At 38.5% G+C, this 288,358-nt stretch overlaps 2 protein-coding genes, 2 long non-coding RNA genes and 2 pseudogenes across 5 annotated transcripts; 3 read left to right on the forward strand and 3 right to left on the reverse strand.

The window, feature by feature from the left end:
* Positions 1–8,327: 8,327 nt before the first annotated feature.
* On the forward strand, positions 8,328–10,678 carry LOC143891372 (Protein kinase superfamily protein). Its single transcript, XM_077395951.1, has one exon. The coding sequence runs from the start codon at positions 8,556–8,558 to the stop codon at positions 10,311–10,313; it is 1,758 nt and encodes a 585-aa protein (XP_077252066.1). The 5' UTR covers positions 8,328–8,555; the 3' UTR covers positions 10,314–10,678.
* Positions 10,679–81,221: 70,543 nt separating this feature from the next.
* On the forward strand, positions 81,222–197,180 carry LOC143889966 (Tetratricopeptide repeat (TPR)-like superfamily protein). The gene is made up of 16 exons (XM_077394403.1): positions 81,222–81,372; positions 83,638–83,802; positions 92,342–92,403; positions 113,281–113,318; positions 121,991–122,081; positions 131,507–131,612; positions 131,698–131,768; positions 149,025–149,094; positions 150,560–150,622; positions 164,142–164,213; positions 164,328–164,429; positions 165,033–165,107; positions 174,325–174,441; positions 183,635–183,751; positions 196,020–196,076; positions 196,875–197,180. Exons 1-16 carry the CDS (start codon positions 81,349–81,351, stop codon positions 196,932–196,934), a joined length of 1,290 nt encoding a protein of 429 aa, XP_077250518.1. The 5' UTR covers positions 81,222–81,348; the 3' UTR covers positions 196,935–197,180.
* LOC143889969 (uncharacterized) lies at positions 125,940–128,226 on the forward strand. Its single transcript, XR_013255067.1, has 3 exons — positions 125,940–126,074; positions 127,181–127,263; positions 128,023–128,226. It is a non-coding gene; the product is annotated as an uncharacterized LOC143889969 (long non-coding RNA).
* Positions 170,334–171,666, reverse strand: LOC143890547 (65-kDa microtubule-associated protein 6 pseudogene; annotated as a pseudogene).
* On the reverse strand, positions 171,864–173,099 carry LOC143890549 (65-kDa microtubule-associated protein 7 pseudogene; annotated as a pseudogene).
* On the reverse strand, positions 174,552–200,314 carry LOC143889968 (uncharacterized). 2 transcript variants are annotated; one of them, XR_013255065.1, is made up of 4 exons: positions 199,964–200,314; positions 185,812–185,924; positions 179,414–179,488; positions 174,552–174,650 (listed from the first exon to the last, which is right to left on the reverse strand). It is a non-coding gene; the product is annotated as an uncharacterized LOC143889968 (long non-coding RNA). The 2 variants fall into 2 exon arrangements; XR_013255066.1 differs by lacking the exons at positions 185,812–185,924; positions 199,964–200,314 and adding an exon at positions 196,853–197,025 and having other exon boundaries at positions 174,568–174,650; positions 179,414–179,454.
* Between the last annotated feature and the right edge of the window lie 88,044 nt (positions 200,315–288,358).

Consider the following 288,358-nt stretch of genomic DNA (forward strand, 5'->3'; position numbering starts at 1 on the left):
GCGCTCTGATCTTCGCCTCATTAGTGTCACGTATACCAACTGGGCTAGAGAAAGTAGCAACTATTGAAGAGTTAGAATTTCTGAACACGCCTCCTATGCCAGCCTTCCCCGGGTTACCCAATGCGCACCCGTCAAAGTTGAATTTTAGCCATCCTGGTGGTGGTGGGACCCATTCCGGTTTAGGTTTAGTTATGATTGCCCTGTCCCAAATGACAGCCCACCAGTTTCTTACAAGGTCATCAATTCCATAGATAAATTGTTTCTTGGCCTTTGTCCAAGAGATCAATTCACTTTTAATATCCGCTGCTAGATGAGCACGAGTTCGACTCTTTTCCACAAAAATCCTCCTATTCCTTTCCTTCCACACATTCCAAATTATAGCATAAGGAAACGTCAACCATAGGGCTTTACCAATCTCACCGAAGGGGCCAATTTGCCAGCCTAGAATCAAGGAACTAAGTGATTGAGGGCATACCCAGGACATACCGAAGGCCCCCAACGCCTTTACCCATAGGTGGTATGAATATGGGCAATGTAGCAAGAGATGGTCCAGTGTCTCTTCGTGCTGGGAACAAAGAACGCACATGCTTGCCAGGCTAAAATGCCTCCTCTTTAAACGATCGCAAGTTTTTAATTTCCGATGGACAACCGTCCACCCGAAACCTACCGCCCTTGGAGGCGCTAAGGATTTCCATATTCAATATCATTTAAGGTCAAGGAGAAGGACTTGGCTGTAAAATCACCGTTGGCTGTCGGCATCCATATCCGCTCATCCTCCTGAGACTGGGTGCAATACTTCAGCTCCAGTAAGGAGGGTAGCCTCTGAAAATCTGGAATCTCTTCCTCCTTCAAGTTCCTCCTTAATCTCAGTGTTGCATGGATTCAGATTCGCGTGTCGGGATCCGACACGGATTCGAGGTGTCAGATTCGCCAAACCCCCTAAAATAGGATTTGGATTTGGGGAGTGATCCAAACCATTCACTTGCAAGGCCTTATCATAGATAGGGGGTGTACCAAAAATCAGCTCCATAGGATCATCCTAACCCCTCCATTTGTGGAGGACAAAAATGGGGCAGATTTGTGTCTGTCCATTTTTGTCCTCCACAAATGGAGGGGTTAGGATGATCCTATGGAGCTGATTTTTGGTACACCCCTCATCTATGTAAGGGACTTTCAAATGAATAGTTTGGATCATCCTAACAAAGTGGGCCCCCATGTGATTGGGCAAGCTAGCTCACCATAAGTTTGATGAGCTTAAGCTCACCAACAGTTTCCTCATTTAAAATTTATATATATATATATATATATATATATATATATATAGAGAGAGAGAGAGAGAGAGAGAGAGAGAGAGAATAGAGTTCCTAAGGTGTCACCTCATATAGCTTATATGAGGTGGCGCTCACAAAACATAAGGGGCTCACATTTTTGAGGTGATCCAAACCACTCATTTGAAAGGCCCTTAGATGGATATGGTGCCTACAAAAAATCAGGTCCATAGGATCATCCTAACCCTTCCATTTATGGAGGTTAAAAATAGGCAAATTTATGGAGGTTTATACCCATCCATTTCAACCTCCACAAATGGAAGGGTTAGATGATCCTATGAAGTTCATTTTTTGGGCACACCCTATCTATGTGAGGGCCTATCAAATGAATGCTTTGGATCATCCAAACAAAGTAGGCCCCTTATGTTTTTAAGCGCCACCTCATATAAGCTATATGAGGTGACACCTTAGGAACTCTATTCTCATATATATATTCATGAAAATTTTGAGGGTAGAGGGTTGAGGCGAGTTTTGTATTAACAGAGTTGAAGGAGGAAGGGGGTCGATGTTCAAGGGTCGAGGCGCTAGGGTTTTATGAAAATAGTACGGGTTGTGCTTTCATATAAAAAAAGTTAAGAAGAAAATACGTTTAAAGGGAAAATATATAGAATTCGCATTTCGAAAGACACAACGACGAATCGGATTCGCCCAGAAAAAATAGGATTTGTGTGCGACACGGCTACAGCAAGAATCCGGGTGTGTCCCACGTGAATCCATGTCCGATCGGATGAGGAGACGTGTCGACGCGGATTCGGCATAGGGGGGCAAAGAATCCATGCAACGTAGCTTAATCTTATATCCCAGAAGCTCCTGCCTGATTGACCTTCTCTCACTAGAAGATCTGACACTATTGCCTCCGGATTGACAACAATTTAGAATAATCTCTGGAACTCCAGACTCAGTAGGGATTTTCCGCACCATAGGTCAAGCCAGAATCTCACATTCCTACCAGTACCCACTTTATACCTTATTCTACTATCGAATTCATCTTTGATAGAACATTTGGACCTCCATGCTCCTGATCCTTTGCCTCCTCTCGGTTTCCTACTACTCCAATCCCCCCATTTAGATCCATACTTGGCCCCAACTACTCGGTGCCATAGGGCTGATTTTTCTAATCCATTTCTCCAAAGCCATTTACCCAGGAGAGATTTGTTCCGTAGCCTGATCTTACCTATTCCAATGCTTCCGCTCTTCTTAGGTTGGGTCACCTTGTCCCATTTAACCAGGTGTCTCAGTTTTTTTGCTTCGCTACCCCCATCCCAAAGGAAATTCCTTTGTATTTGTTCGATTCGCAAAGCAACTTTCACTGGGATCTTATACAGGGACATAAAATAGACCGGCATATTCGCTAACGCGCTTTTATCAGGGTGATTCTGCCTCCAAAAGAAATGTATCTCCTCTTCCAAGTTGCCAACTTTCTCTCCATTCTTTCTACCACCGGGTCCCACTGTGTAGGGGATGGGATTCCAAAACCCTAAGGGAAGGCCCAAATATGACACCGGGAAAGAGCCAGCACTACAGCCAAAAGTTCTTGCAAGCCTCTGGATCTCAGGGATCCATATTTATGCCCAAAAGCGTGCTTTTGTTGAAGTTGATTTTTAAACCCGAGATGACCTCAAACCATTTAAATATCTTCATATTATTAGGAGTAGCTAGCGGGCTGTTTTGCAAGAATACCAGTGTGTCATCGGCAAATTGGAGATGGGTGATTTCGTTGGTATTAGGACCTGCTCGAAGACCCCGTATAAGTCCTGAACTACTGGCCTTTAAAAGCAGCAAACTAAGGACCTCGACAGCCATAATGAAAAGGTATGGTGCCAGGAACCCCCTGTCGAATTCCTCTGGATGCCTTGAAGTAACCTTCAGCTGTACCATTGATGATTACTGAGAATGAATTGAAAGATATTAGTGATCTAACCCACATCGTCCATTTTTGTCCAAAACCCATCCTTTCTTGGATACAATCAAGAAAGTCCCAATCCACATGATCATATGCCTTCTCAATGTCTATCTTGAACAAAAGTCCCTCTTGCCAATTTCTCTTAACATAATCAATTATTTCATTGGCAATGAGAACCCCTTCCAATATCTGCCTTGATTCAAGAAATGCTCCTTGGAAGGTATATCAGTTCATAGTCTTGAATAAATGCTGAAAAATTTCTCATACTCGTAGTGATTCTAGAGTTAGGACTTTTCTCTGATGGAAACCGAATCGTGTTGAAATCTCCGCCAACAATCCACGGACCCTGCCAATTTTCTCTAATGGTCCTTAATTCACTCCATAGTGCACTTCTCCCCGAAGCTCTAGCTGGCCCATAGACAGTTGTAAGCATCCACCTTTCGTTCCAATCCGACAAAGAGAAGGTGATCGAAATCGAAAATTGCCTCTCAGATACTGCCTCCCGATGAAAGCGGCCTTCTTTCCATATCACAATTATTCCTCCTCCTGCTGTACCCACCCCGTCTTTTGCTACCCATTCTCTCTGATTCCGGCCCCAAGATTTATTTATAACAGAGTCATCTACCCCCATCAGTTTTGATTCAATGACGGCCACTAAGTCAAGTTTATTCTGAAAGATAAGATTTTTTACTGCCCGAGTTTTCCTATCTCCCTTAAACCCCTTATGTTCCAAAATCCTAGCTTCATTGGGAGCGGGGTTCAGAACTCCCAAAAGCTTCACTATGCTTCTTATACAAAAATTTTCGGGTGGTTGCCGACCAAAGGAACAACACCCACTTTCCGGATATCAAATGTGGCCTTTTCCCTAACTGCTTCCTTGGCAAAAGTCTCCCCCCGTTTTTGATTAGATATCTTCCCCTGAATAGTTGGAATCCACCTATGTGAATGACCCTTTCCATTGTTCCTCGGGACTCCTGGCTTTTTCATTCCTTGCTTTAATATGCGCAATGCCCTAGCAACTTTTTCCTGCAAACTTGTCACGGGTAAGGGTAAAACAGTCAAATCACTCCCCTTTGCATTGTTCGATGTTTCCTTCCAGGCCCTACTGATAATATCCGGTCTAGAGACCGCTTTAACCGGTCTTGTCAGAGTATTTTGAAATTTGAAATTTGAAAGTTCTTTCTGGGCCCACATAGGGGGAGTAGCGTCTGGCTCAGTCAGGGTCGCATTATCATGCTGCCACGTGGCCAACGAGCTAACGATCGTCTTCTCCACGGCGGGCAAGTCATTGGAGGGAGATATCGCCAATGACATATAATCCTTTGAGATGTTAGCTTGATGCGGCACCTTCAAATGGCTTGAGGATGGCTGTTTGACTACTTACAAGGCAAAGAAAGGACGAAAAGGAGGGAGAGAGAATAAAGAAAGAGAGAAGAGAAAAGAACTTTTGAAAGGTGTGTGCTAGATCATTTCCTCAAACAGTCATCGCTTAATCTCCAACCTTGAGGGCAAGGTTGATTCCAAGGCGGGTGGAATGTTACGTGCCTAGATGGCCCTGCTTTAGTAGAATAAATTAGTTTGGATTTAGGATATGTCAGATCTTAGAAGATCTGTTTATTGGATTGCTTGTACGGTAGATTTGGCATGTAGGGTAGATTGAGTAACTGGAATTGATTTGGCCAAAATTAGGTTCGTCTTTATTTAGTTATTTCCATTCTTATAAAAATATCTTTCTAGATCTCTCCATGTTTATCCCTTGGGTGTTTATACATACACTCATTAGTTTTGTAATGGAATGAAGAAGAATTATATCCCATAAATTGTGTTTTGCACAAGGAGAAATGACCCTTCCCTCGAAGTGGGTCAAGAGGGTGATCTTCCCTCTAAGAAGATCAATCCTGTTGCGAACCAAATCAGGTTAGTAACAAAGCGCACCTTACTTTAAAAAAAATTTAACTTTTTCCACACTCATCAGAATTATTATTATCATATACCCTTAAAAAGGCTAACAAAAAGTTCTAAAACTTTGGTGCTGGCCTCCAAGACTAATTCCATCTGACTGGACATGTTCTTATCACTTCTTTGTTTGGCCGGACTGCTCCCATAAATTGCAGCAACTTTCCAGAGAAGTCAGTTTTTTTCTCTTTTGAACCTCATTTTCATCACAATACTTTAGTTCCACATTGAAAAAATGCTTTTCTTTAGCCCCACTCACTCCTCCCCACTCACTCCCATAGATAGGGAATCAATCTCTCACATTCAATGGGAGGAAAAGCTCCGGAAGAGGCTGGATCTGCATGGAAAACCCATCCCTCATGAGCTAAACCGCCCTACTGAGGAGCTCCCCCTTCCACCTTTGAGGCAACTTTTAGCTTGTTATTTAACTTTTATAACTGTAGTTTTATCCCCTCCAGCTTCCATCAATAGATCTATGCTTGGTGATTTAGGAAAAATACATGTTTTCTTAATCTCTCTTTGCTACGAATTTTGATAGTTATAAACTTATAGTGTAGTTTTCCCTACTCTTTTAGTTTCCATTTTTCTGTATCATATCTAGGTATTTCTTAATACGTCCCTGCTTTACCGATTTAGGAGAAATTGTTGTTTTCTTAATTCCCTTTTTTTAGTTATTGTAGTTTGGTTTTCTCTACTCACTTTTATGTCTTTGTTTCGTAGATCCATGTCATTCAGTTAAGCATGTTCTACTTTCGCTAGATACGCTTTGTTGTGATCATTTTCTGATGCGTTCATCTCTGTCTGCAAATCACGTGTTTGAGGAAATCCATGAATGAAGCATGTGCTTGGCTTTTTGCCAGGCAAGCAACACTCTGCTATGGTATTGTTGGATGCATGTTCATTTGTATATAACATGTTAGATGAAAGTCTTCAATGAAGAAATGCATCATAATTTAACCATACTATTCAGCTTATAACGTGAAATTTCTGAGTGAATAATACTTTCTAAACAGAATTGATAGTGTTTTTAGTAGTCCCGGGGTCGGTGACTGAGACCTTCCGACCTCGTAACCAGTCACACCGTGGAATTACATTGAACATTTATGATCGGAGTCATTACATAGACCTAGAACCATGTACTTTTTCTAGGTGGCGACTCTAGAAATCAAAGGAATATGGACCATTCATTCAACGAGCTGTTCTCATTCCCGAAGAGCTTTCTAAAGTGACTTCTCCTACCCTCACCCGGTAGAGTTCTCCAAAGCGACTTCGCCTTCCCTCACCCGGAAGCAAAATGGGAGCACCGCAGCCACCGGCGCGACAGGCGGATAAGACTGCTGGTAAAAACCCCTATTTCTGTACCAGCGGATACCGGATCATGACCGCCGGTAAAATCCCAATTTCTTGGAGTGAGAAGAAAAGAAATGAGGGGGAGGAAAAGTTGAAAAATAAGAAAAAGTTATTCGGCAACTAGTAGATGGGTACATGTCATTTTCCAATACGCCGAACCTCTAATTTCCAAACGGCGAATCTGACGGGTAATTTTAACAACTTTTCAGATTAAGTGCTAAAAAAATTTTAAAACTAAAAAATATGAAAATCAAAATCGCACTTAGAGAAGACCTCTATCTAGAACATTCCATCGTCTAAAACCTACGTTTTAACTTCTTAATTTCGTATTACAACTAGTGGATGATTACTACTGTATATAACTTGTGCATCATCAAAAGGAAAAGGAAAGGGAGTTGATATATTCGCGCCCTTTTCGTCCTTTTGGTCAGCCCCTCTATTGTATTTATGACTACCTTTTAACACTACATGTGGGTGGCCCAAGTAAGAAAAGGCGGCCAGTATATTATTTGCAAAGGAAAATGGAGATGCAAGCAAATACCAGCACTTCAATGTTTTGATGTCCAGTCTCTCCTTGTTTGTCTTTTAGTATTAAATGGGCTTGTGAAAGCTTTTTGGGAACTGTAATAACCGGTAGACAGCCTTTTAAATACTAAACGATATGCTATTAGAGCGTGGTATCAAAACATTGGCGTGTTCATGTCATTTCCCAAAATCTATTTTTCAGTTATGCTAATCTCAGCCACTCACGGAAAAGTGAATCGGCTCGGATGTGAAAGCATTCAACAGAATAATGGTTAGACCTGGCAAGCGGGCGGGCCGGGTTTCACCCGACCCGTATGGGTCTGGGTCAAACGGGCTAGGTCAAAATGACCCGGAAATTTACGGGTCACTAATTGGTTGACCCGGCCCCTACCTGTACGGGCCGGGTGGACCCCCGGGTCACCCAATTTTTAAAGAATTTTTGTTTTTTTTTTCTTTCTGCTTTTTAAAAGATTTTTGTTGTTTTTTATAGGGATTTGCTAGCCACCTTCTCAAAAGGGCAAAAGCTACTTCGCGCCCATCCTTTGCATGTGATCATGTGATAGCCATTTATGTCGACGTTTTTGGCAGATTTGTCTTATTCATTGACGTGGCTGTCATCATATGCAAAGGATGAGCAGGAGTAGCTTTATGCAAAGGTGGCTAGCAAATCGGGTAAGGTCGGAGAAAAATTACAGGAAAGAGACTTCAAATTAGAAAAACTAGGCAAAAACCTACAAAAGAAGGTACCTCTATAGAAAAACTACGGAAAATATGCATGAAAATCTAAAAACTACGGGTAAAAGGCCCAACGTAAAATGTTGTTTCACTTCTCTACGGGCACCCGCACGTCCACCCGGACCGGCCCAGTTTTTACAGGCCGGGTGGACCTGCGGGTCGTTTTCAAATGGATCACAAATGAGTGACCCGGACCCGGAAACTACGGGCGGGCCGGGTCGACCTGCGGGTCTGGGTCACTTCTTGCCGGGTCTAGTAATGGTTACATGTATCTGACTGAACACAAAATACACGCTGTAGCTTTAAAAGGTTAAACAACTGGCCCCACCTGAACAACGAATCAGATAGCATCTAATATAGTTTTTGAGTAAGAGGCATCTAACCATAACCCAAGCATTCCCGTAGTCAAAGTCGACATGCAAAAAACAGTTGAAGCATAACTACCCACCGGTGTAAATGAAGATAAGAGGAAAGCAACTCCTTTAAATAAGCTCACGAGTCTCTCAATCATACAGACCCTTCACAAGAAAATTAAACCCACCTTCTTTGCTCAACTTTTCCATTAACTGCCTCTTCCTCAACTTCTATCATCTTCTTCTTTGTTTCTCTTATACTTGGTACATCATCAAGAATCATCAAAGAACTGAGTCAAACCACTTCACCACTCCTCTCTTATACTTTCTTCTTCTTGTGTTCTTTCTGCTTTCTTCGTTCTTGTTCTTGAACCATCGTTACGAACTGAGTAGACCCAATTCACGATGACCCAAGAACTTCATCGAAAGATCATATCATACCCACTGGACCGTGATTCCTATCTCCTCCTCGGTGAGATTGGGAGCGGTGTAAGCGCTGTTGTCTACAAAGCATTATGCTTGCCTCTAAATTCCATTGTCGTCGCAATAAAATCCATCGATTTAGAACGCACTCGAGCCAACCTAGACGATGTCCGTCGTGAAGCTAAGGCCATGACCCTTCTCTCCCACGCAAACATCCTCACTGCCCACTGCTCCTTCACAGTGGACAGTCACCTCTGGGTCGTCATGCCGTTCATGGCCGCCGGCTCTTTCCACTCTATCATCTCCTCTTCTTACCCTAGTGGCCTCACCGAATCCTCCATTGCCTTCATATTGAAAGAAATTCTCAACGCCCTACACTACCTCCACGGCCAAGGCCACCTTCACCGTGACATTAAGGGCGGCAATATCCTAGTAGATTCCGATGGCTCTGTCAAGCTCGCTGACTTTGGAGTCTCAGCCTCTATCTATGATTCCTCCTCTTCCTACCCCTCCTCTTTAACTGCTCCTTTGCCTTTTTCTTTCTTCAACGACGTAGCCGGGACTCCTTATTGGATGGCCCCAGAGGTGATTCATTCCCATGTTGGTTATGGATATAAGGCTGATATTTGGTCTTTTGGGATTACAGCTCTTGAACTAGCTCATGGCCGGCCTCCTCTCTCCCATCTGCCGCTCTCAAAATCAATGGTAATGAGGATCACCAACCACCTCGGCCTAAATTATGACGTCGAGGAAGACGATGTGAAGAAGAAGAAGATGAGCAAGAAGAATAGCAACAAGCCCAAGAAGAAGTTCTCCAAGCCTTTCAAAGACATGGTTGCTTCTTGCCTAGCACAAGATCCATGTAAGAGACCTTCTGCTGAGAAGCTTTTAAAGCACCCTTTCTTCAAGAATTGTAAGTCTCGTGATTATTTGGTGAGGCATGTTTTGCGGGGCTTGCCGAGTGTGGAGGAAAGGTTCAAGCAAATAACATCAAGTCACCCTTCTACTTCGCCACAATCGATCAATAACAAGGATGATGACAGCGATGATGAACAAGTGACTACTAAGAACAGAAGGATAAGTGGATGGAATTTCAATGAGAATGTTTTAGAGCTAGACCCCATTTTCCCGGCGGACGAGGAAGAAAGTAGCAGTGAGAAATGGGTGCGATTCCACGGAGAGGCGGTGTTCATCAATGATAAAGATGACGGAAAGAGCAATGCAAGTCATCAAGACCCATCTCCTCTACCGTCTTCTACTTCTTCTCCTTCTTCTGTAGAGGGAAAGGATGGCGAGGAGGAGGAGGAGGATGAGGAGGATGAGGAGAATAAAGAAGCGAGTGAAAACAAGGAGGAAGTAGATGAAAACCCAATTGAAGAAAAAGGAAAACAAGAAAGTGGAGATGAAGAAGAAGCATCAAAGAGACCTCGTTTGGTTTCAGATCAGATGGCGTGGATGGTTCCTAATTTGGTTTCGCTTCTAGCGAGCTTGAGCATGGAGAAGGAGATGGTGATGAAAATTCTGGAAGTGTGTGGAGGAGGAAAAGGTGGCCAATATCAAAGTGGGGGTGGAGAGTATCTGCTCTTGGATGTCGTGGAAAGGCAGCAACAGACACTGGAAACCCTAACCTTTCAACTCGAGCAAGAGAAGATGAAGACGGCTGATTTGGAAGCGGAGTTGGACTGCCTCAAGCGGAAGATGTCGTCAGACAACCATCATCCATCTTCGCCGGAGAGTTAGAGAATTATCAAGCAGACGTATTCTCTTTCTTCTCACTCCCAACAGTGTGACATGCTCTCTTTCTTTTCTCTTTGTGAAATCTCATTGCCTTTTTTTGTAGTTTGGTTGGTTATTCGAACAAAAATCCAGAAGTGGGGTTTCCCATGGCCTCTTCTAGGGTTTTTTGGGGATCTTCATTGTCTTCTTTTCTCCCTTTCTTTTGCTACAATATACAGATTGTATATAGATTGTTTATCGCAGTAGTTCCCACCTTTGATTGATCTGACCAATAATGTATATTTTTTCGCTGAAAATAGATGGTGAAAAAGATGTGCAACTTCGGATGGCCTCATTATGAACCCAATTCCAGCTCGGGTTGGGTTGGTATTTTCTCGCTAGGTTTGTCATGTTGATAATTTTTCCTCCAAAACCGAAATATAGGATATCCGATTTCTATTAAAATAGAAGATAGATGAGTTAAATAAACATTTTTGATGAGGTGAGATGAGGCACGGACTATGTCGCTTCTTTAAGGTAAATTTGTTTTCTGATGCAGCAGATTACTGGCCACAATTACCCCCAGAATACAACAGCTCGACGTACCGTCAATCTCTAAGAACTGCATGATCGAAGAGATTCGAACCACATGAACACTCCAATTGCTCAGCAAAATATATAAAGTAGGAAAAAGAAGAAGAATGTGAAAATAACACTATTTGTAAAGAAAACAGAAAAAATAAGATAAAATAGTAGAGTTTTGTTCAGTATTTGTGTGTACAAAACATACAGATAGATCTCTGTTTTTATAAGCTAAAAGTGTCCGTTCAATGCACCATTTAATATAGTAATGACACCCCTTAAGAAAAGAGCCGTTTAAATGACGTTACAGATGTGAAAGATCGCACCCCAAAAGTCATGACACGCAAGAACGACGAAGTTATTCACTGGAACTTCGAAGTTCTTCGTCAAGAACGGCGAAGTTCTTCATTGGGAACTTCAAAGTTCTTAATCGAGAACGGCGAAGTTCTTCGTCAAGAACACCAAAGTTATTTACCCAGTAATTTCGAAGTTATGTATCAAATAATAGAGAACGACGAAGGTAAGGGGAAAAAAATCAAAATTTAGGAAAAGGAAAAACATTGGATCACACGAGTGGCTGGCCGAGCTGAGCCGGGCCTAGCGGTGCACATGTGTGGTATAGCCAAAATCCCACTGGATCCACTTGGTGACTCATTCGCGTAGTACCTCCTTTATGTTCTTCTCATTCACAAGACTAGAGAAGTGGATAGCTATATAAGCTCACGAACCTTTCCTCCACTTCCCATTATGGGACTATTCTCTTTTGTGAAGGAAGAGAGAAAACTCATGTTTCAAACCAATGTGGTTGTTTTGTAGATTAAAAAACTTTTAAAATACAAAAAGAATGCCACTTTTTATATTTAAATACCAACAATCCCCCAATTATTTTAATAGAAAAAAGAATGAAAATATAACTTGTGCGGGCAATCAGCGAAGTAACATGAATAATAAAGATGACTATTGCTTGAACTTTTACTTAGTGTTTGTGTATTCTAACTGTAAGGAATTGATAGTGACTATGTCTTGAACTACAACCCTTGGGTATATAAAGATATACACCACTCGCATAAAGCTAAAGTGTTCAATTGATTATCAAAGCTTGTACATTATGGCCATGTGCCAAATCTCAGTATCCATGTAAGCAAAAGAGAATTAAGCCCATATTCTCTTTGGAAGCAGCCCCACTTTCTAGCAAACATGTAGGTGAGTCGATCAAGGATGCTCCTACAGCCTAGACATCTACTCATACAAGCTATAGAACTGATTAAGAGTACAATACTCAACCTTACAATGAGACTTAACAAAATCAGTAAACTGTAGTGGTTCATATTCACCACATCTATCAGTTCCAAGTCTTTTAATTTTCATGTTAAACTGATTCTAAACTTCTAACAAATAGTTCTTAAACATTTGTAGGGCTCATTGTTTTGTCTTATCAAATAAATGATTGTGTATTTAGAAAAATCATCTACGAAAGTTATAAATTATCTTTTACCACTACGAGTTAAAATATCATATAACTCACACATATCACTATGAATTAACTTTAGTAAATCTGAGTTTCTTTCAACACTTTTGAAGGGTTTTCTAGAGAGATTCGTCTTATTACAAGTTTCACATTTTTGAAAATCTTCTAACTCTACTATTGGAATTAAACCAAGTATACTCATATCATGTACATACTTCGTATTTGTGTGACATAATCTAGCATGCCATGAATTCACACGAGTAAGCATATAAGCAGTAGGAAAACTTTTATTCATTTCAACATTGAGTTTAAACATTCCATCACAAGCATATCCTTTTCCAATAAATGATCCATGCTTAGTTACAATGTAATAATCAGATTCAATGGTTTGTTTAAATCAAGTCTTATTTTACACAGAACCAGAAACTAAGTTCTTCCTCATTTCAGGAGTATTAAGAACATCCTTCAACAGCACTTTTCGCCCAGAAGTGAATCGAACTTCCACATCCCAAGTTTCGAGTACCTTAGTAGTATGAGAGTCTCCCAACACACTTTTCTTTCACTATTTGTTGGAGCATACGTCTTGAACCATCTCCTGTCATAACACACATGATGAGAAGCACCTGTGTCGGCACACCATCCTTCAAATCCACGAACAATATTTACGTCAGTGATCATAGCAACAAGTGGCTCTTCAGTCACGTTGGCTTGAGGAAATGGTGTACTTTTCTTACGCCAACACAACCGGGCAATATGCCCTTTCATACCACATATGTAGTACAGAACCTTAGAATAATCATTCTTTTTAGAGTTCTAGTTCTGACTCTTAGAGGTATCTCAGTTCTGGTTTTGTTTCCTCTTTATCATCTTCTTCTTAGGTTTAAGATTCACTTACAGTTTTTTATTTGGGTTTATTACATCAGAAATAGCATTCACAGGAGAATATTCACATAGATTAAATCCAAACGAATTAAGAAAATCAAGATACACATTAGGAATCACATCGAAATTAGATTTTAGAATGCATGTCACATAGTTCGCACATTAATATAGAGTTAAATGAGCCATTTAAAAGAAATTCAAGAGAGTTAACTTTTAGAATTGAAGACCGGATTATCGGACAAGAATTGTGCATGTGGTGGTAACTCCCCATACCTTCTATTCTCGTAATCAGGTAACGAATGTAGATTTCTGATTAATTATGGGTCCTAGATCTCTCATCTAGGTGGCGACTCTATCATTCTCTTTTGCGTGAAGTTCGGATTGCTTTAGTGATCCCAAGTTTACGAAAAAGATGAATTAAATCAATAATAAAAAGCACACGCCATTCGCATGGGTACGAGAGACCAAGAGAGAGGGTGGCGGGTCGCGCCCCCTCTCGCGGGATCGGGTCCTACAGACTGACAACTCTGCTGGGAACCACCTAACTTCATTAAAATTTTGATGGATAATTCGTTTGAATTTATTTTAACTAGCTCATAAAAAACTCTATCTTATATCTTATATACTTGCTAGATTAGTTTGTTTGCTTTATTTTCTTATCACATCATACTCAAATTTAATCTAACAAAACCTGAAGGCATCATAGATTGCCCAAACTTATTTCACACACTTACATCACTTGCATCTAAACCCTTGCATCTATCATGCACACACGTCCTATTTTAGGAACTCGGAGTGTTATCTAGCATGGTTGACTGGAATTTCATCACCTGGTGCCTCTGTGCTAGAGATGCATTCCACTATTAGCCTAGTACCTTCATGGTGCGTAAACGGATCTCTTGTTCACGTACTGATACACCGGACACTGGTACAGTATATCGAACACGGATTCGCGCTAAGGGAACTCTTGGCCTTACCCTTAGATTATCCCACACATGCATATAGTACGGACACGCGTGCATCACGTATGTAAGCCTAGATTAGGATATCCTATCCATTTGTGTCTAGATTAGGCCGTAGTCCATCTTCCAATGGCTACGATCAATTTTTAGAAACACAAACAAAGTCATAAGTCGAGATCCTGTCTCCACTCTGGCAGATTAGGATTAGGGTTTGATGCCTTCAGGTAACACTGGTTAAAAAATAAGAAGATTAAAAGCTTTCCCTTTGGGATTAGGATATAGATTCTATTTTTCCTCAGATCTCATAGGATTAGTCTAGTATTGATCTACCCTTCAAAATAATCTTGTGCGATCTCACCTAAACCTTTGATCATGTGTCTTTCATTTTTTTCTCTTGTGTGATTCGATCATGTCTGCATACCTCCTCTTAATTGGCTGGAACAGAGTCTCAATCCTTTGATTATGCAATCCTGATCCTGATGATCTAATCATACTTGTATCTTTAGTTTCTTCTTACTCTAGGGGCAACCTCTTTCAGGATTATTTTGTTAAGCCCTTTAGAATTCATTCTCATGATCCTTATACTAGGGGCATTCGTCTGCACGGTTCTGCCATCATTATTATGACTTGGTCTTTATGCTTAGCCCACAATCATTTTTCAGTCATTGATTAGAAAACACTCCTTGAATGTCATGCTTACACCTCGTGTTCATTGTTTCCATTTTAGGAAGTTGTCACCATAGGTTTGAATCTATTCGCGGTCAGTGAGGAAGCTAATTTCCCATTTTCTTTAGAAGCGTCTCTAATCCTCTCATTCCATACTCATGGCAGACTCTATGGAAAATTCCCAGCTCTTTTACATCATGGAAGCCCTGACCTAGCTCATCCAGCAGATGAAAGAATTGAAGGAAGAAAATCAATTCATCAAAGCTCAATTGACTGAGAAATTTGGTCCAACCACTGTTGTTTCTGAGGGAAAAGGTCCTAGCTTCTCCATGGTTATGGGTTCAGAAGAACTAATTGTGAATCTCTCTAGACAAATGGCTGCGGTAACAGAAGAAGTTCATCAGATAAAACAACAAATGCAAACCTAGTATTGTCAGTCCCAAAGTTCTGAACATTTCGCTGATAAAAATATCAAAGTCCAGGATGTTGTTACCAGGAACTCCATCTCTCGGCACCATCAAGATTCTGCTGGGCCCTTAATTCTTGAATATGACCAAGAGCCATCATCTGAGACTCCAAAAAGAGAATTCACCGACTTGCTGATCTTGCGACCTGATGCTTTAAAATGGTTGCTCAAGGAAAGAGTAATAACATTATTGGGACCAGAGCCTATTCCTAATCCTCTTCCTAGGACCTTCCAAATGAAAGAATTTTGTGATTACCATTTACGTTCTGGTCATGCTACTGGTAAATGCCTCAGTTTGAAATATTATATCCAAGACCTTATAGACATGGAGCTCCTTGACCCTGAAAATCTTTTGTCAAGCGGCGGAACTCCCTCATTTCCTGATAACCGCAAGCCATGGTTTGAGCAAATGAAGAGAAAGTCTTAGGATAATCATGACCAGCAATGTACAATAATGGGTCGGAATATATTGAGCCCGGTCTCCACAGGTCATGAAATCAAATAGGCCACAACACATGGGACTTGTAACAGGGGCAATATTACTTCAAAAAATATCAAGGAGCTACAAAACCCTATGGTATTCAAATACGATCAGTCAAGGTCTACACCTAAGCAAGAGCTCAATAAGGAATTTACCACTCTCTCGTTTCCACCTCTATCATATTACAACGAGAATTGACTTCAGGCAATATTTATTTACCTCCCATTAAACCTCCTCCTAATCCACTCCCCAAGACATGGAGGGCGCATGATCACTATGATTTTCACTGAGGACAGGGGCATAGCACTGATCAGTGCATAACTCTAAGGCATGTAATCCAGAAATTGGTTGATGAACGTAGGTTGGCATACCAACAAGCGCTGAATATTGTTGATAATCCCATGCAGAATCATGCCTTGTCGCCTGCCAATCTCAATGCTTATAAGGCTTTATACTTGAGAAACTCCGGTCCAGGTGAAATTAAGAGTATTAGACATGAACCAGTTTTCGTCAGGCCTCCAAAGCCAGACAGTTGCAGCAGTTGCAGTTTTAGTCCTTCACTTTTTTATTGAGTCTAGTCATTATTGCCACTCTAGTTATTGAGTCAAGTCCTACAGTTCTCCAGTTCAAGGTCAATGCCTAGTCCAGGCAAGTTATCTTTTGCTTTTCTTCTCGTTTTAAAAGTTGTGAATCTTGAGCCTGTTCAGGATGAGTTATAACGATGTAATATTTTTCATTCAATAAAGTTTGCCTTTTCATATGTTCTGGTGTGTATGCTTCTAACTCAAATGAAAATAATACTACCGCCACAAATGACAAAAAAGATACCGATGAAACTCCCCTTGGTTGGCAGCAAATGTTCAAACAAGAGGAGGAGCACCGAGCCCAGCCTCTCAAAGAGAAAATTAAAATGATAAATATTGGCACTTAAACTTTGATTCAGTGAATGCCTTTTGGAAATACATTAGAGTGTGAGGAATTGATAAACCCATTTCGAGGATAAGAAGATTGTCTAGAAGCGCTACAACCGATACCAGGGGCAAGACATAGATAGAAAGCTCAAGAGAATGAAGAAAGTGAGAGACATATACTATACAAGGGGCATGAATTGGAAACAACTTTCATATCTCCAGACAATGACCTTGGTTCCCAAATTCATAATATGAAGCCAACAAATTCAAGATAAGAAGTTCAAGAGCAAGCATGGAAAAGGGATCATCAAATATCAAGAGTTACATATCCATAGATGGAGGATGTCAAAGAACAAGTTTCGCTCCATCAAAGTCGAAAGCACATATCAGAATCTTGAAAGAAGAAGATCCATTATCTCTTACCTGAAAATGCCGTCAAACTCTGCGACAAAAAAAGAAAGAATAATAATAAAGCAAATTTATCAACCTAGATCAATTTCAAACCTGAACATTGGAAGGCCTTCTTTGACCGAACAAATTCCAAATTCATGACCCAGTGTAAAAAAGAATACCCCTTTGTAAACCCCTTTGAGCCTGAATAAAATTCCTTTGAAAATCCATCAAACTAGGGGCATCTGCCCTGAACTATGCGAGACATGATCCCTACGCTGGGGTACGTAGGCAGCTTGGTCAAACTGAGTTCGGTCGTTTCAAAAGAAAATTTTCAATCGTTCCAAAAAGAAGAAGAAAAAAAAGGTCCACCAGTCAGATAATTTTTTTTCAATTGTTCCAAAAGAGAAAGAAGAAGAAAGTCAATCAATCAGAGAAGTTCAATTGTTCCAAAAAGAAAAAAAGAGAAAATCAATTTACCTTCAAACTAGGGGCATTCGCCTTGAACTACGCGCGACCTGATTCCAACCCTGGGATACGTAAGCAACCTGTTTACAGGTCCGGTCAAAATCTTTGTTGAACTTAAGCCATTCTTTGAAAAGCCCTATCCTACCTATAAAGTCCTTCAGATGTTTAGAATCAAAGATATAGGCCTTTAAAAATGAAAAAGAAAAAAAAACGGAGTTTGAAGATCTGCTAAACTGAAAACCTGAAAGGGCGGTCTAGGCAGAATTTAAGATCATTCCCCTGCTAAGTTGAAAACCCGAAAGGGCGGCTTAGGCAAAAGCTAAGGGGATAGCCTACTGGATCCAAAACCTAGAAAGGCGGTTCAGGCAAAAGTTAAGGCTAGCGCGGTCCGCCAAGTTAAAAACCATGTGACTTGGTCACGGTAAGAGAATCATTATACGAAGGCTACAACCAGAATCAAGACTGAAGATCGAAAGGAAGTTCAAACAAGCTCAAGTGTCATCCTAGAAACTGGGGGCGTTGAAACCAAGGAATTAAATCCTTGAAGCATTACTGTTTTAAGGAAGAAGTCCAGTGTTAACCAATTGAGAAACTACTCTTTGAAAAGCTAAGACTTACCAAACAAAACATTAACTAAGTCAGAAGCATCAATGTATTTGTCAGTGTAGTCAGTCAATCTTTATTATTCTAAGTTCACTCTTTCAGAGCTCTTCAATCCTTTGAGTAATGTCTTTTATCCAAATTTCCTCTTTATGAAGAGTCAATCGTCGTCCTTGTGTCCAAATGATGCAATTGTCTCGGTGAAAGAGGCCTGCTGTCGTAAGCTCCCTGCGATTGTACCTACGCCAAGTGAATCCTGAAGGAAAAATCTCGAGAATCTAGTCAAAGAGCTTCGTTTTAAAGAAGATCAGCTCAGAAGCATTCCGAAGTAGAAACATCAGAAAGTGCAGTTTCCATAAGAGGACCATGCCACAGAAAGGCACCTGAGGCTTGGAGGATTTCATATGTGATGATGGTTGGGCCAGTTTCTCAGAAAGATGAACTCTTAAAATTTTTAATTTCCTTCCTGGTAGTTGAATACTATCCTGGTCAAGAAATATTTATCTAAATACCCATCAAAGGAAAAATCCCACTTCCCAATTTTCAGTATCCAAGAGAGCCATTGTTCTAGATTACCAATCCCAGGTATTTAGATCAAGGTTTCAGTTATCAAAATCCGCAGAAGAAAAGAACAACAATCACTTTGCGAAAAATATTGTTGAAGCTTCCTGAAAGCGTTCCTAAACCATTCTCGTTAGTGATGCTTCTTCATTCCTAAGGTTTGTCGTCTCGTCATTCGTCAAAGTCTTAGTTTCCAATATCTTCATCATGCACGATCTATATTGTCCCCGATTTCATCAGTCATTGATTTCAAGAAACTAAAGTTCATCAAATTCAACTTCACATCGAATTCAAGTTCATGAAAATTTTCCAAATTCTCCATCGTCAAAGTCATCAATTAATCAACAATTGATCAATCAAGCAATCTGAATTTGATCTCCCGTCTCGCTTGCAGACAGGTTAATTATCTTGACCCAGGCTCGCTCGCAGCCAGGTCAATCCCTTAGCTTTCCGTCTCATTCGCAGACAAGCTAATCCCTTCCGACCTTTTGTCTCGCTCGCAGACAGGTCAATCATCTTGACCCAAGCTCACTCGTAGCCAGGTCAATCCCTTAGCTTTTTGTCTCATTAGCAGACAAGCTAATTCCTTTTGACATTCTGTCTCTCTCGCAGACAGGTCAATCATCTTTGATTCCTGTCTAGCTGACCCTCCGTCTCGCTGGCCGCGTCTCATTCGCAGACAGGTCAATTTCGCAGATAGGTCAATTTTGCAGACAAATCAAATTATCTTTAGCTCCCGTCCGGCTGACCCTGTCTCATTCGCAGATAGGTCAATTTTGCAGACAAGCTAATTCATTTTGACCTTCCGTCTCGCTCGCAGACAGGTCAATATTCTCGATCCCAGGCTCGCTCGTAGCCAGGTCGATCCTTTAGCCATGAGTTTCACTCGCAGACATACTAAATCCTTCGGATCTCCTGTCTCGGTCGCAAACAAGTTAAAATCTTTTTGAGCCCGTACAACTAAGGTGTCTCGTTCTCTTCGAGTCCATACAACTATGGTCTCTTATTCTCTTTAAGCATCATACAAATGTGATGTCTCATTTTCTTAGAATCCGTATAAATACAGTATTTCATTCTCTTCTAGTCCATATAACTATGGTCTCTTATTCTCTTTGAGCATCATACAAATGTGATGTCTCATTTTTTTGGAATCCGTATAAATACAGTATTTCATTCTCTCCGAGTCCAACAACTATGGTCCCTTATTCTCTTTGAGCATCATACAGATATGATGTCTCATTTTCTTGGAATTCGTATAAATACGGTATGTCATTCTCTCTGAGTCCATTAAAAAATGGTCTCTTAATTCTCTTTGAACATCATAAAAATATGATGTATCATCTCCTTGGAATCCGTATAAATACGATATTTCATTATTTCTAAATCCATTCAAAAATGGTATCTTAAATTCTCTTTGAGCATCATACAAATATGATGTCTCATTTCCTTGGAATCCGTATAAATACGGTGTATCATTCTCTCTGAGTCCATTAAAAAATGGCCCCTTAATTCTCTTTGGACATCATACAAATATGATGTCCCATCTCCTTGGAATTCGTATAAATACGGTATTTCATTATTTCTAAATCCATTAAAAAATGGTCTCTTAATTCTCTTTGAACATCATATAAATATGATGTCTCATTTTCTTGGAATCCATAAAAATACGGTATTTCATTCTCTCTGAGTCCATTAAAAAATGGTCTCTTAATTCTCTTTGACCATACAAATATGATGTCTCGTTTCCTTGGAATCAGTAAAAATACGGTATTTCATTTTATCTGAGTCCATTAAAAAATGATCTCTTAATTATCTTTGAACATCATACAAATATGATATCTCATTTCCTTGGAATCAGTAAAAGTACGGTATTTCATTCTATTTGAGTCTATTTAAAAATGATCTCTTGTTCCATTTTGGGATCCATAAAAATATGATGTCTTATTTCCTTGGAATCTGTATAAATACGGCATTTCATTCTCTGTGAGTCCATTCGAAAATGATCTATCTGTTATTTCCCTTTGGCCTGTACAATTACAGTGCCTCATTTTTGTCTAGCCTGTTTGAAAGTAGTATCCATTCGAAAATGATCTCTCATTTCCTCATTACCTGTTTGAAAACGGCGCTGCCTCATAATTATCTTTCATTCTGAGTTGCGTAATTTTTGCAAATCAGATTGGATCAATTTCTCCATTATTCTGAACCACCAAGTCACGGTGTTTAGAGTAAATGATCTTGATTATGTTCTAGGACTTCATCTAGGGTCTTGCATTAGGTTAGGTTGCATTGTCTAGTGAATTCTTTGTTGATTAACGCTACGCAAAATGGTTCTATCACTTTTGCTTTGATATTCAATGATTACGTCATCTTTACCAAAGAGGGGCATCTGTAGACACACCCATTTTGCTACACTTTAAAAAGTAGAAGATTCGGTAGTTTGTCAAGTCTCGAGTCCATATTTCGCAATAGATTAGGCATCCATGCATTCTATGGTAGATTTCATATCATTTTAAGTGTTTGGAAGTTGATTCACAATCCTAAAGGTTTCTAGGGTGTTCCAATGGTATCTGGAAGATGAAAGTTCAAGTTTCCAAGCAAGTGAAAAAATCTGCTATTTTTAGAATTTTCAGGGTTACCCTCATTTTTGCCCAGTTTTGCACTACAGGGGTATTTTGGTCATTTTCAATATGTTTCATTTGACCTCTAGGGTGTGTCTAAGGAATCTTAGATCATTTCATGAATTTTGGAAAGCCCGCTAAATTTAGAGTTTCTCAGGGTTTTCGGTTGACTTGGAAATTTTATGTGTCAAGGGCATTTTGGGTATTTTCAGGGGGTACCAAATGATCCTGTTTGATATTACCCATCAAAAGGACTCAATTTTAAAAGTTCTATTTTTTAAGTTTGATCACAAAGACTTTCCATTTTTAACTTCCCCCTTTAAGGGGTGAACCAATTGAGGGTATTTTGGTCGCATTTGGATGTGTAATGGTCGAATAGAGGTATTTTGGTCCGAACAATTATTTTTTCTAAAGGGGATGGTTCGACCATATGTCGATGGTGCATCATAAATGTCATATGGGTTGAGTTCATTAATAAAAAAATTTAATTTAAAGGATTTTATTGAATTTTCATTAAAAAAGAACCCAAAATACATGTCATAAGGCCCATTGGGCTAAAGCCCACAAGGTGAGGGTCCATGTGGACCCACCCATGTGGGTCAACCACATAAGTGGGCGCCCCACATGAGGAGACCACGTGCAAAAATGTCCAACATGGGATGAGGTGGTTGGTGACATTATATTTGTTTTGAAAAAATAATAAAGAAATGAGGAGTTATAATTAGAAAGGGCTTCTATGAACAGGTTACTAAAATGACCATAACGATTTACCTTCTCGTCCAACAAATTTACTGTTATACTTGTTTCGAATGTCTCGAAAAGATCTACAACTTTCTAGTTTATGACTTTTCCTGAATCAGCCTCTAAATTGGTCAAAAATGAGCTCAAACATCGGGCAGTCCTTTTTGGACGAAAATCATTCATAAAAGCAAGTTTCCTATGTGAGAAGGCTTCTAGATTGATCTTGAAGGATCTCCATTGTGTAATTTAGCATTGCTTAGCTTGCAAGAAACAAGGTTTAGAGATAAGTTCAATATGAAAATCAAAGAATGAGAAAGTCAAAGCACAAATTGGAAACTAACTATAGGTAGGAGGCCTCACATTGGAAACTTCCAAATCCAATCTAACCCTAACTTTTTCTATAAAAACAAAGCAAGTACAACCTTTGGCTGCTCTCTAAAAAATTTCATACCTCTCTCTCCTCCATCTTGGAATTTGTTCTATTGTTTTGTGTGTTTTGGTGTTCATCTCTATCACTTGGTTCTAAACAAAGTGCTTTCATATATTCAACATATTCAACATTGGAGGTTATTCATGATTTTCTTTGCGATTAAAAGGTCAAAGCGTATATCCAATGATTACTTACCCTAGAGACAAGGAGAGCTAGCAAGGTTGGTCTTCCAAATCCCTCTTTCTTGTAGTTTATAAACTAGAAGCATGCTAGGATTGAATTTGTGATTTTCTTTGAAAAGCTATAAAGATGAAATTGTTTGCATATGAAATTTTGAGGAGATGATATCAGGTTTAGGTTGTTTCATAATCAAAAAATTTTCTTGAAAAATCTATTTTTTAATATTAAAATCGAAAATTTGAAATTAAGAGGGTTTAAATCCACTTTACAAAGCAACTTTAATAAGCCTTTGAAATTCTTGAATTTTTCCATCTCTGAGTCTTTTGTGTATTAAAGACAATAGAAATCTGGAATTTTCAGAAATTTTGACTTCGTTTTGACCATGATTTGACCTTTTGAACTTTACCCTTAAAGGGGTAAAATTTCAAAGATCGAATTTAAAAAGAAGTCAAAATAGATACAAAATCAATGAAAATTTAAACATAACAGGATTTTAAGGTTTTGAAACAGTACGAATTTTTTTGAAGAATTTTAAATTTTAATTAAGAGATTTAAAAATCTATTTAATCCAAGGGGTATTTTTGGAAAAAACTAATTTTCAAAAAATATATAGAGTTTCTAGAGAAGAAATTAGATGAGAAGTAATTAAGACTTGATCTAATCTCTTGTAAATTTTTCAAGATTTATGGTTGCTGTTAGATACTTATTTATGATTTTTTTATGCTAAATCAAGCATGCCATATGAAATCGGAACAAAATAGCAAATTGCAATGAAAAATTCTATAAATATTTTATTGAGATTTACTGCTGGTGTTACATGTGCTCACCAAGTTTGGATTGATTTAGACTACTTTTATTGTGTGTTTCTTTGTAATTTCATAATCAGGACAAATATTGTTAAAATTGAAAATTGATATTAAATCATCTTTAAAATCAATGAAAATCTAGAGAAAGCTACTGTAAAAATTTCATCTTATTGTGATTAGATTTTCTATGAGTTTATTTGTAAATTTATAATTTGGATAGAAATCTTCAACATTGAAAAACTAATAGCAAAACACATTTACAATTCCTGAAAATTCTACAGTAATCCTCTCTAGCTTAGAGAAATCTACTGTAAAAATTTGAACTTATTTAGATTAGATTTGCTATGAGTTACTGTGTAAATCTATAATCTAGACAGAACTCTTCAACATTGGAAAATCGATAGGAAAACATATTTATAATCCATGAAAATTTTACAGTAATCTTCTCTGGTCAAGAGAAAGCTACTGTACAAATTTCAGCTTAATCTGAATTGATTTGCTATAAGTTGATGTGTAAATCTCTAATTTGAACTGAATTTCTTTAAAACACTTAAGAAAATCAAAATAAATTCGAATTGTTATAAAAAAATTTCAAAAAATTCTAATGGTCTATCATGTATTCAATCTTTAAACTATTGAAATAAAAACTTTAGGAGTCATTGTTTTCCTTTGATAATTTGTAATGCTATGATAGTTTAATCGCCAAGATTGCGTTCATAATCGTATCTTAATTGCGATCAATCCTTAATAATTTGAGCATTTAAATTATAGTATGTTGTTGGCTCTCATGTCCACTGTTCACGAAAATCCTGACAAATATGCCAGGCAATAATATACTATAATGCAAGGGTGGAAAGCACGATTCCCTTTCATGAATGCAACTCAAGGCTGAAATTCGTCAAGTCCTAGAGCCTTTGGTATTCCTTAGATGCTAGAAATTGAAAATCTTTGAAAAATTAAAAATTATTAATTTAATAAATTAAGATCATTTGGTCCATGCTTTTGGAACCGTTGGATAACAGTATCTCTTCGTAAGGACCTTTAAAACCAATTAGGAACACTTACGTTATGTTCTAGGTTTTAGGATGTCCTAAAGTTAGGGAGTTCAGCCTCATCACGACCGATTGTTATATTAGCAATTTAGTCATAGATCTAGTTACACTAGTTACCCTTTTTCCCCATAGGACAAGCCTAGTTACCTAAGATTTAGATTCACCTGCATTAGTCTAAGGGATGTCTTGACTTAGATAGGACCATATAGCATCTTAGATGGAGTCCTATATAATAAAATCTACTCAACTTAAACTAAATAATCTCTCCTAAACTGTTAAACAGTCATTCCAGTCTAGATTGGTGTCCTAAATGTCTTAGGCATATAGCTTAGTTTAGGCATCGAACTACAATCGACTCTGATTCCAGTGAGGCTTGGATACGTAGGTAGCTTTGGATGCCTTGAATGGCATACCAGGCACGAGTCAGCCCACCATAAATAGTGGGGTTTTGTATGTTAGTTTTTTTTAACTAAATTAATTAAAATATATAGGATTTCCCTCAAATTAGAATTTCAGGAGAATATTCACATAGATTGAATCCAAACGAATTAAGAAAATCAAGATACACATTAGGAATCACATCAAAATTAGATTTTAGAATGCATGTTACATAGTTCGCACATTAATATAGAGTTAAATGAGCCATTTAAAAGAAATTCAAGAGAGTTAACTTTTGGAATTGAAGACCGGATTATCGGGTAAGAATGGTGCATGTGGTGGTAACTCCACATACCTTCCACTCTCGTAATTAGGTAACGAATCTAGATTTCTGGTCAATTATGGGTCCTAGATCTCTCATTTAGGTGGCAACTCTGTCATTCTCTTTTAGCGTGAAATTTGCATTGCTTTAGTGATCCCAAGTTCACGGAAAAGATTAATTAAATCAATAATAAAAAGCACACTCCATTCGCGTGGGTACGAGAGACCAAGAGAGAGGGGGCGCGACCTCTCGCTGGATTGGTCCCACAGATAGTTTCCATCTTAGCCATGAGAAAATATTCATTTTAAGTCTTTGAAACACATCTACTTTAACCCATCAAGATTTCTTATGCATTTAATGATAATCTTTAAGCACACAAGAATGGGCTTGAATGACAATTAGGTGCAAAGTAATAGACATATTTATTCACCTAGGGCGCAAGAGATGTCTAAGAAATTATTTGAGTTGATTTCCTTAGACATGGCTTTTAACTTCTTAATTTTGCTAGAGATGACCTCCCAAACAAGTTGAATGTTCTAACATCTAGCAAGTGCCAAATTTGTCCTAGAGAGAGTTCAAATATAGAGGAAATGGACTTGATAGATCAAGTTGAACTCATGGGCAATGGAGTGGTTGATTTTCATAGAAGCACACGCATGGTTTTTACATTGAATTTTCTATTGTGGATTTTCTTGTGGATGAATACTAAGTGTAAGAAAATTTATTATGCGATGTAAGCATTTAGACTAAACAAACTAGAATGATATTCAATATAGTGTATATAGATGTATTTTAGTTTTTTACATAGACTAAGAATGAGAATGATGTGATCATGAAGCTCTATGGGCATAGATACATTCTATTAAAACATGTATAAAGATGAGTATCTAAGCTCAAAAATGTAATGATACGTCATTATGCACAAGTAAACTAGATGCAAGGAATGTAATATTGATGTAAGGCATCTAAAGAGAATTCACAAGATATGGCAATTAAAGCACAACCCATTATAGTCAAATATTCAACGAATAGCCTGAATTGGGAATTTTGGAACCCAAATCACTTTGGTTCCTACCAAGTTTGTTTGTGGGAGTGTATCTTTTCTAACCCAAACAAACTTGTTTGATTTCACAAATCTAAGCTCGCACATATATTTGTGATGCCCAAATCTACCACCATATAAACAAGAATAAACATTGGTAGATGTGGAGCAACTAGAATCATGAGAATACACATGATGACAACCATGTTTGTCCTTTTCTTCTTATATTCTATGGTTCTTTATAGAGAGTTCTTTATTGGCTAATTTAATCTCATTCAATTGATTTTCTAAGCAATTTATTTGTTGAGATAAATTAGCTTTTAATATTTCTTCATTTTCACAAACAAGTTTATATTTTTCATTTAATTCCATGTTTGTGTTTTATAGGCTTTTATTTTCTATTTCAAAGACACTACATCTTTTAATTAAGTCATCATTTTTATTTATCAAAATTTTGCCCAATTAACTTAATTTTTCATTTCTTTTCAAACTTTCATTTACTTCCGATTTCAAATTGTCAATTTGATTTTTCAAATCGGAGATTGAATGTTTGAAAGAATTTTCTTTTGCAAAAGATTTTTGTGAAGTCTCTTTTTGTCCAATAGTTTTGTCATTTGAAAAGAGACAAATATTTTTCTCAAAAATATTTTTTAATGTAGTCCAAATATCTTTTGCATTGATGCATGTAGAAATTTTCACAAAAATGTTTGGAGTTAAACTACAATATAATAAAATCATTGCCTTTGAATTCAAGAAAAATAGTTTTAAATCATTTTTAGAACATTTCCTTGAAATAGAAAATCCCCTTTCAATGACATCTAACATGTCAAAGTCTATGGATTCGAGATAGGCTAGCATTTGAATTTTCCAAGTTCTAAAATTCGTTCCATCAAAAAATGGAGGAATAAGAGCTGATTTGCCTAGCTCAAAATCAATTTGGATTGTCACGGATTTCTCTTGTAGATTTTTTAATTTAAAAGTCTCTTTAAGAGCCTTAGCTCAGATACCAAATGAAATGTAGGTGTGACAATTCAGAGGGGGGTGAATTGGTCAATTAAAAATCTTGGGCTTAATTAGTTGGATTATTAGAAATTAATTTGTTAATTAAGCACTAGTTAATCTAACCCTTGTTAAAATAATCAATATAGTGAAATCTAGGGTTTAGATGTTACTTTAAGCCTATATATTCTAACCCTTGTTTTAATAAAACATAAATACAAGAAGAGTTTACCAATCACCACAATGTGCAAAGGAAAGGAAGAGAGAAAGCATCCACAAGGCACAAGATTTATAATGGTTCGGTCTATCACAAGACCTACTTCACTCTTCCAAGTTTTACCTCCTTGGCGCTCCACTAAAATAGTGAGATTCTTCAATAGGGCAAATCTCCAAGCAGAACACCAAACTCCTCCAACTCCAAAGGGAACAAACCCTTTCTGCACAAAGCCTTGCCAAGGGTTCACACCCTCTTACAATGATTCACCTTTTTTAACGGGTCGAATCGAAGACCCTCGGATACAAATGAAGAAATAAAAAGAAAAGAACTCTCAACGCCTACTGATAGGCGGATTACAACTTTGATAGCTCGCAAACTCTCCAAAGAAACTAGGTTGAAAAGGTCAACCTGCGAAAGCCCCAACGGCTAGTTTGCCCGACCGTCGCGGTTGACGGAGCCACTGCCATCGTCCGCCCCTATCGGGCACACTTTTTTATTTTCAAATTTCTTACCGTCGCGGTCGACCAGCCCCATGGCGGTCGCTCGGCGAGGGCTACCTGTTTGCTCAAAAATTCAAGTCACAAAACCTATCCCGATCGACCGGCCCTTGGGGGTCACCAGCCCAAACCCATGACGGATTGTTCCTAGCGTTCCAGGAACACCTCCGCGGTCACCGGGATTCACCCCAGTCGACCGGCTCGCCAATATCTAGCAAGTGCTGGATTTCCAGCTACCTCACCGCGGTCGCCCTGGATACCCCGCTCGACCGGCCCTATGTAAAATTCCATTTTAACTTTAGAAATTCAGGAATTTTGGGCCATGGTCTTTGGGCTTTAGTCCTAGGTTTTCAAACACATTTTGGGGTGTGTTAATGATTTCCAAAGATATAAAAAGTTAAGTATGAAAACCATTTGAAAACCTTTTGAAAGTGCATTTTACATAAATCAAGAGGACTCTAAATACAATCTAAAAATGTATACCATGAGTCTTCTTAGATTGTATCAGCTCCTTTTGCACTTTCTTGGACTCTTCGGCTTGTGAGTGAACTTCTTGAACTTTGTCATGGCTTTTGGGATTCCCTCCAATCTTCAATGCATGTTGTGAGGCACATGAGGTGTCACCAACGTATGTTCAACTTCAAGCTCCTTCTTGACACTTGCTAGGAACTTGTGGGATCTTCATATTTGAGCTTATTGACTTGAACATCTTCAAATGAGGATGTCTTCACTATAGGTGCAGGCTCTTAGTTCCTTTGCTTCTTGATCCACAAGTCATGTGTTGAAATGAGCTGTGTAATGGCGATTATGACATGAAAATCCTGTATATAACACAACACCTCAAGGCAACACATTAGTCCATAAATGCTAATCAATTTGGTTTGCTAGCATCAAAATAAGAAGGTAGGTGAATGATTAACCCATGGGAACCCTTGGGCCTACAGATCATCAGACCACTAGGCAAGAACCCTTGGAGTCCTTCTCCGATTTCATAAAGCGTTGGCGTCATTAAACAGCTCAGATGCTCAAGCGCCCCCTCGAGGAAGAGCAGATCGACATGATGCAGCAGAACCTGACCTTGTCCTTCCAGCGTCCCATAGCTATTCAAAGTTTCACTAGCCACAAGCACTTCATAGATACTGACAACAAGATCAAGGATTCTTTAGCTCGTGGTTGGCTCAGTAAAGCCTCCTCCGACTCTAGACATACTCAGCCCAAAAAGCCTCATGTATCTAAAGAAGTTAATGAAACCAAGTCAGTACCAGAAACTTCTAAACCTTCGGTAGTTTGGCAACAGAACAATGCCCTCCCGGGACCTCCTGTTGTGAACATAACACCCAGAGAATTCACTCCCTTACCATCCAATCTCACTACCAACATGGAATTACTTCTCCAAGCAAAGAAGATATTTCTACTTGCACCCCGTCCACCTCCGAATCCCCTGCCCAGAAGTTGGAACAACAGAGAATATTATGAATACCATCACGGTAAAGGACACCAAACTGATAGATGCCTTGTTCTGAAACATGCTATCCAAGACCTTCTGGACAAGAAGCAATTCATTCTCCTGTCTGGGCCAAATATCAAAACCAACCCTCTTCCAAATCACAACACGTCTTCAGTTGCTACCAATGCCATCTTCACCAAATCTCCACAGATCGACTTCTCATCCCTAATTTGCACAATCGAACCTTATCCGTGGGGGACCGATAATAACAATTACATACGAAAAATTAGGGAAGATGAACTCTACGCTCTTGCCATTTGAGCAGACCTCGATGAAGAACCTTATATTCTAGACCTGGTAGAGGCTAGAATAGATGAAACTTCATTCGTCCTTTCTCCAGAAGATCTCAGAGTCAGTGATCCGGGAACATCAGAGGTAGGGCATCTCACCAGGGGTGGTAGGAACCATGGTTTTAAATTTCGACCGAAATCCAAAATTTCGGACTGAAATTTGAGATTTCGATGGAGACCGACACCGAAATCACGAAAACCCGAGATGGTATTTTATTTCGATCAAAATTTAGGAATTTCGGTCGAAATTTTGATTTTTCCAAAATTTCACCCAAAAAACATGTTGTTTTTAATTAATTTATTATTTTGCCGAAATTTAATATTAAATAAAATATACTTTTCTTTGTTTCGCCGAATTTCGGCCGAATTTTCAAATTTTCAATGGTCCGAAACCAGTACCGAAACCAAAAATTTAAACCATGGTAGGAACTACAAACCCCCGAAACTCAGGTCTGACGAGCAAATGGACGCTGTCAAATGGAAGGTCGTTAACAAAAAAGTTGATCAGCTGAGTTCCATATAACAAAACTTTGTGCTCTATCATTCTTGTGTTCGGAGCCCTGAGGTTGGGAATAATTTGTTAGCATTTGCTGCTTCATTTGATGAACCTCCTGTGCCAGGGTGGCCACTTGTCTAAAGAGATTCACAATTAGTTCTTCAGAACCCATAACCAGCGAACTTTGAGAACGCCCATAGCCATGGAGAAGCTAGGACTTTTGCCCTTAGAACCAACAGTGGTTGGACCAAATTTCGCAGTCAGTTGGGCTTTGATAAATTGATTTTCTTCTTTGATCTCTTGGAGTTGCTTAAGAGTCAAGGCCAGTGTATCAGCAATGGTGTAGGACTGAGGGTTATCTAAGTTTTCTGCCATTGGTGAGTTGGAAAAAGACGATGGGGTTATAATAGAGGATGGCAGAGAAACGGGTCTCATCTCCAACCGCGAAGAGATCCGAACCCAAGGAGTAATGGGCTTATCTATGGTGTCAACTTTCTGTCATGGAAACCATGAACACGAGGTATAAGATTGACATTCAAGAAGTGTTTCTTCTCAATGATTGGAATTGATTATGAAGTAAACATGTAATGGGGATGATAGGATGAATCCTAAATGACCAAGACATAATAATGATGGCACAACCGCGCAAGGGAATGCCCCTAGTTTAAGGATCATGAGAATGAACTCTGAGGGTCTTAGCAAAGTAATATTGAAAAAGCTTACCCCTAGAGTAAGAAGAGACCAAGGATTCAAGTATGATCAGATCATCAGGATCAAGTATGATCAGATCATCATGATTGCATAATCAAAAGATTGAGACTCTGTTCTTGCCAATTAAGAGAATGAATGAAGACATGATTGAATCACATAAGGGGAAAACGATAAACACATGATCAAAAGATTAGGCGGAATCGCACAAGATTGCTTTTAAGGATAGATCAAGAAGAGACTAACCTATGAGATCTCGGGAAAGATGGGATTTATATCCTAATCCCAAAGGGAAAGCTTTTAATCTTCTTATATCTTATCTGGTGTTACCTGAAGGCATCAAATCATAATCCTAATCTAGCGGAGTGGAGAAAGGATCTCGACTCATGACTTTGTTTGTATACCTACAACCGATCGTAGCCATTGGAAGATGGACTACGGCCTAATCTAGACAAATGGGTAGGATATCCTAATCTAGGCTCACACACTTGATGCACGCGTGTTCGTATACTATATTCATGTGTGAAATAATCTAGGGGTAAGGCCAAGGGCTCCCTTAGCGCGAATCCATGCTCAATATACTGTACCAGTGTCCAGTGTAGCAGTACGTGAATCAGCGGATCCGTTTACACACCATAAAGGTACGCTAAGAGTGGAATGCTTCTCTAACACAGAGGCACCAGGTGATGAAATCTCAGTCAACCATGCTAGATAACACTCCAGGTTTCTAAATAGGACGTGTGTGTATGTGAGATGTATGGTTTTGGATGCAACTGATGTAAGTGTGTAAAATAAATTTGCGCACTCTATGATGCCTTCAGGTTTTGTTAGATTAAGTTTGCAATATAATGTGATGAGAAAATAAAGTAAAACAAACAAACTAATTTAGCAAGCATATAAGATATAAGATAGAGTTTTTATGAGCCAATTAAAATAAATTCAAATGAATTATCCTTTGAAATTTTAATGAAGTTAGGTGGTCCCCAGCAGAGTCGCCAGTCTGTGGGACTCGATCCCACGAGAGGGGCGCGACCCGCCTCCCTCTCATAGTCTCTCGTACCCAGACGAATGGCTTATGCTTTTTATTATTAATATGAATCATCTTTTCTGTGAACTTGGAATCACAAAAGAAATCTGAATTTCACGTAAAAGAGAATGACCAGAGTCGCCACTTAGGTAAGGGACCTAGGACCCATAAGTGACACTGCAATTATCTGCGATCTCATAAGTCTAGATTCGTTACCTGATTATGAGAATGAAAGGTATGGCGGATTACCACCATATGCACCATTCTTGCCCGATAATCCGGTCTTCAATTCCAAAGATTAACTCATTTAAACTCTTTTGATGTGCAAACTACGAAACATATATCCTAAATAATCTAATTTCAATGTGGTTCCTAAATGCATCTTTTGATTTTCTTGATTTGTTCGGATTCAATCTATGTGAAAGTCCTCCTAAAATTCTAATTTCTGAAAATCCTAAGTGATTTAATTGATTTACATTAGGGTCTGAAAATTATAAAGAAATAAACAAAATAAAATTCTAAAAACCCTACAGAAGTGTATAGGGTCGACTCGTGCATGGAATTCCATCCTAGCATGCAAGCTGCCTACGTACCCAAGCCTCACTGGGATCAGAGTCGACGTAGTTCTGTGACCTAAACTAAGCTACATGCCTAAGACATCTAGGACACCAATCTAGACTGGAAAGACTGTTTCAACAATTTAAAAGAGATTATTTAGTTCAAGTTTAATAGATTTTATTATCCTAGGACTTCATCTAAGATGATATATGGTTCTATCTAAGTGCAAGACAACCCTTAGACTAATGCAGGTGGGCCCTACATCCTAGGTTAACTAGGTTTGTCCTATAGCGGAAAGGGATTGACTAGTGAAACTAAGCTAAGGGTCAATTGCTAATAATAGCAACCGGCCGTGATGAGGCTGGACTCCTAGCTCTAGGACACCTAAAACCTAGAACGTGATATAAGTGTTCCTAAAGAGGATCTAAGGGTTCCAATCAACTTGAACTTGAGTTTGCCCAACCCAAATTCTTTAAGCGAATTATTTTCAGTCCTTTTAAAGGTTCTTAACATCTAAAATAAAAGGCTCTAAGGGGTTGACCAATCTCATACGTGAGTTACATTCATGAAAGGAAATTGTGCTTTCCACCCTTACACAATTTAACATATAAGTTATAATATATTATTGCCTGGCATATTTTCAGGATTTTCGTGGACAAAGACCTCGGAACCAATAACATATTATAATTTAGACGCTAAACTATCCAGGATTTATTCCAAAAAGTAAATGATCATGAACTCAAACCTAACCTAAGATAGCAATTTTACAAAGGAACTATGTGAATTTTAGGGTTTCTATTTAACTGGCTTAAGGATTTAATATATGCTGAAAAATTAAAGTTTTCTGAAAATTTTCATGAGGTTTTGAATTAATTTGATTTTTAAGTGAATTTATTAGAATCAGACCAGAATCATGATTTTAACAATCATCCTATAGAAAATTAAGGTATCTGTTTCAAAAAATTTGGGATAAAATATTTTCTATAAAAGTATGACTTTCTTGAATTTTTCATGATTTTAGAGATTAAATTCGATTTTTAGTGATATTTCCAAAATCTGACCAAATTCATGACATTATAAAAGGAACTTATATCAAATGAATTTCAATTAGAACCACAATTTTACAGCGCTATGGTGATTATGAATAAAGAATACTGTAAAATTCTCATTAGATAATATTATGATTTGATTTAAATTCCAAATTTAACAAATAATGGTTATTTCGGTAGAAGAAATAAAAAAAGCATGCATAATGGAATCCTAAAATCATGATAAAATTAAGGTATACTGAAAATAAATCATAATATTTTCTATCCAAATTTCAGAACTCGAAAGTTAATATTTCTCCAGAAACTCAATTTTTAAGGAAAGAGGTCAACCGTTTTCTTGAAATTCAAACCCGTTTTATCATAAATACTTTAAAAACCATATCAAAACTTTACAAAAATCTATGAAAATTTTTCTAGGACATACCAGTAACATATTTCACTAGTTTGTACAGAAAAATTTCTAAATTTATTAATTTTAGTATAAAATATAATTACTGCACGCAAAACAAATATTTGATTAGACAACTACAAAGAAAACAGATTTTTAAAAATTTTATTCCATGAAAAATTTTATATATGTCTAAAATTTTGATATGGAAATTTTCCTGAGTTTTAAAAATCATTTGATAGTTATTAAAAATAATCCAATTTTAGAATAATTTAAATTTGAGCCAACTAAACTCCAAAAATTCTGAAAATGTTTGGGTAATATGTAAATATCAAAATCGGACTGGAAACAGAATTTCACCTTGTTTAGACTTGATTAGATATGTTTTCGATTTTATTCATCCAGAAATAACCATTTTCTAGGTTAGAGTTCAAAAAATAAAACAAGCTGGTCATGGGTGAAAATTATGTTTTTCAGTGGTTATAAAATTTACTTTAATCTCAAAAAATATGTGTTTTAGAAAAACACTATATTTTCAAACACTTGCTTTGAAAACCCAGTTTGAAACCCATCTCGAATAAAAAAACACAAGGAAATTAATTTTTAATGGAGAAAAATTAATTTTCTTGTGAAATTCTGGAATTAATGATATTATGATTCATATTACAACATACTGAAATTTCATAAAAAAATTCATCCGTTTAGACCGTGTTCGAAAATCAAACCCTAAAAAACATCATAAACATGCTTTCTAAAGCAAAAATTGAAAAGTGGAAAAACACCTACCATTGATCCCGAATCCTTGTCTCTAGGGTGTGTAATTCAGGGATATTCGCTTTGTCACACCCTTATAAACGCTAGAAAATCCCGAAGAACGATCCAATAATCTCCAATATGTTGTATATAAAAAAAGATATGAAGAAATAAGATAGAACTTTCGAAGAAGATGGAATGGGGGAGATGATCTCCACCACTTAAGGAATATGGGACGTTCTTCCTTGATGGGGAGCAAGGTGGGACGAAAATTCAAGAGCCTCATCTAGGGTTTGGTGTGTTGTTTATATAGAAAATCAAGAGTTTGAATTGAATAAGAAGTTTCCTTTGTGAGGACTCCATATTTAGTAAGTTTTCAATAGAGTTGTTTTCTAATTAGGATTCTTTGCTAAGCAAGAATTCCATTCTAATTATACCAAAAGAGATCTTTCAAGATTATTCTAGAAGCTTTCACATATGGGAAACACACCCTTTTATGAAATATTCCCGTCCAAAAATGACTGCCCAACGTTGGAGCTCATGTTTTGCTTATTTAGAGGCAGAATTAGGAAAAGTGGTGAACTACAAAGTTGTAGCCCTTTGAAAGACCTTGCGAACTCATATTTATACTTTAAATTTGACCAATCGGTTGAAGAGTTATGACAATTTTAGTGGGCAGGAATTTCCATCTAAATGACACTGCCTGATTTTAAAGCTCATTTTAACTTGTTTCGTAGAAGAATCACGAAAAGTTGTAAACTAGAAAGTTATAGCGCATCTCGAGACGTTTCCAACAAGTACACCTATGAATTTTTTGGACGAGTGGTTAAAAAGTTATGGCTATTTTAGTAAGCTGACCATATTGGCCCTTTTCTCTTTCTCATCTTTTATGAAATCCAACCCATTTCAAAGAATAATTCAAACTTTATCATGGTGGGCCCACATCATGTGATGCACATGGTGGGTCCTACACACATGCCCTGACCTCATTCACCCCTTGGAAAAATTATTTTTGCCTAAATGACCTTGTTTGATCAACACATATCCAAAAGTGACCAAAATGCCCTCAAACCGACTTGCCCTTGAAGGAGAAAGTTAAAAATGGAAAGTCTTCACAGTCAAACTTCTAAAATAGAAAGTTTTTAAGTTGGCTCCTTTTAGTGGGTGATATCAAACAGGATCACCTTGAATCCCCTGAAAATGTCCAAAATGCTCTCGTCTCACAAAATTTCCAAATTAAGTGAAACCCCTGAGAAATTCTAAATTTAGAAGGTTTTTAGAAATTCATGGAATCACTCAAGATTTCTCTAACACAACTTGGGGGTCAAATGGGACACACTGAAAATGACCAAAATACCCCTGTAGTGCAAAAATTGATGAAAAATAGGAAAAATCTTGAGAAATTCCAAAAATAGTAGGTTTACCTAGTTGATTGAAAACTTGAATTTTCATCTTCCAGAGGCCAATGGAACCCCCTAGAGACTTTTAGGATTGCAAATTAATTTCAAAACTCCTTAAAAATACAAGAATACCTAATCTAATGCGGAAGACCGATTCAAGACTCGACAAAACTTCTGAATCTCTCGCTTTTCAAAGCATAGCAAAATGGGGGTGTCTACACCTTTCTTTCTTACTTTTCACGATGTAATTTTCTTTACAAAGTAAGGTACGTGGTGGTGACGTTATAAGATCTCCGCCTTATTGGCCCCAAAGCTTATAAATATAAACCCCTCTATCTCTCTTTCTTACTTTCCGCACTGCACTTTCCTTTACAAAGTAAGGTACGTGGTGGTGACATTATAAGATCTCCGGCTTATTGGACCCAAATCTAATAATATATACCCCTCTGCCTTTCTCTTACTTTATGTACTGTCTTTTTCCATTTGTTTTAAGTTAACCTGATCATGAGTAGTTGCACTCTTTTCTAGACCGTATACAGCTTACGACATCGATGAGGTTAACTATCGCTTATTTTTGGCCTTTTTGTAAATTCATCTTTATTTACATCCTGGAAATAAGCATAACCTAAAGTAAAGGTTAAAAAGATAAGTTATCTTGGTTCAAATCCTTCAAAAAAATGCCAATCTAAGTTAAGAGACCGGATTCGTCCGGGCAAGAGATGTGCCTAACACCTTCCCCGACTGTCACCATAACCCTTACCCAGATATCTGTAAGGACCATGCCTTAAACAAATAGAGCAAAATATAAGGTTCAAAGGCCCATAGCAAAAGAACCTCTTTGGTTATTGCTCTTCCAACAAAATTCGAGTTGCTACTCACTTCATTGGAAGAACAGGCACGGGTCTTAGGCCCTAACCTAGGTGGCGACTCTGAGTTTATCTATCTTGCGAAGTTAGGACCACGGTCTCGAGTCCGCAAGTAGCGCAGATCAAATAAACACTCCCTTGAGAACCCGATGTCGTGATCCCCTGCCGTCCTGCGCATCATGGGAAAAAACTGGCTCCTATTGGTCCTAAAATGGGACCTAGTCTAAACTCCTTGTGAGGCTTCACCAATAATTTGGGTAAAGGGATGGCTTGCAATGATTCTTTTTCCTCTAGGGTCTTCTTCCTCATCCTCTTTATCTTTAATTGATTCACCTTCAATGTTTAGATTTTCCAATGGATCAATCAAGGTATTGGTGTTCTTTTCAGATGCTATAGGGTGAACTTCATCTTCTTCATAAGGGTTTACTGTCACCCTCTTATCTTCACTTTGCTCATCAAATTTGACATGTATAGCTTCTTCTACTGTCATGGTTCTTTGCTTGAAAACCCTATAGGATTTGCTTCTAGTTGAATATCTTAAGAATATACCTTTATCTGCTTTAGGATCAAACTTTTGAGGATTATCTTTGACGTTTAAAATATAACATTTACATCCAAAGATCCTAAAGTAGCTGATGTTGTGTTTTCTTACTTTCCAAAGCTCATATGAAGTCTTGCTAGTGTGGGGTCTTATTAGCACTCTATTGATTACATGGCAAGCTGTATACACAGCTTCTGCCCAGAAATGCCTAGATACGTTGTTATCATGAAGTAGTGTTCTAGCCATTTCTTGTAAGACCCTATTCTTTCTTTCTACAACACCATTTTGTTGAGGGGTTCTAGGGGTTAAAAAGTTGTGATCTATGCCTAGTTCAGTGCAATATTCTTCAAATTGATGATTTTCAAATTCTATCCTATGATCACTTCTAATTTGTTTAATATGACAACCATTTTCTTTTTGTAGCTTGTTACAAAGTTTGTAAAATTCTCTAAACATTTCATCCTTGGAAGCAAGGAAGAGGACCCAAGTGAACATAGAGTAGTCGTCTACCACTACAAAGACATATCTTTTTCCACCAAAACTACATGTTTTCACTAGACCGAATAGGTCAATGTGAAGAAAGTGTAATGCTCTAGATGTGGAGATGATATTCTTGGGTTTAAAAGAATCTTTCACTTGTTTTGCAAGTTGACAAGCCCTACATAGATGATTCTTAAGATAATTAAGTTTGGGCAGACCATCTACTATGTTTTTCCAAGAGTTTCAAGCAATAATTTCCATGTGAGAATGTCCAAGCCTCCAATGCCAAGTCCATGTGTTGTTTTCAAATGTTACTAAGCAGTTGACATTTTGCCATGTAAATTATTCTAACATGAATGTATAAACATTTCCATCCCTAGAAGCTACAAATTTTGTTCTATTGTCATCCACAGTTCTAACTATGCATTTATCATTTTTAAACAAAACTTCATTACCATTATCACATAATTAACTTATACTAAGCAAGTTATGTCTAAGTCTATCAACAAGAAGCACATTTTTAATGGTAATTCTTTTAAATTTGATAGTACCTTCTCCAATTATTTTACCTTTGGCATTGTCCCCAAATGTGACACTCACTTGATCTTCCATGGTGAGGGAGGAGAATTTTGAGAGGTCGAAGGTCATATGCCTCGAGCATCCACTATCGAGGTATCATTTGTCTAATGTGGAGTTGCTACTCAAGCATACATACAAAAAAGATTTAAACATTGGTCTTAGGTACCCAGATTTCTTTGGGTCTTTCATTATTGGCATCATAAAGCTTATCCTTAACTACCCATACATAATTTTTTGATTTTCTAATTCTATAAGAATATTTGAAGTGACCACGTTTCCTACAGTAATGACAAGTGGGTGTGAATAAGCTTGAACTAGCATGATGTTGTGAATGAGAATGTGATGTGCTAGCTTTCACGAATGAATTATGTGGCTTGTAAGAGTTCTTCTTGGGTGATGATTTATTTTGAGAGTGTTGGTAACCAATACCACTCTTTTCATAAGAAACCTTCATATAAAGGATCTCATCTAATTTGCTTTTGCCACATTTAAACATTAAAGAATATTTGTCATTTCCCCACTTTAACTCCTTGTTTTCTACGTATAATTTTTCAATACTTAAATAAATCTCATTATTTTCTTTTAAACATTCCTTGTTCAAAGATTCAAGATGATTTACTTTATCTAGTAGATCCTTGTTTTCTATAACTAAGGAAGCATGTGTCTCACACTCCTTTTTGAGTTGATCAAGTTCTAAGTTTAATTTTTCTACCTCCTTTGTAAGTTTGATGTTTTTGGAAACCTCAAGAATATGTGCTTCTTGAAATTTCTCACAAGCATCATACAAAACTTCATATGTGAAGGAGACATTTTTATCTTCTTCATTAGTTTCTAAATTTGGAGTGGATAAAGAATTTACCTCTTTAGATGATTGTTCTTCTTGAATTCCCATGAGGCACAAGTGGGAGACTTCGTCATCACTGTCTTCACATTCGAATGAGCAACTGAGCCTATCATAGGTTGCACTGAAACTCTTGTTCTTGTCCTTCCCTTTTCTCTTTATATACTTTCCATCAAGCTTCTTTAGTGGACAATCGGATCTAACATGTCTTAGCTTATGACATTTAAAACACCTCAACTGATTTTAGTCTTCCTTCTCTTCCTTTTCTCTTCTTCTATCTTTTTGGAAGTCCCTTCTAGTGTTCTTTGAGAATCTCTCGAACTTTCTTCTAAGGAGAGAAATGTCTTCTCTCATTGCCTTGAGGCTCTCCTTCTCATTCTTACTTCCACTTCTATTTTCTTGTTGTTGAGCCTTGAATGCAATACTTTTCTTCCTTGGATCTTCTCTTTGAGCCTCTTGCTCTTCTGTCTCTCTTCTTCATCTTCAATTTGAATGTTATGAGAGATCCAACTAGGTCTTCCAGCTTCATCATGCCCAGGTTCTTGGCCTCTTCAATGGCGGTTGTCTTCGGGTCCCAAGTCTTTGGGAGTGATCGGAGGAATTTGTTCACCATTTCTTCGTTTGTGAACACTTTACCTAGACCTTCCAACTCATTCATGATATTAGTAAATCTAGTATACATCTCTGTGACAGACTCACCAGGTTTCATTTTAAATGCTTCTAGATCACTAAGAAGTAAATTGATTTTAGTTTTCTTCACCTAAGTGGTCTCTTCATGGATTACTTCAAGTGTGTCCCAAATTTCTTTTGTGGTTTTAAGGGTGGACATCCTATTGAACTCTTCCGGAGAAAGAGCGCAAATGAGGGAGTTTATAGCTTTATAATTCATAGTAAATTGGGCTTTCTCAGTGTCCTTCCAAGTTTCACTATCGGTGGAAGGTTCGATATATCCCTTCTCAATAATCTTCCAAATGACAAATTCTTAGCCCTTTAGATAAATCTTCATCCGGGCCTTCCAACAACCATAATTGGGACCATTCAAGGATGGTGGCCTAGATGAGGATTTACCCTCAAGGTATTGTGAAGAAGAAGATGAGGTTGCCATGGATCTTTTACTCTTTTAGATTTCAATACAAAAACTCTAGTAAGAGCCTTAGCTCTGATACCAATTGAAATCCCAACGGGCAACCCAAGAGTAGGGGGTGAATTGGGTAGTTAAAAAATTTAACCTAAATCAAGAGGATTTTCTTGTTGATTTTAATTAACACTAACCCTTGTTAAATGGACTTACTCCTCTACCCAAGTACTTGGTCTTTCCTTGGAATTTTCCTTCAATAAATGGACCTCCACTAATCACCGAGTCACAAGCTTTACAAGATACACCGCTTCCAAGGGAACAAACCCTCTTCGCAACCGCCTCTAAGAAGATCAACCCTCTTCGCACACCGCCTCTAAGAAGATCAACCCTCTTCGCACACCGCCTCCAAGGGAGTCACTTCTCTTCGCGATTACAAGTAGATGAAAGAAATAATAAAATCTCTCAAGCCTCTTTAAGGCAAATACAAACAATAGATGGATCAAAACTCACTCCAAATGATTACAAATCAAAGTCCTAAGGAGTGCCTCTTGACAAGAATTAAATGCATAATGAATGTTGTTAGCCAGGGGTTCCCATGGGTTCAACTAATCACATTTTTCTTGTTGTTTTGATGCTAGCAAACCAAAATTGATTAGTCTTTATGGACTAATGTGTTGCTTTATAGTGTTGTGCCTTAGACAGGAACTTTATATGGCATATCGCCATTACACAATACAACACAACACATGGCTTGAGGATCAACATGCACGAAGGAACTAAGTGAGCTTGTACATATTGGAGGCATCATCCTTGGAAGATGTCCAAGCATAGAGCTCAAGTTGAGGATCCGACAAGCAAGCCTAGCATATGCCAAGAGGCGCTTGAAGATGAACAAGCATTGGTGACCTACTCATGCATTCAAAGTGAAGATCCATTCAAGAGAGAGAGAGAGTCACATGGACCAAAGCAATTCAAGTGTTCACTTCCAAGCCCAAAAGCCCAAGGAAGACCTTTGAAGCCAATACGATCAAGATGCTAAGTCGTTTTACATTTCTAGATTGTATTGGAGATTTTTTTCATGTGGTTTTGCATTTCAAAGAGTTTTTCATACCTTTTTCAAAACCACCATTGAGACCAAATTATATTTCATGAAAAACAATTTTCAAAGGTCCTAAACATTCTTAAAACAAAAGGTCGTAGCCCAAGGAATCAAATCTCAAGTGCTAAGTTAAGTTGAAAAGTGAATGACATCAAAATTGGCACTTGCATGGTGGACAACAACTTATTTCCACTTTAATTTGTCCAGAATATTTCCAAATATTTTAAAAGATAGATCTCATTGTTTTCATTCAAATCAAATATAAGAGCTTCAAAATCCGATAAGAAACGAGTGAGATATGAATTTTATAATATCACGGCCAAAAATTATTTTTGCAGCCGTGGTCGACCGCCGCACCCCGGTGGACTGGGGCACTAAAAATGCCGTGTTTTAAAATTCCAGCAGCCCTCCCGCGGGCGACCGCCTACCCCGGTCGACCGGCACTGCGCGAGAAAGTAGCCGTTGGGGCATAACGGCTAGTTTCTTTTTTGACTCGTTTTGCTCTTTTCTTGCCCTAACTACCCCAAAACACCGATGAATCATTGTGAGCTATAAATATGATGTTTTCTCATTGATTCTAAGAGTTTTGAACATATTGAAAATCTAACTTGAGGTTAAAACTTTCAAAATCCATTGATTTCTTCAAAGAGCTTTGAACTTGCACATCTATTTGAAGAAGATCTCCTTAGGCTTCATTGTTTTCTACTCTTGGTGAGATTTGTGAGCTTTCATTGTTAATGTGTCAAGCCTAACAAGAGGATAAAGAGAGTGCTTCAATATTCGTCAATCAATGTAATCAAGGGTCTACGATTCGGCCCGTTAACAAAGGTGAACCCGGTGCAAAGAGAGTTTGTTCCCTCGGAGGCGGTGTGCAAAGAGGGTTTGTTCCCTCGGAGGCGCAGAAGTGATTGTACGGCTTGGAGATTCAGCTCTAGTGGAATCTCACCATTAGTGGAGTACCCAAGGAGACAAACTTGGAAGAGTGGAGTAGGTCTTGTTGATAGACCGAACCACTATAAATCTTTGTGTCTTCATTGTGCGGTATGTTTCTCTACCTCCTTTATTGTTTCTTAATTTTTGTTTGGTGATTAGTAATATATCTTTATTCACTTTCCACCAAGCATATTTGAACAAGGGTTAGAATAATCTAGGATTAATCTCACACACCTTTTTATTTAAGGCAAAATATTAAAATTACCCAATTCATCCCCTCTTGGGTTGCCCACCTTTTTATTTAAGGAAGAAGAGGAATCATTTTGATTTAAAGTAAATGCACTAGGGTTTTAGTAAATGATCTTTTCAAAAGGTTCCTTTGATGGTCAATAGTGAGGTATAAATAGTCCAAACAAAGATATGACCGTTCAAGGGCAAAACCGTGATAAAACTACACAAGACAGATAAGTCGTTCAGGCCCCAACGACTACTTTTCTGCACATGCGGGGTCACCCGTGGGGGTTGTGGTTGACCGCCCTTTGGGTGCTCAATTTTTTGTTTTGAATTTCGAAAATTCGCGGTTGACCGGTTTTTATGGCGGCCGCCCGCCTTGGCCATTTTGGAATTTTTATTCAATACTCAAAACCTCACTCGCGATCGCCCGACCCTACGGCGGTCGACCGGATTGACCATGTTGGATAGCCCCGGAATTCCAGGGGCTCATCCACGATCGACAGGATTTTTCGCGGTCGACGGGCCCTTTCATAAAAACTTTTATTTTCAAGAGAAATTCCTTAGGGCTTTGGGCCATGGTATTTTTGAAGGAAGGTAAATCCCCTTCCGGCAAGATCGCTATGCATAGCGTAACAAAAAATAGCATAGAACTTTAAATTTCTTTTCGATCTTACTTTTGCATAAGATCCTAGAGTCTACATTAGTTAACTATGTTAATTAAACATAAATAAATACCTCTTTGAAGAAGAAATCAAGGAACCACGCTGCTTGATCTACTCCTCAAACGGTTGCGATCGTTCTCAACGCTGCGAATTCCACTAGTTGAAGCGATGGATTCTTTTCTTTGCACCGTTGATCGTGGATATGAATAACACTTATTCACTTCTTTAAGGTCTAATCTAATCAGTACCTTTGATATAAATATCAGAGAATTATATTGGAAGCCTTTCTCTTTGAATCTACGGAGTGAAATTCTAATAATTAGAGAAGATAAAGAGAGAGAGAGAGAGAGACAGACACAGAGAGAGAGAGAGAGAGAGAGAGAGAGAGGAAAAACTATTTTCCAAGGAGAGGAGAAGTGGCTGAAAAATTTTTGAGATGGAATACTGCCCTAATTCGTTCAACCCTCTCTCTTAAATAGTAATAAGAGTTTGGTTTGATCTTCCCCTTGTTTATCTTTCCCAATTCCTATCCAATACGAAGACTAGTTGCATTTAGACTCCTTGAGGAATGGGGACTCTTCACAAATGTCCAAGGGTTTGTGGGGACACCGAAGAAACCTTGGGGAACGTGTATTGAAGTCTTTCTCCAGCCCTTGTGGCCTTATCTCATAAGAGTTGGTGTTGGAAAAAAATTGATTGCTTTGTAGATCCTACATTTTAGCAATTCTTATCCAAAGAGGAGTTTGAGTGCAACTCAAAGTCCTTGAGCAATTATGAACGTTTTTCCCAGCTCTCCAACTGTTTTGGGTTTGCGGTGGGCCCCACCAAGCTTATCCAAATGTGTAGACCTATTCCAATTCCAAATTCCATTCCAATTCTGCAACTTTTGCAAAACCAGTTTCGGAATAACTATCCTCATTTGGATTTTACATTATTATACTTATTATTAATTATATTAGCAATATATAATAATGTATAATAAATGAATAATTAATTTATAATTAATTATCCATTTAATTAATTACCAACTCACATCCAATGGGAGTTGTTTTGGCTCCAATTTGTCTTCGAAAAATTCTCTCATTGTCTCTTATTAACTATTAACAAAGACATATATATATATATAGAGAGAGAGAGAAAAGATAGAGAGAGAGAAAACATTTCCTACACACTTGTGTAGGTAAGTTACCTACACACTACCTTAAAATACAGTGAGGGCCCACATTGTTTGGGTGATCCAAACAATTCATTTAAATGGTCCTCACATAGATAGGGTGTCCACAAAAAATCAGATCCATAGGATCATCCCAACCCTACGATTTGTGGAGGTAAAATGGACGTGTAAAAACCTTCACAAATTAGTCCATTTTTTGCCTCCATAGTTTGAATGGTTAGGATGATCCTATGGATCTGATTTTTTGTGGAGACCCTATCTATGTGAGGACCATTCAAATGAATGGTTTGGATCACCCAAACAATGTGGGCCCCCACTGTATTTTAAGGTAGTGTGTAGGTAACTTACCTACACAAGTGTGTAGGAAATGTTCTCTCATATATATATATATATATATATATATATATATATATCTATTTACTTAAATAATATCCACATTAATCTAACAGATCATATCCGTCTGTGCAATTACATAAAATGTGAAATCCTGGTCCGTTTAGATGTTACTAGGTCATTCGAGTTATGAGTAGGATCATCGCAGACATCCGACGGTCGATCCTGCAAAACCCTATGGTGGGTCCCACTGTGATCTCGCTCTGTAGTCTTACTACTCTCGCTTAAGTCAATGGCCTCCATCGAGACATAACCCTGAAGATGACAGTCAGATCATCATACCCCTAATCACATCTTGTATGTGCAAGTCCTTTCTTCTTGACTACATCTACTGAGTTGAGTCATACGAGAGGTGGACACCTCTTACCCCCTTGGCCCACTCATGGTATACTATTATGGTCAAGCAGTGTTCGGCCTCCAAATGCATTTGTAAAATCCTTTGAAAACATTCAATGTTTCATATGACATTCCGATAAACCTTTTATCAAATCCGCCTTGCCAGGCTATTTAATAGGCCTTCTGCTCTGGCAAAATTGTAGATGTCAATCCCTAAATTTTAGGGAGAAGAATTCCTTGTTGTGTATCACTATTGGTCTCAAGGGTTTGCTCTAGCATATAGCTTTATCCGAATGTGACTCTAAAATAAAATCACTATGAGATAGACTAAGACCCTAGAACAGCCCAATAGACCAATAAGATCCCTCAGGTCTAAGGACATGTGAAGGGTCCTGTCTGGAAGAACAACTTTATATACTCTTGTCCACAAGTTATTCTTTATTTGATCCGGTCCGGTTGTGCGACGTTATTTGATCCGGTCCAGTTGTGCGATCCAATCGTCGCACCCACTCTTCTTGCTTAGGGTCCACTACCCAGATGACCGAGATAAGTCACCTCACGACAAGTGCATGTAGGCAAGACTGGTTCTAGTTGTATACAGAAAGAGATGTCCGGTATATTTTCCAACTAGGAACTATTAAGGCTTGTATAGAATCGAGATGTCATATCTCCTTGCTCTCTTGGATCTGTGAATCCTTTGACCATGGCATTTCTACTATGTTACCTAAGGACGAACATGTGTCATAAAATAAGCACATCACACACATTCATTAATATAATTCTCCATTCATGTCATCAAATAAATCTTCATTGATTAATAAATGTCATTTTACTGGCTTTTCAGGGCATATACTCCAGCACTTTGGGCTTTTGTCCTATGTTTTCAAATACATTTTTGAGTTTGTTCAAACGGTTTTGAAATAGTTTTGAAAACATCTTTTTATGCAAATACTTAATGTCAAGAGGACTCCAAGACATTCTATTAAAAGAGAAAACCTTGAGTCTTCTTGATGTCTTGTCTTCTAGGCATTTGCTTGAACATTCTTTGACTTGAGAGAGTCTTCTATGTTGCTCTTGTGCGTGTAGTTTCCTTTAATCTTCAATGAACTTCAAGGATCATAGAAAGACCACCAATGCTTGACTGTCTCCAAGTTTTGGCCTTCTTCTTCTTGCTTCAAGTGTTGGCTTTGATGAATCTTGTCTAAATCAGAACACTAGATAAGCCATTAGCAATCTACCAGCAATTTGGGATTGTTAATCATCAAAACATCAATAGAGGCGAGAACCCCACGCTCTTACAATGTTGGACAAGCGGAGGGAACCGAAGCTCACCTTTTATTTTCTTTCCCCGTTTTGATTATTCCAATTGAGGCTGTCACTATGTGATTCGGGAATAATCCCTTGAGACACAAATCACGTTGTAAACACCCCTATTTCGGATAATTGTAACCGATTTCCATTGTAAATCCACTCTTTTTCAAAATAGGAACTAAGCTTAATCATAACAAAGGATGAAAAGCATAGATTTTTTATAAAATTCTTTAAAACTGCCAAGTCAAGTTAAGAGACAGGTTTATCCGGCCATGAGGGGTGCCTAACACCTTCCTCGAATGTAACCATATGCCTTACTCAGATTTCTGTAAAGACGATGCCTAAAAACAGAGTAAAATTATGGGTTCTAGGCCTGGACCTAGATGACAGCATGGTTACTGCTCTTCCTATAAAATTCAAATCTTTATCCCTAATTCATCAGAAAAGCAGACACGGGTTTTACGCTGAAATACAAGGTGACAATCTAAGAGGGGGGTGAATTGGCTAATTAAAATTTTGAAGCTTAATTAAGTGAAGTATTAAAATCAATTTACCCATTAAGCCTTAACAAGTCTAACCCTTTATCAATCAATAAATATAATGTAGGATAGGGATTAGATATGACTTTATGCTTATATACTCTAACCCTTGTTCAATGAAACATAAACACAAGTAAAGGGTAGAGATTACCAACCACCAAAGTGCAAAGAAAAGGAGATAAGAAAGCATCCACAAGGCACAAGTTTTATAGTGGTTCGGTCACAACATAACCTACTCCACTCTTCCAAGTTTTTCTCCTTGGGATCTCCACTAAACAAATAAGATTCTTCAACGGGCGAATATCAAAGCCGTACACCAATTTCACCTTCAAAGGAATCACACCATTTTCACACAAAGCCTTGCGAGGGCACTTCCCTCTCACAATGATTCACCTTTCTTAACTGGCCAAATCGAAGACCCTCACAAACAAATGAAGAAAAAAAATAAGAACTCTATTTGCCTCTTAGATAGGTTGATTACAACTTTTAAAGCTCACAAACACTCCATGGAAGATGAAATGTAAGGCCAATTGGAGTACCTCTTGATAGAATGTACAAATACAAGTTCAAAGAGGTTTTAACCATTCATACAAAAGTTTAGGTTCAAGAAGATAGGATTTAATCTTGCCAAAATATTGTATAGAAAGATTTGGATAGTGTATATATAGCCCACAAGAAAATATGACCATTTAGGGGTAAAACTGTAAAATACAGGGTTGAAAAAGTCAACATGCGCAAGCCCCAACAGATCTATTTCCATGTCGCGGCGGTCGATCGAGGCACAACGGTCGCCCGCCCTTATCGGGCTCTCAGTTTGAATTTCAAATTTCATACCGGCGCGGTCAACCGGCCCTAGAGCGGTCGCCCGATGAGGGCTACCTGTTTGAAATAAATTTTTGGCTCAAGAACACTATCGCGGTCGACCGGACCTATGGCAGTCGGCCTCCAAGCCCAACATGGATGTTTTCTGGATTTCCAGAAAAACGTATCCGCGGTCGCCTGGATTACCCCGATCGACCGGCCCAATAATTTTCGAGATGCCTTGGAGTTCCAGGTAGACACGGTCGCCCGGCATAGCCCGGTCGACCGGCCCTGAGTAAAGTTCCATTTTTTAACTTTCAAAATCCAGGGGCTTTAGGCTTTGGTGTTGGGCTAAAGTCCTAGGTTTTCAAACACATTTTTGGGGAGTGTATGATTTCCAAAGATGTAAAAAGTTAAGTGTGAACCATTTGAAAACCTTTGTGAAAGTGCATTTAAACATAAAATCAAGAGGACATCAAATACATTCTAAAAGTAAGAACCTTGAGTCTTCTTGGAATGTCTTGCTCTTTGCACTTCCTTAGACTTTTTCAGCTTGAATGAACATCTTGCACTTTGTCTTAGCTCTTGTGACTTGTCCTCCAATCTTCGATGCATGTCGAGGTACATGAGGTGTCACCATGGCATGTTCAACTTCAAGCTCCTTCCTGACACTTGTTGTGGAACTTGTGGGATCTTCATGTTAAGGTTCTTGACTTGATAATCTCCAAATGGTGATGACTCCAATGCAGGTGCAAGCTCTTTGCTCCTTGCTTTCTTGATTCACAAGCTATGTGTTGAGTTGAGTTATGTAATGGCGATTATGATATTAAATTTCTGTATATGACACAACACCTCAAGGCAACACATTAGTCCATAAAAGCTAATCAATTTAGTTTGCTAGCATCAAAACAAGAAGGTAAGATGAATGATTAACCCATGGGAACCCTTGGGCTTACATTCTCCCCATTTTTTATGATAGCAAACAAATTGATTAGGGAGGAAAGAGATATCAACCAAATAGATGAGTATGCATGATATGATATACACAATAGAGCATAGCTCCCCCTCACTATATGCACAAAGATAATTAATGACTGCAAATCATATGGTGCATATACAAATGGACTACCTAATCAATTCCCAAAATTCTCCTCATTTTGGCAACATAAATAAGGTAGGGATCTACAAGTGAAGGTGCAAGTGGGGTGTGAAGATGAATAATAGCTTGTCTAAGCTATGTGCCTTGTATATAATATACCATTCAAGCTCTAGAAATGCTTATCAAAGAGAAAACAAAAATAAAACGCATTATAAGCCATATATATATATATATATATATATATACACTTTATCAAATGATTTGCAAGTTAAGCACAAAATAGGGCAATAGACTTTGTGAGGACATCACAAAGATCTAGAGAAGCACGAAGATATAACCATTTGGCTCTCCCCTTATGAATTTGTCATCGGCCCTAGGTGAAACCTATGTTGTAGGGCATGACAGGGCAGAATGATTTGAATGCTTGGGCTTCATTTGCAACTTTTTGAACCAGATAAGTATCTACCTGAGCAAGGATATGCTCAGATTTATAACTTAACCTTTCAAGTTCACAAGTTGCATTATATAGGGTTTTTCTTGTCTCGGGGCATACAAGTATCTTTCCTGAGCAGGAACATGCTCAGAACTACAAAATAACTTTTGAGTTTTGGCCCTAGATAGTTATACAATTGCAAGTGAAAAGATCCAAGCACATAGGCCCAGTGATTTGAATCACTTTAACCATTCCACATTTGCTCTGTTCAAAAGATATTCACAATTTGAACATGAATGGATGAATATTAGACAAAATATAATGACCTTGAGGCGAATTCAGTCTAATAAACACACTGATACCAAAATAATGAAATAAGGGAATAGGCATCCATGGCAAAAAGATCATGTATATATAAAGATAAGATGAAATAAGGTTCCATATACATGAATAGAAGATGGAAGGGACACACTCCCTTCACATCCTGTCAACATGTCAGAGATACACACATGATGGGTGTGAGAAACAAGAACTCATCGTCACTATAGAGACAGTCATACAATCTCCGAGACATGAACCAAAATAAAACATAAAAGGCCCCTTACTGGGCACAAAACATCCATCACAAACCATAAAGCCCACACTGGGCATCTAACCAACAATATCCACAAGCCCATCTAGGGCAACATCCATACAGTCATAACCCCATCCTGGGTATATAAATAGACCATAAAACCCATATATGACAGATAACATTCATGAAAGGAAAGAAAATATAAACATAGTCCACAAGCCCAAATTGGGCAAGAAGAAGAGGCCAAAAGATAATCAAGCAGCAAAAAGAAATCACTCTAATGTATTTGCTACCGAGAAGATGCTGGTCATCTATCATTCTTGAGGAGGAGGCTGATGCTCATAATATGGAGACCGAGAGGTGTAGTATCTGGAGACCGGACTCTCTGATAAGCTTGCATCATCTCCCTATGCTGCCTCGTTATAAGCTCCATAAGTTTCTCATGATCAGAGGCTCTCTGACTCTCTGCAGTCATAAAAGCAGTAGAGAGAGTATCAAACCCAGTCGTGAGAATCTCCATGCCAGACTTCAATGATGAAATATCTCTGGCAAGATCCTCATATAAACCAGTGGTAGGGGCTGACGCTGCTGAGCCTGTGCCTGTTCATGTACTCTAATCTGCTCCTGCATCTGAGTTACGCGTTCAGCTTCAGCTACTGCCTCATCAACCTCATCAGGTGTAACCCCACTAGGACCACCTACTACTGGTATAGAAATTCTCATAAGGGTAATGGTGGAGTGGTGGATCAGGGTTTGTTGAGAAGATTTTTTCAAAATTGAACTTATGGTGCCTTAGGAGCTTAGTAATTTAGACCCCATAAGGAAAACCACCTTGTCCTCTCTTGATTGCCTCATCCATATAACCCATCATAATGAATCCTAGGTTTAGCTGGATCTTTTTCATAATGCAATGGATCATGAGAGCTTCGAAGGGCTTTACGATATCAAAGTTTCCTTCTCTAGGGGTGATGTTGTAGGCTACAATTTTGTGAATCAATCTTGCAGTGTAATTCATCGAGCTGGCATTGATGTTCAGTCTTTCTCTAGATGGGGGTAAAGTTCCTAAGGTTTCATAAACATCCGTCCTTGATAAATATTTTTCTATTTCATCATTTTTCCAAAAGAAAATCCTTCTCCCGTCATTAGGTATATCAAGCCAAGCACAGAAATCTTTCAAATTTAATCCAAATTGTTCTCCTCGAAGGTGGGTGTTAATTACTACTCCTCCATGGGTAATTTTTAGATTGGCATAGAAATACCTAATTATCTCAGGATAAACAAAGGCAGAATAAATGAGGAAAAATGACCAACCTTGGAATTCGAAAAGTGATAGAAGATCAAACTTATTGAAGTTTTGAAAAATTACTTTTCGCCCCTCGAAAATGACACCTCTCTGTTGAAAAACTGTGAAAAGATCCATGGCCTTTTTATTTAAAAAAGTGTTCGGTGGGGAACACCTCTTCTTCCGGCTCGGTTCTAGCTCGCTTGCTCTTTTGTGCGATAGTTTTTCTTGAAGACGACATTCTAAAAATCTAGGATTTTGAGAGAAAACAAGGAGAAATTAAAAAATCAAGGAGAAAACAAAAGGGATTTGAAAAAGGATGAAAAGGATGAATAAAGAGAATGAAACACAGAGGAAAAATACGAAATATCTGAGAGAAATGATAGGAGAGATAGAGACAATGAATAATGGATGATTTAATACGAAACGAAGAAAAAGGAGAACGAGAAAAGAGAGATTTAAGAGGAGAAGATGAAGAATCTTACTCAAAACACCTTAATCTTGAAGATCCTGGTCGAGAATAATTTTAGCAGAGGAGAAGCACAAGAACCCTAGGGAAGAATGGCACGGCGGATGTAAAAAAATCGATTCGCGAACGCCATTTAAAACATAGTTTTTGACTGTCGCGATCGTCCGGGCTATCGCATTCGCCCGCCGCGACCCACCTGCCCTTTTTTATTTTTTCCATTTCGATCATCCGCGGTCGATCGAGTTCACGTGGTCGTCCGCCGTGTCTAACCTGTTTCCACTTATTGTTCTCCAGATTGCCTTGCGCGGTCGCTCTCGACCACCACACCCCTATTTTCAATTTCTTAATATTTTTCAAAGAATTATGTGGACAAATCGATTTTCTCCTATTCTCCTCCCATTTAGGAGATTCTAATAAACATGTAAACTCCATCCCTAGGCTATGTGAGGACATCTAAAAATTCATTTCTATTTTTCTTACATTTAAGCTCAAGAAAATAAATGGACATATATTTTCAATGAAGTTCATTTTGGATGTGTTTTTGATGAATTTTGCTAGATACAAAATGTGACACTTGTTAGATCTATGTCTAGCAATATTTGACATGTTAGCTCATCTAATTGTGGATGCTAAGTGCATATGTGTGTGTTTTTGTACTTAGATGGATTTTACTAAAAGATTTTCAATAAAGCACAACATATAGTCTAAAGATGTAACTTCTTGTTTTCTTTATAAACTATAAGTGATATATGATGTGATCATAAAGCTCAATAAGCAAAGATACATTCTATTAAAAACATGACTCATGATATGTATCAATGCTAATTAAAAAAATGATATATCATTAAAGCATATGTCATCTAGATACATTGAATGTAACATTGAAATAGTATCTGGTGAGAATTCATATGATATAGCAATTAAAGCATAACCCCATATATCAACAATTTCAAACAGTGAGTTGAGAGGGGAATTTTGGAACCCAAATTACTTTGGTTCCAACCAGATTTGTTTGTGGGAGTGTATCTTTTCTTACCCAAACAAACTTGCTTGATTTGACAAATCTAAGTCTACACCTAGATTTGTGATGCCCTAATCTACCACAATATGAACATGAATATGTATGGGTAGATGAAGAACAACTAGAACCTCAAGAGTACACATGAGAACATGTATGTTTATCTTTATCTTCTTCTAATCATTGGTTCTTTATAGAGAGTTCTTTATTCATTAATTCAAACTCATTCATTTGATTCTTAAAATGATTTATTTGATGAGTAGAATTAATTTTTAAATGTTCTTCATTTTCACAAACAAGTTTATATTTTTCATTTAAATCCTTGTTTGTGTTTTCAAGGCTTTCATTTTCTTTTCCAAGGATAGTGCACTTTTTAATTAAGTCATCATTCTTATTTATCAAGATTTTGCTCAAATGACTTAATTTTTCATTTCTTTCCAAGTATTCATTAACTTCTGATTTCAAATTATTTTTCCAAATTGGAAATTGAATGTTTGAAAGAATTTTCCTTTGAAAAAGATTTTTGTAGAGTCTCTTTTTGTTTAAAAATAATATTTTCATCTTTTGAAGAGAGACTATCACTTTTCTCATAACAATTTTCAAGTTTAGTCCAAATATCTTTTGCATTTGTACATGATGATATTTTCTCAAAAGCATTACGACATAGTCTACAACATATTACAATATTAGCTTTTGAGTTTAATGAAAATAATTTTGCATCATTTTTAGTGCATTTCCTTGGAATAGAAAATCACCTTTCAATGACATCTAGGATGTCGATTTGAAATAGGCAAGCATCTTTACTTTTCAAGCTCTATAATTTAATCCATCAAAAAAGGGAGAAATTATAGCGGATTGTCCTAACTCAAAATCCATTTGGATTGTCACGGATCTTTATCTCTTGTAGATTTTGAATTTAAAAATCTCTTTAAGAGCCTATGCTCTGATACCAAATGAAATACAAGGTGACAATCCAAGAGAGGGGTGAATTGGCTAATTAAAAATTTGGGGCTTAATTAAGTGGATTATTAAATCAATTTACCCATTAAGCCTTAACAACTCTAACCCTTTATCAATCAATAAATATAATGTAAGATAGGGATTAGATATGACTTTATGCTTATATACTCTAACCCTTGTTCAATGAAACATAAACACAAGTAAAGGGTAGAGATTACCAACCACCAAAGTGCAAAGAGAAGGAGATAAGAAAGCATCAACAAGGCACAAGTTTTATAGTGGTTCGGTCACAACTTGACCTACTCCACTCTTCCAAGTTTTCCTCCTTGGGATCTTCACTAAACCAATAAGATTCTTCAACGGGCGAATCTCAAAACCGTACACCAACTTCTCCTTCAAAGGGATCACACCCTTTTCACACAAAGCCTTACGAGGGCACCTCCCTCTTACAATGATTCACCTTTTTTAACAGGCTGAATCGACGACCCTCACAAACAAATGAAGAAAAAAATGAGAACTCTCTTTGCCTCTTAGATAAGCTGATTACAACTTTGAAAGCTCACTAACACTCCAAGGAAGATGAAATGTAAAGCCTATTGGAGTACCTCTTGATAGAATGTACAAATACAAGTTCAAAGAGGTTTTAACCTTTCATATTAAAGTTTAGGTTCAAGAAGATAGGATTTAATTTTGCCAAAATGTTGTTTAGAAATGTTTAAATAGTGTATATATAGCCCACAAGGAAATATGACCGTTTGGGGGTAAAACTGTAAAATACAAGGTTGAAAAAGTCAACCTGCGGAAGCCCCTACGGATCTATTTCCATGTCGCGACAGTCGACCGAGGCACAGCGGTCGCCCGCCCTGATCGGGGTTTCAGTTTAAATTTCAAATTTCATACCAGCGCGGTCGACCGGCCCTAGGGCGGTCGCGCGGCGAAGGTTACCTATTTGAAATAAATTATCGGCTCAAAAACACTATCGCGGTCGACCTCCAAGCCCAACCAGGATGTTTTATGGATTTCTAGAAAACATATCCGCGGTCGTTCGGATTACCCCGGTCGACCGGCCCGATAATTTTTGAGATGCCCTGGAGTTCCAGGTAGCATCCCGCAGTCGCCCGGCATAGCCTAGTCGACCGGCCCTTGGTAAAATTCTGTTTTTTAACTTTTAAAATCCAAGGGCTTTGGGCTTTGGGTTTTGGTCTTGGGCTAAAGTCCTAGGTTTTCAAGCATATTTTTGGGTGGTGTATGGTTTCCAAAGATGTAAAAAGTTAAGGGCGAAAACCATTTGAAAACCTTTTTGATAGTGCATTTAAACATAAAATCAAAAGGACTTCAAATACATTATAAAAGTAAGAAGCTTGAGTCTTCTTTGAATGTCTTTGCTCTTTGCACTTCCTTGGACTTTTTCAGCTTGAATGAACATCTTAAACTTTGTCTTGGCTCTTGTGACTTGTCCTCCAATCTTCGATGCATGTCGAGATACATGAGGTGTCACCATGGCATATTCAACTCTAAGCTCCTTCTTGACACTTGTTGGGGAACTTGTGGGATCTTCATGTTGAGGTTCTTGACTTGATCATCTCCAAATGGTGATGACTCCAATGTAGCTGCAAGCTCTTTGCTCCTTGCTTTCTTGATCCACAAGCTATGTGTTAAGTTGAGTTGTGTAATAACGATTATGATATAAAATTTCTGAATATGACACAACACCTCAAAGCAACACATTAGTCCATAAAAGCTAATCAATTTAGGTTGCTAGCATCAAAACAAGAATGTAAGATGAATGATTAACCCATGGGAACCCTTGGGCTTACATTCTCCCCCTTTTTGATGATGGCAAACAAATTGATTAGGGAGGAAGGAGATATCAACCAAATAGATGAGTATGCATGATATGATATACACAATAGAGCATAGCTCCCCTTCACTATATGCACAAATATGATTAATGACTGCAAAGCATATGGTGCATATACAAATGGACTACCTAATCAATTCCCAAAATTCTCCTCATTTTGGCAACACCAAAAAGGTAGGGATCTACAAGTGAAGGGGCAAGTGGGGTGTCAAGATGAATAATAGCTTATCTAAGCTATGTGCCTTGTATATGATATACCATTCAAGCTCTAGGAATGCTTATCAAAGAGAAAACAAAAGTGAAATGCATGATAAGCCATATATATATATATAGATCAAATGATTTGCAAGTTAAGCACAAAATAGGGGCAATAGACTTTGTGAGCACATCACAATGATCTAGAGAAGCATGAAGATATAACCATTTGGATCTCCCCTTATAAATTTGTCATTGGTTCTAGGTGAAACCTATATTATAGGGCATGACAGGGCAGAATGATTTGAATGCTTAGGCTTCATTTATAATTTTTTGAAACAGATAATTATCCACCTGAGCAAGGATATGCTCAGATTTATAACTTAGCCTTTCAAGTTCACAAGTTGCATTATGTAGGGTTTTTCTTGTCATGGGGCATACAAGTCTCTTTCCTGAGCATGACCATGCTCTGAACTATAAAATAACTTTTGAGTTTTGGCCCTAGATAGTTATACATTTGCAAGTGAAAGCTCCCCCTGACTATCTAATCGTAAAAGATCCAAGCACATAGGCTCAGTGATTTGAATCACTTTAACCATTCCACATTTGCGCCATTCAAAAGATATTCACAATTTGAACATAAATGGATGAATATTAGGTAAAATATGATGACATTGAGGCGATTTCAGTCTAACAAACACATGGATACTAAAATAATGAAATAAGAAAATACACATCCATGGCAAAAAGATCATGTATATATAAAGATAAGATGAAATAAGGTTCCATATACATGAATAGAAGACGGAAGGGACACACCCCTTTCACATCCTGTCAACATGTTAGAGATACACACATGATGGGTGTGAGGAACAAGAACTCATCACCACTATAGAGACAAGCATACAATCTCTGAGACATGAACCAAAATAAAACGTAAAAGGCCCCTTACCGGGCACAGAACATCCATCACCAACCATAAAGCCCACACTGGGCATTTAACCAATAATATCCACAAGCCCATCTAGGGCAACATCCATACAGTCATCACCCCATCCTGGGTATATAAATAGACCATAAAACCCATATATGGTAGATAACATCCATGAAAGGAAAGAAAATATAAACATAGTTCAAAAGCCCAAACTGAGCAAGAAGAAGAGGCCAAAACATAATCAAGCAGCAAAAAGATATGGCTCCAATGTATTTGCTACTGAGAAGTTGCTGGTCATCTGTCACTCCTGAGGAGGAGGCTGATGCTCACGAGATGGAGACCGAGAGGTGTAGTATCTGGTGACCTGACTCCTCTGATAAGCTTGCATCATCTCCTTATGCTGCCTCGTCATAAGCTCCATAAGTTTCTCATGATCAGAGGCTCTCTGACTCTCTGCAGTTGTAAAAGCAGTAGAGAGAGTATCAAACCCAGTAGTGAGAGTGTCCATGCTAGACTTCAATGTTGCAATATCTCTGGCAAGATCCTCATATGAACCAGTTGTAGAGGGCTAACGCGTTGAGCCTGTGCCTGCTCATGTACTCTAATATGCTCCTGCATCTGAGTTACGCATTCAGCTTCAGCTACTGCCTCATCAACCTCATCAGGTGTAACCCCACTAAGACCACCTACTCCTGGTATAGGAATTCTCATAAGGGTAATGGTGGAGTGGTTGAGTGGTGGATCAGGGTTTGTTGAGAAGATTTTTTTAAAATTGAACTTATGTCGCCTTAGGAGCTTAGTAATTTGGACCCTATAAGGAATACCACCTTATCCTCTCTTGATTGCCTCCTCCATATAACCCATCATAATGAATCCTAGGTTTAGCTGGATCTTTTCCATAATGCAATGGATTATGAGAGCTTCGAAGGGCTTTACGATATCAAAGTTTCCTGCTCTAGGGGTGATGTTGTAGGCCACAATTTTATGAATTAGTCTTGCAGTGTAATTCATCGAGCTGGCATTGATGTTCAGTCATTCTCCAGATGTGGGTACAGTTCTTAAGGTTTCATAAACATCCGTTCTTGAAAAATGTTTTTCTATTTCATCCTTTTTCCAAAAGAAAATCCTTCTCCCGTCATTAGGTATATAAAGCCAAGCACATAAATCTTTCAAATTTAATCCATATTATTCTCCTCGAAGGTGGGTGTTCATTACTACTCCTCCATGGGTAATTTTCAGATTGGAATAAAAAATACCTAACTATTAAAGGATAGACCAAGGCGGAATAAATGAGGAAAAAGGACCAACCTTGGAATTCGAAAAGCGATAGAAGATCGAACTTATTAAAGTCTTGAAAAATCACTTTTCGCCGCGCGATGACACCTCTCTGTTGAAAAACTGTGAAAAGATCCATGGCCTTTTTATTGAAAAAGTGTTTGATGGGGAACACCTCTTCTTCCGACTCGGTTCTAGCTTGCTTGCCCTTTTGTGCGATAGTTTTTCTTGAAGACGACATTCTAAAAATCTAGGGTTTTGAGAGAAAACAAGGAGAAACTAAAAAATCAAGGAGAAAAAAAAAGGGATTTGAAGAAGGATGAAGATGATGAATAAAGAGAATGAAACACAGAGGGAAAACACTAAATATCTGAGAGAAATGATAGGAGTGATAGAGACAATGAATAATGGATGATTTAATACGAAACGAAGAAAAAAGAGAGATTTAAGAGGAGAAGATGAAGAATCTTACTCTAAACACCTTAATCTTGAAGATCTTGGTTGAAAATGATTTTAGGAGAGGAGAAGCACAAGAACTCTAGGGAAGAAAGGCACGGCGGAAGTGAAAAAATCGATTCGTGGACGCCCTTTAAAACACAGTTTTCGACCGTCGCGGTCGCCCGCCGCGACCCGCCTGTGCCTTTTTATTTTTCCCATTTCAATCATTCGCGGTCGACCGGGTTCATGCGGTCGACCGGGTTCATGCGGTCGTCCGTCGCATCTAACCTGTTTCCACTTATTTTTCTCCATATTGCCTTCCGCGGTCGCTCTCCAAGGTCTGGTCGACCGCCACTCCCCTATTTTCAATTTCTTAATATTTTTCAAGGGATTTTGTGGACAAATCGATTTTCTCCTATTTTTCTCCCATTTATGGGATTCTAATGAACATGTAAACTCGATCCCTAGGCTATGTGAGGACATCTATAAATTTATTTCTATTTTTCTAGCATTTATCTCAAGAAAATAAATGGACATATATTTTCAATGAAGTTCATTTTGGATGTGTTTTTGATGAATTTTGCTAGATACAAAATGTGACACTTGTTAGATCTATGTCTAGCAATATTTGACATGTTAGCTCATCTAATTGTGGATGCTAAGTGCATATGTGTGTGTTTTTGTACTTAGATGGATTTTACTAAAAGATTTTCAATAAAGCACAACATATAGTCTAAAGATGTAACTTCTTGTTTTCTTTATAGACTATAAGTGATATATGATGTGATCTTAAAGCTCAATAAGCAAAGATACATTCTATTAAAAACATGACTAATGATATGTATCAATGCTAATTAAAAAAATGATATATCATTAAAGCATAAGTCATCTAGATACATTGAATGTAACATTGAAATAGTATCTGGTGAGAATTCATATGATATAGCAATTAAAGCATAACCCCATATATCAATAATTTCAAACAGTGAGTTGAGTGGGGAATTTTGGAACCCAAATTACTTTGGTTCCAACCAGGTTTGTTTGTGGGAGTATATCTTTTCTTATCGAAACAAACTTGCTTCATTTCACAAATCTAAGCCTACACCTAGATTTGTGATGCCCTAATCTACGACAATATGAACATGAATATGTATGGGTAGATGAGGAATAACTAGAACCATAAGAGTACACATGAGAACATGTAAGTTTATCTTTATCTTCTTATAATCTTTGGTTCTTTATAGAGTTTTCTTTATTCATTAATTCAAACCCATTCATTTGATTCTTAAAATGATTTATTTGATGAGTAGAAATAATTTTTAAATGTTCTTCATTTTCACAAACAACTTTATATTTTTCATTTAAATCTTTGTTTGTGTTTTCAAGGCTTTCATTTTCTTTTCCAAGGATAGTGCACTTTTTAATTAAGTCATCATTCTTATTTATCAAGTTTTTGCTCAAATGATTTAATTTTTCATTTCTTTCCAAGCATTCATTAACTTTCGATTTCAAATTTTTAATTTATTTTTCCAAATCAAAAATTGAATATTTGAAAGAATTTTCCTTTGCAAAATTTTTTGTAGAGTCTCGTTTTGTTTAAAAATAATTTTTTTATCATTTAAAGAGAGACTATCACTTTTCTCATAAGAATTTTCAAGTTTAGTCCAATTATATTTCGCATTTGTACATGATGATATTTTCTCAAAAGCATTACGACATAGTCCAGAACATATTACAATAATAGCTTTTGAGTTTAATGAAAATAATTTTGCATCATTTTTAGTGCATTTCCTTGGAATAGAAAATCCCTTTCAATGACATCTAAGATGTCAATGTCTATGGATTTGAGATATGCAAGCATATTTACTTTTCGAGCTCTATAGTTTGATCAATCAAAAAACGGAGGAATTATAGCGGATTGTCCTAACTCAAAATCCATTTGGATTGTCACGGATCTTTATGTCTTGTAGATTTTGAATTTAAAAATCTCTTTAAGAGCCTATGCTCTGATACCAAATGAAATACAAGGTGACAATCCAAGAGGGGGGTGAATTGGCTAATTAAAATTTTGAGGCTTACTTAAGTGGATTATTAAAATTAATTTACCCATTAAGCCTTAACAAGTTTAATCATTTATCAATCAATAAATATAATGTAGGATAGGGATTAGATGTGACTTTATGCATATATACTCTAACCCTCGTTCAGTGAAACATAAACACAAGTAAATGGTAGAAATTACCAACCACCAAAGTGCAAAGAGAATGAGATAAGAAAGCATCCACAAGGCACAAGTTTTATAGTGGTTCAGTTACAACTTGACCTACTCCACTCTTCTAAGTTTTTCTCCTTGGGATCTCCACTAAACAAATAAGATTCTTCAACGGGCGAATCTTAAAGCCGTACACCAACTTCTCCTTCAAAGGGATCACACCCTTTTCACACAAAGCCTTGCGAGGGCACCTCCCTCTTACAATGATTCAGCTTTCTTAACGGGCCGAATCAGAGACCCTCACAAACAAATGAAGACAAAAAATGAGAACTCTCTTTGCCTCTTAGATAGGCTGATTACAACTTTGAAAGCTCACAAACACTCCAAGGAAGATGAAATGTAAAGCCTATAGGAGTACCTCTTGATAGAATGTACAAATACAAGTTCAAAGAGGTTTTAACCTGTAAGCCCAAGGGTCTACTCTCCAATCTTGTTTTGATGATTCTAAACATAATTGATTGTGTTTTTTAATACTAATCAATTTGCTTTGAAGTGTTGTGTTTAAGATAGGATTGATCGTTGAAGAAACCAACACTTAACTTGGTCATGCTTAAAGGTGTACCAAACAAGAGCCAAAGGAGCTAAGTGTAGCTCACATCATCACTCAAGCAAGCATCCAAAGATGGAAGATCATTTGAAGACCAAAGCTAAAGAGGGATCGGAGATTGCATAGGTATCATTGTACATCCTTTCTCTTTAGAGTTTCAAGTCAAGGTAAAGTATTTTCAAAGTGTTTTCAAAATTGTTTTTCAAATAACACTTAAAGATCTTCAACGGTTTAGTGAATGCTTATGTGGTGGACCAACATGTTGGGACCCTCATAAACATTCCAAAATTATCATAGGAGTCAAGTTCCAAAAGCCAAAAATCACACATCAAAATATCAGATTTTTTAGGCTTCTCGGAACTCCGAGATTTTTCTCGGAGCTCCGAGACTGGAGCTCGGAACTCCGAGAAATGGTCCAGTAGAAATTTTATTTCTTCTGGCCGTTGTCTCGGAACTCCGAGAATTCTCGGAACTCCGAGAACCTTGCGACAGCTCAAAAAAGAGCCGTTGGGTTTTGATTTAAAAGTTGATTTTTGTTATCTACACCCCCAAACGGTCATATTTTGAGGAGAGACTATTTATACAACATCTAGAGGATTATTTCCTCTCTCTTGATCATTTGAAAAACCCTCTTAAGCACTCAAGCTAACTTGCAACCCTTTCAAGCTTAAGATTTTTGGTTTTCCCAAACTTGCCTTTCACTTGTGAACCTATTGAGTTTGGATATTTTAGAGCTATCACTTGCAAATCTTTGTTGAAGAGCAATCAAGGAACTACAAAGGGCATCAAGCTTTCAAGAAGAAGCCAAGTTATCAATCTTTCATATCTTGTATAGGTGGCTAGGGCATTCCGTTTTTAATTCCCTAGAGAGCAACCGCTTAGAACTCGGCGGAGAAGGAGAGTCTTTGTAAAGGTGTAAGGGCATCCTTGTTTAATATCCCTTGGAATTGTAACCGCCTCGGAGCCGGGCATCGTGGAGGTCTCCAATAGTGGAATCCCTCAAGTGCGACCTTGAGTAGAGTGGAGTAGGCCGTTGGCCGAACCACTATATATCGGTGTGTCATTTCTCACTCTTGCATTTCCATTATTGTTTTTGGTTTGGCATTTCATTTTGTTCTTCAATTATATTTGCACTAACCAAATATTTAATTAAGTGAAGAAAAATTCCAATTAGGGTTCATAGGTAATTTTCAAAAGGCCTAATATTGAGTTAAATTCAATTCACCCCCCCTCTTGATTATTTCAATTGGTATCAAAGCCTCATCTCTAATTTTTAGAAAACCCTAACCGGTCTAGAGTAAAGATTCTAAAATGGCAAACTACCCTCAACACCACGAAGGTTATTCAAACACTAGGCCACCCTATTTTGATGGAACAAACTATGGTTTTTGGAAAACCAAAATGAAAATCTTTTTAACCCAAGACTATCAAATGTGGAGAGCAATTAATAATGAATACATCTTACCCACAAGAAATTTAAATGATTAGACCGAAGCCGAACAACAAGCTTCGAATTATAATGCCAAAGCCATGAATTCTCTTATTTGTGCTCTATCTTTCGGAGAATTCAATAGAGTATCAAATTTGAATTCGGCTAAGGAAATTTGGGACACTTTAGAAGTCACCCATGAGGGAACCAATCAAGTAAAAGAATCTAAAATGAACCATCTTTTTCGGCAATACGAACTCTTTCAAATGACACCTGATGAAACAATTGCCGACATGTACACTAGATTCACCAATCTTGTAAATGGATTAAGGAGTCTTGGAAAACAATTTTCCAATAGAGATTTAGTGACTAAAATCCTTAGGTCCTTACCTCTGTCTTGGGAATCCAAAACCTCCGCAATCACCGAAGCCAAGGACATGAACACATTGAACCTAGATGAACTAATAGGGTCCTTGATCACCCATGAAATGATTTTCAAAACAAAAGCACCCGAAATCGAAACTAAAATCGAAAAAGGAAAAGGAATTGCTTTTGCTTGTAATGTAGGTGAAAATGAAGATGCAAAGGAAGACATGGAAGATGAAGTTGCCCTCCTAACAAGAAGGATCAAATTCTTGCAAAGGAACATGGGAGGCATGAGAAATAGAAGGACAAATCCCCCATTCAAGAAGAAAGAAGAACTTGGTGATGGGTCTTCTCAACCCCGATGCTATGGTTGCAAGAAGCTTGGACACATTCGCCCGGATTGTCCACTCAACAATGAATCCACTTCAAACAACCGCTTCAAGAGAAGAGAAGGCAAGAAAGGAATGACCGCCACGTGGGATGAAGAAATTGAAAGCGAAGGCGAACAAAATGATGGCGAAGATTGCTTGATAGCAAGGAACGTATGCTTCATGGCCTCAACAAACGACAACAATGAGGTAAACACTTTAAATGATGTTATTGTCTTAAAAGAAGTTCTAGATTCCTTACAAAATGCAAATGATGAACTTGAAATTCAATTTGATAAAATTGCATCACTTGAAAATTCTCTTGCTAACATGACAAAAGAATTTGGTTGGTTAAAAAAGGATCATGAATTTTTAGATGATGAAAATGAAAAATGCAAAGTAAAAATTCATGAGCTAAATGCTACCATTAAGACTTTGAATGAAAATCGACAAAATCTTTCTGTTGAAAATAACAAACTAAAGCATGAAAACGGTAAACTATCTTTTGAATATGATGAACTCAAGAAACTCTTTGAAAAATTTGAAAATAGTTCATTAAAATTGGATAGGCTTGTTAATATTCAAAGAATGTCAAGTGATAAAAGTGGACTTGGACACAAATGGAATACTACCATATCTAACTATAAAAACAAACTTGAAAAGGCTTCTTCTAGTGGTACCAAAATTTGTTTTTATTGTGGTCTAGAAGGTCATTACAAGGTTGCTTGCTTACATGCTAAACAAGATAAAATCAAATTAAACTCTAAAGTAAAAACAAATGAACATAGCAAGATTAGGAAGATTTGGGTACCCAAAGGATCTCACTTGCCTATTCATATGTAGGTATGCCTTAAAAGCCATAACAAGAAGAACACATGGTACCTTGATACTGGATGCTCTAGACATATGACCGGAGACCTTACTCAATTCGCATCCCTATCACTCAAGGATGGTGGAGACGTTACCTTTGGAGATGACAAGAAAGGAAAAGTCAAAGGTGAAGGCACCATAGGTAACTCTACCTCTCCCATACATGATGTACTCTTTGTTGATGGTTTGTCCCATAATCTTATTAGCATTAGTCAATTATGTGATAATGGTTTTGAAGTTGTCTTCAATCCCGATAAATGCATTGTTAAAAATAAGATAGATGGAGTAGTCAAATTCATAGGTTCTAGAGACAATAACATTTACACAATTGGACTAGATGATCTTAGACTCCAAAATGTAACTTGTCTTAATGCCATTAGTGAGGATTTTTGGCTATGGCATAGGAGGTTGGGTCACGCCGGAATGGATCTGATTTAGACCCTCTCCTCAAAAGAAAGTGTTAGAGGATTGCCTAAGTTCAAATACATCAAAGATCACATTTGTAGAACTTGTCAATTAGGAAAACAATTGAAAAGCTCATTTGCACCTAAAAATATGATTTCAACTTCCTACCCCTTGGAGCTACTTCATATGGATCTTTTTGGACCAATGAAGACAAGTAGCCTAGGTGGAAAGAGGTACGTGTTCGTAGTTGTGGATGACTACTCACGGTTTACTTGGGTCATATTTCTAGCACACAAAGATGAAACTTATGAAAACTTCCTTATATTGTGCAATCAAATACAAAATGAAAAAGGTGTGGCTATCTCTTACATTAGAAGTGATCATTGAACGGAATTTGAAAATGTACATTTTGACACTTACTGTAATGAACATGGCATAAAACATAATTTTTCCGCACCTAGAACACCACAACAAAATGGAGTAGTAGAAAGAAAGAATCGAACTCTCTAAGAAATGGCTAGAACTATGTTGCATGAAAATGATCTCCCTAGATATTTTTGGGCGGAAGTGGTTAGCACCGCTTGCTATATCATAAACAGGGTATATCTAAGGCCAATTTCTAAGAAAACACCTTATGAGCTTTGGAAAAACTTGAAACCAAATATAAGCTATTTTAAAGTGTTTGGATGTAAATGCTTCATTTTGAACATTAAAGAAAATTTACACAAATTTGATAAGAAGTCGGATGATGGAGTATTCTTAGGGTATTCGTCACATAGCAAGGCATATAGAGTATTTAATCGAAGAACCCTAGTTGTAGAAGAATCCATGCATGTGACATTTGATGAAAGAGAGCCAACATCTCAAGAAATGCCACATGATGAGGATGAACCCATTGAACATCTTTTTCCTAAAGTGAGTGCTCCTCCTCATGCATCTACAAGTCATACACTACCTAGTGAGGAAGTAGAAAATGAAAATGATGACTCATTGCCTAGGGATAGGAGAACATTGGTAGATCATCCTGAATCCCAAATTTTAGGTGATGCCACATTGCCAGTAAGAACTAGATCATACTATCGTAGTGTGAGTAACAATTTGGCGTTCCTATCCGAATTAGAACCAAAATCCATCAAGGAAGCTGAAAAGGATGAATATTGGTTGATGGCCATGCAAGAAGAGCTAAGTCAATTCGAAAGGAACAAAGTGTGGAGGCTAGTGCCTAGACCTAGTGATCATCCAGTCATTGGCACGAGATGGGTGTATAGAAATAAATTGGATGAAAATGGAATTATCACTAGGAATAAAGCTAGGCTTGTAGCCCAAGGGTACAATCAGGAGAAAGGGATAGATTATGATGAGACATTTGCTCCTGTTGCCCGTATGGAGGCTATTAGGATACTTTTGGCATATGCATCTCATAAAGGATTTAAACTATATCAAATGGATGTCAAAAGTGCCTTCCTAAATGGCTATATCCAAGAGGAAGTGTATGTTGAGCAACCTCCAGGTTTTGAAGACTTCAAACATCCAAATCATGTCTTCAGGCTTGATAAAGCTTTATATGGATTAAAGCAAGCTCCTAGAGCTTGGTATGAGAGGCTTTGCACTTTCTTAGTTGAAAAGGGATTCGAGATGGGAAAGGTGGATAAAACCTTGTTTATCAAAAGAGAAAATCATGATATCCTCCTTGTCCAAATCTATGTGGATGATACCATCTGTGGCTCAACTAATCAAAAATTGTGTGATGAATTTGCAACCTTAATGAAAAATGAATTTGAAATGAGCATGATGGGAGAGTTAACCTACTTCTTAGGACTCCAAATTAAACAATACAAAAATGGAATATTTTTAAATCAAGAAAAATATACAAAGGAGTTATTAAAGAAGTATGGCATGGATAGCAGTAAGACATCAAGAATTCCATGAGTACTACTGCTAAGCTAGAAAAAGATGAATTTGGCAAATCTGTGGATCAGAAATTGTATAGGGGTATGATAGGTAGTTTGCTCTATTTGACAGCCAGCAGACCAGACATTATGTTTACTGTCTGTCTCTGTGCTCGATTTCAATCGGATCCTAAAGAATCTCACCTATCAGCAGTTAAGAAGATCTTCAAGTACTTAAGAGGAACCCAAAGTCTAGGACTGTGGTACGAAAGATCATCTTCCTTCACTCTCATCGGATATTCAGATGCAGACTTTGCTGGATGTAGAGTAGATAGGAAAAGCACTAGTGGGACTTGCCAATTCTTGGGTAAATCACTTGTTTCATGGTTTAGCAAGAAGCAAAATTCAGTAGCTCTGTCCACAACAGAAGCAGAATATGTGGCAGCTGGAGCTTTGTGTGCTCAAGTCCTATGGATGAAAAGCACATTGATGGACTATGCAATCAAAATGGAAAATATTCTCATCCAATGTGACAATACTAGTGCTATAAGCTTAACAAAGAACCCCATACAACACTCAAGAACAAAACATATTGAGATTAGGCACCACTTCATCAGAGATCACTCACAAAAAGGGGATATTTGCTTAAAATATATCAACACTGAAGATCAATTAGCGGATATCTTTACAAAACCCCTTAGTGATGATAGAATTTGTTATATCCGAAGTGCCTTAAACATTTGGAGTGCGGATCAAATTAAAGAAATTGCCAAATAAATACTTTGTGCCTTTAACCAGCTTATCTATATAGTATTTATATATATAATCTTTGTTTGGTAGTATCTGCATGAATGAGATGTCAAATTTTTAATCTTAAAAATCACTCAATTGATATTCTTAGCCTTCTTAGTTTTCTAAGTTGGAGAGGTATCTTCACTTTAATTAAAATACCTAATATTTTGACATATGTCAACATCTCGATCATGAACAGGTATATGTGCATTACTTGGTTATATATTTTTATACCATAAGCATTGATTTAGGGGGAGTTATCTACTCCTAAATTTTTTTTACACCCTTTCTGTCGATGACAAAAGGGGGAGAAGGTTTGAAATTGATTATCTATTCAAATTTACTATATGCACCACATGCTTATAACTTGTATCATTTATATGTGTGCATATATTGAGGGGGAGTTCTAGTATTCACTTGCCTACTATGTCACTCCACACACACCTCATAATCAATTTTGTTTGTCATCATAAAAAAGGGGGAGATTGTAAGCCCAAGGGTCTACTCTCCAATCTTGTTTTGATGATTCTAAACATAATTGATTGTGTTTTTGAATACTAATCAATTTGCTTTGAAGTGTTGTATTTAAGATAGAATTGATCGTTGAAGAAACCAACACTCAACTTGGTCATGCTTAAAGGTGTACCAAACAAGAGCCAAAGGAGCTAAGTGTGCTCACATCATCACTCAAGCAAGCATCCAAAGATGGAAGATCATTTGAAGACCAAAGCTAAAGAGGGATCGGAGATTGCATAGGTATCATTGTACATCCTTTCTCTTTAGAGTTTCAAGTCAAGGCAAAGTATTTTCAAAGTGTTTTCAAAATTGTTTTTCAAATAACACTTAAAGATCTTCAACGGTTTAGTGAATGCTTATGTGGTGGACCAACATGTTGGGACCCTCATAAACATTCCAAAATTATCATAGGAGTCAAGTTCCAAAAGCCAAAAATCACACATCAAAATATCAGATTTTTTAGGCTTCTCGGAACTCCGAGATTTTTCTCGGAGCTCCGAGACTGGAGCTCGGAACTCCGAGAAATGGTCCAGTAGAAATTTTATTTCTTCTGGCCGTTGTCTCGGAACTCCGAGAATTCTCGGAACTCCGAGAACCTTGCGACAGCTCAAAAAAGAGCCGTTGGGTTTTGATTTAAAAGTTGATTTTTGTTATCTACACCCCCAAACGGTCATATTTTGAGGAGAGACTATTTATACAACATCTAGAGGATTATTTCCTCTCTCTTGATCATTTGAAAAACCCTCTTAAGCACTCAAGCTAACTTGCAACCCTTTCAAGCTTAAGATTTTTGGTTTTCCCAAACTTGCCTTTCGCTTGTGAACCTATTGAGTTTGGATATTTTAGAGCTATCACTTGCAAATCTTTGTTGAAGAGCAATCAAGGAACTACAAAGGGCATCAAGCTTTCAAGAAGAAGCCAAGTTATCAATCTTTCATATCTTGTATAGGTGGCTAGGGCATTCCGTTTTTAATTCCCTAGAGAGCAACCGCTTAGAACTCGGCGGAGAAGGAGAGTCTTTGTAAAGGTGTAAGGGCATCCTTGTTTAATATCCCTTGGAATTGTAACCGCCTCGGAGCCGGGCATCGTGGAGGTCTCCAATAGTGGAATCCCTCAAGTGCGACCTTGAGTAGAGTGGAGTAGGCCGTTGGCCGAACCACTATATATCGGTGTGTCATTTCTCACTCTTGCATTTCCATTATTACTTGGTTTGGCATTTCATTTTGTTCTTCAATTATATTTGCACTAACCAAATATTTAATTAAGTGAAGAAAAATTCCAATTAGGGTTCATAGGTAATTTTCAAAAGGCCTAATATTGAGTTAAATTCAATTTTCAAAAGGCCTAATATTTTCAAAAGGCTCAAGAAGATAGGATTTAATTTTGCCAAAAAGGTTGTTTAGAAAGGTTTAGATAGTGTATATACAGCCCACAAGGAAATATTACAGTTTGGGGGTAAAACTGTGAAATATAAGGTTGAAAAAGTCAACCTGCGTAAGCCCCAACGGATCTATTTCCATGTCGCGGCGGTCGACCGAGGCACAGCGGTCGCCCGCCCTTATCGGGCTCTCAGTTTGAATTTCAAATTTCATACCAGCGCGATCTACCAGCCCTAGGGCGGTCGCCCGACGAGGGCTACCTGTTTGAAATAAATTGTAAGCCCAAGGGTCTATTCTCCAATCTTGTTTTGATGATTCTAAACGTAATTGATTGTGTTTTTTAATACTAATCAATTTGTTTTGAAGTGTTGTGTTTAAGATAGGATTGATCATTGAAGAAACCAACACTCAACTTGGTCATGCTTGAAGATGTACCAAACAAGAGTCAAAGGAGCTAAGTGGAGCTCACATCATCACTCAAGCAAGAATCCAAAGATGGAAGATCAATTGAAGAGCAAAGCTAAAGAGGAATTGAAGGTTCATAGGTATAATTGTACATCCCTTCTCTTTAGATTTTCAAGTCAAGGCAAAACGTTTTCAATGTGTTTTCAAATTATTTTTCAAAGAACACTTAAGAACTTAAAATGGATTAGTGAATGGTTATGTGGTGGACCAACATGTTGGGACCCTCATAAACATTCCAAAATAATCATAGGAGTTGAGTTCCAAAAGCTAAAAATCAAACAAGCAATAAAAATCAAAAACTGCAGATTTTTAGGCTTCTCGGAACTCCGAGATTTTTCTCGGAGCTCTGAGCTCGGAACTCCGAGAGTTCCCTCGGAACTCCGAGAAAAGGTCCAGTAGCGTCTGGACATTTTCTCGGAACTCCGAGTAATGGTCCAGTAGAAAAATTCCATTTTCTGGCCGTTCTCTCGGAACTCCGAGATTTCTCGGAACTCCGAGAATGGTTCTCGGAACTCCGAGAACCTTGCGACAACTCAAAATATAGCCGTTGGGATTTGAATTAATTTGTGAAAATTGATATCTACACCCCCCAAACGGTCATATTCTTTGGAGAGGCTATATATACAATATCTAGAGGATTCATTTTACCTCTCTTGATCATTTGAAAACATCCTTGACCATCAAAGAAAACTTGCAATCCATTTGTGCTTGATATTTTGTTTTCTTCCCAAACTTGCCTTGCACTTGCAAACTTATTGAGTTGGGATACTTAGAGCCATCACTTGCAATCTTTGTTGAAGAGCAATCAAGGAACTGCAAAGGGCATCAAGCTTTCAAGAAGAAGCCAAGCTATCAAATCTTCCATATCTTGTATAGGTGGCTAGGGCATTCCGTTTTTTAATTCCCTAGAGAGCAACCGCTTAGAACTCGGCGGAGAAGGAGAGTCTTTGTAAAGGTGTAAGGGCATCCTTGTTTAATATCCCTTGGAATTGTAACCGCCTCGGAGCCGGGCATAGTGGAGGTCTCCAATAGTGGAATTCCTCAAGTGCGACCTTGAGTAGAGTGGAGTAGGCCGTTGGCCGAACCACTATATATCGGTGTGTCATTTCTTACTCTTGCATTTCCATTATTGTTTTTGGTTTGGCATTTCATTTTGTTTTCAATTATATTTGCACTAACCAAATATTTAATTAAGTGAAGCAAATTCCAATTAGGGTTCATAGGTAATTTTCAAAAGGGCTAATTTAGTGTTAAAATCAATTCACCCCCCCCCTCTTGAATATTTCATAAATTTTCGGCTCAAAAATACTATCGTGGTCGACCGGACCTATGGCGGTCAACCTCCAATCCCAACCTGGATGTTTTCTGAATTTTCAGAAAGCATATCCGCGGTCGTCCGGATTACCCCGGTCGACCGGCCCGATAATTTTCGAGATGCCCTGGAGTTCTAGGTAGCATACCGCGGTCACCCAGCATAGCCCGGTCCACCGGCTCTGAGTAAAATTCTATTTTTAAACTTTTAAAATCTAGGGGCTTTGGGCTTTGGTCTTAGGCTAAAGTCCTAGGTTTTCAAACACATTTTTGGGTGTTTATATGGTTTTCAAAGATGTAAAAAGTTATGTGTGAAAACCTTTTTGAAAGTGCATTTAAATATAAAATCAAGAGGACTCCAAATACATTCTAAAAGTAAGAAGCTTGAGTCTTGTTGGAATGTCTTTGCTATTTGCACTTCGTTGGACTTTTCAGCTTGAATGACCATCTTGAACTTTGTCTTGACTCTTGTGACTTGTCCTCCAATCTTCGATGCATGTCGAGGTACATGATGTGTCACCATGGCATGTTCAACTCCAAGCTCCTTCTTGACACTTATTGGGGAACATGTGGGATCTTCATGTTGAGGTTCTTGACTTGATCATCTCCAAATGGTGATGACTCCAATGTAGCTGCAAGCTCTTTGCTCCTTGCTTTCTTGATCCACAAGCTATGTGTTGAGTTGAGTTGTGTAATGGCGATTACGATATAAAATTTCTGTATATAACACAACACCTCAAGGCAACACATTAGTCCATAAAAGCTAATCAATTTAGTTTGCTAGCATCAAAGAAGGTAAGATGAATGATTAACCCATGGAAACCCTTGGGATTACATAAGGCCCTAACCTAGGTAGTGACTCTGAGAGACTCTTTTGCTTGGAATTCGGATCTCGGTCCCAAGTTCACGGAAAACACAGAAATGATAAACACCCACGGGAAACAAACCCCCGCACACGTGGCACCTAAGAGACTAGATCCACACACCTAAACATACTAGATTTAAGACAATTAGTAATAGATGCAGTAAGTGAACTAAAATTGCGTATTTGATGAATAACCTTTGTAGAAGCGTCACATTCTTTCATTGGGTTGAAGAAGAAATTTGCTAGCGACGTTTGTGTGGATTCGTGATGGTTGCAGAGTATCTTCGATCAATTCAAAGGAGAGTTGCCAAATGCCAAGATTGGGAGGTAAGAAAATACTTGAAATTATTTTATTATTACTCAGAGAAGGAAATCACAAATTAGGAGTTACCACCGATATGTAATGAATATTCAGATGATGGATATTTAACTATTACTAAAAATTCTGATAATAAGTCATTATCTTTTGATGGTGATGAAGCGATCAATGATTCGTTATGTGAAATCATGAATAACAGACTAAAAGAAATTAGTTCTGAAAACATGAAGATTGAATTCATGGGTAAATACAGAAATATTAACTCGATTTGTTTAGCAGTTTATTTCGATCCATTTTTATTAGACCATATATTACAGGCTACCATAAATATTTATGACTTCAAGCTAGTTCAAGTTCGAGAGAGATTATAGTTTTTGTCTTCGGGATTATGCAGGAAGATATGATTTTTTTTTTAATTACATGTCTTCGATACTTCAAAACGCAATCATGAGTTTATTTGAACCAGCGGAGTATGATGTGGATGAAAATCAACAAGAACGTTCATTTCGTTTCCGTGGGACAATTCTTATGTTCAACTTCTATTTTCGTCATATTATTTGTAGCCTAATTTTCAGGCATCAATTCTTGTCTATTGTGCATGACTTTGGTATCATTAGAATTTTTTTTTATTACCTGTCTAACGACCCCAAGATCATGTGATTTGGATGTGATTTGCGCAAGATATGAGCATTATAGATATGGTATTTGCCTGTTACGGGATTACTTTTTATGTAAGTTTTATTAAGTTTTGAGGTTTTATTTAGTTATTTTAGATGGACGACTTAGATTACTTGCTTGGGTATTAAGTTAGATTTTAGGGTTTCTTATTTTTATAAATAGATAATATCAAAGCATTGTAATGGACTTCTTGAATTATTGAATTAAAATTTACTTTCAAGTCTTAGATCTCTTTGAGAACTTTTGAGTATTTTCTAGTTTCGCTCTGAGAAACTCGACTTCGATGGGATCGCAGTAAATCTCATCCCCTTCGATGGTGGTAGAAGTATTTTATTCCCTACGACAGTGATTAATGGGTCCTTTTCTTCTTCATTTGTCTATTTGGCCTCCGCCGCTAAGAATTAGGGAAAGTCCCTGTTTTTGGACTGCATCATCTTTGTCCGTCTATTTTTCTATACTTTATATGGTACACAAATCATTCCTCTTATTAGCAACTTATAGCAATCAACTATAAATAAAAATTTATCTAATTAGCTTAAAATAGAAAAAAGAATTCAAATCAAATAGATAATGTTTAAATTGCAATGATTTTGGCAGGATGTTAAAAGGTTTAGCGACGGACTAGAAAAAACCATCACTAATTATTGATTATAGGTCACAGAAATAGGAAGTTGTTGCCAATATACTAATTATAGCGACATAATGCACTTATCTTTGTAAAAAACTGTTTATAGATATGGTTTATTTTTTCAATCTGTAAGGGGTTTTTCTTGTAGTGCTCCCTTGCAAAGTTAGTCTCACAAAATGCAGTATCGGATGTATGCTATTGTGGACACCTCTCATTATTCCATTCATGCTGCCTATTTTCTTTTTAGAAAAAATAAATTTGCAAAAATAGAGAAATCCCACGTCCAGACAGCCTATTTTATTTGTAAAAAAGAAAATAATTTTAAAAAATAAGGAAGAGTTGTAATTCTATTCGAAAGCCAACGGGAGAGTATCAGAAGCACACTCGTCGGCGCTCATCCATTTAGACTGAATTTATTGAGCTCCAATAGGTATCTCTCTATAGAATATGGATCATGGTGGTTATTTTAAACGGAACATAAATAAAAAATCAAAATGATTGTTTAAGGTAGGTGTGACAGGTTTTTCCCAAGTAAGGCAACAGCCATGGGCAGTGTGACTGCATAAGAAGAAGAGGTCCTTGACCATCAGAAAAATGATATAAGTCTTTTTTATTTTACATGTCCTATTTTAGTTCCTGACGTAATCAATGAAATAATATCAAAGACTTTATTCTCTCTATCTCTCTCTTCTCCCCTTTCCTAGTGGATTATAGGGTTCTTCTTCTTCTTCCTAAGGATTTTAGGGCAATTATCGGATCTTACGCTTTGGGTGCGATTCCACATTTGATCTGCTGCGTTAGTTCCATAGTTTGTAGTTTAATCCCCGAATACGAATGCTGGAAGTGCAATGGAATCATCTTGTATGGTGAATCTTTCTTTTTAGTTTCTTATTATCCATTAATGCATTGGTTGTTTTCTGTCCTTATTAGAATTCAACAGATAATCATTTCTTGTCCATTACTCCTTGCATTTTGGCAATTTAAAGTCCTTTTGTTTTCCTAAAAGGCAGTAGGAATATAAGGAAGAAGTACGTTGCCCTCTTCCTCCCAATCGTGAAATCCATTTCTAGGAGACGAATTACCCTCGTATAGAAATTTGGGACCAAACACAATAAGAAAGATGGGAAATTTTCATTGCTTTATGGCATTTTGGCTTGCTTTCTTTATTGATTTCGAATTAAGAAGTCGTTTTCATGTGAGAAGATAAACTACTACCTTTTGCAATTTGGAGAAATTATATGGTGGACGGCCGTACATGCATGTGCAGCCCAAAAGACAGTGGCGCCTACATTGTTCAAGTGATCTAAACCGTTCATTTGTCCGGTACTGATGTAGATAGGGTGTGCCCAAAAAATCTTCTCCGTAGGAGGTTCCTAGCCCTTTGATTTGTGGAGGCTTAAAATGGACCACATAGTATAAAAATCTCCACAGATTGGAGGGTTTGGATCATCCTATGGAGAAATTTTTCTGGCAACATCCTACCTACAACAGGACTCAACAAATGAATGGTTTAGATCATCCAAACAATGTGGGCCCCACTTGTTTTGTGGACTAAACGTTCATGCACCTCCGACCACCATATAAATTCTCTGTAATTTGAACGCTATGTAAAAGAGGAAAAATACAGAAAAAACAGAGGACAATAATATAATAAGGTGATGTAAAAGAGAAAAACAAAGAAAAAAACAAAGGAAAATAATATAATAAGGTGATGGGGGCTAATAAATTCACCCTCCACCAGAACCTATTTGTCCCTTTTTACCGGGTTCTAAGTTCTAAGTACGGTGCAACTCAGGTCGGTTCAACCCCAAAAAAAGTCGGGTCAGGTCGTGTCAGGTCGGGTCGGGTTAGGTCGTCCCTATTCGTCCCTTTTTTTTGGGGAAATTTGGTCAAACGGTACCTCAAAATATTTGAAATAGTGAGATGGACCCCTTGAATTTCAAACTTGTCAAAGGGTTCCATTTTGCTTTTCCTGACAAGGTTTTTGACCGAAATACCCTTCCACCCTCAAAATACACATTAAGCCATAAAAAAGGGATAAAAAAGTGTTCCCTTCTTTTTCTACCAACCCTTTACCTTCCCCAATCCCCATTATAATGCCTGGAACAAAAAAAGGAGAAAAAAGTGAATTTTATTTTTGTCCTCTTAGGGTTTGTGCTTGTAACCCCTAATATCTCATTTAATGTGTTTGATAACTCTGTCTTTTTATGATGGTGTATAAGGGTGTATTAAGGGTATATTAACGGTTTATAAGGGTTCATAAGTGTTATTAATGTTTGATGGCCCTACCATTGAGTTGAACCCTTGCTATGTATTTCATAACTGTTGTGATTAGGGTTGTCTAAGGGTTTATAAGGGTTGATACGTGTTATTAATATTTGATGGCCCTACCATTGAGTTGAACCCTTGCTAGGTATTTCATAACTGCCGTGATTAGGGTTGTCTAAGGGATTATCCAAAAAATAATCCCTTATTTTTTGGCTTTGATAATCCCATAGAAAACCTCCATTTAGGTACTGGAAACCACCTTTTAGTCCATGACCCTATTTTATTCCAATCTGTCCAATTGAAAACACCCTAGATAAGCTCCATTAAGCCACAACTTTATTACCCCTTTTAGAGTCTTGAAGTTTATGTTAGAGAGTTTAGAACCCCTGTGTAAAATTATTGAAAAATGCCCGAATCAATGGTTTCTCTTCTTTTACACTACGATGGACATTTGAAGGCTGAGGTTTCTTGGGACTATGTAAGGGGGAGGAAGACATTGTTATCGGTTTCCCGCCGAATTAATTTTAATGAATTTCAAAGTGCAATCCAAAGAAGAATCGGTATAACAGAAATGAATGTTTTATTATCGATAAAATGAGATACATTTTTTATCCATATATAATCACTTTAATCGATGTTGATGATGATGTGTCCTTCAAACTATGTTGATGATGTTTGACAAAGACATGTTCAATTCTGTGATGATATACATAACGAAAACCATAAGTGAGAACGGTATTAATTCATTGAATTCGTCAATGTTTCCCCCAAACAATGTTTGTATTAGTAGAACCTCTATTAATCCTAACATTCCATCTACTTCGATTCCGCTCCAAGAAAGTGCACGTGAACGAGAAAATGCCAAACTTCGCCCGCATTTTGGAGTGGACTTGAAAAAAGACTACGAAAGTGAATTTGTAAGTGAAGAGATCATTGATACCAGTATAAGAGGTGGTCCAGGAGAGCGCAGCATAAGGTGCTTTTATTCTTTGGTAATCTTTCAAGACTTCCATAGTTCAAATTGTGAATTAATCATATGGATTGAGGCTGATTATATATTTTCGAACTATACATGTCTCAATTTGACTTAAATGAAACATTGGCAAGTCGTTTGCACGCTAACCATGTTACCGGAGGTATAGATGAGTTACAAAATGTTGGAGATCAATGCCAGCATAAGGTATTTTTGTTCTTTGGTAATCTTTCAAGACTTCCATACTTCAAATTATGAATTAATCATATGGATTGAGGCTAATTATATATTTCCGAACTATACAGGTCTCGATTTGACTTAAATGAAACATTGGCAAGTCGTTTGCATGCTAACCATGTTACCGAAGGTATAGATGAGTTACAAAATGTTGGAGATCATGAAGTGGACGTCAATAATATTTTTGAAAATGATTTCTGTGTAAGCGGTTTAGATTATGAAGAAGAAAGAAATGATGATAATGATGATGATGATGATGATTATGAGGGGGAGGAGGAGGAGGAGGAAGTGGAGGACAAGGATGATCATCATGAAAACATCGTTGTTAGTCCAACCGCTCATCCTATCAACAAAGGCTACAACAGAGGCTTTCCTATCAGAGGTGGTACTCAATCAGTTCTGAGTGACGGTAGTGGGCCAATAGAAGTAGATGGCATGTTTGTTGGAGCCCAAGAGATAGAAGCCGATACATTAAAATTTGACCAGTTAACAGTTGGGGCAGTATTTTATGACATGAGAGACTTCAAGAAGGTTGTTCGAGAATATGCTATTCGACAGAGATTCATCTTTAAGAAGGCAAAATCATCACGCAAAAAGTACTCCGTTCGATGCAAGGAAGATGATTGCAAATGGCGTATAACGGGTGTGAATCATATGACTTTTGTGGTAGTGAAGTCGTTTGTTGCCGATCATACTCGTACAACTAAAATAAGGGGCAATGATCACCCTCTCATTACAGCAGTTTGGGTAGCTGAGACATGTTTACGTTTATTCGCTCGCCCAGAGGACGTCCATACAAGGATCATAAGAGAATATATCAAGATGCATTGGGGTATAACTATTAGCTAATGGAAAACGTACAATGCGATGAACATCATACTTGAGATTAAGTGTGTGAATGTCGAGGACTCTTACCGCATATTGCCCGCATTCGCAGTTGAGATAATGGGCAGAAATCTTGGAAGCTACATGCGTGTTTTTCGACATAGAGATTTACGTCCAAGGGGAGATGATAAATTTGCTCTCTTATTCTGGACATTTGGTTCCTACGTACGTTCTTTTCGAACATTGACACTTATAGTTTTGGTGGATGGAACACATCTGCGAGGGAAATATCTAGGAATCTTTTTTATTACAATCGGTGTCGTTGATAACAACGGTTTATATTCATTAGCATTTGGGGTGGTGGAGACGGAGAATGAAGATAGTTGGGAGTGGTTTATGAAGTTGTTGAAAAGGCACGTATTGCCAGAGCAGATGAATGTATTCACTATATGCTCCGATCGGCAGAAGGGGTTGTTGCAGGCAGTACCTACAGTTTTCCCAATAGTTATCATAGTTATTGCATGCGTCACCTCGTTGCTAACTTCCGGTCTGACTTCAAAGATCTTCTACTTGAGAGATTGTTCTGGAGAGCCGCAAGGACATTGAGGAAGAGTGTTTTCAAAGAAACATTGGAGAAGATTAAGGTAAAGAATGAACGCGCACATAAGTGGATAAGTAACATTTCGAAGGAAAACTGGGCTAGTTTTTATTTCAAAGGGGATAGATATGATGTATTGACTACGAATAGATTTGAGTGTTTCAACGCTGTCTTGAAGGATGCCAGCAAATTGCCGATTGCATCATTGGTAGAGCACACTCAACATCAGACTACCCAGTTCAATCAGAAGCGTTAAAAATTAGGTAGTAGTTAGCACACAAAGTTGACTCATTACGCAGAAGAACGTATGGAGTCATCACTGAGGGAGAGCTGCCAATATACAGCTTATCGAGTAGGGACTCATGAATTCGAAGTAAAGTCCCTTGAAACTACAGATTCTGTCGATTTGATAACTCGAACGTGTAGTTGTCGTGCCTTCCAAACATATGGACTTCCGTGCGGACATGCAATCGCAGCCATTAACATCATAGAATTCGATCTGTACGATTACTACGACGAATGTTTTGATGCAGAGAGGTAACATGATACATAAGCTGAGGTTGTGCACGCAACACTAGATCAGACACAATGGCATGAAAGTCCCGAACCGTTGATGACAATATTACCACCGCTTGCGAAGCGACCGCCTGGAAGGCCACGTACGAGAAGAACGGATCGCGAGTTGAAAGGTGGATTACATTACAAGTGCACCCGATGCCGACAACTTGGTCACAATAGAAGAAGTTGCAAAGAACCTCCTGTCGTCGGACCGAACCTCGACGAAACTGCTATTGAACCTTCTGCACCAATACTCACAAGGTCGGGCGTACCTTCTTAAGCTCCATTCTTTGCGTAAGGGTGTGGGTTTTTTTAAGGAGAAGTTATATATGATTTTTTTTATGTACTCATATACTCTTATGATTTTTTTTTGTTATTTTGTAAACAGTGGTTGTATTCAGATAGACTTATAAACTTTTTGGAGTAGAAGTCACCCTATTTTTAAAATGGTAACGGATCAATTGCTGAGTTATTACAGTGGGTCCCACAGTTTGGCATAACTCGGCCTGATATGGTCAAGTAATAATGGAGGTCCCCTCCATCCTTGGTAATTTCTAAATTTTCATATGTGATACTCCCATTTTTCTTGACCTAGTAACCCCTTCCAGGCCCAACAGACATGAACCGAAATTTTTTCAGGTGTGATAGCCCCATTTCATCCCTTGGTCACCCCATTTTCATATGTGATACTCTCATTTTCCTTGACCTCGTAACCCCTTCCAGGCCCAACAGACATGAACCAAAATTTTTCAAGGTGTGATAACCCCATTTCATCTCTTGGTCACCCCATTTTCATATGTGATACCCCCATTTTCCTTGACCTGGTAACTCCTTCCAGGCCCAATAGATAAGAATCAAAATTTTTTCAGGTGTGATAACCCTAGTTTCATATGTGAGAACTCCATTTTCATATGTGATACCCCCATTTTCCTTTACCTGGTAACCCCTTCCAGGCCCAACAGACATGAACTGAAAATTTTCCAGGTGTGATAACCCCATTTCATCTCTTGGTCACCCCATTTTCATATGTGATACCCTCATTTTCCTTGACCTGGCAACCCCTTCCAGGCCCAACAGATAAGAACCGAAATTTTTTCAGGTGTGATAACTCCAGTTTCATATGTGAGAACCCCATTTTCATATGTGATACCCCCATTTTCCTTTACCTGGTGACCCCTTTCAGACCCAACAGACATGAACCGAAAATTTTCCAGGTGTGATAACCCCATCTCATCTCTTGGTCACCCCATTTTCATATGTGATACCCTCATTTTCCTTGACCTGACAAGCCCTTCCAGGCCCAACAGATAAGAATCAAAATTTTTCCAGGTGTGATAACCCCATTTTCATATGTGAGAACTCCATTTTCCTTGACTTGGTAACCCCTTCTAAGCCCAGCAGACATGAACCGCAAATTTTTCAAGTGTGATAACCCCCTTTCATCTCTTGGTCACCCCATTTTCATATGTGATACCTCTATTTTCCTTGACCTGGTAACCCCTTTCAGGCGTAACAGATAAGAGCCGAATATTTTTTAAAATAAACAAAACTGCATGAGGGGTATTCAGGTAAAAAAACATGTTAGGAAAAGTAAAATGGATCTATGTCACAAATTTGAAATGTGGGGGTACCGTTTCACTATTTCCACTATTTTTTGGACCCTTTTGACCAAATTTCCCTTGTTTTTGTATGCTTGAAAATGGGGCCAGGGTCGAAAAACGTGACCCTCAGGTTAGGTCGGGTTGGAAAACGGGCCGGGTCGGGTTGGTCCCACCCGACCCGAGGTACGCCCCTAGTTCTAAGCCTACAACCGTACAGCCAGTGCATGCACATTTTCTGTTTCTCCCGTCCCATTACCTAGACAACTATCCCTAATGAAAGATATAATGCATAATAAGGTGATTTGTTGCGCTATTAAAACATGGTCGTTCATATATTAGTCTATAAAAAAACAAAATAAGGGATTTGCAAGGGACCATAATAGACGGGAATTTCACATAGCTTCTGATTTTGTCTTATTCAGTTAGGTCAGCTGAGGTGGCTGCTCTCTCATACAGTAGCTGGCCCCCGAAATACGTTCTCCGATTGTCCCTAGCAAATCCCACAAAATAAATATCCGATTGTCCCTAGCAAATTCATACAACTCCGATAAGGCGATAAGTAGCGGCAACGGTGGCTTTTGGCCTTCCTTGAACCAGACCATGGCATTTTGTCTTCCTGCAAAGGTACCCTCACGATTTTTGTATACCTTTTCTCTTTCCTGTATGCCAATTGATGAATATGAATTACGTTAAAGCAAAACAGGCTGTAAATAACGAACACATACTAAACGAAATCACAATCTGCTATATTCTTCTTTTCTTCTATAGTCGCATTCTCCAGTCTTGGAATACTCTCTCTCTCTCTCTCTCAAATTTTATTTTTAATGAGAACACCCCTTTGCTCCCCCAATATTAATTGCCAGTATAGAAAGCCTCGTTCTCTAGGCTGTAGAGGGGGAATTTATCTTGAATTTTGTAATATGGTTTCCATACTTGTTCTTGAATCACTATTCCATCCTTTCGCCTATTACTTCTAATGTTGTGGCTTTTCGTGAAAACTGGAATTCGTTAGAGCATATAAACCTTGGTGAGAACTCTTCAATTTTTTCCTTTCAGTGCTATGGGTCTGTTGTTGTGGTTGGAATGGTAAGAATAACATTTCTCTATACTGTTGTTAGAGATTGTTTTGCTATGGTAGTCTAAACAAGATAGCCTTGTCGGTTCTGTGAAGCAATGGAAGATACATGCCTAGTAACTAGCTGTCAGTGTTGTACACATGAATGCAATCCGTACTAGGGGAAGGTTCTGATTTACATAGAATAGGGTACACACATTGTCTACAATCTTGAGGAAATAGTATGTGCCATCAACATATTGGGTAGGTTGAAGGACGTTTATATTTCGTAGTGGAGAGGGATTGCCGAATTTGGGCAGCGTATTATCCTGATTTCTTGTGGGTAAGATCATTTTTTTTAACTACTTGGTAAAGAGGATAAGCCAAAGAGGAATTGGGGGCATATCTGAAGGGCTTCAGTGCTGTTTCATAATGAATCTCAACAAGATCAACACTCTGTAACAACTGGCTAATCGAAGCATTTTATGCAGTATGGCAGGGGACTTGATTAGTGATATTTTCCTTCATTATTTGGTAGCATGGAGGATTTGGTTGCAGTTCTCAAGTGGTTTGGTATTAATTAGGTTTTACCTATTTTGGTCAAGACCTTGCAGAGGGATCGAGAAGCACTCACCTTGTCCCCTAAAAGTAGGGTGCTTTGGGTGTTGACTCCTTCCTCAAATATTTGGGGTATTTTTGAGGGAGAGAAATCAAAATATTTTCAAAGAGAAACTTTCATGGGTGGGATTCTTTTAGTGGTCACAAACACTTTATTTTTTTGTGTATATGTTGCGGGGGGGGGGGGGGTGTATTACGAACCAGATTCGGATCGCAACGTGATTGATCTTATTAGAGGGAAGATCGGCCTCTTGACCCACTTCAAGGGAAGGGTCGGTCCTCCTTTGTGCTCAAAGCATAGTTTCCAGGTTAAATGAAAATATGAAGGAATGCATGCATATGCATCACTATAACATATGCATTGAAACTTTCTATGGTGTATGAAAAATATGTTATGAGAAACTTTGGCATAATTCTATTGGAGAACTTGCTTGTCATTCAACTTGTAATTCTTTCAGAAATAATTTCCAATATTTGTACTTCCATTATACTCTTACAATAATCTTCCAATCAGCACATTTATCTAACGCTTCTGGTCATTAACTCATCAAAAAACTGTGCAATGCATCAATAAATAACAAAAGATGGAGAAAAAAAAATCAAATTAAGCAGATTACTGCAAGAGTAGAACGAGGTTTCTTTAAGAAATTTGACTGTTGGTTACATCTATTGGAACATGAGATTTTTCTTCTGTTATTTTTGTTCTTGCCCTAGAGCTTCTGTGAGGGAGGGACCTTTCATAACCTACTTTTGTCAAATACCACACGAAAAGATATTTAATTTTAGGCAATTGCATTTAAGCAATTTTAGCCACTTGAATTTCATTTCTTGAATGCTTCTTGATTTATCTTTCTTGCTTTGTATCTGTTTCCACTGGAAAGGTTTCTACGACCTTTTGCAGCCAAATGTTTGAATGCATTTTATTACGGTAAACCGTAACATTGAAACTTCTACCTTTCAAGTTTTCATAATGTAATTGCATTTGTTATTTATTTTACATTTATGATGAAAAATATGTTATGAAAATCTTTTGCTCGTATTTATTCTAGTGGAGGACTTGGTTAGCATCCAACATGTAATTGTTTCAGAAAGAATTTCCAATTTTTGAACTTCCATTCTACTCTTACAATAATCCAATTCATAGGATTTTTCGTCCATCTTTTGTTACTTTATTTATGCATGCACTGTTTTTTGACTAGTTAATGACATATTTTCAGATAGATATGCTGATTTGTAAATGTGATATACGTGCCAAGGGCCATTTGTCAGAAAAGGGTGCTTTATTTTACCTTAACAATCAAGCTTCCAATAAAGGTAGCATTCATTGTTCAGCTTCACGAGAGAGACGAGGTTTTGGGACACGTCCTACAAAAAAAGAAAAGGTAACTATAAGTTCTATTTTTTTTGCATAGAAAATGGAGTGAGAATGTTATTTATTTGACTACTGAATTGACAATGTATTTTTTTCGTATCATCTATCTATTAATTCTCCGAACATAAGATAATGTAGGCTTCTTTTTTTCTTGTTTTCTTGAAAATTTCAGTTTCAGAAAATATTTGTGACTAGCCTCAAGGTTTTAGAGCTGTTTTTTAATGTTATTGTTAGATGAGAGAATGAGAGAAGCAAAGAGTGAGTTAGGAGAGTCCTCCCCCTCATGTGACTATTTATGTTAAAGGAGAGAAAGTACAAAGACAACTATGCCCTTAGGCATTACACATGTATTCTAACACTCCCCCTCAAGCTGGAATGTATATATCATACATTCCTAGCTTAGTACAAATATCACTCAACTTAAACTTGGTTAAAGATTTTGTAACAATGTCAGCCAACTGATCTGTGGAACAAGTGAAAACTGTAGATATCTCCCCTTTATGGATTCTTTGACGGATGAAATGGCAGTCGACCTCAATGTGCTTCGTTCGTTAATGAAAGACAGGATTTGTAGTATTATCACAATACAACCGAGAGGGAGAGGAAGGAGCTATACTAATCTCAGACAAAAGAGAGCACAACCAAATGAGTTTCGTACTCGTGTGAGCCATGGTCCTAGCTTCAGCACTGGACTTTGCTATGATGTCTTGTTTCTTGCTATGCCATGACACCAGGTTACCTCCTACAAAGGTACAATACCCGATAGTGGATCTCCTATCTGCTGGAGATCCAGCCCAATCTGCATCAGAGAAACCTTCAATCATTGTATGCCCATGCCTTTTAAACAACAGACCTGTCCCTGGAGCACCCTTTAAATACTCAAGGATCTGAACTACTGTAGCCCTGTGAGAAGTGCGAGGTGAGCTCATATACTGACTAACCACTCCTACAATATATGAAATGTCTGGCCGTGTCATTGTGAGATATATGAGCTTGCCTACCAGCCTTCTATATCTGCAACAGTCATCTAACAAGTCACCCTCATTTGGTCCGAGTTTCACATTCTGGTCCATGCATACAGAAGTAGGTTTCACCCCAAGATTTCCCTTCCCCTTTAATAAACCCAACGCATACTTCCTCTGTGATGGAGAGACCTCTAGAAGAATATTCCACCTCTATCTCAAGAAAGCATCTGAGGCAACCCAAATCCTTGATGGAGAACTCTTTCTTCAAGAACGTTTTCAACTTCTGTATACCCTCCGAATTACTACCACTGATGATAATGTCGTCCACACATACTATAAAAAATATGCAACCGGCCACAGACTGATGACTGAAGACTAACTGATCTACGACACATTGTTTCATACCAAATCGCATGACAGCCTCACTGAACAAACCACGCTCGCGGAGATTGCTTTAGTCCGTAGAGAGTTTTGCGCAATCGACATACAGAGGAGGACATCTTGCCCTGAGCAACATACCCTGGAGGTTGCTTCATATAAACCTACTCTGTAAGTTCACTATGAAGGAATGCATTTTCCACATCAAGCTGAAATAGTGGCCAGCCCTGATTAACAGTAAGAGAAAGCAACACACGAACAAAGGGAATCTTCGCAATAGGAGAGCAAGTCTCAGTGTAGTCCACACCAAAGTTCTGAGTATATCCCTTTGCAACTAAGCGCCCCTTGAAGCGCTTAAAAGTCTCATCTGACAAATATTTAATAAAGAACTCCCATCGACATCCCACAGGGCGAGCACCAGAGGGCAGAGGAACTAAATCCCAGGTCTAATTGGTGCGAAGGGCACCCATCTCTAGATCCATCGCAGCACGCCATCCTGGATGAGCAAGAGCCTCGACCACTGACTTTGGTAAAGAGATAGAAGACTAAGAAAACACAAATCCTCGAAAACTAGGGGTGGGATTATCATATGAAGCAAAGTTAGAAATAGGATGAGCAGTAGAACGAGAGCGGGAACTCGAAGCAATAGGAGAATCTGTGAGAGAGGGTACCTGAAAAGAAGAGACAGTAATCTCCGGCTGTGAAGACGAAAGTTCAAGAGGCGGTGGGGCATATGCTCGCTGACGCCGCTGATATGTCTTGGGCGGAGAAGGTGGATCATTAGCAGCCAGTACGGATGTGGTAGGCGGTGTCGGGGAAACCACTGACACAGAGGATGACGAAGGTGAGAGGACAATTGGATCAGGAAGGACCGGAAGAGGACTCGCCGAATTAGTAACAATGGGACTAGGCACAGGTGACAGAGTAAAATGGCCTAGTCTAAAAAAAATTTGACATTGGCAGATACAAACCAATGACGAAGATGCGGACTGTAACAATGATATCCCTTATGGCTACGAGAGTATCCTAAGAAGACTCATCGCTCAGATCGAGGGTCCAACTTATGAAGACCAGGTCTTAGATTGCTAACGAAGCAAGCACAACCAAAGATGCGGGGCATGAGAGGAAAAGGATCCCGTTGAGGATGAAGAACCCTTAATGGGGACTTGCTCTGAAGAACCGCGGAAGGGAGGTGATTAGCCAAAAAAGTGGCCGTGAGAATGACATCACTCCAGTAGGTCTTAGGGACCCGCATCTGAAAAAGGTGGGTACGGGCCCCCTCAAGTAAAGAGCATAGTTTCCTCTCAGAAACACCATTTTGCTGAGAGAAATAAGCACAAGATGACTGATGAAGAATCCCATGAGAGGAGAGGTAATCCTAAAAACCATTCGAGCGAGAGAGATACTCCTAGCATTATCGGGGCACAGGCATTTAAGAGGATAATTATATCGAGTTTTGATTTCAGCATGAAAAGTACGAAATGCTTGAAAGACTTCATATCTATCTTTAAGTAAAAATAGCCATGTCATTCGTGAATAATCATCAATAAAGACAATAAAATATTTAAAGCCAGTTGAAGACTTGACCCTAAAGGGCCCCCATACATCTGAATGAAGTAACTCAAAAGGACTCGACACTCTACCAACGACTCGGGATGGAAAAGACACACAACAGTGTTTCCTGAGTTCACCGGACTCGCACTAAAAAGGTGAAATAGAATTGGAAACAAAGGGCGTCTGTTGAAGGTGCTGAAGTGAAGGGTGGCCAAGACGACGGTGCTACTAATATGGACTGATAGAACTCTGCAATGCGGTGGCAGACGGGTGACAGTCCAGGCGATAGAGCCCATCCACCTTAGGTCCTGAGCCAATCTTCCTCCCAGTCGAGAGATCCTGAAACTGACAGTATGAAGGATAAAATGATACAAAGCAGTTGATACTTTTAGTAAGATGACTAACTGAAAGTAAACTAAAAGTAGATGTAGGGACATACAAAACTGAGGATAAGGGAAGGTTTGGATGAGGAGACACAATACAAGCTCCAGAGATGGGAGTGGTGGTCCCATCGGCAAGGGTTATAAATTCAGACATAGAGTGAAAAGGTCTAAAAGAACGAAGTTGAGAAGAGTTACCAGTCATGTGGTTCGAGTTCCCGAAATCAATAATCCAGGAGCTAGAAGTAGTGAGAAGAGTAGTGGGTGAGCTACCTAGTTGTGCAAAAACTGTTGTTGGAGGGTGAGCAACAACGCAAAGGCGCTGAAACTCCTCATAATCCACCCGTGATAAAGTGTATATATCAACAGGCGGCATAGTATCTGTGGAGGAGGAAGGGAAAACGTCGGAAGAGCTAAGGTGTGCCGAGCATGGCTGACAAGCTCGGGATGAAGCGTATAGCATCCATCAACATGATGGCCCTCTCTCTGACAATGAGTGCAATATGGTCGGCCACGGCCACGACCATGGCCACCACGACCCCTACCACGGTCAAATGAATCACCACCACGACAAGACCAAGGAGCGCTATCAGAAACAGCCGGAACTGATTTATCAATGGAGATCACAAGAGAATAGTCGCTCAAAAGACACTGCTCGGCACGAGAGTAAACCTCTGTGAGAGAGGGAATAGTGCACAACCAATCTGCTGGCGAAGATGAACAAACTCAAGGCCCAAACTGTCTGGTGAGAACCTTGATGTCATAAGTGAGAGGCATAAACATATCGAGCTGTTGATAGAGGGAGACAAACTGACTGTAATGCGCAGGTATGGTCCCAGATTTGCTTCGAAGTGGGCAGAAGCATCATAGTGCTTGCAATAGTAGGAGTCATACTCTGCCACAGAAGCATACGGATAAGCGCATCCTCCTGTTCCCAACGGTCGTAGGATGGATCCGTCGAGGGTACGGATAAGCACATTCTCCTGATCCCAACGGTCGTAGGATGGATTCGTCGAAGCACGAGGATTCTTACAAATAATACACGGCCTTGCCTCGAGCAAGAAAATATGTATCTACAACGACCTTCTAAGACAAGTACTTAGTCCCATCTAGCTTGACAGTAGTCATCTATGGGAATAAACCCTCCATAGGTGATGGATAACTGGAAGAAGCATGAGTCGAAGGTGGTTGTGGGCACGAGCCTCGGTGGTCATGCCGATGGAGGGGTCCTCAATGACGGGAGGATCCATGAAGACAAGAGAAATAAGAAGAACTCAACCACAACAATCAATGGGGAAGGATAGAGGGAATAGGGACGACTAGATGGGTCCCAAAAAAAACATAGTACGGCTCAAGACGAGCGAAAAAGAAATCATAGGAGAAGAACTGCAATCAAGGAAAGAAATTTAAGGCATGAGAACCTAGGTTGGAAGGCCTAGGGTTAGGGTTTTTTTCTGTTTCTTTGTGGGAACGAGGTTTAGGGTTTCATGGAAAGAAGGGAAGGGGGTGGAAGGGTGCCGCGAGGGCAGGAGGGAGGAAAGAGGGTGCTGCGGGGAGTGGGAGGAGGGTAGAGGGTGCCGCGGGGAGCAAGGGGATGCCGCGGGGGTAGGAGGAAGAGGGGGGGGGGGGGGGGGAGGCGGGGGGTGCCGCGGGTTAGGTTAGGGTTAGGGATGGGCCGAGGGTTGGGGCTAGAGAGAGATGGAGGTGAAGAAGGAGAGAAGAGAGGGTGGCAATGGTGGTCCCTAGGGGATCGAAACCCTAGGGCTCTGATACCAAGTTAGATGAGAGAATGAAGAATAAAAGAGTGAGCTAGGAGAGTGCTCCCCCTCACGTGAGTATGTATATTAAAGGAGAGAAAGTGCAACGACAACTATGCCGTTAGGCATTACACATGTATTCTAACAGTTATTAATTTTTTTAATATGAGCCCATAGTACTTCTGTTTTGGGGTTTGTATAATGTTTGCCAATAATAAACAACAGCTCAATTCATCAACAATTGAATGATGCATAGCAATAATAAACAACCTGACTAAAGGTCCAACAACAATTAAATTATGTCTGACACCCAAAAAATAGTGTTCGATGATGGCAAAAATGTCCCTAAAAATCAACAAATCATATTAGCGTCAAATAGAACAATTCCGGAATAATGTAGCATCCAGGAATTTATTATTGGCATTAGCCTCGGTAATGTCCCCTTTTCTGAATAGGGTCTAATGTGGACCACCACCCTCATTTTTATTAGAAGGAAAAATGGGTATCGTTAGGGAGGTGATAAATTCGCACCCCCTGTAGGATGATTCACACCCCTTTTACACATTCAAAAAGCGTTAAAGTCTGCAAGAATTCACGTTAAAAGGGGTGCGAATATCATTGTCCTATCATAATTGTTAAAAGGGTTTTATGTGGGTGTGGGTTACTATTTATTGGAGAACTGGTCCAAGTTATTTTCATACCTGTATTCATCATTTTTACAGTTCAGAAGGCTCTATTAAAGTGGTTTGTACTCCATGTACAAACTTGTTTCTTCTTTCCTTAGATTTGGTAGTAATTTCTGAAATCAGTACACCTTTTGCATGTTGGAAATTTAGTATTTTCGGATTAGGTTTGTTACAACCACCACAATAACAAATTTATCACGCTGTTTCGCAAGTACGAATAGGGCAAAACGAGTACAAAAATGTCTGATTAGAGTACAATAAAAATCAGGAGAATGGCATAATAATCTCACAAAAATCAAGGAAATATACTGCCCTAGAAATCCAGCGAATAAATGGCGAAGATCAAATCAAAGAATGGCTCCAAAATTGCATGGGAAATAATGTGAACTCTATACATTCCTTCATGAAGATGACAGTGTGATCTCACCAACACATTGATGTCAACCATGAATAGATCAAAGACTATATGGGATCTCACATTATTGGGATGTCAACCACAATAATGATATATCCACCTCTAACACACCGTCGAGGGGAAGAGTGAGATCCCCCATTTTTTTTTTTGAATGGTAATATGTTATAAATGGAAGAGGAGGAACAATATACAAGGTAAAGCCGACTGCGTAGGTCAACCAAGAAGAAAAGAAATGAAGAAAAATAAAAAAGGTCACTACAAACGTGACCATTAGAGGGGCAAAAAATAAAAAAGCTCAAGCTCTTGTCTCCCCACTCCAGCTTTAGCAAGCTTGTCTGCTCGGCGTTCGCGGACCTTTTGGCATGCTGGAAGGCTACTTCCAAATCTCCCACCCGGTCCCTAATTTCGTCAATCCACCTGGCAAATCTCCAACGGGAGGGATTATTGCCTTTCAGCCATCCAATGACATTAAGCGAGTCACCCTCCTCAATTACCTTTGCCAAATCAAGAGACTCAACAAATCTTATACCCTGTAATGCTTGAAGCCTACTTCGCTGACCTTTTGACATGCTTGAAGCCTTCTTCCAAATCTCGCACCCGATCCCTAATCTCGTCAATCCACCTGGCAAATCTCCAAGGGGAGGGCTTATTGCCCTTCAGCCATCCAATGACATTAAGTGAATCACCCTTCACGATTACATTTGCTAAGTCGAGAGACTCAACGAATCTTATACCTTGTAATGCCGCTCTGGTCTTTATCTCATTAGAATCCGCCACTCCTATGGGATCAGAGAAGGCCCAAATCGTAATCCCCAGCTCGTCTCTATGAAGCCCACCAATCCTTGACGGACCGGGGTTGCCTAACCTAGAACCATCAAACTTAAGCTTGAGGCACCCCGGAGGAGGACTCCATTGTGGACCGCCAGACTCTTCACGTTCACTACTAGAACACACCTGCCTCCAACCATACCATAGATTGTACGCCAAGATGAATCTAAATTCAGGGAGGACTCTGGCCCATGAAATAGTTAAAGCAAGAACCATAGTGGAAACGAATTGAGGACTTTTTTTCACACCCTTGAAAAGCGTCTCTCTCCTTCCAGAGAGACAAAATCGTAGCCAGGAGAGATAATTTCCATAATATCTTACCTTTCTTACACTAAGGGGAGGAATTTGACCAAGTCCACCAACTTGGCAGGGAAAATTCAATCCAATCCAAATCTATGAAGGGTCCGCTCCACACGAAACGAGCAAACTTGCAATGAAGAAGGAGGTGGTCTACCGTCTCAGTCTCCCCCGCCTCTATACACAATGCACAGTGATGCACTATCAACATATTTTGACTTCTAAGATGATCAACCGTTAGAATCTTATCGAGGATCGCCATCCAACCAAAAGCAAAAACCTTGGGGCCGCCTGCAGAGGTCCCGTGCAAGTAGTGAGTTTGAGATAGAATGACTTGACATTGAACTCCCCTGAAGTGCACTCAATCCAAACCCTCTTGTCCGTCCCCGAACAACTTATGTACTGCGAATCAAGAATCTCCAGAAGCTGAGCTGACCTCTCTAACTCCCTATCGAGTGAGATCCCTATTCCTGTTTTCCTAGATTAATTAAACGGCGAATGTATAGGAACAAGGAATCTATCCTATTTCGGCATATCCCATTCCTAAAGCAAACAACTCCTATAAATTGAACATTTGAGGCTCATAATAGATTTTACCTTATTTTTGCCAAATTTGAGAAGGCATTTTAAAAAAATGCTTTGTACTGGTTCTTAAATTTCTTAGTTACGAATTATTGTTATATTCTTTCATTTTAACATGTAGTAACAGGTAATTATTTAAAAAAACTTTACAAACAAGTATTGTTTTTCTTGCTTATTAGTTTGTATCTGTTGCCTTCATGTATATTCCATGTGTGCTTTTCTGGGTAACTCAGGTTGGCATTCATTTATGCACTAATAATTTGGTTTTTAATAGCAGGAATTCTGAAATTTTAGCTAGTGCAGGTTGTACATTTACTTTGGTTTGAGTCTGTTCTTCATTTGATTTCTGAGAAGATTTATGATTGATTCACGTTACTTTTTTTTTTTTTTTTCGTTTGTGCTATTTTAGTAAGTTTGATAACTCTTTCTTATTTCAGTTCTTTTTTTGGTAGATAATTTATTTTCCTCGATATCTTTGTGATAGAATGTAATTTTCTTTCCTATTCTGCATAGTAGATTAAAATGCTTTTACTCTTTGCATATTTCCTTTGCAATACTTGTTGAAGGGCTTGTTTGTGGATGGAGTATGGTTTGCATTCTAGTCTGTGTCAATGTTGGTATTGGAATATTAAGTCTCTTAATTGAGAGTTTATTCATACAATTGGTGAAAGTTCTTGCATTTTATGTTTCTCGTTGCTCATCCGCAGACTAGTAATTTGAAAGTTCCAAGAGAAGGCACGAGTATTTCATCGAAAGTATCTCAACCAAGGTGTGCTAGTTGACCTTCTTATGTTCTATTAAACAATCTTGTTAACATTGGCATGCGATCACCTAGTTGATTTTCTTTTTCTTCTGCGTAATGCGCGGACATCGTTCTCTTTCTTGGTGCAATTTTGTTGGAGTCATGCATGAGATTTTATGCATTTCATTTGAAACTTTTGTCCAAATGTATAACTTTGTATTACATCCCCTCTAGGTTAACATAAGATGAGGCAAATTAATCCGGATTCGAGCAGAGATGATTTCACCATCCAAACGAGCCTACTCCGGATGCCGATCCAGTTGCGAACTATTGGTTCTTGTTGCTTGTGGATGTACAAACCGATGTTGAGGAAAAAAAATCAGTCACAACACGGACTCGTGTAGTAGATAGGTGCGGCAGAATTCTCTCACTATTTTAGTGAGCTCTTCAACATTCATAAGAGGAATGAAACAAAGTGAAATCCGAGGGGTGACTCGGTTTGGCAACCTAGAGGGGGGGGTGAATAGGATGTTTATAAAACTTTTACCTTTTAAAAACTTTTACTAATTTCACCCTAGTTTTATCCCTTGTTTAATTAAGTTTGAAATGGTTGAACTTAAAACAATAATACAAATTAATATAAGTTCAAAACCCTTTTTGATTAGCAAACTTAATTAGGTGATTTAATAGCCTAGTTAGCAAGGTTAAGATTATTTAATTAAAATCAAGATGCTAACTACTCACTCAATTCTAAATATGTAAAAATGCAAGCACAAATAAATAAGAGAGTGAGAGGGAGTGAGAGAAATACCAATCACACAAGTGACACAAAGATTTATAGTGGTTCGGCAAACGGCCTACTCCACTCTACTCAAGGTCGCACTTGAGGATTTCCACTATTGAAACCTCCACGACGCCCGGCTCCGAGGCTTTTACACTCTAAGGGAATTAAATGAGGATGCCCTTCCACCTTTACAATGACTCTCCTACTTCGCCGAGTTCTAAGCGCTCCACCCAAGGGAATTAACACCGGATGCCCTTCCACCTTTCTTGTCTCTCCTACACCGCCGAGATCTAAGCGCTTTTCGAAGAAGATAGATAGCTTTGCCTCTAAGTAGGCTACAATGCACAATGAAGCTCTCACAATGTTCTCTAAGAAATAAACAAGTTTAAGCCTAAACCAATCTCAAATGATTTTCACTAATCAAGGCACAATGAGTTTGGTTGAGAGAAATTAACCCAAAAATGATTGCAAGTGTGTTTCTAGGGTTTCTTAGAGTTGGACAATGTTCATCTTAATGTTTTGAAACCATACAACTTGTATATATAGGTTCCCAACTCAATATGACCGTTTGAGGGGCAAAGTGGTACTTTTAGGGTCAAAAAATCCACTAGCCGTTGTAGCCGCAACGGCTATAATTTTTTGTCCCTGACTGTTTTCTCGGAGCTCCGAGAGATTTCTTGGAGTTCCGAGCTCGGAGTTCCGAGAAAATTCTCGGAGCTCCGAGACTGGTTTTCCAGCAGGATGTTCCTAACTTGTAAAATTCATATCTCCCTCATTTATCGTCGGATTTTGACGTTCTTATACTCTACGGATATGAGAAAAATGAGAGCTATCAGTTAAAAATATTTTCAAAAATATTTAAAAATATTTTAAATAAGTTTTGATAGGATTTAGTTGCTGGTCCAGGTTGTTGCTTCGGAACTTTATTTTGTTCAATGTTGGGTTGAATGCCATATGGGTCCCAACATGTTGGTACACCACCATGGCCATTCACTTATCCATTTAAGTCCTTAAAGGGTGTGTTAGTCTCTTTGAAAAACATATTTTAGGGGTTTTAAGATGTGCCTTGATAAGAGAAAACACAAGAGAGATAGGTGATACAATCTACCATTTTTACCACTCTCTTGAATGAACTCTTGAGGTAGCCATTGCTTGATCTTCTCTTTGAGTGCATGGCTTGCTTTGGGATCTTCAAGGTTGAGCTTCTTTGCTTGACACCTTCAAAGGATGATGCCACCATTTGGTTCAAGCTCATTTGCAAGTTGTTGATCCACAAGCTTTGGCCTTCATTGATCTTCCTTTGCTTGTTCAATGCTTTGAGATGGTTGTGTGGAACTTCTCCTTGGTCCTCCAAGGTGTGATTGGTCCAAGTATGTTCCAAGCTCCTTTGCCATTGTGTTTGGTTCATCTTTAAGCATAGGCCAACAATGGTGTGTGCTAGCATGGATTGACATATGAATTCCCTGTGTATAGCACAACACTCAAGGCAAACAATTAATCCATAAACGACTAATCAATTTGCGTTTATTAATCATCAAAACAAGATGATTGAATGAACCCATGGGGAACCCTTGGGCTTACAATCTCCCCCTTTTTGATGATGACAAACCAAATTGATTAGACAGGTGGGAGGAACCTCTATGAGGATTAGATAGACAATTTAATCATTACTACTCCCCCTCAACATATGCATGAGTTATATTTAACAAGTTATAATACAAGAATGCATATGATAATGGATCTAATCAATTATACAAATTCTCCCCCTTTTGGCATTAGCAAAAAGGAAGGATTGAGCATTTAAGCACAATTACATAAAGCATCAAATATATTGAATGAGAATATGATGCTCCCCTTAACTTCTTATCATGATTTACCAATTAAAATCAAGGTATAATCCAAAGTATATGTGGCATGATAAGAGACAATCAACATAGGAAATGAATAATCACAAAAGAAATCATGCCTATGTTGGCAAAACAAAGAGACATTTCAATTTTAGCACAAATTTTTAGGGTGTATCTTAGTATCCAATATAAATCTACCCTATGACCCGTAATATAGTAATAGATTAGCAAGTTAAAGCTTATATTTTACGTATCATGAAAGAAAACAAGCAAGTTTAAAGTTTAGCATAATAAGCCCCCTTTTTCTTTTTCTTTTTTTTTTAAAAAAAAAAAAATCTAATGATTTGCAATTTTTAGCATAATTAGTGGGAAAATGCTTGAATGGATAGTGTAAGCATCTTACAATGATCCATATCAAGAAAAAGATAGCAACAATTAGCTCTCCCCTTAGTATTTGTCATTGGCCTTAGATAAATCTAAGATTTAAGGCATGACATGACATAATAGGCCAAAGATATGACAATGGAATATTTGGCCACCAAAACTTATTCTTGGAATAGATGATATCATATTAGACCATCCAAGATAAGTCAAAAAGCCTAGAAGAATATGTCACTAAGACCTAGGCTATGGGCTTCTTGTCTTAAACTCTAAAACACAAATAAAAGTACAAGACAAGCCCGAACTCCCCATATGGAGCAATCATGCTCCAAATGAGTGAACTTATCATATGTGAGGTGATAACCACATTAGGAATCATATGATAAGTAACTAAGGGCAAATTTACCTTTAAGCTCCCCCTTTGAAAATGAATCATGCAATGCATGAATCCAAAGGGATGTCCTTGCATAGACTCCAAAGGTTTTTGGATATATTTTCCAAAAGATGACATGTTAGACTCAACCCTTGGGCTACAATGACACTTACTCTCCAAGTGTCGGTTTATCATGATACAATGATAGCCATAGTTTAGCTCATCATGATAAACATGCAAAGCACAAAAGATTTTCAATCTTTGGCTCATGCTCCCCCTAAATGTGATATCATATTTTCAAATTCACGCTTTACTTCCCTAAGCATGTAACATTCGTAACTAGCTAGGGAGATCACATATAAATGTATACCTATTCATGTTTGAGATGTTGGCACAAGGCCAATTTGTTTGATATTTTAATTAAGGTGAATGTACCATCTCCCTCTTAGAATCTAAGAAGGCTAAGGGCACCAATTGAGTGACTTTTAGGATTAAGGTTTAACATCTCATACGTGTAGATATTATCAAACAAGGGGTGATAACTATAGAATATGTATGTACCAATTTGAGTTCAATTCTATAGGACTAAGACATAGTGAGAATGGTCAATAAAATACCATGTCTTAGAGAGACATCCATGATTCATGAAGGTGAGAGTATACCTTATGAGAAAGATATGATCATCAAGGTTTCCATGGATAATCTACCATGTTTGGACATAAATGGCATGGCACATAATGTGCATGGTCCAAACATTACATCTACATCCACAACCACATGTAAAATGACAAGGCATTAGGCACAAGGTGCATAAGCCCATTGAAAACCAAAAATGTGTGGGAGGCACATGTTCCCATCACAATCTAATGTATACAACCACCTTAGTGAATTTTAATTTTACTCAAGTGAGTAAATGCCCAAATATGATTCTAGATTTCTATGATATTTTCATTTGAAGTCATACATTGAATCTAGATTCATGATTTAACTTTCCTATATAATATATATCCTTTTATGAACTTAAGGAAAGATCCAAGGATTTTATAATATATATGTATCAAATGATGCAAACTACCTTGGACACATGTATTCCATTTATGAACTTTCATGACTACTTGAACAAAATACATATAACATATCTATACATATTAAGGTTCATCTTAATCATGAGATTATCCAATTAAAGCTCTTTGGAAATACACTAATTTTTAACCCATCTATGATTCTTATTAGATTTGATGAAAATCATTAAGCATGTAATAGAATGGATTTTGATAGGACAACTAGGTGCATGTTCGTTCACCTAGGGCACAAAAAGTTGTCTAAGAAGGGATTTGAAGTGAATTCTTAGACATAGCATCTAATACCTTAGTTTTGCTAGAAATGATATATTAAAACAATTAAATACTCAATTGTCTAGCAAGTTCCATGTTTGTCCAAAATAAAGTTCAAAGAATAGTACTTTGGCATTTTCTCAATTTTTGCTCAAATACTATTTGATTGCCAAAAATAATTTCATTTAAGTTCAAGCCTTAAAACCTATGGGTTTATTTTCTTTTGGTTTTTCTAGAATGATGTGATCAATTAGCCTAACTCATAGCAATTACCAAAACGGGTTCAAATTTTAAAGATGTACTTGAAGCTTTTAATTTGAACACATGGGCAAGAGATGTTGTTGTATATTCTATAAGGATCAATTTATGGTTTTCACATTGAATGCTCTATTGTGGTTGTCATGTGGATGAATGACATATTTTAAGTGCATGATGATTTTTAAGTATATGTGGGCACTTAAACTAGGAAACTCAAAATGATATTCAATTAGGCTCATCATATCAAAGTCTCAAATTAATTACATTTAATCATATAGAGTTTGAATTTTAAGGTGGTATATATAGATATATGTTAATCAAATATGAGCATATGATATCTATATACACATGTTTTTGAAATGAATTTCAATTTTAGGCACAACATGTATTGATACAAAAAAAAATTAAACAAGAACAAGCACATTGTATCAACAAATATATTTTCAAACGATATTCAATTAAAGCATATCCCCTAATCTAAAATAAACACAATATAGATCATGTTAGGGATTTTGGAACCCAAACCATCTTGGTTCCAAGCAAGTTTGTCCTAGGTGATAAGTCCTTTTTAACCCAAACAAACTTACTACTTTTTACAAGTTTAAAAGTACATTTAAACTTGTAATGTCCAAATCTACCACAATAGTCACAAGATGCATAAGAGTAGGTAGATGGACGGGATGAACATGATGAATTACAAGAGTGATCATGATGGTAATTGAATTTTACATTCTCTTGTAACTTATGATTTTCCAACCTTAATATTTCATTCCTGATGTTTAAGTCATTGATTTCCGTTTTAAAATTTATTAATTCAAGAGATGAAAGCATTTTGATTTTCTCTTCTTCTTCTTTAAGGAGTTGATTTTCCTCTCTTAGTGAAGCAATGGTATTACTTAGTTCAATAAAATCTTTTTTAAAAATTTCATTTTCTTCACTAAGATGTGCATGATCTATTTCTAGTGACCTAAACTCCTTGTGAATACTAGCTAAATTATTTTTCAAGTTTGAATTCTTAGCTAGTTGATCCTCAAGTTTCTTATGTAATTCTTGGACATTTTCAACAAGTTCTTCAAGTGTGAATTCGGCATTATCCAAGGGGTCTTCATTAGATAATCCCATTAAGCACATGTTTTGATTTTGAAGATTTTCAATAGAGTCCAAAACATTTTTAGCATTTTTACAAGAGGATACTTTCTCATAAATGTGTGGTGGTAATGCACAACATGTTGCAATTAGGGCTTTTGTATTTAGTAAAGATAATTTTTTATTATATTCATTTAATCCTTTAGATTTAGCATTTAACATAAACCCATTTTCAATTATCTTTACCATATCTTTATCTAGACCTTTTAAGTATGTCTTCATATGGATCAACCATGATCCATAATCCGAACCATCCAAAATAGGTAGTCTAGATCCCATCTTTTGAGTTGCCAAAAAGTTTGATCTTTTAACTCTTAACCGGTTAGGGTCTTAATCAAGAGCCCAAGCTCTGATACCAACTGAAATCCGAGGGGTGACTCGGTTTGGCAACCTAGAGGGGGGGGGTGAATAGGATGTTTATAAAACTTTTACCTTTTAAAAACTTTTACTAATTTCACCCTAGTTTTATCCCTTGTTTAATTAAGTTTGAAATGGTTGAACTTAAAACAATAATACAAATTAATATAAGTTCAAAACCCTTTTTGATTAGCAAACTTAATTAGGTGATTTAATAGCCTAGTTAGCAAGGTTAAGATTATTTAATTAAAATCAAGATGCTAACTACTCACTCAATTCTAAATATGTAAAAATGCAAGCACAAATAAATAAGAGAGTGAGAGGGAGTGAGAGAAATACCAATCACACAAGTGACACAAAGATTTATAGTGGTTCGGCAAACGGCCTACTCCACTCTACTCAAGGTCGCACTTGAGGATTTCCACTATTGAAACCTCCACGACGCCCGGCTCCGAGGCTTTTACACTCTAAGGGAATTAAATGAGGATGCCCTTCCACCTTTACAATGACTCTCCTACTTCGCCGAGTTCTAAGCGCTCCACCCAAGGGAATTAACACCGGATGCCCTTCCACCTTTCTTGTCTCTCCTACACCGCCGAGATCTAAGCGCTTTTCGAAGAAGATAGATAGCTTTGCCTCTAAGTAGGCTACAATGCACAATGAAGCTCTCACAATGTTCTCTAAGAAATAAACAAGTTTAAGCCTAAACCAATCTCAAATGATTTTCACTAATCAAGGCACAATGAGTTTGGTTGAGAGAAATTAACCCAAAAATGATTGCAAGTGTGTTTCTAGGGTTTCTTAGAGTTGGACAATGTTCATCTTAATGTTTTGAAACCATACAACTTGTATATATAGGTTCCCAACTCAATATGACCGTTTGAGGGGCAAAGTGGTACTTTTAGGGTAAAAAAATCCACTAGCCGTTGTAGCCGCAACGGCTATAATTTTTTGTCCCTGACTGTTTTCTCGGAGCTCCGAGAGATTTCTCGGAGTTCCGAGCTCGGAGTTCCGAGAAAATTCTCGGAGCTCCGAGACTGGTTTTCCAGCAGGATGTTCCTAACTTGTAAAATTCATATCTCCCTCATTTATCGTCGGATTTTGACGTTCTTATACTCTACGGATATGAGAAAAATGAGAGCTATCAGTTAAAAATATTTTCAAAAATATTTAAAAATATTTTAAATAAGTTTTGATAGGATTTAGTTGCTGGTCCAGGTTGTTGCTTCGGAACTTTATTTTGTTCAATGTTGGGTTGAATGCCATATGGGTCCCAACATGTTGGTACACCACCATGGCCATTCACTTATCCATTTAAGTCCTTAAAGGGTGTGTTAGTCTCTTTGAAAAACATATTTTAGGGGTTTTAAGATGTGCCTTGATAAGAGAAAACACAAGAGAGATAGGTGATACAATCTACCATTTTTACCACTCTCTTGAATGAACTCTTGAGGTAGCCATTGCTTGATCTTCTCTTTGAGTGCATGGCTTGCTTTGGGATCTTCAAGGTTGAGCTTCTTTGCTTGACACCTTCAAAGGATGATGCCACCATTTGGTTCAAGCTCATTTGCAAGTTGTTGATCCACAAGCTTTGGCCTTCATTGATCTTCCTTTGCTTGTTCAATGCTTTGAGATGGTTGTGTGGAACTTCTCCTTGGTCCTCCAAGGTGTGATTGGTCCAAGTATGTTCCAAGCTCCTTTGCCATTGTGTTTGGTTCATCTTTAAGCATAGGCCAACAATGGTGTGTGCTAGCATGGATTGACATATGAATTCCCTGTGTATAGCACAACACTCAAGGCAAACAATTAATCCATAAACGACTAATCAATTTGCGTTTATTAATCATCAAAACAAGATGATTGAATGAACCCATGGGGAACCCTTGGGCTTACACAAAGCAAAACAATGCATGAGAGAGAGAGAGAGAGAGAGAGAGAGAGAGAGAGAGTTTAAGCATAGGCTTTTGCAAAGGGGTTCACCGTCCCTTTTTTCTTCCACAAAAAACAATACACGAACATAAAAGCCCTCCTCTCACGTTTCTGCTTTTCTCCCTTTCTGTTTTCATTACTTGTCCTTCTCTTATTTTACACCAATCAATGCCTTCCTACCAGAAAGAAAACAAGAACTCACAATGGAAATCACTACTAATTACATTACTATTCTCTTTTAACAAAATAAACAAGAGAATTAAAATTAGTAACATGCTATCTCTTCCTATCACATGTCTCCTAATATGGCTGATATTATTATGAATAGAAATCTCCCAAAAGTAGGATGATTTCCCTTGCTGCCAAAGCAAAAAAATCTGTTTTAAAATAGAAACAGCCCAAGTCAAGGTGATGTAACTTTGTAAGGCTCTTCCCACAATGGAAACAGTCCACGATCTCTCCATCCATGTGTCACATTGCATGTAATCAAATTAGATGTTGCTAGAGGGTTGTCCAAAAGATGAGTGTAGCGTAGATGCGAATGCTTAGATGGATGTGCGTCCACACAAAGTTAGATATAATTAAAAATGAAGACATCCGTAAACTGGTGGGGGTGGCACCAATTGAGGAGATGAGAGAGCACCGCTTAAGATGGATTGGTTGGATGCTCCAGTGAGAAGAAGTGACTCGTGCCAAGTTGATGGAGTAAAAAGAGGTAGGGGCAGACCGAGAACAATTTGGATAGAAACAGTGAGGAAAGACTTGATGGATAGGAACATAACAGAGAAAATGACCTTGGATAGGAGAGACTCAACTCAACTAAGCCTTTGTCCCAAACTAGTTGGGGTTTCATGTAGACGAACGGAAGAAAATGATCCATGTAGATGAACCCAACTTGTGTCAGGATTAGACTTGGTTACTTTGAGCCGCGTAGATTCTTTCACCTTCTTCATGACAATTTTCTAAAGGATTCATTAGCCGACCACAACTAGTTTGGGACAAAAGCTTAGTTGAGTTGAGTTGAGTTGAGTTGAGTCGAGGGTTGTCTAAAACAGCACCAAGATGAAATCTGATCTTCCATAACTGATCAGGAAGCTCACATCCACACACTTATTGCGGACATTTTCACCAGCTCATTTCACTAGTTGTTGGCAATTAACATGGGCCTTTTACTGCCTTTTAGTGGGCTCCTAGTTTTGGACCCACATAGCCAAAATCCACCCGGATCATGGCTCCCCTGTTTAGGGGATTTCACACCCGTGAAATCAAACTGCAAATAGGGAACTTCCCGGTGTCCTCGCTGCTTACTGAACCACTTAACATGATTTGGCAACTGATCTTTCCTCCTGATGCAAAATCCCTCGTCTTGCCCATGTAGGGTCTCAGTCACCTTCCGCTTGGGGCCTCCTGTTGGCATTTTTCTGTTTGAGTGCATCCATGCTATTTCTCCCTTAGGAGAATCTTCTTTCATGCTACATTGTTCATGACTTTGCTTATGCTTCCATCGAGTCTTTTATGTCTGTGCTTTCGCCAACGGTTGCACCTTACGTATCTTGTGCTCCACAGATCTCTTGGGATGTAAACTGTGTACCTCCTTTTGTCGAGGCTCATTGGTCTATGATGATCCTCTCGTCATTGTTGGGCCTAGGGGTTTGGGTATGAGAAATAGCAATTCAAATTTTCCGCAGGAATTTACCATTTTCTTTGCTTGTGTTGCAGAAATAAGAGATATTTTTTCTTTGTAGGTTGGCTTGCAGTAATGAGAAATTCCTTCCCATCCTCTATAAAGTCGATATTTGCGAAGTTGCCAGTTGTGTATCGCATCTTGATCCAAAAGTTACGGGCTACCAAGAATCACTTGATACACTTCCAGGAGTACTACTTCACACATCACGACATCTACATACCTGTCGGTGATGGCGAATTCGAAAGTGCACTGCTGCGTGATGCGCAACTCCACACCTTTTTGGATCCACCCAAGCACGTATGGCTGCGGATGGGGTGCTGTCTTCAATCCCATCTTCGTGACCAGCCCCTCTGATATCAAATTATTTTGATTTCCTGGATCGATAATGGCTCGTAGTAGCTTCACTTGTATCTTGACATGAAACAACTACTCCCGTTCATCAGCATTATCGGATAGCTTGGCAGGTTTAGTCATAAGAGGCAACTTTTCGTCAACGGATTCTACCTCAGGTAGTTCATCCACTTCCATAATGTTCACGACAGCTAGTGCTTTACCTTTGTAGTTTTCTTTACGTTCACTCCACTTTAGTCGCAACTCAGGGTATAAATTCCAGCACTTATCCTTGATGTGGCCCTCCCTTTCGTAGTGTTCACACAGCACCTTCAAGACGGAGTTCACTTGCTTGTCTTTGTCCTAACTTTTGCCGAACGGCGTTCTCTCCTGGGTGTGAGCTTCATGTTTTCTTGCCTTCTTGGTCTTACTTTCAATTGCTATTGCTTTTACACCGGCATCACCAATGTTATCTATGGGAAAAAATTTCAGCTCCTCACGGATATACTCATGCAAGCCACCAATATACTTCATGAACACCTCATGCTCATTGACCGAAATTCACATTATAAGGGTTTGTTTGTGGAATTCAGTCTTATATTCTTGCACCAATTGTTCAAATCGATGTCGTAGGTGCTTCCACATAATCCATCTGTCTTCTTCGTAGCCAATTGGATAGAACTTCTTCGGGATCAATCTTTGAACCTCCTTGCATGGTATGACAGTAGAATCACGTCGTCTCACATACGAATTCCACCAAATTAAGGCATGGATAGAAAGCTTCAACCATGCAAAATTGATCTTCTGGATATCCATGTCTAGCCAATCAAGCCAGACATCTAATTTTTCCGCATCTACCTCCCCTATATGCATGGGTATCTCGATCTTCACCTCAATTTTGAAAGGCTGGAGAACCGACCGGCTTTGGATACCATAGCTTGACGGTGCCTCGTTGCCTTCATCCTCTTCCTCGACATCAGCTTCCACTTTTTCTTGGGTAGTGTGGGATCCGTTCCTAGACGGGTCGCCATGTCCGCGGCAGTCGCGTCGCGGGGTGTTGTAGGGGGTGTTAATATGTGTCTGCGTTCTCCGTGAACTTGGTTCCGAGATCCGAATTCCACGGAGAACAGAATTTTTCAGAGTCGCCACCTAGGTTAGGGCCTAGGACCCATGTCTGCTTTTCCGATGAAACAGGGATCGAGATCCGAGTTTCATTGGAGGAGCAGTAAGCAAAGCAATCCTCTAGGTTGGGGCCTAGAACCCGTAATTTTACTCTGTTTTTATGGCATGGTCTTTACAGAAATCTGAGTAAGAGATATGGTTACATACGGGGAAGGTGTTAGGCACTCCTCATGCCCGGGTAAACCCGGTCTCTTAATTTAATTTGGCATTTTTAAAGAATTTTATCAGAAATCTTAACTTTTTATCCTTCATTACGATTAAGCTTAGCACCTATTCAGAAAAAGGAGTGGATTTACAATGAAAAATCGGTTGAATATTATCTTGAGGTTGGGGTGTTTGTTGCGTGGTTTGGGTCTTGAGGGATTATTCCCGAATCACGCAACGTATGCCCTAATCGGGATAATTAAAACGACGAAATGAAGGGGGAAAGGATAGAACAGTGGGTTTTGGTTCCCTCCGTTTGTCCAACACCATCGGAGCGCAAGGGTTCTCATCTCTATCTCTTTTGTCTATAGTAAGACCGGAGACAGAGTGGCGGGATAATGAGAGGGAAAGTAGCCCTATTTACAAAGAGAGGTACGGGATTTACGTTTGTAAAATTATAAGAAGATTTTCACTAATATTGAATGAACTACAAGGATGCTAAAGAGTGTTTATATAGAACACTCAAAAGATAAACATGGAAAGATGAAGATTGAAGAGTAACTATATCAAGAGCTAAAGAAAGAAATCCTCACCAAGGAAAGAGATAAAGGTGGAAATCCCACCTATACTAAATCTAGCTTAGTTGCTAATCTAACCTAATTGCCTATTCTACCACACACCCACATCAATGGTAAATCTCAAATATCCTACCATGCCCTCTCAAACGTATATGGATTGGAAATCTATATACTTTTGATTACAATAAATATCCCCAATATGAAAAATAAAATCCCCATTAGAAATTCCCATAAGAAAATAGAATTCTCTGATTTGAAGTGCACTTCAAAAAATTTGATAATGGATACTGATGTGTCGTGACGAGGGATTAAAATCCAACGGATCATGATAGATCATAGCCTCAATGGGGCTAGATGATACTCAAGCCTCGACGGGCGAGTAAGAATGGGTCACTATGGACCAAGCCGTAATGGGCAAAAATGGGCCTCGTGGGCAAGATGTGTAACGACCCGGATTTGGGCAAATTTTTAGACATAATTTTTTTTTTTTGCCAAATCCCAAAACCCGAATCGCTACCCCAAAAAGGGAAACAAGCTGACTAACCAATTTTATCCTATGAGGAAAATTCACCAAATAAAATGAACAAATCTTGTACCATTATGAAATTTATAGTCCATTACAATATTAAAATCCAATTCTAAAAATGCCATTGAATTTAAAATAAACCTGAACTGCAACTCAAACTAAAACACCATAACTGAATATAGCTCGACACTCTAACTAGCTCCAAATCCCGTGACATTTATAGTGTGTATTTCTGCACGACAGAAGCTCCATCGCTAACACCTAGAGAACCTGTGGGCGGTGACAGAGTCAGCAACAAGCTGAACAAGATCCCTTAATGGCTCGCAAAGTAAAAGCCACTAAATGAGATTGTGTTATGAATTTATTTCTTATGATTTAGAGAGTTAGCATAAGCAAAATAACTATTCATTAAGATAAAAATAGAACTAGAACTAGAACTAGAACTAGAAATATAAATAGAAATAGAAATAGAGATCAAACTTAAAATGCAAAGATGAATGCATGCGAAAGAAAAATCCATGAGACTACCCCAAGACCATACAACATTTCAAACCCCTTTTCATTCATTTTCTTTTTCCGTTATTTCTCATTTCATGGCATTTCTATGCTGCCGTTGATCTTGACCATCTAGGCCCCCACCCATATTTGGATGTAACCTAAGTAGGATTCCATCGGTCATCCTGTCTACCAGGTCCACCTGAATGCATTGCCAGCCTAATGTCGTACGCTCTCCCCGGGGTGGCTTTTGACATCTCGCAATGTTGGCTCCAAGGGGGTCTCCCGTGGGCCTCCCTCCCATAGTATCCTATATGTGAATGCATGCTTTTTATACGTACCTCTTTCCCTCTTTGTCATGAGGGGTTTTTCTTTTACTTTCCCCTGCATGGTTAGTGTACTACCATATTTTCAACAATTTATCGAAACAGAGCTTGCTATCCAGTTTAGCCATTTATGAAAGAGTCTAATCATACGAAATGCAATCATAATAACAAGACCATTTATGTAATTGTTACCATGAAAGCCACTATCACTTGCCTTGAATTTTTGAGGGTGAATTGGGATGAAAAGCTCTCTGTATCAATCACGAAGTGAACCTGTAGATATTATATGTCAAGGTGTCAATTAGATTGGTCAAGGCTAAAAGTTTCTCTTTATTTTAATTCATTCATCTCAACCTTTTTGTTTTTACTTGATAAATCTACTTCTAAACTATTCCTAACACTTAAATCTAAGTATAACCTTTTAACTTAAAAGATGCATTTCTTAATTATATCATATTTATATCTTTTTCCCTATCAGGCTCATCAAAACTTTAAATTTATAGATCTCTGGTACTGATTTTTCTAAAGATAAAACATAAAATCCATCATGTGACACAAGGTTTATTTTTAACAAAAAAAATCTTGATATGATTAATTGTCATATATAAATACAATATTCTTATTATATACACTATATATATCACATATAAAGGGCTGATTTTTAAGAAATCATGTTAAAAATCTGAAACGTATCTACATAGGGCTGTTTTTATAAAAACGGTAAGTGCATTACATTAAACACATCACAAGCGATGTTTTTCCCTAAAATTCATGCTCTATTATCATCTAAAAACATATGAAGGGTTGTTTTCCTTAAAACCAATTGGTATATTGCATCAAAACACACGTATAGTGCTGATTTTTAATGAAGTAGTTGATATAGCATATAGATTTAATACACATAAATCTGATTTTTCGAAAACCATGATTAAAACAAATATCCACCCCTTTTAGGTGCTGATTTTTAGTTAAAAACAGCACTCTAAGGCTTATAAATTGTATATATATACCATATGTTTCATGAACAATAATATATATAAATTATATAACAAGTATATAGAAAAGTTTACACAAAACAGCCCATAAAACAATTTGTTCTTGCTGATTTTCTTAGAAATCAGCACTTTTGGGCTTATTCCCATCTCATACATATCAGAAACATCATATAAGGCTACTTATATAAGTTATATAATATATCTGTAGAAAAATCTACTCAAAACAGCCCATAAAACTACTGTTTTTATGCTGATTTTTATTAAAAATAGTGACAAATCTTCACAAACATGACACATATGGATTAAAGTAACAAAAAACAAACTCTCCAACACATTAGATCATACCCAATAATAATTTATATACGAAAAATAGGATTTCTACATTAAAAACCCTAAAAGAAAATTGAAAACTCTTTTCTTGATCCAAAAGAATCATGATTAATCAAGAAACACCACTAAAACCCTTGTTTTGAAATATCAAGAACAAAAAAAAGCAAACACACACAATTCGAACAAGGAATATGAAAAAAAAAAGGTTTTTCGGACACTTACTCGAAGATGAAATCAAACCGAAGATCGAACCTCTTCTTCTTCTTCTATTCTTCTCTCTTTCTCTCTCACGGTCTCTCTCCAAATCGTTTTTGGGGAGAAGGGGGCGTCCATGGGTTTAGAAAACCCATGGTGGGTTGTTTTTATAAACCCACATGTTGGGTTTCCTAATCATAGTCTACTTCTAATAAAGCAAGAGTCTTTCTTTGTTTAAACTATTGTAAAAAAGAGTAGTTATCAATCTAAGATCAATTAAAGTTATTTAAAACATGTGGGACCCACTTACTATTTATAGTAAAAACGGATTTTACTATTTATAGTAAAAACGAACTTACTATATATAGTAAAAATGGAATTTACTATGTATAGTAAAATTGGAATTTACTATTTATAGTAAAAAAGAAATTTACTATTTATAGTATGCTGAAATCCGACGGTAAAAAAGTTCACACGAATTTTAAAAAGATATAACTATCAATATTAGTAATTAATATTATTATTAAGAATAGTAATAATAATAAAGGGAAATTAAAAAGTGTGGTCATTACAAGATGGGTCACTGTGGACCAATGCCGGAATGGGCAAGAATGAGTCTCGATGGGCAAGACAGCATGGGTCGGCTTTGAAGATCGATCCTCATGGAATTGAAACCCTCTTTCAGGCACGCACTTCAAAATGAATGAAGCACCTCAACTTAAATGAGTCAATATTTCAGGCATGCACCTTAAAAAAGGTACCTCAACTGAAGTAGGACAAGATTTGAGAAATAAGGGTTTGAAAGAAAAAGAAAATAAGATGAGCGACAACGAATGAGAACGACAGATGATGGTGTCAAGAATCAGTAATAGGCATTTAGATGATCCAAGAAAAATGAGGGTGTGAATAGCAAATTTAGACAGCAGATATTTGGACAAAGATGATAAAAGGGTGTGCATACCAATTTGAGGTGGATAGTTGGATGAGGACTAGAAAGGGCTTAAGGATCAAAAGATGAGGGGGATATAAGAGATGGGAGCAAAGATCAAGATAAGGGAGTTGGATTTTCAAATTTAGACCGGAATGAGAGTGACGTATCAATAGAGGCAAGGGAGTAGCTGGAAATAAGAACGAAAAAGAGTGCCTCTATCAATCTTAGAGGTGGGATGTGCCACTCAAAATGGAAATGGGATGTATGGGATCAAAACATGGATCTATCGCATAAGATCAAAGGCATGCAGGAATACAACAAGAGCCTTTCTAATCAAATCAGCCACTGCAATATTGCTTTGCAGGCATTGCAATATTGATAAGCACTAGACCTAAGTTGCTGATTCCACTGAGTGGTCTTGTTGCTCAAAGATCAATGGTCTCTGCTTTGCAACATCAACCAAGACTTTGGTGAACCTGATCCAAGAAGATGGGTTTGGAACAATAGATGTCGTTGATGATCACTGCCATGTTCGGAAGAGCAAATAGTGGCAATTGTGGGAGCAACAGCTCGGTTGAAAACCGACGACTAGTCGACGATCCAAAGAAGAAAAAACACACACCGTTGATCTGTGGCTGGAAAACAAAAGCAAGATCTGCATGAATGTTGCAGATCTTAAAGAAACCTGAAGGAAAGAAACCTAGAACTGATGACGTGAAAAAAATATTTGATTTGCAGCAGAGGTGGGAAGTGATGAAGGGAGATCAATAGTGGCCGGCGGCCGGATGGCTGGCAAGCCGGCCTTCCGCCGATGAATGGAAGCTTTATAGGTTGTGCTCAGGCCTAAATCGATGGCTCTGATACCATGAAAAATTATAAGAAGATTTTCACTAATATTGAAGCAATTATAAGGATGCTAAAGAGTGTTATAGAACACTCAAAAGATAAACATGGAAAGATGAAGAGTAACTGTAGCAAGAGCTAAAGAAAGAAATCCTCACCAAGGAAAGAGATAAAGATAGAAATCCTACCTATACTAAATCTAGCTTAGTTGCTAATCTAACCAAATTGCCTATTCTACCACACGCCCAAATCAACGGTAAATCTCACATATTCTAACAACGTTATAGGATCCATGGCAAGAGGAACCTTGGACCATATAACTACCCTATACCGAGTTTTATAACAGAATTGCGGAAAGATGGGAAATAAATGTAATTTTACCAATGGATCGAGAACGTCTTCCGAAAAGTCGGCGGTGTAACGACGCTAGTTGGATGGTGTAGCTCCGAGTTTTTTGGAAATTCGGGTAGAACAACGACGCTTGATTAGACGATGGAGCTTTGAGTAGGGGGTAGAACCATCCAAGGCCGAGGATGGGAAATTGTTAGCCAAGAAACATGGATTGAGGACTACATCACTACAATAGGACTTAGGAACTCTCATCTGAAACAACATAGAGCGGGTAATGTCAAGAAGATTTGTAGTTTGGGCTCAGCTCCCTTCTTTTCCAGCGGCTCATAAAAGAGAGTTCTGCTTTCGGGCTATCAGTTCATAAGGAAACAAGTTCCTTCTCTTCTGTCAAGCGGTACGGTACTCGCTGGACTCAGGAACGAGCGGATAGCGAAATGTTGGCTCTGCGATCGACACTTACGGACCGGACTAGTGCCTTTCTATGCTTGAAGGGCTGCCCCCCCAACCTCTTGATTTCGGTCATGTGCCTTGGTCCAACTCGATGAATAGGGAACCAATTAGTCGACCATTCACCGCACCTCGAATTTGAAACCAAAAACATTGGCTGTGAGGTATGGGCGCAGGATTGGTGGACAATACCACGACTGGATAAAAACTCCTGGAAATCAGTAGAGAAGTATTCCCTAGCATTGTGAGTGTGCAAACATTTAATACTACAACTATATTGGTTAGAGATTTTAGCATAAAATGTGCGAAAAACAGTAAAGACTTGTGAACGATCCTTAAGTAAATACAACCAAGTAACACGAGAGAAATCATCCACAAACATAATAAAATATTTGTAACCAGAAACTGACATAGCCTGCGAAGAACCCCATGCATCTAAATGTACCAAATCAAAAGGATGTAAAGCACGACTAGCAACTCTAGAGGGAAAAGACACATGAATGTGCTTCCCTAGTTCACAGGACTCGCAATGAAAAGACTGAATACTAGAGGACAAAACAAACAACTGTTGAAGCTTCTGCATAAAGGGGTGGCCCAACGACAATGCCCCAAATAAGAGTTAACAGAACTGTGCAAAACGTGACGTGGCGGACCACTGTCTAAGCTGTAGAGCCCATCAAGCTCACGGCCCGAGCCAATCGTCCTCCCAGTCGAGAGATCCTGAAAAACACAATAAGAGGGAAAGAATGAGACAAAGCAGTTTAGATGCTTTGTAATCTGACTAATGAAAATTAAATTAAAAGGAGATTTAGGGACACATAAAATAGACGATAACGTAAGATCAGAATGTGGAGAGAGTAGACGTACGATCGGCGAGAATGACCGAATGGGAAGCAGAAGTAAAGGACGAAAAGAACTAAGACGAATAATTACCAGTGAGATGGTTGGAATCCTCAGAATTAATGATCTAGGAGTGGGAGCTAGTAAGTAGGGATGGCGGGGAACTACTTGGCTGTGCAAAACTCGCAGTGCCTGGTCGGCTGCTCAAACGAAGACGCTGTGACTCATTATAACCAGCCCTTGAAATGGTAAGGGAATCAACAAATGGTGCTGTAGTAGAGTCAGATGGAGCAGAGTCATCAGGTAGACTAGCAGCAGTAAGGTGGGCCGTGTGAGTCTGGCGAAGCTCGGGATGCAGCTGAAAACAAATATCTATATCTGTATGATGGATCTCTCGTAGACAATGAGTGCAAAAAGAGCGGCTGCGGCCGCCACCAACTCGACCACCATTACTGCCTCCATGGCCTCGTCTTCGGCCAAAGGAGGTACCACCATGGCTCGAACGACTACTGCTATCGTAGGCCACGAGAGACGAGCCATCAACAGAAACTGCCATAGAGGATTTACTAGGCGACCACTGCTGGACACATGAATAGACCTTTGTAAGCGAGGGAATAGAGCCGGACCCAATAATCTGCTGACGAAGGTAGGTGTACTCTTGGCCCGGGCTCTCGTGATAATGAACCACACGCATCTGGTCCCTCTAGCGTGCAGCAACAGTAAGATCTGATGTGAGAGGAAAAAATACATCAAGTTGCTGGCATAGGGAGACAAACTGACTTTAGTGGGCGGCAGTAGACATGTCGCCACGGCGAAGGCGTATCCACTCAGAATATGTGGAACAGATATAGCTAATGTTGGTCACCCCGGAATAAAGAAGGCTAGTCTGATCTCAGACCTGCTTGGATGTAGGAAGAAGCATCAGGGGGCCAACAATATGAGAGGACATACTCTACCATAGTAGTGTACAGACTAGGGGATCCTCCTATTCCCATTGATCATAAGTGGGATTCGTGGTGAGGGGAGGATCACGACGAATAATGTGGGCCTTGCCTCGAGCAACGAGGTAGTTCTCGACTGCAACCTTCCAACTAACATAGTTGATCCCTTCTAGTTTAACAGAGGTCGTCTATGGGAATTAACCATCCACAGAGACTGACGAAGTAGGAGCCGAAGGGGATGGTGGCGCACGTACCCCATGGGTCGTGGTGGTAGATGGATTCTCAATAACAAGATCCATAAAGACAAATGAGATAAACAGAAGAGAGACAACCCAACCACAACTTGGCTAAAAAATGGGTAAGATAGAGGCAACTAGATGAGAAAAATACGTACAACACGGCTCCGAAAGAAGCATACACCGGGGGTAAATCAAGATAAGGTGTCCATGGGCAAGCAAGGCAGAGCCGCGAACAAGAGAGAGAAAATAGAGAAGAGCAATCTAGGTCATTAGGGCCCAAAGAGAGGGAGAGAAGAAGATATCAAGAACCAAGAGGAAGGCGAGAGGCCCGAGAGAGAGAGAGAGAGAGAGAGAGAGAGAGAGAGAGAGAGAGAGAGAGAGAGAGAGAGAGAGAGAGAGAGAGAGAGAACCGCGAGAGGGGGGGGGGGGGACAGAGAGAGTAGGAGAGGGAGCTGAGGGGGGAGCAAGAGAGGGAGAGGGAGCCGAGAGAGGTGGGGGCGAGAGAAACAGAGAGAGAACCGAGAGGGAGAGAGAGGCGAGCGAGCGAGAGAGGGTTTTTTTTTGGGGGCTAGGGCATGGGTGGAGAAGGTGGAGAAGATGGAGGGGATGGGTTTCCAATGGAGGTCCCTAGGGCACACTAACCCTAGGGCTCTGATACGATGCTGAGGAAAATAGATAGAAGAGAATGAATGAGTAGGAGTGTAGCTCCCCCTCACATGTATATTTATATAAGAGAGATAAGTAAAATGGTAACAATGCCCTTAGGCCTACAAATATGTCTAACAAAGATCTTAGTAGAAAAATGTCTCTTCTTCCCTTGCTTTTGCCGAGTACACATTTTGTTGGGCAGTATGGAAACCCCTTTGTCTCAATGTGTAGTGAATGCCCCACTGTAGAGTATATATAGCTATATACCATGGACGGTCATCAGTGCATGCCTTCATTTAACTTTATATGTGCCGATAAATTCTTTTTTTTACTGATATACTTGCAATGGAAGGTGGTTGGCGTATTCTCAGCTCCTCTGCTCCTCATTTATCTATGCCATTTGGTTTACCTAAATTTACTTTCTTCTTCCACATAATACTCCAATTCTCTCCTCTCTTTTTGTGCAGAAAGTCAACTTCTGGACTACCAGACACAGTAAGTGGGCGTAAGTGACTATCAGCTGCTGTTGTCCTTTCAAGTCTTTCATTATTTTATTCCAACACCGACTCTTTCAACAACGACTCGGCTTAATATCTGACCTCTGTGTGTGTGTGTCTATATATATATATAATGTGTATTGTAAGACCAACTAAAAAGGACATCTCATACATCACAATGACAAGCAGGAAAAGAATATATGTAAGAAGTATTCTACTCATTAAAAAATACATTCATGTACATGTACATGACATTCCTTTCCTGGCTAAAGTGATGTAGGTACAAAGAGAATAGTGAATAAGTAGTTTATGAGCCTGAAAGAATAAGTACAAAAAGGATATCTATCAATGCTTATATAGGTGCACTATGTATGCTTATATGATCCTGAAAGTTCATTTAACCCTATTAGTTTATTTTTACTGCGTAGTTGTCATAGCTAAAGTGATAGTCTTAGAGTAAATCCAAAACTGTTTTCTTATCATGAAACTATGCCTAACAAATAAGTACAAAAAAATTCTATCCATCTTTATATATGTACATTATGTATGTTTATACGAGCCTGAAAGTTCATTTCGCCCTACACAATAGTTTATTTTTTTGCGTGGTTGACTTGGGTAAAGTGTTAATCTTAGAGTAAATCCAAAACTCTTTCTTGTCATGAAACTATGTCCCCCTCTCCCATGTGTTTGACGGTCATGTCATTGTGGGAGGCATTTTGGAATGAATTGCTTAAATATATAAGATTAGGATGCCCCTTGGTGTGTATATGACGATTTAGTGCGATTCTATTCTCTGTTGAGGAAGTATATCTGTCCCAAGTATGAAGCTGTTTAATGGCTGAAGTTGTAAAATTGATATGTGTGTGTGTGTCTATATATATATATATATATATATATATATATATATATATATATATATATAGAGAGAGAGAGAGAGAGAGAGAGAGAGAGAGAGAGAGAGAGAGAGAGAGAGAGAGAGAGAGATGAATCTTGATGTCTCTCCCCCACAAACTATAACCTAAATAATTATACAATTACTCTTGGCTTGGTCAACTTAACAAGGGAAAGCGAAGGAAAATTCAACTCAACTCAACAAAGCCTTTGTCCCAAACTAGTTGGGGTCGGCTAAAAGAATCCTTTAGAAAAAACTCATGAAGAAGGTAAAAGGAATCTACCAGGCTCTAATCCTGGTAAAAGGAATCTGCCAGGTACAAGGAAAATTCAACAACTTATAAAAGGAGTGCAAGGACAAGGAAAATGTAAACAAAGAAAAGGGAAAAATGATGAAATTTCTTTAAATTTACCTCCATTGTCAACACTTCCCCTCAAGCTAGAGCATTAATATCCATCATGCTCAGCTTGTCAAGAAGTAGCCTCATTATTTTCTTGTCAGTTTCCTTGGTGAACTTATCAGTCAATTGAAATTTTGACTAGTAAACAGTTCTCTTCGTCTCACATTTCTTTCGTATTGATGATCAACCTGTTGTGTTTTGTCTTCTAATGAAATACTGAACCGAAGGAAATGTCAATTTCTGCGTAGCAGAATATTCTCATAACTATGGAGACAGACGCCCTAGTGCAAACAATAATCTCTTAAGAGACAATACCTTTTTAGCTGTGTAGCACTTGACAAGGCAATATTTTGCTTTTCCAGGTCATACATCCCCTGCAATGAATGTGCACCACTGTATGGTGGAGTATCTATCTAATCGTGATCAAGCCCAATCAACATTTAGAAAAACTAACCCAACATGGAGACTTCTTGATATATCTTAGTATCTAATGGACAACTTAAGATGTGTAGTATGGGGTGAATGCATAAACTGGTTTACTAAACTAACAACATAAGCAATGTTGGTGGCAGAATGCAAAAAATATTCCCAAGTGTTGAAGTGTATTATGGGTATTTAGGTCATTAGTCTGTGTGTTGAGGGTATTGTAGTCATTGTACTTGGTTGCCCTAGTTTGGGCTTATATATACATCATTTTACATGGGAGCTCCCTAGTGGAGACTCTCCATCTCTCCATTCCTCTTCTTCTTCCTCTCTCTAACCCTAATCTCATTTCTAACATGGTATCAGAGCCAAAGGTCTCGAGTTCAAACCTCCCGGCTAGCAAAAATCCACATGCGATGGTCGGCCCAAAGTGGGACCACATGTGCCATGTGTTTGCCAAGTGGACCACACGTGCGGAGGAGGTTAAAGTATAAAAGATAAATAACGCCTTTCTCCAATTGCTTAAGCTTTTGGAGAAGTTGGTAAGTTAACATGTTAAAGTATAAAAGATAAATAACGTTTTTCTCCAACAGCTTAAGCTTTTGGAGAAATTGGTAAGTTAACATGGTATCAGAGCAAAGATCTAGGGAAGAAAAAAAAGAAGAAGAGTCTCTATCCCACGCATCTTTATATCTCTCTTTCTTTCTTGCTATTTTCTATTTTTTTTTATGTTTGCTCTAGTGTGCGCAACCCAGGTTTTGAAATTCATTTTTTCATAAATCCTCCTTTCTTTTCTTTTTCGTTCCTTTTTGTGCATGCGCTAGCTCTCCCTAAAATCTCTCTTAGAGATCTTCCCCTTGATTTTCTCTATTATGGAAACCCCCAACCACCAGCTTTCGCATGTAACCCCCTCCCTTTCAGTGCGTATTTGAGCATTGTCAAAACCCTCCGTAGTTCTCTCTCCCATCTCGCATCTCCCATCTTTCTATCTCCCATATCTCGATACCCACTTCCCTTTTGTGCCACTCCAGTGCACACACATTAGATTTGCCGAAGAAAAGAAAAAAAAAAGAAAACAAAGAAAAATATCCCTTTGGCTTTGCTGTAAGCTTTTCATCCACCAAATCCTCCATTTTTTGGTTTCTCCTCCACTCACAAATCTCCATTGTAGCAGAAATCTTTACTTTCTCTTTTGAATTCCTCATAAACCCTTTATTTTTCTCTTTTCTATATTTTTTGGCGGCTCTCCACTCAAACCTCACAATCTCAACTTACAATCTCAAATCCCCTTTTTAGACCCTACTTTCTCACTACCATCCCATTTGGGGAAACCAAATGGCTCCCAGTACACCCAAACTCCCTCCAAATCTCTTTATTTTCTCTTCCTTTGGGTTATTATCCAAGGCGCACACCAACTGTTTGCTGAAATGTCCGAGAGATGTAGGTGCCTTAGAAGTCTTCTTTTGTAGTTGTTGGTGTTGTTTATTTTCTTTTGCTGGCTTATGGTTGTCTTCTTGTAATATCTTATTTCTTTCTTTCCGTTGTCTTTTATGCAATTTGTGTTGTTTGCGTTTTTCTTTGTTCTTTATGTTGTTATTCAAGGCGCACACCAAGTGTTTGGTGAAATGTCCGAAAGAGGTGTTGCGCCTTGCTTGTCATCTTTTCGTTGCAAGTTGAAGGCATTTGGCCTTTAACTGGAGGGGGAGTGTTCTCATGTAGTTTTTTGTGTCTTTTTTTAGGGGGAGTGTTGTCTTTTTCTTAGTATTGTCTTCTTGAGAGGGAGTGTTAGTGTTGTCTTAGTATTATTTTCTTGGGGGGGTGTTGTTCTTTCTCTTGTGGTGGTTTCTTTTCTTGAGGGAGAGTGTTATAATCTTCTTTTTATGTTCTTCGTTTGTCCCCTTAGTGATTGTTATGGTTTTCCTTGTTGTCTTTTCTTGTCTTGTCATCTTCGGGCTCATGTAGTTTCGCCCGGGGGGGGGGGGGGGGTGTTGTTGTGCTCCTTAGTTAGTCTTGATGTCTTCTTGGCTTTATGCCTTATCTTCTCTTTTCCGGGCGATGGTTTCCCCATCGTTGGTCGGCTATTTTTAGCCGACGATGTTCATGCCGTCGACGTTGTCTCCAGGCGATGGTGTCCCTATCATTCGTTGGTTATCTTCCTCTTTTATCTTCAGGCGACGGTGTTCATGCCGTCGACTGTGTTACCAGACGATGGTTTTCCCATCACTGGTGGGTTATCCTCTTCCTATCTTCTTATATTTTCAAGCGATGATGTTCATGCCGTCGACCTAGTCTCCAGACGATGGTTTCCTCATCGTTGGTTGGTTATCCTTTTTCTCTCTATCTCTTCTCTCCAGGCGACGGTTTCCCCATCGACCTTGTCTCTGATGGTTTCCCCATCGGTTGTTATCCTCTTCACCTGGCGTTGTGCTGCTTCGCCAATGTTCGATGTGCGCAACTTTTGTGTGCCCCTTTTGCTTGCTGGATCGTAGCTGTTCCTGCCATTGCGCCTCCATTGCTCGCGATATGTGGATCTGTTCGCTGTAATCTCTTTCAGGGAGAGGCCCTGGTTGATTGCTCTCGTTGAGGTGCAACTTCAGGGTAGCTGCTCTTTTTGATGGCCATTGATCTCGATGCTGTTTATTGTGGCCACTGCTGCCCTTTTTAGTATTATGCTTTCATTATTTATTTACCACACTAGCTTGAGGAGTGTTATACCAAGCTGGATGTGTGTATAGGCTTATTGTACTTTTCTTGTTGTATGGTCTTTTGTTGTTCTTTTAGTTGTTGTTGTAGTCTCCCTTGTAGCAAGCCGGAGTTCCTTAGTGTATGCACTCCAGCTTGAGAGGGAGTGTTGAAGTGTATTATGGGTATTTAGGTCATTAGTATGTGTGTTGAGGGTATTGTGGTCATTGTACTTGGTTGCCCTAGTTTGGGCTTATATATACACCATTTTACATGGGAGCTCCCTAGTGGAGACTCTCCATCTCTCCATTCCTCTTCTTCTTCCTCTCTCTAACCCTAATCTCATTTCTAACACTAAGTATTGGGTTCCCTAACAATGTACTATAATTAGGGCTAAGATTATGATTCTGTCCAGTGGGTGTATTAACAGGCCCAAAACCTAATTTACAAACTTTAATGATCAAGATCATGTTTTCATTGCGAGATAAAAAAATTTCCGGTGATCTAGCAACCTCAATCTGAGAAACTATCAATGTGTTCCGATGTACTTAATATCATTGATTTTGTTCCGATGAGCTTTTACTGCTTGGATGCAACGATGTTATCTATGGGTCTAGAAGAGTCTAAGGTTGGGAGCGCCATGAGAGCGTTTACATAATACTTTGTTTATTTGTTTTTCGAAATTCAAGTACATCAAAATTAGTAACTTCTAACCTTCTTCATGTATATTTTTCAAAATTTAAGTACATCGAAAGGTAGTAATTTCTAACGATCTTCATTTCCGTGCCCTCTTTCCTCGTGCCTTTTGAAGATGCCTTTGTGCTTGCTCTAATGAAGTACTTTGAGGAGTTAGAGGACTTTCATGTAAAGAAGTTGATGATGATGGGACTAATGGAGTAATAGGAGCAGGTTGGGAACGCCACGAGAGCGGTTTATGTCTCTTCGGGAGCGTCATGGGAGCATTTTCCTTTGTAAGGAGCATCGAATCGTGGTTCTAGCGCGAGTGCGGTACCCTTGAGGAAGAGATTCTTGCTTCTGAGATGTGGCCTTGGATAATTCTCGTGACAATAATAGATTCTCGTGCAAAATTCGAGTCACCTACATCGTAAAAGTATCTACTTGTCTTTCTAGGACATTAATAGCTTTAAAACACTAATTAATATTTCCTTGGCCTCCACCAAATTTCTATGACCACAATTCTTCTTTGCCATACTAGCAAATACAAGTCCTGAGATCAAAATTGTTCTACTACCAATTAGAGAGCTGCGTAATTAAAATGACGATCACCAGTTTAAACTTACTTTCATCCCAAAATGAAATATAGGCACATATCTTAATAGAAAAAAAGGAGAAGCAGGGTATGGTGCTATCTCAAAGGGAGCAACATAAAAAAGGTAAAATTACTTGCATAAATCCATTTTGGGAGCGTCATGGGAGTGTTTTCCTTTGTAAGGAGCGCCGTATTGTGGTTCTAGCACAAGTGCGGCACCCTTGAGAAAGAGATGTCTGCTTCTAAGGTGTGGCCTTGGATAATCCTCGTGACAATAATAGATTCTCGTGCAAAGTTCGAGTCACCTACCTCTTAAAAGTATCTACTTGTCTTTCCAGGACATTAGTAGCTTTAATACACTAATTAACATTTCCTTGGCCTCCGCCAAATCTATTATCTACTTGTCTTTCCAGGACAAAAACACTAATTAATATTTCCTTGGCCTCCACCAAATTTCTATGACCACAATTCTTCTTTGCAATGCTAGAAATACAAGTCCTGAGATCAAAATTGTTCTACTACCAATTATAGAGCTTCATAACTAAAATGACAATCACCAGTTTGAACTTACTTTCATCCCAAAGAGAAATATAGGCACATATCTTAATAAAAAAAAAGGAGAACCAGGATATGGTATGGTGCTATCTCAAAGAGAGCAACATAATAAAGGTAAAATTACTTGCATAAACTCCATTTTTTGTAATTAATAAAAATAACTCCCGAAAGCACTTTTACATCATATAAATAGGCTCTTTTTATCCGTAAAGCACTTACCTGCATGATTTTAAATTTCGGCCGAATTATTTTGATTTTGGCTTCTACCTAAATGAAATCCACATGGATTTGGAAAAATACCAGATTTTGTTCGAAATTTCAGGATTTCGTTAATGCTTCGGTTGACATATGTGAAACATGCAACTTTTCGGGTAAAAAAAAACAAAGGACTTGACATTTCGACAGAAACCTTCATAAAAAGTAACTGCACTAGCAGAAAAGAGAAGAGTAACGCGATTGCTTTATGATATTTCTAAAAAAATGACAAAAGGATAAAAAGAAAAACCAATGGTGAATAATCTTACTTGGATTTCAGCCGTGATTTCATGCCAAAATGTTTATAAGGTTTTACAAGAATTTGGCTGAAATTTAATACTGAAATCAAAATGTTTCTGTTTTGTTCATGACGAAAACCGATATTGAAGTTTAAAACCTTGCTTTTTAGACACTAACGTTCTAGACCTTTCGTACATACTTTCTACGTCCAAAGTACTTCTAAAACAAACACACTCAAAATCTTTTATTGTGAAAATAGAAACTTCCTAAAGAAAACTAACCTAAATAACCTATACAATTGCAACTTTATATCCTAAACTATTTTTAACTATAAATTTGTCCTGAATAATTGTTTCTACTTTAATTTAAATCTTCTAATTCGAAATAGAAGCTGTAGAAGCTTTGAACAACCCTTTGACTCGTTGAAACCCAAGAAAAAATTCCAAAATTTCAATTAAAAAATTTAATAAAAAATTCATTTTTAATGGTTGTCCTTCTGTTGAAGTGAAGCGCGGATATGTGGGTTTAAAAAGATAGCTCTGATATGTTGCACTGCCCAAAAAGGAAGCAGGACCCACATGAATGGACGATCTAAACCATTCGTTTTTTGCACCCCAACATAGATACACTTCGATTTGTGGCCCCTATTTTGGGACAGCATGGGTAATGAAAACTCTTCAAATCGAAGGGTTTAGGATTGTCCAATGGCCCTCAGTCTTGGGGCATGGCCTATCTACGACAGGTCCAAAAAGAAATGAATGGTTTAGATCATTGATTCATGTGGGTCCCGCTTTCTTTTGGGGTGCACGAGCGATGCACATGCATGCACCACATAAAAACTCTTAAAAAGGACCTTCAGCTACTGTTGAAGTGACTTCGGATAATGTTCATGTGCCTTTCTGTCAGATGGTGCTTATAATTAGGAAATCCTGCAACAAATTTCCTTTTGAAGCAAGGGGATAACACCTTTTTATCTTACTGTACTCTGTGAGGACATGCTAAGAACTTGCATGCTATCAACTTATTGTATTTGTTTTGAATCCTGGAGAACTGCGAGGCATCATTAGATCTTTGATTTCTCAAATAGAGGACAATGTTTGTCATTTTCGGCTCTTTGTACATGTGTGCATTCCATTTCAAATACTACGGAATGTCTCCGTGGACAAAATTACCCCTATTCTATTGAAGTTAAAAATTTGCCAGAAATAAATCCAATATCTATCAACTTTATGCAGCTCAGTTGTTGAAACAGTGCACACTCTTCAACAATTATATATAATTTTCAGTTTGTCACTGCCTGGACAGGTTGTCTTGGCTATGGATCTGCCTGTCTGATCCAGCAGTACATAAATAAGATAGTTTTAATGGGAGAGGGAAATCTTTCCCTAGGTTTTAAGGACTAAAACCTGAGGAAACCAGATATCTACTGAGGAAATTAAAGCAAGAAGGCTCTGGAGTTGACCAGAGTCGTGCATGGCATTAAACTATGGCAGTTTTGACAGCCCTTAGTTGAAAGCATGAGAGGTTGTTTTGACCCTTGCTTCTTACTAATGACTTTCCTTTATGACTCACACCAGAGTCATACAGCTCACTGTTATTTTTTTGAACTTTAGTTATTTTTATCTGCTCTTCTCTCAGATGTTTTATAACTCTAGTTCAGTTACTTTGTGATTGGTTGAATATGCATGCATCTTCAAAACAGTGGTTTGGATCTTCTGCTCGCATTCAGTTCTGGACCCTGGACCTTACAATTTTAGGAGTTATAATCTGAGTGGTTTTCTATTAACAATAGCAGCATGCTTTTCTAGTTAATTAGTTTTGTATGTCGCAGGCAATTGAATTCACTAGAATTTGACCAAAAACAATTTTTTATTTTTTTTCGTTGACCTTTTAAATTGTCATTCTTGAATGCAAAACTACCTCTTGCATATCTGTTCTTAAAAAAATCACCTTCTTCTTGTAGAGGGGCCTCTATTAGCTAGTGGTTTGGATAAAAATTCTAGCAATGTTGTCTTTGACCGCCAATTTGAGGAGCGGCTGGAAACGGTTCGAAGGTATGAATGTAATACCATTCTCTTGTATGTTTCTGTTCCTCAAAGTACATACGCATGCTCAATATTATGATTTAGGAATATAGTATGCAATTCTGTATGAATATCTCTTTGAATTTTTTTTTTTTTGACCCGTAATATCTCTTTGAATATTTATTTCATGTCATGTGAATAATTACTTGTAGGCTCATTGTTTCGAAGCAACAGAGTTTATACCAATGTGCTTTTTCTTGGACACCTTTGTTGTTTCAAATATCATGGTTCTGCATAGCTGTCAGGGCTTACAAACTTGCATGATTTATCGTATTTGAGTACACCTTTGATTATGCTAACAGGAACCTGTTTGTTTCATATACCTAGAGCAATGTTAATAAGTTTTTTAATGGTAAATTATCCATTTTTAATCCAGAATTTATCTTGGGACCTGGGCAGCACCTGAGATTTTATTAATTGGAAAAAGAATTGGGAACGTACCAGCTTACATCAAAACACAATTCAATAATGCAGTTTTTTACAACATATGCTAGGAATAACAAAAAAAAAAATCACATCAACTTAAAACATAAATAGAACAGTAAACTTAAAACTAGTCCTTGAATTTTATGCTTGGATCTTGTTGCACGTCTTTTCCTTATATTCATGAAATGTGTAGGGGCCAGAGCTCTAGGTGGCCGATTAATTAAGGGAACCTCTCTTAGTGGAAGAGGTCACAAGGTCTTCCCCGTTGGTTGTCAGATTTTGGTAACAGACAAATTTAGGACTAGAAAAAGGTCCTCTCAACAATATTTGTCAGAACATGTTGCGATTTCCTTGTACTCAAAGCTGCCCGAGAGTTAACATTGCATCTGTGCATATTATTATTATTATTTTTTTTTTTGAAAGATGACAGTTTTATTGAATCTATGAAAATTACAGTGGGAACTAGAAGTCCCTACAAACATTACATAGAGTCAACAGATAAAGAGCAAGATTAAATCCCTGAGCAAAAAGGTCCGATAATTCTTCAAAATCAAGCCACGAATAACCACCTCCACCCCCAGCCTTACCAAAGACTCCTAAACCCTCATATACCCCTCCTCAGCCGATGAATCCAAGAAGATTAAACAGGGACGTCTTAGAGAACATGTTCTCTCCATGTTAACTTTTAGTCTCATCATCCATTAAGCAGTAACTTGCAAGCATTCTCACATAGATAAATTACATCGAAGATCCATGTCTGCAACATCATCGCCCTAGCACGAACTATCTCTTGTTACCCTCAATAGTTAATACGAACATTTTCCAAGCTCATCAAGGAAGCTTTGGAGAAGGGAAATTGGCAAGCACTAACCTTCGGCTCCCAAAGGCTTGCCCATGAATCCAAGGGAACATCGAGATGCGATTTCACCTTCCAAAACAGAAATTGCCAACTCCCTAGAGGCAAGCCATACTCTATTCCGATTCAACCTATCCTCAGGTCGATCTGGCCGATTTCCTGGCCTAGCGTTGAAGCCATTAGCTACTGCTAATTCATCAACATATGCCATTCCTCTTATCTTTTGAAGAATCGTGTTCAACACCATAATTTCCATGAAGAGGTTCCGCTTTCAACTTCCAGTGCAAGAAGATTCCTGGGGTCTAAATGATCCATTTCTACAAGGATCTTGAGAGTTTAGCTACCGCTATCCCCAGGTTTCCAGAGATATAAGGAATTAATGCTTATTACCGCTATTTGCTATATTCAAGCAAGCCATCCCTTCCCAAAAAAACCAAAACATCTTCCCAAGTAATATTTCTACAGGTCTAGAACTTCGAGACTGCCAATTAGATTTCCAAAAGAACACATCTCCCTGGCCCACGTGGACGAGCCACCAGACCAATCAAATCCCCTTTCTTTTGGCCAACGACTTTAAGATCTTGAGCACCCCACCCCTCCTAGGGCCCGGAATCAATTCCAAAACAACGTTCAGCAGGTGCATCATAGTACTCCTGTGGGACCCGAGCCGATTAGTCACCTCCTTTGTGCCATCATACCTTCTCCCATCTCGAAAATTAATCAATTTCCTAATTTTTAATAGAAGACCATCCGACTTGGAATATGTGCCAAAAAATCTCTTTTGCGTCTAGGAGTGGAAATGCCGGCCTTAGATAAAGGACAAGCAGAGGTTCTGAGGGTCCTATCAAGATGACCTTTTTCGGAAAAATCCGTCCAAGCAACTTTTTTCCTAGGGGCAACATAATCAAAGCTCTTGCTCCTCTAACCCAGGCTTGTCAGTACGGGATCCACCTGGATTTTTTCAGAGCCCTTGTAGACGCTACCTGTAAATTTGAAATTTGAATCAACAGGAAGCTTACCCATAAGCGGCACGGACACCCCAATTGGCGGTGAATCCCCTCCCGGCAGAAAGGCATACGGAACAGAAAAACCCGAAGAACTAATGGGTTGTAAATCGCCATTTTTAGTATATGGATGTCTCTAATATCAACCCCAATTGCATAAACCTTATCAAGAACTCTAATATTGACACAGGAACCATTGAAATGCTACCAGGGGGCCAAAATTTTAGTTGATACAAAGCTCATACAGTGAATATTATTACCTTCCATTTTGGTTTCCAGAACTTTTCCAAATAAGCTTCCTAGGGCTTCCACTGTTGAGACAACCCAAACATGTAAATGAATACCATAAAAATTGACCCAGAGGGTTTCCTCCCCTTGAATAAAATCCTTATTCCATGGTAGGAGAGAAATTAATTGATTTCCAAGGGCTTTAGGTCCCATGTCTAGGATTTTAAATACCTGGGATTTAGATTCAAACATAAAAATAACTGAATCCTCCGCAAGAGTACTAGGGCAAAGCAGGGAGGGAGAGTCCCATTCTTTTTGTGCCCAGGACCAAAGGGCCCTCAGGGATCGGAAATTGCCATTCGTTTTTCCAACTAAACAAGCTTTTAGGGAATCCATGCGAGTAAGCACTTCCTTGCTTGAAATGGAAAAGGACGGGCTCCCACTACCCTTAAGAAAAGAAACTTTACCCGAATCAGGCCATCGATTATCCGCCTCCACTTTCTCCGACGGATCCGACTTGAAACTGTCACGGACAACCCATTTAGATGGGTGTTCATACGGATGGCACCATCGACATTTTTCCCGCCGTATAAAGTTAACATATTTGCAAGGAGAGCACAACCAACCATCAAGATCATTCTTTGTTTTCGAGGAAAACCCATTGTTGAATGATTTCCTTACTCCGGATTGATGATGGAGAGGAGATAGAGCTAGTTTACCCTGCGAACTTATTCTACACTTTTTCCTCCATCTAAAATTGTGATAGGAACAACTACAACACTGCCAATCCACCGACCATTCTCCTTTTCTAACTCCGGCACCATCGACATTTTCCCGGCACCGGCCTTTTCTAACTCTGGCACCGACCATTCTCCTTTTATTCCTGTAACACCCGAACCCATTCTCTCTCTCTCTCTCTCTCTCACACACACACACACACACTTGTTATTTTTAATTCTTTGAATGGAGTGTCATTACCAATAGTGATGTTATGTTGGTTCTTTGAAATCGAGTGTCGTTATCAATATCTATGCTATAGTTAGTTCTTGAAAAAGGGGTGTCATTACTAATATTTAAGTTCTTAAAAGGAGTGTTTATATGAAAAGGGTGTAGTTATCAAAAAGGGGTTTGTATTTTGGAAAGCAAGAAAAGGACGTATAACAATGGGGATGAAATTTCTATTTTAAGTTGGGTGATGACATGGCAAACTAAAGCAAAATAGCATTCTAAATTGATTGGACTCTCCAACCGCATTCGGTTGAGATGAGATAGCAATGGAATAAGAGATAAACATTATCCCACATGAGACATATCAAAAAGGGGAAAGAAAGAGTCCTAACCTAAATACAATACAAGACCACTAGCCCTTTTTAAATAGATAACATAGAAAAAACAAAAACGTAAGGGAAAGAAAGGAAAGGGGAACTTGCTTTTGGAAAATTGTTTAAGGTATTTTCTTCTTCTTAGTTTATTATTTTTTTATACTTTAAAACTAATTTATGGTAAATCACATATGTTAATTGTAGGGTTTTTCTTAATTTATCTTTTGGTCCCATCGCCGCCATCGCCACTCTGTCGAACGGCCGGATCGTTGTCCATTGTCGGCTTATCGGCATGATGAGATATTGGCCGCCGGTGAGCCAAGCCATGGCCGTGGGTCACAATTGCACTATAAAGAAACTTTATTGTAAACCCAAACCCATTTTCAAAGTGGGTTTTTGTGGCAACTGTTGTTGAAGGAGATGAATGGTAGTAATGGTAAATATGTCAAACTCTTGTAAATCTACTTTTAAATGTGAACCATGGCAGTACCAAAATTTTATAAAACTATTGTCAAGTTACTTTTCTACAAGACAATGGCACTAGCCGTAATTTTGTCAAACTAATTTTCTCTACAGCACCATGGCAATGGTGGTAATTATATGAAAGTTTAGTCAAATTGCTTTTTACAAAGAAACATGGCGGTACTGTAAATAGGTGAAACTTTTGCAGAATGGCACCGTAATTATTAAGAACTTTTGAGAAGTTACTTTTACGTGAAAACCTTATGAGTATTATTTTTCAGATTACAAACTTTATAAAAAATTACAGTTCCCGGGTAGCCTTTATGAAAATTACGTTTTTACTTACGGTTTCTTGTTACACTTTATGAAAATTTCATTTTACAAGTAGAACTTGTCAAAATTATTTCTTTAAAAGAAAAAAAATGTCAAAATTATTTCTTATACAATAACTTTGTTAAAATTTCTTCTATACAGTACCTTTATTGGAGTGTATTACATTTCACTTATTAACTCTATAAATATTTTGTTTTATACAATAACCTTACATATCTAATAGAGCTAACTTAAATTGGAAATTACGGACATAGCTTAGTAAATTGGTGTTTTATTTTTGTGGGATTTGGATTTAGGATTTTAGGCCTAGAATTGACGGTCAGTTGACCCAAGAGGGGATGGGTCGACCTAATCTGATTTAGTACTGCCAACACACTCTCTTGTACCCATAATTTACCATTTTAAGTATATTTTAATGATGGAAACCTTATTTGATAGGGTATTCAATTATGATCTTCGAGGGATTGGAAAGAGAACTTTCGTAAAAGAAGTATTTGGACTTTGTTATGGCATCGAAGAAGGTAAGTGGTTATACCTCTTACTTAGTTATTTTCTCTAAACTACTCCAAGAATTATTTAAATGATTCTTTATAAAAATCATTTAAAATCTCTATGTCTTTATGATAATTGAAAAATGTTTCCAAATAGAAATTCTATTAAGATTATAGTACCTCCATGTTTTAAATGATAAGAGACAAGCATGTAATATTGAAAAAAATATGTTGATTGGGATTACTTGTATTGTTATTTGATTTCTAAAAGTGTAGGGTACATCGAATAATGTTTACTTCAACATTTTGTTTTAATGAATTCTCAATTGAACTACATAAGATCCCGTTAGTGGGGGTTAATCGCTGACACATGATCAGTTTTTAGTGACCATATGGTAGTGACTCCAAGTTAAAGTGAAAGTGAAAGTGAATTGTGGTCGCCACAGAGTGGTGACTTAGTGAAATCGTAGTCCTAGTGACCGTAGTTTCCAAGTGCTTTCCAAAATGCAAATAGATGTGTTTAATTTGTTTCAATGCTTAAATTGCTTCTCATCTTAAAGCGCAATGCTTTAATTGCTTATTTTAGTTATCAAATATGCATAGTTTCCAAAGTGATTGAACTATTGGGTTAGTAGATTTTTGAGAGGTTGCATATTTCTTCTTAAATTGTGACATGATTTACTTAGTGATTTTCTTCTAATGTTTTTATTGTGGCATACTTGTCTCGGCTAAGTAAGGGATATAATCTCTTGCTGAGCGTGATCTCATTCCTCACATTAAATTTTTCAGATGATTAGGAGGCTTAGGATTTCCAGCGAGAGACGGTCGAACGTAGAAGACTAGTATGAAGATAGAGATTCAAATAAAAGATTTAGTTATTTAAAGAATTAGAACCTTAATTTATTTCATTTCGTATTGAACTATGTGAAAGAATTAACTATGTCGTTGTTTGAGATTATTTAATTATTATGGAATGGAACTAGTAGAGTATTTGATGAAATTTTTATTTTTATTAACTGTGGGTATTTAATCAATTCCTTGTGCTAGACATTGTAATTGAAATCGACCTTGCATGTCTTTGGGTCAACCATAGGCGCGCGGTTGCTGTTCGCGCCCTCGCTTCCACGCTTCTGGGTTGGGGGCGTGACAACTCCGAAGTTCTGCTCTTTCAACCATCCAATGTAAATGCTATTCTCTCGATCCTTCTTTCCTCTTTCACTGGATTTGGGATTGCAATCAGCACAAATACTTTGCTTGTTGAGTACTTGAGATGGAGAGCGAGGCGGAGTTTTCAATCTACGTATCACCAAAATAATAGTGGTGGACAGCGTCAAGAATAGCCAAATCTGTACATATTATTTCTCTTGCTACTAATATCCACTGACCTTTGTACCAGCTTGATGTAAAGAATGGCATTTGCACAGTAATTTGCAAGAGGTGTATTTGGAGCGACCTCCTAAGTTTGTTGCTCAGTAGGAATTTGGGCGTGTGTAGGTTGACGAAGCTATTATGGCTGTTAAAGTATAAAAGATAAATAACGCCTTTCTCCAACAACTTAGGCTTTTGGAGAAGTTGGTAAGTTAACATGGTATCAGAGCCAAAGGTCTCGAGGTCAAACCTCCCGGATAGCAAAAATCCACATGCGATGGTTGGCCCAAAGTGGGACCACATGTGCCACGTGTTTGCCAAGTGGGCCACCCGTGCGACGGATTGTTAAAGTATAAAAGATAAATAACGCCTTTCTCCAACAGCTTAAGCTTTTGGAGAAGTTCATAAGTTAACAATGGCCTTAAACAGTCTCTTTGTGTTTGTGCCTAACTTAGCATGCTTAGTGGTGCTGTGATAGAATTTGGAATGAAGAGTTGTGAATCTGATTACTTTGTTTTTTCATGATTTATAGTCCGACAGGAGTATTCTAGTTAGGGTTGGGCCTGTAGCTCAATGGGTTATGCTTCTTATCTCAACCTTGAGGTCTCAGGTTAAATCCCAGCTTACCTATCAAAAAAAGAAAAAAGAAAGAGTTATTCTAGTGGTACAGGTGGATGATATCTGACAGTCTTCACGGGCAGTGATGCTAAATCTATTGAAGAATTGAAGACGCTCCTTCAATATAGCTTTCACATTAAAGTGTTTGGAAAGCTTTAGCATTTTCTTAGCATTAAAGTTGCCTAATCTAACATTGGGATAAACTTTATCTCAAAGACAATATGTTTTAGCTTTGCTGGAAGAGACAGGTCTGTTAGGGTCAATTCTGTTGAGACTTCAATGGATCCAAGTACTATGCTTACTGTCGACCAGAGAGAGTTGCTTGAGGATCCAAGTAGATATAGTCATTTAGCAGGGAAGTTGAACTAATTGACCATTACTAGACCGAATATCTCATTTGCAGTGACGTGGGCCAGTTTTTGGATTCTCCTAGAGCTCCTCAATGGATAGCTGTAATATGGATTTTACGATGTCTCAAGGGATCCCCAGGGCATGGGTCTACTATAAACCTAATAGGCACCTAAAGATTTCAGGGTTTACAGAAGCTAATTGGTCTGGATCTCCTAATCGAAGGTCCAGTATTGGTTATTGCATTTTCCTAGGTGGTAATGCGGTGACATGGAAAAGTTAGAAGCAGAGTATTGTTGCTCGCTCTTCACTCTAGTGCTAAAGTTGAGTGTTGAGCTATGGCTCACACTTTTTGAGCTTATTTGGTTGAAGCATTTTTTGCAGGATCTGGGATTTCGAGTGCAATTACCTCTGTAGTTGTTAGTCACAATCATTCTGTGTGAGGGAAAGTCATAATTGATGTATCTAGGCCTTCTGTGAAAACTGGAAATCAACTAGTTGATTTGTTTTCTAAGTCATTCAGGGATAGGTTGACTTTATTTGTTCCAAGCTTGGATTATATGACATACTCTCTAGCTTGAGTGGGTGTGTTAGAATATGTTATATTGTATACGGGTATTTTGGTTATATCACTTACTATTGCACAGAATGTATGTATACGTATATATATTCTCTCTTCTTCTCTCATTGTTTCATGTTCTCTTCCCCTCCTTTGTCTGCCTCTCTAATATCAAACCCTACAATCCAACATGCTTGATGTAGTAACAACAAACTTGACATACAAGCAGACAGAAAGGAAACCGATATACTTACCAGCTATGTACAAATCTAATAAATCAATTTAAAAGTAACAAATCATAGTTTTTAGTCGAGTTAATTTTCAATAAATCATTAAAAATAGGAGTAAAAACACAAGTATGCGGTCGGGGCATTGTGGATCCTTTGTTTATATGATCATAATAATTCGTATCACCTAATTCACTTGCATATTGCCGATACAATCGATACGTACCATTTCGGCCTCCGAATGACATACTGAGCGATACGATACCGTTATTTCCTACCACCAATCAATCTCAAGATCGTCAGATAACATATTTATATGTATCAATTCTTTAAGGCCACGTTTGGATACCTCATGTATTTGTATTTGGATTTGGATTTGAGTTTTGGATACAACATACATCAATCATCCTCATGCTCATGTTGTACGAGAGAGAGTGGGGGAGGGAGGGAGGGAGGGAGAACAGATTTGCAAATCGGAATTTTTTTTCACGGTTGAAGCTGATTTGGAAATCTAAGGATCTGATCCAGTTCCAAATCTCAACTGGAAATGTGAGAAATCCAAATCTAAATCTTGTGGGTATCCAAACGTGGCCTAACTCATTTGATGATTGACATTACTATTTTGCTTTTTGTTTGTGATTGAAATTTAGTTTCTTTTCTTTAAATGTTGGGTGTTTATTCATGGAAAAAGCTAAAAGGATGAGCTCCGTCCAAATTAATTTGGACAAACATTGTCGGTAATGGGCACCACCACATGTACACTGATCTTGTTCATTGATCTAGTTGGATACCTTGAGTCATGCCCATTGCCACTGGTCTCAATGTGATTAGTAGACCATATCTCCTCGGTCAATGATGACTAATAAAAGATTCAGCGCTGGGGTTTTCCAAGCCTAACCATTGATTTTTGTATGCATTGATCTTCTGGATGCAATCTCCACTTGACATGGCATATGAACCTACTATGTAGCCTCGTGGTGGTCCATCAGACCAATGGTCACAACCAAGATATTTATGACAGGTGTACGGTGGCCCACTATCGTCCAAACTTATTTGGATGGCATCCATAGTAGTTGCTCATTTTATGAGATGTATAGCTTTTCGTGCACTATTTTTAGTTGTGTTTTGAATTTATACCCTTTGTTGCATTCAGGTCTGCTGTCGAACAGAAAAAAAGAGAGGTAAACAAACCTTATCAAGCAATTGATTATGATGCACCGATTGAATCAAAGAAGAGCAAAAATGATATTGGAACTAAGGTATTGATTTCTAATTGGTTACCTGTGTTTTAAGTTTCTCTTCATGTGTACTGGGTCCATTAATTGAAACTTTAATGTAAAGTAGGTGGGAGTCCTGTTGGCTGTTGTGGTTTTTGGTCTTGTGTTTGCTTTAGGAGACTTTCTTCCCTCTGTAAGGTATGAAACAAAACATTCTTACTAATTCTTGAGTTGTATTCTCCTCCTGTGACTTAATTCTATTGGTATCGTATATCTTTTATTTGCACTATTGCCCAACTATGCTTAGGTCATTATAGATAAGGAAGACTGGGAGCCAAGGTATTAGATTAGACTGGAAATGTACTCCTCATGTCGAATCCTATTCCAACTTATTATTTCAATAAATAATTAAGAATTCTAATGCTTGAGATCCTTGGAGATGTTGAGAGAGAATAGAGAGAAGAGAAACTGAGTTACGGTGTTTCCCCCTTACTAATTAATTTCTATACTAAAATAAAGGTACAATGACAAGAATGCCCATAGGCTTATTCTAGCACTCCCCATCAAGCTGGAATGTATAAGTTATACATTCCTAGCTTGTTACAAATGTCACTAAGCTTTGCTTTATTCAATGGTTTTGTGAACATATCAGCCAACTGTTCCGCAGAACGAGTAAATATAGCACGTATCTCCCCTTTCTGGATTCTCTGACGAATGAAATGACAGTCGACTTCGATATGCTTTGTTCGCTCATGGAACACTGGATTTGTTGCAATATAGATGGCTGCCCTATTGTCACAATATAATTGTGAAGGCGAAGGAAACACAATGCCAATCTCAGATAGGAGTGATCTCAACCAAATAATCTCAGTAGTAGTATGCACCATCGCTCTGTATTCTGCCTTTGCACTTGATTTTGCAATGACGTCCTGTTTTTTACTTTTCCATGAAAACAAGTTACCTCTCACAAAGGTACAATACCTGGTAGTCGATCTCCTATCAGCAGGAGATCCAGCCCAATCAGCATCTGAGAACCCCTCAATTCGCGTATGACCATGTCGTTTGAATAATAATCCCTTTCCTGGCGCACCCTTCAGATATTTGAGAAATAGCATGTGTTCTGAAGAGAATTTTCACAAGCAACTTGCATGCATCAACATTTCAGTCATCGATTTTGTCAAGAGCATAAATTCCAGCCATCAGCAAGGTGCTTGTAATTGACATTAGTCATGCCCAACCGAACTCAAATGAACCCCATTCATGGCTGTAGCTAATCAACAAAACATTTTGAGTTTCCAACACTAGTTAAATTTGATTGTATCAGTCAATAAGCATGCAACAAATGCTTTATAAAAACTTATCTATATTTTTGATTTGAGCTTAACAATCATTCAATGCGTCCCTTCTCAATTTCTCAATTTCTTCAGTGAAATTAGGCCAAAAACATTCAAACTCTTACCAAATGTCAATTGTCTTAGAAATACATGTTGAATTTCTTGAAAAACTCAACATACAGCAAGAAGAAAATCTACAAGTTGGCAGAACTTGGTGCACTTCTATTCTAGGAAAACAAATCTGTAGATCTAGAGCTCTATGCCAAGTAATTAGGAAACTTTGATTCAAGCAACTGATCCAGAACTCCAGATCCATGAGATTGCAAAATGATTCTTGCAACTTGAGGCTGAATCCTCCATTCAATTCATAAAGGTGTATGTGAGAATAGTTTTTCCGGATCTGGACATTTCAGCTCTGGAATTCAAGATCAGATTCAGAATTTCCAATAGCTACACTGAATTCCTCTCAAAATGGTGTAAGTATATGTATTTGCTCTGTTTGTGGCTAAAATCAAGCTATGTGATGGATCAACAGAAAACAGATCCTTCCATTCGTTTCCAATTCTAAATCCGAGAGTTGTAGATCTACTAACCTGGTGTAAAAAACACAGATAAAAATCCAGAGCTCGGAGAACCTTTAATTGCAAGAAACCTCCAAGTCCTTTTAGATCACAAAGAGTCTCACGAATTTGGCTTCAAATCTCAACGAATTGTCAGGTGATGTAGTTCCATCTGCTAATGTAATAGAATGAGGGGCACTAGAAGGGGCGGACTGGAAATGAGGTTAAAATTACCAGTCATGTGATGAGATATTCTTGAATTAATGAGCCTTGATCCAGAAGTAGATCCAGAAACAAAACAAGACGAACTACCTGGCTAGGCAAATGTGGCAGCGGGCTGCTTGCCTATATCACGTAGGCGGACAAGCTCCTCATATTCAACACAATTGCCAAGCATTAGAGTCTGTAGCGGCCGATGTAGTAAGTACAACAAGAGCAAGGGGGAACCATCATAAGCGACAACAGAAGAGGTAGTAGAGCGGTATGGGCGAATCTCTGGATGTAAATCATAACTTTAGTCAACACTGTGGCCCTCCATACGACAGTGGGTACCATATCGAGACCCACGACCATGAGCTCCCCCCTGAATCATGACCACAATCCATAACAACAACAGTTGGAAACCACAAGAATAATGCCAAGAAAAACTAATAGCAAACAACCTCCAATACATTATCAAACAAGAAAAACTATCAGCCCAATATCAATCCACGAACAATAGGAATGCCATAAAACACCAAGTCGCAAAGAACATCACCAAACAACCAATAATAATCAAGGACAGAACAAATGGCAACCAACCAACGACCACCAAGAACCAATACCATGATCACCAACAAGCATCAACCAATCCACAATCACCAACAATCACCAACAAATCCACAACCAATACCAACACTAACAATCACTAACAATAATCCTAACCACCCCAGAATCACAAAGAACCAACACCACTGTTGAGAGAAAGAATTAGAGAAGAAAAGTGAGTTAGAGAGATGATCTCCCCCTCACTAATATATTTATTAATAATGGAGAAGCATAATTACATCTATGCCCTCAGGCTTATTACATATATCCAACTATATCCAACACTCCCCCTCAAACTGGAATGTAGATATTGTACATTCCTAGCTTGCTACAAATATCATTCAACTTTGACTTAGGCAAGGGTTTCGTAAATATGTCAGCTAACTGGTCCACAGATCGAGTAAAAGAAACCTGTATCTCTCCTTTATAAATTTTCTGACGAATAAAGTGGCAATCCACCTCTATATACTTAGTTCTCTCATGGAAAACAGGATTGGTGGCTATGTAAATTGCAGCTTTATTATCACAATAAAGTTGCGCTGAAGAAGAACAAGGAAAACCAATCTCCGCCATGAGGGAACGTAACCAAAGGAGCTCCCCACTAGTATAGGACATAGCTCGATATTCTGCCTCAGCACTTCACTTCGAAACAACTTCTTGCTTTTTACTTTTCCAAGACATCAGATTGCCCCAACAAATGTACAGTAGCCAGTGGTTGATCTCCTATCTGCTGGAGATCCTGCCCAATCTGCATCACAATAGCCTTCTATTCTGACATGTCCATTTTTCTTGAACAATAGTCCTTTCCCTGGTGCTCCAGTGAGAAGTACGAGGAGTACTCATGAACTGACTGACTACTCCAACTGTATAGGAGATATCTGGGCGAGTAACTGTAAGATATATGAGCCTGCCAACTAGTCGTCTATATCTGCCAGGGTCTTCCAACAGATCTCCTTCCTCTGGAATAAGTTTCACACTAGGATCCATAGGCACATATATAGGCTTTACTCCAAGATTTCCTGTTTCTTCTAGTAGGTCTAACACATACTTTCTTTGTGACAGAGATATTCCTTGAGAAGAATAGGCCACCTCTATCCCTAGAAAGTATCTAAGTCGACCTAAATCTTTTGTAGCAAACTCTGTCTGTAAGAAACTCTTCAACCTTTGAATTCCTCCTGAGTTGTTTCCTGTAATAATGATGTCATCAACATACACAATCAGAAGGATGCATCCTGCAGAGGATTTATGACTGAATACTGAATGGTCTACTGCATACTGTCTAAGACCAAAGCGAATAACGGCCTCACTAAATCGACCAAACCATGCTCTTAGAGATTGTTTCAAGCCATATAAGGACTTCTTAAGGCGACAGCATACCCTGGAGGCCGCTCCATGTAAACCTCCTCTTGTAGATCGCCATGCAGAAAGGCATTCTTCACATCAAGTTGATGCAGAGGCCAACCATGATTAGCTGCTGCCATGGATAAGATGACACGAACTGAAGAATCTTGGCTACAGGGGAGAAAGTCTCATGATAGTCCACCCCAAAGGTCTGAGTGTACCCCTTAGCAACCAGACGAGCTTTCAACCTTGCCATCAGGTAAATACTTAATGGAGAAGACCCAACGACAACCAACTGGTCGAGTCCCAGCTGGAAGAGAAACAAGTTCCCATGTTTGGTTGGATCGAAGTGCCCCCATTTCCAGATCCATAGCAGCTCGCCAGCCAGGATGTTCAAGAGCCTCCTAACTCCTGTAATGATTTGGGTAACTCGACAGAGGACAAGGAAGAAACAAAGGCTTGAAAAGAAGGCGTTAGTCGATCATAAGAAACAAACTGAGAAATAGGATGGGCTGTAGAATGAGACCGAGTACGAGAAGCAATGGGAGAATAAAAAGTAATAGCAGATGATGGTAAAGAAGATACCTCAGTAGGCATGAGTGGGACCTCGACTGTAGCAGACGATGGAGGATGAGAAGGAGGTGGAGGCCTCGTCTGCTGCACCCGTCGCTGATATTCTTTTGTAACGGGTGGGCGAACCACTGGAACTGAAGAATAGGGTGCCGGTTCTGAGTGTGGCGGAGGCTGGAGTGGTACCTGGACAGGGTCAGCAAGCGAAGGAAGAAACAAGGGTACCTCATCCGGGATGGAACTAGGAGCAGGAGGAGTCGAAGGCCCAAAAAAAGGTTCTGATTCAAAGAATGTTACGTCGGCGGAGACAAACCATCGTCGTAAACGAGGACTATAACAGCGATAACCTTTCTGAATTCTAGAATAACCTAGAAAGACAACGCTCTGACCGAGGATCAAGTTTGTCTCTACTAGGTCCAAGAAGGTGAACGAAACAGACACACCCAAAGACGCGAGGGAGGAGAGAAAACGGCTCCTGTTGAGGATACAACAGACGAAAATGAGAGGAACCACGAATGACAGAAGATGGGAGACGATTTGCAAGAAAACATGACGTCAACACGGCCTCTCCCCAAAAAGATTTAGAGACTCGCATTTGAAACAAGAGCGTGCGAGTAACTTCAAGTAGGTATCTCAATTTTCTTTCGGTGACACCATTTTGTTGCGACGTATAGGCACACGAAGATTGATGAATAATTCCATGACCTGTAAGATAATCCTCAAAACCATGCAGAGAAGAGAAATATTCGCGAGCATTATCACTACGGAGACATTTGATATTGCAATTAAACTGGTTATTTATTTCAACATGAAATTTCTGAAAAGCACTGAAGACCTGGGAGCGGTCTTTCAACAAATAGATCCATGTCATACGTGAATAATCATCAATAAAAACAACGAAATACCTAAAACCATTATTGGACGCGACCCTAAAAGGCCCCCATACATCAGAATGAACTAAACTAAAAGGACTATCGACATGACTGAGGACTCGGAAAGGAAAGGACACCCGGTGATGCTTCCCAAGTTCACATGACTCGCACCGGAATGGAGAAATAGAAGATGGAACATAAGACGACTGCTGAAGGCGCTGAAGGGACGGATGACCAAGACGCCGGTGCCACTGAAAGGCATCGACGGAAGTATGCAGGACTGGAGGAGAACGATTGCAGTCAAGGCGGTAGGGACCATCCACCTCACGACCCGATTCAATCGTCTTCCCAGTCGAAAGATCCTGAAAAACACAATACGATGATAAAATGAGATGGAGCACTGAAGATTTTTCGTTAATTGGCTAACAGACAATAAGCTAAAAGGAGATTTTGGAACACATAAAACAGATGATAAAGAAATATTAGGTGAAGGACAAATTGTGCCAATACCAGTGATGGGAGAAGTGGACCCATCATCAAGAGTAATGGTCTGAGTTCCTGTCGGAATGGAATGAAAAGAAGCAAGCTGAGAAGAGTTACCAGTAATGTGATTGGAGGCTCCCGAGTCAATAATCCAGGACCCGGAGCTAGAAAGTAAGGTCGTGGATGAGCTACCGGCTGAGCAAACCCAGCAGTATGATGGGAGGCATTCTATCTGAACCGCTACAGCTCCTCATAATCTGATCTCGTGAATGTGAAAGGTTCATCAGCAGAAATAGAGACAGGCAAAGAGGTCACATTGTCAGACGGACCGGGCACAGTGAGATGAGTTGACCGGCCTGTGCGAAGCTCTGGATGTAGTGTGTAGCATGTCTCAATCTGGTGGCCATCCCTATGACAATGAGTATAATAAGGACGACCACGGCCAACACCAACACCGTCACGGCCACGGCCACGAGCCCGAGTAGAGTAGCCACCTCCTCTAGGTGGTCGAGACCCACCAGAACTGTCAGAAGAAACTAGAGCTGCACTCTCAGACGGAAGGCTGGGAGATAGATCATCAAGACACTGTTGTGCTCGTAAATAAGTCTCCCGTAAGGAGGGAATAGTGCCTGAGCCAAGGACCTGCTGACGGAAGGAAGCAAACTCAGGGCCTAAGCTCTCAAGATAGTGAACAACCCGGATCTGCTCACGCTGGCGGCGAAGAACATTGATATCAGACGTGAGGGGTAAGTAGATGTCAAGTTGCTGACATAAGGACAAAAACTGGCCATAATGTGTCGCCAGGGACAGATCACCATGATGAAGACGCATCCACTCGGAGTAAGTAGAGCAAATACGTCGGAGATTCTCAACCCCAGAGTAAGTGTCAGCGGTATGATCCCAAATCTCCTTCGCAGTGGGAAGGAGAATCATCGTGGATAAATGGCAGGCGTCATGCTCTGCCATAGAAGACTACGAATCAAGGCATCTTCCATTTCCCAACGGGTGAAGGACGGGTCCGTACGTGGAGGGGGGTCCTGACGAAGAAAACTGACCTTACCTCTCCCAAGGAGATAGGTCTCAATTGAAACTTTCCAAGGAAGATAGTTACTTCCATCAAACCTGGCAATATTCAACTGTGGGTATGAACCCTCCACAGGTGCCAAGGAAGGGGGAGACGATGAAGAAGGAACCGACGGTGTGGTAGAAGCATGAGTCTCAGTGATCATGCCAAGAGATGGATCAACGATGACAGGAGGATCCATCTAGACACAAAGATCAAGAAACAAAGAAACCACAACCAGGGTTCCAACGGGGAGACGTAGAGAAGATGAAGAAGAACTAACTAATCCACCGAGAAGGTCATAGAAAAAGCGCACAAGAAAAGACCAAGTGCATAGAGAGACCCATATAGAGACTAGGAAGATGCCGATAACGAAGTAAGAAGAGAGAAATCTAACACATCAAAGAAAGAGGGAAAGAAATAAGGCTTTTAGCAAAGAAATCCAAACACGGCTTGGGTTGTCGGGGGGGCGTGAGTGGGTTTGACGGGGGGGCAAAACACGGACTGCTTGGGTTTTCAGGGGGCGCGAGTGGGTTTGAGGGGGGGCAAAACGCGGACTGTTTGGGTTTTCAGGAGGGGCGCGAGTGTGTTTCAGGGGGGGCAAAACGCGGACTGTTTGGGTTTTCAGGGGGCGCGAGTGGGTTTGAGGGCGAGCAAAAAGATGAAATCTGTTTTGGATATGGGGAAGGTTAGGGCTAGGTTTAGGGCTTGGGAGAGATGAAGATGAGAATGAGGAAGGGGTTAGGGAGAGATGAAGAGGAGGATGAGGAAAGGGGTTAGGGTTGAGGAATGGAGAAGATGGAGGCTAAGGGGTTTCCCTAGGAATCAAAAACCCTAGGTCTCTGATACCATGTTGAGAGAAAGAATTAGAGAAGAAAAGTGAGTTAGAGAGATGATCTCCCCCTCACTAATATATTTATTAATAATGGAGAAGCATAATTACATCTATGCCCTCAGGCTTATTACATATATCCAACTATATCCAACAACCACTATCAACAATCATCAACAAATCCACCGCCAGCACCAACCACCGAGCACCACTAACAACCAAGCGTAGAAGCAACGAACCACCAACGAACCACTAAAACCATAAAATCAAATCACCAACAACGGATCAAAATAGATCCACCACGAGATCACCAAAGGAAGACCCAACAGATGATGTCATTACCAATACCGACTACAAACAAATCACCAACAACACAAGTAACGAGGCACAACCGATCACTACCAAAGCCAACAACAAAATTCTCTCAGACATTTCATCAAACAGTTGGCATGCACTTATATCCAATAAATCCACTACGGATAATCACCAATAAAGCCACTAATAATAATCATCCACAACCAACAACACAGTCATTACCACTGACAAATCGTCCAACACAAACATACAACCAAATCCACCAACAAATCACTGTTGAAGACACCAAGATGAGGTTTCGAGACAAATAAAGGGGCAAGGATGCCCCGAAAACATAGAAGAAAGGGAGTAGAACCCCCAACCAATGTCCCGGAATTAACGATGTAAAAAGAAAAATAGAAGAAACAAGTTTAGAACAGGAAGAAAATAGCATTTATGGATTGATTTGAGAAGAAAAGGAGATTTAGAGATTGATTTGAGAAGAACTTGACAAAATCGTGGGGTTTAAAATGGGGTTGGATGCTGCGAAAAACAAAAAAAATGGTTGGATTGTGTGATTGGAAGAAGCAAGTTAGGGGTAGGGTTGGCGTTGAGGCAGCAAGAGGTGCGATTGAGAAAAGGGGGTGCGAGTGGGTTAGGTGAGGGTTGAGGCAGCAAGGGGCGCGATTGAGAAGAGGGGGTGCGAGTGGGTTATGGTTAGGGTTGAGGCAGCAAGAGGTGCGAGGGGTGCGATTAAAGAGAATGGGTTCGGGTTAGGTTTCTTCAAGGATAAGAGGTTCGATCTTGCCTTGAAGCTTTTATTCCATGTTAGATGACTACATGGTGGAAGAGAAAGAGAGAGAAAATGAGAGAATGATAGGCATAGAAAGCGTGAGAGAGTTAAAGCCCTCTCCACATGAATATATATATATATATATATATATATATATATATATATATATATATATATATATATATATTACACTGACCAAAATACATTTAATGAGGTGCGTCTAACCGCAAGATCAAAACTCCAAATCCCCCACCCCTTATAAGGACTTCTATCGAAAGTTGGGGAGCCCTCCATTTAGACCAACCCATATAACTTAAGTTTAGAACAAAAGACCTAATTAACCCCGACCTAAGTTATAATAAAAAGTCATAATTACCCCCAATTAAAACAAAAGAAAGCTACTAGAGCAAGAGATAAAAGTTTCCAAATAAGGAATGAAACATGTGTGTGGTGATTGTGAGGTGTGGGCCCTTGATGATGTGGACATCCCCCACATCTAGGCCTTAGAATAATATTACACTAAAATAAAAGGTCCTAAATACAAATAAATGAAAGAAAAAAAATCAAATATTAGTATCTAAGCACAGTTCATGGCCGAATCACTTCATTATTATTGCAATGATAAAAATAGATGGAAATTTGTGAACACTAAGCTTGTTTGGAAGGCCTTTGATCAAATTGCCTACTTGGAGACAGAAGAAAAGAAATGAGGGACAAACTGTCGGAGGCGGATTGGTTCTGCTTGGCTTGTGCCTACTGGAACTTCAAATGGCGACGTTGCTGTCGATGGTGTAAGCAAAACCATCGTGATCTCCTGCCAGGAGTTTCTGCCCCATATCATCGAAGGGGGTCAAGGAATCGAAGTAAGGAGGCTAATCCGGAGACCCGGAGATTGGGGTTGTTCATCCTATCATTATCTCAATTTCAAATGGAGGAACAAATGCCGGAGGTGCCACTTGGTTAGGTTGGAGGGAACTAGCTATGGTAAGCAAAAGAAAAACCCGGGTGGCTTGTTGGATAATGCTAGTAGAGAAGCTGACCGATGGCATGACTCGGGGCAGATCTCCTCGTTGGTTGAAGGGGATGTCCCATCCATAACCATATCGAGTAAGGAGGTTGAAACGAGACTGGATACTCTTAAAAGTTGTCTCATCGGGAGGAAGCAGAACGCGTCTGGATCCCTTGATGACCTATGGCAGTGGGCGAAGAGATCCTGGAACATTCCCTCTCTTCCCTGTCATTGTGAGTTATCAAAGAATGAAGTTTTGTTTATGTTCGAATCAGATGAGGAGGCTGCCATGATGCTGGCGAAAGGATCAGAGGCATGGGACAGTCATTTGACTTCTCTCTCCACCTGGACCACAGAGTATGCCCAAGGTGTGGAGGCGCTTTGGGTTAATCTTTACGGCATCCCCCTTCATGTTTGGGCCCTATCGACAGTCGAAGCATTAGGTAATTTACTATGTTGAGTTTTGAAAGTGAAAATGGAAGGGGACCATAGTAGCTGTATGGCATTTGTATCCGTTAAAATTCTTGCTCCGTGGTGGAAACCTCATCCACCCCTCATTTATATTCGAGTATTGGATCAAAGCATGGTTTTAAATTTCGATTGGAATCCGAAATTTCGGATTTCGGTGGGGACCGAAATCGAAATTTACCGAAATTTCATTTTTCGCCGTTGACCAAATCGGATTTCGGTACGAAATTTCGATTAAATGCCATTGTTTATTTAAAAAAAAAGCGTCACAAAATTTCGGCCGACATTTCAGAATTTCGGTCCGAAATTCGAACCAAATTACCAAATTTTGGACCGAAATTTTGGTTTTCGGGGGGTGGGGGGTCCGAAACGGTTACCGAAACCAAAATTTTAAGCCATGGATCAAAGTTACACGGTGGGAGTTGCAATTCAGAACAACCAGAGATCGGAGCAGCTGCCGGCGGAGCGGGGGTCGCTGCTTTGTCTCTCGAAAATTCAGGGTAAGGAGATCGTTGACCCAATGGGGCCCTCGAATTCAAATTTGAATCTTATAAAGGCGCTAGGTCATATGCAGGGTACGGTGTCTACCTCCTTTCTGTCCCTCCCTCTGAATGAACTCAGGGTCTCGGAAGTCTCAAACCTCCCTAGTCTAGTTTCTCCCATTCCCATGCTATCAGAGCCTACTAAGTACTAAGAGAGAGCCCTATAGGAAGAGGTATCGTCATAAATTTCCTCCTAGGTTTGTCAGATCCCTGTGCCAAAAGATATGGCAGAGTAGATTTTTGAAGACAAGGGTAGATCTTGAAACCTTTTGGCCAATGATCTCTCGCTTACCGATCTCGGGAACCCTGAAAATGAACTAGGCAACCTAAGAGGGGGGGGGTGAATTAGGATTTTTTTAAAGGAAAATAGTTATTTTGAAACTCTTGCTTTAAATAATTTTTCTTTTAAAGCTATCTAACAAGTGCTATTAAGAAATAGAGGTTTAAGATATTACCAATGAAGTCACAAGATAGAGTATTGGAGAGTAGAAAGCACACCAAATGAACACCAAGATTTATAGTGGTTCGGTCTACTCAAAAGACCTACTTCACTATTCTTGAGGTTGCACTATGGGATTTCCACTATCCGAAGAGCACACAACGCCCGACTTCGAGGCTCCTTACTAGTACCGAGTCTTTAAACTCAACAAGGGCAACCCTTCTCTTACAGTTGTAGAAAGAAAGTAAATGCTCTTATGCCTCTTCATTAGGCAAGTACAAATGTAATAGCACAATATTCACTCTTGCTTCACCCAAAAATGTAAACCCTAAAGATTCTCTCTTGGAGGATTGAAAGTAATGGCAACTAGAGAGGAATTAATGAAGATAAATCTCACAATGAATATCAAGATTAGAGTAGGTGAGAGTTGAATACTTGAAAGAAGGTAGATAGGGTTTTTAGAGTGCAAGAGTAGTAGTTAGGGTTTTCCAAAAGGTGATTTTATATCAAGAAACACAAAACCCTAATTTTTTGTATTCAAACACGTCGCAGATGAAGTCATAGACGTCCGCCGGAACTAGCCGTTTTAAATTCCAGACGTGCGCCAAAGTCCGTCAATTGATGTCCGCCATATCCCGGATGACCGCAATTATCTCGGTTAAAAAATCTCATGTTCAGACGGACGTCCGCCATAATCCCGGACGACCCCATTCTTCTCTTTTATTTCATTCGAAATTCAAAAGTTCAGACGGACGTCCGCAAACTTCCCGGACGACCGTATTTTCCTCGATTATATTTTTTGAGGTGCAGCGGATGTCCACAAAAATCCCGGACGTCCGTAATTCCTCTGAACACTTAATTATGCATTTCTTCGAGGAAATTCATTACGGACTTGGGTCTATTAGGGGGAATGTGATTCCTAGAAACTTCTAAGTTCATTTTAAACCTCCTAAAGTGCCAAAAACACAATCAACCAAGAATATACCAATTAAGCTTCATGAGAGCAACTTCTCTTCTAGGCTTCCTGAGTCGTCAATCTTCCTCTTCTCGGCTTCATTTGACCTTCATGATGTGTGCATCAAGTTTCCATAGGTCACTTGTGATGTCCATGTCGTCTTGCTTGCTTTCAATATATTAACCCAGTTCATCTCATATGCAAACAACTGAACATACCCAATCAATATGGGTTTGATTACAATAAAAACATTGGTGATCGATAGCCTTTCGGCTTACAATCTCCCCCTTTTTGATTGATGGCAAAACTCAGATTGAATGCGAGGTAGGAGCTAGAGTAATGACATATAATGCTTGCTCCCCCTCAACAGAAGCTCCCCCTTAATAATAGCAGCAGGTAGATTGGGAGTTGCTTCGAGTCTAGCAACCGGGGCAAAGGTTTCATCATAATCGATACCCTTTTCTTGGTTGTAGCCTTGAGCAACAAGTCTTGCTTTGTTCCTTGAGATATTTCCATGTTCATCAAGTTTATTTCTATACACCCATCTAGTGCCGATGACGGATTGATTGTTAGGCCAAGGAACCAACTTCCAAACTTTGTTTCTTTCGAATTGGTTGAGTTCCTCTTGCATAGCAATCATCCAAATTTCATCTTGTTCGGCCTCGGTGATGCTTTTAGGTTCAATATGTGATATAAAAGCAAATTCTCCACATATAGTTCTATATTGTGCTCTAGTTTTGATTCCTTGAGAGGGATCACCTAATATTTGTGAATTAGGATGACTTTTCATAATTCTTTTTCCCTTGTTAATCAAGATTTATTCTTCCTCTTCTTCTTCAATTACTTCTTCATTTTTAAGATTAACTTCCTCTAGTTTCTTTGTTATATCTTTAGTTTCATTGTTCTCTAGAGATTTTTGAGGATCTTCTTCATCATCATTAACCATTGATTTAGAGTCTTGAGATTTATCAAATTTTACATGAATAGCTTCTTCAACGATCAAGGTTCTTTTGTTGTAAACTCTATATGCTTTACTTCGGTTAGAATATTTAAGAAAAATCCCATCATCTGACTTTGGGTTGAATTTATGAAGATTGTCCTTGATATTTAGAATATAGCATTTACAACCAAAGACTTTGAAGTGACTTATGTTAGGTTTTCTTCCTTTCCAAAGCTCATATGGAGTCTTAAGAGTTTTTGGTCTTATGAGTACTCTGTTAATGACATAGCATGCCGTGTTAACGGCTTCGGCCCAAAAGTTTCTAGGGGTGCTATAATAATTTAACATAGTTCTTGCCATCTCTTGAAGCACTCTATTTTTCCTCTCCACTACACCATTTTGTTGAGGAGTTCTAGGTGTAGAGAAGTTATGATCAATTCCATTTTTAGAGCAATAGTTATCAAAATCAATGTTTTCAAATTCGGTTCCATGATCACTTCTTATAGATGTTATGGAAGTTCCTTTTTCATTTTGAACCTTATTGCACAATTTGAAAAACATTTGAAAAGTTTCATCTTTACTTCTAAAAAACATAACCCATGTATATCTATAGAAATCATCAACAACAACATACACATATCTCTTCCCACCATTGCTACAAGTTTTCATAGGACCAAAAAGATACATATGAACAAGTTGTAGAGGTCTAGTGGTAGACCTAACACTTTTGGGTTTAAAAGAGTCTTTGGCTTGTTTTCCTTTTTGACAAGCTCTACAAACATGATCATTTGTGTAGTTGAGCTTAGGCAAACCATTGACTATTTCTTTATTGCAAAGTTTAGACAATAATTCCATATGTGCATGTCCTAGTCTTTTATGCCAAGTCCATGAGTTATTATCAATAGGAGAGAGAATTTGACATTTTGTGTTCTGAGTTCTTCTAGTGCAAGAGTGTAAACCTTATCATTTCTTGTGGCAATGAAACTAACTGTGTTACTGTGTGTGCCTTTGACAATGCATTGATCATTTCTAACTATGTTACTGTGTGGCAATGAAACTAACAGCATCAACCCAATAGGTCTTAGGGACCCGCATCTGAAAGAGTAGTGTCCGGGCCCCATCTAACAAGGAGCGAAGCTTCCTCTCTGCCACTCCATTCTGCCGAGAGGTATGAGCACATGAGGACTGATGAAGAATGCCTCGCGAAGAAAGGAATTCCTGAAAACCATTTGAGTAAGAGAAATATTCCTTTGCATTGTCAGTGCGAAGACATTGGATAACACATGAGAATTGATTACTAACTTCAGCATAGAAATCACGAAACACAGAAAAAACTTCAGAACGATCTTTTATTAAATAAGACCATGTCATAGGTGAATAGTCATCAATAAAGGCCACAAAATAGCGAAATCCAAATAAAGAGGTAGTCCTCCCAGGACCCCATACATCAGAATGAACAAGAGCAAAAGGGTGTGAAGCCCGACTAACAGTCCTAGAGGGAAATTGCACACAATGATGCTTCCCAAGTTCGCAGCCTCACACTGAAAAGACCTAACAGATGAAGAAGAAACGAAGGAAATCATGTGGAAACGCTCCATAGACGGGTGACCTAGACGGCAGTGCCACTGATATGCATCAACCGAGCCATGTAGAATCGGATGGGACGGAGTGCAGTTGAGACGATAAAGGCATCCACCTCACGGCCCGAGCCAATCGTCCTCCCTGTCGAGAGATCCTGAAAAAGACAATATGAAGGAAAAAATGAGATGGAACAATGAAGATGCTTTGTGAATTGACTAACAGAAAGTAAACTGAAAGGTGACTTGGGGACACAGAGCACAGATGATAATGTAATGCCTGGTGAAGGGGAACAACTGCCAACACTAGTGATAGGAGAGGTACTCCCATCAGCAAGAGTAATAGAACGTGAAACAACATGATGACAATCATGTAAGGATGACTGGGTACCTGTCATGTGATGAGATGCTCCCAAATCAATAATCCAGGAGCTAGAACTAGAGAGGAACGAAGCAGGAGAACTACCTGGCTGAACAAGACCAGCAGTAGGAGGGCGGCTGGCAGATCTGAAACGCTGTAACTCATTATAGTCGGCACGAGAGACGACCATCTGATCGGTTGGAGTAGCCAGTGGTGTCTGTTAGGGGCTGTCAATAGGAGCAGGTGAATCTGGAAGGGCAAGATGTGCAGTATGGCCCTGACGAGGATCTGGAGTGTGACGCAGCTCAGGATGGAGATCAAAGCATATCTCGTGATAGTGACCCTCACGCCTACAATGAGTACAATAGGGCCGAGCTCAACCTCCACGGCCACCGTCTCGGCCGCCGCCACGTCCGCCTCGGCTAGTATCACGACCATGGCCTCGACCAAAAGTGCCTTCTCCTCGGGAAGGGCGGTCAGCGGCTCCATAAGCAGCAGTAGTCGAGACATCCACGGGAGTAGGAACAGTAATGCCAAGTGCACACTGCTGAGCTCGTAAAAATACCTCCTGAAGAGTGGGTACAGTACCAGACCCAAGGATGTGTTGTCGAAGATGAGTGAACTCTGGTCCAAGACCCTCAAGGAAATGAACAACACGGAGCTGATCCCGCTGTCCGGCTGCCGTGGTAAGATCAGTGGTGAGAGGCATAAGAACATCCAGCTGCTGGCAATAGGAGACAAACTGTCTGTAGTAATCATGAATTGTAGAATCACCGCGCCTGTGACCCATCCAGTGCGAGTAAGTGTCGCAGAGACGGGAGACATTCCCCTCACCAGAATATAATGCCGCAGTGTACTCCCATACCTTTTTGGCAGTAGGGAGATCCATCATGGTGCTAGCAATGGCAGGGGTCATACTCTGCAATAGAAGTGTACGAACAAGGGCATCATCTACATCCCAATCATCAAAGGTAGGGTCAGTCTCAGGAGGGGGATCACGACGAATAATAGAAATCTTTCGTCGGGCCTTCAGATATGTCTCTACAGCAATCTTCCAAGTCAAATAGTTGGATCCATCAAGACGGGAAGTGGTAATCGGTGGAATGACGCATCCACCGAAGACAGACGACGACGCAGCCTGACGCGGCTGGGAACTAGTAGCCATAGCCGGAGTACGAATAGTAGGGTCCTCAATACTAGGGGTATCTTCATAAGAGACCGGGAAGAAGACTGAAGAGGACCAACAACGAGCAAGTAGAGACAAGGATGAAGACTATAAGCAAGCTAATACACCGCGGCTTCGTGAGGACAACATATGCATAAGGGAGGCATGAGACAGCCTCACGACATAAAGACAAAACTGAGGCGATTCCGAGCCACAAACATCGCAATGATGTAAGTACAAATCCAGAACAACACCATGAAGATAATGATCAAGCCGAACAAGAAAATCTAGGGCATAGCTATGATCCAAAAGAGGAAGAAGAGATTATGATGGATCAGATTAGGCCAAGGAAGAGTGGGGAAAAGAGGGTACTCTAGCAAGAACGATAGCGATGTACTGTAGCAGTACTGTAGTGGGTACTGTAGCAAAGAATGGAGGGGTTATGGTTAGGGTTAGGGATGGAGAAGATGGAGGTGGAGGTTAAGGTTAGGGTTATCTTTCCCAAGATGGAGGTTAAGGTTAAGGTTACCTTCTTTTTCTTTTAATTCAATGCCATTTCACTTGTTGAAAGAAAAAATGGGTCTAATATTTGGAACTTACCCACCATTAATATAATTCAGGATTGAAGGAGGTTGTATGCACACTTTTTCCTTGGAAATCTTTCTATTTAGCAAGTAGCCAAGTAGGTGTTGCGCTCTCCAACACACACATCACATATTTATGCACTCATACTACACTTTTTTAGGGTTGTAAAATCATGAAATCTTGCCATGTTTAGGAGTTTCAAAATCAAACATTAGTATTTCTTTAAGATAGTTTTTCGAGGAGGCAGCTACCTAGATAATCCTTCAGTTATCAATTAGCTTAAATGTCTACTTCGCCATTTTCTTTTTCATACTTGGGATTAGCAATGAGTTACTCTATTTTTATTTCTTTGCAGATTTTACCAATGAAAGAATCTCATATTAGCTGCACTTTTGAAGCATCATCTTGCTGTTTTAGTCATTTAGACCAAGTCTCACCTCTTCTTTTTTATTTTGGATTTATAGTGTTAGCCCCAATCAGGAGAGAACGCCTACTGAAAACAAGCTTTCAAAAGAAGAGAAGGAAACTCTTCAGGTAAAAAGGTTCAGAAATTGTTACAGTACTTCACATATCCTATTGTTTTTGTTTTTGAATTTTGAAATTGCATTTGAACTGTGTAATTGATGGTCATGCATACTTACTGTTATAATCTTCCCTTAGCAAGTGGGAAAATGAGATGGAAGAAAAATGGAACAAAAAGTGTGAGAATTGTACATTCACTCTCCTTTTTTTCTTTTATTAATGCTTTCCACTATAATTACAAGAATTATTATAATGCCCCCAATTACATAGCTAAAGAGAGTAAAATTGCAAGAGAAGTCCTGGAGTAAAATAATAATTTTTTTTTTCAATCATGCAACCCTGCCCCCGAGGTAGTGTATAGATATCCATCATGCCTAGCTTCAAAAATAGATCTACAGTCTTCCTTCACTTAGCAAGGTTTTAAATGTCGGTTTCGGCCACCACCGAAACCGAAATATTTCGGTTTCGGTGGAAATTTGGGCTGAAATCATGTAAAAATTTGACAAAAATTTCGGTTTTCTTAAAATTTCCACCGAAGAGCACCAAATTTTGTTGGAAATCTTTACATTTCGGTGGAAATCTTTTACATTTCGGTAGAAATTTTGTAAATAAGGGTGAAAACAAAATTTCGGTTGAAATTTGGGCCGAAATTTTGGGGAAATCATTTAAAAATCCGATTCAATGTAATTTTGGTTTTGGCCCAAACGGAAATTGAAATATTTCGGCCGAAATTTCGGATTTCAGCCGAAATTTAAAACTATGCACTTACTTCCTTTGTGAAGATGTCTGCGAGTTGATCTTTAGAGTTCACATAGGTTTCGATTTTCCAGTAACCTCACTGGCAAAGTGAAAATCTATTTTGATGTGCTTTTCTCTCTTGAAATTCTGCATTGGAGACGGTGGATGATTGCAAAATTGTTGCAGTACAATTTCATAGGATGATGAACCGGATTTTCTATATCTGTCAAAATAGCCTTTAACCAAACCGTTTCCCATGTTGCGTGAGTAGATCTTTGTATCCTACGTCAACACTCAGTTGCACCACCATATGTTTCTCTCTTCTAAGCAACTATTTTACCTCTAACCATAATGTGATGCCTAGAGGTAGATTTTAGATTCGATTCGAAACCTATACAATCTGAATCAAAATATGCTTTTACTTTTAAATATATACTCTGGAGATATCTTTTCCAAGAGAAGACTTAAGGTACCTTAAAATTTGATACACGACTTCCAGATGAGAATCCTTTAGTCACTACATAACTATGTGGTATATCAGCTAAATCAGAATTGAACCGTAGTGGATATGGCTTCCGCATATACTATCACCGTTAGGGAGCCATGCGCTTGCTAATATACTCACTTGTCAATATGTGCAGTTTGTTCTAGTCATCATGCTTATATTTTCATAGCAAAATTTCTTTAAGTACCTTCAAGAAAGTTGTATAGATTCATATGATTATCTGGTTTTCTCCAGAATAGGCTTCAAGAATATGAGGCAACACTTAGCGTCTCACCAAAAGATCCAAGTGCTCTTGAAGTGAGTGATTTTGTTCGTTATACCTCATAATTTATTCTACTCTTTCCTTTTTATAATTTTGTATTTGACGTTTCACTTGAATATCATATGTAACAAATGAGAGATAATATTTTTTATTTGGGTAGTATGGTAATTTCTTCTGTTATTTTCCATATATTTGTATGGTATGTATTCAGATAGATTTGATGTGTTTGAAAATTGTCATATGATTGCCCTAGCTTGCACAAATGCATGCATATGCTTGATAAGAGTGACCATGCGAGGGTTTGGACCTCAGTAGTATGTTACAGGAAGATAATGTTGTTAGATTAACTAATGAAATAAAATGAAAGTATTAAAAAGCATTAAAAAATGAAAGTATTAAAATTACTGTTATACATATTCCACGGCCTCAAGATAGAATAAAGTAACTCTGAAACTCAAATTGGGATAAGGGATTCAATTATTTGGCCATTAATAATTCATCTAACCATGTTAATAGTAGCCTTGATGAACTACTACACTACATTGATTGCTAAAAAGTTAAGCAGAATGACTCATATTAAGCATTTCTATGAAATGGTAATTGTGGGATGACTACTGAACATCAGATAGTTGGTAAAGCGCAGGTACTTGAATTATTCCTCATTAGTTTGGGTAAAATGTATAGGAAATAACTAGATAAGAAATTTGGAGACAAATGCAAGAACAGTAATGCATTTTAATCTTGTTTCTTCAAGTTACAAGATATTAGGAAAAAGTGACTCCAATAGACCCCCATTGTAAAATTTATTTCCACTTTCAGTAAGTGAAACTTGCTAATGGTCACTAGGAAACTTCTGAACTGTTGAGAGAGAGAGATTAGAGAGGAGAATGGGAGAAAAGAAAGAGTGAGTTGGAGATTAACCCCCCCCCCCCCCCCCCCCCCCCCCCTCACTTAAGTATTTATATAAAAGTTGAAAGAGTACAAGGACCAAAGTTGTCCTTCGGCACATATACACTTCTAACACTCCCCTCAAGATAACATGTATATATCATGCATTCCTAGCTTGTTACAATTATCATTTAGCTTGGCTTTACTCAATGACTTGGTAAAAACATCAGCTAGCTGATACACTAATTGAGTGAAGGTAGTGCATATCTCGCCCTTTTGGATTCTCTGGTATTGGCTGTCTGGGTTGTTAGGGTGGTTTGGCTAACTTTATATCTTGGAAAACCTAGAGAAATACTGAGAGAGATATCGAGAGAAAGACAATAGATGCTTCAGGACTCATCATAGTATTCATCATCGCAACATCCTATCATTAGTCCTGTCTTGACAAAATGGGGTGTCTACAAGACCTCTTTTTTTCATCCTGCGATTACCAGAGTAAGCGCACATCCAATATCCAATTTGTGATTAAATCGCATATGCACCCCTTCTTAATCGCATGGTGCGATTAACCCTACCACTTATATCCTCCGATTAACTTTGTTACGCTCCTGCGATTGACTTTGTTAGCCTCATGCAATTATAAGTGTTTTCATCTCCCTTTTTAGGCAATTACTTCTAACTCTCAGCCATTCATGCGATTAACTCTCACTCTCATACTCCTCCTTGCGATTAACAAATTGCGATTACTCAAAACCTGTATATTGCGATTACTCTGTGTTGTGTTGTGATTACTCATTTTTCCCAATGCGATTATGTATTTGATGAGTACTCCACTAATCGTAAGTCTTTTTTTTACAGATGTCTTAGTTACTTGTCTTGTTGTCATTTCTTTGTTTTCTCTCTTTCTTTCTTGGCTTTCATGGCCTTTGTGTTATTCTTCAATGCGCACACCAAGTGTTCTGTGAAATGTCCGAGAGAGGTGTTGGGCCTTGATTGTCTTCTTTTCGTGGCAAGTTGAAGGCATTCATGCCTTCAACTTGAGGGGGAGTGTTCTCATGTAGTTCTTAGTTTCTTCTCTTTAGGGGGAGTTTTGTCTCTTTCTTAGTATTGTCTTCTTGAGGGAAAGCTGTCCTCTTAGTTGTCTTCTTGGGGGAGTATTGGTGTTGTTCTTCGTGTTGTCTTGTTTCCTTATCTTGTCATCTCTGGGCTCATATAGTCTCGTCCGAAGGGGAGTGTTGTTGTGCTTCCTTTATATACTTGTTGGTTGTGCTCCCTATTCAGTCATGTTGTCTCCTTTTTTTTTTGAAATGGCAGTCATATTGTCTCCTCTTTGCATTATTCTTTGTTTCGTCTCTTTGTGTTCTTTGCTTATGCCTATCTTTCCAGGCAATGGTTTCTCCATCGTGGTCGGCTCTTTTCAGGCGACAGTTTCTCCGTCGACCTTTCCGGACGATGGTTTCCCCATCATTGGTCAGCTCTTTTCAGGCGACGGTTTCCCCATTGACTTTCTTTCCCGGTGCTAATTTCCCCATTGTTAGTCGCCTCTTTTAATGGCGACGGTTTCCTCGTCGACCTTCTTGTCGGGCGATGGTTTCCCCATCGTTGGTCGTCTTTCTTTAGGCGACGGTTTCCCCATTGACCTCTCTCTCCGGGCGATTGTATCCCCATCGTTGGTCGACTCTCTTCAGGCGATGATGTTCATGTCGTCGACCCTGTCTCCACACGATGGTTTCCCCATTGTTGGTTGGTTATATTTTCCCCTTTTCTTCTTATCTCCAGGAGACGATTCCCCCATTGACCTTGTCTCTAATGGTTTTACCATCGTTGTTTATCTTCTTCAATTGGCGTTGTGCTGCTTAGCTGGTGCTCCCGCTCGTGGTGCTTCATCGTTGCTCATGTGAGCACCTTTTGTGTGCACTTTTCGTTCGATGGATCATTGTTATTTCCTTTTCGAGGTGCCTCCGTTCGATCCTTCGTGGTTTGCAAATTTATTCGTGGTGATCTCATTCAGGGGGAGGCCCTGTTTTGTTCGCTCTCGCAGTAGTGCTTCTTCAGCGGGGCTGTTGCTTTTTCGTGGCCGCTGATCTCGACTATTGTACTCTCATGGTGGTCGTTGTCTTTTTTATGCTTTTCATTATGTATTCACCATGCCAAATTGAGGAGTGTTATACCAAGCTGGATGTGTGTGTGAGCTTATTGTACTTTTTGTTATTTTTAGTCGGTTGTTGTAGTCTCCTTTGTAGCAAGCTGGAGTTCCATAGTATATACACTCTAGCTTGAGGGGGAGTATTGAATAGTATGTATTTAGGGTAGTTTAGTCATTACATGTAGTTTACGGGGTATTGTAGTCTTTGTACGCTGTTGCCCTAATTGGGGCATATATATACATCATTTACATGAGGAGCTTCCTAGTGGAAAACTCTTCTGCGGGAAAATCAACTTTTTTTGGCCCATTGAATCACTCCCAGTAATGATAATATCATCCTCATAGATTATGAGAATAACATGTTCGGCATGATGACTAAAAACGGAGTGATCAACCGCCGATTGTTTCATGCCAAAGCGCATAACAGCATCATTGAATCTCCCAAACCATGCTCTAGAAGATTGCTTCAAACCATAAAGGCATTTTCGCAATCGGAAAATTGAGGACATCTCCCCACGAGCAACATACCCAGGAGGTTGCTCCATATAAACCTTCTCGGTTAGGTCTCCATCTAGAAAGGCATTTGTGACATCAAGCTGATATTAGGGTCATACTTGGTTGACGGCTACGGAGATCAACACTCTAACTGAGGGAATTTTGGCGACCGGGGAGAATGTCTCTGTGTAGTCAAGCCCGAATGTATGCATATATCCTTTGGCAATCAAGTGCGCCTTAAGGCGCTCAATTCTCCAGTCGGGCAGATATTTGATGTCAAAGACCCAACGACAGCCCACTGGCTGAGCACCATGAGGTAGAGGGACCAAATCCCAAGTATGATTGGCCTGAAGAGCGGCCATATCAAGATCCATAATAACACGCCAAAATTGGATGAGCAAGGGCCTCACGCACCGACTCGGACAAAGAAACAGAAGACAAAGACGGCACAAAGCTATGAAACAAAGGGGTGAGGTGATCATAGGAAACAACAGAGGAAATGGGATGTGTAGTGGTACGAGAATAAGTACGTGAAGCAATAGGAGAATCAAAAGGATTATCAGGAGAGGGGAAGATGAGGTACCTGACGGAGGAGTCGCGATCTCCGGCTGAGAAGACGCTGCCTCGAGCATAAGGTGGTAGACATTGGGCCTCGGACGTTGCTGATAGACCTTCGTAGAAGCTAGTGGACGAAGAGGAGGAGGAGCCGAAGTCACCTACAATGGAGAAGAAGGGGAATCAACATGATCAGGTAAAACAGGAAGAGGGAGAGGAACCTAAGAGTAGGGTATAACATTACTGCTCTCAGCAGGAGTAGTAAAACAGGGGACAAACTCAAAGAAGGTGACATCTGCAGAAATAGAAGGGCCACAACCAAGGGCTATAACATCAATAACCTTTCTGGGTGCGAGAGTTCCCCAGAAAGACACATCGCTGCGCCCAAGGAGTTGGGTTGAACTTGTGGAGCGAGCAAGGGGGTGTGGTGGTGTCGGTTTGGGTGGGGCGGGTGTCGGGTTGAGTTTTTGGACGGGGGCGAGGTGGGGTTGGTGTCGGGTTGAGATTTTGGCGGGGCAAGGTTAGGTTGGTGGCAGGTTGAACTTTTGGGGGTAGGTTGGTGTTGGGTTTAGCTTGTGGAGGGGTAGGGTAGGGGGAATGGTGCTGGGGAGTGGAGAGGCGAGGCGAGTAGGGCTAGGGTTTTGGTCCACAACAAAAAGGGAGAGAGGCGAGGGTTAGAGTTAGGGCTTGGATGGGGCCAAGGAAGGAGAACACGAGGGGTGGGTTTGTTGGTGAGGCCAAGGGAGAAGAAGAAGGGATCTTGTATTCTATTACAATTGCAAAAGTAAATTGATGGCTGGAGAGGGATGCAACGAATGGAGGAGGGCGAAGAGATGGCTAGAGGATCTGTAATCGAAATATAGTGAAACCAGTTGCCGCGGGGGGGGGGGGGGGGGTGGGGTAAAAGAAATCGAAAGACAGGTAATGGGAATTGGCACTGCTCTCCCTGTCGGTATCTCAACTTCGAGTGGGGAGAAAATTGTCGTTGGTGCCGTCGGAATAAAATCCCTTCCAAATGGGTTTCTTGCTCTTTATCCCACCCTCTATAATCCTGTTTGATTGGGAAAAAGAAGAGCCCTATTGGATCTTTAGAGGACCTTTGGCTTTGGGCGCAAAAGAATTGGAATATCCCATCGCTGCAATGCCCATGTATATTGTCAGAAGATGAGCTTCTCTTTATGTTTGAATTTGAATTGCAGGCCTCTAAGGTTCTTTCTAGTAGCCCTGAGGTTTTGGAACCTCATTTGTGTTCGCTTGCTCTGTGGAATAAGGAATTCGTTCAAGCCGAGAAAGCTCTGTTGGTTAACTTCTATGGTATTCCTTTACATGCTTGGGCCACATCAACGGTGGAGGCTATAGGAAGTCTGTTTGGAAGAGTCCTAGAAACAAAATGGAAGGAAATCACCAGCATTGCATGAGCTTCGTTTCGGCAAAAATTCTAGCCTTCCGAAGGATTTTTTCAGGCTCTTTTGCCAAAATTAGAATTTTGAATCATGTCTATTGAATTGGGATTGAAATCCCCCAGAATTCTGTTTGCTCTACCAATTCTGGGCCGTCCTCCCCCTTGGATCGGCGCCTGCTTGAAGCCCGTTCGGTTTCGGTCCTGGTCGCCGACCCGAGTCTGGGCCCCGATGCTTCCTTGGCTCCCCGCCCGTTTTCAAATTTCAAATCAAATCCCCCTAGTGCTCTTCCCAAGGATGGATTCGAGATTAGACCCGAGTTTGGTCCTTTGGACCCTGAAGGTAGGCGTTATGTGAGCTTGTTGGTGGAGCCCGAGCGCTTGGTCCCCTGCCCCTAGGCGAAAAGTTACGTGACTAGCTGACAAGGGCCAACTTGATTTAAATCTTAAGGGTAGGGTGGGCCCTGATATTCTGACAAGCTCTTAGGGTTGTTAGCTGAAAGCTTTCCATTAGGGGTGAGAGATAAAACTGTAGCCTTTTCTATTTTTAACTTTTGTGTCTAGAGTAGATCCTGCTTTTGGTATGGTTTGTCCCATAGTTGCCGGAAACGTTCAAGCAAGGTGGGAAATGCGTTTCCACGGAAACGAAACGGCTGAAAAAAATTGGTGAAACGTTCGGGAAATGTCCCCGAAACACACGTGAAACGTACATAAAACGTAATCACGAAAAAACGAAAGAAAAACTACAAAAATCTTGGTCGAAATGTGTCTAAATATTCAAAGCATCAACAATGTGAAATGGTACAGGATTAAAAAAGAAAACGAAAATGAGAGAGAGAGGATTCCTACCTGAATCTCTGCCCCAGCCATCTTCTTCTTCTTCTTCTTCACCACAAATATTCAAAGTTGAAAACCCTAATTTCAACTTGAAAACTTGCATGATGTTTCCTTCCCAAGAGAAGCCAGCCGCACGATTCCCTTCCCAAGAGCTTCTGCTCTTTCCAATGTTTAAAAGAGGGGTATTAAATCTCTTAAATGTAGCTGGAATTAGGGTTTTAGTTGTTTACATGTAATTGACCAAAAAACCCCTAAAAATAGTGTTTTTGTAAATAAAATTAGACCCAGTCTTGTAATTGAACATGCCCCCACTGTAAAGAGTCTTAAATCTGATGTGTGGCTGTTTTCTCGTGCGTTATTCTTTTGGCAAAATGAAATATTAGCCCCCTTTTTTATTTGGGACAGCCACGTCCAGTGTAAAAGAATAGTCAGAATAGACTAAAAGGGGGGTGAATATTTCATTTAATTCATATGATGTGGCGTTCTCTCGTGCAAAATTCTTTTGGGAAATGATATATAGGCCCCCTTATTTATTTTGGACAGCCACCTCCTGTGTGAAAGTGGTCATAAATACACTAAAAGGGGTTGTCTTCAGTAAAAAAGAGGGGTGGATATTTCATTTAATTTATCTGATGTGGCTGTTTTCTCGTGCAAAAACTGTTGGAAACGATATACTTGCCCCTGTTTTTACTTGGGACAGCTACCTCTAGTGTAAAAGTCAAAAATACACTAAGGGGGCTGTCCCCAGTAAAATAAGAGGCGAATATATAACTTCCCAAGTCTTTATTAGAGGATTGCAAGGAAAACATTTTAAAAACAGAAGATTTGCTAGGAAAAGTTCCACCAAAACCGATTTTACAAAATTTTGGACGGATTATGGCACTCAAAATTACATTTAATTTTGAATCTAATAACCAATTATGGAATTTGGACTTATAATTAGTTATCAAAATCTAAAATAAAATCGTTTCAGACGTGTTTCCCTCGCAATTCCCAAACATTTCCAAAGACGTTTCCCAATGCGTTTCGCAAGCGCTTTTCTATCGTTTCACGTTTCTCGTTTACCCTTTAATTTTTTTCACGCATTTCACGTTTCGTTTCCCGTATCCGTTTCCCGACCTGGTAACTATGGTCTGTCCCATCTATCTTTATTGTTTAGAGTTTTGAGGTGGGCCACATTAATCCTAGTGCGAAAATGAATAATTATTTCCGTTACCGAGGAAAGGAAAGCTATAAGGTCATAAATTGGGATTTTTTGGCATTATAAGTTTTGCAACTTGAAGAATAGCGAGTAGCATAAGGAGTCTCTTTGGATTCATTAGGTATTCGGGGTGCTTCTAGTTCTGGTCAACCAAGATACCTCCCAGGAATGGAGAATAAAGGTAATTCTAGTGATCCTTCTGCTTTCTCTGGTGGAAGAAGGAGACGGATATTCACGGAGACTATGATTTTAGAAAATACTCTTAAGAGGATAAAATCGATGAATTATGATGAAAAAAGGGCTCTGATCATGGACCCGACGCCCAAAGAAGTAGCTGAAGATTTCCTTCGCAAGCAGTGGAAAATCTTTAAACTAGACGCTCAGGATTGCCCTTTTACCTTATTCAGCCTCACTGGGTCAGGCGAGGTTAGAGACACCCTCTTGCCGCTTTTTAAACACCCTTTCTCCAAATCTCTGTTGGCTGAAGAAAGGGCTGAGAGGAGGCTAAATTGGGAAGCTAATAAGGTGGTAGGTATTCGTCAAGTGGAAGAAAGGATTGCCGAGAGAAGAATCCCTAGTCGTTTGGAGCGGGTTCCGGAGGAATTGCTCATTGAAATTCCGGACTTTCTATTCCAGCACATCCTGGAGGAACTGGAGAAGTGTGCGGCATAGTCTAGCCGGTTAAAGTGGGGCGGTGCTAAAATGTTTTGGTTTTTGGGTGGCCTGATGTTCCTGTGGAAGATTGCTAGAGTCTTAGCTCTTGGGGATCTGAATATATTAGCGAGGCTTGGAGGAAGAGTTGGTATTTGTGGCTATGGTACAGAGTATCCTTCTCTTAGTAACCCTACTGGCCTACGACTATGCTTCTGGCCAGATAAATATGAATTGCTGCTATGTAATGTAAGTTGGGACCCCTGGTCCCTAGTGTACCTTTCATAGTATCAATAAAATTATCATATTTCAAAAAAAAAAAAAAAAGGGGTTAGCAATGCTGGTCCCGAGGGGATCAAAATTCAAAACCCTGGGGCTTTGATAACATATTGAGAGAGGAGATAAGAGGAGAATGGTATAAAAGAAAGAGTGAGTTGGAGATTAGCTCCCCCTCACTTATGTATTTATATAAAAGGTGAAGGAGTACAAGGACCAAAGTGCCCTTAGGCACATATATAGTTCTAACATGAACAATCCATGATCAAGGGATAAACTATCATTTGATACAATACATATTATTGTTCCAAAATGACACTTGTAGGACTGACAATGTTTGGATAATTCTCAAATTTCACATTGTAGATTGGACATAGACACGAATGCAAATAAATTTCTGAATAGTGTTTTCACTTTCTTATGCACAAAGTATCCCAAACGTGAATGTGATGACATAATTTGACTCTCCTTGACATTATTTCTACTACTACAACTAGACTGAAGTGTAGAAGGAGATGTGGGAGAAGAGTCCAGGATGTAAAGTCCATCAACCTTACTTTCTCTACCATCCATGGAGTATACTTCACATATAAGGGTATGTATCTCTTCTCAATATCTGAACCCTAGTCCTCTTATACTATTGGTCACGGATTTAAATTTCGACCGAAATCCGAAATTTCGGGTTTCGGTCAAGACCGAAACCGAAATTGGGTAAGCCTGAAACGTTACGAAATTTCATTTTCCCCGAAATTTCGTTCCGAAATTTTAAGAGTATCACCAAAAATCTGGATTTTATTCCTTATTTGATATTATACCAAAATTTCGGCTGAAATTACCGAAATTTCGGGGAGATAAATATTACTTTTTTGATTTCGTTAGATTTGGTCCGAAATTTTGAAATTTCGGTTTCGTTGAGGACCGAAACGCATTCTGAAACCGAATTTTGAAACCATGCTCTTGGTTCAGACATGCAAAGAAATCGTAAACTCTAAAGTTCTGTAAGTTTCCGAAACTCTTCAGCAGCATCAGCGTTTTCCAAGAAATGACGTAATGATGGTCAAATTCCTCCTATATTTTCTATGGAAGGGGAAAAAATTGGTATGCTTTTCTCCCCCTGTCGAAGTGTATTACTTTCTATCGTAATTGGTACACCCTAGCTGCATTTTTTCGCACATCCACCGATGTACATGTTGGAATACTGGGACCATTCTAGGTAATTTATGAGGTTATCTCTGTAACCAATGGTATTCCCAAATCATGAGGCTCTGTCAGTCCAAATGACAAACCACTCATGAACTATTGAATGCATCCAAACACACAGATAGGATCTATTGTTTTGAATTTCGAACCTAGGATCAACCTCCATGGATCAAACTGTGCCATTCAACAGCCCACTCATGGGATTCTCTCATGGGGTAGTAAGATGAAGGAGTTAAAAAACATCACCGCACCTTCAAATTTCTCCTTTAGAGTAAGGTCAGGTTTGATGGACTCGGAATTTTCGTATGTATCAAACCTTACCAGTTTCCCTGATGAAAATCCCTTGTGTAGCTGCACCATCACGAGAAACTAAAAACTGATGAAAATCCCTTACTGGAAAACTAAGCAAGATTTTCCAGTAACTAAGCTCAAGTACATCAAACAATAATGGTGAGAGGTAATGTAGAAGATCCCATGAAGAATATGCTGTTAAACGAAATATGAAACTATAAAGAAATAATATAAACCATAACCGACAATAATTAAAGGAACACACATCTTTAATGTATAAACTCTATAAATGACATGCGACGGCTACACCCCGGGCTCATCTGGCATTTTGCCTTTTTTCTTGTTCTTTCATTTATTTCTGTCCAGGTACCCTGCCTCATGACTTATCCACTACCCCCGTCTAAAGGTAGTGGCGGTTTTGGACTTTTGTTTACGGATGACAGACATCATGTCAAGCCGCCTTAGGGATTATTTCCCTTCGGTAAGATTATCAACATAAGGCTGCGCACACTGATCGTGTTGACTTTTGACTATTTTGGTCCAAGGACGACACAACGGCCTCCCTTATACCCCCATCTACATGCTCATGACAAAGCATAAAGTAATCCATTTTTTTTTTAAAACTACATCATGCAAATCTACATAGCGGTTGAAATCTAAAATCAAAGGAATTATCATGATAATTTAACTAAAATAACTGTTTGAGATAGGAATATAACTAGAATATCAATCTAACATTAACAAGCCCATATTGAGAGATATACAAGAATAGTCCACTGTCACTTGCCTTACACTTCTGCCGGATGAGAGAACCCACGAAGTCCTAAATAAGGATAGAGGATCGCTCAACCTGAAAGTGAGACCAACACCCGATCACACTTGATTCACACCATTTTACTATATCTAGCTTACAGAGGTTTTGGGGTGTCAATTATTTCTTTCAATGATAATTCTCATTATTACGATAATGTATTTTCAAGTGGGTTCAATTAGTGTTGAAGTTTCAGATTCAAAAGGTATACATATAGTTTAAAATTTAGAATTTATAGGTTTAAGTCATTGCTGAAATTTCAGATTCAATGAGTTAAATTTCAGATTTAAAGAGTTCATAAAAGTGCTGAAATTTCCGTTTTAAAAGGATTCATGAAGGTGCTGAAATTTTTGTTTTAAAAGGGTTCATAAAGGTGCTGAAATTTCAGTTTTAAAAGGGTTTATAAGTTGCTGAAATTTCAGTTTTAAAAGGGTTCATAAGTGCTGAAATTTCAGTTTTAAAGGGTTCATAAGTGCTGAAATTTCAGCACTTTTAAAACTGAAAACTGAAATTTCAGCACTTATGAACCCTTTTAAAACTGAAATTTCAGCACCTTTATGAACCCTTTTAAAACAAAAATTTCAGCACCTTCATGAATCCTTTTAAAACGGAAATTTCAGCACTTTTATGAACTCTTTAAATCTGAAATTTAACTCATTGAATCTGAAATTTCAGCAATGACTTAAACCTATAAATTCTAAATTTTAAACTATATGTATACCTTTTGAATCTGAAACTTCAACACTAATTGAACCCACTTGAAAATGAGAATTATCATTGAAAGAAATAATTGATACCCCAAAACCTCTGTAAGCTAGATATAGTAAAATGGTGTGAATCAAGTGTGATCGGGTGTTGGTCTCACTTTCAGGTTGAGCGATCCTCTATCCTTATTTAGGACTTCGTGGGTTCTCTCATCCGGCAGAAGTGTAAGGCAAGTGACAGTGGACTATTCTTGTATATCTCTCAATATGGGCTTGTTAATGTTAGATTGATATTCTAGTTATATTCCTATCTCAAACAGTTATTTTAGTTAAATTATCATGATAATTCCTTTGATTTTAGATTTCAACCGCTATGTAGATTTGCATGATGTAGTTTTAAAAAAAAAATGGATTACTTTATGCTTTGTCATGAGCATGTAGATGGGGGTATAAGGGAGGCCGTTGTGTCGTCCTTGGACCAAAATAGTCAAAAGTCAACACGATCAGTGTGCGCAGCCTTATGTTGATAATCTTACCGAAGGGAAATAATCCCTAAGGCGGCTTGCCATGATGTCTGTCATCCGTAAACAAAAGTCCAAAACCGCCACTACCTTTAGACGGGGGTAGTGGATAAGTCATGAGGCAGGGTACCTGGACAGAAATAAATGAAAGAACAAGAAAAAAGGCAAAATGCCAGATGAGCCCGGGGTGTAGCCGTCGCATGTCATTTATAGAGTTTATACATTAAAGATGTGTGTTCCTTTAATTATTGTCGGTTATGGTTTATATTATTTCTTTATAGTTTCATATTTCGTTTAACAGCATATTCTTCATGGGATCTTCTACATTACCTCTCACCATTATTGTTTGATGTACTTGAGCTTAGTTACTGGAAAATCTTGCTTACGTTGTTTAAACCACAGGAAATGAAAATATTGGAGATGCTGCCTTTGCTGATGAGGAGACCTAGAAGGAGAAAGGGGAGAGGAGGGCGTAGTGGAGTTTGGTTCTTGGGTTCCGATGACGTGCTATGTCATTGTCTTTAAATTAATTTGCAAGACTTATGTTTATTTTCAGACTGCGACTCTTACTTGGGTTTCAAATTTGAATAATATTTGCGGTTGTGGTAAGTTTAAAAATGTAACAATTTAGTTTATTTTAAAAAAAAAAATTTGGTGTTTTTCAGCGGGTTTTTCTTTTGCTTGTAGCGGCTCGATTGTTTCGGGTCGTTACAGTTGCTGAAAACTGAATTATTACCCGCTAATCTTTATTCTTCATTCGATCTAAGATAATCGAGGGGAAAATAAAGGCCCAAATTTATGATCCGACATCGATCCAGGATGGGTTGATGATCTAGGCCATTGATTGGAACAATAAGGATTAAAAATTTAGATTTTACAAAAATCACGAGGGAGATTGAAAATGGTGGTCTTTACATTAGCTCTACAATAATGCAAATTATACCCTCAACAATAATGCCAATTATGCCCTTTTTGGTTATACAATAATTATATCCTATTATAATATAGTATCTCGACAAAATGTTAAAGTTCAATTGTAGCCATTCAAAAAGTTAGTGAAAACTAAAGCATCTAACCATCCACCCATTAAGCTGTTTTTTTTGGGAGGTAAGCTGGGATTGAACCTCCAACCTCTAGGCAAAGCCTTGACAATTGAGCTAGGGTCAATCCCATCCACCCATTAAGCTGATAAGCCATTAAATCATCCACCCGGAAGTTCTTTAAAACTCAGTTAAACACAGCATATGTCCCCTGAATTTCATTAAAGCGACCAATTTCCCCTTGGTCAACCGAGCATAAATACCTAGTCTCTTTGCTCGCACTGGTAGAAACTTACGGAAATATATATTTTTCATGTCAATTACTTTCTTAGGACCATATGATAAATGCCAACTTTTCTTACATGGGCTTGTATGCCTCGTCTACTATAAATTTTGTATATTTCTCTCCTTGGTTTCACTAACAACAATATCTTGTAAATGCAAGTTTTAAATTCCAAAAAAATTATTTTATGCATCAGTTTTATCATGTTTCTGCCCACTGTTATTTTCTTGTAAATGACGCAACAGTGATTTTGTAGGGTGCTTCTGTGACACTGATGGAATTAGGAGAATATAGTCGAGCAGCCTCCCTTCTTGAGAAGTTAGTCGAGGTTTGTGTTACTCTGCACTAATGTCTATTAAATCAGTACTGGTTACATCATTTCATTCCAGAGATATTTTTTTAATGGCTAGGCTTGATGGAATCCTGGTTTTTTTATGTTTAGGAAAAGCCAAAGGATTCGGATGCTTATCGTTTACTTGGTGAAGTAAAATATGAGCTCAAGGATTATGAAGGGAGTGCTGCTGCATACAGGAGTGCTGCAGCTGTTAGTATATTCTATTGAAGCTAGAATAGAATAATGATTTGTTTCATGCCCAAGGATTTAAATTTCAGTTTCGGTGTCGGTTTCGGCCACCACCGAAATTGAAATATTTTCACTTTCGGTGGAAATTTCGGCCAAAATCATGTAAATGTTTGGTATTTTTAAAAATTTCAGGGGAAATTTCGGCCGAAATTTCTGGATTTCATCGAAATTTAGCCCAAATCTTGTTAAAAACCAATTCAATTTACTTTTGCTTTAGGCTGACGGAAACCAAAATATTTCAGCCGAAATTTCAGATTTCAGACAAAATTTTAAACTATGTTCATGCCTCAAGTGAAGAGGTTTTGTTTCTTAGTCATTTGAAGTATTGTTTTTCCTTCAGAATTATTTTGTGAATGCTATCATCTCCACAACAATTTCTAGTGGGAAAATATTAGAAAATCAATGATCAGATATTTTGTGAAAAAAAAGGATTCCGCATACTTTGTAATAATGTCTGTAACCTATTAGAAGCAGCTGCTTCCTTTTGTTTTGTTGATTCTTAGTTACTGACTTAATCCGTATTCCATTAATTTTCTTACCAAGATCATCTTCTATGCCTAACAGGCTTCTGAAGCTATTGATCCTGAGGTTTTGCGGGGCCTTACAAATGCGTTGCTTGCTGCTAAGAAACCAGATGAGGTTAGTCATTTAGCTATATTGTGGTCAATTAAGTACATTTAGCTGTACTGGTTTGAAATATTTGTCTTAAGAGTAATAGAAAGATTAACAAGATTATCATTGTGTGGTAGGCACGTGCTAATAATTAATTTGTTTGTGTATTACAATAGGATTATCAGTGTGACATGCGTTACTTACTAATCTTTTTAAAGGCATTAGAACAAGGCTTCCCGGAAACATTTTACCTGTCTGACATTTTGAGTTCAACTTCAATGAAAATGGCTAATGTTGTATTATTTTTTTCTAGCCATACACATGTTTACAATGTGCAGCTATTGTCAAAATAACTACAACACCACTACCCAGGTACCATGAAATATGTTAGTGCAAGACCAGACAAAGAAAGCGCTTTTGAAAGGCTTAATTGGTCTAATAAGAGAGGCCTTTCAACACTCACCTTAGCTCCTAATTCTACACACAGAAAACGACAGTAAATGTTAACCAGATTTGAACCATAAGTCACCTGTGTGGCCAATACTGCCAAACTTCTAAATCCTCACACTGAGAACCCCTAGATTAATGCTCTCCAATGTTAATTAGCAGGAGTCCCCCCTAGTGTACATTCTTATTCACAAGGTTTCTGCGTCAATCCAATTTACAGTCACTGACTATGTCACAAATATCGTTCTCGGGAATTTCCCGGCAAGGGAAAATCTCGGGATATATTAAAAGAATTTATTTTTTTCGGGTTTATATAGGGAAAAAAGCGGTAAAAATAAAATTATTTAAAAATAAAAATTATTAAATAAGGTAAATTAAAAAGTCAGAAAATCAAACCCGCCTACCTTTTTCACGACTTCGAGTTACTAAGGTTGGTAGCTTTTTAGGATATTTATAGTTTTGACAAGGTGAATATATTTGCCCTTTTCATGATATTTATTAAAGTTCTGAAATGGTGAAAACCTTGGGTGTTTTGTTCCTTTTGAAGAATATCATTTCTATCAACAAGAAATCAACTGCTTAAAAATAAAGTAGTATATTATCATAGTTTCTGAAAATCCAGAGATGTATTATTTATGAATTTTGTTTCTCTTGATTGCGGCTTAACATAATAGCTCTCTGGAAATTGAAGCACTTGCAATTGCAGCTTAAGTTAATAGCCCTTGAGATTTTCCATGTTCTGAGAAAAAATCTCAAACCAAATGAAAAATGGGTGGAGCATTTCATTTAGGTTTCACACCCTTTTCCCTTTCATGTGATGATGTGAACCCTTCCCTGTGTCTCCAAATCCAAAACATCAGGATTCCCATTCAATGCTGCTGACTTCCTCCGAGTCTTCTTTTGTGGTCTTCGGCCGCTTCCGACGATGTTTATCCATTGGCTCCGTTAATGGAAGAGGAAAAGTTGAAGAAGAATCAAGAAAATCTGGTCAAATTTACTCTGTCAAGTTTCTTGAGAACAAATTCAAGATAAAAAACTTACTACCTTATCGTTTTCTTCTTCTTCTGCTTCTCTTCTTCTTAGGCTGGGAGCATTAGGGTTTGTGTGTCGGGGGTTCTCGAGCAGGGAGAGTACGCGAGGAGTTTATTGCGAGAAGGAGAAGTCGCAACTCGCAACTGGCGAGGGCTTTTCGTACGAGTTAAAGAAGCAAAAAGGAGAAAAACTATAAGTAAAAGTCGCGAATTTATCGCCAATTTATGCGATTTTAACTGGTTTTTATTGTTTGCTAGAAAATACGCAATTTTTTCTCGAGATTTTGAAAATAACTGCGATATTTGTGACATAGCTGTATATCTCAGATTTGCCAATGAGTTAGAGATCCTGGTTGAGAACCATAGATAGATGCATATGAGATGGTATCTGTTAGAAGCCACCAAAGAGGGAGAAAGAAAGAGGAAGAAGAGAAAGAGTGAGTTAGGGATCCTCCCCCTCACTTATGTATTTATAGGAAAGAGAACATACAAAAGACTATTATGCCCTTATGGCGACAATATACATCCACACACACTTCTAACACTCTCCCTCAAGCTGGAATGTATATATTATACATTCCCAGCTTGTTACAGATGTCATTTAATTTTGCATTACTAAGGGATTTAGTGAAAACATCTACTAGTTGGTCCACAGACCGAGTGAAGGAAACATGAATCTCGCCTCTATAAATTCGCTGGCAAATGAAGTGACAATCAACCTCTATGTGCTTGATTCTCTCATGGAAGACAGGATTGGTAGCTATATGAATCGCAGCCTTATGGTCGCAATAAAGCTGAGCTGGAGAAGATGGGGAGAAACCAATCTCGAATAGTAGTGAACGTAACCATAGGAGTTCTCCACTAGTATGGGACATAGCTCGATACTCTGCCTCGACACTAGACTTGGAAACAATGTCCTGTTTCTTACTCTTCCATGACATTAAATTGCCGCCAACAAAAGTACAATATCCGGTGGTGGATCTCCTATCTGCAGGAGATCCACCACAGTCTGCATCACTAAATCCCTGATGCCCTCTCAAGTAGCGAATAATCTGAATCACTGCTGCCAGGTGAGAAGTACGGGGTGAGCTCATATGTTGGCTAACAACACCAACAACATATGATATATCTGGAGCTTGTAATGAAGAGGAAGGCTCATAAACAGTGCTAGACGGAGGAACTGGCGTGGAGGAGCCGAGGAAGGGAAGGTATGCAAGACTCAGAGACCGGCAAAGGAGGAGACGAGGAAGCAGAATGTATGGGGTTTGGAAGAGCTAGACGAGGAAGCGGGATGTCCGAATTAAGAACTGCGGGACGATCCTCATGATGAGTGATAAAGTAAGACTCGAACTAAAAAAAGATGACATCGGCAAAGACAAATGACCTACGTAAGCGAGGACTGTAACACCGATAACCTTTCTGGGTCCGAGAATACCCAAGAAAGATACATCGCTTAGCGCGAGGGTCCAATTTATCTAATCCAAGGACAAAGCACACACAACCAACGACCCGAGGGGTAAGAGGAAAAGGGTCATGCTGGGGATGTAACAAGGAGAATGGGGATGAACCACCAAGGACAGAGGAAGGAAGCCTATTGGCAAGTAAGCAGGCTGTAAGGAGGGCATCACCCCCAATAGGTCTTAGGGACCGCATTTGAATGAGAAGAGTGCTGATCCCATCCAGTAAAGATCTCAACCTACGTTCTGCCACACCATTTTGTTGGGAGGTGTGAGCACATGAAGATTGGTGGATGATGCCACGAATAGATAGGAATTCTTGGAAGCCATTAGATTGTGAAAAGTACTCTCGAGCGTTATCAGTGCGCAAACATTTGATTGAACGACCAAACTGATTTGTAACCTTGGCATGAAAGGTGCGAAAGGCAGAGAAACCAGCCGAGCGGTCTTTAAGCAGATAGAGCCAAGTCATGCGAGAAAAGTCATCAATAAAGACACTGAAATATTGGTATCCAAAAACAGAGGTAGTCCGCGTGGGACCCCATACATCAGAGTGTACTAACTCGAAAGGGTGCGAGACTCTACTAACAAGTCTAGGAGGAAACGACACACAACAGTGTTTGCCAAGCTCACAGGCCTCGCACTGAAACGGCTGAATGGGGGTAGGAACAACGGAGGTCCGCTGTAGACGCTCGAGGCAAGGATGACCAAGGCGACAGTGCCACTGATAGGCATCGATGGAGCTGTGCAAAACAGTACTGGAAAAGCCACAGTCGAGACGATAAAACTCATCCACCTCACGTCCCAAACTAAACGTTTTCCCAATTGAGACATCTTGAAACAAACAATAAGATGGATAAAATGAGACAGAGCAATGAAGATGTTTGGTAAGCTGACTTACTGAAAGTAGGCTAACAGGGGACTTGGGAACACATAAGACAGACTATAAGGTAAGGCCAGGGCGTGGAGAAATACTGCCAATACCAGAGATAGGAGTAGTACTCCCATCAGCAAGAGTAATAGATTGCGAGGATAGGGGCCGAAAGAAACTAAGAGATGAAGAAGTACCTGTCATCTGGTCCGATGCCCCCGAATCAATGATCCAGGAGTTGGAGCTAGAAAGAAAAGAGGCAGGGAAACTACCTGGCTGGGCAAAGACGGCACTCTGCGGGCGACGGGATAATCGAAGGCGCTGGAACTCATCATAGTCAGCGCGAGAGACAAAGAAGCCCTCAGAAGGGGTAGCTGTACTGTGCTGTGAAGAGGAAGCCAATATAGCTGAAGGATCAGAAGCCAAATGGTGTACATAGTGAATGATGCGAGGCTCAGGAGGCGGATGGAGCTCAGGATGAAGAGCATAACAAGTGTCAAGATAAGGTCCCTCCCACCGACAATGAGAGCAATATGGACAGCGAAGACCACCAGTATCAAGGCTGCCAGTAAGATCCTGGCCACCAACACGTACACTTCGGCGACGACCACGGCCAAAGGTACCGCCACCACGGGTAGCACGATTACTAGTGCTATATAGGCAGCAATAGTAGAGCCATCAAAGGAATCAGAATGAGTAGAGGCGCTAACGAGGCACCGCTCAGCGTTCGAATAGTCCTCCATGAGAGAGGGCACATAATGAGGTGGGACTGAACCATCCACCAATGAAGAAGGGCTAGGCAAAGAGGAAGCTGAAGATAATGTAGAGGGACAAACCGAAAAGGCCAAGCTAAGAGAGGGATCCTCAATAAATGGAGGATTCATGAGGAGAAAGACAGAAGAAGGAGCTCAAGCACTACGACTGCAGAGCCCGAAAGGAAGAGGGGCCACTAGATGAGCCAAGAGAGAATACCGCGGCTTCGATGAGAACCACTACAACGAGAGAGACGGGAGGCATGATAAGGCCTCGAAGAGAGAAAGACATAAATATACAAAGGAATCGGAGCCGCAGAATGAGTTATGGGGACTAAAATGTTTAGGCCATGAAGGAAAGGGACAAAAAGAAAGGAAAAAGAAAGAAAAGGAGAAGAGGACTTGGTTTAGAATATGTGGGGCTTCAAATGGTGGAAGTTGGGGTGGAGGAGGTGGTGGTGGTGGTGGTGATGGAGGAGGTGGAGGGTGGTGGTGGCAGTGGTGGAACTGTTGCGGGTACTGTAGCAGTTACTGTAGCAGTTACTGTAGCGGGTACTGTAGTGGGTTACTGTAGCAAGGAGTGGAGGAGAGAAGATGGTAGAGGAGATGGGAGAGGATGGGGGCTTGCAAGGTGGTCCCTAGGGCCTCAAACTCTAAGGCTCTGATACCATGTTAGAAGCCACCAAAGAGCGAGAAAGAAAGAGTGAGTCAGGGATCCTCCCCCTCACTTGTGTATTTATAGGAAAGAGAACATACAAAAGACTACTATGCCCTTATGGCTACAATACACACGCACACACACTTCTAACAGTATCCTCTTTCGATAGGGCTACAAAAGTCAGTGGTCCCATTGACAATCTTCTCATTCCTTAGGGTGTGTTTGGTTGCACAAAAGCTCGGCAGCCATTGGAATTTGGCCTGGATTTGGCATGTCATTCCACGTTTGGTTGCCAAAATAGCATTGGACTCCCCTTGATTCCCTTGGATGTCTCCCATGTAATAATTGCTTGTCTGCTTATGTGGATTTCTTATCTCCTCGGACCCTTCCCTATGACTTTTAAACCAAATTCTTCCAAAAGCTAGGAATTTTGATTGAATTTTCTAGGGAATGATGCTCTCTCTCTCTCTCTCTCTCTCTCCTCTCCCTATTTGTCCTCTCTCCAAGTATATGTTGCGCAACCAAACTCTATTTACACTATTCTCCGAGCTAATTCCAAACAAATCAAAATGCCTGTCTCCTCCCTTTTGACTTCTTATTCCAGTACTCTCTAAGCCACCCCCGGACAACCAAACATACTACGTAAGTGTCCATTTTGGCATCCAGAGTGAGAGCGTGGTGTCAGAAGCTCAGATGTGGCACATCCAATGGAGAGTCGTCTGAGTTGTGGGTCATGGATCCATAACCATTTCCACGTAATCCGTTTGGCTTTGATCCATACATGGCCTCTCAGTAAGGAGCAGATTCTGAACTTTTGATCACCGAATCTTTTCTTCTCCTCCTCTTTTCTTTTGTCTTGCCAGTTTATACTCCTCTAAAATGGCCACTGACCAGACTTCGTCATACAGAAGTGGCATATTTCTTCGTTCTTCCCAAGCAAATGCCTTGTTCATCAAATTCTCTAAAGTACCAGGTATCCCGTGCACAACCGCTCGAGCTCGTTCCACATGTTTGAGATTTATATGTGCACCTTTTCCTAAACTGTAGCAGTTCTCATCTTGTTTATAATCTTCAAGCCAACTTTCCTCTTCACAAGTAGCAACCCATTTGTCAATTGACTCAATTCTATCTATAATTTCTTTCCTGCTCGTAGATTCTTTGCTTTCGGCTTCGCTATCTGTGCTTCAATGTTGACCAGAAGTGAAGGATCGACAAGGTCAGAATCTATCAATGGTTTAGCACTTTAGCCTTCCGCTCGAGCTCGTTCCACATGTTTGAGATTTATATGTGCACCTTTTCCTAAACTGTAGCAGTTCTCATCTTGTTTATAATCTTCAAGCCAACTTTCCTCTTCACAAGTAGCAACCCATTTGTCAATTGACTCAATTCTATCTATAATTTCTTTCCTGCTCGTAGATTCTTTGCTTTCGGCTTCGCTATCTGTGCTTCAATGTTGACCAGAAGTGAAGGATCGACAAGGTCAGAATCTATCAATGGTTAAGCACTTTAGCCTTCTCAGGAGCTGTGCTCATATCTGGTTCTATTGAGTTGGGTGTCTTGAATTCAACCCAGTTTGGGTCCGATATATTGTGTGTGACCCAGCCCATTTTAAGTGATTTCATCCCGTTTCGAGTAAGCTTTGGCCCGCGTTATATAAAGGGGTTGTAGGGCTTATTTTCGTGTTCTCTTATTCTTTGTGAAGCGGCTAAGGAAAAGGGGGGAAAAGGGTGTACGAGGGTTTCTTGGGGTTTTGGTGAGAGATATTGATCTTCTCTTGTAATCTCCTGTTTCTGTAGTGGATTTTTTCTCGTCGCCTCTGTCGTGGGTGTAGACTTTGCCGAACCACATAAATCTTTGTGCCTTTGTGCATTTGCTTGTGTTTGGTTCTATCGTTTTGCTTTGCCATTGAAATTGCAGATTGCTATGGAGGGTTTTTTCACAACAGGTTCAATGTGTGCCCTTCTAGATATTTCTTCCAACTCTAACCTTTTCTTTAGAACTGTGAAACAACTAGTTACTCCAAAAGCTTAAGTTGTTGGAGAAGGTGTTATTTATTCTTTTATACTTTAACACTCCCCCTTGCATGTGGCCCCTCTTTCTTTGCATTGGCTTACATGTGGCACATGTGGCCCCACTTTTGCGTTGACCATTGCATGTGGATTTTTGGCATCAAGGAGGTTTGAACTCAGGACCTTTGCTCTGATACCATGTGAAACAACCAGTTACTCCAAAAGCTTAAGCTGTTGGAAAAGGCTTGATTTATTCTTTTATACTTTAACAAGAACCAACTATTTCATTCTGCTTGCTTTCAGTTTAGTCAGTCTTTCAACCTCTGCTGCTGTCCTGTCAATTATTTCCAGTGAAAGAACACTGGTTTCTGTAATTTCTTGTTCTGATAATTCAAGGATGCAGATAGCCCTTCCAAATCGACTCCTCTCTTGGGTGAATTCATCAAGTTCCATATTTCGAACAGTAATGTTGCAAAATCTTTCAACTCGTGAACGCTTTCTTTCTTTTCTACTTTCAATTTAAGGATTGCTTGAGCTTGACTGTCCATTGTATCATTGCTGATGTTAGTGGATTCCCATCAACCTGCCTCACGCGAACTTGGATCCACTTCACTCACAGTTTTCCCAAAATCCTGCCCCAGCACGCCATAGAAGCCATGCACTTCATTTACATATTCTAGAACCTTATGAAGGCAATAAGATTTCTCCTTTTGCAGGGCATGGAGATGAGTCCGTTATCCATCAAGCCTTCTCAATGAGAAGTCCTGTTCATAGACAGTAATGGGATTAGCCATAGCATCATTTAGATGTGAACAAGTACTTTAATATCTGCAAATTGTTTGATGTGCTCCTCTTTATTTAAGGCATGTTTGGCTACCATGAATTTTTTTTCATGATAAATCGGTGTCTCCAAGTGGAGATGAGGATGAGGCGGCTAAAAATCAGGAAACTAGCGTCTCCAAGTGATAGAAGTGGCTAAAAATCAGGAAAGAGAAAACTCTACTCAAAATAGGATAGACTTTTTCTTGATTTTTAGCCACTTCTCACGCTTATCTTGATCGTACCCTCTCAAATCTCTCCTTCTCCGACTGCCCTACCCCTATCTCACCACTTGGAGATACCGATTTATTGGTGAAAAAAGTTCCGGGCTGCAGGACATGGCCTTACTCTCAGATCTTCTAACAGTGGGGTGACGGATGCAAGTTGTCCATTCAATGATGCAAGCTTGTTCTTTGTATGAGAATGAAGGTTAGTTTCCCAGAGAGGCTGTGAGTGCTGCAAACTCAGCTTCTTTGTCTGTAACAGACTGATGAAGACCTGCTTTGGTGGTGCTTGCCTCATCAAGTAGGGGTGCAACTCGGGACGGCTTGGGGCCAACCCAACCCAACCCCAGGAACCCTTTTTTCCAACCTGACCCAACCCAAGTTTTTAATCTTACAAGAAAAACAAATTTCATGAGACATGTCGGGTTTCACTCGGGTCGGGTTGCCCAAACCCTCAAGCCGACCCGACCATACCCGAATTCAACCCGAGTTGGCAAAACACAACCCGAACCCGACCCGAAGTCAACCCGGCCGACCCGACTTTTCTTCGTGTTGAACCCGACTCAAGTTACACCCCTATCATCAACCTTCCTCCAGATGAGGTAAATATCTGCAACCAAATGAGATGATGTCAAAGCGGGTGTAAAATGGAGTGAGGTTTTAGGGCATTCCAAAGGAAGAAAACTCCAATAAAGAGAGAGAGAGAGAGAGAGAGAGAGAGAGAGAGAGAGAGAGAGAGAGAGAGAGAGAGAGAGAGAGGGAGAGAGAGAGAGGCTAATGTTGGATGATTAACCATGCAAACAAGCTAAAAAAATGTGGAAATCAAGTGGTTCGAATAGTGACAATAGGATTATGCAGAAGGTGATGCAAAGAAATTTGCTAGGTTCCTGTTGAAAAATTAAAATTTTATAATTTCTTAAAACTAATGTTCTCCTACCTCATAGTCATGTCATCCTCAAAACATGTTTTGTTGCAGGCTGTTAAAATACTCCTGGCCACACGTGAATCTTTGAACGCCAGGAGCTTAAATAACCTTGATAATCAGGCCGATGCCAGTAGTAATCTGGAGGACATGCAAATTGATCCCATACAAGTGAGTTCTATTTGTCCATAAATTATTTTATAGTTAAACTCAATTAAACTCCAATACTAGAATGACATGTTTATCTTGAAGTATCTGTTTCAGCAAAAAGACACGTCTACCTTGTTCAGGTTTTTTTCCCATTGTCATTCTCTGTCTCTGTTGTTTTAATTTCTGTATAAAGATGCCGCCAACATGTTCAATTTTTGTTTATTTTATTTCTGCACAACATAGTGTGGTGAGTCAGACATGGCGAATGTGGCAAACCTTATACTCCATATCCACACAGTTATTTAAGGGTTCAAGATAAATAGAAACATGTAATCATTGTCAGTAATATACGAATAGTATCTGAAATAAGAACTAGATAAAATGATAAATAAAGGTTCTGTCCTAATACATACATTCGCTTTTGTCCAAATCCATGCTCAAAACCTATGTCACAAATATCGTTCTTGAAAATTTCTCGGCAAGGGAAAATGTCTGGATATTTTGAATTCCTTTATTTTTTTCGGGTTTAAATCGGGAAAAAACGTAAAAGTAAATTAATGGTAGGTCGAAGGTTTTATAGGATGTTTTAGAGATTTTTAGAGTGAATGAGAAGTTCAAATTATGAGAAATTCAATTTCTCGCAATAAAAACATATGTTTATCGTTTAATCAAAATATCGTGATTTTCTCATGAGAAATTGAATTTCTCGCCAATATTTTTGGTATAGCTCAAAACCATGTCTTTTTTTCATGTGTAAGCTGCTCAACATGCATGTCAATCAAGTCTTTTTTAAAGTGGAGTATCCTTGCTACATTGATTTATGTGGGTATGAATGTCTTCATGGATTGATTTTTTTAGAATTTCTGATTCTTAAAGAATATGCTGAAAAATCTTCAAGTTGCAATTGTGAACCAACGTATGCATATTTATGCAACGAAGGTTCCACTTCATTGCTTCCTTGCCTGGCATGTTTGATTTGTGTAAAAGGTGTGATATTCCTATATTTTCCTTAATAGTTGCAACTGACCTAGACTAAACTAGAGGTTTCCAAAAGAAATGCGATCAAAATTACTAATAAAGAAAAATACGAGCAATTTGATGGGTATTCTAGCACCCCTCTCCTATATAAGTCATTTTTTATTCTGGTAGGAAGAGGATTTTTCGCAAAAGTGAAGTCACAGCCACCCGTTTGCCACTAAGACAATCCTTAAGTTTTCCTAAATCATTTCAAGCATATAAAAATGTTCTAAGTCAAAGAGATGAGTGGGGTCCACCATTTTAGACACATCCATAGCATGGGCCTGGAATACTAGTTTTCGCATACTTAAAGGTCGGTGTTCTCATTAGATACTCCCAGCAACCTAGGAGAATCAATATTTTTTTATTTCTAAAATTCGTACAAAGTTCATCAAAACTTGAAGATAATCAAGAAAACAAACAAGAAAACACAATGTGGTTATATAAGTGCATCAAACTGAACCCTAACCCATCTTACACAAGAAATCCATAAATCAAGGTGGCAAAGGGGAATCAAACACTTACTGAATCAATTATTTTTTATTTATTTCTAAAATTCATACAAAGTTCATCCAAACTTCAAGATAGTCAAGAAAACAAACAAGAAAAGACAATGAGGTTATAAAAGTGCATCAAATTGAACCGTAACCCATCTTACACAAGAAATCCATAAATCAAACAGAAGAAATCCATATATCAAACTCAAGAAATACATAAATCAAAGAGGCAAAGGCGAATCAAACAGTTATTGAATCAATATTTTTTTATTTATTTCTAAAATTCATACAAAGTTCATCGAAACTTCAAGATAATCAAGAAAACAAACAAGAAAAGACAATGTGGGTATAGAAGTGGATCAAACTGAACCCTAACCCATCTTACACAAGAAATCCATAAATCAAACACAAGAAATACATAAATCAAAGAGGCAAAGGGGAATCAAACAGTTATTGAATCAATTTTTTTTTTTTTTTCTAAAATTCATTCAAAGTTTATCGAAACTTCAAGCTAATCGAGAAAACAAACAAGAAAAGACAATGTGGGTATGGAAGTGGATGAAACTGTACCCTAACCCATCTTACACTTAAAATCCATAAATCAAACACAAGAAATACATAAAGAGTCAAAGGGGAATCAAACACTGAGTGAGTCCATTTTCAGCAAGGTAATAGTACGTGAGGCCAACGAAGGTATAAGTATACAACTGGTTCTTCGTCTCAAGCTTGTGGAGGTACTGATAAGCGGTGTTCTGCGAAGGACCTTCAAATACTGTGTATTGGGCGAGCATCAACGTCCCTCGAGCGACAAAAGATTAGAACAAGGATTTCATCTCACAAATCGTAACCCTAGACTTCGAAGAGAAGTTTTCTTTTCTTACAGAGAGAACTTTTCTCGTTTTTGGTATTGGGAGAAATGTTTGGTTGAGGGTTTGTATGAATTTAATAAAGGGATTTTTGCAAAAAGAGTCCCTTAACTTTTTACTTTTCTAGTTTTAAAAAGTATGAAATTAATTATGGGCAATGAGCCGTTAATAGTCTAAGTTTAATATATATAAATGACCCTTTCAGGATGCGATAACTAGTATTCCAGGTTGCTGGGAGTATCTAATGAGAACATTGACCTATAAGTTAGAGGAAAAGCTTCCAAGGAGCTAAGAGATGACAACCCCTTGATCAAGTGAGATGAAGAAGGCATCTTTTTGTGCTTACTTAAATATTTGCAAGCAAATTAATAGAGGGAAAGGATTTTTATTAGGGATGTTATTGGAAATGACCTCGCTGAAATTTATCCTAATATTTTTTCCACTAACAACAACAATAAATAGTCCGATAATTTTGGTATGGAACGATCGATGGAAATGGGCTATTATTGGAAGTAAACTCACGAAATGCCTTCTGCGATGGTTCTAAGCAAATCCCTTACCACAAATATAGAGATAACACAAAAAATTAGAAATAAGCTTTATTATTTAAAATGACCCTTTGAAATTGCTTTGATCAAGTCATTGACAGTTAAAAGACTAAAAGGGTCATTTTTATATATTAAACTTAGACTATTAATGGCTCATTGCCCTTAATTAATTAAGTACTTTTTAAAGCTAGAAAAGTAAAAAGTTAAGGGACTCTTTTTGCAAAACTCCCTTCATTAAATTCATATAAACCCTCAGCCAAACATTTCTCCCAATACCAAAAACGAGAAAAGTTCTCTCTCTATAAGAAAAGAAAATTTCTCTTCGAAGTCCAGGGTTACTGTTTGTAAGATGGAGTCCTTGTTCTACTCTTTTGTCGCTCGAGGGACGTTGATCCTCGCCCAATACACCGTATTTGAAGGTCATTTGCTGAACACCGCTGATCAGTACCTCCACAAGCTTGAGACGAAGAATCAGTTTTATACTTACACCTTCGATGGCCTCACGAACTATTACCTCAATGAAAATGGACTCAGTAAGTGTTTGATTCCCCTTTGCTTCTTTGATTTATCGATTTCTTGTGTTTGATTTATGGATTTCTTGTGTAATATGGGTTAGGGTTCAGTTTGATGCACTTCTATATCCACATTGTCTTTTCTTTTTTGTTTTCTTGATTATCTTGAAGTTTCGATGAACTTTGTATGAATTTTAGAAATTAAAAAAATATTGATTCAGTAAGTGTTTGATTCCCCTTTGCCTCTTTGATTTATGTATTCCTTGTGTAAGATGGGTTAGGGTTCAGCTTGATCCACTTCTATACCCACATTGTCTTTTCTTATTTGTTTCCTTGATTATCTTGAAGTTTCGATGAACTTTGTATAAATTTTAGAAATAAATAAATAAATATTAATTCAGTTAGTTTTTTATTCCCTTTTGCCTCTTTGATCTATGTATTTCTTGTGTTTGATTTATGGATTTCTTGTGTTTGATATATGGATTTCTTGTGTAAGATGGGTTAGGGTTCTGTTTGATCCACTTCTATACCCACATTGTCTTTTCTTGTTTGTTTTCTTGATTATCTTGAAGTTTCGATGAACTTTGTATGAATTTTAGAAATAAATAAAAAAATATTGATTCAGTAAGTGTTTGATTCCCCTTTGCCTCTTTCATTTATGTATTTCTTGTGTTTGGTTTATGGATTTCTTGTGTTTGATTTATGAAATTCTTGTGTAAGATGGGTTAGGGTTCAGTTTGATGCACTTCTATAACCACATTGTCTTTTCTTGTTTTTCTTCTTGATTATCTTCAAGTTTCGATGAACTTTGTACGAAATTTAGAAATAAAAAAAATATTGATTCTCTTAGGTTGTTGGGAGTATCTAATGAGAACACCAACCTATAAGCATGCGATAACTACTATTCCAGGTCCAAGTTATGCATGGATCTAAAATGGTGAACCCCACCCATCTCTTTGACTTAGAATATTTTCGTATGCTTGAAATGATATAGGAAAACTTAAGGATTGTCTTAGTGGCAAACGGGTGGCTGTGAGCCTGTGAATTCACTTTTGCGAAAACCCTCTCCGCCCTCTCCGTACCAGAATAAAAAATGACTTATATAAGAGAGGGGTGCAAGAATACCCATCAAATTGCTCGTATTTTTCTTTATTAGTAATTCTGATCACATTTCCTTTTGGAAACCTCTAGGTTAGTCTAGGTCAGTCGTAACTAATAAGGAAAATATAGGAATATCACACATTTTACACAAATCAAACATGCCAGGCAAGAAAGCAATGAAGCGGAAAGCGAGTGGCATTTTCAAAATCCCAGCAACATGTATCCCATAGCTATCAATATTATTTTCTCCCCTTTCTTCTTAAACGCTACAAAATGGAGAACCCATGCTTGCAAGAAACATGATTGAAACATCCCCAAAATCAGTACATGATGGAAAATAGAAGCAAACTTGTGACATGGACTCATACATAGATAAAATAAAAATAAAAAACATCAGACAAAAAATAAATAATGACAAACTTACTTTTGTAAGGCCATTTGCAGAGACTTACCTTTCATTAACGAAATTCCTTAGTTGGGTCTTGACTTTGAGCTGCTTTTGAAGAATAAGTGCACAAACCCAAACCCTAAAGTTAAAGTAATACTCAAATGATACCATTCAAACAAAAAAAAAAAACAGACAAGTAATACTCAAATGAGAAACACTAAAAGAATAGAATAAAAAAATACACATGAAAGTTCAGAGCTCAAATCAAAAGCCCAACAATAATAAGGCACCGTCCAAAACACATTTCTTGCGGAAAACAGCAACAATAAAAACTAAACCAAATTATAGCGGAAATAAATATTTGCAAGCAAATTAATGGAGGGAAAGGATTTTTATTAGGGCTGTTATTGGAAACGACCTCGCTGAAATTTATCCTAACATTTTTTCCACTAACAACAACAATAAATAGTCCAATAATTTAAATGGGCTATTATTGGAAGTAACCTCGCTGAAATGAATAGAGTGAGGGAGGATATGCTATAGGTATTGTGTTCTAAATGTGGGAAGTATTCAGTCACAATCTACAAATGTAGTAATCATATGGTAAGCATATACGAGAAATTCTTAACCCCTTCTATGAATTGACCGAGAGTGTTCAATCTTGTAAGTATCCAGTCAGACAATGAATCAAAGCTCTTGATGACTTATGCTTGGTACTTGAGGTAATATAAGCAAAAGCAAAGAGGGAACTTTTAAACTAGTATATGGTGATGACATCATTTCTTATTAGGAGTGATGATGAAAAAATCGGTAAAATTGACAGTGGCCTTGAAGAAAATTTTGACATGGAAAACTTGCGAGAACTTCACTACTTTGCGTTGAAGTAAAGAAAACAAAGAAAGACATGGTACTGACCCAGAAGCAATTGTCATGGATCTTCTAAGCATATTTCGTATGGCCAATGGAAAGCCTGTTGGATCACCTACAGTGTACAATAAAAAGGCTAGTGGCCAGATATCACCTATGTAGCCAATAAAGTCTGTCAATTTTTGCATGATTAGAAGCAAGAGAACATACAGGATACAGAAAGGATCATGATGAATGTCAAAGAGACTTTGAATCGTGGTCTTTTGTTTGGTCTTGATCAGAGGAATGAAGTAAAGCAATAGGCAACAGACACTTAGAGATCGATTAATGGGTATTATATCCTACTTATTGATTGCCTTATTTCTTGGAATGGAAAGCAACACACAGTGCAAGACCTAATGATGCTGACAAGGTTTTAAATTTCAGTTTCGGTTTCGGTTTCAGCCGAAACCCCGAAATTTCAAGGGAAAAAAAGGAAATTTCATTATTGTGCCGAAATTTCAGAAAAAAAAAAAGTAAATTTCTGAAAAAAAAATTACATTTTCCCAAATTTTCAGCCAAAATTTCGGCAGAAATTTGGGATTCTGGCCGAATGTTCTGTTTCATGTGATTTCAGTTTCGGTCCCAACTGGAATCTGAAATTTTAATTTCAGTATTTTGGCCGAAATTTAAAACCATGCCTGCTGCAGAATATAGAGCTATGGCTTCTACTAATACAGAAATGAGTTTGATAAGCTTCAAGAGTTATATATGCTTTTAAGGCAACATGCAAAGTTATATTTTGAAAATCAAAGTTCAAAACTAAACTGTCACAAAATATAGTGTTTCATGCCTGAAGAAAATACATAGTGATTGATTTCCATTTTCTAGAGAAATAGTGGAGAGTAGTGAGATTATCCCAAGAGCAAGTAGTTTACATCTTTACCATACATGTGTTCGTTTGTATTTGGTTGACAACATGTACATGATGAGAGGAACAGTTTCACTTGAGGGGGGAAGGTGGGAGTATTAGAAATAACACAAACATGTACGTATCCTTATCGTGTATGTGTCATTAATGGCAGTTCTACAATTTAGGTTGTACTCATCATAATAACACAATTAAAACTGCACAATCAGTTTGTCTCTCTCCTACCTTTTATACTTCATTCCCTCCCTCCCTCCCTCCCTCTCTCTTTATAGATCAAATTATTGCAGTTTAAACACTATGTGGCTGATTTTTTATGGAATTACTTGGATGCATATTGTCACCGTCTGTTATATAACAAACCTGATTGGCTACGTATCATTATGGTAAGTCATTAATGGAACCTCTATGATTTAGGTTGTTTTCTGCCATATAATTGTGAGGGATTCAGGGTGTAATCATCACAATTATAGTGAGTGATTACGGGTGTAATCATCATAATTATAGTGAGTGATTAGGGTTGTAATCATCATAATAATACTTGTAATCATTATAGTAATACTCTCTCTCTCTCTCTCTCTCTCTCTAGATCAAGTTATTTACTTGGATGCATACTGTCATCGTCTGTTGTATAAGAAACCTGATTGGCCCATGCAAGCTTACCAACCTTTTCCCAACACGTATCTGGATTATGGTTATTACGGCCACACTAATCACACTTTCTGAAACGTGTTGTATCGGCTGAAATATTTTGGTTTACCCGAGTCCCAAAATGGAAATGCATTGAATTCCACAAATTACAAAATTTTGGTCTACAATTTAGCCATTTCGGTGCCTTTCAATTTCATTTCAGTCATGTCAATCGGACATTACACCATGAGTGTATATATTACAATTGTTAATGAAAATTTTGTAAAATTTTGGCCATTTCGGTACTTTTTTGTTTCATTTCAGTCATGTCAACTGAAACGTCACACCGCAAATGTATTTATTACATTTTTTAATCGTGATTTTTTCATACATTTGTATTGCCTCAGGTCTGATCTAGGGCCCCTATGGTTTATTGTTAAATATCTAGTTTTGTTGAGTTTTAGATCCATAAAATCCCATTTATTTAGACCCAAGTAAATTCAGTTCTCTCCTAAATCGAGACCCAAGTAAATGTAGTTCTCTCCATCCAGAAACAGCTAATTGGATGGTTGGTATTACCCACTAGATGTGATGTTTGGCTTATTGGTCCATCCTACATGGGGACCCACAAGATGAATTGTCTATCATATCACAAGGTTTTAAATCTAGGTTTTGGTCATCACGGAAAAAGACCTGTTTCGGTTTCAGCTGGAAATTTCGATGGAAATCCCGTAAATCAAGGAAACACGTGGAAACATATGCAAATGATAGAATTTAAATATGAAACTTCATGAAATGCTAGAATAAGCACAAATACACACTTAAAAACCGTAACCTAAGTAAGACAATCATCCATAATAGTGTAAAATCATCAAACACCTGGTGACATGCACTGCTGCACATGTCTGATCATTTAGTACACACTAAATTGCACATATAATTCATATAAAAGTTTATGCATAATACATCAGTCATTTCAGTTTCGGTTTCGATGGGAGTTTAGAATGGAAACAGAAACATTTTGGTCGTTTTGTGTCAGTTTCGATGAAAATTTAGAACCATGGCGTATCATGTGCATGTATCCTCTGTATGCATCGTGCATAACATATAGTTACTCATGGCTAGCATTGACATTAGTGTTAAAACATATGACACCCCTCATGTTTACGAAATGATGAAAATACCTTATTCTGAAGGTGATCTAATGGTACACAGATAATGTGTAACTTGTTTAAAGATGTTGACCAAAATTTAGAACCATGGCATATCATCTGCATGTATCCTCTGTTTGCATCGTGCATGACATATAGTTACTCATGGCTAGCATTGACATTAGTGTTAAAACATATGACCACCCCAATGTTTACGAAATGATGAAAATACCTTATTCTGAAGGTGATCTAATGGTACACAGATGAAGTGTAACTTGTTTAAAGATGTTGATCCTTCATTACTATAAGTGTGCAAATTGTAGGGCCACTTCGGATACCTCAAAAGTTATTTGCGTCTAATCATATGAACATGATTCTGAAGGTGAATATGATTGTTTGCAAATAATGGTTAAAATGGTTTTATGTATAATGTAGTTCGTAACTTACAAAGATGCCTTAATTTCCTCTTCACAAGTATGATTATCATAAAAAATCCTTATTTTCAAATAATGGCTTATTTGGGTGGCATCCAAAGAGGCCCAAATCTGCTAATTTATGCACAGAACAGAACACAGCAAGGGATTTTATCTTGTTGGTAAATAGAAGTATTAAACATATATAAAATGTATTATGTATAAAATTAAAGGGATTTTCTATTCTTTTATAGGCCTTCCTTTTTCCTTGGGCTTTATATTGCTTCGCAAATTTTGATACGGGATGTAATTTTCAGGTTGAGTTGCTTCTTGGAAAAGCCTATTCTGACTGGGGACATGTCAGTGATGCTGTGTCTGTTTATGACAGACTCATTTCCATGCATCGAGATGACTTTCGCGGGTACCTGGCAAAGGTACTTTTTATATTTAGGTGTTTAAATTTGGATAAAGCATGCAACTTTTTCTTTGACTCTCTCGAGTACTATCTTTGTAATTTACTATAGTGAAGAAGACAAAAAATTGTTTGTAGGAATAATAAAATTGCCCATCACGGGGCATGCCCAATTTTATTCACTTGTTATTTACGATATGAAAAAAAATACCCCTAATGAGAAGGGACAAAATAATGAGATGCACCATGTGACGTCACACACCATACAACTCAAATTAAACTGTGCATAACTTCCAACACTCACCCTCAAGCTGACACGTGAATGTTAACATGCCAAACTAGTCTAGAATCTTCTGAAGACAAATTTTTGGGACAAGTTTGGTTAAAATGTCAGCAAGTTGTTCCTTTTATCTAACAGAAGAAACCGTGATGATTTTTGCCTTTACTTTTTCTCTCACAAATTGACAATCAAGATCGATGTGTTATTTCACTCATTAAAATACTGTTGGTGCTGTTTATGGCTAATTGGTGATCACAATAAAGATTCATGGGACTATTAACTTTCACTCCCATGTCAAAAGGGCCTAATACCACATTAGCTCACTTGTAACATGAGCTAAGTTAGCCTTGCACTCAACCTGAAGTACTAGATCTTACCACCATTGCCTGGTTCTTGCTCCTCCAGGTGACTAAGTTACCTCCAACAAATGTGCAATATGAAATAGTAGATATGTGGTTAGTACATGAGTCAGCACATTCGGCATGTGTGTACCCTTCTACTATCATATGTCCTCTCCTGGCATAGACATCTTTTCTAAGTGCTCCCTTATATCACAGTATCCTCTAACATGGTTTTAAATTTTAGCTGAAATTTAAAAATATAAGCCGAAATTATAAGATTTTCACCGAGATTTCCACCGAAACCGAAGTTACCACCGAAATTTCTGCCAAAATTTTGTTTTCGGCTGAGGAATGAATCTACTCACCATACTCACTGCATAGGAGATGTTTTGATGGGCATGGCTTTAAATTTCAACCAAAATCCAAAATTTCGGATTTCGGTGAGGACCGAAACGAAAAGGTACCGAAACCGAAATTCCCGAAATTTCGTTCGAAATTCCTGAAATTTGAATTTCGTCGAAATATATATTAAAATAATAATTTTTTATTGCATTAACTGATTTCGAAATTTTGGTAATTTCGATCGAAATTTCGTCCCTAAAATCCAGGATTTTGTGTGTCAATACCAAATTTCACCCGAAATTTCGGGATTTCGACTGAAATTTTGGTTTCAGATTACTCCGAAATTTTAGCCGAGACCGAAATTTAAAACCATGTTGATGGGTAATGGTAAGGTAAATCAGTTCTCCAAACAATCTCTGATAGGTTCTCGGTTCAGTGACTCCCCTTGCTATTTCTCCAATCTATGATTTGGTTCCATAAGACATATTATATGTTTTGCTCTAAAGTTTACCTGTTTCTTTCAACATATCATGAATGTACTTTGTTTAAGAGATATGACGACTCCACGTTTTGATCTTGCTACCTCAATTTTGAGGAATTATTTGAGTGTACCCAAGTCTTAAATGTCAAAGACACGTCCAAGATAATCTTTTTTATCTTGGATAGTGTTATGACAATGTCTTCTGTATACACCACTAGAAATGTGCTATTCTTACCATCTGCTTTAATAAAAATAGAGTGATCTACATAACTTCTTTTGAAGCCTATGTGGCCGAGCTGAACCTATCGAACAATGTCCAAGTTGATTGCTTCAATCTATAGAGACCTTTCTTCAACCTACACTGCTTCTTGCTCTCTCCTTAGGCTAAAATCTAGGTGGTAGAACCATGTAAACCTCTTTCTGAAGATCACCATGAAGGAAGGTATTTTTTATATCCAATTGATGGAGAGACTAATCTTTATTAGAAGTTAAGGAGAGTAAAACTCTAGGTGTCACGACCCGGATTTGGGGCAAATTTTTAAACATGATTTTTTTTTTCAAATTCCAAAATCCCAAAATCCAAATCGCTACCCCAAAAGGGAAACAAGCGGACTCAACAGAAACCAAATACAACTCACAAAGTAGAGGCACTTTGCCCAACAAAGCCACATGGCCAAACACTCTTTCCTCTATCCCTTTAGCTCCCTTATTTGTGTTAATATCATCATCTCATCACATGTACCTACAAAACCTATAGATAGTAAATGAGTAAGAACGAGCTGAACAAGATCCCTTAGTGGCTTGCAAAATAAGAGCCACAATAATGAGAGTTGCATTATAAAATCATTTCTTATGATTAAAGGGTTAGTATAAGCAAAACAACTATTCATTAAAATAAAGGAAGAAATAGAACTAGTAGCAGAAATATAAGTAGAAACAAAAAATGCAAAGATGAATGCATGCGAAAGAAAAATGCATGAGACTACCCCAAGACCATACGGCATTTCAAACCCTCTTTCATTCATTTTCTTTTTCCTTTATTTCTCATTTCGTGGCATTTATATGCCGGCCGTTGATCTTGACTATCTAGGCCCCTACCATATTTAGGTGCAGCCTAGGTAGGATTTCCTCGGTCATCCTGTATACCAGGTCCACCTGAATGCATCGTTAGCCCAATGGCGTACGCTCTCCCCGGGGTGGCTTTGGCATCTCACCCAAGGTTGGCTCCCTGTCTTCCTCCCACAATTTACAATGCAATGCATGCATGAATTTATATGCACCTCTTCCCTCTGTCATGAGGGGTTTTTCCTTTGTACTTTCACCTACATGATTAGTACTTGACATTGCCACCATATTATCTCAACAGTTTATCAAAATAAAACTTGTCATCAATTTAACAGTCCAAAAGAAACGAGTAGTAGGCAAAGAGACTAATCATACGAAATATGGTACATTATCGTACAAGTCACTGTCACTTGCCTTGAATTCTTTTCAATATAAAGAGATTATATGAAATAGCTCTAGGTGTCAATCGGCTGTAAATATAAAATGTCAAAGGGTGTTAATCGGTTTAGTGCCTTCGGAGAGGATGGACCAAAGAAGCTTATTGACCCGCTCGAGCGGCAAAGCGAAGAACGACTACACCGAATACTCATGTCAAGCCTTAGTGTCCGCCCCTAGACCACACTAAGCGAAAGCCCGTTTATATGGAATTGGGACAAGCCCTGGATCTCCGAATAGCCTCACCTGAAACTAGTAGACACACTGAGCCACCACCTACAACGAGTCTACGATGGATGGACACATAACCGTCCCCCCAGTGCATGGGCCCCGTCACGCCACGACAGGTTTCCTCTTAACCTATTTGTTTCCCCTAGAATTCACTTTTGTATAAGTTTTCTAAAGACTCGGGTTGAGAATAAAGCTTCACTTACGAAGATCGATTTGTACACAATAATTTATGTAGCATATAGTTTCATTACCCCCGAATCTCCTTTTTAAAACAAGGGAAAAATACAGTTACTCCTCAACTCTCTGACATTATCAACTTTAACCCTGACTTTTAAAAGTCACCAACTACACCCCCTGAAGTTTCCATTTGTATAAGGTAAACCCCCTCTTTTGAAACACTGTCAATGCTAACGAAGACCCCATACCCCCTTCAAACCCCATACCCAAATCCAAACACTACCAAAAACACAGTGGGCCAACATTGTTTGGATGATCCAAAGCGTTCATTTGTTGGGCCCTGACATAGATAGGGTGTGACCAAAAAATCAACTCCATAGGATCATCTTAACCCTTCGATCCGTGGACGAACCGTCAACTAAGGGGGTCTACCTTATACAAATTGAAACCTCAGGGGTGTAGTTGGTGACTTTTAGAAGTCAGGGTTATAGTTGAAAATGTCATAAAGTTGAGGGTTGTATCTGTATTTTTCCCTAAAAACAAATTTAAAACGATTTTTCAACACTTTATTGATGCAGATTTTGATTAAAAACAGCCTTCAAAACACATCTATATAGCTTATACATAATCTATTTTCCACATAGTATCACATGTATATATTACATATTACGTACATGAGACAATCCTCTCAAAACAGCCCTCAATATCATTTAATATTGCTGATTTTTCAAGAAATCAGCACCTTAAATATTCACTTATACGTTAATTACATAGTCTAACTTATGAAAAACGACTTTCTCATACTATGCGACATGTGCAATTAAAGTCCTTCACAAAACAGCCCACAAAACACACTGTTTTGTGCTGATTTTGTTAAAAAAAAAACACATTAAAACTATAATCAACATACATAACACCATATTCCTTCGTGAAAAACTTGTTATATAATTTATATGATAAGTAACTATATATATTTCAGAAAAACAGCCACCTTTAAGTACTGATTTTTAACAAAAATATTGACAAATCCGCCACAAAATCACACGAATAGGTTTAGGCATCCAAAAATCATTCCTACTATACTCTAGATTACTCAAGTTAGGGTTTTTTAAAAGGAAAATACAATACATATATTTTTATGGCATAAAATCTTGAAAAGAAAATTTAAAATAAGTTTATTGATTCAAAAGAAAGTAAGAAAATCAATAAAACATTGTTAGAAACCCTAATTAAGTTGAAACAAGATCAACAAAACCAAAAACTTCGAATTTAAACAAGAAATTACGAAAAATATAATTTTCGGGCACTTCCTCGAAGACGAAAAATCGGATCAAAGAAAAGCCCTTAATCTTCCTCTCTCTCTCTCTCTCTCTCTCTCTCTCTCTCTCTCTCTCTCTCGGTTTCATATGCCCACAGTGCGTGCGTGAGTAGGGAGAAGAGATTGTGTTCACTTTTCTTTTTCTTTTTTTGATTTAATGTATGATTCCTATTTTAATCCTAAAAGGAATGGTAAGTGTCCCTTTTTATTTAGGTCTGTTTAATTCTATCACTATTAAATAAAGCAATTACAAAAAGGAAACTAATATGTGAAATTTTTTAAACATTATGTGGCCTAATAGGACAAATCCCATCATAAGACCCCACCTTAACAGAAAAAGGCCAACAACTTCACCAAATTGTGTCCTAATCGCAAAATCTTGGGTCCGTTGGATAGATAATCGAAAAACCCATCCAACGAGACCAAAATCAAGTCAAACAAACAAGATTTGATGCCCTAAAATCAAGCTATATGGGAATACACTTTGAGCCGTCGATTTCACGAAATTTCTTGATCTCTTGAAGATCAAGGGGGATCGATACTCAAGTGATGCGGTATGTTGATGTAGGACATTAGTGGTAGATTATTAACTTTCTTTTTATTTTTTTCTGTAGGATTAATATCCTATTTTTCTTAGTAAGTTTTACTTTTTCTAGCATTAGTTTCATGTTTTGTTAGTCACTTAAGTGGGAAAGAGATATTTTTTATTTAGTAGGATTTAGTTTCTTATTTTTCTATAAATATGAGAGCATGTATGTGAGAGGAAATCAATCATGGAATAATATCAAAGCCTTTTGTCTCTTTGTCTCTCTCTTCTCCCCTTTCCTAGTGGATTCTAGGGTTCTTCTTCTTCTTCCTAGTGGATTCTAGGACAATTATCGGATCGTACGCTTCGGGTGCAATTCACGTTTGATCCGCTACGTTAGTTGGTATCAGAGCGAGGTCTCTCCTCGGATCGGACCATCTTGCTTCAACGACAAATACCACCATCAAGGAGGATTGGATTTATGATGTGGATTCCCCGCACAAGCAAGTTTTCTTGATATTTACCCAGGTTTTGTTCTTCAATCTCATCTTCTATCTCTACCACCACAACTAAAAAAATTTAAAAAAAAAACAACAACAACACTAACATAAATTTCTTCTTACTACCCAAATCCCAATTAGAAGAATCCCTCTCTATATCCTCCCATTAACCCATTCTCGTGAGCTAACTAATTCCTCCAAACCGATACCACTTTCCCTTTAAATCCCTGAAAAAAAAAATTTAATTGTAACTATATGTGTATGTGAAAACCTTCACAAAACCCAGCACATGATCCAACCCCATCATTCCCAACCCCTCTAAGATTCCCATCACCCAAAGCTACCACTTGCTATTGCTGCAATTCCCTCTAGATAACAATTAAACCCATAATTTTTGGGTTGTTTTCCCTTGCTAATACCTATCTTTAAAAAAAAAAAAAAAACTAGCCATGGCCAATCCCTCTTCCTCTTATTAACTCATCTCATCCTAATAGCGGTATACAATCTGCTTCCTTAGTTGTTATAGGCGCCATCCTTATCCCATGCCACTTGGTCAAAATCCCTTTTAGTTAGGCCAAAAAAAAAAACACTTGCCCAATACCCAAAGATCTCAACTGATTTTCCCCTCGAAATCAGCCACCATATCTCCTTTCATGAATCGCTCCCCCCTTACTTTCCCAAATTTAGTCCAAAGTCCAAATACTCCTAAATAGCAGCCAAACCAAATCGAGTAGTTCCTATTTTAAAGCTGCAGTACCTTCTCTAATTTAGCCCATTCCCTTCTTTGATTGGCTAAATTACAAGCCAAAAGTCCTACCCAAAACAGCACCCTGTTTATCCCTCCTTGATTTTAGCCGTACACTCACCGCTTCCAAAACCCGTGGCATAAAGCCTTTTGTTCCCAACAGCTTGCAAAATCCGAAATTACAGCCTCACTCCCTTTGATACCCTACGCCAAATTTAGTGAATCCCCTTGCACCACCATCTTCTAATCATATCTCATTCGACACCTTTCTTTATTCTCCTAACTACCTAATAACTTCCAACCATATCCCTTTGTTTAACCAATTATTCCATAACTCCTCAACACCTCTTACCTAGACAGCCACCCTTTACCCTCCCTTATCCTAGTTTTACATTTCCTCCACCCCATGGATCTACGGTTAGTCCCACAATTCTTTGGATATGGTAATTGCGAATCTGAGTGTTTAAAATGGATTGACGCACTTGAAGATTGTATATATAAATATGGCCTGAGCAACGCAGAGGCAATGAAGTGTGTAAAAGCGACTGTTGGACTCCATGCCAAAACTTTCTTGAAAAAAATGGAACGAGAACAGTATAGATTGGGACAATCACCGTTCAACTGTTGGTATGAATTACGTGAACTGTTTATAAAAGAATTCGCGCCAATTGCCTATCAAGAGTCTTTGATGATCCAGGCTAAAATGAGGCGAGAGAAAGCCCGGAAGGGCAAAGTTCATACAAAGAGAAAAGCCGCGTGTCTTTTAATCCAAAAGACATGGCACATGTATCGGGCCAGAAGAGAATTTAAGAGGTACGTCAGCTCTGCAATCATGATTCAAAGCTGGTGGCGTCAAAAGATCGCCCGAGTGATTACTCGTGCACAAAATATGCCGCCAACATCATTTAGAAAGCTTGGAGAGTTCGAATCAGTCGACGGAGAGTTGTGATGAATTTTTTAGTTGAAGCACACGAGTCAGTAATGACAGTCAACGATTTTACTCATGTTTGTAACTCTGCCCTTCATGCCGAACAGAATGAAGGATACTTTCTTCCTCAAGTACCTCAGATTGAAGATTTTATTGAGGGCCTGATTTCTAATCAAATCAAGTGCTACCGCCGGCCCCCACATGTCAAATTACTAGGCCGATGGAAATACTTGATCAAATGGAAAGGAATTCAATTCGAAGCTGAAGCGAGCTACTCGTCATCAAAGATCTATTTCGCAACAAGCCTAAGTTTAAGTCTGTTCTTTTCATTTTTATCTAAACTCGAGGTCGAGTGGAGGGACTGATGTAGGACATTAGTGGTAGATTAATAACTTTCTTTTTATTTTTTTCTCTAGGATTAGTATCCTATTTTTCTTAGTAAGTTTTACTTTTTCAGCATTAGTTTCCTATTTTGTTAGTCACTTAAGTGGGAAAGAGATATTTTTGATTTAGTAGGATTTAGTTTCTTATTTTTCTATAAATATGAGAGCAAGTAGTATGTGAGAGGAAATCAATCATGGAATAATATCAAAGACTTTTGTCTCTTTATCTGAAATCCCAATAGGCAACCCAAGAGAGGGGTGAATTGGATGTCTTTAAAAATTTATCCTCTTTAAAATCTTTTGTTAGATTAGTTTCAAAAGCTTAAATGAATATTCTCTCTTAGACCTATTAACAAGCACTTGTTAGGTGACTTTTGAAAACCCTGGTTGATTATTTCCTTTTTAGTCTTTTTATCAAAATACTTGGTGGGTGATTAAAGATTACAAATATAATGTAAATCCAACAACAAGATGAAGGATTAAGATGAACGGTTTCTTTTAGGCCTTTTATCAAACACTTGGTATACATTTCATGGAATTTGACAATTTTAGCTCAAATATAAACTAGACATCAAGTGAGATATCTAGGGAACCTTTTCCAATAGATATAACAATTTAGTGCAATGTGTCAAAGTCTAATACAAATCAAGTTTTAAGCATATAGACTTTGGGTTTTCAAAAAGATAAACATTTAAGCACAAAATACATGGCATTCTTGCAAGATAGACATTTTTGTATCCAAATAACCATTTTCATATGATATAAATATTAAAGCACATCCCTACATCTACTAAGTCATAAATAGATCAAATAGGGGGTTTTGGAACGCAAACCATCTTGGGTCCATGCAAGTTTGTTCTATGAAGAAAATCATCTTTTCTAATCCACACATATTTGCAAGATTTCACAAACCTAAGTCTACACATAGATTTGTGATGACCTAATCTACCACAATAATCATATGAATCATAAGAATAGGTAGATGAGGATCTAGATAAACAACTACAAGAATGCATAGGTACACAAACATGTATAGCATTCATTTCTTGTAGGGATTTGTTTTCTAACTCTAGTCTTTCTTTTTCTAATTTTATCTCTTCAATTTCTTCTTTTAGTTCATAAGATGTGTTTACCCATAGTTTCTCTTCTTTTGTTTTTAATTCCTCTATTTTCTTTTCTAATTTTTTTTTGTTTTCAATTAACTTCCTCTCTTCTTTTAGCAAATTTTGATAGTCATTTTCAAGGTTTTCAAATTCCTTAGAAATTGAGTTGAGAGAGTTAAAAAGCTTTTGATTCTTGGAGACTTCAAGATTTAAGGCATCATTTAGTTTCTCACATCAATCAAGAAGTTCATCAATTGTAAGAGACTCATCCTTATCATTATCTTCTTCATTGTTATTTTCTAATGCCATAAAATATTTTACATTAAAAATATTTTCAAGTGAGGTCCATATTTCTTTAGCATTTTTACAATTAGCTATTTTATCAAACATATGAGAAGGTAAGGCACAACATATGACATTCATAGCTTTTGAGTTCAAGCAATATAATATTTTATCATATTCACTAATTCTCTTAGATTTGGAGTTTAATACAAAGCCATTTTCAATTACTTTTAATAATTCACTGTCTAGACTCTTAAGATAAGACCTCATACGGATCGACCAAGATCCATAGTCGGTTCCATCAAAATAAGGAAGTCTAGAAGCCATTAGGTTGCCAATATAGATCTTTTCTCTTGAAAAAATTTGAAAGTTCAAAAATCTATATAAGAGCCTTTAGCTTTGATACCAAGTGAAATCCCAATAGGCAACCCAAGAGGGGGGTGAATTGGCTGTCTTTAAAAATTTATCCTCTTTAAAAACTTTTGTTAGATTAGTTTCAAAAGCTTAAATGAATATTCTCTCTTAGACCTATTAACAAGCACTTGTTAGGTGACTTTTGAAAACCCTAGTTGATTATTTCCTTTTTAGTCTTTTTATCAAAATACTTGGTGGGTGATTAAAGATTACAAATATAATGTAAATCCCACAACAAGATGAAGGAATAAGATGAATGGTTTCTTTTAGGCCTTTTATCAAACACTTGGTGGAACCCTAGTTTATCTACTCTCTTTTTAGTTCCTTTGACAAACACTTTGTGAATGGTTCGTACAAGTAAAACAAAATTAAGAATAATGTTCAACCACAAGAGTTAAGCACTTACCACAAGAGTATAGAGGAAGAGACAAGAGGCTTTGACACAAGGGTTTTTATAGTGGTTCGGTCTTAAATCCAAGACCTACTCCACTCTTCTCAAGTTTGCTCTCCTTAAGGTATCCACTATCTTCCAATGAACTTAAGTACGGCGTTCCTTTTGCCTTGTACAAATCCGAGCGTCCAAGCTCCAAGGGTCTTAAATACGGCGCCCTTTGTTGTCAAATACAATGAAGAGAAGAAGATGTTGCTCACTTGCCTCTAGATAGACTAATACCAAGTAAAGCTCACAATGCACTCTCAAGGATGATTACAAGTAATGCCTAAACCAATCTCAAATGATTTTCTCAAATTAAGGCACAAGAGGTTGGTGAGAGAAAATTAACCCAAAAATGATTGCAAGTAATTTTCTAGGGTTCTTTAGAGTTGGAACATGTTCATCAAGTCTTTTGGACCCTTTGAATTGGTATAGATGAACTCCCAATTCAATATGACCGTTTCAGGGGCAAAATAGTCATTTTCGGGTCAAACAGTCAACAGTCAACTAGCCGTTGGACCCCCAACTGCTAGTTTTTTTAGTCCAGGGGCTTTCTCGGAGTTCCGAGAAAATGTCGGAATTCCGAGAACAATTCTCGGAATTCCGAAACTGGATTTCCAACAGGATTTTCCGATTTTGTAAAATTCATATCTTCTTCGTTTCTTATCGGATTTCGACGTCTTATACTCTACGGATATTAGAAAAATGAGAGCTATCTGTTAAAAATATTTTCAAAAATATTTGAAAATGTTTTAAACAAGTTTTGATAGGATTTAGTTGCTGGTCCAGGTTGTTTCTTCGGAACTCTGTTTTGTTCAATGTTGTGTTGATGTCATATGGATCCTAACATGTTGGTACACCACCATGGCCATTCACTTATCCATTTAAGTCCTTAAAGGGTGTGTTAGTCTCTTTGAAAAACATATTTTTAAGGGGTTTTAAGATGTGCCTTGATCAAGAGAAAACACAAGAGAGAAAGGTGATACATACTACCATTCTAAGCACCCTCTTGAACTTCTCTTGAGCCAATCTTCATTTGATCTTCAATGAGATGCTTGGCTTGCTTTGGGATCTTCAAAGGTGAGCTTTGCTTTGACTTCTCCAGTTGTGGTACAAGCTCCTTGGTCCTTTGCATTGGTTCTTGATCCTTTTGGCCTTTACGATCTTCTCTGTATGTGATGCTTGATGTGGATGATGTTGAGCTTCTTCTTGGTTGATCCTCCAAGGTGTGTTTTGTCCAAGTGTGGTTTAACTCCTTTGTCCATTGGTTGGTTCATCTTCAAGTAAAGGCCATCGTGTGTGTTGGTGCTATCATGGATTAACCTATAAATTTCATGTCCATAGCACAACACTCAAGGCAAACAATTATTCCATAAACGAGTAATCAATTTGAGTTTGTTAATTATCAAAACAAGGTGATTGAATGAACCCATGAGAACCCTTGGGCTAACACTGTCTCTCTTCTGCCCTTTCCTAGTGGATTCTAGGGTTTTTTTTCCTAGTGGAATCTAGGACAATTATCAGATTGTACGCTTCGAGTGCAATTCCACATTTGATCCGCTGCGTTATATGCCCTCCATTCCAACTTGATCGACGATCCGAGGGATCCGGTAATCGATCCAATAGTCCAAAAGGCTACAAATTACAATCTAGACCATTGATCTTTGATCAAAGGATCTATGGCCAAGATTTAATTAAAATTTATCAATTTTCCCGACCCTTAGTGGGGCTGGGTGTTACACTAGGTGAATTTTTTTTGGCGATGGGAGACAACGTATCTTGGTAGTCTATCACATAGAGGTGAGTGAACCCCTTTGACACTAATTGGGCTTTGTACCTATCAACCGACCTATCTGATTTATGCTTGACTATGTATGCCCCCTGCATCCCCAACCGCCTGTTTACTTTTTGGTAACTCAAGCGAATCCCATGTGTGATTCTTCTCTAGTGTTGTATTTCATCAACCATTTCCTGGGTGTGCAATGGATTAACGGAAAAGGAAAACTTTAATATGAAAAAGCTTCCCATGTAAAAGTTTTACTCAAGAAATTGTTATGCAACAGTTTTAATGCGATTGGAACGGAATCTTAGAAAATACATGATTCTACCATGATGTGATGTCTTTGATTTCCCCATTATTGTTCATGCGAATTTATTCGTTTATTGCTTCTGTAATGCCCATTGCTATTTCTCTTGATGTTGATACCGACTTACCCATTTTTTACTTGCTAAGAAATACAATTTTCCAAAATAAGGCTTTCATGGAATAAAGATAATATGCATGAGAATATTTTCCTTTATTGCAGGGAATTATATTGAAAGAAAATGGTGAAGTTGGAGACGCAGAAAGGATGTTCATTCAAGTACGTGAATGTTATTTTCATACTTTCCAAATATTTGTTTCTTTGTTTTTCTGCCAATTGACTAATGACATTGTATTTCCATTACAAAATGGTCAAGAAAACAATTTATCTTCCAAATATACGCAGAAGTTTCTCAATATTCGCATTTTTATCTATAGCAATAAGATTCAAACTCTGTCGTGGCCTCAAAATTGTTTGACAAAATGTTGCATTGCACTAGTTCCCACATCACAGCAGCTTCAAGTAACAATTTTTCTTTTGAATTACCCAACAACACTAAAGTCATGGCCTCAAAATTGTTTGAGAAACTGGCATTGTACTGGTTCCCACATCACAGCAACTTCAAGTCACAATTTTTCTTTTCAATTGGCAAACACAACTTCGCATGTCGATGAGAGCCCCAAAACTGTATGGAGATCTTTGTATTTAACTTTTGTCTTACATATTGCCTGTCCACCTCTAACAATTTTCTTTAAAAACATCTCTGTCATCTCCCAAACTTTCCTTCAAATTAACTGCTAATGGTTACACATTTTGATTTAGGGGGTGGGTGTAATTCGAGTCGAGTCGGCTTGAGCTTTTGCTAAAAAAGAATTGGAATCAACCCAAACCCAACCTGATTTTTATGGTAAAAGCTCAACCAAAATTCTCACAAATCGGCCGGAGTGGCACCCTTATTTCTATTGTACCCAAGTTTTATTTTAGTCATATTGGAAGAGGAAATTCAGATGTTTCCAAATAAAATCTACTTATAAATAATATAGAAGTGTGATGACCTGTTCAAGTGTTCAAATGCAGGCACGATTCTTTGCGCCAGAAAAAGTGAAGGCACTTGTGGACCGTTATTCAAGAAAGTGAGAGGCCCATATAAAAGTTGGGAGTGGTGTTTGTTCACTAATTCTGTACCTGTAATTAAACAACAGTTTTAAGCTGCATTTTACATACGTGATATCAGATACAGATAGAATATTTAAAACTTCACCAGGAATTGCATTGTGGACAGTTCAAGTATAGTAGCAGTATGTCTCCATTTTAGAGAGAGGTCATTTTTCTCCACCTTTATTTATTTAGAAGAATGCTAGTTGCAGTTGCATCGCAGCCTAATTTCAGGGGTATGTGCAGTTTGAAATGGCCACATGTATGGATTTATGCCTTTTATCTTTTATGGGTAGGTAACGTGGGTATGATGGAAATTTGGGCATTAATCTAGATTATCCCATACATCTAGGTCTTGTACAATATTGATTTTTATGAATTTTTAATGAATATTGAAAAATTAATTGCATACCTTAAGCTTGATGGCCGATTAGGTGTCTGGACCTGGAAGCTTCCAAAATAGAAAACCTCAAGCTTTCCACTTCCTATTCTTCTCTCTTCAAGTCTCTCTTACCAATTTGTGATTGATGTGGACTCCGAGAGTTTTAGGGCCCCTCCTTTTATAGGGAACCCAACATATTAGAGCTAGGAGGTGGAGTCTATTTGGATTAGAAAACTTATGGGATTCGCAAACATCCTTAGGCTGCCCCTAGAAGTAAAGGTAGTGCCTTACGGGACGTTAGGTAGTCTTATATCACGGGACGCTATTGGAATAAAAACTGGTGGAGTATGTCGGTAGAATACTTTTAAGGGGCACTCTGGTCTAAGTGAGGTGGTTGCTTCGACTACCTTAGGGGTTGGCTTCTTGTGACATCCTAACCCCCTAGGCTTAGCAGGGCCGGAATCCTGGTGGTTTATTGATTAGTTCTATAAGGATTTGCTTTTGTGTGTTGTATCACCACTTGTAGGTTTGTCCCAAGGGAGCTTTGGGTGTGGACTGTGAGTTTCCATGAGTTTCCAGAGGGATGCTCCAGTTTCTTTACTCGAAGATCGGACCAAAGACAATGTAAGTTGGGTTGGGTTCTCACTTGCATCGAGCGTATGGACGGTGCGTTATGCTACAACTATACTTTGCCTCTGCACCGTGGTACGTCTTATGTGTACGCCAATCTCTAGGCTTCCTATGAGTTCATGCCGGGGTGGTTTAGACCACCCTTGCGAGACGCAAGTCTTAAGGATTAGTCCATGGGGTATGCTTGCTCCTTGGATGAGCAAGCCCTTCAGGGTTGGTGAATCAGAATGTGATGAACTCAATACCTCATTCTTTGGTGGGCTTTAGCTATCCGAGTAAGAGAGTGAACTTATGCAATAAACTTGCATTTGGTCTCTCGATGCGGTGGTGTGGGTGCCTAAGTCTTTGGGCTTGGCGGAGCGGAACGTGGAGGGAACTGTTCTCACTTTGATGGACTTGAACTTGAGGGTCTTGTGTGTGATGGACTCATGATGTAGCTGATCATGAGAGTGGGTTCAAAATCAATCACAACAAGAGGAAGCTTAGTAGCACAGAGAAGGGCTTGGAGATTGTGAAAATAGGCATTGCATCAAGAGGTGTTGGGCGTGTAGGGTCTTCATGGCCTTGCACTTGAAAAGGCTAGCCCGTAGCATACTTGTATGTTGAGGCACTGCACGGGTTTACCTGAAAGAGATGGCAGGTTTGTCTCCAAGAAAAAGAAAAGGCTTGTGACACTTGGAGCACGTTATGGCCCAAGGAGTCTTTTCATTCAAGTAATAGGGATTTCAGAAGGGACGTCTCCAAAATGTCCTGCTTATTTGACTCGAGATCCTTTTCAACAACCGATGAAGGCAAGCTGTTTTCTGGTACTATGCAGGCATAGGAAGTCTCAGATCCCGCCCTCATAATCTGCTCAAATATTTATTCAGGGGTGGCATACGTTAGGGTGTATGGTTCAGCAATGGAAGTGTTATTAGGTAATGGATTCTTCCTAAGAAGTAAGCCCCTGTCTATGAGATTTTGGACAGCGTACTTCAAAGATATGCATCGGTTGGTAGTATGCCCTCGGGCTTGATGATAACTGCAAAATTCAAATTTATTTGAAGGTCTTGGAAAGGGGATTAGGAAGAGGCTTCAGATCAAGAGTTAAAAGACCCTCCTTAATCAATTGCTTCAGGACATTAGTTGGTGAGGTTGGTAACCGAGTGAATTCTCTTCTTCGTTTCTAGGCTGGTTTTTCCTTCCTCTGATCGAACCTGTAAACTTGATTGGGTAATCCGACCTTCTTGACTTCCTTAGTAGTAGGGAGCTTCTTGACATTTCTAGGGTCTGAACGGCTTTGGAATTCCAACCACAGGTCATAGCATCCTCGATCAAGCTATTGACATTAACGAAGTTCTCAGCACTTGGTTAATAAGGGATAAATATGCACTGAATCTGTCTCTTCACTTGACTAACTTCACCAGCTATCATGGCAATCTGCAGAGAGGTTCATCATCAATTTTGCCATTTTGACCTGGGTGGGCGTCTCATGTGGTTCAGCCATTTGAAGGGGATCGAATAAAATTGGTGAGGTAGACTCTCAATTGGGCTTAACGGGCTTCAGGGACGGCGACTTGCTTAACTGCAAAATGGCTAGGAGTTAGAACTAACTATCCTAACTAAACTCAAAATCTCTAACTAAACTCGAACTTATTTCGAAACTTTTAATTAAACTTTAAATTTTTTAACCTTGATTGAATTCAAAATCTCTTAAACCTTGATGAATTCGAATTTCCTAAACAAACCTTGATGAATTCGAAATATTATTTTTAAAACCTACTAATCTCAATTTTTTTTTATTAAAACCTACTTACTCGATTTATCTTCTAATGAATCAAAGTTAGAATATAGGAGTTAGAACTAACTATCCTACAAACTAATTTGAGATTAATTATAACTAGAATTGAAAGACATGAAATCCAACAACATCAACTATGAAAACTAAAACTAGAATATCATGCAAATTAGAATGAAAACTAAAAACATAAAGCCAGAGCAAAATAACATGAAAATTAACCTTAGCTTCTTTTGATGGTTGATGTGATGCCTTGGATGGACAGGATGAAACAAACTTGGATTTTGATGGATGGGCGATTGGAAGGAGGTCTAGCCGAATTTAGCTTGAGGATAAAGGGGAGGATTTGGCTTAAGAAAAAACAAATAGGGGATTTTCAGCTAAAGGGAAAAACGGGAGGGGATTTTCGAATTTTCTATGGGGAACTCTTTTGGGATTTTGTATTGAGGGGGTTGCTCGGCCAAGAAGGGAGAATGGGCTAGAGAGTTAGGGTCTAAAGAGTGCTGTTGGGTTCTGGAGTGAGCTGTAACGGGTTAGATGTGGAATGTGTACTGTTGGCTATGGGAGGGTGGCTATGGGTAATGGCTATTGAATATATAAGAGATGGGGTTCGGCTATATAGTTAAGGGGAACTAGCTAAGATGTGGGCTTCGATCAACTATCTAATTAAGGGAATGGGGTTGGGAATTAAAGTTAAGCGAATGGGAATTAAAGCTAAGGCAAAAGGGAATGGGAGTTAAAGCTAAGGGGAATGGGAATGGGAATTAAAGCTAAGGGAGAACTGAATGGGAATTAACCTAAAGGGGAAAACGGAATGCGAATTGATCTAAAGGAGTTGAACGATTTCTAAAGGGGGAGAGAGGTGGATGTTTTCTTGGGTGATTTTGAATGAGAACATGAGTGGCTATTTGTAGAACTTTGGGAGCTATCCTATTCCACTGGGAATCCTAAAAGATGTGGACGTCCAACATAGAGATGAGATCAAAATTTTTGCAAGGGAAATGATTTCAGCGCTCCAATGTTTTGATAAAAATGCTCTCACTTGTTTGTCGTGTAGCATTTAAAGGGCTTTAAGAGCCTTTTGAGAACAATAGTATCCTCTGACATCCCTTTAAATATTACACGACAGACAAGTGGAGCGCGTGTTTATCAAAACACTGAGGGCCTAAATCAATAAGTCATTTCCCTTTTTGCAAACCAGTCCTTCCCTTCGTCAAAACATCGTTGTCTCCTTTGGATTAATTCCATTTGTCTTCAATGATAAGGGCAAAACAATCTAACGATTTACACATAAAATTACAGCAAATCTAATCTAAATAAGATGAAATTTTTACATTACCTTTATCTTGACCAGAGAAGATTACTATAAAATTTTCATGGATTTTAAAGATGATTTACTATCAATTTTTTTATTTTAAAGATATCTGTCCAGATTATGAAATTACACAGAAACACATAGTAAAAATAGTCCGAATCAATCCAAACTTTGTGAGAACATGTCATTCCAGCAGTGAATCTCAAGAAAATATTTCTAGAATTGTTTATTGTAATTTGCTATTTTTTTCAGATTTAATATGGCATGCTTGATTTAGCATAAAAAATCATAAGACATATCTAACAGTAACCAAAAATATTGAAAAATTCACAGGAGATCATATCAGGTTTTAGTTACTTTTCATCGAAATTTGACTTCTGAAAACCCTGTATATTTTTCGAAAATTGGTTTTTCCCAAAAATACCTCTAGAATTAAATAAATTTTTAAACCCCTTAAATTAAATCCAAAATTCTTCAAACAATTCTTACTATTTCAAAACCTTAAAAGTCTGTTATATTTAAATTTTCATTGATTTGTGATCTATTTTGATATCTTTTTAAATTCGATATTTGGAATTTTACTCCTTTAAGGGTAGAGTTCAAAAGGTCAAATCGCTGTCAAAATGAAGTCAAAATTCCTGAAAACTCCAGATTTCTATACCTTTTAATACACAAAAGACTCAGAGATTGAAAAATTCAAACAATTGCAAAGGCTTATTAGAATTATTTTGTAAAATGAATTTAAACCCTCTTAAGTTCAACAATCAGATTTTAATATTAAAGAAATAGATTTTCCAAGAAAAATTTCAGATTATGAAATAACCTAAACCTGATCTCATCTTCTCAAAATTTCACATGCAAACACTTTCATCTTCATAACTTTTCAAAGAAAATCACAAATTCACTCCTAGCATGCTTCTAATTTAAGCTACATGAAAGATGGTTTTGGAAGACCAACCTTGCTAGCTCTCCTTGTCTCCAGGGCAAGTAATCCTTGGATATACGTTTTGACTTACCATTTTTATCGCAAAGAAAACCCAGGAGAATAATAATATAGCCTCCAATATGTTGAATAAGTTGAATATATGAAAGCACTTTTTGTAGAACCAAGTGATAGAGATGAACACCAAAGCACACAAAAAAGTAGAATAAATTCCAAGAGAGAGGAGAGAGAGGGACGAATTTTTCAGCCTTTCTTCCTAGGGTTGGACGAATTTTCAAGAGAAAGAATTGTCTTGGGAAGGTTTGATTTTATAGGTATAAGACTTAGGTTGAATGATTTTGGAAATTTCTATTGTGAACACTCTTACCTTTGGCTTGTTTTCAATTTGTGCTTTGACTTTCTCATTCTTTGATTTCCATATTGAACTTATTTCTAAACTTTGTTTCTTGTAAGCTAAGCAATGCTAAATTACACAATTGAGATCCTTCAAGATCAATCTAAAAGCCTTTTCACATAGGAAACTAGCTTTTATGAATGATTTTCATTCAAAAAGGGTTGCACGACGTTTGAGCTCCTTTTTTACCTATTTAGAGGCTGATTCAAGAAAAGTCATAAACTAGAAAGTTATAGATCTTTTTGAGACGTTCGAATCAAGTATATTTGTAATTTTCTTAGACGAGAAGGTAAAATGTTATGGTCGTTTTAGTAACCTGATCACACAAACCCTTTTCTAATTATAACTCTTCCTTTTTTTTATTATGTTTTCAAAACAAATATAATGTCACCAACCACCTCATCCCATGTTGGACGTTTTTGTATGTAGTCTCCTCATGTGGGGTGTCCACTTATGTGGCCGACCCACATGGGTGGGTCCACATGTACCCCGACCTTGTGGGTTTTAGCCCAATGGGTCTTATGACATGTATTTTGGGTTTTTTTCAATGAAAATTCAATAAAATCCTTTAAATTTAAAATTTTTATTGATGAACCCAACCCATATGACATTTATAGTGCACCATCGACATATGATCAAACCATCCGTTTTAGAAAAAATAATTTTTCGGACCAAAATACCCCTATTCAACCATTACACATCCAAATGCGACCAAAATACCCTTAAATTGGTTGACCCCTTAAAGGGGAAAGTTAAAAATGGAAAGTCTTTGTAGTCAAACTTCAAAAATAGAAACTTTTAAAGTTGGGTCATTTTGGTGGGCAATATCAAACAGGATCATTTGGTACCCCCTGAAAATACCCAAATTGCCCTTGCCACATAAAATTTCCAAGTCAAGCGAAACCCCTGAGAAACTCTAAATTTAGCAGGCTTTCCAAAATTCATGAAATGATCTAAGATTCCTAAGACTAGAGGTCAAATGAAACATATTGAAAATGGCCAAATTACCCATGAGGTACAAAATTTGGTAAAACTAGGGAAAACCCTGAGAAATTCCAAAAATAGCAAGTTTTCCAAAATTCAAGAAATGACCTGGGATTTCTCAGACACGGTCTAAGGATTAAATGAATCACACAGGAAAAGACCAAAATACCCCTGGAGTACAAGAATAAGAGAAACCCTAAGAAATCTAAATTTAGCAGGTCTTCCAAAACTTATGAAATTACTCATGATTTCTCAGCCATACCCTCAAGATGATTTTGGATATATAGGAAATGATCGAAATATCTATAAGATGATGAACATATGGATGCCTTGTGAGTTTCTAAAAATAACAGGTTCCTTAAAATACTTGAAATTTTTGAGAATTCTTCAGTCATACCTTAGAGATAATCTTTAGGCACACCAGAAATAACCAACACAAGTACAAGTTACACAAAATGGGGAAAATCTTGAAAGATTCTAAAAATATCAGCTTTTTCAAAATTCATGGAATCGCTCAAGATTTCTCAGAGACAACTCGGGGGGTCAAACAAGATACATCGGGAATGACCAAAATACCCTTGTAGTGCAAAAATGAGGGAAACCCTAAAAATTTTAAAAATAGCAGGTTTTTTCACTTGCTTGGAAAATTGAACTTTCATCTTCCAGATACCATTTGAACACGCTAGAAACCTTTAGGATTACGAATCAACTTTCAAACACCTAAAATGAGATGAAATCTACCCTAGAATGCATGGATGTCTAATCTATTGCGGAATATGGACTCGAGACTTGACAAACTACATAATCTTTTGCCTTTTAAATGTAGCAAAATGGGGGTGTCTACATATGCCCTTCTTTGGTAAAGATGACGTAGTCATCAAATACCAAAGCAAAAGTAACAGAACCATTTTGCGTTGCGTTAATCAATAAAGGATTCTTTTGACAATGCAATCTAACCTAATGCAAGACCCTAGATGAAGTCCTAGAACATAATCAAGATCATTTATTCTTACCACCATGAGCTGGTAGTTCAGAATAACGAAGAAATAGATTCATTCTTATTGTAAAAAATACACAACTCAGAATGAAAGATAATTATGACGTAGTGCCGTTTTCAAACGGGCAATAAGGAAATGAGAGATCATTTTCAAATGGATTCTGAATGGAATGGGAAAATTAGCCTATCTGCGAGGGAGACGAGAGGCTAATGGCTTTATGATTGGATCCGATAATTGAGAATGAAACTGGGAATGACAATTTAAAAACTGGATGAATCGATAACTGGAGAATTGGAGGCTTAAGGACTTGAGAACCGGAGAACTGAGAAATCGGATAATCGAACAATGGGTGGACTGGAGAATTGGAAGACTGGATAACTTGAAACTGGAGAATTGGAAGACTGTATAACTTGAAACTGGAGAATTGAAGATTTGATGAACTGAAGAATTGGAGAATTGGGGAAGTAGAAAATTTAGGGACTGGATATTCGCAGAGCTGAAAACTGGAGAACTGGATAATTAAGGGACTTAATAGTCGGATAACTGGAGAATTAAAGAACTGAGAAGTTGAAGAGCTGGTTCACTAGGAATTGTAGAGCTTGATTACCGAAAAACTGGAGAGTGGAAAATTGATAATTGGTGAACTGGGGATTAGATTAGATTGACATTTTGATTGATTCCTCTGGGATTGAAATTTGATCACTGGATGTTAAGACTGGAAACTGGAGAACTGTAATTTTGATCTAAACACCGAGAACTGGGAATCTAGAACAAGAACATACTGGATACTAGAATTGGAGTACTGGAACACTGGATTTTCGAACAATGGAACTGGGTACAGGAATTGGAGTGTCGAAATACTGGGATACTGGAATCAAAACTCGATACCGGAACTAGAGTACTGGAAAATGGAACACTGGAATATTGGCGATAGGATACTGGATGCTAGAACTGGAATACTAGAATTGAAACTGGATACTGGATGCTAGAACTGGAATACTAATGATAATGACGTCATTTTGATAATTTTAGGACCGGAATAATTTGGGAGTTAGAGAACTGGAAATGGATAAACTGGAGGCTGCACTCGGTGAACTGGTATTGGCGAATTAGGAATTGGTAATTGATGAACTAGTAAACTGATTTTTACACAAGTTATTTGCATTTTGAATTGTTTACTGGAGATGAACAAGAAAGTCTCACAGGGTGTGAAATTTCTTAGATCAAGATCTTTACTGGGGATATGAACTAGGACCTCAGAATATTTAGACACTAGTACAGAGAATTCTTCTTTTGATAAGCATTCAGAAAAATATTTCTTGTAAAAGATGGTATTCAATGATCCGAAAGGAAATTCTAAACTTTTATGATTCACCTTTCTTGAGAAACTGGCTCAACCACCATTGTATCTGAGGTTCTTTCAAGCTTAAGTTGCCTTTCTGGGGTACGATCTTCATATGGAAAATGGGCCTACTGATGTTTCTGCTTCTGAACTCTTTCTGAATTAATTTTTGCTTAAACTGGATCATTTTCACTTGATTCCTGAAGTCCTTCCCTCAGGATTAACATGATTCTGACGTAGTTATAGGGAGCTAGCTACACCGGGCATCTTTAACTGAGACAGTTGCATCATTTGGACACAACGATGGCGATTAACTCTTCTTAAAGAGGATATTTGGGTAAAGGACACTATTCAAATGATTGAGAAACTCTGAAAGAGTGAACTTAGAATGAATACGAATTGACTGTCTACACTGACAAACACAGCGATGCTTCCGACTTAGTTAATTTTTGATAAGTAAGTCTGGCCTTTCAAAGAGTGGTTTCTCCATTGATAAACACTGGACTTCTTCTTTAAAACGGTAAAGCCTCAAGGATTTGATTTCAACTCCTTGGATTGCTTGGTTTCAATGCCCCCAATTTCTAGGATGACACTTGAACTCGCTTGAACTTATTTTTGATCTTCAGTCTTGATACCGGTTGTAGCCTTCTTATAATGATTCTCTTACCGTGACCAAGTCACCTCTTCTGGGTTTTTAACTTGGCGGACCGTGTTAGCCTTAAGTTTTGCCTGAATCGCCCTTTCGGATTTTTAACTCAGCAGGCTATCTCCTTAGCTTTTGCCTAAGCTGGCCTTTCGGGTTTTCAACTGAGCAGGGGAATGATCTTAAATTTTGCCTAGACCGCCCTTTTAGGTTTTCAGTCTAGCAGATCTTCAAACTCCGTTCTTTTTTCTTTTTCATTTTTTTAAGGCCTAGATCTTTGATTCTGAACATCTGAAGGACTTTATAAGTATGATAGGGCTTTTCAAAGAATGGCTTAAGGTTCAACAAAGATTTTGACCGACCCTGTGAACAGGTTGCCTACGTATCCTAGGGTAGGAATCAGGTCGCGCATAGTTCAGGGCGGATGCCCCTAGTTTGAAGGTAAATTGGATTTTTTCCTTTTTCTTTTCTTTTCTTCTAATTGCTTGATTTTTCTTCTGGAACTTTGTCCTCTTTTTCTTTTGTAAACTTGTCCCTCCCTTTTTTTTTTCTTCGGTTCTTTTGTAACCTCCTTTCTTTTGTAACATTGTCCCTCCCTTACTGGACCATCTCTTTATCATCGAAATGGGTTTACCAATTTTTCACACTCTTCAGAGGGCAGTGTATTTCCAATAGGCATTTACTGAATCAAAGTTTCAGTGCCAATGTCTATCATTTCAATTTCCTCTTTTAGAGGTTGGGCTAGGCGCTCCTCCTCTTGTTTGAGCATAGGCTGCAACTCAAGAGGAGTTCCATCGGCATCTTCTTTCTCATTCGAGGAGGGGGTATTATTCTCATTGTTTATTAAAGTCAGAAGCACACGTTGGAATGTATAGAGAAAGCAAATTTTATTGAATTGAAAATGACTATATCCGATAAGACTTATCCTGAACAGACTCAGGATTCACATTCTTGACTCAAAAATAAAAGTAAGAAAAGACTCAACTAGACTAGGAATTTATTCAAACTTTTAGAAGATTGCACTCGATAATTGGACCCGACATCATGACTGGACTTAATTAAAATAACAAAAGGACTAAGACTGCTACAACTGTCTGGCTTTGGAGGCTCGGCGAAAACTGAATCATCATCATAACAAGTGCCTTTTAACTTCTAGTTCTTCCCTTTCACTGCAACTGGACCTGAGCTTCTCAAACCCCAAGTGTCTAAACATCATCTAGCGGCAGTACAACATGATTTTGTATAGGATTATCAACAAGCGCCAAATATTATTGATAATCATATGCAAAACCATGTTGAATTAAATGAAGTCCTAGGATAATAAAAGCCACCCAACTTGAATTAAATGAATTCCTTTAAACTGTTGAAACAGTTGGTCCAATTTAGATTGGTGTCCTAGATGTTTAGGCATATAGCTTAGTTTAGGCACCGAACTACGATCGACTCTGATTTAAGTGAGGCTTGGATACGTAGACAACTTTGGATACTTTGAATGGCATATCAAGCACGAGTCGGCCCACCACAAATGGTGGAGTTTTGTAGGTTAATTTTGACTAGTTTAATTAATTAAAATATATAGGATTTTCCATAAATTAGAATTTAGGAGAACATTCACTTAGATTGAATCCAACCAAATTAAGAAAATCAATATACACATTAGGGATTACATTGAAATTAGATTTTAGGATGCATGTCACATAGTTTATACATTAATATAGAGTAAATGAGCCATTTAAAAGAAATTCAAGAGAGTTAACTTTTGAAATTGAAGACCGGATTATCGGGCAAGAATGGTGCATGTGGTGGTAATTCCTCATACCTTCCATTCTAGTAATCAGGTAACGAATCTAGATTTATGATCACTTATGGGTCCTAGATCTCTCATCTAGTGGCGACTCTGTCATTCTCTTTTGCGTGAAATTCGGATTGCTTTAGTGATCCCAAGTTCACGGAAAATAGGAATTAAATCAGTAATAAAAAGCACACGCTATTCGCGTGGGTACAAGAGACCAAGAGAGAGGGAGGCGGGTCGTGCCGCCCCTTTAGCGGGATCGGGTCCCACAGACTGGCAACTCTGCTGGGGACCACCTAACTTTATAAAAATTTCAAAGGATGACTCATTTGAATTTAATTTAATTGGCTCATAAAAACTCTATCTGCTATACTTGTGTTGTTCTTTGATAAATTAGTTTGTATGTTATGCTTTATTTCTCATCACATCATACTCAAATTTAATCTAACAAAACCTGAAGGTATCATAGATTGCACAAACTTATTTCACACACATCACTTGCATCTAAACCCTTGCATCTCACATGCACACACGTCCTATTTTAGGAACTCAGAGTGTTATCTATCATGGTTGACTGGGATTTCATCACATGGTGCCTCTGTGCTAGAGACGCATTCCACTCTTAGCCTAGTACCTTCATGGTGCATAAACGGATCTCTTGTTCACGTACTAATACACGGGACACTGTTACAGTATATCGAACACGAATTCGCGCTAAGGGAACTCTTGGCCTTACCCCTAGATTATCCCACACATGCATATAGTACGGACACGCGTGCATCACGTGTGAGCCTAGATTAGGATATCCTATCCATTTGTGTCTAGATTAGGCCGTAGCCATCTTCCAATGGCTACGATCAATTTTTAGAAACACAAACAAAGTCATGAGTCGAGATCCTCTCTCCACTCCGCTAGATTACGACTAGGATTTGATATCTTCAGGTAACACCTGATAAGATGTAAGAAGATTAAAAGCTTTCCCTTTGGGATTAGGATATAAATTCTATTTTTTCTAAGATCTCAAAGGATTAGTTTATTCTTGATCTACCCTTCAAAGCAATCTTGTGCGATCGCATCTAAACCTTTGATCGTGAGCCTACTGTCTTTCTCTTATTTGATCATATCTTCATTCCTTCTATTAATTGGCAGGAAGTGTGTCTCGATCCTATGATTATTTAATCCCAACCCTCCTTTCGAAATGATCTAATCATACTTGTATCCTTAGTCGCTTCTTACTTTAGGGGCAACCTCTTTCAAGATTATTTTGTTAAGCTCCTCAGAGTTCATTCTCATAATCCTTAAACTAGGGGCATTCCCCTGCTCACTTGTGTCATTTTGTTATGTCTCGGTTCTTTAAGGATTCATCCTATCATTACATGTTTAGCCTACAATCACTTTTCAGTCATTGATTAGAAAACACTCCTTAAATGTCAAGCTTACACCTCGTGTTCGTTGTTTTCATTTCAGGAAGTTGTCACCATAGATAGCTTAGCTTACCACTCCTTGGGTTCAAATTTCTTCGTGGTTGGAGAGGAGATCTGTTTCTCCGCCACCTTCTGTGATAACCTCAGCATCTTCACCTTTTTTTCCGTCCTCACCAATGGAAGAAAGCTCAGATAATCCTCCACCTATCTCCGTTGCTGATACTTTGGCTTTGGTTCTCAAGCAACTTCAAGAGATCAAAGAAGAGAACCGAGTCATCAAAGCCCAAGTTTCTAAAAAGTTGGGGCCATCATATTCTAATTCCAAAGACAAGGGGCCTATGCACCATGTTGCTACTTCAGGAGTGCCTATCCAGCCTCTGTTTGTTCCTATTCCTGACAAGACCGAAGAAGAGTTGGAAAAAGAACAGTACAGTGAGGATCACAGTAAGCCTTCTCAGTCCACGGTTGATAAGACGGTTATGAAGAAATTAGAAAATCTTACGAGAAAAGTTCAAGACATCCAGCTTCAAGACCAAGGTGGTTTCAACCCAAGTGATCTTACATTGTTTTCCGAAATCTGTCTCCCTGCCAATTTTCAAATGCCGGATTTCGATAAATATGATGGCGTTGGTTGTCCCGTCACTCACTTGCAGATGTTTACCATCATGTGTCAGCCTCAAGGCTTATCTCCTGAGCAAATGGCCCAACTATTCCCCATTTCGCTCACTAAAGTTGCTAGGAGATTTTTCATGGTCATAGACAAAATCCGTTATAAGACATGGAAGGACATTGGCGAACAATTCATCAAGCAATTTAAATATGATGATGGAACCAAGATCACTAGGAAGGATCTTGAGAGAACTAAGCAAGAATCAAAAGATTTTAAGGATCTTGAGGTTAGCGGCTCAAATGATGCAGCATCCCTCAGAGAAGAACTGGTCCAAATGATTATGAAGAATATATCCTCTCACCTCCAATATCACATGTTTCTTCAGTACTATTCAGATTTTAAACACTCATCAATGCTGGTATGCAAATTTAGGAAGCAATGGCGCAAGGAGTTTACAATAGAAGCAACCCCAATTCAAAGAAGTTAAGAAACAGACTCCAGCTCAAATCTCCGAGATTGAAAATGTATCAAGGACTAAGCAGTCGCAGAACCCTATGGTATTCAAATATAATCAATCAGGGGTTGCAGCTCAGCAAAAGCCCGATAGAGAATTCACCCCTCTCCCGTTTCCATCATCTGTCATACTGCAACAAGGATTGGAATCCGGCAATATATATTTACCTCGCAATAAGGATCCTCCTAATCCACTCCCCAGGACATGGAGGGCTATAGAGCACTGTGATCTTCATCGAGGATCAGGGCATATTACTGATCACTGTATAACTCTGAAGTATGTGATAATCCGGCGATATCATTTACCTCGCATTAAGGATCCTCCTAATCATCATCATAACAAGTGCCTTTTAAAATTGGGTCCTTTTGGTGGGCAATATCAAACAGGATCATTTGGTACCTGAAATTCCAAGGGTGGTCCCGAGTACGGCAACTATGAGGAGTGAAAATTAATTAGGTTTCTAACAAGTTTTAATCTTTTGAAACTCAAACCTAAATTGGAAATTAAGAGATCAAAATGAGATTCAAGCACACAAGTTAAATCTAGAGGTGCAATGCAAAATAAAGAGCTAGAGTTCAAGAGAGTGCACCCGAGATTTAAAGTGGTTCGGTCCTCAAAACGCGAGGCCTACTCCACTCCACCAATAAAGACCCGTTGATGGCTTCACTAAGTGATCTTCTTAACTTCGGCGAAGATCGGTGCCGATTACAAATTCCAATTACCTTTAACCTTGGTGGCAATCTTCACCACGGAGAGTGGACTACGCTTCTCCGAACACTCGCCCGAATACAATTTCTTGAATAAGAAAGAAAGAACAAAAATCCTTCACAAGGGTTTACAACTTTGTACAAGATGTACAAATATAGCCTAAAGATCCAAATCCTAATCTTAAAGGATGAGAGGCATAATCAAGTTTGATTCACTCTTTGGATGTTCAAATGAAGTTTAAGAGTGTTAGGATTGATAGTCTTGAAGTTTAGAATGCCCATATATATATAAAAACCAAAATATGACCGTTCAATGGCATTGTGGTAATTCCAGCAAAGTTCCAAACGGCTCAAAATATGACCGTTATAATGTTCTCGGAGTTCCGAGAGAAAATCTCGGATTTCCGGGAATACAAACAGAAGATGAAAAAAAGTCTACTGGACCATTTCTCGGAGTTCCGAGAATATTTCTCGGAGTTCCGAGAATTTCTCTCGGAGTTCCGAGAAGCCTATGAAGAGCAGATTTTCACTTCATGTTTTTGGGCTTCCAACTTAACACCAAGTTGGGATTGCTATGAGGGTTCCAAGGTGTTGGAACACCACAAAGACAATCACATATAAATTTAGGGTGTGTGTTTATTTCCTTAATTATGCCTTTCAAAATCCTAAACTAGGATTTGATCTTAATACATTCTAATATAACTTGATCTTCAATGGACTCTTCAAGTCTTCATTTATCTTGGACTTCGATGTCTTTGGCCTTCCGAATGTGGTCCAATGCGAGCTTCTTTGGTCTTAATCCAAGCAATGATGTCTTTAAGCAATTATGATCTACAACTTAGACAATCAAACACATTAGTGATCATAAATCACTTGTGCATTGGAATCATCAAAATAAGATGGGAATTGCCAAGGTGGGAACCATTGGGCTTACAATCTCCCCCTTTTTTATGATGACAAGCACAAGAGATTTTCCAATAAAAGCTTACATATTTTCCTTACACTAGAATTCTCTCCCCCTTTGGCATCAATCAAAAAGATTGGGGTAAAAGAGAAACAAAGGGATGAAATATTCAATTTAATGCTCCCCCTTTTTCAAGGAAAAAGACAAACCTAGAACTCCCCCTATTTAGAATTTTTATTCAACATAAGAGGGGATATTTTATTAACTTTGAAAAAGATATTCAATTTTAAGCATTAGCCCCTAATCTAAGCATATATGATGAAAATCATATGGGGACTTTGGGAACCCAAGATTTCTTGGTTCCACCATAATCCCTAATCTTAGATGCACATTGGAATTGGTAATGACCATTTATTCCACAATAATGGCATCTAACATTAGGGTTAGATACGCTAGTCCTATCATATGCATGTTTAGGTCTTTGACTAGTCTTCTTTAAGATTATGTCAATAATTTTGTCACCATTTAAGAATCCATGGAGACATAATCTTAACCTTTCATTTTCATTATGAAGATGGGTTATTTGATTTAGAAAATCATTAAATTCATCTTCATAAGATTTGGAAGAGCGTGCCACATCTTGGAGTTTTGCAATTTGGCAAGATTTCTCATCCAAACAACCCTTAAGGGTTTCAATCTCAAGTTTAAAATTTTCAAGTTGTATTTGAGATTTGGAAGAAAATTCATTTTTCAAAAAATTAAGTTCATTTTCTAATTTTGAAATGGATTTCTTTTGAACTTTATTTTTAGAAATTTGAGAGTGCAAGGTTGAGCACAATTCATCATATGATATTTTTTCACTATCACTACTAGATGAATAACATGAAGGATTAGAGTTTACCTCGTCTTCATGGGTGAGTGCCATGAAGCAAAGATCGTCTTTCTTTTCTTCCCCTTCCCTTGAACTCTTTCCCGAGGTGCTAGTAGCGTCCCATCCGGCGGCACGAGCTTTATGTTTCTTCCATTCCTTCTTTCCCTTGTATTTTGAGGAAGATGACTTGAGAAGTGGACAATCCGGTCTTTTGTGTCCGCCCTTCTTGCGATTATAGCACCTTATTCTTCCTTCTACTTCACTTTCTTCTTTCTTCTTCGTTTTATCCTTTTTATGTTTCTTTCTCTATAAGCTTTTAAATTTTCTTAAAGCTTCTTCTTCATCGCTATCCGCCTCGCTAGAGGATGATGAGTTCGCTTTGGAGGCTTTTAGAGCTAGAGATCGACTCTCTTTTTTTCTCTTTCGGCTTCTTCTCCTCTTGTCGGCTAGTGAGGAGCATCTCATGGGTGATGAGAGATCCTACAAGCTCCTCCATGGTTAGCGTCTTGAGATTCTTCGATTCTTGTATGGCGGTTACCTTTGGATCCCAATATGGAGGAAGAGACCTAAGCAACTTACTCACAAGCTCATCAGTAGGATAAGATTTACCAAGATTAGCTAGTTCATTAGAAATTTTAGAAAAACGTGTATACATTTCGGAAATGCTTTTGTTTTGATCCATTCTAAACATTTCATATTTGCTCTTTAACAAGTTTATTTTGGAATCTTTAACTTGAGATGTTCCCTCATGGGTAACGGCAAGTGTATCCCAAATAACCTTGGCGGAATCAAAAAGAGCAACTCGATTAAACTCCTCCGTAGATAGGGCGCAAAACAAAGAATTTATAGCTTTGTAATTCAAATTTGCATGCCTTTTCTCTACGACATTCCATTCTTCAAATGGTTTGGAAGGCAACATGTATCCATTTTCAACAATGTGCCAAAGCTCCACATCTATCGAAAGAAGATAGATGCGCATCCTTGTCTTCCAATGTCCATAATTGGACCCATTAAAGAAGGGAGGTCTAGTTGTGGAATGGCCCTCCGGAAGTCCGGTTCCATTTCTATCCGCCATTTCACAATTAGAAAGTTGCCAAAGATCTTATGATCTTTCCCTTGATGAAATTTTTAAAGAAAAATTTACCAAAGATTTATAGAAAAGAAAATCTTTTAAGAGCCTTTGCTCTGATACCAAGTGAAATTCCAAGGGTGGTCCCGAGTACGGCAACTATGAGGAGTGAAAATTAATTAGGTTTCTAACAAGTTTTAATCTTTTGAAAACTCAAACCTAAATTGAAAATTAAGAGATCAAAATGAGATTCAAGCACACAAGTTAAATCTAGAGGTGCAATGCAAAATAAAGAGCTAGAGTTCAAGAGAGAGTGCACCCGAGATTTAAAGTGGTTCGGTCATCAAAACGCGAGGCCTACTCCACTCCACCAACAAAGAACCGTTGATGGCTTCACTAAGTGATCTTCTTAACTTCGGCGAAGATCGGTGCCGATTACAAATTCCAATTACCTTTAACCTTGGTGGCAATCTTCACCACGCAGAGTGGGCTACGCTTCTCCGAACACTCGCCCGAATACAATTTCTTGAATAAGAAAGAAAGAACAAAAATCCCTCACAAGGGTTTACAACTTTGTACAAGATGTACAAATATAGCCTAAAGATCCAAATCCTAATCTTAGAGGATGAGAGGCATAATCAAGTTTGATTTACTCTTTGGATGTTCAAATGAAGTTTAAGAGTGTTAGGATTGATAGTCTTGAAGTTTAGAATGCCCATATATATAGAAAAACCAAAATATGACCGTTCAATGGCATTGTGGTAATTCCAGTAAAATTCCCAACGGCTCAAAATCTGACCGTTATAGTGTTCTCGGAGTTCCGGGAATACAAACAGAAGATGAAAAAAATGTCTACTGGACCATTTCTCGGAGTTCCCAGAATCTCGGAGTTCCGAGAATTTCTCTCGGAGTTTCGAGAAGCCTATGAAGAGCAGATTTTTACTTCATGTTTTCGGGCTTCCAACTTAACACCAAGTTGGGATTGCTATGAGGGTTCCAAGGTGTTGGAACACCACAAAGACAATCACATATAAATTTAGGGTGTGTGTTTATTTCCTTAATTATGGCTTTCAAAATCCTAAACTAGGATTGGATCTTAATACATTCTAATATAACTTGATCTTCAATGGACTCTTCAAGTCTTCATTTATCTTGGACTTCGATGTCTTTGGCCTTCCGAATGTGGTCCAATGCGAGCTTCTTTGGTCTTAATCCAAGCAATGATGTCTTTAAGCAATTATGATCTACAACTTAGACAATCAAACACATTAGTGATCATAAATCACTTGTGTATTGGAATCATCAAAATAAGATGGGAATTGCCAAGGTGGGAACCATTGGGCTTACAATCTCCCCCTTTTTTATGATGACAAGCACAAGAGATTTTCCAATAAAAGCTTACATATTTTCCTTACACTAGAATTCTCTCCCCCTTTGGCATCAATCAAAAAGATTGGGGTAAAAGAGAAACAAAGGGATGAAATATTCAATTTAATGCTCCCCCTTTTTCAAGGAAAAAGACAAACCTAGAACTCCCCCTATTTAGAATTTTTATTCAACATAAGAGGGGATATTTAATTAACTTTGAAAAAGATATTCAATTTTAAGCATTAGCCCATAATCTAAGCATATATGATGAAAATCATATGGGGACTTTGGGAACCCAAGATTTCTTGGTTCCACCATAATCCCTAATCTTAGATGCACATTGGAATTGGTAATGACCATTTATTCCACAATAATGGCATCCCTAACATGAGGGTTAGATACGCTAGTCCTATCATATGCATGTTTAGGTCTTTGACTAGTCTTCTTTAAGATTATGTCAATAATTTTGTCACCATTTAAGAATCCATGGAGACATATCTTAACCTTTCATTTTCATTATGAAGATGGGTTATTTGATTTAGAAAATCATTAAATTCATCTTCATAAGATTTGGAAGAGCGTGCCACATCTTGGAGTTTTGCAATTTGGCAAGATTTCTCATCCAAACAACCCTTAAGGGTTTCAATCTCAAGTTTAAAATTTTCAAGTTGTATTTGAGATTTAGAAGAAAATTCATTTTTCAAAAAATTAAGTTCATTTTCTAATTTTGAAATGGATTTCTTTTGAACTTTATTTTTAGAAATTTGAGACTGCAAGGTTGAGCACAATTCATCATATGATATTTTTTCACTATCACTACTAGATGAATAACATGAAGGATTAGAGTTTACCTCGTCTTCATGGGTGAGTGCCATGAAGCAAAGATCGTCTTTCTTTTCTTCCCCTTCCCTTGAACTCTTTCCCGAGGTGCTAGTAGCGTCCCATCCGGCGGCAAGAGCTTTATGTTTCTTCCATTCCTTCTTTCCCTTGTATTTTGAGGAAGATGACTTGAGAAGTGGACAATCCGGTCTTTTGTGTCTGGCCTTCTTGCCATTATAGCACCTTATTCCTCCTTCTACTTCACTTTCTTCTTTCTTCTTTCTTCTTCGTTTTATCCTTTTTATGTTTCTTTCTCCATAAGCTTTTAAATTTTCTTAAAGCTTCTTCTTCATCGCTATCCGCCTCGCTAGAGGATGAAGAGTTCGCTTTGGAGGCTTTTAGAGCTAGAGATCGACTCTCTTTTTCTTTCTCTTTCGGCTTCTTCTCCTCTTGTCGGCTAGTGAGGAGCATCTCATGGGTGATGAGAGATCCTACAAGCTCCTCCATGGTTTCCGGGGGAGAAATCGAGCCACGTGACCCGGCAGATAAAGTATATTACATGGATCCCAATAAGGAGGAAGAAACCTAAGCAACTTACTCACAAGCTCATCAGTAGGATAAGATTTACCAAGATTAGCTAGTTCATTAGAAATTTTAGAAAAACGTGTATACATTTCGGAAATGCTTTCGTTTTGATCCATTCTAAACATTTCGTATTTGCTCTTTAACAAGTTTATTTTGGCATCTTTAACTTGAGATGTTCTCTCATGGGTAACGGCAAGTGTATCCCAAATAACCTTGGTGGAATCAAAAAGAGCAACTCGATTAAACTCCTCCGTAGATAGGGCGCAAAACAAAGAATTTCTAGCTTTGTAATTCAAATTTGCATGCCTTTTCTCTACGACATTCCATTCTTCAAATGGTTTGGAAGGCAAATGTATCCATTTTCAACAATGTGCCAAAGCTCCACATCTATCGAAAGAACATAGATGCGCATCCTTGTCTTCCAATGTCCATAATTGGACCCATTAAAGAAGGGAGGTCTAGTTGTGGAATGGCCCTCCGGAAGTCCGGTTCCATTTCTATCCGTCATTTCACAATTAGAAAGTTGCCAAAGATCTTATGATCTATCCCTTGATGAAATTTTTAAAGAAAAATTTACCAAAGATTTATAGAAAAGAAAATCTTTTAAGAGCCTTTGCTCTGATACCAAGTGAAATTCCAAGGGTGGTTCCGAGTACGGCAACTATGAGGAGTGAAAATTAATTAGGTTTCTAACAAGTTTTAATCTTTTGAAAACTCAAACCTAAATTGAAAATTAAGAGATCAAAATGAGATTCAAGCACACAAGTTAAATCTAGAGGTGCAATGCAAAATAAAGAGCTAGAGTTCAAGAGAGAGTGCACCCGAGATTTAAAGTGGTTCGGTCCTCAAAACGCGAGGCCTACTCCACTCCACCAACAAAGACCCGTTGATGGCTTCACTAAGTGATCTTCTTAACTTCGACGAAGATCGGTGCCGATTACAAATTCCAATTACCTTTAACCTTGGTGGCAATCTTCACCACGGAGAGTGGGCTACGCTTCTCCGAACACTCGCCCGAATACAATTTCTTGAATAAGAAAGAAAGAACAAAAATCCCTCACAAGGGTTTACAACTTTGTACAAGATGTACAAATATAGCCTAAAGATCCAAATCCTAATCTTAGAGGATGAGAGGCATAATCAAGTTTGATTTACTCTTTGGATGTTCAAATGAAGTTTAAGAGTGTTAGGATTGATAGTCTTGAAGTTTAGAATGCCCATATATATAGAAAAACTAAAATATGACCGTTCAATGGCATTGTGGTAATTCCAGTAAAATTCCCAACGGCTCAAAATCTGACCGTTATAGTGTTCTCGGAGTTCCGGGAATACAAACAGAAGATGAAAAAAAGTCTACTGGACCATTTCTCGGAGTTCCCAGAATTCTCGGAGTTCCGAGAATTTCTCTCGGAGTTCCGAGAAGCCTATGAAGAGCAGATTTTCACTTCATGTTTTTGGGCTTCCAACTTAACACCAAGTTGGGATTGCTATGAGGGTTCCAAGGTGTTGGAACACCACAAAGACAATCACATATAAATTTAGGGTGTGTGTTTATTTCCTTAATTATGGCTTTCAAAATCCTAAACTAGGATTGGATCTTAATACATTCTAATATAACTTGATCTTCAATGGACTCTTCAAGTCTTCATTTATCTTGGACTTCGATGTCTTTGGCCTTCCGAATGTGGTCCAATGCGAGCTTCTTTGGTCTTAATCCAAGCAATGATGTCTTTAAGCAATTATGATCTACAACTTAGACAATCAAACACATTAGTGATCATAAATCACTTGTGTATTGGAATCATCAAAATAAGATGGGAATTGCCAAGGTGGGAACCATTGGGCTTACAATCTCCCTCTTTTTGATGATGACAAGCCCAAGAGATTTTCCAATAAAAGCTTACATATTTTCCTTACACTAGAATTCTCTCCCCCTTTGGCATCAATAAAAAAGATTGGGGTAAAAGAGAAACAAAGGGATGAAATATTCAATTTAATGCTCCCCCTTTTTCAAGGAAAAAGACAAACCTAGAACTCCCCCTATTTAGAATTTTTATTCAACATAAGAGGGGATATTTAATTAACTTTGAAAAAGATATTCAATTTTAAGCATTAGCCCCTAATCTAAGCATATATGATGAAAATCATATGGGGACTTTGGGAACCCAAGATTTCTTGGTTCCACCATAATCCCTAATCTTAGATGCACATTGGAATTGGTAATGACCATTTATTCCACAATAATAGCATCTAACATGAGGGTTAGATATGCTAGTCCTATCATATGCATGTTTAGGTCTTTGACTAGTCTTCTTTAAGATTATGTCAATAATTTTGTCACCATTTAAGAATCCATGGAGACATATCTTAACCTTTCATTTTCATTATGAAGATGGGTTATTTGATTTAGAAAATCATTAAATTCATCTTCATAAGATTTGGAAGAGCGTGCCACATCTTGGAGTTTTGCAATTTGGCAAGATTTCTCATCCAAACAACCCTTAAGGGTTTCAATCTCAAGTTTAAAATTTTCAAGTTGTATTTGAGATTTGGAAGAAAATTCATTTTTCAAAAAATTAAGTTCATTTTCTAATTTTGAAATGGATTTCTTTTGAACTTTATTTTTAGAAATTTGAGAGTGCAAGGTTGAGCACAATTCATCATATGATATTTTTTCACTATCACTACTAGATGAATAACATGAAGGGTTAGAGTTTACCTCGTCTTCATGGGTGAGTGCCATGAAGCAAAGATCGTCTTTCTTTTCTTCCCCTTCCCTTGAACTCTTTCCCGAGGTGCTAGTAGCGTCCCATCCGGCGGCAAGAGCTTTATGTTTCTTCCATTCCTTCTTTCCCTTGTATTTTGAGGAAGATGACTTGAGAAGTGGACAATCCGGTCTTTTGTGTCCGGCCTTCTTGCAATTATAGCACCTTATTCCTTCTTCTACTTCACTTTCTTCTTTCTTCTTCGTTTTATCCTTTTTATGTTTCTTTCTCCATAAGCTTTTAAATTTTCTTAAAGCTTCTTCTTCATCGCTATCTGCCTTGCTAGAGGATGATGAGTTCGCTTTGGAGGCTTTTAGAGCTAGAGATCGACTCTCTTTTTCTTTCCCTTTCGGCTTCTTCTCCTCTTGTCGGCTAGTGAGGAGCATCTCATGGGTGATGAGAGATCCTACAAGCTCCTCCATGGTTAGCGTCTTGAGATTCTTCGATTCTTGTATGGCGGTTACCTTTGGATCCCAATATGGAGGAAGAGACCTAAGCAACTTACTCACAAGCTCATCAGTAGGATAAGATTTACCAAGATTAGCTAGTTCATTAGAAATTTTAGAAAAACGTGTATACATTTCGGAAATGCTTTCGTTTTGATCCATTCTAAACATTTCCTATTTGCTCTTTAACAAGTTTATTTTGCAATCTTTAACTTGAGATGTTCCCTCATGGGTAACGGCAAGTGTATCCCAAATAACCTTGGCGGAATCAAAAAGAGCAACTCGATTAAACTCCTCCGTAGATAGGGCGCAAAACAAAGAATTTATAGCTTTGTAATTCAAATTTGCATGCCTTTTCTCTACGACATTCCATTCTTCAAATGGTTTGGAAGGCAACATGTATCCATTTTCAACAATGTGCCAAAGCTCCACATCTATCGAAAGAAGATAGATGCACATCCTTGTCTTCCAATGTCCATAATTGGACCTATTAAAGAAGGGAGGTCTAGTTGTGGAATGGCCCTCCGGAAGTCCGGTTCTATTTCTATCCGCCATTTCACAATTAGAAAGCTGCCAAAGATCTTATGATCTTTCCCTTGATGAAATTTTTAAAGAAAAATTTACCAAAGATTTATAGAAAAGAAAATCTTTTAAGAGCTTTTGATCTGATACCAAGTGAAATTCCAAGGGTGGTCCCGAGTACTGCAACTATGAGGAGTGAAAATTAATTAGGTTTCTAACAAGTTTTAATCTTTTGAAAACTCAAACCTAAATTGGAAAATAAGAGATCAAAATGAGATTCAAGCACACAAGTTAAATCTAGAGGTGCAATGCAAAATAAAGAGCTAGAGTTCAAGAGAGAGTGCACCCGAGATTTAAAGTGGTTCGGTCCTCAAAACGCGAGGCCTACTCCACTCCACCAACAAAGACCCGTTGATGGCTTCACTAAGTGATCTTCTTAACTTCGGCGAAGATCGGTGCCGATTACAAATTTCAATTACCTTTAACCTTGGTGGCAATCTTCACCACGGAGAGTGGGCTACGCTTCTCCGAACACTCGCCCGAATACAATTTCTTGAATAAGAAAGAAAGAACAAAAATCCCTCACAAGGGTTTACAACTTTGTACAAGATGTACAAATATAGCTTAAAGATCCAAATCCTAATCTTAGAGGATGAGAGGCATAATCAAGTTTGATTCACTCTTTGGATGTTCAAATGAAGTTTAAGAGTGTTAGGATTGATAGTCTTGAAGTTTAGAATGCCCATATATATAGAAAAATCAAAATATGACCGTTCAATGGCATTGTGGTAATTCCAGCAAAATTCCCAACGGCTCAAAATATGACCGTTATAGTGTTCTCGGAGTTCCGAGAAAAAATCTCGGAGTTCCGGGAATACAAACAGAAGATGAAAAAAAGTCTACTGGACCATTTCTCGGAGTTCCGAGAATTTGTCTCGGAGTTCCGAGAAGCCTATGAAGAGCAGATTTTCACTTCATGTTTTTGGGCTTCCAACTTAACACCAAGTTGGGATTACTATGAGGGTTCCAAGGTGTTGGAACACCACAAAGACAATCACATATAAATTTAGGGTGTGTGTTTATTTCCTTAATTATGGCTTTCAAAATCCTAAACTAGGATTGGATCTTAATACATTCTAATATAACTTGATCTTCAATGGACTCTTCAAGTCTTCATTTATCTTGGACTTCGATGTCTTTGGTCTTCCGAATGTGGTCAAATGCGAGCTTCTTTGGTCTTAATCCAAGCAATGATGTCTTTAAGCAATTATGATCTACAACTTAGACAATCAAACACATTAGTGATCATAAATCACTTGTGTATTGGAATCATCAAAATAAGATGGGAATTGCCAAGGTGGGAACCATTGGGCTTACAGTACCCCCTAAAAATACCCAAAATGCCCTTGACACATAAAATTTCCAAGTCAAGTGAAACCCCTGAGAAACTCTAAATTTAGCATGCTTTCCAAAATTCATGAAATTATCTAAGATTCCTTGGACACACTCTAGAGGTCAAATGAAATAAATTAAAAATGACGAAATTACCCTTGAGATACAAAATTTAATGAAACTAGGGAAAACCCTGAGAAATTCCAAAAATAGTAGGTTTCCCAAAATTCAAGAAACAACTTGGGATTTCTCAGACACGGTCCAAGGGTCAAATGAATCACACAGGAAAAGACCAAAATACCCTGGAGTGCAAGAATAAGGGAAACCCTGAGAAATCTAAATTTAACAAGTCTTCCAAAACTTACGAAATTACTCATGATTTCTCAGCCATACCCTTAAGATGATTTTGGATATATAAGAAATGGTCGAAATATTTATAAGATGATGAAAATATGGATGCTCTATGAGTTTCTAAAAATAGCAGGTTCCTCAAAATACTTGAAATCTTCGAGGATTCTTCAGTCATACCTTAGAGATAATCTTTAGGCACACCAGAAATGACCAACACAACCCCAAGTTACACAAAATGGGGAAAATCTTGAGAGATTCTAAAAATAGCAGCTTTTTCAAAATTTATGGAATCGCTCAAGATTTATAAGACACAACTCGGGGGTCAAACGGGACACATCGGGAATGACCAAAGTACCTTTGTAGTGCAAAAATGGGCAAAAATGAGGGAAACCCTGAAAATTCTAAAAATAGCAGGTTTTTTCACTTGCTTAGAAACTTGAACTTTCATCTTCCATATACCATTGGAACACGCTAGAAATCTTTAGGATTGCAAATCAACTTGGAAACACATAAAATGAGACGAAATCTACCCTAGAAGGCATGGATGCCTAATCTATTGAGGAATATGGACTCGAGACTTGACAAACTACCGAATCTTTTACTTTTTAAAGTGTAGCAAAATTGTGGTGTCTACAGGTGCAAGCAAGAATAACTTCTTTTCTCGGAGAAGTATCTTCATGACGGTGGAAAGACTGGCGGGTAAGGGAATCAATTCCCTTAGAGATTTATTCGTAATGGCAGGCCCTTAGGGTGCATCACTTTATTGCCAGACAAAAGGTGGTTTGGAAGCTTCTGCGACTTCCTTCGTCTCGTTAGCTTCTTTGGGTACAGGGGGTCTTTGAACAACAGTCTTTGTATAAAGTTGAACCTCAAAAATCCATACATGAACCATGTGGGTCTCTATTTTGCTTTCAGTGTTTATGAAGCACTTTAGACTTGTGAAACAATGAATGGCCATGTGACGTGGGGGGAGGGGAGTTAGGGTCTGTTGCTTTATTTGAATTCTTTCTTGCAGAAATAGATCCAACATTGGCGCTACTGACTGTTGCAGATCCTGAATGTCCTGGGACTGATCCATGGGTTCTGCCATGATGGCGAGAGGATTTGAAAGACTGGGTGGTTCTGAAATTTCTACTGAGTGAGGGAATTAGGTAGTTTGTGAGGTTCTCACCAAACGAGAATCAGTTTAGGACCATGTTTTCTCCTTCCTAGGTGCAATGGTTTCTAGTGTGTGAATTTTCTATCTGCAGATGGGAATATACATACACTAGTTTCAGAGCTTTTTCACGCAAGGAGAAAGAATCATACAGACATTTAAGAGTTCAAACAAGAATTTTCATGGAATTATATTCTTTATTTACATGTCTGATTAACTTTTACAATTTGTACACGAGGCCTGTGCTAGCCTAATTTCAAAAGTTTTTTTTATAATTTTTACAATTTTCTCAAATTTTGACAGGACTTTGACAGAACCTAGAGATGCAAGGAGCTGAGAGCGAGGTCTGCCCCTACGGTCGCTGACTGGGAAAACACGCATGAACAGATTGAGTCAGGGTTTAGAAGACGATCTAACCCTGTTTGAGATGACGGCCAGATAGAGGTCCATGAACTTGACCATGACGATGATCAAGATGTGTATATCCTCACCTGAGAGGATATGATTGTTTGAGCAGGGCTCGGATGCTTTGACCATGATGATGGTCATGAAGGGTCTATCCTTATATGAGAAGATAGATTGATTTGAGCAGAGCTCGGATGTTGTGACCATAACAATGGTCAACACGGAACTAAAATCTTTTGAAAAACTAGAGTTGAAAAGGTTGTGACCATGATGGTCAAGACAGGTCTATCTTTATATGGAAAGATAGATTTATTTGAGCAGAGCTCCGCCGCTTTGACCATAACGATGGTCAGGACGGGTCTAAACTCGTTTTAAAAAGTAGAGCCGAAAAGGATGTGCCAGATGGTCAAGAAAGGTCTATCTTTATATGGAAAGATAGATTTATTTGAGTAGAGCTTCGTCGCTTTGACCATAACGATGTTCAGGACGGCTCTAAACTCTTTTGAAAAAGTAGACCCGAAAAGTCTGTGACCAGGATGGTCAGGACAGATCTATCTTTATATGGAAAGATAGATTTATTTGAGCAGAGCTCTGCCTCTTTGACCATAACGATGGTCAGGACGGGTCTAAATTCTTTTTAAAAGTAGAGCCGAAAAGGCTTTGACCAGGATGGTCAGGACATGTCTATCTTTATATGGAAAGATAGATTTATTTGATTAGAGCTCCGTCGCTTCGACCATAACAATGGTAAGGACGGGTCTAAACTCTTTTGAAAAAGTAGACACGAAAAGGCGTGACCAGGATGGTCAGGACATGTCTATCCTCATACGAGAAGATAGAGTTATTTGGGCAGAGCTCCGCCGTTTTGACCATAACAATGGTCAGAACGGGTCTAAACTCACTTTAAACAATAGAGCCAAAAAAGGCAGTGACTAGGATGGTCAAGACAAGTCTATCTTCATATGGAAAGATAGATTTATTTGAGCAGAGCTCTGCCGTTTTGACCATAATGACGATTAGGATGGGCCTAAATTCGTTATACAGTAGAGCCTGATAAGGCTGTGACCAGGATGGTCAGGTATAGACACCCCCATTTTGCTACGCTTTAAAAAGAAAAAGATTAGGCAGTATCATCGAGTCTTGAATCCGTATTCAGCATTAGATTAGGCATCCACACATTTTAAGGTAGATTTCATTTCATTATGGGATTCTTGAAGTTGATTCGCGATCCTGAAGGTCTCTAGGGGGTTCCTTTGGAAGATGAAAGTTCAAGTTTCCAAGCAAATGGAAAAACCTGCTATTTTTAGAATTTTCAGGGTTTCCCTCATTTTTGCCTATTTTGCACTGCAGGGGTATTTTGGTCATTCCCGATGTGTCTCATTTGACCTCCGAGTTATATTTGAGAAATCTTGAGTGATTTTACAAATTTTGAAAAAGCTGCTATTTTTAGAAACTTATGGGGCTTCTACATTTTCATCATCTTATGGATATTTCAATCATTTCTCATATGTTTAAAACCATCTCGAGGGTACGGCTGATGGATTAGGAGTAATTTCGTAAGATTTGGAAAACCTGCTAAATTTAGATCTCTCAAGATTTTCTCTTAGTCTTGCACTTCGAGGTTATTTTAGACATTTCCAAACATATCATATTTGGTCCCTAAGTTGTGTCTAAGAAATCTTGAGTCCGTTCATAAATTTTCGAAAATCTGCTATTTTTAGAATTTCACAGGGTTTTCCCTAGTCTCGCCAAATTCTAGCACCTCGGGGTAATTTGGTCTTTTCCTGCGTAATTCTTTTGATCCCCGAAATGTGTCTGAGAGATTATGAATGATTTTCTGAATTTTGGAAAACCTGCTAAATTTAGAATTTCACAGGAGTTTCGCTTAATTTGGAAAATTTAAGTGTTGAGGGCATTTTAGGTATTTTCAGGGGATACCAAATGATCCTGTTTAATATTGCTCACCGAAAGAACCCAATTTTAAAACTTTCTTTTTTTGAAGTTTGACCACAAAGACTTTCCATTTTTAATTTTTCCCTTTAGGGGAAAATCAATCTGAGGGTATTTTGGTTGCATTTGGATGTCTAACAGTCAAATAGGGGCATTTTAGTCCGAAAAGTTATTTTCCAAAAAAGATGGTCCGATCATGTGTGAGGGATGCACCATAAATGTCAAATGGGTTGGGTCCATATGTAGAATGTTGAATTTAGAAAGATTTTATTGATTTTTTACGGAAAAACCCGAAACCCGTGTGAAATGGCCGATTGGGCTAAAGCCCGCAAATATGAAGCTCATGTGGGTTCACCCATATGGGTCAACCACCATGGTGGGCGGCCCACATGGTTGACCCACATGAGTTGAGCACCCAACCTTGATGATGTCACAATGGTGACATCATATTTGTTAAAAGAAAAATAAAAAGAAAAAAAATGAAAAGAAGGAAAGAAGAAAAAGATGAATGATTGTTTAAAAATGTTTTCTTGCAAAGAAGCAATGTGGAATGAGAATAGCATGTCTTGATTGACAAGAAATTAAGATTGGAATCAAATCCAATTTGGAAACAAGAAAGAAAGCAAGAGGAAAAAATTGGAAACAAGCCAAAAAGGGAGCTCTCACATTGGAAATTATTATTTCTCTCTTTATCCTAGCTTTTTATGTATAAAAATCAAAGCAAACAATCCTAGAAAAGATTGAAAACAATCCAAATTTGTTCTTTTTCTCTCTCCTCCCAAAAAAAAAAACCTCTTCTCTCTTGAAGTGTGTTCATATCTCTCAAGGGTTCTTCACAAAAGGGATTCTTAAAATCCATTTTCTTCTTCAACAAATCACACATCAAGGACTTTTGGGGTGTTCTTTAGGTCTTCCTCATCATATAAAAGGGTGCGACAAAGCATATACCTCGGATCTACGCACCCTAGAGACAAGGAGCGCGATCAACGGTAGGATCTTTATCTTTGTAATATCAAAAGTAGAAAAACATGCTAGGATTTTAGTTTTGATAGATCAAATCAATGAATTTTTCCTTGAAATTCCTGTACGTTATAATATAGATTATAAGTTTTCAAAATTCAAAATTTCACCAAAAAAATAAATTTCCTCCATTTAATAATGATTTTCTTTCGTTTTTTATTCAATATGGATTTAAATCGGATTATCAAAGCAAGTGTTAGAAAATGTGGGTTTCTTTAAAAACTGATATTTTTTTGGATTTTTATAAAATAAAATACTACTGGAAACTTAATTTTCAATCGCGGTTTGGCCGTTTTAATTTTCATTCTATTTTTCAAACAATAACCCCGAAAGGGGTTATTTCTTGATGAACAAATCCAAAAGTATATCAAACCATGTCCAAAATTTGTGAAATCTTGTTTCCAAACCAATGTTTTGATTTCCAGAACACCCAAAATTTTTTGGATTTTTTGAATTTTTTTAATCCAGTTTTAAATTATTTTAAATTTCGGCCATTTTTAATAAAATCAGAATGTTTTACAAATTGATGAAACTCTCCAGAATTAATGTTCAATAATAAATTGAATTTCTCATGAAATTGTTTTTTCGAAAAAAGGTTTTTTTATTTGTTTTCTAATCGCTTCTTCGTTTTACGTGCCGTAATTCGTTTTCGGTCTCCTATCGTAGGAACTTTTAGGGCCCGTTAGGAACACTTACGTCTCGTTGTGTCCTATATTTTAGGGAGTCCTACAGTTAGGAGTCCAGCCTCATCACGGCCGTTTGCTATGGATAGCAACCGTGCCATAGACCTAGTTACACTAAGATGTAGGTTAACCTGCATTAGTCTAAGGGACGTCTTGCACTTAGCTAGGACCATATAGCATCTTAGATGAAGTCCTAAGATAATAAAACTTAAACAACTTGAATTAAATAATCTCTTGAAAGCTGTTAAAACAGTCAGCCCAGTTTAGATCGGTGTCTTAGACGTCTTACGCATATAGCTTAGTTCAGGTGCACCGAACTACGATCGACTCTGATTCCAGTGAGGCTGGGATACGTAGGCAACTTGGATACTTGAGTGGCATACCAAGCCCGAGTCGGCTCTACACATAAGTGGTGGGGTTTTGTACATTAATCCTTAAATTAAAAGTAATTAAATCACTTAGGACTTTCCATGAAATTAGAATTTTAGGAGAACTTTCACTTAGATTGAATTCAAACAAATTAAGAAAATCAAGATATACATTTAGGAATTATACTGAAATTAGATCGTAGGATGCATGTCATGTAGTTCGCATATTAATATAGAGTTAAATGAGCCATTTAAAAGAAATTCAAAAGAGTTAACTTTTGGAATTGAAGACTGATTATCGGGCAGGAATGGTGCATGTGGTGGTAATTCCCCATACCTTCCATTCTCGTAACCAGGTAACGAGTCTAGATTTCTGGTCAATTATGAGTCCTAGATCCCTCATCTAGGTGGCGACTCTGTCACTCTCTTTTGTGTGGAATTCGGATTGTGTGGGACCCGATCCCGCGAGAGGGGTGGGGTGCGAGCCGCCACGCTCTCTCTTGGTCTCTCGTACCCACGCGATTGGCGTGTGCATTTTAATTATTGATTTTAATTCATCTTTTATGTGAACTTGGGATCACTAGGGCAATCCGAATTCCACACAAAAGAGACTGACAGAGTCGCCACCTAGATGTGGGATCTAGGACCCATAATTAACCAGAAATCTAGACTCGCTACCTGGTTACGAGAATGGAAGGTATGGGGAGTTATCCACCACATGCACCATTCCTGCCCGATAATCGGTCTTCGATTCCAAAAGCTAACTCTTTTAAATTTATTTTAAATGGCTCATTCAACTCTCTGTTAATGTGCGAACTAAGTGACATGCATCCTAAAATCTAATTTCAATGTAGATCCTAAGTGTGTAACTTGATTTCTTTATTTGTCTGGATTCAATCTAAGTGAAAGTTTTCCTAAAATTCTAATTTCATGGAAAGTCCTAAGTGATTAAATTTTACAAGAAAACTAATATACAAAACCCCACAATTTGTTGTGGAGCCGACTCGCGGTTGGTATGCCATCAGACATCCAAGCTGCCTACGTACCCAAGCCTCACTGGGATCAGAGTCGACGTAGTTCAGTGCACCTAAGCTAAGCTACTTATGCCTAACTCAACTAAGACACCGATCTAGACTGGATTGACTGTTTCAACAGTTTTAAGAGAAGTTATTTAATTCAAGTTGAGGATTTTATTATCCTAGGATTTCATCTAAGATGCTATATGATTCTTATCTAAATGCAAGTAGTTCTTTAGACTAATGCAGGTTAACCTACATCCTAGGTAACTAGTGTCACGTGGCCATTTCGTCCAGCGCTGTTCACATGGCCTATGGCCCGTGACTTGGTCTATCAATGTAATATGTATGTACATGTTGTAGTGAGGACGTAGCTGGTATTAAAATCCATCTAGTCTCGTCTCGTTGCGTCTTCAAAAGTCGTTGTTTATAGCACCTTTGGTCGCCACTGGTGGTTAAGGGGGTTGGTAGCTAAAGCTCTTTACCCTGAGATCTTGGTTGGCCATCGAGTGGTGCATTGCTAGTGCATATCCTAGCAGGGATTCCATTCTAGTCAACGGGTGATCGGGGACCCTTAGGAGTTGTAGACCTTTTGGCATGATCCTATTGTAACTTGTTTTGGAATCATCAATAAAGCTTAACATTTGCCTACTCGTGTGCCCTATTGCTTTGTGTGTGTTTGGAAACTTAGCACTCCATTTGTGTTTGTTTTGTAGGTTTGATTCTCATAACCTTGCTAGGCTTACTTGCTTGTCGTGAGGCAACGCAAGTGCCGCACGGACCTCAATCCCAAACCAAAGGTCCGTGACAGTTGGTATCAGAGCAGAAGTTCCTACCTACATTCAGAAATGGCAAAGAAGAATGCTACCCAAACACTTCCTCCGGAGTCTAGTCAGGTCCATGATGAGCAAGACCCAATACCGGTGCGAAGTACAAGAGAACGGATTGCTGGTGTTGAGGAAAGGGTGACAGCGGTAGAGCAACAACAGTTCAATCTTGCCGAATTGACAGAAGGCCTTGGTGTGGAGACCAAGGGCATGATAGAAGAGGTAGAAGAGCGAGTCCATGCTCTTGCTGAGTTATTGAATTAGGCCGCGATGGAGGATCTTCGAAAGCAAGTTGAGACCCTCACTGGCCAGGTGAATTTACTCATGAGGACCATCGGTAATGGCATAGGTGGTCACGGAGATGGACAGGGTAGCAGGGTTCGAGTGCCTGAACCACGATGCTACGCCGGTGCCCGTGATGCTAAGGAGTTACAAAACTTCTTGTTCGATATAGAACAATTTTTCCGTGCAACACATCTTGATGAGGAGGCCAAAGTCACTACGGCCAACATGTACCTCAGTGATGATGCCAAATTGTGGTGGCGAACCCGTTATGAAGAGATTGAAGCGGGACGATGTATTATTGACAGTTGGGAAGACATGAAGCGAGAACTTAAGGCACAATTCATGCCTGAGAATGTGGAGTTTATTGCTCGAAAGAACCTACGGCGCCTTCAACAAACCGGGTCGATTCGAGAATATGTGAAGAAATTTTCGACTCTCATGCTTGATATAAAGAACATGTCAGAGGAGGACAAGCTATTTCAATTTATGGAGGGACTAAAGCCTTGGTCTCAGACAGAGCTCCGAAGAAGAGGAGTTCAGAACCTTGCCACGGCAATGATCGAAGCAGAAAAGTTATTTGATCATGTGGGGGATGACGCAACAAACCGGAAGAAAGACTTCAACAACAAGCCATCTAGCAGCTTCAACAGGCCTCCCAGCAACATGAATACCTCTAGTCGGTCTTTTAGTAGCACAAGAGGAAGAATCAAGGGTTCAGGGGGCGATAGGAGAACCTATCACAGAGAGGGGTCCAGACAATACAATGAGGCGCCAACTTCTGCGTCACAGGGGCCGTGCTTCATATGCACCGGTCCACATTATACTCGATTTTGTCCAAAAAAGGGGACTGTCAATGCTTTGCTAGGTTCAGCTTCCTCACCCCACGCTCAGAGCGAAGAGGAAGAAGATGAGGAGGAACCAAAGATGACAGCTCTAAGCCTACGCAGTGCTATCAAGGGACAAGGTGCCAAGAAAATTCTTTCTAAAGGAGTCCCATCCAAAGGCTTGATGTACATTGAAGCATGCATCAATGGAAAGATGACTCGGGCTATGATCGATACAGGTGCTACACACAACTTTGTCTCAGAACAAGAGGCAAAATGTTTGGCGTTGAAGCTCGAAAAAGATGACTGGAAAATGAAGGCAGTAAACTCAGAGGCCCGCCCCGTCACTGGGAAAGCAAGGAGTGTACCAATCAAGATTGGGGCATGGTCTGGAACAACCAATCTCATGGCAGTACCCTTAGATGATTTTCATATCATCTTGGGGATAGAATTCTTGAACCAGGCCAAAGCAGTCCCAATGCCCTACTTAAACTCCCTATGTATGTTTGGAGAAAAAGCACCTTGTATGAGTCCCGCCACTAGACAAGAGAGGAAAGACGTCGAACACTTAACGGCCCTTCAGCTGAAGAAGGGTTTAAAGAAAGGGGAACCCACCTTCGTGGCAACCTTAAAAATGGGAGAGGCACTGGTGGGGGAGATCCTCATTCCCCCGAGCATCAAAGATGTTATAGAAGAATTTAAAGATGTCATGCCTGAGAAGCTACCCAAGAAGCTGCCGCCAAGGAGGGCAGTGGACCATAAAATTGAGCTAGAGCCTGGCAGCATACCCCCAGCCCGTGCCCCCTACAGAATGGCCCCTCCGGAGTTAGCAGAGCTTAGGAGACAACTCAACGAGCTACTAGAAGCAGGGTTTCTTAGGCCTTCAAAGGCCCCCTTTGGTGCCCCAGTTCTATTCCAAAAGAAGCATGATGGGAGCCTACGATTGTGTATTGACTACAGGGCCCTCAACAAGCTGACTGTGAAGAATAAGTATCCTATCCCCCTAATTGCTGACTTGTTTGACCAACTGGGAGGAGCCAGATACTTCTCCAAGCTGGATTTGCGATCAGGCTATTACCAAGTGCGAATTGCAGAAGGAGATGAGGCCAAGACAACCTGTGTAACAAGGTATGGTGCCTTTGAATTCTTGGTGATGCCATTTGGCCTTACTAATGCCCCTGCAACCTTTTGTACTTTGATGAATGGTTTGTTTCATGAGTTTCTAGATAAGTTTGTAGTGGTCTACCTTGATGACATTGTAGTATATAGCAACACTCTCGAAGAACACGGCGATCATTTAAAGAAGGTCCTTGGGGTACTTAGAAACAACCAACTCTATGTGAAGCTAGAGAAGTGCTCTTTTGCTCAGGAGCGTATTATGTTCTTGGGTCACGAAGTGGGTGGAGGAGAAATTCCCATGGACAATGAGAAGGTCCGTGCCATCCAAGAGTGGCAAATTCCAACCAAGGTGGGAGAACTTCGGTCATTCCTCGGGCTTGTTAACTACTATCGGCGGTTCATATCAGGATACTCAAATCGAGCGGCTCCCTTAACAGACTTGTTGAAGAAAGATCGCCCGTGGTCATGGTCCGAAAAATGTAATACTGCCTTTCAGAATCTCAAGGATGTTGTTATGGTGGAGCCAGTGCTACAGCTGCCAAACCATTCGCTGCCATTTGAAGTTCAGACTGATGCCTCAGACTATGCTATTGGTGGTGTGCTTATGCAAGAAGGGCACCCGATTGCTTATGAGAGCCGCAAACTCAATGACACTGAACGAAAGTACACCGTGCAAGAAAAGGAGATGACCGCAATAGTACACTGCTTGCGAGTTTGGAGACATTACCTTCTTGGCTCCAGGTTTGTTGTCAAGACCGATAATATAGCCACAAGCTATTTCCAAACCCAGAGGAAGTTGTCACCAAAACAAGCTCGATGGCAAGATTTCCTTGCAGAATTTGACATGGTTCTAGAATACAAGACGGGCCGATCGAACCATGTAGCAGATGCACTTAGTCGAAAGGCTGAGTTGGCCACCTTGAAATTGGATGAACATGCCTCCATGTGTCAAATAAAGAGCAACCTACAAGACCGTATCCGTGAAGGGCTTGAGAAAGATCCATTTGCCCAAACTATCATGCAGCTTGTGAAGGCGGGGAAATCACGGCGTTTTTGGGCCCAAAACGGTCTCCTACTGACCAAGCGGAGTCGAATATACATTCCACGATCAGGTGACCTAAGGAAGGAACTTTTGAGAGAATGCCATGATACTCTGTGGGCAGGGCACCCTGGGATTCATCGCACTCTCGCCCTGGTCGAACGTAATTACTACTGGCCTCGAATGAGCGATGATGTGGAAGAGTATGTTCGGACGTGCCTCACTTGCCAACAAGATAAGGTGGAAAGGGACAAGCCCTTGGGACTCTTAGACCCATTGCCAGTGCCGAAAGGACCTTGGGAGAGTATCTCCCTAGACTTTATTGTGAGCTTACCCAAAGTTGGGGAGTTTGGCTCCATCATAGTGGTCGTGGACAGGTTTTCAAAGTATGCAACCTTCATACCAGCGCCATTATATTGCAGTGCAGAGGAGGCAGCTAGACTATTCTTCCGCCATGTTGTGAAGTATTGGGGCGTTCCTCAGAATATTGTCAGTGACAGGGACCCAAGATTCACAGGCCGCCTGTGGACCGAAGTGTTTAAGTTGTTGGGCACAAAGTTAAACTTCTCCTCCAGCCTACACCCCCAAGCCGATGGACAGACAGAAAGGGTCAATGCCCTACTTGAAGAATACTTGAGGCACTTTGTCAGCGCCAACCAACGAAATTGGGTTCACCTGCTCGATGTAGCGCAGTTTTGCTACAACTTACAAAAGAGCTCGGCATCTAATCAAAGCCCCTTCGAGCTAGCGACTGGCCGGCAACATTCCACCCCCCATTCCATCGCTGCTGGTTATATCGGCAATAGCCCCCCTGCTTATCATATGACAAAAGAGTGGCACACAAATGTAGACATCGCCAGAGCGTATTTGGAGAAAGCTTCAAGGAGGATGAAGAAGTGGGCGGATCAGGATAGAAGACCAGATGACTTCAAAGTTGGTGACTTGGTGTTAGTCAAATTGAACTCTAGCCAGCTCAAGTTTACCCGCAAAGTGCATAAAGGCTTGGTTCGAAAATATGAAGGACCCCTTCCCATCCTTGAGCGTGTTGGTAACGTCTCCTTCCGGGTCCAACTCCCTTCATGGCTCAGAATCCATCCTGTCTTTCATGCCAGTTGTTTGAAGCCCTATCGAGCCGATAAGGAAGACAACACCAGAAACACATCAGTTCGAGAGGAACCGCACGCAACTTCCTTCACACCTGAAGTTGAGGGTATCATGGCTGAACGCACCAAGCCGCGAGGAACTTCTCGAAGACCGACACTAGAGTACCTCATCAAGGCCTACCAGACTCAGAAGCTAGCTGGGAACCAAGGGAAAAGCTCCACCTCACTGAAGATGAAATACGTACCTACACGGACGCAATGTCGACGAGGGCGTCGACATGATTAGGTGGGGGAGTGTCACGTGGCCATTTTGTCCAGCGCTGTTTGCATGGCCTATGGCCCGTGACTTGGTCTATCAATGTAATATGTATGTACATGTTGTAGTGAGGACGTAGCTGGTATTAAAATCCATCTAGTCTCGTCTCGTTGCGTCTTCAAAAGTCGTTGTTTATAGCACCTTTGGTCGCCACTGGTGGTTAAGGGGGTTGGTAGCTAAAGCTCTTTACCCTGAGATCTTGGTTGGCCATCGAGTGGTGCATTGCTAGTGCATATCCTAGCAGGGATTCCATTCTAGTCAACGGGTGATCGGGGACCCTTAGGAGTTGTAGACCTTTTGGCATGATCCTATTGTAACTTGTTTTGGAATCATCAATAAAGCTTAACATTTGCCTACTCGTGTGCCCTATTGCTTTGTGTGTGTTTGGAAACTTAGCACTCCATTTGTGTTTGTTTTGTAGGTTTGATTCTCATAACCTTGCTAGGCTTACTTGCTTGTCGTGAGGCAACGCAAGTGCCGCACGGACCTCAATCCCAAACCAAAGGTCCGTGACACTAGGCTTGTCCTAGGGAAAATTTGGGTGACTAGTGTAACTAGACCTATGGCACGGTTGCTATCCATAGCAAACGTCCGTGATGAGGCTGGACTCCTAACTCTATGACTCCCTAAAACCTAAGACTCCCTAAGACCTAAGACACGACCTGACATAAGTGTTCCTAAGTTGGGCTCTAATGGTTCTTATATCGGAAACCATAATCCAATGGTTCTGAAAGACTCGAGACAAATCGATTCAAGTTCTTGAAGTTAATTAATTTTAGATTTCAAGGATTTTCGGTTTCTGGACATTTAAGGAATACCAAAGGTTCTATGGTTCACCAATTTCGTGCGCTCTTTCCTTGTGCAATTTAATACTTAGGTTATAGCACCTTATTGCCTGGCATATCTCAGGATTTCCGTGGACAGTAACCTCGGAGCCAATAACATGCTATAGCTTAAATATTCAAATTGTCAAAGATCGGTTGCAGTTGGGATACGATTATGGATGCACTGGCCATTTTACCAGGGAAATCTAAAGATCCTAAGATTTCTGTTTCAATGGATTAAAGAATTAATATGTAACAAAAATTTTAGGTTCTTTAGAAATTTTGATAATGATTTTTAATTAATTTCAATTTTGAGTGGATTTTATCAATTTTAAACCGCATGAGTGATTTTACAAGTGAACTTATTGCAAAAAAATTGAAAATGAATCAAAATTTCTACAGCAACAAGATGGGAATGTATGTAGCTTATTGGAAGAGTTTTGCAGATTTTTACATTAAGCTCATATTTAATTTTGATTTAACAATAATGAGACTAGATTGCAAAAATAACACAGAAACTACTAGAAATAGAAATCTAAATTCATTGAAATTTCTACAATAGTAAGATATGAATAAACATAGCATTCTGTGAGAATTTAATGAATTTTAGAGACTATTTACTACCAATTTCGGATTTTCCAATTTTCAAACCAGATTATAAATTTACACTACATCCCATATGAAACAAGATCCAAATCAATTGAAAATTTTACAGCAGCAATAAATATAAAATATAAGACTAAGGTAAAAATGTTGAGAATTGTAACTATGAACTGATGTCAAGAAAAAATCTCCCAAAATCGGATAATTTTCAAAGAAAGCATCAAATAATATACCAAACACAATCCACAAATTCTTAAAAATTCATGGTAGAATGTATCAGTATCATATTAGTTTTCCACGAAATTTCATTAATTTTGGAATCTGTTTAATATATATTTTATGTTTCTTCGTCCAAAAGATATTTTTGAAGAGTTTTCTATTTTTAAAACACGATTTTCAAGAAAGTTACGACTCTGGAAAATGTCCTTTAATCTTGTTCTGATGTGATGAAGACAAGAAAATTTTAAAATTCTAAAAAATAAGTCATCCTAAGATAGCTATTTTTTTTTTGAATTTTGTAATTTCTCAGCCATTATTTTAAATAAAATTTCATTCTGACCTCAAATTTTCGAAATCCTTTGATTCAATGTCCGATCCGATCTAATGGTTATTTTACTCTATTTAGATAGATCAGTGCATTAAATTTCGAGACGAATCGGAATTGAAACACTCATGTAGATCATGATTTTGAGCACACACATATAATATTGAATTAAATTCAATTAAATATTAAAAACCATGCAAAAATACATAAAAAAGGCCAAATAATCCTGGAAAAATCTAAGAATTGTGCGCCTACCTGTGATGGAGATCCTCGCTAAATCCGAGAGCCGAAAAATCCGAAAATCTCGCCGCCGCTCGATCCGCTCTGCTTCCTTCTTCTTTTTTTTCTTTTTTTTTCTTTTTTTTTGTTACTGCTGAGAGAGAGCGATAGATAAAGAATGAGAGAGAGGCCGAGAGAGAGGCCAAGAGAGAGTAATAGAGAACGAGAGAGAGTGAGAGAGAGATGGAAGAGAGAAATAGAGATAGAGAGAGATAAAGAGAGAGAGGGATAGAGAGAGAGAAATAGAGAGTATAAGAGAGATAGAGAGATGTAGAAACTGAGAGTGTGAGAGTGAGATGGAGAGATGGAGAGAGCTCGAGGTATAGAGAGAGAGAGAGTTCGGGAGAGATATAGTTAGAGAGATTTCGAGAGAGGTATAGCGAGAGAGAGAGAGAGTTACAGAGAGTGAGTGGAGGAGATATAGATATAGTTAGAGAGAGAGTTACAGAGAGTGAGTGGAGGAGATAGAGATATAGTGAGAGAGAGATTTCGAGAGAGGATTAACGACAACAAAAAGAGAGAAAGTTAAGAGGATTAACGATGACAGAGAGAGAGAGAGAGAGAGAGAGAGAGAGAACAGAGCGCAAGATGCTCTGTTTTTCGTTCTCTCTTTTTTTTTTCTCTCTTTTTTTTAAATGAGGTGTGAATGAGAGGGAGAGGGAAACCGAGGGGAGTGTGGAAAGGAAAAAAAAAAGGGTGGTGGTGTGGAGGAACAGAGGGTGAGTGATGGGTGATAAAAAAACAGAGAGTGGGTAATGGGGAGAGGAAACAGAGCCACCGTGAGAGGAAGAAGGATCGAGAGATTGAGATCAGAACAGAGAGAGAAAGGAGAGAGGAAAAACGCAGACTCTGTTCTCTGTTCCCTCTTCTGTCGTTTTCTTTTCTTTCTTTTTTTTCGTTTTTTCTCCTTTTCTTACTGTTGAGGGAGATGTAGAGAGTGATCGGGGAAGAGAAGAACCGAGAGCAATGTGTGAAGTAATGGAAAAACAGAGTAATGGGAGATGGCCGAGAGGGAGAATGAGGGAGAGGAGGTTGAGAGGAGGTTGAGATGGCCGAGTGAGAGCGAGATGAGAGATAGTTGTCCTCTGAGATGAGAAGGGCCAAGAGTGCTATGAGATCAGAGCGAGAGAGATCTCTCCAAAGAAGAAAATAAAACCTCCGCTCTATTGAGGGACCGGGGGACTAAAAATGGAGAGCTTTCTCTTGAAAAAAAGCATCCTCTGCTTTTTCTTTCCTCTCCTAGATGTGAGCCACCGTAACTTTCTTTTTCGAATCCAAGCTTGCCTTTTTTTTTTCTTTCTTTTATTATAGAAACTCCTCCTCCAAAAAGAAATTTCGTGGGTTGCCTCATGCAAAGATTTCAATCGTGGCCTCTTTCAAAAAAATACCTTATGTATATGCCTTCTTTCCATCCCCTTTAGATAGAAATCAACACTTAATGGGAATTCACTTTCTTGAATTCGGCAACATCCCAATTGGGTCCCACGTTGTATGGCTAATTCCTACATCTTGCCTTGTTATTACTATCATTTTAAGAAAATGGTGGGCCCACTCCATAGGACAATCTGAACCACCCGATTAACAAGTCATTAATGAGATATGCTCAATAAATCATTCCTTATAGATCGTTCATAGGATGATCCGAACCATCCATTTCAATGGGCTACCGAATAAATGATTCGCTCTTCTAATTTATTGTCGCAAGCTGATCTTGGCCGTCTAATTGATAGGCTGCAATGTGGATCGGTTACACCACCTCTTAAATCACTCCATATTGTTTAATTGGTGGCCCACAAATCTTTTCCGTTAGATTTCAATACGGACCCCGAAGAATAAGATTGAACTACCTTGGGTGGGCCCCACGCATATTTAGTGGGCTACTCCATTTTAAATCCCTCAACCAAACGCCAGGCCTATTCCTTGGCCGAATTTTCCATGAGATCCATTCATCGAAAATTTAGGCGGGTCCGCTTGCTTCAACTTAGTGAACTCCACTCCATGTTGGGCACACTTATTCCTATAAAATTTGATTGTTAACATCCATGATAAACTCCACAGATAACTTGGATATTTCTTATATGGGCCAACTTTCTCGATCCAAATTTAATTCAAATGCTCAATGCGGGCCCACCAAACGGGTCCCAATTCTCTCTGGTTTGGATTTTTCTGAATAACTCTTCTCGACACTTGACGGAAAAATGCAAAACACGGCAGAAATAATTGAAAAGATCGAGAAAACATAAGGGACTGACACGGGAATGGAAAACACTGAAAAAGACCGATAACAAAACATTAATTTCTTTGTTGATTAGAGCGGAGCAAAATGGGGTGTCTACAGATTGCCTTAGTGATCCCAAGTTCACGGAAAAGATGAATTAAATCACACCTTGCTAGGCTCGGCGGCTTACCCCTGCCCTTATGGGTACTGGGTTGAACGTTTGTTTGCACCCTATGGCTTGGTTGCTGCCTGCTTGGTTGGGTAATTAAAATCAATAATAAAAAGCACACGCCATTCGCGTGGTTACGAGAGACCAAGAGAGAGCGTGGCGGCTCGCGCCACGACCCTCTCGCGGGATCGGGTCCCACATCAGGACATGTCTATCTTTATATGGAAAGATAGATTTGTTTGAGCAGAGCTCCGCCGTTTTGACCATAATGATGGTCAGGACGGGTCTAAACTCGTTAAACAGTAGAGCCTGAGAAGGCTGTGACCATGACGGTCAGGACAAGATGAATGAGAGGTCAAAGTTTCAGAGAGAGACAATGTCCTTTATTTTGAAAAGATGGGACCATAATGGGGGTCTTTTGGTTAAGCGTGTTAATTTTAAGACAGACATTCCTCCAGGGTCCTGTGGTTGTTTATCTAAGGAAAGTGATGGTATGGGTTTGCAACCATGACTCTGATCAAAACGAAGGGTTTGAAATAACCCCTAGTTTTGGGTAAAAATGAACTGCGACCGATGCACATCTGGCTAGGGTGATGAAATCCCTAGGAAGAATTGAGGCAACCCTGGGACACCTTTATAAACTCACTGGACATGCCCTAAGTGGGCCGGAGGTTTAGTGTATTCTTATTTTGGGAATATGCTCACTTCTCACGAGAGTAATTGGTTTTGGCTTTGCCTAACTCTAAGCTCAGCATGCCCTATGTGAGCATGGTATACATCTACGTGCGTATGCTGGGCTTATACATTGTGATGAATGCTTGAAGGTCCCTCTCTCTGAATTGCTCGAACAACCCTTACCAGGAGTCCTGGTGCAGCGGGAAGTTCAATACAACATCGTTTTAACGCCACCACAAGGCCTACGTGCAAAGAGGTGGTGCTTTCACATCAAATGGAGCCGTGACAAACAACAATCAGGATAATGACAACCAAGACGCCGCCCATCCGTCCCAAGCGCTAGTCACTCCCAAGGGTAATAGGTATGTAAAACATGGTGTATGCAGTGTTTGACATAAAATAAATGGGTAAGCTTAGGTTCCTCCTGTGACATTTTTGCATAATTTGGCTGCAATTTAGAGCATTGGCTCAACCAATCCCTGCAGAACAAGCGTATGGTACTGAAAGTAAATCTAACACTTGTTTTATTTCGCTCATGAAGAACGTCCGCAACTTGTGAAGTGTTCACAACTTACGGGTGTCCCCTGAGAGCTACATTGGGTTAAGGATAACCCTAATAAAGGCGGAAAAAGCCAAGTTATTTGATTAATTTTTTTAAAAATGCCAAGTCAAGTCAATATAGATCTATAACCTTTTGATTTTCAATTTAAACTCCTCCCCAGCAGAGTCGCCAGTCTGTGGGAGCTGATTTTTTCCCGAGCGTGCAAGGCGGCGCGGATCGCCACTTTGGGCTTTTTGGGAGTGTTAGTTGATCTGCGTTTCTTGTGAACTCGGGATCGTAGTCTGGATTTCACAAATAAATAAAAAACTCAGAGTCGCCACCTAGATTAGGGCCTAGGTCCTGTGCTCGTTCTTCTGATGAAAAGGGGATAAGTACTCGAGTTTTATTGGAGGAACAGTAACCAAAGGGGTTCTTTTGCTCTGGGCCTAGAACCTATGATTTTACTCTGTTTGTTAAGGCATGGTCCTTACAAATATCTGGGTAAGGGTTATGGTTACATTTGAGAAGGTGTTAGGTACCCCTCATGCCCGGTTAAATCCGGTCTCTTAACTTGATTTGGTATTTTTGAAGAATTTAATAAAAAAAACTCATATTTTTATCCTTTATTTGGATTAGGTTTAATTCCAGTATGTAAATAAATTGAATTTACAAAGAAAGGAAAAGAAGTAATTGTTATTCTGATTGAAGTCTTATGCTGAACTATTAGTCTCGAAAGATCTCGCAGCTGACCCCAATTAGGTTAACTACAGAAGGGAATGAAACGATAGTTATCTTGATTGAAGTCATATTCTGTAATATGAGTCCCGAAAGATCTCACAGCTGACCACAATCAGGTTAACTAAATCAAACGAAAAAGGCAATACAGAAGGTAAATGAAACTCTGGGTTTACAATTCCCTCCGTTTGTCCAACACCGTGGAGCACTAAGGCTCTCGTCTCTCTCTCTTTTGTCTATGGTAGGACTGGAGACAGAGTGGTAGGATAAGGAGAGGGAATGTAGCCCTATTTACAAAGAAGGTAAGGAATTTAAGTTACAGGACCTAAGGCAAAAGGAGCTTGAGATCTCGAACTACCCTGTACCAGGTTTTATAACAGAAGTAGAGAAAACTGGGAAATAAATATAAATTTACCAGAAGAGCGAGGATGCTTGCCGAGAAACCGGCGGCGTAATGACGCTAGTTGGACAATAGAGCCACGGGTTCTCCGAAAATTCGGCAGAACAATGGCACTATTTGGACGAAGGGGTTCCAAGGTGTTATATGCCCTAAAAAGCCAGTAGAATTACATTTATTAATTAATAAAGGTTTATTTAATGACTTGAATGGGTAATTATATTAATGAATGTGTGTGATGTGCTTGTTTATTGACACATGTTAGTCCTTAGGTAGCATAGTAGAAATGCCAAGCTCAAAGGATTCACAGATCAAAGGGAGCAAGAAGATATGGCATATCAGTTCTATGCAAACGTTAATAGTTCCTAGTTGGAAAAAAGACTGGACATCTCTTCTGTACACAGCTAGAATCAATCTTGCCTACATCCACGTGTCGTGAGGTGACTTATCTCGATCAGCTGGGTATTAGACCCTAAGCAAGAAGAGTGGGTGCGACAATTGGATCGCGTAATCGAACCGGATCAAATAAAGAAAAACTTGTGGACAAGAAAGTATAAAGTTGTTCTTTCAGACATGACCCTTCACAAGTCCTTAGATTTGAGGGATTTTATTGGTCTGTATGCCCGTTCTAGGGTCTTAGTCTATCTTATAGTGATTCTATTTTAGAGTCACATTCGGATAGAGCTATATCCTAGAGCAAACCCTCGAGCTCAATAGTGATACTCAACAATGAATTCTTCGCCCTATAATTTAGGGATTGACAGCTACAATTTTGTTAGAGTGTTAGGCCTATTAAATAGCCTGGCCAGGCGGATTTGATAAAATGTTTATTGGAAAGTTTTATGGAACATTGAATTGTTTTCAAAGGATTTTACAAATGCATTTGGAGGCCGAACACCGCTTGACCAAAATGGTATACCAAGAGTGGGCCAAGGGGGTAAATGGTGTCTACCTCCCGTAGGACTTGCACATTGTAGACACCCCATTTTGACCGAACCCCTAGTTGCTTTGATTGAATGGAAAACCCCATCAAATCCGTGATCTAGAGCCCAAATTTCTCCCTTGAGTAGATTAGGGTCCCAGGAAGGTCCCTTCAAAATTTTGTCAAAATTCGAGCAAAAATGCCTAATAAGACGAGTCGAGTTAGAGCAAGTGCTGCAATAGGGGAGTGTATTAGCCAGTAATCTAGCTAGCTTTTAGACTAGAGTGAAAGAGGGGTGATTTAGTTAATTACACTAAGAAAACTTAGTTTAGGATGTAAGCTACCTTTAAAGGGGGGTGAGTTATCCCACATTAATTTTTGGCCCATTTTCTTCCCGAGACCCCCCTATTTCGGCAAAACCATGCTTAAAATACCTAGGAGAGGGTGTCTTAGGGTAACCAAAGGGGGAATAGTTTATGTTAATTTTTCATTAAAACTTTTACCTTAGACCACTAAATTAACAAAAAACCAAGTCAAAATATCACATTTTGGGGGTGCCCTAGCAACTAATGGGGGTTAAAAAATTATGCCTAAACTCTATAAATAAAACATTTGAACTCTCATTTGAAAAAGATTAGGGTTTTTAATCTCTTTTTAGAAAGAGAGAGAGAGAGAGAGTTCTAGAGAGAGGGAGAGCTTTCTAGAGAGAGAAAGAGAGAAAGAAGAAGAAAAAGCTTCAAGAAAGAAGGGAGGAAGTCAAAGGAGAAGCTCAAGGCTGCTGTAATTCACATTAAAAGCTTCAAGATCGACTCAATTTTGGCTGGAATTTTTGATTTTTTGTATCAAAGGTGAGTAGATTTTGAGTTTTCTTTGAAAATCTAGCCTAAAATGAGAAATCTAAGTGGAAATGCTTAAAAATGGTTAGATCTAGTAACCTAAGGCTAAAATCTACCAAAATATGTTTAAAAATATGTCTCATACGAAGATCTAAAACAATTCACCTCAGATTTTGAGTTCTAATTGAATTTCGATGTGAAAATAGCAAAAATAGGTGCTGTCCAGATTTATTTTTGTCATTTTCATCAATTTTTGGTAGGAATTCATAAAAATTTCATGAGTAGAAGTGTAGAGCTCGTTGAGATCTTCGATTTGGTGTATAATGGCCCAAAATTAGCAAAGAAACGAAGAAGTTATGCCAATTTTAAGATTTCAACTGAATATTTTTGTGAAAATCTTTAGATCTGATGTGTTAGGTTTTGGAATTCAAAAATATATGTGTTAATATGTGTGTGATGTGAATATCTAGTAAGATCCGTGATAGATCTAGGGTTTTGATGTGAAATGCTCTTGTAAGATGATGAAAACTTCAAAATACATGCTGTCCAGATTTATTTTTTGCATTTTTCACTATAATCCTGTTAGAACTGAGTATTGTACTATACATAAGAGTTGTAGAGCTTGTCGAGATCTTCGATTTGGCATATTACGGCCCAAATTTGGCCGAAGGATGAGAGAGTTATACTCTTTTTAAGTTTCAGTCATTCAATGTGTTAATTTTTCTGTTTTTGGAAATTTATTGCGTTGAGTAACTTCTAGGCCGCTTCTGGCTGGATTCGGCCGGAGCCATAGGTGACAAAGTTGTTCGCCACGATATTTTCTAAAACTTTGTTAATGTTTTCATTTTTCAGAAACAATGTCCGGTGTGTCAAAAATCACTTTACAAATTTCAGTTTTCAGGAAAAATTGTGTTTGATGTAACAACAGATTGTCGGCTATTTTTGGGATGCTTCTGGCCGGATCTGGCTAGAGCCGTAGAAGACAATGTTGTTCCTTGAATGATTTCCTAAAACGTTGTTGTTGAGGAAATTTTACAGAAATGATGTTTTGAGTGTCAAATTTGAGCACGAACTTTCAGCTGAAACACTAATATGTCTTTTAATGACGATGGATCGGAAGCGAACATTTTTTGGCCACTTCTGGCCTGATCCAAGCGAAGTGTTTAACTGAAAGAATGTCATTTATGTTGAGATCTACAATTTTGATTCGTAGGGTTTTTTATGATTTTGATATTTGAGGGGTCCGAAATTCAATGCAAAGTTGCATTTTCACACTATAAGACATAACTATGCAATTTCTTGAAAATCATGAATAACTTGAGCTCTAACTATTTTTAGTGGTTATTTTTGGATGTCTTGAGTTTGGTAGCAAGTCATGAATCATCTGTTGGATGTTTTCCGTGATCAACTTGCCATTTTTGGGTCATTTTTGTGAAAATCGCCTCTTTAGTTGTGATTTTGTCTTTTATTGCTTTTCAAGGCTATTTTGGGCCTAAGTCATTTTTAATGCTTATTGTTGGATATGATGAGCATTCTAACAAGTTTTAAATCATATATTCAATAATTTTCATGAATTGTTTGGCATTTTTACCCTTTTTGGTGAAAATTGCATGTTTGGTGGATTTTTTTTAAGGTTGTTTTGAGCTTAGATTAATTCAAATAGATGTTTTTTATTATGTTGAGCATGCTAGCAGATTATAAATCATATATAGAGTAATTCTTATGATTTATTTTAATTTTTTGTGCATTTTTAGTGAAATTTGCATGTTGTGTTGTGTGCTTTCAATACATTTTCATTGCTAAATGATTGAAATCAATGATGTATGCAAACAAATGATTTTTTCATGATCAAACCTGAATAAAACATGCTGAAAATATCTAAAAGAAGCTGAAATTAAGAATTAAAATATGCTTGGACCTTGCTAGAGACACCACGAACAAGCTTGCTCCATTCTTCCGGTTCTTTAGCTAAATGACAACTTAGCATCTAAAACTCATAGGATTACTTCTAAAACATGTTTAAACCTTCCAAATCATGCGAGTTTCATTCTTCGAGACATGCCATGTCTCATTCCGTCTTTGAGATCCATTGCTTACATCTCTGGCCTCTCGGTTGCATCATTGCCCATTAATTACATTTTTTGCACACATTATTTTTTTTCTTTAATCCTTCCCTCATTGCAAAGGCAATGAAGGTGTTAACCCAAGCCCATCATTAGGGGACTTGCTAGATCTCAATAGTACTCCCCTCTTTTTTAAGTAGGCTAGCTCAGCCTCTTAGATGTTTTTTAGATATTAGTAACCTATCATTATTAGGGCGATAAAGGCGTTAGCCCAAGCCCATCTTTAGGGGGCTTGCTCAGTACAAGTAGCACCCCCCTCTTTATTTAGTAAGCTTTTCTAGTCTTTTAGATACCATTAGACATAGGTTCTCTTGTTCATTGCAAGGACAATGAAAGAGTCATCTAGAGCCTCCACTAGGATACACACTCATTCTCAACAGGCAGTTCTCCTTTGGAGACAAACCTCATTTAGAGCCTACCCTTAGGGAGGTTACCTTAGTCATGTTAGAGAGTTTACTCATAGGAGGCATGCTTTGCCTCATTTATAGAACCCTCTCTAAGTTGTACCTCAACTTGTACCCCCTACTAGTTGGAGACTAACTTGGTCTGTTAGTCACCTGTACCCTTATTTATCATTGCAAGGGCAATGAAAGGGATACTCGGAGCCCACCTTTGTGTTAAGAAGACTTGTCCAGTCTCACTTGCACCCATTTTTTACAGCATTATTAGAGAGTCTTTGACTTATTTTCCTTCATTTTTGGCAGCGTTATTAGAGAGTCTTTGACTTATTGGCACCCCCTCTTAGAGTTATTAGACATGTTTTGCACCCCCCTCTTTTAGAGTTACTTGTTTAGAAGTTTATCCTCTTATATAGGAGTTTACCTTTAGTGTTGTCGACACTCCTCTTTGTTAGAGACTAACCCAGTCTTATTAGAGCTTTGTTTACTTGGGATCTTACCTTGTTATTCATAGTTGGAACACCAGTTACTTGTTGTGGATCATTTTAGTGTTATTGGGATACTAGTTTACTTGCTTGAGATTTCACCATTTTCATGTTCTTAGGACATTAGTTTACTTGTTGTGGATCATTTCATTTTGATACTAGTTTACTTGTTTAGGGTTTCACTTTTAGCCTAGGGTTTGGCCCTAGTGTGCTGTTTGGTTTGTTCCCTTTTTAAGGGGTTTAAAACATTTTAAAACTCAAAAATATTGAAATATTTTGAAAAAATTTAAAAACATTGAAATATCTGAAACATTAAAAATTTTAAGAGCGTACTAGGAAAGTTTGAGTTCCGAACTAAGTTGGCTTGATCCTCTTCCACGAGGCACGTAGGCAGCTTGGGATTTTCATCCCAAGTCCAGTCAAACCTTCAAAGAAATCATTTAGATCTTTTAAATAAAACTCTACACATGTTTTCGAGAAGATCTTCCTCTAGAGTTAGGAGTTGTCCTAGATAGAGAGTTTTAGAGTTAGGAGTTTATCCTTGATTTGTTGTGTGCTTTGTTTGTGTTTGTTTTTTATTGCTGTGTGTTTTTATTAGAGTTAGGAGTTTCTCCTAGCTAGGAGTTTGTTACGCCTCTGTCCTGTCAGTTGGCAATACTCTTCACCGACTGATGACTAGATTAGGATGCGCTAGTAACCCCATTGTTTTCCTTACGACACACAGCCTAGTTGCACATAGGGTATAGGAACCACCTGCATTAGCTTAAGGCTAAAAACTTGCATTTAGATATATAGGGTGTCTTAAAATTCACAATCCATTTTAACCTAAATATCATTCAAGAAGCTTTAAAAATCAGTCTGGTGTTTTAGGTCGAGTCTAATTTAGTGGTCTAGATGTCTAAGGCATCATAGTTTAGAATAGGCGCGCAAGAACTACGTTGCCTTGATTCCTGTGAGGCGGGGATATGTAGGCGGCTTTGGATGAATGCCAGACCATCAAAAGATTCGGGGGACAATGTTTAGAGTCTTAGGGTTTGTTGTTAGTGTTTTTAAGAGTTTGTGTTTGTGGTTATTATTTTTTTCTAGCGTATTTTCTTTCAGATTGAGGTTATTTCTTTATTTGATTATTCACATGCTTAGTTGTAGAGTGTTTATGTCGATATCACTTTACTTGTTCACATGTTTAGCTATAGTTTTTTACTGCTTATTTGTTCATTATCTCCTAATCATATTCTTAGCTGTTGCTCTTTATCTTTGCTGATTATTATTCTTGTTATTATCAGCTGACGTTTGTTCACTGTGCAAGTTTATCTCATTAGCTATAGATGTGCATGTGTTTGTTTACTACTTTATTAGATATGATGAGTTAAGACTAGATGGGATGTATAGAGACCGAAAACAGGGTTATCTGTTATTGGATTGACTCTAGTTTTATTTGCCTCTTTGTGAGACGGTGGATTCTAGTGATCATTCTAATGACAGATGATACTGGTTCTAGCTCTCTTTAGGCATGGATATTAGATGTGATGTGTGGAGATAAATAGCAAGGTTATTTGGTATTGGATAAACTCTAGTTTTCTCTGCCTCTTTTAGAGACTGTGGATTCTAGTGTCTTTTCCAATGTCAGATGACACTGATATCACTTCTCTTTAAGATTTGGATGTTTATTTTCTTTTACCCATCCCCGGGTCATGCATCTTTAGGTAGACGTTTACTCGGAGATATTTGTTCCCATTTCACATGATTTTTGCCACAAACTCTTCAAAGTTAATGAATAAATGGCATAAGGGACCGAGTGCATGCACTTGGACGGATGGGGTGCTCTTCGGACCTTCCTCATTCGTAATCAGGCACGAACCCATATATATTTCTGGTTATCCATTGCACAGAGGATTTGTTTTTATGGGTTCCAGGGCTGACTTCCCTGGATGGCGACTCTGAGTTGTTTGTAGGTACGTTTTGGTATCGAGCCTTGGCTCCGGATCAAGAAGTATCTCATTTATCGCCACTCGTGCTATGCTATGAGGTAGCACCTGTTTCGAGAGTTCCTTTGTAGAACTCTCCTTCATGTGGAGATCCGAAAGGACCGACGGGGGGCCCGTTCCCTCGCCGCCTCCTCAGGATCGAGGTCCACACACATACATGATGTGATTAGGGGTAAGATGATCTGACGGCCATCTTCAGGGTTACGTCTTGATGGAAGCCACTGACCTAATGCGAGTGTAGTTTAACTAGAGAGCGAGATCGCAGTGAGGCCCACCATAGGGTTCTGCAGGATCGACCGTCGGATCCCTGCGACGATCCCACTCAACTCAAATGACCCGGTAACATCCAAATGGATCAGAGTTCCGCATTTTATTTATTTGCACGGACGGATGAGATCCTTAATTATAAAAATGTGGATAATAAATAATTAATATATATATATATATATATATATATATATATATATATAATTAATAGTTAAAGAGTTAACTAGAAAGAAAAACTAGTAGAGAATTTTTAAGAATAAAGATTGGAGCCAAATTAATCCCATTGGATGGGAGTTACTAATTTAATTAAATGGATAAAATGTTAATTCATTTAATTAGTAAGTATTAATGTTATTAATATGATTAATATTATTAGTAATAATTAAAAAAATCCAAATAAGGACAAACTAGTCCAAATCGATTTCAATTGGCGGCAAAATTGGAAACAAAACCCATATTTGGAGTGTAGCACAAGTTGGGAACATGTGGTGGGGCCCACCACACGCTAAACACTGTTCGGATACAAGGGAAAATGTTCCCAATCGTTTTGTAGTTGTATTCCCATTGAAACTCTTTTAGAGTTGGATTTGTTGAAACTAGCTTCTACAAGATGAAAGTTTGATTCTAGCTAGAAGACAAAATTGATAAGGTCACATAGAGCTGGAATTCAACTCAAATACATGCCTCATACAGTGTGAGGTTATCCAAAAAACAGCAAGGGTCGGTTGCTAATAATTCCAATCGGTTTGTTCAAAAAGAGTCCAACTAGTCTTCATATTTGGATAGGCATTGGGTGAGAAAAAGGTGGAACAAAGCAAAACAAATTGTGAATTCTATATATATATATATATATATATATATATATATATATATATATATATATGAAGGCTGAACGAATTTCAGATCATATCTATCACTCCAAAGCGGCAATTCGTTCAGCCCAATCCCAAGAGAAAAATCGTTTTCTCACCCTCCTTTGTTCTCACACCAAAAGTTAGTTTTCCACCATTGTTTAAAAAGCAAAAAGGCTTCAAATTATTTCTTCTATTCTCCATCTCTCAAGAAATGATTAGATCAGTACTTAAGCCATTGAATAAGGGTTATTCATATCCACAATAGTCCAGGCAAAACAACGAATCCATCGGTTCAACTTGCGGGGTTCGCGGCGTTTAGAACGATCACAACCGTTCGAGGAGTAGATCAAGCAGCGTGGTTCATTGATTTTTCTTCAAAGAGGTATTTGTTTATATTTAATTAACATAATTAACTAATCTAGACTTTAGGATCTTAGGCAAAAGCAAGATGGAAAATAAAAATTTAAAGTTCTATGCATTTTTTATTCTGTTGCGCATAGCGATATTGCCGGAACGGGATAACCTTCTTTCAAGTGGTATCAGAGCAATTAGGGCTAAGATTAGGGGATTAAATTAACCAAAGATAGATCATGCGATATATCTGTTGTGAGTCCAGACGTTCGATCCCGACTATCCGAGGTTGTTAGTCCGTAGTGTTAATTAATCAACATATGGACTGTTGTGTAAACATCAGTAATTTCGATCTACTCAATGTGATTTTTGATCTGATCAACCTTGATGGTTAAAAAAGTATACTCGAATACGAGTCCAACGCATCAAGAATCATCAAAATCCGATTAGCGGATTGGGAGATATGATTTTTACAAGTAAGGCTAAGTGTGTTCTTTTGCTGATTTTTATTTCGGGAATTATATGTTTTATTTCAGATTGGCCCCAAAGTTGTGAGAAAAATTTATAGTCCAAGATTAAAATTTTCAAACATTATTTAGGTGTATTCTAAGCATAATTAGTAATTAATATGGTAGTTCAAATAATTTTTCTTCCACTTGAAATATTCGGAAATTATGCTATTCTGAAAGGGTTCCTGAAAACCACCATTTTGAGTTTTTCTCACTTAAACGATTTCTTTTTTGCGCGAAATTTTTTGTGGTGACTTCTGACATCATAAGTATTGATTATACTAGTTTATTTGGATGTCAGTAGTTTGTATTGCTGAATTAAAAATTATTTAAGTTAATTTCAGCATGATTTGATTTCTATTGGTGAAAATTGAGCAAAAATGATTATTCGACCTCTATCCATGCATGAGATGCATATGGATATTATTTGTGGATGTTTGTTATATATTTTTATGGTTTGATATTGCTAGAATGTAGCAATTAAAAGTCCGCAATGTAATAATTAAAGGTTTTATTGGTTTATGTACTTCCTCTGGGCAGTTGTGCGGACAACTGATTTCCCATGGAGAATTTCTTTGGATGTACATATTATTTAGGCTAGTGTAGGACACTAGGGTAGTTTATTTTTATATTACATCAGAAGTAATGAAGAAAGAAAATTGCTCTTGAGGTGGTCAATCAAATAATCAAAGAAGAACTTGGACATGGCGATGCTTTAAGAAGGCTATATAGATGATGGCATATCTCGATTCTATCAATTCATTGGAGGGCAGACTCATTCTTTATGATTTTTACCGATCTAAAATATTTCATATGATGAAGTATATCAGTACCAATACCTTTGAAAAATCGCCTTGAGGTCGGCGAATTTTTCCTATTTCGAATCGTGAATAGTTGCCCAAATTTCACCCTTAATTTTGGTAATTTGGAATTATGGGGATTAACTAACTCTAAAATAGTTAGTGGGAGAATTCCTATAAATTCAAGATGCCAAAATTAAGCTTATGGATGTGGTTGTTTTACTTTTTCGTGGTTTGCATGTGTGATGGATGATTGCATTTTCCTTTCCTTAAGTATGGATTTCCATTGGATGGTTTGTTTTAGATGCATGCATAGAAATAAGTTTTTTCCACTTAAAAGAAACCCTCTTTATAAAATATTAAGTTTTAAATGGGGATTTAAATTGAAAGGATTAATCTCCATGGCCTTCCATAGCTAGTTTAAAGAACAAGACGGTCATATGCCAAAGCAGAAGTCGATCTTGATTTTCTATCTAGAGTAACTAATAGATTCCTATAAGGATAAGGGATATTTTCAAAATATATTAATCATATGTCAAAGCAGAAGCTATTATGTTTTGTAAAATGATTTCGAGGCAGTGGGTGTTAGCTTAACCAAGCAAAGAGTGTTGATGCCCAAAGGATAGATACACTGCGTTGCTTGGAGGCCTAAATCAAATCGGATATCATATTAATAATATGATGGATTAGATGAAACCACTCGTACTTAACAAAGTTATTATTAATAAGCATCCTATGCCCATTGGAGAAATCATGTTATTTCTCTTGATTTATGTGTTTGAGGGGCACATAAACGAGACAAGATATGGGCAATACCATTACAGATCAAAAACCCAGATCTAATGGTTACATATGATGATCAATCTAAAATGGTTGTTTTTCCTTATATTGTGCCTCTTTCCTTTGCAATAGATATGGCCTCCTTCAATCCATTAGCTAGTATTCTTGAGGACAACAAACTTACTGGTCCAAATTACGTAGACTGGAAGAGGAACTTAACCCTATTGCTCACAGCAGCGAAAGTTTATTGGGTCTTAACTACTAAGGCACCTGAGTTGCCTAGTCCCGATGCTCCCCAGGATGTCAGGGACAGTGCCACAAAATGGCATGAAGATGACCAAATGGCTAAGTGTTATATCCTTGGGTTGATGTCGAACGTGTTACAACAACAACATGTCGGAATGGCTTCGTCCATGGATATTATGCACAATCTTAGGGAGATGTTTGGACAACAAAATCGCAGTGTGTTAGCCCAAGGGTTTAACAAGTACTCCCATTGAAATGTTTCGATGATTAACAAACTCAATTTGTTATAAAAAAAGTTTTTATACACTAATGATTTCTATTGGCAAAGTTATTGTGTTCATAGCTTTAGCATCCTCGAGATTGAACGACAAATGACAAATCATTCAAGCTCAAAGGCATGAAAAAGGCATCACCATCACAAAGGTATTCAAAGACAAGTTTGAACTCATGCCCAACAATGATGGCAATCAACTCAAAAGTTCAAGATTGGCTAAATCATCAATGAAGTTGAGTGAATACATGTCAAAGCCTCTACAAGGTGCCAACAAGATTGAAGACCAAGCAAAATTAGAATGTAAATGGTCTATCATGTATAGCTAGGTCTAAGGCACAAAGGAGAGTTAAAATCAACATAAATAGAACTTAATGGGTTAGGGAATGTTCATAGTGGTGTCCCAACATTGTTGGACCCTAATGACATTCCATTTAACTTGATAAAATAAAGTTCCAAAAGCTAAAACAAAATCAGCACAAAATATAAGGAAAAACTGCTGTGTATAGGCTTCTCGGAACTCCGAGAATATTCTCAGAGCTCCAAGAATGGTTCCAGGTTAAAAATATATATAGGACTACGGTCCACTTGGAGCTCCGAGCTCGGACTCCGAGAAGACCATTGAGGAGCTTAGAAAAGGCATATTTTCTCCCCTCTATAAATATGAACCTTGGGACTTTAGGGGAACCATCTAAGAAGTTTACAAAACATTCTAAGAGCACTAAAAGACATTCATTCTCCTTCTCCTCAAGATTTTCACTCTCCATCTCTCTCTTGTGCCTTTACCTTAGATTATTCTTGAGAGATTTTAGGGTTTTTTCATTTGTTGATCTTTTTCTTGTGAGAGTGAATGAGCTTTACATGTAATTAGCCTATCTAGAGGCAAGCAAGCTAAAACCTTTCATCTTCTTTGAATTTGGCACAAAGGGCGCCGTAGAAGACCCTTGGAGATCGAAGCTCGATTTGTACAAGGCGGAAGGAACGCCGTATTTAAGTTCCTTGGAGAAGATAGTGGAATCCTCAAGGAGAGCAACTTGAGAAGAGTGGAGTAGCTCTGGAGCTAAGACCAAACCACTATAAAAATCCTTCTGTCAAAGCTTCTTTGTCTCTTCACCTCTTCTCTTGTGGTAAGCATTTTACTCTTGCTTTGAATCCTATTTTTAATTTCCTATTCAATCTAAAACTAGTGCAATCAAAATTTTCAAAATCCTTAAAATTTGAAAAGACACCCAATTCACCCCCTCTTGGGTTGCTAAGTGAAATTTCACTTGGTATCAGATCGTAGGCTCTTACGTAGGACTTCTCTTTGAAAACCTACAAGGGAAAGATCCAAATAACAACATTTTCTCATAACAATGAGGGGCAATCCACTATTATACCTCCATTCTTCAATGGCTCAAACTATCCATATTGGAAAGCTAGAATGAAAGTGTTTTTGAAATCTTTAGATTCTGATGTTTGGAGAAGCATCCAAAGTGGATATAAAGAACCTAGTACTAATATTGACCTATGTGATGAAAATGAAAGAAAAGAGTCCACTATCAATGCAAAAGCAATGAATGCCTTGATTTGTGCCTTATCTCCCGAGGAGTTCAATCGAGTGTCTACTCTTGAAACCGCTAAAGAGATTTGGGATATGCTAGAGGTAGCTCATGAAGGGACAAATCAAGTGAAAGAGTCCAAGATGAATCTTCTTTGTAGAGAGTATGAACTATTCATGATGGACCCTAATGAAACCATTGCCGAAATACATATTAGGTTCACAAACATAACAAATGGTTTGAAATCATTAGGTAAACAGTTGTCCAACAAAGAATTAGTTACCAAAATACATAGGTCTTTACCTAAAGATTGGGATCCCAAGGTCACCGCCATTGAAGAAGCAAAAGACTTATCAAGAATGGGCTTAGAAGACTTAATAGGTTCTTTGATAAATTTTGAAATGATTTTAAAAGGAAGAGAAACATTAAACAAACAAAATGAAGATATAAAAAAGAAATGAATAGCTTTTAAAGCAAGAGTTGAGAGTGAAGAAGAAGAGAGTGAAGAAGATATACAAGATGATGATCTTGCTTTCTTCACAAAGAGATTCAAGAAATTTCTTAAGTTTAAGAGAGGAGGCAACTCTAGCTAAGGAAGAAATAGGCCTTCAAGCAAAGAGGAGATGAGATGCTATAAGTGAAACAAGGTTGGTCATATAAGACCAAATTGTCCACTCATCAACAATAATGACAAGAATAAGAAGAATAAAAGAAGTGGCAAAAAGACTTTGTGTGCGGCGGCTTGGGATGAAGGAAGTGCTTCATCCGGAAATGAATCCAACGGAAAGGATGAAGATGGCCTTTGCTTCATGGGACTCGCCGATGTGACACAAGACATCTTCGTATCCGAGGTAAATGATGTTGATGATATGTCTCATGAATTCTCTAATGATGAACTATTAATTGCTTGTGAAAAACTTCATAAAAATTTGGATTTACAACTTGCCAAAAACAAAACCATGAAAAAATCCTTGCAAGATATAACTAGGGATTTTGGGTTCTTGAAAAATGAACTTGATTTGCAAACCAACACAAGTGAAAAATTAATTTTGGAAAACAAGGCCTTAAATGAAGAAGTAGACAAATTAATTTTTGAAAACAAAAGCTTGAAAGATGAAAATGAGAAACTCGTTTTGAAATGCAAAGAACTTGATTTAACATTTAGAAAATTCTCATGTGGAAAAAATAAACTAGATGAAATTCTTGAAAATAAGCTTGTCTCTCTAGAAAAAGTTGGTCTTGGATACCAACCTCTTTCTAAAAGAGAAGCCTCATTCAAGAAAAAGTTTGTAATGTATTCTTCTCACATGCATGCTAGCACTAGTGCATTTGTCCCTACTTGTCACTATTGTGGTAGAGTAGGACACTTGAGGTTTGCATGCAATGTTAAGAAATCAAAAGCGTCTAAGTTTATTTGGGTTAGAAACGACGAGCCTTATGATGTTGCAAACTCTGAAGGACCCAAGAAAAAGTGGGTACCTAGAACTTCAACATGAGCTTTGATTCTTGTAGGTGTGCTTGAAAAAAAAAAAACTCAAAGGAAAAGTGGTTCTTGGATAGCGGTTGCTCAAGGCACATGACGGGAGACGTAACCAAGTTCGCCTTCATCACCATGAGCCATCAAGGAAATGTCACATTTGGGGATGATACAAGAAGCAAAGTCATCGGTGAAGGTACCATCAAAATTAAAGATATTAAAGTTGAACATGTTTTGCTTGTTGATGGTCTTTCATTTAATTTGATAAGCATTAGTCAACTATGTGATCTTGGTCATAAAGTTTTTTTTTAAAAAGATAGATGTAAGATTTTGAATGCTAAGAATAATGAAGTTGAATTTGTTGCATATAGAGATGGCAATATGTATTCATTAGCATTCGAAGACCTTGAAAATCAAAACATCCAATGTCTCTCCGCCATGGATGATAACCCTTGGTTATGGCATAGGAGACTTGGTCATGCTCATATGGATTTTATTTCAAGATTGTTGTAAGCCCAAGGGTCTACTCTTCTATCTTGTTTTGATGATTCTAAACATAAATTAATTATGTTCTCGAATACTAATCAATTTGCCTTTAAGTGCTGTGATAAGGTAGGGTAATCATAGAAGGAACCATCACATCACTTGGTCATGCTTGAAGATGTACCACACAAGAGTCAAAGGAGCTAGAGACCACATGAGACAGCTCACCTTGGTAGAACAATCAATGTGAAGCTCACCTCAACACACTCAAGCAATGCAAGCACACCATAGAAGATCTATGAAGATCAAGATCAAAGAGGAGCGTAACCTTATTTAGATTTGTTGTACATCCTTGTGGGACCCGATCCCGCGAGAGGGGTGGGGCGCGAGCCGCCACGCTCTCTCTTGGTCTCTCGTACCCACGCGATTGGCGTGTGCTTTTCATTATTGATTTTAATTACCCAACCAAACAGGCAGCAACCAAGCCATAAGGTGCAAACAAACGTGCAACCCAGTACCCATAAGAGCAGGGGTAAGCTGCCGAGCCTAGTAAGGTGTGATTTAATTCATCATTTCCGTGAACTTGGGAGCACTAAGACAATCCGAATTCCACGCAAAAGAGAGTGACAGAGTCGCCACCTAGATGAGGGATCTAGGACCCATAATTGACCAGAGATCTAGACTCGTTACCTGGTTACGAGAATGGAAGGTATGTGGAGTTACCACCACATGCACCATTCCTGCCCGATAATCGGTCTTCAATTCCAAAAGTTAACTCTTTTGAATTTCTTTTAAATGTCTCATTTAACTCTATATTAATGTGCGAACTATGTGACATGCATCCTAAGATCTAATTTCAATGTAATTCCTAAATGTGTAACTTGACTTTCTTAATTTGTTTGAATTCAATCTAAGTGAAAGTTCTCCTAAAATGCTAATTTGAGGGAAATCCTACATATTTTAATTAAGAATTTATAATAAAACTAATATACAAAACGCCACCATTTGTGTGTGGGGCCGACTCGTGATTGGTATGCCATCAAGCATCCAAACTGCCTACGTACCCAAGCCTCACTGGGATCAGAGTCGACGTAGTTCGGTGCACCTAAGCTAAGCTACTTATGCCTAACTCATCTAAGACACCGATCTAGACTGGATTGACTGTTTCAACAGTTTTAAGAGAAGTTATTTAATTAAAGTTGAAGATTTTATTATCCTAGGACTTCATCTAAGATGCTATATGATCCTATCTAAGTGCAAGTTGCCCCTCAGACTAATGCAGGTTAGCCTACATCCTAGGTAACTAGGCTTGTCCTAGGGAAAAATTGGGTGACTAGTGTAACTAGATCTATGCCACGGTTGCTATCCATAGCAAACGCCCGTGATGAGGCTGGACTCCTAACTCTAGGACTCCCTAAAACCTAGGACACGACATGACGCAAATGTTCCTAAATAGGGCTCTAATGGTTCTTACGATAGAAACCGCAATCCAACGATTCCGAAAGACATGATGTAAATTGATTCAATTTGCTGAAGTTAATAATTTTCAGATTTCAAGGATTTTCGGTTCCTAAACATCTAAGGAATACCAAAGGCTCTATGGTTCGCAAGTTTCGACCTCGAATCACAACCATGGAAGGGAATCGTTCTCTCAACCCTTGTATAATTTAGCACGTAAATTATAGTATCTTATTGCCTGGCATATTTCTCAGGATTTCCGTGGACAGTGGACCTCGGAGCCAATATCATACTATAATTTACGCACTCCAATTATGCTGGATCGATCGCAATTAGTATACGATTATGGTTACGATCTCGGCAGTTAAATCGTCACAGCATAGCCAATTTACAAAGGCAATCTATGAACCCTAAGGTTTCTGTTTCAAAAATTTAGGGATTGAATTTATGATGAAAAGTTAAGGTTTTTCGGAGATTTTTACTAACTTTTGTATTGATTTGCTATTAAATTGTGATTTAATATCATTAAGACCAGATTGTTAGGAATACACAGTAACCCTAAGGAATCGAACTCCAAATCAGTTAAAACTTTTCTAGTAACAAGATATGGATAATTGTAGCTTACTGGAAAACTTTCATGAATTATCATTAAGATTTGATATCAATTTCTGATTTTCCAACATTTAAATCAGATTATAGATTAACACATAAACTTGTAGCATATCAATTTCAAATTAATCCAAACATTTAGAGAATAAATATAATCATGAGATTAGACTACTGTAGGACTTTCATGAACTTTTATTACGATTTGATGCCAATTGGAATTCACACAAAAATAGGATGAAACCAAAGAATTACTTAAAAAGCAAACCTAATAGTATTCTAAAATCAAATAAAAAATTTCCAGTAGATATATAATAGATTATAAAATTTTCTATCAAAATTTCAAAACTTAAAAATTAAATCTCCTTTATAAAATTGATTTTTAAATAGAAAAGGGGAATTTATTTCCTAGAAATTGAAACCCATTTATTAAAATAAATTACAAAACCATATTAAAACCTTGCAAAACCAATTTAAAATTTTTATCTAACATTCCAGTAACCTAAGTTACTGGTTTGTAAAGAAAAATTTCAAAAATTTACTAATTTAATACGAAAAGAATTACGGCACGTAAAATGAAAAAGCGATTAGAAAATAAATAAATAAACCTTTTTTCAAAAAAAAATCTCATGAAAAATTCAATTTATTATTGAAAATTAATTCTGGAGAGTTTCATTAATTTTTAAAATATTTTGATATTTATTAAAAATGGCCGAAATTTAAAATAATTTAAAACCGAATTTAAAAAATTCAAAAAAATCCGAAATTTTTTGGGTATTTTGGAAATCAAAACATTAGTTTATAAATAAGATTTTATAAATTTTGGACATGGTTTGATATACTTTTGGATTCGTTCATCAAGAAATAACCCCTTTCGGGGTTATTGTTTGAAAATTAGAATGACCGTGATTGAAAATTAAGTTTCCAGTAGTAATTTATTTTATAGAAATCCCAAAAAATATCAGTTTTTAAAGAAACCCACGTTTTCTAACACTTGCTTTGATAATCCGATTTAAATCCATATTGAATAAAAAACGAAAGAAAATCATTTAATAATGGAGGAAATTTAATTTTTGGATCAAATTTTGGATTTTGAAAACTCATAATCTATATTATAACATACTGGAATTTCAAGAAAAAATTCATTGATTTGATCTATCAAAAGTAAAACCCTAGCATGCTTTTCTACTTTTTATATTACAAAGATAAAGATCTTACCGTGATCGCGCTCTTTGTCTCTAGGGTGCGTAGATCCGAGGTATACGCTTTGTCGCACCCTTTTATATGATGAAGAAGACCCAAAGAATACTTCAATAATTCTTGATTGTGTGATGCCTTGGAGAAGAAGGAATTCAAGAATTCCTTTTGTGAAGAACACTTAAGAGAGAGATCACACTTCAAGAGAAAAGAGATTTTTTTTTCTTGGGAGGAGAGAGAAAAAAATGAATTTTGATCTTTTTCCCATCTTTTTTAGGATTGTTTGCTTTGATTTTTATACAAAAAGCTAGGGTTAAGAGAGAAATGGTAGTTCCCAATGTGACAGCTCTCATTTTTGGCTTGTTTCCAATTTTCCCCTCTTGCTTGCTTTCTTTCTTGTTTCCAAATTGGATTTGATTCCAATCTTAATTTATTGTCAATCAAGACATGCTATTCTCTATTCCACATTGCTTCTTTGGAAGAAAACATTTTTTAAGCAATCATTCATCTTTTCCTTCTTTCCTTCTTTTCTTTTTTTTATTCTTTTTATTTTTCTTTTAACAACTATGATGTCACCATTGTGACATCATCAAGGTTGGATGCTCAATTCATGTGGGTCAACCAGGTGGGGCACCCACCATGGTGGTCGACCCATATGGGTGAACCCACATGAGCTCCATCTTTACGGGCTTTAGCCCAATGAGCCATTTCACACGGGTTTCGGGTTTTTCCGTAAAAATTCATTAAAATCTTTCTAAATTCAACATTCTATATATGGACCCAACCCATTTGACATTTATGGTGCATCCCTCACACATGATCGAACCATCTTTTTTGGAAAAATAATTTTTCGGATCAAAATGCCCTTATTTGAGAATTACACATCCAAATGTGACCAAAATAACCTTAAATTGGTTCACCCCTAATGGGAAATGCTAAAAATGGAAAGTCTTTGTGATCAAACTTCAAAAATAGAAACTTTTAAAGTTGGGTCCTTTTGATGAGCAATATCAAACAGGATCATTTGGTACCCCCTGAAAATACCCAAAATGCCCTCAACACTTAGAATTTCTAAATGAAGCGAAACTCCTGAGAAATTCTAAATTTAGCAGGTTTTCCAAAATTCAGAAAATCATTCATAATCTCTCAGACATATTTTGGGGATCAAAAGAATTACACAGCAAAAGACCAAATTACCCCGAGGTGCTAGAATTTAGCGAGACTAGGGAAAACCTTGAGAAATTCTAAAAATAGTAGATTTTCGAAAATTTATGAACGGACTCACAACTTAGAGACTAAATATGATAGGTTTGAAAATGTCTAAAATACCCCCGAAGTGCAAGACTAAGAGAAAATCTTGAGAGATCTAAATTTAGCAGGTTTCCCAAATCTTACGAAATTACTCTTAATCCATCAGCTGTACCCTCGAGATGGTTTTGGATATATGAGAAATGATTGAAATATGCATAAGATGATGAAAATGTGGAAGCCCCATGAGTTTCTAAAACTAGCGGTTTTTTCAAAATTTGTAAAATCACTCAAGATTTCTCAAATATAACTCGGGGGTCAAATGAGACACATTAGGAATGACCAACATACCCCTGCAGTTCAAAATAGGCAAAAATGAGGGAAACCCTGAAAATTCTAAAAATAGCAGGTTTTTTCATTTGCTTGGAAACTTGAACTTTCATCTTCCAGAGGCCAAAGGAACCCCCTAGAGACCTTCAGGATCGCGAATCAACTTCAAAACTCCCATAGTGAAATGAAATCTACCCTAAAATGCATGGATGCCTAATCTAATGCTGAATACGGATTCAAACTCGATCATACTACCGAATCTTTTGCTTTTTAATGCGTAGGAAAATGGGGGTGTCTACAGATGCCCCTCTTTGGTAGAGGCGACGTAGTCATCGAATACCAAAGCAAAAAGTTACAGAACCGTTTTGCGTAGCTTTAATCAACAATGGATTCACTAGACAATGCAACCTAACCTAATGCAAGACCCTAGATGAAGTCCTAGAACATAATCAAGATCATTTACTCTAAACATCGTAACTTGATGGTTCAGAATAATAAAGAACTAGATTCAATCTGGGTGTAAAAGTCATGCAACCTAGATGTGGCGCCGTTTTCAAACGGGCAACGACGGAAGGAGGCACCGTTCCCTGAACGGGCTCAGAGAAATCAGAGAATTAGCCTATTAGCTAGTGAGATGGGGGCTAATGGATTTAAGATTGGATTTGACAATTAAGAATGAGACTGGAAATGACAATTTAAAAACTGGAGGACTCGATTACCGGAGAATTAGAGGCATAAGGACTTGAGAACGGAAAACTGAGAAATCGAATAATCAAACAATGGGTGGACTGGAGAATTGGAAGATTGGATAACTTGAAACTGGAGAATTGAAGATTTGATGAACTGAAGAATTGAAAAACTGGAGAAGTAGAAAATTTAGGGACTGGATATTTGTAGAGCTGAAAATTGGAGAACTGGATGATTAAGGGACTCAATAGTCGGATAACTAGAGAATTAAAGAGCTGAGAAGTTAAAGAGCTAGTTCACTGGGAATTGCAGAACTTGATTACTGGAAAACTGTTGAGTCAAAAATTGATAATTGGTGAATTGGGGATTAGATTGGATTGACATTTTGATTGATTCAATTGGGATTGGAATTTGACCACTGGATGTTAGGACTGGAAACTGGAAACTAGAATCTTGATCTAAACATCGGGAACCGGGAATCTAGAACGAAGACATACCGGATACTAGAATTAGAGTACTGAAACACTGGATCTTCAGAGACTAGAACTGGGTGTTGGAATTGGAGTGTCGAAATACTGGGAATAGGAATACGAGTACTGGAAAATGGAACACTGGAATACTGGTGATAGGGATACTGGACACTAGAACTGTGATACTGGAATATTGGATACTGGAATTGGAGACTAGAACTGGCATAGTGAAATACTGGAATACTGGAATTGAAACTGGATACTGGAATTGAAACTGAATACTGGATGCTGGAACTGGAATACTGGAATTGAAACTGAATACTTGATGCTGGAACTGGAATACTAGAGTACTGGATATTGGAACTGGAATACTAGAATACTGTATACTGGAACTGGAATATTGGAATACTGGATACTAGAACTGGAACTGGAATACTGGAATTGAAACTGAATACTGGAACTGGAACTGGAATACTAGAGTACCGGATATTGGAACTGGAATACTAGAATACTGGATACTGGAACTGGAATTTTGGAATACTGGATGCTGGAACTGGAACTAGAATACTGGAATACTGGAATCGGTGAACTGGTACTGGCGAATTAGGAATTGGTAATTGATGAACTAGTAAACTGGTTTTTACAGAAGTTTATTAGCATTTTGAATTGTTTACTGGGGATGAACAAGAAAGTCTCACAGGGCTTGAAATTTCTTAGATCAAGATCTTCTCTACCGGGGATATGAATTGGGACCTCGGAATATTTGGACACTGGTACAGAGGATTCTTCTTTTGACAAGCATTCAGACAAATATTCAACTGACTGGAAGGAGATTCCGATTTTTAGTGGCTCATCTTTATGAGAAACTGGCTCAACCACCATTGCATCTAAGGCTCTTCCAAGCTCAAGGTGCTTTTCTAGGGTATGATCTTCTTATGGGAACTGGTTTTTCTGATTTTTCTGCTTGTGGATTCTTCTGGAACTGACTTTGCTTAGACTGGATTTTTTTCTTAACTCCTGAAATCCTTGCCTGCGGATTAACTTAGCTCTGGAACAATTGCAGAGGGTTAGCTACACCAGGCATCTTTTACCGAGACAGCTCCAACATTTGACTAACTGGACAATGATCGACTCCACTCAAAAGGGGAAGATGGTAAAAGACACTATTGCATGAACGGGAAGTTTCTGAAAGAATGAGCTAAAACGAACAGGAATGGATCGACTGGACTGATACACAGTGATGCTCCTGACTTAGTTATCGTTTTGTTTGGTAAGTCTAGCCTTTCAAAGAGTAGTTTCTCAATTGATAAGCACTGGAAATTTTTATTTTATTTTTATAAACAGTAATGCTCTTAGAATTTGATTACCACTCCTAGGATTGCTTGGTTTCAATGCCCCCAAGTTTCTTGGATGACATTTAAGTTTGCTCGAACTTCTTTTCTCTTCTTCAATCTTGATACCGGCTGTAAACTTCTTATAATGACTCTCTCTTACCGTGATCAAGTCACCTCTTCAGCGTTTTTAACTTGGCGGACCGTGTTAGCCTTAACTTTTGCCTGAATCGTCCTTTCGGATTCTCAACTCAGTAGGCTATCCCCTTAGCTTTTGCCTAGGCCGCCCTTTCGGGTTTTCAACTTAGAAGGGGAATGATCTTAACTTTTGCCTAGACCACCCTTTCAGGTTTTAAACCTAGTAGATCTTCAAACTCCATTCTTTTTTTTTTCTTTTTTTTCTTTTTTTTTTTCACTTTTTGTGTTTCGGGACCTAGATCATTAATTCTGAACACCGGAAGGACTTTATAGGTAGGATAGGGCTTTTCAAAGAATGGCTTAAGGTTCAATAAAGATTTCGACCGAAAACCTGTGAACAGGTTGCCTACGTATCCCAGGGTAGGAATCAGGTCGTGCGTAGTTCAGGGCGAATGCCCCTAGTTTGAAGATAAGTTGTTTGAAGGTTAATTGACTTCCCTTCTTTTGGAACTTGTCCCTTTTTTTCTGAAAGGATTGAATTTCTTTTTTTTCTTTGAATCCACCGAACTCGGTTTAACCGAGCTGCCTACGTACCTCAGTGTAGGGATCAGGTCTCGCGTAGTTCGGGGCGGATGCCCCTAGTTTGATGGGTTTTTAAGAAAATTTCATTCAGGCTCGAAGGGTTTGCAAACCGGTATTCTTTTGACGTTGGGTTCTGATTTTGGGATTTATTCGGCCAAAAGAGGCCTTCCGATGTTCAGATTGAGAATCGATATAGGTTACTAGAGTCCCTCTGGTACTGATTATTTATTTACTTTTTATTTTTTATTTTTTTCTCTTTTTTTCACGAAGTTTGATGGCATTTCCCGGTAAGAGATAATGATTCTTCTTCCTTCTGGATATTGATAAGTAATTTGACCTTGAGGGTGCATACCGGTTTTTGGACATCATTTCATCCTTGAATCGGTGGCCCTTGATATTTTGATGATCGCTCTGAGATGATTGCTCTTGCAATTTTCATATTGAATTTGATGGCTTTACATTGTCACCGGTGAAACCTATGACCGGGGCCATTGACTGGAGATATGGAAGTTGTTTCGAATCCATGTCCCTTGTATAACATGTGACATTTACTTCATTCTTTCTTGAACCTTCTATCTAGGTCTTTCTCCTGGCATTAATGATAGCGCTTACTGGACCATCTCTTTATTCTCGAAATAGGTTTATCAATTCCTCACATTCTTCAGAGGGTAATGTATTTTCAATCGGCATTCACTGAAACAAAGTTTTAGTGCCAGTGCTTACCATTTCAATTTTCTCTTTGAGAGGCTGAGCTCGGCGCTCCTCCTCTTGTTTGAGCATATGCTGCAACTCATGAGGAGTTTCGTCTGCATCTTTTTTCTCATTCGAGGAGGGAGTATTTTTCTCTTTGTTTATTAAAGTCAGAAGCACACGTTGGAATGTATAGAGAAAGCAAGTTTCACTGAATTGAAAATGACTACATTTGATAAGACTTATCCTGAACAGACTCAGGATTTACATTATTGACTCAAAAATAAAAGTAAGAAAAGACTCAACTGGACTAGAAATTTATTCAAACTTTTAGAAGATTGCACTCGATAACTGGACTCGACATCGTGACTGGACTTAATTAAAATAACAAAAGGACTAAGACTGATACAACTGTTTGGCTTTGGAGGCTCGGCGAAAACTTAATTATCATCATAACAAGTGCCTTTTAACTTCTGGTTCTTCTCTATCACTGCAACTGAACCTGAGCTTCTCAAACCCCAAGTGTCTAAACATCATCCAGCGGCAGTACAACATGGTTTTGCATATGATTATCAACAATATTTGGCGCTTGCTGATATGGTAGCTTGCGCTCATCGATCAACTTCTGGATCACATGCCTCAGAGTTATACACTGATCAATATTATGCTCCGATCCTCGATGAAAATTGCAGTGCTCTTCCATCCTCCATGTCCTGGGGAGCGGATTAGGAGGTTCCTTAATACGAGGTAAATAGATATCGCCGGATTCCAATCCTTGCTGTAGTATGACAGATGGTGGAAACAGGAGAGGGGTGAATTCCCTATTGGGCTTTGGCTGAGCTGCAATCCCTGATTGATTATATTTGAATATCATAGGGTTCTGTGATGGGTTAGTCCTTGATACATTATCAACCTCGGAGATCTTAGCTAGAGTCTGTGTCTTAACTTCTTTTGAATTGGGGTTACCTCTATTGTAAACTCCTTGTGCCATTGCTTCCTCAATTTGCATACCAGCATTGATGAAGTGTTTAAAATCTGGATAATACTGAAGAGACATGTGATATTAGAGCTGAGAGGATATATTATTTATAATCATCTGGACTTGTTCCTCTTCTGAGGGACGCTGCATCATTTGAGCCGCCAACCTTCTCCATCTCTTGACGAAAGTTAAGAATGACTCTTTTGAGTCCTCCTTGGTTCTCTCAAGATCCTTCCTAGTGATTTCTGTTCCATCATCATATTTGAATTGCTTGATGAACTGCTCTCCAATATCCTTCCATGTCCTATAACGAGTCTTGTCTAGGACCATGAACCACCTTCTAGCGACCTTTGTCAGGAAAACCAGGAACAATTGAGCCATTTGCTCAGCAGATAGACCTTGAGGCTGGCACATGATAGTGAACATTTGCAAGTGTGTGATCGGACAACCCACACCGTCGTATTTGTCAAAATCTGGCATCTGAAAGCTTGCGGGGAGACGAATTTTAGGAAACAATGTAAGATCACTTGGGTTGAAACCACCCTGGTCCTGAAGCTGGATGTCTTGAACTTTCCTGGTAAGACTTTCTAATTTCTCCATAACCGTCTTATCAACCGCTGACTGAGAAGGCTTACTGTGACCTTCGCTATACTGTTCTTTTTCTAACTCTTCTTCAGTTTTATCTGGGATAGGGATGAACATTGGCTGGGCAAGTGCTGCTGAAGTAGCTGTATGGTGCATACGCCCTTTATCTTTGGAAGACGATGGCGCCAACTTCTCGGAAAGCTGGGCCTTGATAACTCGGTTCTCCTCTTTGAGCTCTTAAAGTTGCTGGAGAATTAAGGTGAGAGTATCGGTAACAACAATAGGTGGAAGATTATATTGGTTTTCTGCCATTGGCGAGGATGAGGATGAGAAAGGAGGAGATGCTGGGGTTCTCAGAGAAGGTGGCGGAGAGACAGATTTCCTCTCTAACCGTGAAGAAATTCAAACCCAAGGAATAGTAGGCTTAGCTATGGTGCCAACTTCCTGTCATGGAAATAATGAACACGAGGTATATGAGCTTGACATTCATGGAGTGTTTCTTCTCAATGACTGAAAAATATTATGGAGTTAGCAAGTAATTGGGACAATAAGATGAATCCTAAAGGACCAAAACATGACAATTATGACAAAATCGTATAAGGAAATGCCCTTAGTTCAAAGATCATGAGAGTGAACTCTGAAGGACTTAGCAAAATATTCTTGAAACAGGTTGCCCTTAGAGTAAGAAGAGACTAAGGGTACAAATACGATTAGATCACCAAGGGAACAAGAATTGAAACACAATTCTTGCCAATTGAGAAAGGGAATGAAGATATAATCGAATCACACAAGAGACGAATGATAGACACATGATCAAAATATTAGATGAGATTACATAAGATTGCTTTCAACGGGTAGATCAGGAATGACTAATCCTATGAGATCTTTGGAAATGATGGGATTTATATCCTAACCCCAAAGGGAAAGTTTTTAATCTTCGTACATTTTAACAGTGTTACCTGAAGGCATCAAACCCTAATCCTAACCTAGCGGAGTGGAGAGAGGATCTCGACTCATGACTTTGTTTGTGTACCTCAGGACCGATCGTAGCCATTGGAAGATGGACCACGGCCTAATCTAGACACAAATGGGTAGGATATCCTAAACTAGGCTCACACACGTGATGCACTTGTGTTCGTATACTACATGCATGTGTGGGTTAATCTGGGGGTAAGGCCAAGAGTTCCATTAGCGCGAATCCGTGCTCAATATACTGTACCAATGTCCGGTGTCTCAGTACGTGAACAAGAGATCCGTTTACGTACCATAAAGGTACTAGGCTAAGAGTGGAATGCTTCTCTAGCACAGAGGCACCAGGTGATGAAATCCCAGTCAACCATGCTAGATAACACTCCGGGTTCCTAAAATAGGATGTGTGTGCATGTGAGATGTAAGGGTTTAGATGCAAGTGATGTAAGTGTGTGCAATAAGTTTGCGCAATCTATGATGCCTTCAGGTTTTGTTAGATTAAGTTTGAGTATTATGTGATGAGAAAGTAAACAAACTAATCTACCAAGCATATAAGATAGAATTTTCATGAGCCAATTAAAATAAATTCAAATGAATTATCCTTTGAAATTTTAATGAAGTTAGGTGGTCCCCAGCAGAGTCGCCAAACTGTGGGACCCGATCCCGCGAGAGGGGTGGGGCGCGAGCCGCCACGCTCTCTCTTGGTCTCTCGTACCCACGCGATTGGCGTGTGCTTTTCATTATTGATTTTAATTACCCAACCAAACAGGCAGCAACCAAGCCATAGGGTGCAAACAAACGTGCAACCCAGTACCCATAAGAGCAGGGGTAAGCCGCCGAGCCTAGTAAGGTGTGATTTAATTCATCTTTTTCGTGAACTTGGGATCAGTAAGACAATCCGAATTTCACGCAAAAGAGAGTGACAGAGTCGCCACCTAGATGAGGGATCTAGGACCCATAATTGACCAGAGATCTAGACTCGTTACCTAGTTACGAGAATGGAAGGTATTTGGAGTTACCACCACATGCACCATTCCTGCCCGATAATCGGTCTTCAATTCCAAAAGTTAACTCTTTTGAATTTCTTTTAAATGGCTCATTTAACTCTATATTAATGTGCGAACTATGTGACATGCATCCTAAGATCTAATTTCAATGTAATTCCTAAATGTGTAACTTGACTTTCTTAATTTGTTTGAATTCAATCTAAGTGAAAGTTCTCCTAAAATGCTAATTTGAGGGAAATCCTACATATTTTAATTAAGAATTTATAATAAAACTAATATACAAAACGCCACCATTTGTGTGTGGGGCCGACTCGTGATTGGTATGCCATCAAGCATCCAAACTGCCTACGTACCCAAGCCTCACTGGGATCAGAGTCGACGTAGTTCGGTGCACCTAAGCTAAGCTACTTATGCCTAACTCATCTAAGACACCGATCTAGACTGGATTGACTGTTTCAACAGTTTTAAGAGAAGTTATTTAATTAAAGTTGAAGATTTTATTATCCTAGGACTTCATCTATGATGCTATATGATCCTATCTAAGTGCAAGTTGCCCCTCAGACTAATGCAGGTTAACCTACATCTTAGGTAACTAGGCTTGTCCTAGGAAAAAATTGGGTGACTAGTGTAACTAGATCTACGGCACGGTTGCTATCCATAGCAAACGCCCGTAATGAGGCTGGACTCCTAACTCTAGGACTCCCTAAAACCTAGGACATGACATGACGCAAATGTTCCTAAATAGGGCTCTAATGGTTCTTACGATGGAAACCGCAATCCAACGGTTCCGAAAGACATGCTGTAAATTGATTTAATTTGCTGAAGTTAATAATTTTCAGATTTCAAGGATTTTCGGTTCCTAAACATCTAAGGAATACCAAAGGCTCTATGGTTCGCAAGTTTCGACCTCGTATCACAACCATAGAAGGGAATCGTTCTCTCAACCCTTGTATAATTTAGCACGTAAATTATAGTATCTTATTGCCTGGCATATTTCTCAGGATTTCCGTGGACAGTGGACCTCGGAGCCAATATCATACTATAATTTACGCACTCCAATTATGCTGGATCGATCGCAATTAGTATACGATTATGGTTACGATCTCGGCAGTTAAATCGTCACAGCATAGCCAATTTACAAAGGCAATCTATGAACCCTAAGGTTTCTGTTTCAAAATTTTAGGGATTGAATTTATGATGAAAATTTAAGGTTTTTCGGAGATTTTTACTGACTTTTGTATTGATTTGCTATTAAATTGTGATTTAATATCATTAAGACCAGATTGTTAGGAATACACAGTAACCCTAAGCAATCAAACTCCAAATCAGTTAAAACGTTTCCAGTAACAATATATGGATAATTGTAGCTTACTGGTAAACTTTTATGAATTATCATTTAGATTTGATATCAATTTCTGATTTTCCAACATTTAAATCAGATTATAGATTAACACATCAACTTGTAGCATATCAATTTCAAATTAATCCAAACTTTTACAGAATAAATATAATCATGAGATTAGACTACTGTATGACTTTCATGAACTTTTATTATGGTTTGATGTCAATTGAAATTCACACAAAATTCGGATGAAACCAAAGAATTACTTAAAAAGCTAACCTAACAGTATCCTAAAATCAAATAAAAAATTCCAGTAGATATATAATAGATTATAAAATTTTCTATCAAAATTTCAAAACTTAAAAATTAAATTTCCTCCATAAAATTGATTTTTAAATAGAAAAGGGGAATTTATTTCCTAGAAATTGAAACCCATTTATTAAAATAAATTACAAAACCATATTAAAACTTTGCAAAACCAATTTAAAATTTTTATCTAACATTCCAATAACCTAAGTTACTGGTTTGAGAAGAAAAATTTCAAAAATTTACTAATTTAATACGAAAAAGAATTACGGCACGTAAAATAAAAAAGCGATTAGAAAACAAATAAAAAAACCTTTTTGCAAAAAAAAAATCTCATGAAAAATTCAATTTATTATTGAAAATTAATTCTGGAGAGTTTCATTGATTTTGAAAATATTTTGATATTTATTAAAAATGGCCGAAATTTAAAATAATTTAAAATCGGATTAAAAAATTCAAAAAAATCCGAAAATTTTTGGTTATTCTAGAAATCAAAACATTAGTTTGGAAATAAGATTTTATAAATTTTGGATGTGGTTTGATATACTTTTGGATTCGTTCTTTAAGAAATAACCCCTTTCGGGGTTATTGTTGGAAAATTAGAATGAAAATTACAACGGCCAAACCGTGATTGAAAATTAAGTTTCCAGTAGTATTTTATTTTATAAAAATGCCAAAAAATATCAGTTTTTAAAGAAACCCACGTTTTCTAACACTTGCTTTGATAATCCGATTTAAATCCATATTGAATAAAAAATGAAAGAAAATCATTATTAAATGGAGGAAATTTAATTTTTGGATCAAATTTTGGATTTTGAAAACTCATAATCTATATTATAACATACTGGAATTTCAAGAAAAAATTCATTGATTTGATCTATCAAAAGTAAAACCCTAGCATGTTTTCTACTTTTAATATTACAAAGATAAAGATCCTACCGTGATCGCACTCCTTGTCTCTAGGGTGCGTAGATCCGAGGTATACGCTTTGTCGCACCCTTTTATATGATGAAGAAGACCCAAAAAATACTCCAATAATTCTTGATTGTGTGATACCTTGGAGAAGAAGAAGGAATTCAAGAATTTCTTTTGTGAAGAACACTTGAGAGAGAGATCACACTTCAAGAGAAAAGAGATTTTTTTTCTTGGGAGGAGAGAGAAAAAAACAAATTTTGATCTTCTTCCCATATTTTTAGGATTGTTTGCTTTGATTTTTATATAAAAAAACTAGGGTTAAGAGAGAAATAGTAGTTCCCAATGTGACAGCTCTCATTTTTGGCTTGTTTCCAATTTTCCTCTCTTGCTTGCTTTCTTTCTTGTTTCCAAATTGGATTTGATTCCAATCTTAATTTATTGTCAATCAAGACATGCTATTCTCTATTCCACATTGCTTCTTTGGAAGAAAACCTTTTTTAAGCAATCATTCCTCTTTTCCTTCTTTCCTTATTTTCTTTTTAACAAATATGATGTCACCATTGTGACATCATCAAGGTTGGATGCTCAATTCATGTGGGTTAGCCATGTGGGGCACCCACCATGGTGGTCGACCCATATGGGTGAACCCACATGAGCTCCATCTTTACGGGCTTTAGCCCAATGGGCCATTTCACACGGGTTTCGGGTTTTTTCGTAAAAATTCAATAAAATCTTTCTAAATTCAACATTCTATATATGGACCCAACCCATTTGACATTTATGGTGCATCCCTCACACATGATCGAACCATCTTTTTTGGGAAAATAATTTTTCGGACCAAAATGCCCCTATTTGAGAATTACACATCCAAATGTGACCAAAATAACCTTAAATTGGTTCACCCCTAAAGGGAAATGTTAAAAAAGGAAAGTCTTTGTGATCAAACTTCAAAAATAGAAACTTTTAAAGTTGGGTCCTTTTGATGAGCAATATCAAACAGGATCATTTGGTAGCCCCTGAAAATACCCAAAATGCCATCAACACTTAGAATTTCCAAATGAAGCGAAACTCCTGAGAAATTCTAAATTTAGCAGGTTTTCCAAAATTCAGGAAATCATTCATAATCTCTCAGACATATTTCGGGGATCAAAAGAATTACACAGGAAAAGACCAAATTACCCCGAGGTGCTAGAATTTGGCGAGACTAGGGAAAACCTTGAGAAATTCTAAAAATAGCAGATTTTCAAAAATTTATGAACGGACTCACAACTTAGGGACTAAATATGATATGTTTGGAAATGTCTAAAATACCCTCGAAGTGCAAGACTAAGAGAAATTCTTGAGAGATCTAAATTTAGTAAGTTTCCCAAATCTTACGAAATTACTCTTAATCCATCAGCCGTACCCTCAAGATGGTTTTGGATATATGAGAAATGATTGAAATATCAATAAGATGATGAAAATGTGGAAGCCCCATGAGTTTCTAAAAATAGGAGCTTTTTCAAAATTTATAAAATCACTCAAGATTTCTCAAATATAACTTGGGGATCAAATGAGACACATTGGGAATGACCAACATACTCCTGTAGTTCAAAATAGGCAAAAATGAGGGAAACCCTGAAAATTCTAAAAATAGCAGGTTTTTTCATTTGCTTGGAAACTTGAACTTTCATCTTCCAGAGGCCAAAGGAACCCCCTAGAGACCTTCAGGATCGTGAATCAACTTCAAAACTCACATAATGAAATGAAATCTACCCTAAAATGCATTGATGCCTAATCTAATGCTGAATACGGATTCAAACTCGATCATACTACCGAATCATTTGCTTTTTAATGCGTAGGAAAATGGGGGTGTCTACAATCCTCTCTCTCTTTGATTTCTAAGTCAAGGCTGAATCTTTCAAATGTATTTTTCAAAACTAACCACACTCCCCGTATTAAAATTAATTGGTTAAGTGAATGGTTATGTGGTGGACCAACATGTTGAGACCCTCATAACATTCCAAATTATCATAAGAATTGAGTTCCAAAAGCCCAAAGTCAAATAGCAACAAAAACATAAAAGTCTGCTGATTTTAGGCTTCTCGGAACTCAGAGATTTTTTCTAACAAATCTCGGAAAACATGATTTTTCTTCTTTTCTAGCCTTGAAAAACGTGATTTTTTATCTTTTCTGGTCTCGAAAAATGTGATTTTCCGTCTTTCATGGTCTCGAAAAACTTGATTTTTACTCTTTTTCTGGTCTCGAAAAATGTAATTTTTCAGCTTTTTCTGGTCTCGAAAAATGTGATTTTTCATCTCTTTTGGGGAATTTTGGCGGGCCGTAACTACTCCGTTTGGACTCCGAATCACGCGTGATAAGCTCCGTTGGATTCCTCGTTCCGGGGAGATTCCAATGAGTCTAATATCGCTAGTTTTCCATATATGAAGTGTTTTTAGGTAAAAACGGATGTGTTTTTACTGAAAGTTAACTTTTTGGCTGAAATGCCGTGTGAAAATGGGCTTTTTGGTTGTGCCGTAAAAGGCGGGTGCTGTGTAAAGACAGGCTTTTGTTGCATCTCAGGGATAAAGTCATTTTTTGAGAAGTATTTTCCTGTTTCAATAACTTTTAGAGAGATTGAGAGAAAAGGAACAGGTGCTCTAGGACTCGTCATGAGAATCTTCCTCGTGACAACCTATCACTAATACCACCTTGACAAAATTAGGTGTCTACAGAGGGTGCAAGACACCTGAAAGCCAGAGTAAGGAGACAAACAGAATCTTGTCATTGGGGACTAATGATAGGTTTGCAAGACTCTCGTTGGGTCCTGAGGCGTACAACCTTTATCGAAGAATCTTGCTATCAAGTCCTTGAGTGGAAACCTCTCGCTGACGTTTTGTGAGTCTTGAAAATATAAGTGTTAGAATGAGTCTTGGGTGAACGTCATTTCTAATAGCTGGGAGGGTCATCGAAAGTCAAGTTTGGTGCCTGACCATGGGAGGGTTCTCAGGGGATGTCATTCTGACATCCAGTGCTGTATGCTGAAAACAAGGGATGTCCATGTGGCATCACATGCTTTGATACGACGGATCGTACATGTGATTTGATTAAATAGAGCAGATGCATGATCGTCATCTGTTCTTGGATTTGGATGGGTAGTTTGATTAGATGTAGTACCATGTTTTAACAGGTTTTGATTTTGGAAGACCCCTTTTCGGCCTCTAGAGTTGATTGTCTTGAGGGGTTGCCAAAATACTAGTGTTTGTATGGATACGAACACCTCCAAGGATGTGGTGCTTTTCTAGCATCCATTCCACGGCTTTTGAGTGTTATAGTGTAGTAACGGGCTTACCCTGAGTTGGAAGGGCTGCCGTACGATAACAGACTTACCCTGGTTTAATAGGGCTACCGTGTGGTAACAGACTTACCCTGAAGAGCTGCCATGTGATAACAGACTCACTCTGAGAAGCTTCCGTGTGGAAACAGACTCACTCTGGTGCTCTCGGAGAGGATTTTGTTGGTTTTGCTCAGGGCAGGTGCTCTCAAGGAGACCTTGGTTGTTTGTTCAGCGTATGTGCCCTCAGATAGACCTTGGAGTCTATATTTCTGGTCAATTATGGGTCCTAGATCCCTCATCTAGGTGGCGACTTTATCATTCTCTTTTGCGTGGAATTCAGATCGCTTTAGTGGTCCCAAGTTCACGGAAAAGATGAATTAAATCAATAATAAAAAGCACACACCAATCGCTTGGGTACGAGAGACCAAGAGAGGAGAGAGTGGCACCTCGCGCGCTCGCCCCTCTCGCGGGATCGGATCCCACAATATATACATGTCTTTGTTAGGAAAGTAACAAAAGACAGTAAGAGAGTTTTTTGAAGACAAATTGGAGCCAAAATAACTCCTATTAGATATGAGTTATTGATCGATTAAATTATTAATTAATTATTTAATTATTATACATTATTATGTATTATTAATTTAATTAATAATTATCATAATAATGTGTAATCCAAATGAGGATAGTTATTCCCAAACTGGTTTTGCAAAAGTTGTGGAATTGGAACGGAATTGGGAATTGGGATAGGACTACACATTTGGAAAAGGTTTGTGGGGCCCACAACACTCCTAAATCAGTTGGAGAACGAGGAAAAGAGTCTCAATTGCTCAAGGACTTTGAGTTGCACTCAAACTCCTTGTTGGATAAGAATTGCTAAATTGTAAGATCTACAAAGCAAGCAATTTGTTTCAAACACCAACTCTTATGAGATAAGGCCATAAGGGCTGGAGGGACGCCTTCATACACGTTCTCCCATGTATCTTTAGTGTCCCCACATAGCCTTGGAGGTTTGGGAGAGTCCCATTCACTCGAGGACTCTCAATTCAAGTCGGTTTCTTAATTGGATTGGAATTGGGAGAGAGAAACAAGGATTTATCAAACCAAAACTCTACTTTATATAAAAGAGAGAGGGGAGAACGAAATTTTAAGTGTGGAATACTCCAAAATTCGTTCTCCCTTGCTTCCCCCCTTTGAAAAATACTTTTCCATCTCTCTCCCCCCCTCTCTCTCTATCTCTCTTCCAATTGAAATAGTTTCAAAGAGAAAGGCTTCAAATCAATTTCTCTATTCTCTACAACAAATGTACTGATTAGAGCAGACCTTAAATAGGTGAATAAGAGTTATTCACATCCAAAATAGTCTAAGCAAAGAAAAAGAATCCATCGGTTCAACTTGCGTGGTCCACGACGTTTAGAACGATCGCAATCGTTCGTGGAGTAGATCAAGCAGCGTGATTCATTGATTTCTTCTTCAAAGAGGTATTTATTTATGTTTGATTAACTTAATTAACTAATCTAGACTCTAGGATCTTAGGCAAAAGCAAGATCAGAAGAAAATTTTAAAATTCTATGCAATTTTTGTTTCGCTGCGCATAGCGATCTTGCCAGAAGGGGATAACCATCCTTCAGGGACTCCTATTGGTTGGGCGCCTCAAGGAACTCACACTGATTTAGAGATTTTGATTTGTATTTGAATACTAGGAGGTGTTTTCGATTCACTCCCCAAGGGATTGCTTGATTTGTTTGCTGGGGAAAACCAAGAGCATGTGTTCTCTGTTGAGAGTTTAAACAAGAATGACTCGCCGGAGAGTGTGGGTCTGAGTGATGGGTTTCCGTAACAATAGTACATGTTTGATTAGAAGGATCCTTATCACAGGATCTGACCGGGCTGGGGTGGTCTTGAAGTTCCTTGATGAGGTATCTTTGCTAGAGAATTGGTCTCGAGGACTAAGCTATGAACGAAGATCTCGAAGAGTAAGGACGAGCACCTAGCTTTCCATATAGGAACTAGGAGTATTTATTTATTTGACAACATTTGCGGGGACCGCATGTTGTCTTGACTCTGATAAGGAGGACCGTAGAAGCTAATGTAGCTAGGAGGGTCTTTTGGTTTCCTTAATTCGGATGCTGTATCAAATAGGATTGACCCTATTGAAGAAGGTTGACTCTACTGAGGAATTGGTAGCTTCGTCGATTGTTTGAGCATAATTGACTCTGAAGGGGATGGCGGACGCCGGCCGACTATGATGGATTTTGGTTAGGACAAACCAAGATTGATTGGCAGGCTATACGATCTGCCAGGGAAGGTGAAGTTTTTGGTCATAGATTTGGTATATGGGAAACCATAATCTCAGCAAAAATCCCAAAGATAAGGGGCACGGGTCTCGAAAGTTGCTCTCTTTCATTTCGTCTTCGTTCGCTCTGGGGTTTTTAGGTTTTCCTTAGAATTTCTCAGAGTTTTCTTCTGTCCTTCGCCACTATGGTGCACAAACATCCTACTGGACGAGGATGCAAGGAGGGAGTCCTCAGAGGATGATGGGCAGGATCGTGCCCCTGGTACAGAGGGACGCTTCTGTTGCATTTCGCCGCCCATCTATCACGTTTATTCCGCGACCGTTAGGTATGTCTTTTAGACTTCCTTTTTCAATTCCTAGTTCTTAAGATAATTTTCTTTTTCAATTCCTAGATTCTTAGGATGAATCTTATTTATGAATTTTCTCCAACTTGGAGTGAAGTTTTTTATTTTATTTCTGGATTTTTGTGCAAAGTCTTCCCACCATGACTACCAGGGGGTCTCTTAGAGAGGTCCGGACGTGGTGGACATCTCTTCCAGCACAGTCCCATGTCTATATTGAGAGATCCGGATTGCACAGACTTGTCCAGTTGGATCCAGAGAGGGTTGGGCCAGACTACGTAGTGGCTCTAGTAGAGCGGTGGTGGGACACGATCCACACTTTTCACTTCCCTATCGGGGAGGTTGGGATGACTCCCCTGGCCTTCTCAGCATCCTTAGGGCTTCGGATGGGAGGCATTCCAGTTGTCCCGACTCTCATATCTGAGGCAGAGTTCAGGGAGATTCTGGGGATACCAGACATCGATCCGAGGGACCGCCGTGGCTAGGTTCCTCAGGCCTCCAGACCCATGGTGCGCATGACTAGTTTTGCGCATGACTAGTTTTGCGCATTGGCCACTGACACTGGAGGTCATGGACGAGACCTACTATCGCCGACTGGCGATGAGCTTTATGATGTCTCTCTTGGGTCAGAGCCTATTCAGTAGGACATGCAACATAGTCAGCAGAGACTTTCTGAGCATAGTCCGCCATATTGACCAGCTAGAGGACTACGACTGGGGAGGGGCCGCCTATGCCTTCCTTATCCGAGAGATGGATCTGATCTCTCGAGATGAGACGAAGTCAATCGGTAGACTATGGTACATCTGGGTGGTACGCTTCTACGCTTTTCTCTTTAGTTTGAGTTTATCTGTTTTTTGCTTTTTTGTTTATTGCTTAGGATATGATTGCTATGAACCATTACCATTTGCTTTGCTGACTCTTGTGTAGGCCTGGGCCTTTGAGTCGTTCAGGCTCCTTGCTCTTGATTTGAGGGAGCCGACCAGGACCTACTTCCCGAGGCAGATCCGCTGGAAGCCGGGTCACACGGGTACGCGGATCCTACTGTCGTTAGGCGAGATCCGCCATGCCATTGACTGGATTCCACTAGATGCTATGAGTATTTGTTTGTTTTCATTTCAATACAATACTATTTTGTCTGTGCTTTTAATTTTTCCCATGGTTTTTTTTTTTTGACATATGGCCTATGTCATGACAGGTCCAGTGGAGACCTTTGGATGATCATCTAGAGATTCAGGGGGACGAGTTCACACATTCCCGATCCATATCCTGGAGAATGGCGGTGTTCATCTACTACAGTGGGCCAGCAGTCTATCTGCCAGACCGGATAGCTCGACAGTCATTGGGGCACGAGACCCAGAGGATCCCCCCTCGCCCTTACGACAGTATGAGGGTTTTGGACTGGGTTCAGGAGTCCCAATTGCAGGTCCTTCGGACCACAGGCTTCTCCATCCCCGACATGCATTTCTTGGAGGGGGATTACAGCACCTAGGCAACAGTTGAGCTGATGCCTCCTTTGACTCTAGGACAGGTATTCTTCTATTCCTATCCTTTCTATTTTCGGTTCAAATTTGAATGATTATTGCATTTCTTTGTTGATTTGAACTGCTTGGCCTTTTACAGGAGGATCCTACTGCACCGAACGAGGCAGGGGCAGGGCCAGGGGCAGGAGCTGCATCAGGGCATCCACAGGACAATTCCTTTGTGATGGACGAGGATATCCGTCGCTCGCTAGCCGACACACTTCGTTGGAGAGGCGGCCCAGTGATCAAGGAGCATGCACCTGCCACAGTGGGCAAGAGAGAGCGAGGGAGAGGGAGGCTTCTGCCCTTAGCCGGGGCAAGGGGGGTGGCGACAGCCGAGACATCTTCTTCGAATTCTTCTTCTCCCGAGAGACGGGAGCGTACTGAGCCAGTACGGACACGGTCTTCTGCCAAAGAGTCCAGCAGACGGATGCCTCCTCCAGCTCCGTCCGCAGCTGGTCCTTCAGTAGCCGGGAGTGATTTGTTTAATTTTCTTATGCATTTGTTTATTTCAAAATTTGAATACATGCATATTTGAATCTTGATTGTTGCCACAGATTCCTGGCAACCAGGCGAATGATCTACTGCTGCGGTGGGGTGCTTGAAGCTCGTCGTTGCTCAGCAGGTTGAGGCTCTCCAGGAACAGACTACATCGATAGAGCAGTACAAGCGTGAGACAGATGCACTACTCCTTGCCTACCAGCAGGAGATCGACACTCTGAGACGCCGGCTGGAGCTATATGAGTGCGTCCTGTTTGTGATATTAAATAACCGCAAGTGCACGGATCGCGTGTAGATACGGGTCGAACTCAGGGAAGAAACGATTACAACTTCACTCTTATATTTAGGCAAAGTGAACAAATATTCAAAGGATTTCTATTAATTATTTATCTAACCTAATTAGAAAACCAAAATCTAAAAGCCTAAATTGATTGAAAAATTCAATTTGTAAAACTAGTCTAAATCAAATGGGAATTCAATTGCAAAAGTAATTAGAAATTGTATAAAAGCCTTAATTCGATTAAAAGATTACTTAGGGTTAGAATCCACCATGGGTTTGGATTGGATTATTAATCAAACCAATTGTTGCATTGAATTGTATATTTAATAAATCCGATCAATGGGAAATAAGATCAATGGATGTCATTGCCCATGAGTAATTTGTCAAACATACTACCCAATTTCAAAGATTATATAAGTTTTTATAAAGTTTCATCAGCAATTACTCATTCGAAAGGATAAAATCCAATAGCATGAATAATTGGGAATCCACAATTATAAAACCCTATATATGATGTTATTTCATATCATTGATTTTAATTAATAATCTTTCTCTTTCCCCATGGTTTCATCTAAACCCTAAGTAAATAGGATTTAGTTACTCATGGAGAAAGGGAAAGAAACAAAGAAAATAATGAGTAGAATTTCCATTAAGAACTTGGAAAAGAAAAAGACAAACAAAAGTAACTTCTTCTTTAATCTAAATAAACCAAAAATACATTGAATTGAAATTAAAAATAAAGAACAAAACAAAGAAACTTAGTCTTTTTCTCCTCCTTGCAAAGGTTGAATCCTCCTCCTTCAAGCCTTGGTGTCACCTTAGATTGAATCTTGGATGGTTGGATTGATAAGGTAGAAAGCGATGAACAAGTGAGAACAAATAGTGTATGAATGCTTGTGATTGCAAGGGAGTAAAGAGAGCACGAAAAATAATACGAATTGGAAGAGAGAAAATTGGACGAATTTTAGGGGAGAGAAAATTGGACGAATTTTAGGGGAGAAAAATATTGTTGGTCCCAACTTTTTTTCTTCTTCAAAGCTCTATATAAAAATATGTCCCCCCCCCTTTTGCTTTTCTTCCCACTATAACTAGAAGCAACACCACACGTCCTAAGGCCAAATTGTGCATGACTTTCCAACAGCCACATCACACGTGAGGTCACGCCTATCTCAGCCACATGCAATTGCCAAAAAAAAAAAAAAACAAATCACTACTCCTCTCTTTCGGAAAGGATGGAAATTCCCAATGTGCCCATACTTCTCTTTCCTTATTGGACAAAAACCAAAAAAGATAACCTTCCAAAATAAGCACAATGCTTTCACTTGATAAATACACCCCTTTTCTCATCTTGAACTCCTTGCAATGCATCACCATGTGGGGACCACCACTCGGTCAACATTTTTCACAAATCGATTTCCATTTGTAACTGTAGGGTTGTGTGTTGTTTGTATAGAAAAAGTAAGAGTTTGATAAGAATAGATAGTTTCCAATGTGAGGACTTACTACGTAGTAAGTTTCCTATTTTCTTCTCTTTCTTTCTTTTCTTTTCTTTCTAAATTAGATAGCTTCTAAATAGGATTACTTGCAAAGCAAGGCATGCTATTATACACAAGAGAGATTATTCTAGAAGCTCACTCATTACTGGAAACAAACCTTTTATGAAAGATTCTAGTCCAAAAAGGACTATCTAACGTTGGAGCTCATTTTTGACCTATTTACCGGCAGAATAAGGAAAAGTTGTAAACTAGAAAGTTGTAGATCTTTTCGAGATATTTCGAACAAGTACAATCATAATTTTTTTGGACAAGTATATAAAATGTTATGGCCATTTTACTAACCTGGCCATATTAGCCATTTCTTTTATTTTTAGCAACCAAATCCAATCAAATCTCCTCCAAATTTTGGACGCCTAACATGTGTGGGCGCCCAACCCATGTGGTCGAATCACACATCTGGTTCCCATATGGGCTTTAGTCCATGGTCATGCGCTTTTTAGGTTGATGGGCTTTTTATGGTGTATTTTATGGACTTTTTCAAAAAAATCAACCATCTTTCCAATCAAATTCGAATTTTTTATTATTGGGCCCAGCCCATATGACATCCAAGGTGGGTCTCACCCTCTTTAGGAAAAATAAATTTTCAGACCAAAATGCCCCTATTTGATCAATACACCCAAAAGCGACCAAAATGCCCTCAAATCGGACCGCCCTCAAAGGGGAAAGTTAAAAATGGAAAGTTTTCAAGGAAAATCTTCAAAAATAGAAAGTTTTTAAGTTCACTTCTTTTGGTGGGTGATATCAAACAGGATCACTTGGAATCCTCTGAAAATATCCAAAATACCCTCGACACACAAAATTTCCAAAACAAGTAGGACCCCTGATAAATTCTAAATTAAGCAGGTTTTTCAATATTCATGAAATTACTCAAGATTTATCCAACACAACCCGGGGATCAAATGAGATACATTGGAAATGACCAAATTACTACTGGGGTGCAAAAATTGATAAAATTAGGAAAAATCCTGAGAAATTCCAAAAGTAGCAGGTTTCTTAAAACACTTGAAATCGTTCATAATTTCTCAGACATACCTTCGAGATAATCTCAGTTCCATGAGAAATGACCAAAATACCCCTGAGGTGCAAAAATAGAGGAAACCTTGAGGAACTCCAAAAATAGAAGGTTTTGTCACTTGATTGGAAACTTGAATTCCCATCTTCTAGTGATCAATGGAACCCCCTAGAGACATTCGGGGATTACGAATCAACTTTAAAACACCTAAAATCAGGTGAAATTTACCTTAAACTGAAATGACTGACACAGACTAAACAAACATTTCGCCTTTTAAAGCGTAGCAAAATGGGAGTGTCTACAGATGCCCCTCTTTGGTAAATATGACGTAGTCATCGAATACTAAAGCAAAATTGACAAAGGAATTTTGCGTAGCTTTAATGAACAAAAGATTCACTACACATAATGTAACATAAATGCAAACATATACTACCTAATGCAAGACCTTAGACGAAGTCTTAGAATTGGAATGTAATAACAAATCATTTATTCTTAATACCATGAGCTGGCATTTCAGACTAATGGAGAACTGAATTCAATCTAAGAGCGGAAATCACGCAACTTAGAATGAAAGATAATCATGATGCAACTCCGTTCTTAAACGGGCAATGAGCAAATGGGACACCACCTTCGAGTGGATTCTGAAGAGTAAAGAACAAACATTGTTCTCAAATAGAGATTAAAAGAGATGAGACACCGTTGCCGAACGGGCTAAAAGGAATGAAGCACCATATTCATATGGAAGAATATAAATGAGGTATCATTTTTTCGGATAGGCTTAAAGAGGATAAGAGACCATTCCCAAATAGACTTGGAAAATGTGACACTGTTCCCAAACGGGCCAAAAGAACGTAAGAGACCATTCCCAAATGGACTCGGAAAATGAGACATTGTTCGCAAACGGGCTCAAAGATGGTAAAATACCATACTCAAATGAACTCAGAAAATGAGACACCGTTCCCAAACGGGCTCAAAAGATGATAAGAGACTATTTCCAAATGGACTCGGAACATGAGACACCGTTCCCAAACGGGCTCAAAATAGGATAAGAGACCATTCCCAAATGGACTCAGAAAATGAGATACCGTTCCCAAACGGGCTCAAAACAGGATAAGAGACCATTCCCAAATGGACTCAGAAAATGAGACACCGTTCCCAAACGGGTTCAAAAGAGGATAATAGACCATTCCCAAATGGACTCAGAAAATGAGACATCGTTCCCAAACGGGTTCAAAAGAAGATAAGAGACCATTCCCAAATGGACTCAGAAAATGAGACACCGGGCTCAAAGAAGTTAAGAGACCATTCCCAAATGGACTCAGAAAATGAGACACCGTTCCCAAACAGGCTCAAAGAAGGTAAGAGACCATTCCCAAATGGACTCAGAAAATGAGATGCCGTTCCTAAACGGGCTCAAAGAAGGTAAGAGACCATCCCCAAATGGACTCGAAAAATGAGACACCGTTCCCAAACGGACTCAAAAGAGGATAAGAGATCATTCCCAAATGGACTCAGAAAATGAGACACCATTCCCAAACGGGCTCAAAAGAGGATAAGAGACCATTCCCAAATGGACTCAGAAAATGAGACACCGTTCCCAAACGGGCTCAAAAGAAGATAAGAGACCATTCCCAAATGGACTCAGAAAATGAGACACCGGGCTCAACGAAGGTAAGAGACCATTCCCAAATGGACTTAAAAAATGAGACATTGTTCCCAAACGTGCTCAAAGAAGGTAAGAGACCATTCCCAAATGGACTCAGAAAATGAGACACTGTTCCTAAATGGGCTTAAAGAAGGTAAGAGACCATCCCTAAATGGACTCGGAAAATGAGACATTGTTCCCAAACGAGCTCAAAAGAGGATAAGAGACCATTCCCAAATGGACTCGAAAAATGAGACACCGTTCCCAAACGGGCTCAAAGAAGGTAAGAGACCATTCCCAAATGGACTCGGAAAATGAGACACCGTTCCCAAACGGGCTCAAAAGAGGATAAGAGACCATTCCCAAATGGACTCAAAAAATGAGACACCGTTCCCAAACGGGCTCAAAGAAGGTAAGAGACCATTCCCAAATGGACTCGGAAAATGAGACACCGTTCCCAAACGGGCTCAAAAGAGGATAAGAGACCATTCCCAAATGGACTCGGAAAATAAGACACCATTCCCAAATGGGCTCAAAAGAGGATAAGAGACCATTCCCAAATGGACTCGGAAAATGAGACAATGTTCCCAAACGGGCTCAAAAGAGGATAAGAGACCATTCCCAAATGGACTCAGAATATGAGACACCGTTCCCAAACGGGCTCAAAGAAGGTAAGAGACCATTCCCAAATGGACTCAGAAAATGGGATACCATTCCCAAACGGGCTCAAAGAAGGTAAGAGACCATTCCCAGAAAATGAGACACCATTCGCAAACGGGCTCAAAGAAATGAGACAACTTCGATTGAGATGAATTGATGAATTCGAGAATGGAGAATTTGGAGATTTTTCATGAACTTGAACTTGATGTGAGGTTGAATTTGATGAACTCTAGTTTCTTGAAATCAATGAAGGATGAAATCAAGGACAACATTAATGCTATGACTTTGACGAATGACGAGAAAATAAACATTAGGAATGATGAAGCAGGACTAACGATAACAGTTTAGGAACGTTTTTAGGAAGCTTCAACAAGATTTTTTTCGCAAAGAGACTGTTGGTCTGGTTGGGGATTTTGATAACTGAAACCTTGATCTGAATACCTGAAACTTGTAATCTAGAGCGACTGCTCTCTTGAATACTGAAATCGAAAAGTGGGATTCTTTGACAGGTGTTTAGATAAACATTTCTTGACCAGGATAGTATTCAACCGACTGGAAGGAAATTCTGAATTTTAATGGTTCATCTTTCTGAGAACTGGCCCACCCATCATCACATCCAAGGCTCTTCTAAGCTTTAGGTGCCCTTCTGGGGCATGGTCTTCTTATGAAAACTGCACTTTCTGATATTTCTACTTCTGAATGCTTCTAAGCTAATCTTCTTTAAAATAAAGCTCTTTGATTAGATTCTCGAGGTCTTTCCTTCAGTATTAACTTGGCTCAGGTACAATCGCAGGGAGCTGACGATATCGGGCCTCTTTCACGGAGACAGTTGCATCATTTGGACACAAGGACGGCAATTGACTCTTCTTAATGAGGAAGATGGTAAAAGACACTATTCAAAGGATTAGGGAACTCTGAAAGGGTGAACTTAGAATAACAAAGATCGACTGACTACACTGACAAACACAGTGATACTTCTGACTTAATTAACATTTTGTTTGATAAGTCTATCATTTAAAAGAGTAGTTTCTCAATTGATAAGCACTGAACTTCTTCCTTAAAATGGTAAAGCCTCAAGGATTTGATTACCATTCCTAGGATTGTTTGGTTTCAATGCCCCCAGTTTCTAGGATAACACTTGAACTCGCTTGAACTTCTTTTCGATCTTCAGTCTGGATACCAGCTGTAGCCTTCTTATAATGATTCTCTTACCATGACCAAGTCACCTCGTTAGGGTTTTTAACTTGGTGGACCGTGTTAGCCTTAACTTTTGCCTGAATCGCCTTTCTAGGTTTTCGATCAAGCAGGCTATCCCCTTAGCTTTTGCCTAAGCCGCCCTTTCGGGTTTTCAACTTAGCAGTTGAATGATCTTAAATTTTGCCTAGACAGCCCTTTCAAGTTTTCAGTCTAGCAGATCTTCAAACTCTATTCTTTTTTATTTTTTATTTTTTTAAGGCCTAGATCCTTGATTCTAAATAACGGAAGAACTTTATAGGTAGGATTGGGCTTTTCAAAGAATAGCTTAAGGTTCAACAAAGATTTCGACCGAACCTGTGAACAGGTTGCCTACGTATCCCAGGGTAGGAATTAGGTCGTGCGTAGTTCAGGGCGAATGCCCCTAGTTTGAAGGTAAATTGATTTTTCTTTCTTGATTGAATTTCTTTTTCTCTGATTGATTGACTCTCTTTTTTTTTTCTTGGAATGATTGACTTCTTTGTTTCTTGAAATGATTGAATTTTTTCTTTTGAAATGACCGAACTTGGTTTGACCGAGCTGCCTACGTACCCCTGTGTAGGGATCAGGTCTCGCGTGATTCGGGGCGGATGCCCCTAGTTTGATGGGTTTTCAAAGAAATTTTTTTTCAGTCTCAAAGGGTTTGCAAACAGGTATTCTTTTTGACACTGGGTCATGAATTTGGGATTTATTCGGCCAAAGGAGGTCTTCCAAGGAATTGATGTAGGTTGATAAATTCTCTTTATTTTTGATTTTTTTTCACAGAGTTTGACGGCATTTCCAAGTAAGAGATAATGGGTCTTCTTCTTTCAAGATTTTGATATGTGTTTTGTTATTGAGGGTATAGACTGGCCTTTAATATCCTTGAATGTGATATTTAAACTTCAACTTCATTCTGAGGATTTTGCTCGACAACTCTTGATATTGACAATTGCTTTGCGATATTTGCTTCTGAACTTTCATATCTTGAATTTTTTCACTTCACATTATCACCTGATGAATTTGGGAACGAAGGTCATCGACTAGAGACATGAAAGTTGTTTCCAATCCATGCCCCTTGTATAGCATGTGTAGCTTAATTCCTTCATTCTCGTTAGCTTTCTATCCATGTCTTGCCCATGGTATCGGTTATAACGCTTCTAGACAATCCTCTTATCCTCGAAATGAGTTTATTATCGGTTATAGCGCTTCTAGACAATCCTCTTATCCTTGAAATGAGTTTATTAATTCTTTGTGCTATTTTGGAGGGTAATGCATTTCCAATTGGCATTTACTGGATTAAAATTTACGTGCCAATGTTTATCATTTCAATTTCCTCTTTGAAAGGTTGGGATCGGCGCTCCTCCTTTTGTTCAAACAATTGCTGTGAATCAAGTGGAGTTTCGTCGATCTCTTCCTCATTTGAGGAGGGAGTCTTATTTTTATTGTTATTATGATCAGAAGCGTACTTGAGCAACAAACAAAGAGGTTGGAATTGAAATTTTATTCAAAGAAAAGCCAGTACATCAAATGACATATCCTGAACATGCTCAGGATTCACAACTCTTAAAAATAAGAAGAAAAGTAGAAGATAACTGGCATGGACTAGGCATTGACCTTGAACTGTAAGACTTGTCTTATTAACTGGAGTGATGATAATGACTTGACTCAATAAAAAAATAGTAAAGGACAAAAATTGTAACTGATGCAACTGTCTGGCTTTGGAGGCTCGGATCTGGCTTGCTCATAACTGGTACTTTCAACTTCTGATTTTTTTCATTGCAGTCAGACCTATGCTTCTTTGAACCCTGAGTTGTCTAAGCATTGAGATTTTCTGGTGGCGGTACTACGTGAGTTTACACAAGATTATTAACAGTATTGGTCCTCTGTTGAAATACCAACACTTCATCATCAATCAGCTTTTGAATTACATACTTCAAAGTTATGCATCGATCAGTGATGTGGCCCGGACTCCGGTGGTAATCACAGTGGTCCTGTGCTCTCCAATTTTGAGGCGATGGATTGTGAGGAGGTTTAATGGGAGGTAGGGTGATACAGCCTGAGGCCAGACATTCTTTTAACACTTCAGATGTTGGAAGAGGGAGGGGAGTGAATTCACTCATGGGCTTCTGTTGGGGCGAAGCCACGGGTTGGTCGTAATCCACGACAATGGGATTCTGAGGTTTGGAGGATGAGGCTTGGAACGGGAAAGGCTACTAATCTCGGCTGGTGGAGACTTCTTGATATCTTTTGAAGCAAAATTGCCCCTGTTATAAGCCCCATATGCTATGGCCTCTTTGATTTCTTGACCCGTGGAGATCAGGCTCAATATATTCTAACCCATCATAGTGCATTGATGGTCGTGATTATCGTCAGACTTCCTCTTCATCTCCTCAACTGGCTCAAACCATGGTTGGTGGTCATCAAGAAGGAATGGGATTTCGCAGCTTGACAAAAGATTCTGAGGAGCTTCAGGTCTATAAGGTCTTGAATGTCATGTTTCAAATTGAAGCATTTGTCAGTAGCATGACCAAGACGTAAATGGTAATCACAAAATTCTTTCATTTCGAAGGACCTGGGAAGAGGATTAGGAATAGGCTCTAGTCCCAACAGTGTTATCATTCTTTCCTTAAGCAACCATTTCAGAGCATCAGATCGCGAAATCGGCAAGTCGGTGAATTCTCTTCTTGGAGCCTTGGACAGTTACTTTTGATCATATTCAAGAATTAATGGCCCAACGGGATTCTGATGATTCCAAAAGACAAAGTTCCGGGCAACAACCTTCTTGACTTTGTTATTTTTGTCAGCGAAATATTCAGAATTTTAGGACTGACAATAACAGGTTTGCATTTGTTGCTTCATTTGATGAACTTCTTGTGTTAGCATAGCCATTTGTCTAGAGAGATTCACAATCAGTTCTTCAAAACCCACAACCATTGGATTCCGAGAACACTCATTCGCCAAGGGGAAGTTAAGACCTTTGCCATTAGAAGCAACAATGGTTGGACTAAATTTCTCAGTCAGTTGAGCTTTGATGGATCGATTTTCTTCCTTCAGTTCCTTCATCTGCTGGACAAGTAGGGTCAAGGCTTCCATGATGTAAGAGAGCTGGGAATTTTTCACAGAGTCTGCCATGAGGATGGAAAGAGGGGATCAAAGACGCTTCCAAAGAAAATGGGGAATTAGTTTCCTTATTAGCCGCGAATAGATTCAAACCCAAGGAACTTTCCTGGATTTTCAGTGGAGAACAGTCCTGACA

Source organism: Tasmannia lanceolata, unplaced genomic scaffold (assembly GCF_043159265.1).
Source record: "Tasmannia lanceolata isolate RefF3 unplaced genomic scaffold, GAP_Taslan_0.1 ptg000013l, whole genome shotgun sequence".
Lineage (NCBI taxonomy): Eukaryota > Viridiplantae > Streptophyta > Magnoliopsida > Canellales > Winteraceae > Tasmannia > Tasmannia lanceolata.

Excerpts from the sequence above, each read along its gene's own strand:
- LOC143891372 (XM_077395951.1), top strand. The coding sequence starts at position 8,556 with ATGACCCAAGAACTTCATCGAAAGATCATATCATACCCACTGGACCGT.
- LOC143889966 (XM_077394403.1), top strand. The coding sequence starts at position 81,349 with ATGGCATTTTGTCTTCCTGCAAAG. Across the intron at positions 122,082-131,506 it reads CGGCTGGAAACGGTTCGAAG|GTCTGCTGTCGAACAGAAAA; the intron begins GTATGAATGTAA and ends TGTTGCATTCAG. Across the intron at positions 149,095-150,559 it reads AAGAGAAGGAAACTCTTCAG|AATAGGCTTCAAGAATATGA; the intron begins GTAAAAAGGTTC and ends GGTTTTCTCCAG.